Raw genomic sequence first — 284,477 nt, 5'->3', positions numbered from 1 at the left:
TTCTGTTTTAAAACGCCTTAAATAAAGGATAGTTTACAACAGCAAAATGCAGATCTTTCTGCATGCCCTTGGCAATAAAACAAGCTTTATAGATTCCCAGGGTTGTTCTAATTTGTGTTCAGTTGAAGTGCTGCTGAACAGCCTCATCAGGCTGGGATTAACCCTGTTTCTGCTGGCTGCTTTTTTACTAGAACCAGTCAAATGGCTTTTGTCTCGGATCTGTCAATTTTATTTTGCCTGATGTTCATTTTACCCCCTGTCTGCCTTCAGTGTTTTTTCAAGTTACGCCGGCCATTCAAACCTGCAGCTCAGCTGAACAATAATTAAGAGATTTATTTTCAAATCACAACGAAGCATGTTTTATATGCTTATAAAGCAGCAATTACTGATAGGCAAGGTATTTTTAAAAGCCCCTGGATAGTCTAAAGAGAAATATTAGATTAAGAGAGATCTGGGAGCTGAGAAGGGTCATTTGCTGAACCGACAGTATAAATCTCGGTTTTCCTACCTTGAAGGTGATCCCATTTGCCTGTTCGTATTTAAATTTTCAGGTACACATCTTTGTCGCTTCTTAGGATTGTTCAGTTCCAAGTCACATGGATAAAAGAAGCTTATTTTGCAGAGAATGTGGAGCCTCAGTCTTGCATAAAACCACCAGTGTTGCAGGTGGAGTTGTGTATTTCATCTGTAGGGGAAAAGAAGTGCTTGACATTTCCCGAAACACCACCTACTGGTGGCTAGAGTTCTTAAAATGGAAAGCAAATTCATTTCTCTCACGAAAGAGCAATATTTTGTATGCCTGAATTTATTTTTTATGATTATATTTATCTGGTAGCTTAATGTTAAGTGCCATTAATGCTGTGCTTCAGTGCAGTATTCTGCTACTGGAAAAAGATGAATGGGATCTCAGCAATTCAGATTTCAGGAAACCGATGTTACAGTTTCGGCAGTGTGGAGTAAACAATTAGTGTGCCCTTATAATGGATGCATTAAATCTGTTACCATGGTCAAACACTTTAGGTTACAAAAGATCTCATCCATAGAAGAGCGAAGAAAAAGTTCTCACCCAAGTGGCTGTGGGAAAAGAGGGTACTTTGCCTCCTGGTGCCATTGAGCCATGCTTTATTTGCTGGTTTTCTTGCAATGTGTTGTCCACAGGAGTTTTGACAGTGTTGCTGAAAGTGCTTCTGAAGGTGTTTGGACACGATGATGCTTCATGAGTAGTTTGGGAGTAAATCTTACTAACTTAAAAGAAAGTTTGTGCAAATCAGTGCTGGTAAAGATTTCCTGCATAGACTTGGAGTGTCAGTGGATGGCTTTCTGGAGTCTTTCTAAACAGGATAACACAGACAGAGGGCCTCAAGTGTTTTGGTTTGAGAAGTGTACAAACATCATTGGGTTATGGGACTGCAATAACTGTAATGTTAGAAAATCTTGTGATACCAGCTTTGATGGTCTATTTTTTTCTGTCTTTTGAATTTGTCTTCTATAAGAAGAGAGATATAAAGAGTCTTTATTGTTGTTTGTTGATCATGTGGTTTTGCTCTACTTAATTCTGCCCTTCAGAGCTTTCACTGATCTTGTAAGGGCCAGAAGGATTTTTATTTTTCTTTATGTGTAATATTGGCTTCTGGGTGTTAGTTGCTTGTAATTACAGGGGGGTGGATTTGGTAATCAGCTGCTCTGTCTGTCCTTGTTTTTCGAGCTGTGAGTAGTGGCTGGTTTGCTATGAAAATGTATAATTCTGTTATGAGTGCTAATTTTCTGGTTTGAATTCATGACAAGAAATGTGTCATTTTGCTGTACTTCAAGAATAGGAAGGGAATTTTCATTTGAAAGAGCCCAAAAGTAGCTGTTTTTCCCGCTAATAGAACTATGAAGCATAATATGAGACCAAATCTACTATTACTATATGGTAATTAGTGAGTTGTGTATTTCACTAAATATTTTATGAGACGATCATGTGAATTCTCTGAATTTTGTTTCCTAAAACAGATGACAACATCTCCAGGTTCTTGTTTATGCAGGCAAGTTATTGTTACTGATTAATCCATCTTAATCTCACTGTTCACCACTTCCATATTGAAAAGGGTCATAAAATGCTGAAAACAAATTTTAGCAGCTGCTGAACATTGTACTCTTTTCTTCCCGTCATTTGCTGATATTCTGTGGGACTTCATAATGAATGCCTTCATGATCCATCTTTAGCTGCAGTTGTGACAGCATTAAATATTACAGTTCCGCCTTGTCGTACCTTATCTTGATTGTTGCTGAGAACATGCAATGAAAGCAACTGGTGTGATAGCCTTCATATCACGTCAGAATGCAATAATCCAGCATTTAATTTATTTTTTTTTCCTAGCAGTTTAATTTTAAATCTGTAGTGGTCAACTTCCCCAACACTATATGCCTCAATAAACACTATAGGGTGTTTAAGGAACAGTAGTGTAATCAGCAGAGATGTACATAGGTGTACCAAAATGCTTAAAATGGGGTATCATGTAAGATACTCTACATAATTTAGCAATCTTCAACATATGGGCTGACTGCTGTGTTGAAAAAAGAGCAGGACAGCTGAGGAAGAAGGAAGGAGGTGAGCATAGGAAGAACAACGTCAGATGTCCAGCACATCATACCTCTTGACCCTGGTTACACGGTAGCCCTCCAGCAGGGTGGTAAGTAAGTAGGATTAGGCCTGTAGGATTTAAGAGGTGTTAAATTCTGCCAGAGGTGTGGAAGAGCACGAATTGGACTGAAACTGTTGATTCCAGGAGAGACTAGATCAGAGCCGGGATGTAGAAAGCTGGAAAAAAAGTAAGGTACTGTATAGCATCAAAGAGGAAAGAGGTATGATTTAAAATTATGTTGGAGAGCTTTACAGTGTAAGGCAACTGTGTGCAGAAGAAATAAGATCGGTATCAGTATTTCTGCTGAAATTATCTCCAGAGGACATATGGATGCAGTTGTAATGTTCTTGAAGTTGTACAAGTGGATTGATCTCCACCTCCAAAAATCTCTCTCATCTTTCTGCTAGCATGGATACCAGCTCTGACCTTTCTCAGCTACTGAATGACGTCTTCTGCCTGGGCCTGTTACCCTCTTCTAGAGCACTCTGGTATTTTATCCCAGCCACTCTCAGTAACTCCCCCTTTCTTACAAATAATCAAGCTTAGCTTGAGTTGGAACAAGTAATTGTGTTCTATGCCTGCAGAAAACCTTGGATAGGGTGTATTTTTTTTTTGTCTTTTCCGTTGCCAGTAATTCTGAGAATGTGTTTTTCTTACTAAAAATAATTTTTAAAAGTTCAGCCTTTTCTTTGCAGGGACACCACCTGTACCCATTCAAACTATTCTGGTAAAACCTTCTTATTTCTCTTAAAGTGTATATTGCAAAATGCTTTGGGGGTGGGAGAGGCACTCAAATTTTATGAAATTGGACCACAAAGCATTGTAAAGTGAAGGACTTTCATCATAGGTCTTCAGTCTCTGTCCAGATGTGATAAATAAAACTGAGAAAGCAGCAATCCTTTCTGACTCCGGTAGTTGAGTCTGGCAGTCCCTTGCTGGACACTTCACCTCTCTAGTTGCCCAGATGAAAGGGTCGCTGCAGTTGCCACTAGCTGCTCCAAGATGAGAGAATAAGAATTACAGTGCCAAGGAAGCAAAACATACTATTTCATAACAGTTATTTAGTGAATCAATTTGTTGTGCAACATATATAGTATAAATATTGTATACTGTATTTGTTTTGGATAATTTTCTTGAGTTTTAACTCTACTCCAAATCTGTAACTACCCCAAAATCAAGCTAAATAATGCTGCAGCCCTTTCCAGGTCTGTAAGTTTGAAATTTGAATGCTTCTGAGGCTAGACTTAATAACACGCATAGGGGTATAGCAGATAAAGTTATGATTCAAGTGCAAATCCAGTCTCTCTTCAGATCAGATGTTGTTTTGCAATGGGATCAGATCAGATTTGAGCCAGCTGGTTCAGCAAAGATGAGTCTTTAGTCTCTACATGTTCCTTTCCAAAACTCATTACCAATTCAGAAATTCAGTGCTTAAATTTCAGCAGTCTGCTCATTTCTCTTATTTTTCTGAACGGAAGGTGTTTTTTTTTCATATGAGTCCATCTTAGATACAAATGTTACTGGTACAGAAATAAAATACTCTTATTTGAATTTTCCGGTATATGGCATTAGTTAATTTTGACAGCATGCCTGTAAAAAACACATGCTCTATTTCTTCCAGAACATACTGGTCAAAGCTAGGTGAAGCCTGGAAGAAATTGGTCAACAAAGTTGTTGCTGGTATAGATAGAAAGAAATTTGAGTGGTCAGATCTTATTTTGTTCTTAGAAAATACATTTCAACTTACTAATAATTTAAAAATAATTACTTTTAATCTTACTCAAAGCTGCTCTTCTACCTCAAATTTGACCATTTTATAAAGCTTTTTTGGGATTCCTTCTGTTCCTTTCCTATTGCATGTAGAGGTGTCTGCCCTCGTATTCTTGCTGAATCAAAGTCAGTCTTCTCTAGGACTACGTGTTCATTGTCCTGAATTTTAATGGGAATTGTGTAAGTTTATCGAGAATTATAGCAATACAGAAATGTTTGTAAAATCAGGTATTCATAACAGTTTGGATTATTGTTACACTTGTCCACCTCTTCTCTCCTGATTACCTTTGTTTTCTCCTATTAAGTTGGTCTTTTCATTGTATGAAGAGATTTTTTTATGACACTATAACCCACCATCCAGAAAGGACTCTGTTTGTCTCCATGACAGGAGCTGTGGATAGGAAAGAGACCAGAGAGCATTGGTTCACATTGTGCAAGAAGCTACACCCAGCATCACTCACAGATTTACAGCATAATTCATTGACAAGACATCATCATTCCCAAGCCTTAGATCTGACAGTAGGTCCCTACAGCTTTCATTTCTCTGAGACCTTTGGTATGGTTCTGGTTCAGCTCTATACCGTACTGGAGTTTCATCATGTGTGCTGCCCGTGCTGAACCTTCAGGCTCCTACAGGTGCATTGTTGGGATTTGCTTACTGTTAGACCAGTTTCCAGGTCCCAGCCAATGTTATCTAACAAGGTCATACTTATTTTCAAACTTCACTTTCAGGCACCTTTAACAGTAACTCAGGACTCGGATACAATACGATATTTATTCTTTCATCCTCAAATATAAAATATATGGAAGCATTGAATAAAGTAGAATCCTTTGTGCATAATTCACATGCTAGAAAATAGCCTACTTAGCCATGAACTGATATTTTCCATCAGCTTACATCTTTTGACATGCTCTGTCACTCAGTCTGTGGGCTTTCTTTGCTGACGTGCTGCTCTAACAACTCCTCTCTTCAAACTTCTTTTGGCAGGGCTGGTGTTTGGTCCATGTTGTTTCATCTCCCTCTTCTCAGGTGCAAAATGAAACCTCTGATGTCAGCTGAGAAGTCCTTGCACATCTATGAAGTTGACTCTTGAAGAGATGGTTCTGATCTACGCATTTCCTTTTCAACCAGGTTCTAATAATGGTCTAATACGGAGTGTTCCTTAGTTATCCATCTGTTTGTGCTGGCAGCAGAACAAAATTGAACAGGAAAACAGACTGACAATGCAGTGCAGACATTTCACCAGTTGATACGTACATCTTGCAGAAACACTGGTCCTTATGGTCATAGTGAGACTATTGCCCTCTGTTTTCCTGTGATAGTCACCATCTATAAATTTCTGGACTTGAATATCTAAAACTAATTCCATATATATACCTTATCATTATGGGGTAAAATGTCCTTTAGTCTTCCATTTACCCACCTGGCTGTTTTACAGGTGTTCCTCTTTGTAGACCATGGCCCACTGGTCTCTTATCTCAGACAACCCATGCCAATTTGCACCAACTGCACACAAATCTGGACCCCATCAAGAAGGCTTTCCAAAGCACACAATTGCTATAAAATCTCTCATTTCCTTTAGCATCCACATGACGTGCTTAATCAAGTATATTCTTGTCCTCTTGAATGCTATACAAAGGTATGCATTTTAAGCACCAGTGTTTTTTTTCTTTAGAAAAAAAAATCACCAAAAAAACACCTTCAGGTCCCTTGAGCCTTGTTCAATACATCACTGTGCTTTTTTTTTTTTAAGACTTGCAATCCAAGTCTACATCTGTATCCAAGATCTAGCACAATTTTGTGCCTTCCCTGTCATTTCTGTTCTCTCCTCCATGAAAGGAAAAGCTGAAACTGAAGCCAAATATCTAAGGTGGCTCCTGGCCAATTTGTCACAAACAACATGCTCAAAGCCACCATTTAAAACTTTGCACCTAAGTCTCAGCCTGCACTGGCGACTACTTATGGAGGGCTACATCTGAATTCCAAAACTGCAGCAGCTGTTTCATTCTCTGATTTGGATTTTTTTTCACCACTTTGCACCATTGACCTGTAAATTCTCATGTAGATGTATAATGTTCCTATCCTGTCTCCATCAGAGCCTTGATTTGTGTCTAGATCTGGGGTTCTGGTTTTGTTTGCCTTTTTAAAAGCAGTTCTGCTGTTCTGGGCCTGGCTTTTCTCATTTTTTAGTTAGGATATTATTGAATGTGACTCTTCAAGGCATGGGACCTTACACTTCTGAATGAACTCATCAAGAGTGGCTTAAATCAATAATTGCTTAAAGTCTTTATGCAAAGTTGAAGCTGAGCATACTTCAACAAAAAGCTTTCATTCTTGCACAAAGTTTTAATTAGCCATCCTGTCGATCTTTCCAGTTCAGTGCCTCAGAAAAGACCCGAAGCTTTTCTTTATGGACTAGCGTTTCCATTAATTTGAGCGTGGGGTTTTTTGGCACAATAATTCAGATAAAAACCTTCAGGGTTTCAACAAACATAGAAGAGGAAAATGGAAAAAATGAAGGAATGCTCGATCTTGTGTATGGATGTGTATATATCCCAAGCAAGCAGTGATATTTACAGTATCGCAAACTATTTCAGGATTATAATGGGCTCAAACCATACTTCCCTGGTGTTGCTACTGGAACTAACCGGCGTTAAAAAATATGATTAGTTTGTAGGGCAAGAAATCCCAGTCCAAGGAGGAAGCACACCTGAGAAAATGTTTTGGCTGCAGATTTTTACCTTTGTTCAAAGTTGCCTTTGGTTATGTTTTTGTTTGCATCTTTATCAAGGCATCAGTGCTATTACAAAAGCAGACTTGTATGGCAACAGTACTTTTCCTTCTGTTCACCTTTGAAGTAACACTTGCAGAATATAGGAGATTAAAAAACATTTATGGACAAAAAACCCCACAACTATCCCTACATGCCTTCTCAGAGATAACTGCAAATACTAGGCTGAAGATATTTTTCCTGTGATGCTGCTAGCTATAAGATAGTTCAAGTTCAGGGTCTAAAGAAGGACACAGTTTTCCTTCATGAAGAAGAAGGAAAAAAGTAGATTGACAGTTCTTAGAACAGCAACTATTACTGAGATGTTCTTTCAGGGGTTGTAGGCTACTGGTATTTCAAGGTGATTGTGGGTGGTATTTCTCCTTCGGCAGTTGTGTATGACTTGAAGTATTCTCTCCTTACATGGTTTGTGAAAACAAAGTATAAATACCAAAGTAGCACAGCTCTCGGAGAACAATACTATTTCTGCAATATTCATCATGAGCTCATTCGTTGGAGTTCCAATGCTCTTCTGTAATTTTAATGTTGTCCTGAAGAGAATCATAACGTTATAAAATAGATGGCATATAAATATTGTTATGCTTATAATGAACACAGCGGTGTATGTACGAATGTGCTGCCATAAGTCTTCAGCTTCAGCAGGTGCTTTTTTAGCAAAAAGGACGATAAAGGAGAGTATCTGAAGAAATGCTGGGATTCCAAATCCAAAGGTGAATTTAATGATCTCATACTCAGGCCGTGCAAATAATGGATCAGACTGGCACTCTGTTTCCACGTGGTAGTTATCTGTGCCAACCAGTACTGCTTCGGTCAGTGACAAACAGAAGGCGTATATAAGTACGAATGCTACACACGATACGGGATTTTGGGTTGCTTTGCAGAGAGCAGTCATTGGCAGAAATCTCTTGAGTAATAGTATGAGAAGTATGAAAAGCAGAACATACTGAGAATTGAAATAACTGAAGTTGAAAAAAAAGGACAGGACGCTACATGCAAGGCGGGTTGCTTTTAAGTAGTCAGGTCTAGGAATGACTGTAAGTGATAAAAAAATCATTATGATATTGCTGATGGTGAAGTGCAGAAGCAGTAAGTCTAATTGTTCCATGCTTTTGTGTTGTAAATAATTCTTTATGAAAACAATCAAAATGCATATGCCAGCTGTTAATCCCGTGGGCACAAAAAAGGCGATGTAGCAGTGCATGAGTCTGGAAATGATGTTCTGAGATGCTATGAACGCTTCGATTTCTTCTGGGGAGGTGGAAGCAAAGTTCTTGCTTGGGTAGCTGAGCCACGTCATGTTGTGAGAAGCCATCCCTCCTGCTGTCCCCTGCTTGCCTCCGTGTAACCGAGTTTGGAACTGAAATGGAAAGGAAGGAGAAACAGGTTTTAAAGTACAGCTTGTGTTGTCTCTGATTTGTTGCGTCAAATACCTTGTGTGGTCAGGAGGGTTTATTCAGAATAAATGCAGTGCTTTTTTTGAGGGGGGTGAAACCAGATCCTTAGGTTCATCTCAACATGCATGGCATTTCTAGCCAGAGAAATCTGGCAGTTAGTTTTCCATCTGGCTCCTGCCCTCAGCACCACCCTCTCCATCATCTCCATTCGGCGCAGACAGGACTTGGGTTAGCTCCGTGCAAATGGGGCCAGCCCTACAGCCTTACTCAGTTTTACTTTTGTTTCCTTTCTGTTACAGGAAAAAAAAAAAAGCCTTTCACAACTGCAGTCTGTTGTACTGAGCAGCCCATGTAAAATTAATGTGGATGTTTAAGGACTGTGATGAAGTAACAGTGCTTTCATACAGAAATGTCTCTATGCATTAATAATGCTATCATTTTAGATGGAGCTGTTGCATAAAACTGCAGAAAAATATTTTCTGCACACTCCGATTTGAGAAAATGATTGCTGGTGCATTATAAGCCTCTTGATAAAGTTTTGGCAAGGCACATTTTTTAGAACTGAGTTATAAATGCCTGAAAATAGGGAATTTTAAGAGTAACAGGGGTACACTCCTAGCTGTAATGACTCAAAGATACATTGATATAATAATTCTGCTACCACATAAATGTTTGGAGGATCCCTTTTTAAGACAAAAAGCCTTGCAGGAAAACATTATGTATACTCAACAAAAACTAAGTGTAATAAATACGTGTATATAAATTTCCTATACCACCTACATGCACAATTGACACGCTTTCTATAAGAAATTTCCATGCAGCTTGTACTGGTGGATTCAGAAAATAATGTTTTTTTCTTCTTATTATTTTTTTCAGTTATAAAGGAGAAATATTTTTAAACATGACGTAGTGAACTGACTATTCCTAAGGAGTTTTGAGTATCTGATTAAGCACGTTTCTTAGTACTGAAAAAAATCACACATGCACACTTTTACAGTGTAGAATATTGTTTTCTGGGAGAAAAGAAACAAGTGCTTTATTTGGAAGGATTTGAATTTTGTGTTAAAGTTGAGTGCCTTTACTTTGTTCTGTTGCATGCAAAGCTGGTCTGTACAAGCACTGTGTGTAGAAAGTGAATCTGGCAGAGAGGACTGGAGTTCTCCTTATAGGAGTTTCTATTGTGTCACGTTAATAACAAGAATTATATACTTGGTTGTACATAATGCACTTTTCCATAAAGGGATTCCAGTGATGTTAACTCTTAATGTGGAAGTAACTTTAAATTGGTAAAAGTTCATAGAGATACACGAATGTTTTTAAGCAGTGTTCATTATAGATAAGTCGGGGTCTTAATACTGCTTGACAGTTCATTTATGGCTGTTACCTCTGACACTACTTCATATTTCTAATCTCTCCTCAAAATTGGAATTCTAATACTGGTTTTAATTAGAAAAGCTGACTTATCAAAGTGACTTTGATTAAGTGTATATATATAGTCTCATATAATTATTTCATTCACATAAAACCACGGGGTTGTTTTGATTTAGCAGCATTCTTTTTCCCTTTTTAAGGACAGAGTTTTTCCTTTCCAGAGGAGGCTATTTCTGGGGAGGTTCCACTGTAGGAAGAAGCACTGATGATCACAGAGAAGTTTTGTTACAGGTCTGCTCACAGCAAGGGAAAAGTTGGCTGGGCAGAGCCTGGCTGCGGTCTGAACTCTCTGCTTGGGTGCACCAAGTAGGAAAGCATCGGTAGGCCAAACTAGTACAAGTCTCTGAAGCAAACACTAATAATTAGAGTCAGTATAGGTTTGAACTTTAAAAATAGATTGTTAAATACAAATAGTCTTGAGAAAAATGGGGTGAAAATCTTCTCAAAGATGCTAGGTTTGGGGAGGACGTATGGCTTGTTAGTTGAGGAAATGTATCGTAAATACTTGCGTTAGAGCTTTTGTTCCTGTTGAGGTTATTTTCACTATGGGCCACTAAGAAAGCATCGTGTTTGTATTAACATGCTCAAACTGAAGAGAGAGGACGACTTAAAAAAAAAAAAACACAACAAACCACAAAACCTCACAAATCTAGTCAGTTGATTGGCTCCTCGGTGTTCCCTTGTGCTGGTGATTTTCCCTTTCGAAATTTTAATTCCAGAGTATCTCTTTTTGAAATAAAACTGACTAGTCTGAATTACACTTAATTTTAGGTGGTAGTTTAAGAAGTTCAGAAAGATTTGGATTGTGTCTGTGTAGAGTTAGATGCAAAGATTTTGTTTGGTGAACCATGAAATACTGAAGTGCTGGGGAAAACATTCAGAAAATGTCTTGTTAATCAAGTAGCTGCAATGCTGTCTTACTCCCCTTTGGCTCGTGGCTGTGCTTTTTATGCCGATATGCATAAAAGTGGTCGACTGTGCTACTCGGTCAGCTGCAGCTAGGCCTGCTTCTCCTGGCCTCCACTGCTGCTCTGATTTCTCTTTAATTCCTGGAAATCTAAAGACTGTGACCTTCCAGCTTCTACAATTCATCTCTTAAATGCTGAACAGAAATCTCGTGAGTGAAGCAAACAGTGTAAGTTGAAGTTTAACCTTCTGTTGGAAGAGATCTGAGGCCTAGTGCACTTCTCAGCTTTGCAGAGGATGTGGCACCTCCTGAGCACCTGCAGCAAGCTTCTCACTGCTAGCAGAGGTCAGCAGCCCACGCAGTGGTTTCAGGAGGTTAAAGCATATTTACATTTTGAGAAGCTCTTCTCAAAGATTGGCTCCAGGGTTACTTTCTAGGCCCGTTAACCCTTTTGCAGAACTGAACGTTTCCGTTTGTTTAGTCCTGGCTCTGTGGAGGTTTCCATTATCTTCTCAACAGCTCTCACCCCATGGGCCAACTCAGTACACTCAGCACAGGATCTCAGACTGTGCTCAGTCAGTATCATTCAACTTTTAGAGTGGCATAATTGCAAAGGAGACAAAGGAAGCGGTTTTAGGTTTCACAGGAAATCATGGGGCCTTGCATCAAATTACAAGAAAAACAAGATGCCAACTTTTGTTTCAATTTGTTCAGGATCTGGCCTTGGTACTGATACTGGCTTCATTTTTGATGGAAGCAAGGTATTTTTTATTTTATTTAGCTACTTTTTGGGTGTTTAAGACAAAGTAAGGACAAATAAACTTCAGACAGCATGTTTCTGTAGTTGCAGCTCACTGGGGGGCAGGTTAAACTAAACCAAAGTAATCCATTCAATTTAGAAGTAAACATTCACCTGGGGGAGAATAACACTGCAATGATGTGTGTATATTTATAAACAATGTAAGTATTAAAATTTTGATAGAAAAAAAAATAATAGGTGCAGTGTTTTAAAGGGAACTTCCAGAATATCACTTCAGGTTTATCTACATTAACAAAGTCATACCAAAGCACGACAAAGCACAACTGGCATCTTTGCGGTGTTGGGTCAGTATGTCCATAATGCTTGCTTGCAGTGAAAAAAAGTGTTTATCATGGTGTTTATTCACTCATCAGTCACTGAGACCAACATCAAACCAGCATGTCAAAGCTCTCATGTACGGAAACTGTGGCAGAACTTGTTTTTTTTTCCTGGTTCTCCTCAGGTTAATTAGTGGGGGAAATCCGCACTACGCTGTTTGCATCATCTTTTCCTGTATTATCTTACTCCAGAAGCCCGTTATCCCTTCTTCACTTCTGCTCCCCCACATTTTAAATTTAATTGTTTTAATGGATAGTAATTTACATGTTGTTAATCCTTCCCTAACTCCACGTGGCCTCACCAGTTACTCTTTGGGTTTTCCCTCTCCCTGGCACAGTTTCCCCACTAATGACTGATCTGCCTTTGTGTCAGCTGTTGTTGACGTGGATGCATTTGATTTTCACTTTCTGAACCACAGCTCGTACATTCTCCTTCACTTCCAACAGATGGAGCTGAGCAAATGAGCACAGCCTTCAGAAGGCAGCTCAAAAATAGCAAGTTGTAAAAAGTCAACTTCTCAGCATTGCGAGGATCTAGTCTGAGGTTTCATTGTTTTGTTGCACACACCCATCCACACCACCCCATCTATTTGATGGTTAATTCTTGCAAATGGAGGGCTTGGTTTCAAGGAAACTCAATGATTTAAAGTCTAGAAATAAGTGTTTCTAAAACAGGAAGTTTCTGCCTGGCAACCCAAACTCTTCCTCTATAAAAAGCTTGGCAGGGCAGCCTCTCTGTGTTCTACCACCAGCCTTTAGAAGGAAAAAATTCTTTCATACACCAATAAAGCAACATATGTAATACTTGTGAAACTTGGCTCTTGGTGGGCATGGGCTGCATCACCCCGTGAAAACAATGCAGCAATTTGGTAGGTGGAGGACTAATACACACACGGATTTGTCCTTCCTAGGTCTGACAAGTTGGGGGGGGGGAGTTGCACTATATGAAAGATTGAAGTCTAAAATATTATATTTATTTTTCTTGTGATGTCACCATGACAAAATTCCTACACTTTGGAAAGTATTTGAGGTTCAGGACTCAAGAAATCCTAATCTCAGCTTCTGAAAACGATCAGTTTCTGAGAAAATGAAAGCTGCTATTTTTACTTTCCCAGAATATAAGTGAGTCAGCAATAACCGAATGTAATCTTCAAAGTAGCATTGCTGACGTGTTTCCTGTCCTATGGAATTCTCGCAGTCTGGCCGGGATTATCCAAAAATGTCCGTCCTTTAAGCGACTACTCTTAGGCAATTGGAGTCTCTGGTCCAGACCACTGAATAGCATTTTATCATCTAGCTGCTGTCAGTTCAGTGGAAGTTCTGTATTTACCCAATAGCAGTCATTAAATTTACTCTATTTAATGCTCAGCTTTATGAGGCTGTTTCCCAGAGACAGCATTTTATATTGTGTGGTTCCAATCTCGCTAAAGAAGCAAATACTAACAACTTTAAATGACAGCCGTAGCATCATAATTTGGTCCTCTCGTGATGAATAAAGCATTGCATATTCAAAGTAAAATAAAGCACTTACCTTTTTAAAAACGTGTTCCCCAGATACAGTTGACTGAGACTCTATGTAAAGACAGACGAAATACAATTACTGTTCGGAGGATACAGCCCTTTTTATTTATGCAGAAAGCAGCATGTATGTATTACAATCACTCCTTCAGCTGCTGTAAATAACGGTGAAAAGTCCAGGCGCTGGCTGACTACAAAAACACACAGTTCTGCAAAGGAAACAGGAACTGGGCTTAAGTCATTCAAACCATACACGTTGCATGCTTAGCAAACCTATGGCTTCATCATGTGACTCTAAAGTTCAAGTTATCCTCTGCAGTGAGAAGTTTTAGAACAGAAAAGTAGTGTTTGTCCCAGCCATTTCTAAGTATGTGAGGCCATCCAGTGGTTTTTTGCCTCTTCACGAGGGAATCCTATGCATGCTGCCCAGCCTTTGCAATTACGTGGTGTTTTTTTAACTGTGCTGTTGTAAGTACGAGACGTCTAGAAAGGAAAAGCTAGTTGAATAAACACCGAGCAAATCCCTTACTAAATGAGACAAAGACTTAACACAGAAGTACTCCATGTCAGAATTAAGATTCCTTATTAAAATTAAGGTGACTTCTATTTTTCCATGGGTTCTGGCTCTTGGAACACTCCCAGTATTGTACACATGCAACAGATTAATTTTCCAGATGCTCTGCAATGACCATGAGGTGTTAAAAGCCAGTATTTTGCATCTGTAGTATGTTTTGGGTCTGGCACAGCATCAATCTTATTAGTGACTTTTCAAAAGTGTTCTTAAAACCTCAGATACAAGTGCATGCAGCCTTGACACCTCAGATACAAGTGCATTTGGAAAGCAGCAGCTGCATCGTTCTTTCTCGTACAAGCACAACCATGGGAAAGCACTTTCTTCTTGTCATCTTTTAATAGTGATCAGTGCTTTCTGTCTTCAAGGTGTTTTACCTGTTGCATTTTAATAAGCTTTATCGATAAACGTGAAAAGAGACCAAATGCTTCAATGAAATAAAATTAAACAAATGTACTTGAGTCTAGATTTCAGATACCAGCATTGCACGTTGCCTGGAGAAAATATGTCAGCACTAGGTCTACATTTCTGCCCAAAGGCTGGCATTACTGCTCAATACACTTCTTGGGAACTAGAGAAACAAGTGCGTGGCAGGTCCCGGGTTGCAGCAGTGGCCCAGAGATGTTTTAGCTTTCAGCTAAAAAGTTCAAGTTTCCAAAACAGCTCTTCAGTGGGGCTCTGTGAAACGTGGTTTCCAAAGAGGTTACAAGTGTTACTCAGAAAACCCCGACTCCCATGTTGGTTTTCGTTTTGATCATTTTAGCATAGTTGTTTGTTAGACTGAGGGGGTTGTTAAATAAAACAAATAAAAAGTAGTTCTTCCAAATTGCTACTGAAAAGCCTGAAGCTGGCTGTGTGGTGTACCTGTTGGGTATATGGCATTTGGGTTTAAGGCGTACCCAAATCCTGGTTCCTTTTGTTGCTATCAGCTTTATACAGTTAACAAGGACAAAGAAAAAATGCATTAAGCATGCAAGTCAGGCAAATATTTTTTTACTGTTGATTTTTCATGAAAGATGCAAATATGAAATGTCACCTTATTCTTTCTAGGACTTGGCTGTGTGGAGAACACACTGAACTATGTAAACAACCAACTTATTGTTCTGGAAATTGCAAGAAAATTTCAGAAAGTATTTGGTCCTCGTCTGGAGGGTACTAAACTGACTTTTTAGGCTCTAGAATGAATCGTGTGCTTATGCTGAGCAGCTTTGGCATCACTTTGTTGCTGCTTTCCACTGAAGTGCTCTGGATGGGCACTTGATCTCCTTTCCAATCTCCTCCTGGATTGATCTCCTCTGCTTGGCTCAATTTTTGGCTGAGGACCTCCAGCGATCAGCTGGGGTTTGTACTTTTGCGGGTTGCACTGGGTGGGTGTACATAAGGATATTTTACTGCACATTTTGGGGTTATTAGTAAAATACAGGAGAACCAACATCTGCACCAAAATTTTCAGGATTATTCAAACTACCCTTCATAAAGGTTTAAATTATTCAGAGTTAATTAGCAGTCAGTGAACAAGAAATAACTCAAGTGAAGATAAGCCTTAGCACATCAGTGTTAAGACTGCATTTCCTGTTTTTCAGTAACTGCTTTTCTGACGAGGCTCACTGTAGTAAAAGAGAAGCTCAGAGTGAGGTTGTCCTCTAGCAAGAAAGAAAAGAAAATAGAATCAGAAAAACAAAAACAGGAAAGTTATTTCTTACACCTCCCATCTTAAAAAAAAATAATGAAGAGAGAGCTTCTATCTTGAAAATTATGTTCACATTTACAAACATTATACTGTAGTAAGTGTTATTACTCAGGTTTATTTAGAGGGAAGAATGCTTATTGTATTTTGAATTGGGAGCAAGTAGCACATTACAATTTCAGGATGTGTGCATAGATTCAGAAAAAACCCGCATTTTACTGGTGAAGGACTGCTGAGAAATACATTCTTCCAAGCTGATGAGATAAAAGGAAAGCTGTAACAGAAACAGAGTTTAGAAAATCAAGGTTTGCCAGGTCCATATTCTTTATTCCTTTTAGACTACACTGATAGGCATCTTAACAACAGAGTGTTTTAGCCGCAGCTCACTGTGCAGTTGTTTTCACAGTTGATGCATTACTAAAGAAAAGCAAGATACTGCTGTTGTAAAATCAGCTGTGTCCTTTCTTAAACAATAGAACAGTTCAGTTTGCTTAAACGATCACAGGGCACGAGTCATGAGAGCAGTGGCAAAACAAAGTAGTGTTTAGCTGTAAAAACTGCAAAACAAACTGGCTATGACAGTATTAAGGGTTGGCCAATAACATTCACAATTCCAAGAGCTACCTGTAGTGTGCTGCTGTTGGCAAAAGTCTTGCTTGGTTTTTGACCCAACTTATTGGTCCTATGGCAAAACGAATGTGTCTGGTACCGGGTGGGCAGTGATCTCATAAAGAAAGCAGATGTGAGCTGCTTTGCTTTTGACCAAAAATTTAGCATTTCTCTTAATTGTCCTGTGTTACTGATGTCTTCCGCAGGATACAGATCCTTGATGGTAGGTTTAATTTGAAGTGGAATCCCTTTCTCTTACGTATGTGTGCCAGATGAGAAACTTACCTGTGTTCTGTAACAGGCACAGTCCAACACTAATGACTTGTGAGACACTGAAACACGGAGGTTTCAGTCTGAGCAACCTCTGGAGTAATGCACATCCCTCCAGCTCAGTGCTATGGAGATGCCAATGTAAGGTACTTTTTGATGTAGGGTTATCAAGGCAAGTTTTCCCCTGTGTAGAGGAGTGTTTTGGAGTACTCAGTGGCTGTCGCTGCCCACTCCCAGTGCTCTCTAATGAAAAGCAACAGGCGTGTTACTGGAATTTCGAATTGAGAAATAGTCAATGTTTATTGCCAGAGATATTTTTCACAAACCACTGTGTATTTCCATCTGATTTTTTCCTCTAGTGTAATTATCTAACAAAAAAATAACTGGTGTGGGATATTAGCCGCAGAGCTTGGGTGGTTAGAGGTGCCTTGCTGTATTCAAAGGCTGAGCTTGCAGGCTGGAAGCTTCTGTGGTGGCATTTTAGCACCTTAGGGTGTCTTGTATCAATGCAGTGACTCAAGATTCCCAGAGAGGGAAAGAAAACAACAAATCACCTATTTTTTCTTTTTTTTTAGAGCATCTATTATACGCCTTTTGTTATATTGATGCCCAGTTGACAGTCACTCTGTATAACTGTACTTGTGAAATGCTTTGCTTTTCATTTGAATGGAAGTTTTGTCTTTTGCTACTTGACAGCAAGCAAATTTGTGTCCTTGATTAAAGGAGTATGGAATTTTGGGCCTTTCAGAAAAAACATCAAAACAAAACACCAAGGGAGCTTGTACGCAAAAGCAGGAATTGATGGTTTGAAAAGTTAATGTAGTTTTGCTTATAGATGAATTTTAGAATCAGTTGGTCTATGTGAATTTGTAAAATTTGATCATTTTGTGGGCTCTGCTTGAACTGTCTGCTTGGATGGGGTTAAAAAAGCACAGGCTGGAGATGTGGATACATAAGCAGTGGTATTAATAATTAGCTATGCCTCAGAGGCTGGTCAATCAACATTTCTTCCTCTTATTCTTGAAAAGCCATGCTCTGTGCTGCATGATTGCTGCCTCAGGATTGCTCACCCATGATTTGCCATTAGTGATTTTATATTGGCTTATCTGGGCATTGTTTGTAATGTAAGCTGTTTTATAAATAGTATTTTATTATTATTACTACACAGTAATGATTCCATTATTCCTTGTTATGGGTAGATCACCTAGGTACCTCACCCGTGAGAGCTCAAAAATTGCTTTATTTCCAAATAATACTCTAAAAAAGGATGGAAAAAACCTTTTTCCTAATGGCAACTTTCATAAAAGAGCTGGGTTCTGTGTAACGCTGCAGGTGCTAGAATGATTATTTAATTGTACATAGGCTGACCTGAAAAAAATCAGAAACTTCTGTATTAATTATGTATGAAATCTATTTCATTGCAAACTAGTGAAACCATAACTTAATTAGAAAGAATTACAATGCTCTGGAGCTGAATGGGAATGGCACTTCCTTTGATCTCCGAGCATCTTGTCAACCACAGTGACTAGTACCAGATGTTTCACAAAAAGTACAAGAAACATATGCTTTTTTTTATAAATATTTCTTTTTTTTGTGAATAATCAGACTTAATAGTCTGGTTAAAAGCCTTCTGTTAGCTTCAAAAGTAAAGTTAACCATTGTTGAAGTTTCTTGCAACAGAATTTTCTCTCATGTACCTCATCCTCACAGCAGCGTTTGTTGTAGAAGCTGTGCTTAATTTTGCCATGACATGTGCTTGCGGACAAAACCAGCTAGTACATATTTGTGTTTAACCAGAAATTGGAACGGATTTTTTTTTTCCAATGATTAACTTAAATCCTTTTAATGGTTTTACAGATCTTACTGCAGTTGTGAGCTGCGAGAGTGTTCTGCTAGTGACCACCAGATGGAGTTTCTAAAACAGTTTTGAGAACCAGATGCCAGGATTAACATCAAAAGTCTTTTAAAGGTTTTTTGGAGATGAGTTAAACAGTTTTGGAAAGTTTACCAATTTAAAGATGAATTTTAGCTTAAATATACAAATGTAGATGCAAAAATTATACCTTTATTTTTTTATAATTAGTAACATACAAGTGATAAGTAGAAAACCTCCTACTGGTATCAGTGGGATTTGTGGTAAAAACACTAAGATAGGGAATTAATTACATGTTTTTGAAGGTTTAGTTCAGACGGAGATGAGAATCTGTCTGTATTTTGATAGCAGAATTACTCCTCCTGTTGGCTCTGGGTATCCTTACAGGTACATTTCCTGCAGCACGGCTCTAATTCTAAACCTGTTCCTCTTCCTGTTGGTCCTCTCTCCAGGCCTCTGAGTTGGGAGTATTTATGCTCTTGCTTATTTATGTCTTCATATAATGCATCATCAACTACTTAATAACTGGAAAGAGGAAAGAGAATGCTTTTTTGTTTTACAAAACTTCTGGTAAAATGCTCTGAGAAGAGTCTGGTATTTAAAAAATCTTTTCCTGTCATGGTTTGTAACAATATAAGAACTGTCCGCTATAGATTATAAGTAGCTTTGCCTATTTTTGTAAATGTACTTAAAAGTGCCAGTTCTTTAGAAGGGAGGAATAAAAGAAAATCACACAGACTTCCCAGGTAAGGAAAAGACTTGGTGGGAAGAAGGTAGAATGACAACACAGATAATAAATCCGCTGCGCTCCTGATGGGAAGAGAATGTATTCAGAATATGTCCAAGTGTTTTGATGTATGATGGAAAGTTAAAGGAAATACAACAGAGGAAACATTTCACACTTCAAATTTGTTGCCATGGCAGTCTGCACAGCTGTTTTTGTACATTTAGGTTGCTTTCGTTTGGAAAAACTCTTGCATGATATAGTTAAGAAATACACAAGGTTTCGCTCACCAAAAGCTGTAAAAATTAATCTTAGAGCATATGTTTCAGATTCATCAGTGTGTTGAGCACCTTACAGCTGCAGAAACTTAGGCAAAAGTCAGTCCTTCTTGAAGTCCTGACTTAGCAGAAGAGCTGAGAGTGGCACTTAGCCAGGCTCTGCCTTTGTTTTCTGTTTCCCAAACTGTGCCACTGCAGTATACAGCTCATGAGAAGGTCTCCAGCCTGGCCACTCTCCTGCTTTTGTTTCTAATGAGCATTGGTAAGTAAGTTTTCAGCTAAGTAGATATCCACAGCACACACACACGCACACAAAAACATCAAACCTTTTTTTTATGTGTTCTTTCCCCTTTTTTGGTACAGGTGTCATATTTTTGTGGTATCCTTGGAGCTTCTCTTCCTATTTGATAGTTCCTGTGACTGTTCCAAACCGTAGTTGTCTTCACCAAAATCTCTCTGCATTGACAGAAAAGGGCTGATTCTGATGCTGTGTTGGTCTGGCAGGCCCTAGTGTAACCCCGTTGACTTGCTTGCTTGTACCCGATCAGCTGAGGTTACTTGCATTTACGTAGTTCATTCACCCTTCTCGAAACTGTAGGCTTGTGAACTTCTCATGGAGCTGCACTCTCATTCAAAACCCTCCCCCTCTGTGTTGTATAAAGGGAGTTCAACTGACCAAGATGTTAAATACAGCCTGTCTCGTTAAGTGTAATGGTTATATCAGAAAGGTCTGAGGAATGAAGCATCAGAAGGTCACTACTCTGCTTAGAGATGTTCTCCAATAAGTGTAATAGAAAATTCTCTTTAAGCCTTTGTGTGGAAGTAAAGACATCTTATCTGATACTAGTCTCTGACTAAGCAATAAAATGTCACACTCCCATTTTGCACGGTTAGCATTTTGATTTATTTTTCACTGAGACAGCACCCAGAAGTAGTGCCTTGGCCTGTTTTTTTCTACAAGGAATGTACCAATAACCATTTAAAGTAGTTTACTTTTACATGTCATCATCTTATGCTTTACAGAAAATTCAAAGGGAACTAATTAATAACTTTGAAAGTACACCCATGAAAATATTTTCATATGTTGTGTTAACTAACTGATCCTTGGTGGCTGGTCTCTGGTTATGTGCAGTAATAAATGTATGACGGAGCATATTACCCTCCTAGAGCTAAGTTTTCTTTGGGGTGTCAGACGTATTGGTGGTTATATTAAGTTCTTCAGGGAACCAATTTCTGCAGGGAGCTGATTTCCAGCATCTCAGTTGTGACAGCAGAGAGAGGAGGAAGCGACAAGGACATGGCCAACGTACGCGTTAGTCACCAGCCCTGTATTTCTGGCACAAATTACTGGCCCATGAGTTGCAGGATTCTTTATGCTGAAAAAAGCTGGGGCGTGTGTGCCATTTTACCTTCATTCACAGCTAACTTCATGCCGATGCATAATTAGATATTAATGATGTAAAAATTATGACCTAGAAAATCTGATAATTTAACATGCCTGGTTTGACATCCAAGTCATGCAGCTTATGATGCTGTGATTCAGTGAAGCAGCACAGGTTTAACCTTGTCTACAACAGGCTTTCTATCAAGAAGGACCCCCAAAAATCACACCTCTTACTGACCACATAGGCTTTAATATTTTTTATTCTTATGAGCCAGTAGTTTCTTTGTGAAGCTTTGCCTGAAGTCCATTCCTGTAGTTTTTTGATATAACATGGAAGACCACAGCTCTTTGTTTTAAGTAGAACCAGAAATTTTCTAGTGGTTGGTCACGTTCTTTCCTTAACCGAACATTGTGCCTTCAGAGACCACCTCAGCTTGATTCTCAGATGGAAACTTTGGAAGCCAGGGCCCCTGCTAGGTGAAGCAACATGAAACTGTTTTAAACTAGCTACGTTAGTACCTTCAGCAGAAGCAGAGACAAACATCTTTGTTAGTTCACTGATTTGACTTAATTGGATAGTCAGGAAGAGGGCTGTAAGCCATAGATCATCTCAAATATTAAGTTTAATTTTGTGAGAAAATAACACTGTTAATAATGGCACTTAAGTAGTGCTTTCTTTCTAATGTACAGTATATACACACAGAAACATACAGTACACCTTACTGTTCAGAGGTTTACATTTAAACGATACACTTTGAGAAATAATTTAATAAATTCTTTGCAAATTCTTTTTACATCAGTAGGCTGATTTTTATCTTGCATATATACAGTATTTTATTCATATTTAATTAAAAGCAAAATAGACAAGCCCCTATTTACAAAGTTACCAGAAACCTTCGGGTATTGAAATGGAAAAGGACCCGTTCTTGAGAACTTGGTATGTTAAAGATTTGCTCATAAAAGTTCCTCTATAGTTATGTTACTGTGCATTTCCTTGAGTATTTTAATGTACTTGCTCGTGTACTGTTTTTATATAAATATTGCAAAGTTTTTGCTTTGTGGGATATTGCTTTTGAAGAGATACCATGTGAGGGCACTGAAATTAAGTTCTGAATTTCCTTACAGTAGCAGTCAGTTGCATGGCACAGTTTCTTTGAGGCAACTAATATACCAAATTAACTCTTAAAAATCTGAGTTTGTATCAGTTTTGTTCATTGAAATATAAAACCTGCTTGCCTACACGATTGCCATCACATTTAATGTATTATCAAGGACACACAAACATACTCAGCTCTGCTGCTCAACTCTGGTCTTTCTAAAGAAGGATCTTTAGGAAAAAAATCACAATTGAGGTTTCAGGGGTAAATTATATAAAACTTGCTCTTTCTCCATCTCTAGTAGCAGCTTCCATTTTTCTGAGCAGTTGCATTTGTAATGTCAAATCACTGGGTGGAATTTGTGTGGGTGTGACAGAGTCAGTCTAGCAGCTAAATGTGAGTGGTGCACAGTCTCAAGTGTACAGGACCAAGCATGAAAGGCATCAGAGGAGCAAAATAAAAATTAAATAAAATAGCACATTTAGATAGAGAACTGAAAAAGATGAGGAATAAAAATGAAGAAAGATGATGAGAGACATGATCTGAAACCAGGAATTTAGTGCAGGAAGAAAGGAACAGAAATAAATGCAACGGTCCGTGAGGCACAGAAAGTAAGGTGTCGTAGGAGAAGGGGGAAATGGAAGCAAGAAAGCAGCGTATGAGTTAAACTTGCCCCTAGTGCTGCCTGCTCAGCCCCTCAGTCCTGGCAGGGTCCCAGTTCTGGGATCCTCCACTCGCACCAGATAAGCCAGTTCCTCCCGGCTGGAATTCGTCTTCCTGCGTAATGGGTCAGAATTTCTTTAACAGCTTTTACGTGAGAGATCTAACGTGGTGCTTGAGGGAGCCTGGGGTCCCTTGGGTGGGATGAAGAGCCGATTTGTTCAGTGGTTCCAAGGAAAGGTTTCTGGGGAACTTGGGTGGAAGTGAGTGCTTGAATGCTTACAGTGAGTGTAGCTCGCAATACTTAGAACCTCTCAAGAGAAGAAACAAAACAAAAACCCAATGGTTTCCAAAAAAAAAAAGCCAGTATTGTGTTGGCATAGAGGCATAAATCAGTGTGTGAATTGGACACAGCGATAAGGAAAGGCTTCCTTCCTTGACGTGGTTTTAATCAGCAGGCTAAAGCTATGAAGTAAAGTGGTGTAATTGTGCTGGCTAGCTTTCACAGGGAGAAACCACCACTGAAATAAATGACTTACTGTATAGGGTTCTAAGGGTTAACCAGATTCACTAAGATATGAAATGCTCTTGAAAACTAAAGAGTCTTCCACTGGGATGCTGGTAACTTAAGGGATGATTGTATATGAATCAGATAAGCAAAAATGGCTGTGGGAAGAAATGGCTTGGGTAACACTGAAAAGAAGGAAGATCTGAAAAGACTGTTCCTCATCCCCTTCCCACGTAAAACTGAAGCATGTCTCCATGCTGATAAATTAGGGTCAATTATGAGATAAGATTGTGCAATGGAAAAGGTTTAATTCTGTTTCTACTCCATGGTTTTTCCATACCAGAGGCTCAACATGCCACAGTTGTTGATTGAAGTCATGTGGAGTAAGCTGTGTTGTGATGGATGAAGTAATGAAATGATTTATTGCAGGGCCAGTGACAAAGATGCCTCGCTGTCCCCAGGCTGGTGGGAGAATATCAGATTAACTTCTACCCCGTCCATTATTAACAACGCAGCAACAGCTACAGGGGCAGCAATTCAGTTTGCTATTGTGAGTAACTTTAGTTTTTTTTTCCTGCAGCAACGTTTGTATTTCTCATGTATTTCATACACTCTGAACTGTAGAATTTGGCAATCTGGATTGGATTTCTTCATCCCCATTGTGAAATACAGAAACTATACTTTTACTGTGTATTCAAGAATCACATTGGGAGGCAGTCCATTTTTCACAGGTCAGCAAAAAGCTGATCTTGACTGGAATTTATACCTATCATTCCCATTTTAAAATCTTGTAAGTATTGAAGGATTTTGTATGGTTTCCAAACTTCCAGTGATGCCCTAGATTAAAGAGATTTCAATTGATTTGTTGCAAACATATCCCTTGAAAATACAAAATGTTAATCATAAACATATTTATTTTTAAGACAATTACTCTTGTTACATGAACATATGTGGACCATAACACTTAGCCAGACGTTCTTTACTACTTGAATTTTGATTTAACTTTGTAAACCACTGTGTCCTTCATTTTAATATGTGGGATAAACATCTTTCAGTTCCCCTAGAATTAGTTAATAAATATTTCTGAATTCTTGAAATGTCTTAGGATGCCAACAAAGCACTGGAAGAATAAACAAGTTTTTGTTAATTGTTATATCTAAAAAAAAAAAAGATTTACCGCACATGTTAAAAACTTAGGTTAGTTTGTGTGAGAATATAATTTCTGAAAATAGTAAATTAGAGATCTTTTAGAGGGAATTCAGTGACGGAGAAAGAAATTAAATAATTTAATTTATAATTAACCTTTACTATTTGGACATGTATAATTGGATAAAATGATCTTTAGTAAAGATCATTATATCATCTTCATTGAAAAATACTATTTACTTCATCAAGAATAGCACTGTTAATTCTTTGTACAGAAAATAAGGTAATACCTTTTCCTCTACAAGATACAAGGTGCTGTGTATTCGGTCAGTACTTCAATAAACTGCTTAGCGATTTCTTCAGACAAGAATATTAGAATGATGAAGACAGAGCTTACGCTTTGTAACCAGTTCAGTGCACTGAAAATATTAGGTGTCACAGGAATTACAGCACATAGGCCAGAGTCTTACAAGATCTCAGCAAATAATTAACTATTTGAAAATTAAGACTGTTTCATTAATTGAAGGCTCCTCCAAGGCTCCTCCAAGTCTCCTGGTTGGGACTGTCACATCAGTGACTTCGGGTGCCCACACAGCAGTAGCAGTCTGAGTGCTGGTATGCTGGTATACTATGTCCTGCAGTAACAGCACCAGTGTTTTTTTATACCTATGTCATAACTTGCTGTACCACTGCGCGTTCGTGTGAACACCCTTGACTTCCACAGTGTATCTTTTTAAGCAAACGTCGTAGTTTGTTAGGAAAGTTTTTGTTAATGTATCTGTAGAGCAGAGGCATTACAAAGCTGCTTGAGAAAGCCAAGAATTTGGATAAAATCTTGGTAAAATGTAATATTCGACTGTAATTTTCATCTGCAAATCTTCCTTGTGCATAAGTAAATGTGCTTACCAAAAGGGTAACATAATAGGGTGTCCATAAGGTGAACTGTGTACAGACTGTGGCAATCAAAAGCCTGTGCACTGATGGATCTAATCGTCCAGTGTCTTGATCCAGTGGTGTAGCCTCTTTGCGTATTCGCAAGATCAATATAAGTGCATAGAGTACCGCGACAGCTGGTACAACATACCCGATAAAGACCATGATGGCATCTGCTGCCTCTTTGTTCTGCATCTTGGAACATTCAATTATTTTAGTGGATACGTGATTGCAGACGTAGAACAGAAGAGATGAGAAACTTGTCAGCATGGCTCCACCCCATATGAATCCACAGACATGCTTGGTGTTGTACACACTTGACATATAAGTTCTAGGTAGAGCGCGTTCAATGTAGTAGTCCAGACTGAGTAACGTCGTAGAGTACATGGTAACTAAAGATGAGACGTTGAATAAAATAAGCAAGGTGATATAAACTTCATTGTTAGAATTCCAGATGGCCCATTTTGTATTGGCAAGACCTAGAAGGTACATTGGTGCCAGGGTGTTGATGATGAGACCGGCAATGGCTATGTTGACAAAGTAAACATCTGGCATCGTCATAGTTGCTTTGTTATACAGATTAACCAGGACCAGCAAGCCATTGTAGCAAAGGCTAATTGGGAAACATATAATGAGGTAGAGTAGGGACAAGATGGAAAGCACAAAGTGGAAGTCATGGCAGAGATGCTGGTCCTCACTGTTCTCGGTACTATTTAAGGTTTCACAGCTCCACATAGTGATTTTAGCTCTTGTATCTTCTCTGCTGGTTACCAGCTTTCCTGTGGAGAGAGAAATAGTAAAAGTAGTATTGAAATAGTACATTGTAAGTGAAATGGAATGTCGTACGAAGAAAACATTTTAAAGATGAAGATCACACAGTTCATGTAACTGATGTATTTCAGGTCAGTGACTGAAATGCCTTTCCATCTTGTTAGTCTGTAAGAAAGTAATATATGACTCAAAGTGTCAGGTGACTAATAAGTAAATGTACCAAAGTTTTAATTTTTTAAAATGAAATTAGTGGTGGATGAGTCGATACAAGATATTCAACAAAAGTAAACCATAAGCTGTACATCTTTAAAAGAAATACTGGTGTAATATATGAACATAAGTACTTTTAAAAAAATTATGAAACAGTGCCTTTAATGTATCTGATACTATGTTAAAGTATTTGCTGAAGAATACAAGAGGAACTACAAATCTCAGCAGTAAGATGGGGAATGGAGTTCTCTATGGTGTTATGTGGTAAATACAAATAACCTCTCTTAGAGAGCTTCCTAAGAGGCACATCCAAGGCAGTATGATGAATATATTTTGTGTCACTGATAAAGCTAACAAAGACTAGAGGAAACTTGGAATTGAGGTGGAGACTTTTTTTTTAGTAAGTCTGTTTGTATTCAGACTTCTGTAACCATTTAGTTCTGAAAAAACAATGGACCTCTGTAGTTTAGGGAACCTAATATCGGGGCAGCCTGGCTTTCCAAAAAGGCAAGAATTAGTTATCATTTCCTCTCAAAATAGCTTGAATTCTTTAAAAAGTATGCTAATGTCAGTAGTCATTGTCCAGCTATCTTTGCTTTATTATCAGAAAAGAGATAACATTTTAACTGAAATCAGTGGACTTCTCAAAGCAATCATGAAAAGTCTCTTTCCAAAGCACAAAAATAAGTAATCTCTAAAACACAACTGAAAACATGCAAAGCCTTAAAATCATGGGTATTATTCCTGCCAGGACATTTCTGGGACAATGTGGAATTTATGTGGCAGGTGATTTCCCATGTCAAGCGTAGCCTCAGATCATCAGATATGCAGCATTGTTAGCTCTTTCCTTTCAGCACGTATAGAAAAGCATAAGTACACATAAACGCATTCTTTCCAGAGAGAGAACAAGATTTAATCAAATCCACAATAAACGTTGTGCAATTACAATGAATGTTACTAGACAGCATGCTACACTCAGTGAACCATATGCCTAAATGATACAGTATGGGTTTTGTAAGCATAAGATCTTCCACGGTTCCATCTCTCTAGCGCTAATCCTTTGACACTTAGCTGAAGTACAGGATTTGTTCCAGAATCATGTCAGGTTCCATTTTTATTTCCTGCTGCAATTACTTGGTGTGTATTTTTTTTTTCTAAATACCACAGTCCATGCCAGATACCAGGCTAAAATGCAGTAATTTTAGCTGGCCAAACACACTTTTATTCCACTGTCATATATTGAATTTTCTCAGGTAAGGGATTTCTGTGGCAGTAGTGCAAGATGTAGTTCTGATGTATTCAAAGCTTTCCTTCACCTCTGTGGAAAAACTTACTTTTGTTTGTTTTCTCAAATCAGTTCTCTAGCTGTAGTATTGCATAGGTGTACAAACTGTAATATCATCATGGTGCCCTTCAATCCTCATACTCTTTTTTTTATCACTGAAAGCAACCCAGTTCGTTTTCAGGAAGAATCTGTTGTTTTTAAATCTTTTAAAAAAGGAAGAGACAAGCTGCCTTGCCCAGTTGAAGGTGACCAAAATTACGTCTCACTGAACTGCTAAGGCTCAATTCAGCCAAAGCAGCAGACTGGAACGAGGTATTGCAAATATATGCATTACAGTGAGCGCAAGGTGACTAAGCACCGGCACGGATACAATCACGTAATTCCATTATGCAGGTTTATCCTTAAGCACGTAACTTCGATTACTCCAGACTGAATTACATCAGCCACAGACTACCTGCCTGTGTATTGTCTCAGAAGGAGATCAGCACTCTTTGCTGCTAAGATTTATATTTTACATAGCGGTGGGATGTCTCGTGTCCCAGTTTGTTGTAATTACCCCTTTTTACCCAACTCCTCTAACTGCAGGTAAATAAGTTCAATTTTAATGACAGCAGCGGTAGGAGACTTGTCCGACAGTAATGTTACGAAATCTTACAGATCTTACCTCAGAAACAAGCAAAAATGAAATCCCTGTTAAAAGTACTTTCTGAAGAGACCTTGTTAGCAACTTCTGGACGATGCCAGGCAAAGTTCCTACTGCTGATGTCCCTCTAACACAGCGTTCATCTGTGCGGGCACTCAGCCCACGGCTTGCCAGCTCCTGCCACAGAGGCAGCCCCAGCCTCCAGCTGCAGCCTGACCAGGGCCTCGCCATGCTTCAGAAACCCCAACCGAGCGCTTCTCCAGCGCCAGGCACCTTCTCAGCCCCGGCGTGGCTGTGTCGTGGAAGCCGATGCTGCGGTGCTGGTGTTTGTGCAGCCTTCTGACTCAGCCAGCCCCAAACGCTTCCCCCTCTCGTTTCAGCCGGGTTTACGCTTTTATCACACTGCGAATCAAGGTCAGGACTTGAAAGGTGGAACCGAGAGGAAGGCGAGTCCTCCTGCCCGCTGCTCGCGGCCCTCTTACCTCCCGCTCCATCTCACGTTCCTCCGTGCCGCGGGACCCGCGGGCGCCCCGTCTGTGATGAGGGGAGCCTGACGAGACGCCTTGGCCTTCTTCTCCGGGGGCACATCGCCTGCCGCCCCACGGCGCGCCACACGCTGCACTTGTTTTTCCCCCGGTGACTTACTCACAAGTTTGTGCACCGCCAGGCCCCTCCCTTTCGCTGTTTACAGCCCTTTTTTTCCAGAAGTGAGAGGCCGGGCTGGCAGCCGAGCGAGCTGCTGGGGTGCGCTCAGCCGCAGGGCTTCTCATTCACGGCAGGCGATGCTGGGGCTGCAGCAGTGAGCAAAGCTGGCAGGGGACTATCAGATGGAGACGTTTGAGAGCCCCTTCCCTGCCACCGACAGCTCTTGGGCAAGAGCATGTGCTTTATTTTTAACCTGTGGTAAGAATATACAGCATTGATGTTTCAGTTTTCTAGGCGATACATCCTGGACAGGCAGAATATTGTGTTAAGAATCACCCAAGTGCTTGTCCTGCTTTACAAAGGTGACTTGTAGCAGGTAGGAAGACGAGTTTCTGGGTGTTTGAATGTGGAGATGGCTTTGGTGTTGAGAAGAGGGATTAAAATAAGACCGGTCCTCACTTTGTGATGGTGTTAGGGATTCCGCGCTGTCTCCTTTTTTTGGTAAGTTGAACAGAGGGTTGTGCCCAGTATTCACACCACACACAATTAATGATGTATGTACTCTCTATCCTTAAAATGAAGCATGTTCATGCTGTCTTTTGAAAAGTTTTGTGCTGTGGGTTGATAGTTTATTGCATATTGAACTGTGTACTGTGGATGTTCTGTTGATCGTATGGGAACTCCTCAGGCTCACAAACTGAACTCATTTCCTCCATCAAAGTATGGTTTAATGGATAGTGACAACTGAAACTGAGAGCTGCCCCCATTTTCCTAAACTATTTACCTTATATTTAGAGATTCTGAGTTCTCATTCTGCAGCAAATAAACAGCAAAGAAAAATCCACTAATTAAAAATTAAATTAAGCAGGTGTTTATGGGGTAAATACCAGAGAAACGCTAAAAATGGTTAGTCTGTGTTGAGTTGCCCTTTTCAGTGCAGTTTGTTTTTATAGACAAGGTCAGTGCTTCTTGTTCCATACCTAACAATTCACTATGAATGTTGTAAAGCCACTGTAGCTCCTAAATAGCAGAGGATTCATATATTTCTTTTTGATATGTAGTCCACAGACAAAATTAAACATGCCATGAATAACTGTGTTACAGACTGTGCTATCCAGTCTTGGCTGCCTCAAAACTTCAGAAGGACTTTAATCATCTGAAGTTCGCTGGGGAAACAGCAAAGTAGGCAAGGTATTAGCATAGAAGTACTTCTAAAGCTTGGATAGCTGGATGGAAGCCAGTTTTTTTACATGTCATAAAAATTAATGGGGATTTTATTTAGATAAAAATCTACACATAGACTTGAGGAAAATTTCTTACAACATGCAAAAAGTTAAGAGCACTTGGTGGCAAAAATTATTGTAGAAAAAATGCATAAAGTAAACTTCAGTTAATGAGTAAGAAAAAATCAAGTGCTGCTTTGTTCTACTATAGAGTCCATAGCTGTAATCAGTCGTTTTCTTCAGAAATACATAGGGCAGCACCAAGTTGCAGAGCAGGTTGGTTAACAGTTTCAAGCATGACCATTCTGCACTGATTATTTTATTTGATGTAAAAAGAAACAAAACACACACACACACCTTTATCCTACTGTAGCACTGTCTCATACTGTGCAGTTTAGAAAAATAAATGCTTTAGTCTACTGGCCCTGTTGAGTTATCATCTATACATGAAATAGCTCTTACCTAGGTAATCTGACCTCTGAATATGCATTTTGACAAGCTGTAGTATCATTACAAGCCATATGTAGCTAATAAAGCTGTTGCCAACAAATGAAATCTCTAAAGAGGCCTAAGATTCATACTTTCTCTTCTAGAGTTCCCAAAGGATCTCTTAATTTGTACAGAGACCGAAAACGAGGAGTATTGCACAGGAAAGGCTGAACAGAGCTTTGCTCCACCGCACAGGCTTGTTCGGGTGGAAGATGAGAGAACTAAAGGGCTTTGCCAGACCTGTGCATATATGCATGAGCCATGACTTAGTAGATTGTCAGCTACTCATCAGGGTTTGTAAGGTGCTTTTAGAAAGTGACGCGCTAAATATTATTTATGGATTAATCCCTAACAATTTAAATAATGGATGATTGGTATTTCTGAAAAGTAGCATACCTGCAATTAGTTGGGCCTCAAGAGGAGCACCCTCTGAAATCTCAAGCGCAAGAGAAAGCCGTGTCATGCTGCTGTTACCTCAAAGTCTGAATAACATGACATTTTTTTTGGCTAACTAGTTTACATACATGCCATAGGGATTAACAGAAGAGTTGTTGGCTGGATATACAGAAAAGTAAAACTAGATTGCCCAGGTTAGACGAGAGGAGAAAAAATGCAGCAGTGCAGGCAAGTAAGGTCCAAATCCACCTTCCTTGTGCAGTCGCTGAGTTGCTATTGTTTATAATATAATGATACAGCTCAGATAAAATGCTTTTAACCTTAGTGTAGAAGAAAATCCTGCTTGATGCTGGGCTGAAAAACAGGCCTCTTCCAACCCTATCATTTATGCCTTCGTGGTGCAATCATTGACCAGTTTGACAGGTGGTATACTTATAATTGATACCGGTTTCATTTTATAATGTAGTTAATTCCCTGCAGTATAACGTGAAAGAAGCCATGACTAAATTGCAAGAATAAATGATGTATAAAGCAGCATTAAATCTATCATTCTGTCTTGGTTGTTCAAAAAGTACTAATAAAAAAGCAAGAGGAGGTCAGTGGGAACAGGGGTGGTTTTCTTCCTTCAGTCTGAGCACTTTCTAACACGGTCCTGCCAGAGGGAGCACAGGGTTGCCAGCCCTGGCAAGTGAATTCAGGGGCACAGCAGGCCTTGTGGCCACCCCCTCCCACTGACTGCACCTTTATCTTTGGCTCCTTTTTTTAGCACAGTAATTTGAACAAACAAACAAAACCTAACCTTTGACTCAGCCCATCCAACTGCTGCCTACCCCCACTTCGCTATGCGCAATTGGAGTGCTGTGAGCCTGTTTCCAGCCTTGCAGCTTACTGCCTCCCTTCAGTCCCGTCTTAGTCCTTCAGAGTTCCTTCCGCCCAGATGTAAATGCTTACATACGTTGTCCTCTGTTTTTTCAAAAATCTTGTGTTTCACATCTGTCTGGCCCTTGTTTTCCCCTCTCTCTCTCTCCCTGATGGCTCCATTCCAGTAAGCACTGCACCCCCAATCACCGTTTGCTCATATAACACACGTATAGTGTTATACCCCTCACAGGGGTTCTCAGTATTACATTCTTCACTTCTTTTCTTCTCTATCACTTTCTTAAGAGACATCCCAAGCTGCCTCGGATACATTCTTAGGCATGTCAAGCCAGCAACAAGACCTGCATGTCAGCAGTCACGGTGTATTTCTGTCACACGTGGAGTGAGGACACAGTTGCTCATGCTTCTGAAGTCATTCTTAGACATCCTTCATTCATCTTGCTGCTTTTCCAGAAACTCTGAATACACGGCTACTTGAGAACACTTCAAAATTCAGCTCCTTCCCATGGGCCCCTCTCACTTGCTTTGTGACCCTTTTTATTGTTCGGCAGATGTTCGCAGCCACCATCAGTTGTTTATTCTCTCATTCTATAAGCACCAGCGTTGTGGTAAATCACCCTGCCTTATAGCTGCGGTGTCATTCAGCTCCCACTTTTGTGATAAACTGCTTACTGCTGCTGGCCTGGTAGCAGCCCACAAAATAAATGCAATTTTTTTGCTTCTGTTTCAACGGTTTGTTTATATTATTTTATTATTGCTATATAAATATATATCATTCCCTCTAATATAAAATATTAACAATTTTTCAGCTGCACATTTTGTTTAGATTGTTCATTTCTTTGGGAAACCGAGTGCATTTAAGGCCATGCCAGAACTAAGTTCTCTGCAAATTGCTGTCAACAAATCAGTAAGCATCAAGCGAGTTCGGGTGCTCGTTTGGAAGAAAGAGGAAAACTTATTTTTAGGTAATGGCAACTGTCTTTTCAACACTGTGTCTTCAGGTTCAGAACTGTGTCTTCTGTCAGACTGGAACTGAAGGAATTTCTTCTGTCCCACATTCAGAGATGGATGCTGTCTGCCAGGCACATCTGCCATCCCAGCTAAATCCATCCCTTTCCTGCTGTTCATGCCCCCATAGGGCAGCCTCAGCAGGAGCTGGGTTGCAGCGGCTGCCCAGGGCTCTGCAGGGGTTAACTCTGTACGCTTGGTTGTGTTGTTCCCTTATCGCAGTGCCCAAGTATCAGATGAGTGAGTATGACTGGTCTCCTGCTCCACCTCTTCCCGACTTTCGCTGTATCACTGAATTCCCAAAGAGTCTCTGCATGGAAAACATGACAGACCTTTTCTTCAGCGGGTATTACAGTGAGAAGGGATTTGCCAGAGAGTGGACAGTGGACTTGTATCATGGAATTGTTGTGGCTCAAGGTTTCATTACTGCAAGAAGTGGGATCTCTTACTTTTGTGCGCTTGTAAAGGAAGGTGTGTCCACTAGGCAAAATAATTTCATGTTCAAGTGAATCAGTGCATGTGCAGTCATTACCTGTGTTTGTCTACAAGCCTTAGCTGCCTGGGTTTCTGAAATAAGTCACAATTTTTAGATACCTACATATCTACTTGGTAATATTTTTCTTTAAAAATTGAGTTATTTACAAAATTAAAAGGAGCTACTTTACTAGTACTCATACTCCCAGTAACTTACAGTGTATTAAATAACAATAATAATTAGAATGACCGTAGTATTAGAAAATAAGCTTCATAAGGGGTTCTGAATTCTGGATTTTATAAAGCTAGTTGGACTATGAGAAATGACAGCTTCTAAATGTCAGCGGAGCAGACGGCTCCGTTCCATGTTCAGTGTGATCAGCCAGTTAGTGCTGCCCCTCCAGCTCCTTGCTCACGCTGTGGGGGCACATGGAAGCTGATTTTGATACAGCTTTCCTGCTTTAAAACTAAGTAGCAACAAATCTAAAGTAAAAGAAGTTCAGCATCAATTCAGATGAATGAAAATTGTTCTGCGCGTTGTTTGGTTTTGTAATTGGTTCAGTGAAAGCCTTTAAGAAAAAAAAGCTGTAACCTGTGGCACAATTTCCACTATGCTTACAACTGGTGAGCCACAGAAACCAGAAGACTTAATTGAAATGTACAAGTTCAGTTTCTTGGAGAGCGCACAAGACCTTTAGCTGTAGCAAATATTTACATTCAATTTAAAACTGAATGTAAGTTGCAGTTTCTTTTAATGTGAAATACTTAAGTCAGTGGGTCAGACAAGGATTACATACACCTTCAGAAAGCACTCTCAATAGCTTGAAGTTAATGTTCAGAATGTAGCAGGGACTCGATAGATTTACACAGAAGCTGCAATTTGTCCCACTGTCTTTCGTGAAACTATTATTTTTTTTTCTGACTTAATGAACAGATGATGGGTGCATGATTCACTAAAGGACCTTTATTATAGGATAAAATTTAACTTTTACCCCCCCAGTATCTACAGACGCCTTAAACTGTAGAATAACATGTCAGTTTGGGGCAAAAGACTGGTTATGGGGGAAAAATGCATTTATGAAACATCTTTTGTGTGTGTGTAAAGATCAGATCTTGGATACAAATTTAAAATTTTCTGTTGAGACCTTTTTAGTATTTTAGAAAAGAGGAAGTCACAAGACAGCTTTATGCTAAATTTCTTTGTATAGATCATTTGCAACTCTTCAAGATGGCAAGTGGCCAGATCTCTGAATTTCCAGTGTTTTGGGAGTTGCTCAGGATTCCAGGAGGAAGGATTGTTCATGAACTGAACGTTATTTAAATCAACATCACTCCATTAAAGACCAATTCTCAGCTTTCAAAATCAGTGCAAATTATCCCTATTCTAGATATCGGGGACTGAGCTCATCCCAGTGACGGAGCGTCAGAGGCACCAGCCCTGCTGGGACTGCCCTGTCGGTGAGCCAGCATGGTGAGCTGGCAGGGTGGAACCAGCAGCTCTTATCTTATCTCAGCCCTCTCCTTGCTGGCTTCACCCGTGCTTGGGGTTTGTGACGGAGCACTGCTCGGAGCTGGCAGCGTGGAAACATTCCTCACAGATATTTTACTGCCAGTTGCAGACTGACAGGAGGCACAGATGGTAGTTTTCCTGGAAACCATAATATAATGTCATTTCCTATTAGAAGCATAAGTGAAAGCTGACTCGGTGACTTATCAACAAGAGATCACGTTGGCTGTGTAGGACACTTGTGAAACACTCAGATTGCAAGGACCAGGTTTCCAGTAAATCCAAAAATATTGACATAGTTCTTTCCCATATAACGCTTACAAGAGTCACTATGAAACTGGATTGAGTTTAGAGTTTGAAGGGAATAATCTGCCCCAGCAGCTGTAATGTGGCTGAAATGACTCCAAAATCTGTCACATCCATTGAAGATAGCAGATACCTTCCTGATCATTGTCAGCAAAAGTCTGAGACATCTTGTTCTGGATGCTCCTACGACTTTTCACTTCTCTTGCTTGCTGAAGGAAATACCAGTTCCTAGCTGCCTCTGTGACTGAGATGAACTTGCCTATTTGCTGATTTCATCTTATTCCATTTATAGTGTCTGGAGACAGTATTTTCACCGAACATTTTAGGAGGGTTAGTGTAATATTAATACTGATGTAAGGATGGCTATTATTAGACTGTAAGATCTGGAGTAGGAGCTTTCATTTACGAGGGGCTTGAAATTAACTGAGGCATCTCACTGCCACAAACAGGTGGTGATTTGTCCTGCTTGTCTTGTGCAGCTTCCCATTCCGCTTCATCAGTGACAGGGATTTTTACCTGTTGTTCATCAAAATTCTCTGTTGATAGTCTTGATGTCTTGTAGGGCTCCCTGTAGCACCTACATGTACGGGTTGATCCATCAAACTCCAAAAAGCCCATAATGAACTTTACCACCTTCTGTTCTAGGATGCTTGCCAAGCCTTGGACAAGCGTAAGTATTTGATGTTCTGTCACTTGACTCCTTGGCTGTGCTTTCACAGGTGTGTGGGTGGGAATGCTTCCTTGGTTATTTTTAACGGAGCTCAGTTCTTCTGTGCGTGTCAGTATGAGGCCACACAAGCATTTCCAATGGCAGAAACCACACGTACTTTGTGAGGACGAGCAACGCGTGAAGGGAGTCTTGGACCTGTGTAAACCTTGGCTCTCTGAATCAAGTCTGCCAGTACAAAGATATCTGTGGAGTTTTATCTCAAGTATACTACCTGTAACTGCCTATTACCCTGCATTCTGTCCAACCCATGGTATTTTGGGAAGCATTGCTTAGGATTTTTACACATTCCTGGGAGTACAGCCCAATAAATGACACTGAAATAAATTCTACAGCTTACTAATTGAACTTTATCAATTCACATGTCATTAAGCAATTATTGTTGGTTTTTTTTTTTTTTTTTTTTTTTTCTTTGAACGGGTTTATTATTATTATTTTCTTCCAGTTCCCAATAGGTATACACCTTATTAAAAATCTTTCACACCACAGTAAGCCAGCACAACTCCTGTAGCAGATTTTGTTACTGCGGAAGCTGCATAGAGCCTCAATTATGAATTTACTTTGTATATCTGCTTCCTTCTGTGCTAATGGTTGGAAGCATGAGGAGTAATTAGTTTGTCACAGAGCCAGTTTCTTAGTAATGATTGATAAACGATTGTTTTTACATAGCCCACAGATACAGGGTGCATACGAACATTAAACCACAGTTTGTGAGGAGGTCGCTGGAGCCAGCTAGCCTATCTTCACTTAAATGAACATTGCATGTTTTAGCTGTTATGGAAAATTTACAGTATACTCTGATAAAGCCTTATCTGCTGTTCAGATCCTGAACACAGCAGTTAAAGTGAGTCATTCAGACATGCAGATCATGATCATAGATGTTCACATGAATCACTTTGTCCAGACGTTCAATCAACTTCTTTTTTCATCTTTTCAGAATCAGTTCAAATTCTATTAAAATCCCTGCAAATCCAAAGCAAATCCTGTTTTGACTTAAGTGATGGGGCCAATCAAATACGTGAAGAATATGATGCTGGCGTAAGAAGTAGTATGCTGCCTTTTTATGCTGCTTTAACATTTTTATAGAAAGGACATAAAGTTCATTTGACAGAGCCCTAAAGCGAAGTAGGTCTTGTGCTAAGTACAGTAGAAAATAGATTTGCAAATATCATGGTGATTAGCATAGTTAAAAATGCTTGTGGAAGCTAAAAAAGACAGCAGTCATTCTGCTTATTTAAAGCTTCTGCTGAAAGGAGGAAATTTTTAGTGCTTTGAAGTTTGCCTTTGGCTTACCTTCTTTTGTAATATAAATGAAAATGCAGCTTAATTGTAATTAATTAGTTAATTGGCTATTTCAGTGTCTTCTAGCTGCTTTGCAGTAATATTTCACAGTATGGCTTGCTGTGTGTTTTATTATTGTGCTATGAATAGAAGATTCGTAAGTATCTCACTTTCACTGATAACTGTTCTGCTTTATTAAAGGCTAATTAGATTAATTTTTGATCAGTTCCTCTGCTTCATGTCTGTCATACTGTTCAGGATTTAATGTAAACTAAAATTGAAGATCTCCTATATTCAGAGCATTTAATAATAAAACCTTACAAGCACATACTCAGTACATGCAAGAAACAGTAAGTGAGAAGTGCAACCTGATGTACAAGAGAATGAAAATTGATATGCATAAGAAAGCCTACTGTAACTTTCTTTTAGACAAGTAGATAAAAATAGGAAACAGTATCATGAAAAGTTTAAACAATTATGTTTTTCCTAAAGAACTGACATCTAAAAACTGAACACTGATTTGTAAAGATGGAGCTACTCATTTTCATTCAAGGTACATTATTACCGGTTGTTTCCAGACTCAAAAAAAACAACAACAAACAACAAACAAACAAAACCCCACAGAAGTAATCTAAAAGGTCAACTTCTTAAAAAATCTCACCTGGTAGGCACCCCCTTGCAGCTTCTGGATGGCTGGCAGAAGCATTTTGCCCATCGAACCAGAACCTTTAGAAAGTAAGCTCAGCAGAAACACCAATCTCTCATTTCTCTAGCAAGAGTAAACAATAGGGGAGGCTTAGAAAACGCCCGCTGACGGCTGCACCAGCCCTGTTCGTGGCACCGAATCTGTATTTACATGTGACTTCCCCTGCACATACATACACATAATCTTTTAAGCTTCAGCTGCACGCTGCTATTGGCGGAGAGGGCAGTTGCAAAAACAAGGCATCCACAGTGATATCTCAAAGTGATTAAGTCCGAAGGGTGAAGGGGGTGTTAATCATAGGGCCTGATCCTGCCATAAGGCCTATTTTGTTTACTGTATTCACAACTGTCATAGGATTTTGTTTTGTTTTGTTTTTTAGCTGAAAAGACATTACTGTGGTTTGAGAACAGTCCAACCCTTGGTATAGCTGCATAGCAGGGGACTGATAGTGCTGGGGGGAGCTGCTTTGGTACCAGAAAAAGAATTTTTACCAGAGAAGTAGCTGTTCAGCAAAGCTGTGCATGCTAACAGTACAACAAACCCTGAACAAAGTGAGCCAAACTGGCAAAAATACTGTGTTTGTAAAATTTGGTTTTCCTTAGAGCTTCTCCTCATGGCTCCATTTGTCAGGAGCCAAACCCTTCCCACCTTCAGACACCAATGCTACATAGCAAAAGCCTGTAGCATCCACCTGGCCTCTGTAGAGTTTAGACAGAAACCAGCATTAGAACTGAAAAAGAGCCAATGTATACTTTAAAAATACTTTAATGTAAACCTCGGAATTATTTTAAGCATGCAGAAAGAACATTTTAATTAAAACAAAACAAAAAAAAAAAGGAAAATGCCACTGCTATATCATTCTTACTTTAATGAGATGATAAGTAAATGTAAATTCCTTCCATTTGAATGAAAAATGTATAATATCAGGATTCTGTGTACTTAGCTTGAATACAAATAGTCCTTAAATAATTTGCCTTTTAAAACTGTAGCGAAGAATTAATTTATGTGTTTTCCTCCCTGCCCAAAGCAGGAAGTGTAATGGATGCTTTTACTTATTAACCAAAAAGGAGTTGACCCCTAAAATGTATGAAGAATGTATGTAACATGCTCTTTGGTGTACGTAAAATGTACGTGTTTTGTTATTTTATGCCACTAGTTGTTTATTTTTGCTCTTAAAGCACCTTGTAACCTTAAACTTCACAACAGGACAAATATTTCTGTGGACTTAAAGGTAGCACTTGCGAACTTTTTTGACTGCTAGTGTTTATGATCGATGTAATTGCCTAGTTCAATTACATTTTCAGTTTGGATAAGCTTTTTTGTTCATATTAAAGTAAAACTCGGTTTTCCATTTTTTGTCTTTATAAAGGTAGTAGCACTGTCTGTAGATTCAACTATTAATTTTGCTGTACGTATAATTTTCCGTGACATGCTCTATTTTGGGTATTTTGGGGGATTTGTCAAACTGATAGATAACAAAGCACTTTTGTAAACTCGTATTTTTATGGGGAGGCAGTGTGGGGCGGTCCAGAATTACGCTTTTTTTCCCTTTTATTTAATGGTTTGTAATATTTTATATTTATCTCTCTTTTGGTTAAGCCATGATGCGTGGTTTGTTTTGAAACTGAGCAAATACCCCCAAACTGTGCTGATTTACGTTTGATGAAATATCAGTGACGCTTGCCTGCAGAGTTTAAGGCGAAGTGGGCTTTCACTTTGAATTCAGACCTCATAAACTTGAGCGTACGGGCTTTGTGCAGGAGCAACATGCAGCGATTGGGAGGTGGAATTAATACTTCTTCGGTCCCTGGGGAGACCAGCGGGTAATAATGTGGCTCCTGTGCGTCTGCTGCTCCCCTGGCGCTGACAGGCCGCACCATGCGTCCCTTCCCGACACTTTGTGCCTTATCCTGATCGGGTCTGTCTCGCGCTCTTTCCCTGAGGCTTGTTGGAAGGTAAAGGTGTGTGATCTCTACGTGCTGATGCCATGCAGTTAGTGGTGGCTCTGAGCATGGTGGTGGAGGCTGTGGTGCTTAGATGGCGCGGGTCCATCCCTTTGCCAATGCCCTTGGTGTTGCGCTCGCCCTGGTGTTGATTGGGGCCTACCTGTGGGGCTTTGTGCTCAGGCTCGCTTCTGGCCAACAGGCGAACAGGGACGCCTGACGTTTTCCTTTAGTGACTTATTTTTTAATCTGTCTCATCACAAAGTAAGCAAGTGCCTGCCTAGGTGAAGGTGTAGCCCTTTCTGTGGCCTGCCCTGTCAAGAAATTTAGCCCATACTTCCAACACCTTTAAACACAAGGCAGATATTTTTTCTGTGCACGTGGTAGAGATTCAACTGGGCAGGAGCACAATGTAAGCGTGAGGCATCAACAAAACCACACACACTTCTGCTCTGCCTCCCTGTGAAGGAGAAGATCCTGACCACAGAAGCCCTGGGGGTCTCCTCCCAGGCTTAGTTTTCAGCTGCCTCATGTTGCTGATAGTGGCTTGATGATTGCTGACTTAAATACGGCCCCGAATACAGTTACCATTGCTGGTAGTTCCCTGAAGTTAGCGTGCAGTCATAAAGCTCCTGGTAAGCAGTAGCTGTGTGAGTGTGAAAGGCCTGCTGGAGCAGAGCAGGTTTCTGTGTATGCATACATTGTGGTGGTTCAAGGGATGAAGTCACCACGTGTTTGAGATGCTGATGTTTCTGACACGCTGCTGCAGCTGATACAAACTGATAGACAATTCTGGTAATATTTTGTACTTACGGAAGCTAAATAAGACAAAGATTAGTAAGTTCTGTTCAGTTTTGTTCAGCAACATCATGACTTTCCAAGGTTAATCTTTTAGGAATGCTTAATGCAGTAACTTAGACTTAGGTAGAGTTATTCCAGACGGATTAAACAAATCGTAAGGCTAAAGTAAAAGTAGTTATTTAGGACTGTGGTTGCTTGAATATTATTTTTATGAGCTGAAGTGGTTTTGTCGAAGCATCGTTATGACATTAGTGAATTAGTGGCTGTGCATCTGGGCCCTTGTTACCCATGCATAAGTTGTCAGTAAGGAATAGTTACTTAAATAAAAGGGTTATCAGAACTACTCCTCGAGATGCTTTTACTCCTAGCTGAAACGATGGTACCTTCAGAGGAGCTCAAACAGCAGATCAGTTAGTGCACGATGGAGAGATTGCGTTGTGGGCAAAGATCTCCTCATTCCATTGCGCAGATGTTTCCAGTCCCTGACTGACACTTTTTCCTGTTTTTCAGTGCTGTTGTTTTAAGTATAGAACTAAAAAGTAATATTAAGGGGAATTAATTTAGGGCTGTTTATTTGAGTTTTATCTTAGCATGAGAATTCAGCAAGTTTATAGTTGGTCATAACATGCCTGAAAATGCTTTGGTAATCACTTTAAAAAAGAAATAAGAAATTGAATTTGCAAATCAGCTGAAGTAAGGAGGACTTACAAATTTAAGATAAGTTGCTTTAGAGCTGTCTTTTGCATGAGGACAACTTTTAGTGCCTCTTGTTTTCTAATCTGCTATGACATTTCAGGTTGCATGAACTCTGATGGAAAACTTTAAAGACGAGCCTGCAGTTGTGCCCACGCTGTAACCCAGATACTTACTCCCAGTTCTTTCTTCAGAACCGGCATCCCTATTTTGAGAAACATGCGAGCAGCTTCCCCCTGCCTGGCGGTGCAGCCTTCCTGTTGGCAGGGGCTGCCAGCCCTGCAGCAGTGTCAGCGGAGGGAAGCATGTCTGCGCTCCTGCAGCTCGATTTCAAAACAGGACCACAAAAGTGCACTCTGGTATGGTGCCTTACAGTGAGCTCAACCTGCCAAGACAGGTGCCTGAGTTTTATTTCCCTTGCCCCAGATGCACTGGTACAGGAGGGTCAACCTGCAGTGGGTCAGTGACAAACAGGCTGGGAGAGGAGCGATAGCATCTGCACCCATCACGGCGCCTTCCCCTGCTGACGTGACTCAGGGTGCTGATGTGGTTTTAGCAAAAATCCCTCAGACCTGCTAACCCAGCTAATTCTGAGCGGCTTTCCAGAAGTATTCAGAGCTTGTGATTCCTTTCAGAAAATGCTTTTTATTTAATTATTTTCAAAAGACCACATTTCAGTTTCCAAATTCATGGTTCTCTGCCAAAAATAGGACAGAAACCAATAGTTGCGTACAAGTGGGAATGATAATAATGGGCAAGGCAGGAGTATTTCTGTCTTTTCTATTTAGCAGATCATTTCACTTGGGTTCATTTATATTTGACCTCTAATCTGAATGTCCAAAGCACTGAAATTCACTGTTATGTGGATGTGTTAGAGACCATAATGGCATTTTCATGCATCTTTTGTTTCTGTGTACTTTGGGTAATTTTATTAGCTATTGTTTGAAAATGTCATTAGACATTAAGTCAGTTTATTTAGCTATCATAGGCTAATCCAAACGTACAGAAGGTAATACCCTGCTCCTGACCTCTCCCTGCCTGCAGGCTTTCAGATGTTCTTTCTTCTGCAGACCTCAGGTGGTTGGGAAGGGGAAAGGGCTTTCACCCTTTGGGTATTTTGTGAAGACCACAGGACGGGCTGCAGGTACCCCAGCTCGGTTCCCAGCACAGGAGAAAAGGGAGAGGAGATGATTAAGCAAAGAAGTCAAGGGCTTTGCTGTCTTCCTTGATAAATGGTAGGGTGAAGTCTCCCCACCCTTTAACCCTTTTAAAGGTCTTAGATTTAACACAGCAAGTTTGCATGCTTGAGACTGTGGTCAGCTAGCAGGATTTCATAGCCAGTTGACCATGAAGTACTCCCTCCTCACTTCTAAAATCTACTTGGTTGAGCATTACCTCTTGAAGCTTTGCAGATTTGGGGGAAAATTCTTGCACAGAAATCTTTCAAGGTGAGGCTACAGGGGTCAAGGAACTCTTTCTTTTAAAGGATATTAAGAAAGAAAAAAAAAAGTAATATGCCTCAAACATAAGAAATTGAGTTGAAAATCATTTCCTCTAGTTATTCATTTTAATATTGCCACTTTGATCTGTGTGGATTTGCAAATACGATTTATTAATAAATCTCTCCCCCAACAGGTATTTTGATAGTATAAATCTATTGTATTTGCTGCTAATAGCAAACTTTAAAGGGAAGAAAAAAAAACAGAGGAAGAATGCAACAAAAATGTTGACCTCAATGAATAAAAATTGGACTGTTTGTACCATGAGAAAATGAGATAATTATGGCTATAAATTCCTTTGCTCAAAGAATGAAAATAAACAACATACACGCTATGTGGAAACAGGAGAAAGCCATTGCATTAGGACAGATTCCCTGTAATCTTTTCTCCATGGTAATTCTTAATAATGTGGGGATGTTTTTTTAGTTAAGGACTAAAACTGTTGAGAATGTTCCTGGAGTTTGGCAGCTTTGCAAGATGAAAAGGCCTGGTTTACAAACATTCCCGCCCAGGAACATATTTGGGAGCCAGTAATGTGGTGTTTGGACACTACTACTACGAGGAGCATTAGATGCATTTCTTACTGCTGCATTACAGCCATCTGGCAGGTAAGGGCTCTGTTTGTCTCCTGTGAAGGCTTTTTAGAAAGTCTAACTTGGAGCCATTCCACATAAAATTTACTTGAAGGCTTATTCTTCTTTTGGAAAAAAAAAAAAAAAGAAAAAAAAGAAAAAAAAAAAAGAAAAAAACAGGTGACAAAAAAAATACATGTTAAAGGGTTAAACCATCAGTTACATACAGCACTACAGCACCACCAGCTATTTAGGGCCTTTGTGGAGTTTGACTCTTTATTTCTAGATTGAAAATGAATTTTTGTTTTAAGTGATAGTTAAATGGTTTTCTCTGACACAGATTATTTGTGTTTCACAAACCGTATCAGTTCTGTCTATAATGCTCAGCATTTTCTCTAGAGTGTCTAAATCCTACTACAAAGAGTACTTGCTCCTTAGTCTGACACCCAGTAGGGATAAAAGGCTGACATAACATACTACTAACTTGTTATAATTAATTGCATGTTTCTGTACTTAAGTGTGAAGGGTGGAAAGTATTGCTTTAAAGACTACCTACAAAACTGGTGAATGAGCAGCCACTTCAAAGAGAAACATCCAAAAGAGCAACAGAAAGGAAGCTGCTTTTGAATTCCCTCAGTTCCTCCTGGCAGCCCCGAGCTCACAAAAGAAGCAAGAAATGGTGCTTTTCTGTTTTGTTAGTTACACAGCCAGCTGCCAGCAGATAAACCTGGAGGTGGAGCCACCATATGAGGTTCCTTTCAATAACCTCTGCCTGACATAGATGCCGAAAGAGTCTTACTTAACTTTCATGGTTTTCTCTTTCTGGCTAAGGGAGGTTCCTCACGCCAACTCTAGACAAGAAACAGACACAATTCTGGAGCCAGTTGTAGCTCTCAGTTGCACTGGCACATACTTGAGATTGAAGCTTTTGCAGTTAATCCAGATCTGTGCTTTACAGCTGAAGCAGCAGGATGGATCTTGGCTTCTAACTCCTTTTTATTTTTCTGATTTCTCTATATACAGCATTGCTGTAATTAAAGAAGTAGAGCAAAGCACATGAAAATGGAAATCTGATTTTTACAAGAGTGCTCAGTTATTTCTTTAGGATAAGTTGAAGCTCCCAGAATTGTGCTTTCACACTAATTGTCCTACGCTTTTTGAGCCTTGCCTGTGCAGCCATGCCCTAGGTTCCTTTAACCAGCACTCCAGCTGCATGCAGCATGTACTTTGTTGCTGCAGATGACAGCTCCAGACGGTTGCCTTCATTCATTCTGGTAATTGTGCTCTGCCCCTGTCCTTCTTAGCCACCCTGCTGTGCTGTACACCCTGCACTGACCCAGTCAGCTGCCCGATTGCTGTCTGTCTCCATCACTCTTTACTTCCCACAGCTCTACCAATGGCTTTGTCTTGGCTTTGGGAATTCAGTTTATGATTTACTAGTTCCTTGTGTCTCAAATTCTGGAAGTGTATGTGCACTTCCATTGTCTTCAGGTGTCAACAGTGAATGATCAGGGTGATCATTTAAAGCAGGGTTAGGAGGCAATTGTGAGGGTAGCTATTCCTGATGATACAGTAAGTAAAAAGGATCAAGTGAGTGAATTTGTCATTTCTAACCCTTTCTTACACTTAACATTACATGAAATTAGACCTGGAAAGGAGGGACTTGCAGTAGGTGTGAAATGCTAAAATGTCATCTGTGTCCAGCTTCTACAAAACCTTATCATCACTGATTGCCACTGTAAGAATTAAAAGTCAGCTCATGTAGTCAACAGCAGCAAATATTGTCAGACAACGTATAATGGAAATTTGTAAGAGCTAATATTTAATGTCTTAAAATGAGAAGTATCTAGGATAACTCTTGAAATCACTTCACTTGAGTTCAGTATATATTAACAAAAAAATATTAAGGTTAATACTAAAGTACTTTCACCAGATGACTTTAAATTAATCTTTGGATTACCTTAAAAAAAAAAAAGGAGAGAAAAGAAAAGAACCTTCGAGTACTGGGGACACAGGGCATTCTTCACATTGCTATCTATCACTCTCAAGCATGGCATTGAGAGAAAAATTAGTCAGAAATAATGCCATTTCCATCCCTAAAGCTGTGATTATTTGAATACTGAATGCTTTTAAATGATTTGTTTCAGGCCTTTATAGTACAAATTCACTTTTGATAGTTAGATATTTACAAAGAGGCAGAACAAAACCCCACTGAAGTTAGTAGGTCCCATGGGGCCTGGGGTTCTCTCTCACAGAGCTGGTCACAGTGCTTTTCTTTATCGTTGAAGTGTTTTAGAATGTCGTTTCCAACTAAATATATGTTCTGTATCTGACAGGTGAGGAGTACCAAACTTCAAACCGTCAGACAAAGTGGTTTTCCTTTGTTTTGTTTAGGGAGATCTCTTTGATTATGCTTGTATTTAAAGTGCACTGCTAGGTAATGATAGAACATACATCTGCTTAAACCAAATTCAAAGAGTATCATGAAGTGACACCTGCTTAAGTTTTTAATTAAAGTGACTTAATCTCTAGCGATCTCTACATACATAGGCAGAAAGTAGCTGTGTTTAATGTGTACTTTGAACTGCCATTCATTTAGAAATCAAAGATTTGTAAATGAAACACGGTATGCTAGACATGATGATATTGGACTGGAATCCCTTCTTGTTGGCATAGCCTATTTTTTCTGATGCTGCCAGCCCCTGGGAATACATTCTCATTAAAATTATGTATAGAAGCAAACATAAAAAGAAAGTTATCTTAAAAAATAAATAAGTGCATATATAGAACATTTTTAAATATGCAAATATATAGAGTTGTTCATGTAATGGGGAATTGCTCCTGCCTTTTGTGAGCAGTGTTCTGCCATTAAACAATTGCACTGTCTGATGAGTTACTGTTTTGAAAAATGACTGTAAAACCATCATGTATTTCTTCTCATCAGTTTTCTAAATTTCAAGTCTCTGGTGGAGTAGGTCAGGTAACTGAATGCTGTTTAATGGTAATCCTTGTTCTTCAGTGGGTAGGGTCCTTAACAGGCTCTGCTTAACTCAGTCATCTCTCCCTGTTGGCAGTGGCAGTGCTTGGCCTTCACTTTCCCTGCTAAAAAGGCAGGGGAAAGCTCCAGCTCCTTTTTGTGGAAGTCGTGGGAGGTGCCATTTCCTCTAACAGGACTCTGATCTTTTCCTTGCTGCTGACTGTGTTGGAAGGCTCTGCAGAGGAATACTGTTTGTGTGCCCTACAGAAAGGGATCTGTTTTCCGTATTTTTCTGTGTTTTTCCTAACAGGGTGAATTTTGCTGAGGTAATATGTCTTAAAGACTGATCTTAGTTTAGTTGATATTCTTTAATGTTCATATTGTCTTTCTCTCAGCTTTCCACCTACAAAAGTCCCTTGATATTCTTGAAATAGAATACAGGACTGTACAGACAGTCCTGTATTTTCCCTCTTTTGTCAGCTGGTGATAGTAAATGTCAGTAAGTGATAGTGAATGCTGATTTGGAATGGGACAAGGAAAAAGCAGAGGCAGTTTGGTTTTTGGAGATCCATAGTTTGTTATCCCTACCTACTGGTGACACCCATGGTGATTTCCAGCATAATCCTATGTCTGACCACACTGCTGCAGTCCTCAGGATGGAATTTAACGTTTGGGACGCGTAACCTCGCTGCCTGGCATGAGTCTCCTATTCATGATTTTTCTTTACAAAATGAACACCGACTCCTACGTCAGGAAGGGAGACAGAAACTTCATAAGGGAAAGATGAACAAAGCCCTTAATTTGTGAGAGGAAGGAAACTGGTAGGGAGAGAGCACGAGCGCTGTAACAATGCCAAAATGGGGGGGGGCAGATCTTGGCCGGCAGCAGGGAGGGGTTGGGGGCAAGCTGGAGGTGTAAAGCACTGTGCTGATAAATGCAGAGCGATAAATTGCGAAGAAGATGCAGGTGCTGGAAAGGGCCCTGGGGTGGCTGGGGAGTGGGGGCGTGCGGAGGAAGCCCAGCTTGCACGGCTTCTCATGTAACCCTGCTGGCACGCTCGCCTTGTCCGTGTTACGGATGTGCGGAGGTAAATTACTAACGAAGATGTGTGCGGATCCACCCAGAAGGGAGGTGAACGTTTCTTGATAACATTGTGTTCTCAAACATCAGCTCTGAAATGCTCAAGACATTTGCTTTTGATTTTCCTTTGACCACCTGCAGAGCTCACCAAACTAGTTTGGGGTGAGAGGAACAAGACTGCGCAAGGAGCTTTGGCTTCATTTAAATGTGGGTAGTCGTGCTGTTAGGATGGGGGGTTAAATACTGAAATGCTAGCTGTTTGGCTTTTTTTTTTTTTTTTTTTTTTTCTTTCTTTTAGAATTTCTCTCTTTCCCTCATACTATGGTTTATTTATATTGCTACCTTGGCAATATTGACTAGCATCTATAGGAACTGCACTCAGGGAAAGGTGCTGAGATTTATAAAAAAAAAAGGGTTAAAACTGACACACAGGTATTTCACTATGAAGTTTACTGATGGCTGTTGCCATTGCACGTCCAAAACTCATAAAGTACAACTTTATTTGCCCTCTTTTTTGTTGTCTCAGCTTTGCTTCTAAAAGCTGCAGTCATCACTGGATGATTTCAATCAAAAAATAGTCAGAGGTTAAATGCTATCCACAGCATTTATCTATCTTTGTTTAAATTTGTTGCACCACAGTACTGTCAAAGTAGTATGTCTATCAGTATAATAAGTAGCAGGAAAAAAAAAAGGTGGTCTGAATAAATCCAGGATGCATTCTGTTTCTGGTATTTAAAATATTAACTAGTTTTTGACTGGACTGAATTGCTCATAGATTAATTCAAGTTGGAAGGGACCTCAGAAAGTCATCTATCCAAAATCCTGCATAATGCAGGATAGATAGGAGATCAAACTAGATCCTCAGAACCTCTGAGGACAAAGGCTATGCTATGTCTGGGCAGTCTCTTCCGACGCTTGATTGTCATAATGGTTAAAATGTACAATAAATTCCCTCGTATATTGGAATCTCTTTTTTTTCAACTTAATGCCCATTGTCTTTTTTCATCCCACCATTCATCACAGTAAAGACCCCAAATCTGTCTGCACAGTAAGCCTCCTGCAGGTGCGCAGTGGTTGTGGTTTAGGTCCACCCAAAACTTTCCCTTCTGCAGGTGGAGCGAGCCCAGTTCCCTCAGCCTCTGACCACAGGGCTGCAAGTGTTCTGCCCACAGCTGTCCTCGTGGCCCTCTGTTCAACTGCTCTCAGTTTATCAAAAGCTTTTGGGAGGAGGGATGCACAAATCTATACAAAGAAATATCATTTTGGTCTTCATGCAAAAAGATCTTTGTGTAAATCTGTTACGCGCAGACTTTGGGAGGTTTTCATGTGTTTCTATGATTATTTAAAAAACTGTTGCACCACAGTCTTGTCATAGCAGTATGTCTGTGATTATAGTAGGTAGCAGAAAAACAAATCAGGCCAATAAGCTCAAAGTTTTTTAGCTGTGTCTTGTGGGTATATAACTGAGAGGAGCATTTTCTGGGTCAACTCAGACATTATAATAACAGCAACAATAATGGCCCCTAAAAAGATGGGATGCATACATTCAGTGATTGTTCTTCAGTGAAGAATTCAGACTAGACGCTTGTCTTGCTGTGGCTGATACCTTAGTACATCCTTTCTGTCCTTACACATGAAGTAGACTCTAAGATTAGTGTGGTTGAGTATATTGGAAGTAATAGAAAACAGACACAGAAAAATTGTTGCATGTTTAAAAAAAATCATAAAATGAAAGAGGAAGTGCATCATTTATTATAACACCATGTAGACTAATGAAAAACATACTGCAGCCTGGAAATTTGTTAAGAGCTGAACTCCAAAAGTTTCCATTCCCAAAAATGCCTTGGGGCCTCCGGCTGTAAGCTTGTGGCTAAAGAGGCCCTATGGTAAACTGACATAAAAAATAACTACTCCATAAACATTCAGCTCCTGTTTCACAATAGTTGGAAATAAGTTTTAAAGAAGTGTTCCCAACTGATACTGACTATACTTTATCAAAGTAAAAGGAAGGCAGGCAGTGCGTTTATGACTAGAATGTCAAACTGGGAATGAAACACTGGGGAGATGGGTATTAGGCACAAAAATGTTATGCTCATTGTACAGAGGAGAAAATGAAAAAGATTAAGCGATTTGCCAAGAGCAAGAGCAGCAGTCAGCACTGGCAGAGCTGGTGTTAGCATTAAATAATTCCTGGCTCTTGTCCTTTGCTCGTTAACTAGAGCAGGGCGGACAGCACACCTAGGACACGCTGCTGCGAGCAGGTCGCCAGCCTGTGCTCGAGCACGTTCTTCAGGCTGTGTGCGAGCACACCCCTGTGCCCTCAGAGGAATGGTGTTGGTCCCTTAGAGAAGGCTGAATTTGGTGTCTCTTTTCTTTTAATCTTTTTGCCTTTCCTAAAGGTATGTTTCTCCTGCAGAGTAAGCCCAAGCTGATTGACTAGGTGTTAGCTTTGCCTTTCTCCCCACTGACCTGCCTTTGTCAGTGCATGAAAATCTCCAGCACTGCCTGTGGGGTTTCAGGCAGTTCTAGCTGACATGATGGCCTGCTGGTAGAGGTGGTGAGGAGAGCATTACAGCCCTGATTCCTTCCTCGCAGGGGTCGGCAAGCAGTTTGCAGAGATGATGTCAATTAAATCCTCCAAGTGGTTATGTTCCTCCAGTCTGTTTCTGCAGTTCCTGTGGCTCACAGAGGTTCTCCTGCCTGGCAAGGAGTCCTCAAGTGCCTTAGGATCACGGCATACATCCATGAAGTCCAAATTTCGCAAGGCTATAAAGATGTTGTAAGCTGGAGGCGCCTTCATCTGAGCCTCTGTAAATTGCCAGTTTGTGAGCTTTGGGGAGGAGGTTGATCTGGGAGTCAATACAGACTGCCTTCGCTAACTCTTCCATGAGCACTTAGTAAGTTTTCTAGTACATTTTCACAGAAATAAATACCAGGTCTAGAAATCCCAATGTTGGTATTTTCACTGTTGTACAGTAATAAAGTAAACATATGGCAATAACAGCCACACTGTATTGCTATACCTGTACTTACGTGATGTGCAGCACAGAAGAATGTCAGTCGAAGATTGAACCACTGGAAGAAAAAAAGAAGAAAGAAAAGGTAAACCAATTGCTCATAGATGTTTGAAAGAAATGAAAAGCAAATTTCATAAATTCTGTTAAATACATTTCATGTGTTATATTTCACTGCACCATGCTTTTTATAGCATTTACAACATGCGATATTTTCATGCAGTGATTAGAAAATCCAGAATGGAATTGTTTACAATGTTTGGTATTGAATTGCTTCATGATTGATTACTGACTCAATGACTGTAGCTGAAAGGTTGATAGAGTTACTGTATCATAGTGGTGTCGGTGTTGATGGCTTTATTTACATTTTGAGGTGAATTGAGGTTCTTGAATAAAAGCTGTGGATTGATCTAAAAATAGAAACTCACAGCTTTCTTCTCCTCATTGAAAATGTCATGTGTACTGGGTTAAAACTGAAATGGAACAATCCCAATATGAAATATTTGGCATGTAGTGAGATACTATGACAAATGTCAGTTTGATTTGTTATTGTAAAACACAGTGGTTTTGGCATCCTGTGTTATGCTAATTCACTTTGGTTACTGAGGATATATCTGCTCCTTTGCACACTGTGGGAGAAAATATGGAAAAGATGAATATTTTAGTAAATTATAACAACAAAGGTGTAGTATGTGTGACCACTAAGAATTTGTAACCGGTATTTCAGATCTAAGTTATCTAAAGGAGAGGAATGATGTAAAGCACTAATTTCCATATTTCTTGCAGTTTAAATTAAAGTTTTAAGTCTTTTTGCTTGGATAAGTGATTGAACAATAATACTTGGAGAGCAAGATAACTTTAAGAACAGATTGTCGCTATAGTAAAAAAGGTGTGTTTTCCCCTAAAAAGAAAGATTAACTTTGAGGTTACTCAATTATGACTGAGTTTTGAGGGAAACGGAGTACTTCACTTGTGAAAAAATGGTTTAAGATAGCAGCCTCTGCCAGTTTATTCTTTTTATATTGAAGTTTTACCGAAAGGTCAGTAAACGTCTGTGAAAGATCTCATCTCCCACTGGCCTGCATTTCCCACTAGTGCCACTGGTCTCTGTGATGGGAGCTGCCAGAGGCCTGGCCCAGCCCGGCCTCTGTCCTGTTCCTCACGTCTCGTGGCAAGCATTGGAGGGACCAAGAAAAGTACGTGGTGCAATCAATATTTGGTTGCAATTTTAATTTCACAATCTGGTGAAGAATAGTAAATAGAAGCGCTAATTGCTATTATTACACGGCCTTGAACTTGAGAGAGCGATTTCCGTGTGTGTGCCGTGGCCTGTGTGTGTGCCGTGTCACGCAGCTGGAGATCACCTCCCTGGCTCCAGCAGCCCTAAGACCTGCTGGCGTGCCTGGCTGCTTGGTCTGCAGCTCCGGCTGGCCTCCCATCCCACCACAGAAACAAATGTCCGCTAATTCATGTGAAGAAACAACAGATTTGCTGTTTATAAATTCATACAGATTGAAGCTGTGTTGCAGGTGCTGTTAAGACAGCTGCCCCGAGCTTTACAGCACAAAACACGTGTGGGAAGCTCTTTTTCCCTGTTCGTGAGCAAGTTCGTTAGGAGGATGTGAGCAGTCCCGGCCGATAGGCCTCACTGCTGGAGCGTGGCACAGCTGCCGCACGCTCTGGAGCTCCTCAGTGTCCCTCAGCGACCTCCAGCCTGCCTCCTGACTAACACAGCCCCTCAGTGCCTTCGCTGCGGCCTCATGTCCAGGTATTTATGGACGTGATGGAATTAGACACGTGAATTGTCACTGAATTCAGCCGGCTAAGCTGCACAAACAAACTTATTTATATCCATGGCGTGCTGCAGTGCTGAGATCGGCATTCAGAGGACCACTGTCCTGTGCTCACACGGGTTCGTAGGGTGGATTGGAGAAAGGTTTGTCCATACCAGTCACCAAGAAGCTTTGCTTCTGCTGACCTCATTGGATTCACGAGGATAACGTGGGTTTCGTTGCCTCGCTCCATGGTGACTCAGTAGCTTTTCCTAGATTGATCTGTTTTTCTTGCGTTCTGAGCCCTGTTGCTGAAGTACATTTTCTTTTAAGTAGTAAACTAAGTTTTAGGAATGATTAAATCACAACGTGAATCATAACTGAAATGCTGAGCTCTGCATACTGCTCTTCACATCTATAAGCCAGCAGGGATGAATAACAAGTTTTGTAGCGACAGACTTAGAGCGGGTCTGCAGTTCTGCTGAGAGGTGAACCCACTGCTTTATGTGTCTTTTGATGTAAGCAGCTCCAAGGGAATGAACAGCTGGCTAGTCAGTTTGCAGAGAGCTTGCAGCGTGTCTGAATGCACAGAAGCATTTCTAGATAGCTTAAATATTGTAATGCCTTTTCAAGTGTCATATGTCATGCAGCGTATAATTTTATTCATGAGGCCCGAGTTGTGTATTCCAAGAAAAATCGTAGATCGTATTAATCCTATTTAATTCTGAGTCACAACATAAAATTTTGCAGTGCTGTAATTAACAGTAATGAAAGATAAGGAGCAGCAGCTGTATAGCTAATGAAGGAGTTAATTTCAACGTGTATTTTAGCCCATTAAGTACTATAACGCAAAAAGCCTTGTGTTGCCAGCACGAAGCGAAGGAAGGCAGTTAACCACTGCTCCCCTCGCCAGACCAGCAGAGCTGGGGATGCCGTACGGTTTAGGCTTCACTAAAATTGATTCATTAGCTAAGGCAGTAGCATGCACTACAAATGTGGAAGAATATATAAATCATTGTTATGGTTTGTCTTATCCCAAGGAAAAAAATCTTTCTTATTCTACCTATGTGAATATCATTTTTTTCTATGAAAATGTTTCCCTCCTTTCAGGTTGGAGTATATTTTATAAACTGATTTAACAGTTTAGTTCAGGTCTTTGCTCTGTCTGTCAAGACTCTCCAGAGGCTGAAATCTGCAGGCCATCCAATACATCATTGTTCACATTGTACTTCTTTTTAACAAGTCTGAAACGTTTTCCTTGTGTGGTTTCGCAACCCCTTTTTTTTTTTCTGAACAGCATGAGTCCTATCACTAGATCAAATTTAGAATTCACTGCTTCCAACAATTGTCTAATGGATCCACATGTTTACACAGCATGACATTGGCATCCAGATAGTGCTGTCAAAGTCTCCAGGCTGTACTACTGTCTCATACTTCCTCCCTTCTCTTAAAAAAAATAATAAAATAGCTAAAGTTACAGTTAATCTGGTATTCTGGGAAGCAGGGAACGGTGCTTTTACTTCAGCCACTAGTATTGCTCCCAAAATTTAGAAAACAACCCTTTTTTTGATCTGCTATATATGAAAATGTCAACTCCCAGGTATTTTATCAGCACTTATTGTATCAATCTCAAAATGCTATTGAATGGGAGACCGGAAAATAACTTTTCCAGACTTGTTCTTTTTTTTTCTGTCCTGAGGTTCCCAGGCTGAATGACAGCTTTTATCTGTGTATGCCACTGCTACCAGCACAGGCGCTTGTGGCTTTCCGAAGCTCCCAGCTACTTCTCCCTGCCACTGTGCCGTTGTGTCGATACGCGTTTCTCTAGCCTGATGGTGAACAAATTACCGAACTGATGTGTCTGCAAATTAACCCACCAGCCGGCAGCCTCAGTCACTGGGCGTTTGTGTGGCATGAGAGGACCTTTTGTAATTAACTCGCCTGTGTGTTTTGCACAGTGCTTAATTCCTGTTCTGTGTGATCGGATGTAAATAAATCAGTAGCAATTACTTGGCAGCAACTTTCTGTAATCAGTTGCTCTGAAGAAACTTAGCCCATGGTAGCATTAAGCAAAGGAAGGGGGGTTTGGCTAGGACACCAGAACCTTTCTTTTTTTAATGCTCTCATGGGATCTTTCACTTCCACACAAGCAACTGCTTGAACTGGCCGAGTGGTCTTGATTTAACACTGCTGTACGAATACTGCTTGTCCCAGCTGCAGGGTATCATAACCTCTATTTCCTTAGCTTAGATTTGAAATCTGGAGCCATATGATTCAGATGAACCATGACTGCCCTCTCTTTAACTTGATGTATTTGTTTTGAAAATACCATTGTTCAGTCCAGGTTTTAGCTCCTAAGCAAATTAAGCTGATTTACACTGGTAAATGGGGAATACTTAGCAGCTTGATTAAAAAAAAAAAAAAAAGCAAGAAAAGCTGAAGCAATTTTTAACTCATCAGTGCCAAAGAAAATACATCATTAGCATAAACTTTTTAAAAAAAGTTTTTAAGATTAAAAACGATAGGTTGTCCCAAAGGTAGCTATAGCTCTGATGCAAAAAGTACTTCTTCCAAGAGCAATTATATCCTATGCAGCGAGCTCACAAAAATGTTGCTGCAGACAGGCTTCAGAATGAAGGCTGATGAGCAGAACTGGGTTAGCTTTGCATTCAAAATTTGATTTTATGTGGGCTCCTGTTCTTGTGAAGCTTAGATACAAGCTCTTGGATTTGAAGTAAAGCCAACTGGATTTGTAAAGATGCTTATCGTATTCCCTGGCCCTGTTCAAATCACCAGAAAATATTAGGGCTGACAAGCCTAACTTGATCTGCGTCTCAATATTTTTATGCTAGATTACAGTATACATAGAAAAAAGAAAAGTCTCTACCACAGCTGCAGCCTGCTTAAAAAGAAAAATGAAAACAAAACAAAACAAAACAAAACAGGCCTTTTATTAAAAATAAACATATAGCAGAGAAAATGGAAAATCACCTAATTGCCCATGAGGGTTTACATATGGACCACATGACCAAAGGTCAAGCTAAACTGCCATGATTTTCTACTAGGATTTTGTAATCACTTGTTATATAAATGAAGATTTCTTCACAGGCTTTAATTGGTAGGAGTATTTTATAATTAAGCTTATAAACTTAATAATCTAATTAGATTCTTTAACTTTTTATCACTGCTGGTTTGTAGTGGCGTTTTGTGAATTTCCTTATTTATTTATTCATAAATGCTCAGAGAGACTAAACAGCAAGTTGAGGGCTGGGATGCTTTCCCAAATATAGTTCAGAGCTGTCAGTCAATCACTGAGCTGCTCCTGCTGTCCGAAATAGAAGTGGCCCCAGCAGCACCTGCCAGGACAGCATGTACAGGGGGCTAAGTTTGGCAGGTCGGGATTTCTGTTCGATAGCGTGCAGGCAGGTTGCTCGTAGGGTGTCTGCAGAGTTGCTTCTAACTGTTACGTGTATTTTACAGGATGGAAGAGTATTGAGGGAATTGCATTCAGATACCGAAGACGACCTTATAATTAAGATGCAATTCTACTTGCTTGATTTAGACAATTCTGCTTGCTGCCCACCTGCTTGGACTGAGTGAGGTTCTTCCTTTCTTTTTCCCCTCCCTCCTGGGGTAATGCACTGTACAGGTTCTGAGTTTGGTGGAAGACAGTGGAACTATTCCAGATTTTAAAGCTGTTTGTGGTGTCTGATGGTAGTGCTACGGAGCAGGGACATTTGACGTTTGCAGAGTGCATAGCAGCAGTAACATGGCCAGCTGGAGCGGCTTCTTGCACTTTACTGTCAATTCCCTTCTGACTGAGGTTATTCCAAATTACTTATACACCAGAAGACATAGCCCATCCCATTTTATATTTCATGTAATGTCCCAACCTCGTAGGCTGCTCTGATTTCATTTATATTCACAGACGCACCCACAAAGCTTCCACTTAGCACGTCCCTGTAAGTCAGACCTGCACGGGCAGCCAGGAGCGTGCTTGCTCCAGCCCCTAGCGCTTCGGCAGCCTGTGCTGGTGGGCGGAATGGCACAGCATCCTTGCTGGCCGAGCAGCTCCCCAAAAAGGAGCACATGTGCCTCCTGGCTTGCTCTCTTGACATGAACGCCTGCATTTTCTTGCCAAGCAGCTGGCCCATGGGAACGCGACCACCTCCTGACAAGCTGCAGCTGGGATGTCCACGCTGCCTCCCCTCCCCGTGCATGCCAGGTGGCGAAGTTAGTGCTCAGCTAACCTGGTGTTGGGTCACACAGCAACAGGAGAGAGCTGTCTTTGTGCCTTTTACTGGTAGTTAGCATTGCTAGAGGTAAGGACAGCAGGAGGGAGGCAGAAGAAAGGGTGGTGAGCACAGTAATGCTCCTGAATGGGGAAGCTGGAGGTGGGCTGAATGTTGTTGTTACAATAGAAGAGAAGAATGGGATTTCGCAATGAGAAGGAAGTGGAGTGCCATGGCATTGCTACATCAGTTTCCAGTGGCCCACCCATTTGTTTTGACATAAATACCTATGCTAAAGCTATGTAGGCTAGACACATACCTTCAGACGTGTGGTATTTAGGTTTCATTATTACTCTTTGAAGGTTGAGCTTGATGTTTTAGTATTTTGTTTGGAGACTTAAGCATCTAGGTTTTTTAATTCTGCCCTTCTAGCCATTTCCCTGATTTACCTTGCAGAGTAAATATGCTTTCATTCAGTTTTCCAGACTTCTTTCCTTTCTTTGCTTTTGGCTTAATTTTGAGATATGACATTCAAACCACAGTTAGAGGTGAGTGCCTCTTTGAGAGAGAAATAGAAAAACAGCTAGGGAGTTCAGAGGCAGCAGCTTATTTTTCAGTACGCTGCAAGTCCGCTGACACAGGTCCTGCCAAAGGCACCAACTTTAACAGCAGCAGCACTTAGGAGAGTGTGCTCAGGGTTTCTGGCAATGCTCACAAGCCACTTAGAAAAAACACTCGTATCACTTGTGGCAAGAGCTCCATGGCTTGGAAAGCACTGCTGCAGACCAGTTTATAAGGATTTTTTGGTCTTTGTACCTCTCAGAGTTATCCATTTTCATTCCATCTACCGTGAGCCCAGTTTCCTCAGTGCTGATATCTAGGATCTTAACATCAAATCTGTGATTAATACAGCTACATTTAGAAACTACGACATTTGCAGCGTTTAAAGCAGCAGCTCATTGTGTTACACAGTGCGGCATTTAGCACGTTTTAAATATTCTCCACTTGTGCATGCACAGATTTTTATAGTTGAATTAAGAATTTATAATATGCTGGGTCTCATATTCCAGGTCTGTTTGTTTCTAAAGCTGTGCACAGAACTCAGCCTAGGCCATAAACTTCTGTAGATGAAATGAAGGCTGATTAGAATTTTAATACTAAGGAAGGAAATGGTCTTGGGTAGTGCATTACAGAGCAGAAGAGGCCTTCTGTTAATACACAAGAGTATTACTGTTTTCTTGAACTTTGCCTTCCTATCCAATTACTGCTTGTGCCTAGAAATCATAACTCTGGTGCCTCCCATTTGATAATGTTGAATGCAATCCTCATGCTAGTTTACCTCATTTCCAGTAGTAAATATCATCTTGATTATACAACTGTTAGATAATACACTCCTAAAATTGAATAATAAGCAGTACTACATGGTTTTGTTGATAAACAAAGCAAAGTCATGCTGGTATATCTAGCTGATGGTATATCTAGCTGATGGTATATCTAGCTGATGGTATATCTAGCTGGCCCAGTTTTGTCTTTTTAAATTAAATGAAATCAAGAGGCTTTTCTTGTAAAATGCTTTTCTTGTGACTAACTTATTGCATATTCCACTCTTCGTGACACAAACAAAGCTTTCAGTGTTGCAAATGATTTTTCAGAGTCAAACAAAGTACCAGGAATCCGTGTCGTGGGGTTTCGTTGCACGCACCGCAGCGACAGCGCCGTGCTGGCAGCATCTAACGAGCTCACCCAAGGAGCAGGTGCAGGCAGCACCGTGAGCAGCGTGAGCCAGCAGAGCAGGGACGAACCAGCATCTGTGCCCTGCTCCCTGGACTGGGCTGGATGCTTTGTGCTTCTCTGAATCTGTGGTACTCAGCCCTTGCTGCACATGCTTGTTGCACATTTATGGCAGGATGCTCTTACCAGAGTGCAGAATCCCATTCTGGTATTATCACATGAAAATCGATTCTGATCCCTCAGCGTTTGGAGTGTATTATTAGCGTGGTACAACTAATCATTTTCATACAAGGGGAATGAAAATCATGCCCTTGTTTAGATGCTGCATGTGTATTTATAGGACCATAATGCCCAAATACGGTGGTGAAACTTGGCTGCTTCTCCTGCTGGTTTCTGTGGTTTTGTTTCATTGTCCAGAAAAAGTGACAACATTCTCAGCTCTGTGGCATCCGTCAACATGATTCATGTCATGTCCACTTTTGGCAGAAAAAGAGAGATGTATATTGTTTGCTTATTCCTTTAAATTTTATAGTTTTTTTTATCTTTCTTTAAGGATTTTTGTTTGCAGTTCTCACACCATTAAAACATCACAGTAGGGACAGTCTGAAACATATTTATCCCACTCAAAAGACTCAGCGGTTTATGTATAGTCTGTTATGCAAGTAGCTTTACTTTAGATTTTTTCCCTTTTTTCTTTGATCACTTGTGTAAGGTTTTTTGAAATGCGTGTCTGATGTTGATTCCTTTTTGTGTTCTATTAGATGCATTTGATTTTGCATCTGAAAGGATTGAATATTAAATGTTCTTTCCATATGTGTGTATTAACAGCATTTTAGTTTTCTTCTGTCAGACAGAGCAGGGAAATTCCTAGGATTTAGGTTCCTAGATTCCTAGGATCTTTTTGAGGAAGTCTTGAAAAGCTATGTTAGCAAAGCCAAAAAAGACCCCCCAGATGTATTTTTATATTTTTATGTGATTTTTATAGTGTAAATTAGAGCAGAAGGAACAAGCTATATCAGAGGTAATTTTGGAAATGAAAAAATAAAATTATTGCACTATTTCATCCACTGTAAGAATGGTACAGATAAACTCTTAACTCTCTTAGCACTTTTCTTTCCCTGTATTAACCTACCAGTGTTTCAGTAACCAGGAATATATGAGTTTATGGAGACTTGGTATAATTAATCTCTTTCTAAGAAGGAGAATTGTAGTCAAAGATTTTTTTTCCCTCTCTTACAGTAGACAAATGCTAATGTTTCCTTTCCTTTCTGAACTTCCAGACTGGAACAGTGTTGGATAAGCTGACTCCCAGTGTGAAAGTCCCCTTCAGAGATGCTCGCTGTACAGCATACCTGCTCTTTGGTTTTGTTTGCTGCAGTTTATAGGCACAGCACAGTAAGGTTAGTTTTGGTACCTGCATTAAGCATACCATTTCAGTAACGTTCCTGTTAAACAGAGGGCTAGGTAGTGATTCAGCGCTGAGCATGCAGATGATTCTACAGCTCTAGAAAGGCTCATTTCTTTCTAGTCCCATATGTTATCTTTAATCAGGAAGTAAGGAGGAAAGCATTTGAACTGAGAAGCGTTTGGAAATAGCATGAGCAAATATAGAGAAGCTCAGACCTTAGTAGACAGTTTTACAGACTGCAAGGGAGGATCTGATTGTGGTTTTGCCTGCAAATGTTTTTAATCTGTTGACTTTGTTTTTAATTACTCAAGACTGTGAGTGATTTTATGTCAGTCATGTGAGTTGTATAAGCATTTGAAACTGAGCTATCATGACAGGCTTTCCCTACATGTATTTTTATTTCTTCTTCTCTTCTCAATTCACTCCTCTCAAAAGCTGAGAAGAAAGGAGCCCTGCTCTTGAGTTCCTGCTGAGATATTTCTTCCTTCAGTAGACAAAACCAGAAGGCCTATCCCAGTGATTCTACTGGCATCTCTTATCAAAAGCTTCTCAAATGATCCAGGCATCATATAAAATGCTAGCGTGAATCCAGCTTATAAGATACTCAGCAGTACTGCTGTTAGCAAAAGACACTAAGAAGCCCTATGTCACATCACATACCAGTGTTCCCAGTGCTGACCATGGAGGATTTCCTTCCCTCAGTGGTACCTGCCCTGATGGGCATGGAGCAACCACCTGCAGAACCGACCCGGTGCCTGTGGGTAGACCCGAGAGCCCCCATAAGCACTGAACGAATATTTGTAGCTTTGTAAAAGCTGTCTCCATCTAGGAGTTTGCAGAACAACTCATTGGAGTTCAGCTTACACCTTCGCCCATGATTTCTTCCTGAAGGATGATGCCGTGTCCAACACTTGTTCTGGCAAAGCCGCCCGAGCTTTACTGTAATAGTTCTAATTAGATGTTTCTACAAGATCACTGCTTGAGAGTCACCACAAGACAAACATTCTGTGAACAATTATCCCAAGAAGTTGTTAATTAATGTGGAACAACTACAGCTTTTGAAAATGTATTGTCTGTACAGATACCATAAATCCCCTTTCCTCCCCACTTGCTTGTGGAGCTCTTTGTATTCTGGGTTCTGTTAACAAAGGTGTTGATGTGCTGCTGCGGTCTGTTCTTGTGCTGCTGGCTGTTGTGGACAGGCAAGCATGGATGATGGAGACACAACTCCAAAGACCCTGCTAACCAAGCCAGTGAGGTATTTCAGAGTCTTTATTTATTTATTTATTTATTAAATTCTGATTATCAGTCTGGACACGGAGCTACAGAAATGCTACAAAACTTATCATCTTTGTAGTGGATTTTGAGGCTTCCTATGTGCAACACTTGTTGCACATAGATTTTTGCACTTTGGCCAAAATAAGAGTGTTTTTGTGTCTTTACTTCCAAATGTGTTGAAAGCATGTGTTGCTATAATACTATTTATTGTACAGCACTTAAATAACTTTATGTAGTGAACATATGCTAAGGCAGAATTCATAAATGGCATCTCCCTCAATTTAACTTCTAAAGTATTTCTTAAATCTGAGAACCTACATCTTGGGTCCTGTTATATGTAACCACGCAGCTTCGTAAGGAAGACAGACTGGAAAAGTTTTTGGACAGGATTATGAAAATGATTAATATTTGACCCTGTTGTGCTACAAGAAACATTACGCCAAATTCAAATGTCATCCAAATACAAACCTTAGTCTGAAAAGCTAAAAAGGAAACTGTGAAAATATTGAGGCTTTCATTATGCGTGAAGGATTTCAGAAGCCTTCAGAGGTCTGTGTGCACTTCAAAATGGGTTATGTTTCTGACACCTCTCCTTGCGGGATTTAAAGCAGTTCTTCTATTTACAAGATAAACAAGTGTGATTAAGCACTTTGTTGGCAGTAGATCTATTCTTCTTTGAATACATAAAAATGCTGTAAAAAAGCTTGACAATTGCTTTTAAGAGGAATCGGTGAACTGTATTAGCTATTTTTCTGCTTTCATTTCTAAATTTATAAGCTAAGTAGTTAAGGAGGTGTTGTAGGTTAATGATTTATTTGCAATTAACAACTCTTCTTCAGTCTTGTAAGCATACTTCCAATGTTGCAGTGGAGATCAGTCTGGAGATTACGTTTTCTGCCTTTACTTAATTTTTCAGCCTGTTATGAATTTTGCATAGATTTTAATGAGTATTGCTACTGCCAAATGTTTATTCCTTTCACCTAAATGGTACAGTGCCGTATTGCTGTACGGATAGATGTTCTCTGCTTCAGCATTTAGCTTGCAGGGACCTGAGAGGTCACCAAGAAGCTCCAAGCAGCAGGAGAATGTGAGGAATGGTCATCAGGTGAAACGGGCATTCCAACTCAATTCCAGGAAAGCTCTTTTCACTGTAATTAAGGTCTGGGACGCACTGCCCGGGGCAGTTGAGGACTCCCTGTCCCTGGGGGCATCCAGCACCCAGCCAGGCAAAGCCCCACATCACATCACATCACCCAGCGCCAGGGATGTGATTCCTCCAAATGTTGTGACAATTACAGTAGAAATCCTCCTGAAATACCAGCTCATTTCTAATAATGCCCAGTTCAAGGGAAGAGCAGTATCTAAAGCTGGCTCTGGTTATTTAAGCAGTAGTCCTGGCAGGTGAGGGGTGTTTTGTTCTTCTAGTGGATCTGTTCTTTTCTATTAAAGCAGTTCTGTTCCTAAAACCTTTCCTTTCCAGCATCCTGTCAGGCATCCTTACAGCAGTAATGTGCTGAGAAGGGTCTAACCCTAGGCCTGGTACAAATCTTTAAGATCTGGTGAGCTCAACCTGTATTTTGTTCTGTGCTGCCTGAGGGGGGAAAAGTCCTTTTGAATGAATTTGTTCTCTTTCTAAATAGGTAACTAGCCAAATGCATCTCAAATATTTGTTCTACCATTCAAATATTGGTTTAGGTTTAGAAAACAAATTAACCTAATGTTCGAAGAATTAGACATTTTGTACCTGGACGCTTTTCTGTGTCATTGGTTCTATAGCGATGACCCTAAATACTTAGGTCAAAATAAAAGAGCCCTCTGATGAAAATCAGAAAAATATTTTTGCAACTTGGATGATTCTCTTTGCTGGGTGCATGCATGTTAAAATAGCGCAGATGTAGGTTTAAATTTTAGTAGTTTCACTGGAGGAAGCTATTCAAATTACAGTGCTCTTTAATGCTGCTAATGTGGATGTTTTTGTGAAGGAACTGAAAAATATAAAGAACAGTTTGAGTGTTTTGTTAGTCTGTCAGTACTAGGTGAAATCAGTTTTATTTGTCTGTATGTATTATTTCAGTGAGAAAGGAAAGTTGTAAAATGGAGCAATTTTAGAGCAAAGGTAAATGAAATTTCTTACAAGCTAGCTTCTTTACTGATTTTTTTTAAGGTTCTGCGTAAAATAAGAGAACTATGTAAGTTCTTACTCATTTTCTTTTACCCTTTTGCTTATGAGTAAGGCACATCAGTGTGCAAAATTTATTACTTCTACTGTAGATATACCAGTTCCTGGCTTACTTTTATATTAGCTATATATTTTTGACAAAAAAATAACTTGGTAACTGAACATTCATTTCATTTTGTGATTAAGTGGGTTGGTTCACAAACTAGAGCAGTCTGCTATTGTGGCTGCAGCTAAAAAACAGCCCTGGGTGGAAATTCTCCCCTTGTTCAGAGGGGCGCTCAGTCTGGATTGTCTGTGGTCTCAGTGGCTGTGCCTCGAGAGCCTGGTGGTGTCTCAACTGGGTCAGTGACCATCCTGCTGCCTAATCCTCAAGTAGAAGAAGGAAACTCCTTTTCCTTAGTATCTGATAACAGATTTTTGCACACTTCCTATCACGAAGAGTTGTGAGTAGATGTTTTTGCAGTAACATTGCAAATTCTCTGTTGATTCTTGTGATTCCCCTGCTGCACGCTGCTGGTCGCACAGTGTAGCCCAAGTGTGTCTGTTGTGAGGTTCCAGAGTTCAGTGAGTATTGTTCTGTTTTGTTTGCCTAAATATGAGCCTTTTTGAAAGGTGGCTGGAGTTTAACCTTGAACAGGGTACTGCCACTTGCTTTGAGTAATTGCTGACCTCAGCCATGATGCAGACAGGAGAGGAAATGCAAAGGGAGGGACAGAGGATGGCAACATCTATTGTTCTCCATCTTTGACTTCCCTACCCCATCTTGTACATTTGCATTTCTATAGCATGTGAAGTAACTAATCTTTATTCGATTAGATACCTTAATAAAGGGCATAGGTTGTTACTAGATGGTGGCATTCTTTTATTTTATTAGTGTAATAATAAAACCAAAATTTTACTTTGGAAGTTTTTAGACTACTGGAGCGGTTTAACAATTGACTGGTGGTATTACCCATCCCTGAATGAGCAAGTAGAAAATTAATTTTTGAAACTAAACCAAAAAATTGCTTCTGATGTGTCTGTTGACTGCAGATTGGTAGGCAGAAATTGAAGGGGATTTTCTCACGCATCCTAAAATGCAGGAAGCTAAACCATGTCCGCTCACTGCAGCTGTAAATCCAAGTGGCTAGAAGACCTGACAACTCCACTCGGAGCCTATGTGCTTCCCGAGCTGTTTGTTTCCTGGATTTGCTTTGGAGTTTTCGATGGGCAGGAAGTCAGTGTGTATGCTGAACACTTAAACACTGCAACTCAAGGAGTAATGGCTATAGCAGCCAGAGCACACCATCTAAAGGGAGGAAATAAGGGAACAAAAACCTCACCTAGGAGGACTGAGAACAGAGAGGAACTCATCTTTCATGCTGATACTTTCAAAATTGTGAAAAGGGGAGTTCTATGCACCATGAAAATCTATAGCTTGCTATATTGCTATAGATCGCTGTGTTGGTTATCTGTTGATGTTTTTTGAATGAACTTGCTTGCGTCTGCCAGAAAAATAGCTTTTTCAAAATGGTGTTATAGTGATCCTTGTTGTTACAGTCCTGTTACAAGTGGTCGCCAATTACTAATGCAATACCAAATGTAAAAAGAAGAGTTTAGCAGGATTTATGATAGACTGATTCTAGCCTGACACATTTTGAATAATAAAAATGTGAAGCATACAATATTGCCAGTCTTGGGTCAAATAAAAAGTCGTGTTCCAAATCATATGTTTAAAAATACCATGACATTTTCATCTGCTTTCTGGTTTGCTTAACTTTAAGTAGTAGTAACTGCCTTCCAGGCAGCTGCTCGTGTAGCTTAGGTTCTCTACTCAATCTACAGCATTGGTGTCTGAGCAGTGAAGGTGCAGAGCTGCAAGTGCTCCATGCAGAGGTGTTGTTGGTTACCCACTTCTACTCTTGTTCATCTGTCTAGGTATGGAAAAGAGCAAGTATTCCAGTCATTATGCATGTGCTCAAGGGTTTTTTCTCCTCCACTTTTCTCATGTGTTAACTTTTGCTTAAATATTTTACACTTATTTTTCTTCTAAGGAATGGTGTCTTAAGCCAGAGGGTGCAAAAAATGTCATCTCATTGAGCTGTACAGCCACTTGTCTCCGCCTTTGCATCACCTCCTCGTTTTGCTGGCACAAACATTCACAGTGAATGGAATCGGGGAACAGATTTGGTTTTGAAGTAACCTCTGCGGGGGGGATAGAGAGGTAATTTTAACCCAGATGAGTTTACAGGACGGTACAAACACTTGTGCCAACCACAGGAAGAGGCGGGAGAATACAGAGTGTGTGTCTTTTGGCAGCAGTCCTAACTTATAGTGGTTTAAGTTGTTCCTGAATCTGCCACCTGAAATTCTTTTATTCACAAATAAAGCTTTGTTTAGAGCCTGAACAGAAGCGTTCCGTTGTGTAATCTTTCACTGTAAGCAAAATATATTACATCTAATTTATAAGCATATTGTTTGTACTGCTGCAGTCACTGTGTGACTATGTTTCCTGCAGTAAGTTAATCATTTCTATCATAACATAATGTGGATATTTTAGTGTAAGGCGGGAAAGGAAGAAATCAGAGCTCTGTGTAATGACATTAAGCTTTTAGGCACATAGACAGCTTAAACGGACTCACAGCTGCTTAACATATGCCCTCTGCCTGAACTCGTTTTATCACTTGGTATCTGACTTCTCTCAACATATAAAAAGTTGATGTGATTGATTGTTGGTTATACAATATTTGTCAGGGTGAACTGAATCATTATGTATATAGATTCAAGAATATAGAAAAATAAAGCTAGGAAAAAATTTCTTGACATTTTTTTCCATTCAATAAGCTTACTTCAAGTACTTCTTGTTTGCAGGAGTTGGTGGCTGCTGGTTTTGCTAAGCAGCAATTGCTGAGTGATTTAGAGAACATCTCTGCTTCTTTGTTTGGATTTCATTTGCACAACCATTTAGAGTTATAAAACTGTCAGCTTAGGAACAGTCTATATGTTTTGCCAGGACCTCATGTAAGCAGAGTTTATATTTTCCTCTCCATTTTGTGTGCCATTTGAATTCTCCAGTATGGATTGCCATTCATCTTTGCACTGGTCATTAGAATATAACCATCCTGCAAGTCCCATGGCCTTCTTTAGAGAGGAGGAAACTTCAAAGTAATTATGAAATCGCACCTCAGATTAGTCATAAAATAAAAGAATGTAGAAGATCTGTTAACCACAGTATCTCACCCATGGCCAAGCCTAGCAGTGATGGAAGGCTCTGCTGTTGCTTAAAAACACATGGAATTTAGGACTGGCTGTGACTAGAATTGAATCACCATCTAAACGCTAGACAGCATAGACCAGAACTGTTAATTATATTAATTACAGAACTCTCAGATTCCCTAAAATAACAACAGGGAGTTGAAATATTGCCTACTGCTTGGAGTTCTGCGTGCTATGTTCCTCTCCGGCAGAATTTTGCAGGTGACCAGGCTTGGTTTGGGGTTGCATGAAGGTTGCAGTGCCTGGATGATGTCATTCGGCACGAGGTGTAGATAACTTTAATATATGTCAGGCTTTGTGTACTTATCTTAGGTTTTCTCTTCCTATTGTTCATAATGCACCATGGATGTTAGCTATTAAGTACTTGATGAAATTATAGAAATGCTGATGTCACCGAACTGGAAGCAGAGCGGTATCGCATGTGGAGACCAAACAGCATCCTGGCTAGCACTGTGAGGTCCTCCAGTTATTTTGTTGTTGCCGGTTTCTCTCAGCAGCATTTCCACCTTGCTGAGGACCCGACCTGTATGTTTTGCTAAGCACAGCTGGTCTTTGGTTGTTGTTGCAGTGTTTGCTGAGCTGTGGGCGCCCTGTCAGGGAGGCGGGTGCAGGAAGCGTTGGGCCGTGCTGATTGCATCTAAGTGGGGCAGGCACATAAACACACAAAAGAGCTGACTTGCAAAAATAATAAATAGTTTGGGAACGTTTGATTTTTAAATGTAAAATGAATATGTACTGTATGAAGGGAGAAAATGTAATTCTGTAATATGTTTTTTTGGGCTGAAGATATGCCTGAAAATTAAGAAATTTTTAAGCTGAGAAGTTCCGCTGTTGGTGTAAATTTGTTACTTTGGGCAGGTTGCAGTGTTTGGCTTAAAACTGCCAACATGAACCAGGCTTCCTGTCATGAAAGTTGTCAAGAGCATTTGATGAATTAAGTTTTTATCTTTTATTTCCAGTTGTATCCCAAGACTAATCATAGTAAGATCTGGGTGAATAGGTACAAAAAAAACACCACCTTGTAAACATTTTCAAAGCCAGGAAAAGTATGAATCATGCTGCTGTTTATAACTTGAAAGATGGAAATTATCATGAATTTGCACCTCTTGCTGTTGCTAGGTGCCTGGTTGCTCACGTACAGTGGAAGGGAGGTCATTCATTGATTCCAAGCTGATACGGAGTTGTGTGAGTCAATTAACAGCAACTCTTAACAGTCAATGACATTTTATGGAAGCCTTAAATAAAAGCAGAGTTCATTCAGGGAATCTGGAAGAATGATGTGTAGGAAGTAAAATGTTTTTGTCTTTGTATCTTGAGAAAAAACCCAGTGTTGACTTCCCTGGCTTCTCTAGCTCCCCGCTGCTCCCTCTCCTTGACTTGAGATTTTAGTAGCCGTGCTCGCTGTCAGGGCTTCATCTCCCCAGTTCCACCTTATGACTTCCCAGGATTTGCTATTAAACTCTATCTTCCTTTGCTCTCTTTTTCTTCTGGCAAGCATAAACCACTTCGTTTTCAAAGCTTTGCAATCTATTCCCACTGTAGCCATTATCCCACACATGCTATGGAGATGTTGACTTTCCTCTTTTGCTGACAATTCAAACATTTGCCTTTGACAGCCTGCATTTTCTAATGACCATCCTCAATGCTTTCTACTGCACTGCCCTGTGTGCACTGAAGAAGACGCTTGTAGCTCAGCACAGAGGCGCCTTACTGTCTTTTTTCAAAGCCTTCCTTAAACCTTCCTTCTGATCCCTGCAGAACTGTGTGATACCAAAACAGGTATGTGATAAGCTTAGTTCTCCTCCTATTCCACGTGTTACTCTGTCTGTAATTATCTACTCTATTTTATACTCAATTTTTAAATTATTTGCATGACAGCTGTTCTCTGTCGTATTTATGCTTGATTTTATCAGATATGTAAAATATAACTAATAAAATATAACCATCACCAACACCTTGGTTTGTGTTGCATTTACAATGACACTCTTCAGTGAGGTCATTGGAAATGCAAACAGGTTTTATGGAGGGATTTTTTTCCTAACCAGTCGACAGGTTTTAATTTGGGATCTTAAATCATAATTGTTTTTCAATTTTCTGCTCTGCCTCACAAAAGCATAATGAGGGCACACCTGATGCTATAAAAAACAGATGTCATTTCAGTGCTCTAAGACTGCGTGATAAATTTGGAGGGGTTATGAATTGCAATCATAGACATGCACTTATCAGGGAGCTCACAAGAACAGAGAAGTAAAGCGTTGCTAAACAAGGTTTGGGAACAGATTGCACTTTAATTTCAGAGACTGAGAATGCAGAAGCTGGGGGTGGAATTTTCTTAAGGAACTTTCAGGAGACCATTTCAAACTGGCAAGTAATATATTCAAGTTCTTTCTTCCTACCAGTCACATTTAATCAGAAAGTACTTGGGCTTGCCCATTTTAAGTGGAAGAGCAGCAAGCAGACTGGGAAGAAAGCTAGGTCATGCAGTTTGTGCTTACTTGGAGAAACATCCTTCCTTTCCTGTTCTCCTTGAGACAAAACTTCTTCAAACAGGATGTTCAGTGGGAACTGGACTGTACATGAGATACAAGTGGAGCTTTCTAGCACTTGTTTCTTTAAGCAGATTCACACAGGTGTTCAAAGGTGTATTCATGGAAATTAAATGTATTTTACATGAACCACCATTTCATGGGAAGTCATTGGCACAATCTAAGTCACCCATATCTAGTTATTACTGAACATAGTCAACTGGAAAAACCTGTAATTTCCATCACATTTATTCCTTATTGTGTGGCAAGATGTCTTTTATTCATAACCAAACTGAAAGCCCAATTCTCTATCCCCCCAAGCTCTCTATTTTATTGTAAAGCAAATCAAGCGGCAAGATGCAAGTTGAGGTGGCTGTTACCCTGATGCTCCATGGTCACCCTATGATGTACAGGACAGTTGAGGAGCAGCGTGTGTTCTAGGTGTTGCTGTGGGTGTCTGCTGTGGGGTTGCTGAATCATGAAATGAACACATTCTGCTAAAGAAAAAATCCTGCCCACTCTGTTTTCTTGAGTGTCTTATTTTGGGTCTTGTTCATCATGGTTTAAAATTGCATGTTCTGCATTTGTGTGCCCGTGTAGTTGAGTGTATGTGTGAAATACCTTCTGGAATACTTGCTTAAAAGATCTTAGTGTATCAAACTACAGTTGTTAGTTTTGTTAGATATGAAATTCATGAATAGAAATGTGTTCATTTTTTTCTTTGGTTATCTGGGAGAACCCAGAGTTTGAAAACAGAGGATATATACCAGGGCATGAATTTGATGTAGCTATACAGCCTCTTGAACTCTGGAGCTAAAACTAAGGGGGAAGTTGATTGCTTTATTGTTTTTAACAAAAAATGTCTTCCTTAGTCAAGCATAAGGAGTCCTGTTTGAATTGTAAGGCAAAATGCCTTCCTAGGGATCAATAACCCTTTATTTTTCATTTAGTAATGAATCTCCTGTTTCACTAGTCTTTCCCATAGATGGGGACGAATGCACCTCTAACTCTATGTTCCTTTTTTTTGATCAGAATGGGTACATTTCAGGTGCATTACAGGGAGGCTGTCAGTTTGTAACTGAGCAAACTAAATATGCTCAGCTGAATGAAAGCAATGCTGTCAACATGAACAAGTGGTGTAATTGAGAAAAGAGGTATCTTGAAGCTTCACAGCATTCAAGAAGTGTCAGATCATGTTTGTTTGAAATGCATGGAAATGTTCTTTTTCCCGGTGTAGACACGAGTATTATGTGTCGTCCAGGACTGGCCACCCCGGTGCTTAGCAGACCCTGAGATTTGCACTCTGTTGTTGCCATCGTTGTTGAATTTCACCCTATTTGAAAGAGTCACTCAAATTGGTTTTGTAGAATTCCAGACCTTTACCTTCATCAGGATGTAGATCAGTGAGATTAAACCAAGTGCTTGTCCTTCCACCTTTAGAAGCGTTTCACCTACTTTTGGTTGTTACAAAACCCTATATACTGCTTTCAAAAAGCTTTTTTACTGGTATGTATTGCTGTAAGGACAACTGGCATGCATTATTAGGAACTCTTGACTATGAAGAAGATAGTTGAGGATGAAGTACTTCTGGTTATGAGACCATCAAGACCAGCAGAATTGTGAGAAAGATTCCGTCATATTTTACTGTTTCCAGCTCAACAAAGCAAGATGTGTTTCTTCCAGATCTCCGTACCCTAAAGGAAGGGTTTGAAGGACTGGGTCTCACTGCTCAGTGAGTCTGCTTTAATACCATTGGCATGACTGGAAAACTTTGACAGATCTTGCCCTGTGGTATGATTGCTAGCATATCTGTATCTGTATTTGGTCAAAACTTCTGACTAAGAAAATGCATGATACTTTTTTTTTCCCTCTGCTTGAAAATAACACATTCTGTTAACAGTAAATGTTATGGAAACTCATAGCACTTAGCTTCTGAAAAACACCGCTATGAACAAAAATATCCTGCACTCTGCTTTAAAGATAATATTTATATTTTCTGCTGAGAGAGTAATGGGAAGGAATATCATTAGAGCTTGAGAATGTCACTACAAGTGGTGTGCATTGTCTGTCCCACCTAAGCTTTTTTTTTTTTTTTTTTAAAATGAAGTACAACCTTCAGTGAGTTCCTCTGTGTAAGGATAAATATAGCTCCAAGAGCGGTGGAAACCAGACTTGTAGGTTGGAGTGGAAGTGACTGCTGTGATGCCCTCACTAGGTGCTGTAATTTCTGCAAAAGATCTGTGCAGGGGAAGGCAAAACGTGGAACAGATTCTGCAAATGGGAAATTGTGGTGAATCGTGGGTCTATGGATATGCCGCAAAAGTCAGGCGGGGCTGTTTTCTGAATTACCAATTTGCTTTTCTAAATGTTAATTATTTTTCTTACATCTTAAGCTATATAATCTTACGACTGTTTTGTAGCAAGAGTTCAAAACTGGACTGATAAAATCAGTGTAAAAACTTCTTAGTGTTTAAACCTTGCCTCAGCTATTCCCGTAGTCTGATCAGAACTTTTCAGGCTTTGAAAATGATTAAGCAAACTTCTGTGCAAAAACAGCTCTAGAGATGGAGGTGCTCTCTATGTCACTCTTTGGATCATTTACATTTCAGTGTGAGGAGAAAATAATGCAACCACCCTTAAAAGGCCGTGTTTCCTAAGAGCAAGCTGCATCTGCACCTGCACAAATACACACGCACTTCCTGAACTCCGGGTCCTACCTCCTGCCTGGTGGTACTGAGATGGAGGAGGCACTGGGGAGGCTCTTTTCTTGGCTGTCTGTCTGTCAGACGGTGTGCGTGCCCTCAGGCTTGGGGCAGGGAGGTGAGAGGCTGCAGGAGCACTGCTTTGGTGTCCTGCATGGGTCTGGGGGCATCCAGCCCTCCCCAGCTCTGGGCAGCTGCTGTCACCATCTCATGATGACCAGCATGGAGGAGGCAAGTCTGCTTGGTCCCCAGGTACCTATTCGTGTCTGTCCCATTAAATTCCTGCCATTGCTGGGAAAGAGGTGTAGCCGTCATCATTTTCGCTTACCCTGCCAAGGACAGGCTTCGATTTCACCCTCAGTGTCTCACTGATGTCTAGCTAAACCATGTCATTTTAAGCTGGTCCAAACCTTGTGAAGGATTTGGGGATCTCCAGCCGCGATCTGTGTCTTCTCATTTTTACAGGGCTGTCTGTATAAAAACTGCCTGCTGGTAAAACAAGTGCTGGGTAAGCCTGTGTTTGTCATTCCTGACCTGTGTGTCAGAAATCCCCCCTGGCTGCATGAAGAAATGATTGCTGAGCCCTTTCCGATAGAATAATCCGCGTAGCCCGCGTGCATGCAAGCACCACAGTTCATGCTTCAGACCCGCACATGGAGCTCAGCGCGAGTAGTGTGTGTGGCTGCTATGGTGATTAAAATACATAAATAAGATAGATGAGCACGGACCGTGTTAGCAGTGCCTTGCTGGCAGCCGTTCAGATGGCAGCCAGCTCCAGCCCGCGGTGCCGGGCGCGTTTCATCGCCCCAAACAGCCAAAGCAGCGGGAGCGCCGGCGGCTCCTGTGAGGGGAGGAGTTACGCCATGGCCCTTCTACCTTGTCAGCGAGCAAATTCAGCCCCAAAGTGGCAAACAAAGGGCTTTTGTGCACTTTTACAGCTCGGCGAGGGTTAGCGGCCTGCCACAGTTTTGAGCCGGGACGAGCTCGGCGCTGACCTGCCTGAGAGGGGACCGGGGGGACGCGGGGCAGCCGGGGGAGGCTCGGTGGGGAGGTCTCGCTCCCATTTCAGGCACGACACAGGGAATGGTTAAAAGCGGCTCCCACTTACCTGGGTCTGCTCTTTGCTCACGTGTAGGCGAGCGTTTTGGCTGCCTTAGGACGCGGCTGTCAGCGATCGGGGCCGTTTGCTCGCGGTCAGTCCCGCAGATCCAGAGGTCCCCTCCGCCGCGGTTGACATCCTCGCCTGGCTGTGGGCTCTCGCTGCCTTGGATTCCTCCTCCTTCCCCTCTCACCTTCTAACATCCTCCAACTGCAGAACTCATCCCTCTCCTGAGATGCCGAGCGGTGCACTTGCCCCAGGAACTTTCTCCAGGCAGGACCCGAATTCAAAGCCAGCCTTTCATTTTCGCGGCGGAGTGGTGAGGGCGAAGGCAGTGAGGGGAACTGGAGCGCTCGCTTCCTTTAAATCCCCACCAGAGTCTGCCGAGCGCTGAAAGCGAAGCCGCTTGTCATGGTGAGCTTCAGAGTTTAACTTCAGGGGGGAGGGAGAAAGTGGAAAGCAAACTGAATGCTGTAGTGGAGATTTCTCTCTTCCCCCACTGGGCCCCTTGCCGACTGTTTTTATTGATTTCAATCACTGGAGGCTAGCGAGCTCGCAGAAGAAACACTGTGTAATGTGTTCTTTCCTGGCTTTCATTAAAGAAACTCAATGCAGTGCGGTCACGCTGCCGAGCTCGCCTGGCAACCTGCCTACACCCTGTGGTACCTCTTTCATTGGAGGAGATGGAGCTCGTGGTTTGTTTTTTTTTTTTTTTTTTTTTTTTTTCCTCCCCTCCAGCACTGATTTCAAAACAGCTTATCCTCCGCTTCTACCTTCCGTGAGCCCAAAGCCGTTTAAAGTTGGGAAGCGACTGTCAGCACCCCGACGGGGAAGGTCGTGCTGGTGGCAGTTCAAGAGCCGAGGGCTGGGACAGCCCCGCACTCCTTTTATTAAAATTCTTCTCGGGGAGGGCTGAAGAGGGGCTGAATGTGAGCCACGGCGATGTGGATACAAATAATTCCCGAGGGTTCTTTTTTCTCCTTCTCCTTCTCGTTTCTCCCTTCCCCTGATTGGAGAACGTGGTTTAATTAAGGCTAAGAGAGTAAGCGGAGTCCTTCTGCAAATCTGTGAAAATTCCTGGCACTGTCGTCGTGCAAATGAAGCAAAACGACATTCCCCAAGCCTGCAGTAGTGCAGTTGTCTTAAATACTTCTGTTGCATTCAGGACTCTGATACTGGTGGAGAAAAATGAGAAATAAAATATGGTACTAATTTATGCTTTAGAACTTAATCTGTTACAGTATGTACTTTATAGCAGCAAACAATCTATAAAGTGGAATTCAACAAGCTAGTTTCTGTAAGTCGTATTGTTCTGTGTGCCTATAAATCCTTTCATTTAATTTAGTAATTTGCTTAATTTCTTCTTATTATGCAGATTCTAACGTTAATACATTATGTGCTCTTCAGAACTGGATGTAAATCTATGAAACATGCAAATATCACCCAGTTGTAAATAAAGCCTGATTTCGAGCCACAAGGGCTGTACCCATTCAAAATTACAGCTGCAGATTTAGGGTACCACCTGGTAGCTTGTGCTTATGAGATACCGTATCTGGGTACGTAAGGACATACTCTTTTAACGTTTGCACCACTACTAAAAGAATCCGTTCCTGGATCAGAAAGATAAAAAGCTTGTTCTTATTTAAATCTGGCTTCCTGCAGAACTTGTTTGAGGCTTTTCTGCCTGGATTGCATCTACAGAAACCTTTCCAAATCAACGTAATTTATTCCCAGTGTTTCTGTTGCCAAGAGTTGAGATTTTTAAAGCAACTAGCTTTTATGAAAAATTTTAATTATTTCTTTATAACATATATAATTTTTTTAAATCTTTCTCTGGAAGTTCTACAGACATGATATAAGGAAGTCTTATTTCTACAAATGTTACTTTTAAATCAAAGCTTGCTTTCTGCGTGGGAATTATGTTTCATGTGCTCTCTCTGGTCATACTTCTTATTCTCATAAGGTGCTAAATGACAGAAAATGGTTATTTAAATTCAATATGGCTGCAAACTATTTTGTGTAAATTCTATAGCTGTAGTTGTAGCATAGTCCTTTGGCAAGCCTCAAATAGTAAATCATTTGTCAGTCTTTCTTTTATGAACCTTGCATCTAAAGATTTGCCAGCCTTTCTTCTTTGTAGTTTTTGAACTGTATTTATAGATTCTGCTTTTTTGTTTTTAAGCTGGCAGATGGCCAGTTATTTATCTGGCTTCATATGTATTGTGTACGAGGGAAACAGAACATTTTGTATGCTAATATCGTGCATGGTGCATACTTGGGGCAAAAGGCTGCTTGTAAGCAGGATCCATTATGTGGCGAGTCGGTAGCTCCTAGTCCATTCTCGGTCAGCGAACAAAGCCCCTTTGACATGGCTCTATATTAAAAGTTATGAAATAACATGAGCTTAATGAACAAACAAGGCACAATGCTGCTACTATGAAGCGAGCTGTATCGTCCATTTCCCCTTCTTTCTCTTCAGAGTTCAAAAATTTGAAGCCCTCTTTATACTTGTCTCTGTTAGTCATGTTAAAATTTATTCCTCTGAATTTCTGATGCCACTTGCTTTGCTGTTCTTTTGCTGGGCTGGTACAAAAAGGTGAAAGCACATTGACTTTTGGGGCAGTTGAACTCACTGGTGGTAACAGAAACTTGGTTTCCTTCCTTTTTCCGGCTCCCTTCCTGTCGCCTTTGTCAGGTTTCCTTTTCCATCACCTCTCTGCCCCAGCCAGTTCCTTACATTTAGTTTCCTTTGCCAGGGCACACGGCTGTCAGGTCGCACCCAGGGTGTTGCAGTGCTGCCAGAGCTCTGAGGATGTCTGCTGGAGGAGGATGAGCAGCACTCCTGGCCCCAGCAAAGGCAGCAGCTGTGCTGTGCCGTGCACCCTTTGCACCTTGTGCCACACACGGGTTGGGCAGAGCCCCTCACCAGGCAGCAACTTCTGACCTACACATACAAATCCCAAAGGCACATTTGCAATATATGAAAATCAGGTTCATTGGGGCACTTCTTCAGAGTTTCTGACTCTTGTCAACTTTATTCTGTGCTGGCAGGAGACAGCTGGGCATGCAAATGTAGGAGTCTTTAACAGCGGGAGAAGGAGGAGCAGAAGCCTTTAGAAGACATCTTCAGTCATACTGAAGTATGAGACAGCAAAGGCCCTTTGGTTAACTATAAAGCTGGACACAAATTTAAAAATGTGCTTGTTGCTCTGTTGAAACACAACAAAATTAATGTGCCGTTAATACCATCTTGGTACTGGCTGTCCAGCTGTCACGGTTCATAATACCCTGGCAGTTGATGCTTTTATACAAATTCAGGCTCTGAAAAACTGCACCTGTTTGTTTTTGCCACTCTTACTGCAAAAAAAAAAGGGCCTGATGTCTTCAGCAGGTTCTCTCTTGGGTAAATCTTTCTGCCTTTTCCAGTTCCTCTTGCAGCCAGGGTTGTTTTTCTCTGTTCTGAATTGCTTAGCAGGACTGCTGGATATTTAAATCCTGCACTCACTTCTGTTTGAGATGGCTTCCCCGTTATGATAGGTAAACTCATTTCTAAAGACAGCCTGTAAAATGTTTTACATTTGTGCAGTATTTCAAGATTACAGATAATAATTAAAAACTTTATTTTTTTAACTGATTTATAAAACTGCCACAGCTGAAGCCTCTAGATGTTTTTAGTCAGATGTCTTAGCCTATTTATTTCCACAATATTACTAAGCTTACCTAGAAATCAGAAATTTCAAGGCTGGCATTGATGAAAGGCTCTATTGGCAGTCTCTGTCCTTTGCATGCAAATTGACATAGTATAGTACAAACTTCGGGAATTTGCTTGAAAACATATGAGCTTTGCATCTCTTTTCCCTTGTGAAGATGACATTGATTTTTATGAGCGTAAATGTTAAAGATCTGGGGGTCCACCTCCTTGCCAAAATACGGCAACCAGTGGCAGTACCCCTTCCAGCACCTTTTCAGGCCTTCTGGAAAGTTTCCAAGTGGAAGACTCCCACCTCCTTAATCATGAAAAAAGCCTGCCTCTCCTCTGAATGTCATTCATTCAAGTGTACTGACCTGCCCTGACCTTGTTTAGATTGAGATCTAATGAGCCCACGGTCCAAGGTGGTGTGGGAGCTCACAGCAGGCTTTGCAAATAAGCAAGTGTTGTGTTTTTCTACATGCATGTGTTTTAAATTTATCACGTCAATAAACAAGTGTATCACACGCTCAAGTACGGACTTTACAGTGTTGTAGTTAAGAATAAATTGTGCCACTACAAATTGTGATGTCACATTATAAATATAAAAGGGGACAATGTGGAATATTTATGACCTAAAAACAATGAAGTCTCCTGTTGATTTGTGCTTTTTAAAAAAATTATTTAAATAATGAGGTAATGCTAAAACTCTGAATCTGAATGGCTCTCAAACTTCGGACACATCTCTCAGAAAAATAGTCACGCTAATGGTAAAGGGAGAAAAAAGATTAAAAGATAATGCTGTTGATTCCAAGGAGAAATGCATCACTAAAATATCATAATGGGTCATTCGAGTTAAAATAAATATAGCTAGGCTTTAAATTTCATTAAAAGGTTTGGCTTTATTTTGAGTCCCAGAATCTGGGGAAGGTTGGTTGGTTTCTGTTGTGTTTTCTGATTTATTTTTTTAAATTATGATAAAGTGAGCCTCAGCTTCAGTGGAGAATCTGCCCCAAATGCACACATTTTATGAAACAGATAAAACTTGAGGCTTTCAAATTAAAAGAACCAGTCGAGGACTGATTGTAGTACCTACTGCTGGCCTAAATCGTGTTGACACAAATGGATAAAAGCGTAGCTGGAATGAGAGAGGTCGTCTGCAAGCGTTCACAGGACGTGTGGTGGGAGTCCCAAACAGAAGCCTACTGAACCATATTTTTGTTGGGCCGAATTACGGTCTGTGCTATCAGAAGGGTACCTTAAGCTATAAATCCCGACTCTTTCAACCCTGGAAAAGCTCCAGCCCCGAAGGGAGAACAATGCTGGTGTTTCAGATGGCCTACAGTGCAGAAATTGTTCTGCTGGAAACAAACGTTGTTAGGGCTTGGTATTTATGTTGGGACCCACTTATAGGGAGGGAGCGACTTGTTTTGTTTTTAATGGAGCGGTCGGGAGAGGGATAAAAAGCTTTTTGATAATGTGAGGAATGCGTGGGGGAAGGGAAGGTACAGAGATACGCATTTACTGTAAGTATGAAGGAGCAGAGGCCTCTTTATCAGAACTGCTCTAATGATGTGCCACAGTCACTTTATTTGAAAGCTTCATGGCTCACAGAAAAGTAAACAAATTCATTACATTATTTTTAAAAGAAGATTAAGTGTAGTGTGTCGTCTGTTGGACAGCTGCTCTAGTAATCTTTTACAAACACTTTATAAATGACCACCCTCGGTGTTTTTCTGGGCTTTGTGTGGCTGGATTGTTATTTTAGTAAGTACCAGGACAGTTTTTCCAATGAAAACGGTGTTTCCTGTAAAACAATGACATACCTACCTTCTCCCTAAATATTATTTCTTCTTAGCATGAGGTATAAATGTCTGCTATACAAATGCAACGTCTGTTGAGGTTTTTTGGGTGGATGCTGGCTTTCTGTAATAATAAATAAAAAGCATTTTAAACAACAACAACAACAAAAGCAAATCCTCTTTTCTGCCTCACTCGCATTTGTTCTGATGTCTGCTTTGTCCTTTTTTGGTCTGTGAAAACAGAGCTGAAAAAATGAGTCAAAGTCAACTTAGATAATGCGGGAAGTGACACCGAACAAATGTTTAGTCCTCAGCAGGTGTCTTTGGCAAATCAGCTAGCATTCAGGTATTGCTGTGTTTACCTATCCTTTGCTTTGAAGGTCTTCAACAATAATGTTATTTAGCACTATGTTTGGATTTTTGTTTTAAGGCGCTTGACAAACACTAGCTGATACAATCCCAGGGATCCATCACTTCATAAAGAGGTTTTAACCCATCTGCCTAAAGCGATCGATGTTCTCGTACACCCAGGTGCCTCTACCAGGGGAGGAGGGAGCAAAAGGGACATTTGTGCCTGGGTCTGAGCACCAGCTCAGAGACCTTTGTCTCAAGGCAGAAGAGACTTGACAGGCATGTTAAGCATCTTGTGGGGTCCCCTTCCCCCTGCACTGCGGTCAGGTGCTCTAACCTAGTCATCAAATGACCCCTTCCTTCAAAGCCCAGTCCATGAATGCAGGTCTTGTTCCGGGAATGCCAGTGGTGGTCAGGCTCCTTTATTGTCCCAGCCCCGGGACGAGATGCTAACACAGCTGCCAGAGGCACTGGTGACTCCTCCAATTTTCCTTGCACTCTTCTCCAAGGGCTGCCTCACATTAATGCCATTTTTACTGCTGTTGGGGCTGGTTTTTCCTACACATCTTATAAATAAGAGCCTGGCCTCGTAGGAAATTGTTCCTTGCTCAGGTTGTCTTAACAAACCCAGCACAGCTGTTGCTGAGGAAGTGGATTAATGGAGTCATTGGCAAATCAGCACTGTTTGGGCAGCATCTCTGTCATGTTCCATCTTCCTGCAATCCATTTTGTTTCCAAAGCATCGCCTGTGGCCCCAACACCTCTTGTTAAATATCATGAGCAGGATGCTTGAACTGTCTCAACATAAGGTGCTAAATATGGTTCAAATTTTTTAAAAATTTTTTTAAAAAAAAGGGAGCCTGACAACCTATTCCAGTCGGAGCTATAATTTAGAAATGTGTCCATGTCTGCAATTTTAAGTTGGCTACAAATGATACAAGGGAATAGTACAGCACAGCAGCTGAAAACCCTGAGCTTATCACAGAAGCTAATACTTCCAGTGTTTTTGTTCTTAGCCTGGAAGAGATGGCAATATTTAAATGGTGCACAGTGTGCATGCCTTACCCTGCACTGATTCACAGTGCCCATGGAGGTGGCTGAGAAGCAGCAGGTCCTCAAACCACAGTGAAGGTGTCACGGTTTTATTTGGGACAGCGTGAGGTGTGTAACTAGCATGCTAAGAATTAATACCATCCCTTCTCTCTTGGATTTGGAAATATCCATGAGGAAGTGTGTGAGTCCTGTTTGCAAACCTCTGTGTATTTTTCATTGCTCAGTCATTACTGGGAGGTTGCACAGAAGAGGTGGTTTCATTGAGTCCCAATCCCTACCCTTTCCTGAGGTCCTTAGGAATTGGGATATCCAGAAGCTATGTTCTCTACGATTTTGTGAAGGTCTGTCCAAGGTGATCATCGGAATAGGGCTCTATAAAGGATCTTAAGATCCGTCAGATCTGACGTCAGTCCTTCTACAGTGTGAATGGGAAGAGGAGGGAAAGCACAATCATTGCTAGTTTTGGACTGCGGTGCTCACACAGGAAAACAAAATGTACTAGAATGTGGAAATCGTGGGGGGATGTTGAGTAACAGCCTCTTAGTATTACACCAGCTGGATTTTTTTATGCTTCCAGTTGATACTTAACAACTCAGAGGACTACTGCCTGGAAAGATATGAATGAACCAGTGCTCAGAGTCACTGGAATAAGTCTTGTCTTGTTATGGAACAGCTTTTTGTTTTTAGCTTGCGTGATTTCCCACTGGGTTTCCCCTGATAAACTCATCGTATCTTTGTAATGCTCTTCTTCTGTATGTGAAATAAATATTTTCATTTGGGGTATGATTATGCATATATTTATAGTAATTAGGTTTTCATTATGAACTGTTCTGTCTTAAAACCTAGTGAAACTTTAACCTTTGGGGATATATGTGTATATGTTTATGTAAGATTGTGCATATGTTTACCCAAGATAGCTGAAAGATCTCCAAGAAGGCTGGGATGAAAATGGTGGTTGTGACATCTTCCCTTCTGGCACGGTGGATATCAAGTGTGTAAGACAGAGATTTTCTCAGTGCACATCAGGATGAGATTACAGCCCCAGAAACTCAGGATCTTAAGGAAACTCTACTCCCTTACATATCTATATAAGCTAAAAAAAAGTCCATAGTAAAATATAGTGTACAGTAAAATTACGAAGATTGAAGCGTCTGGTTTTAAATATTACCTGTTCCCTTCAAATAAATTATGCATATGTTCTTTACCTTTATTTACCCTTTATTTAAATGTTTGTTATTTCAGGAAACAGATGAAGAAGATCTTACCCCAGAAGAAAGAAGGAAACTGGAAAGAAAATTGAAAAAGGAACGCAAGAAGGAGGAAAAGAAGCTGATGAGAGAAGCTGGAATCCCTACTAAAAAAGAAGAGCCCAAAAAGCTGTCAGGATCAGAGCTGGCTCTGGCCTATTTAACCAGGTAAGACTACTAAAACCCCACTGCAGATGCTCCCTGCAGAAGCAATCTGTAAACCATGCCAGAAATCCAGAACAAGCTGAACCAAGTAATAAGACATTAAAGGAAATTGCTGCAGTTAAGTAATAAGTTAATGTTTCATCTCATTTGACACCCTGTCACCATGTTTTATTTATATCACAGTAACTACTAAAGGATTTTGAGTATGCTACAAACATTTTAAAGAAAGCTCCTGTCCTGAAGATCTTATAGTTGATATATAAATATCACTGGGTTAGCTGCACTTAAAAAGATGAAAGGCACATTACAGACGAGATTGCATTGGGGAAATGAGTTTTGATTAAGTGCACCGTTTTAAGCAATGGAGTTTCACTTGTTCTCTTTTTGTGAGCAAATTGCCTGAAGTGGTTAAGCATTATGGAGTCCTAATTTAACTTAATGCATGATATTTGGATATTTGTAAATTAAGAAGGGATTATGCCACCGTTACAAAGTTCATAGTGTGCAATGCCTTATTTCTGCATACCAAAGCATATAACTAGTATAGCGGCCGATTTCGGATCGGAAGCAATTACTTTAGTTAGCATACTTATTTAGAATACTTTACATTCCAACATAAAGCAATGTCTATGGTTAAAATAGAGAACTACAGCAACGCATTCACAGTACACTACAGACAGAGGTCTTGTATAAGCAGGAAGATAGTGTTTATTTTTTCCCCAAACTACAAAATATGCCCTGTCTCTAAGACCTGCAGAAGGCTGGCGTGTTACCAATAGTGGGTTACCACGAGGAACAAAACCAGTGTTGCATCTCTAGCCGTGCTTAAAACTGAAGCATGCAGACTGTCTGAATTGTTACTTACCACTCTCAGTGGGGAGGGAGGAAATTAATTGCATTCCAGGCAGAGGGACATGTGCATTTTTGTTACATAACCCTCAGCATGCAGTGATAGCAAAATGACAATAATATTTTTGATCTGGAAAACAGCTGGAATAGTTCACCGCTGTTTTGAACTGCAGACGGATTGACAGTTAGCTTTGAACCATCTGCTCAAGCTATACTGTGGTATGTGTGCTAGTAAGTGATGGATCTAGAGATAATGGTTTTCAGGTTTGGAAAGCAAAGGAACAAGCTGTGGGTTTTTGTTGATACTCTGCTGTTATCTATATGGATCTGTGCCTTGTTAGATGAGAGAATATGAAACTATATTTGAACTAATTTGACTCCAGAGTTTCACTTAACCCATACCCAATTACTTTGAAAAAGTGTTCCTGCTACATAGTTCAGTAATAGCAGAGTTCAGCTGCTACAGGTATGGCAGTAGGTTGTCTGGGATTGGTTCAGCAACTGATAGGAATTCCGTAGACTTATCAGGGATGGTCATGAGATGCTGAACTACCAAGCAGATACAACCATAGACAGCATTCTGGCCCCAAATGTCCTGTGACTATCTTGGATCATCTTGGCTCAGTCCTTTTTTACACCTCTGAAGTATTTACTACCCAGCAAGACTGGAAAAAGAAACAACTAGATTAGAGTCATCAGAGAAGGAAATCATTATCTGGGGAAAGGAAACTAAAATCCTAGCTCTGGAAGTCCACTGTAAAAACCCCAGAAACTTGAGTGGGTCAAGGATTTCAGTCTGTGTGTTTTTGCAGAGCTACAGGCATGAATAATACGTGGGAGGATAAGGTAATCTTACAGATGCAAGAGCTTAATATAATTGGAAGTAAACAAAAGGGTGCTGTGGATTTACGTTTTGCCCCACCTATGGTAAAAAACCTTCCATTAAATGAGGGTTACTAAGTAAGGTGGCATCTTAATTCCCTGATGACATGTGAATCTCTTGTAGGACAGGTGGAACTCGAAGTACCATACAGCAATTAAAACTGTCATTTTTATTTCTTAAGAGACTATTCACATCATGAGAACACAACTATATGGGGCTTCAGCTTTGACAGGAAAATATTTATTTTAATTTTGTTTGTTAACTTGCAAAGAAAAATGCTGGAAAGTGTTCGGTGAAAGAGTTGCGTTACACGTAGTCTTCTGACATGCAAGGGTAAATTCAACTTATTTTGTAGGTCATACATATTTGAAGAGGTAGCACTTCCCTTGGAGGACAGAATCATCTTTTCTGGTATGTGGGATGAAATAAAGAGAAATTCTTCAGCAGAGGAATAAATTTCCGTTTCAAGCGGTAACATTAGGGAGAAAGAGCATGACTTTACATGGAGGAAATAAAAGGCATTTAATAGGATCTATTGTTTCCTGGGGGATATTCTTAGAAATTCCTGCTTCTGCAGCAGCTTTGTGTGTTCTGTTTGAAAAATAACATGGAGTTAGCAGGCAGCCCGAAGCAGCAATGCTCTGGCTGCTGAGACACTAAGACACCTTTCTAAAGCCATTCCTCATCCTTTTAGCTGAGAGGAGTAAATGAAGAAAGTGTCAGTGAGGGGGTGTTGGGGACAGACAGGACCGTTCCTGGCACTGCTCTGCCTGGTGCCCAGGAGCACAGCACGCCGACAGTCGCAGTGGTGCCCGCAGTGATGCTTAGCACAAAGAGTAATGCTAGACCAAGCCATGTGCCTGTCCCTGACTGGGGTACATCCCTGTCCACCCCCAGGTGCTGGTGGCATCACCAGCCCAGCCTTTTTGTCTGCTTTCTCATTCGAGTGAGAAAAAGGTTTTCTCTCATGACTGCTCCAGGGGAGGAGGAGGCCACATGGCTCACGGTTCTTTCTCTTTGCGTTGGCCTGAAGGAAAAGGGGAGAAAAAAAAATTGTCTCTGCTCACCAATTTTTGTTTCACCATTTCCCTCCATGAGAGAATCTCAGGTGGATTCCCAGCGCAGTTCTGTCCAACGTGGCACTCACGGTGTGCCTGCAGAAATAGAAAGAAGAAAGTCTCCCTGCGTCAGATTCTCCAGCTTGCTGGGGACAGCAGGCAGCAAGATCTGAAGACAGAATTAAAAATAGGGTGCTGAAGCAAAAAGGGAGGCAGAAGGGTTATGAAACTGTGAGAAGGAGAAAAGAAAATGTAGAATAATGCTAAAAAAAACACCTGAGTGGTACTGAACAGAGGAGAAGAAATCATTAAAATTACTGCAGAGGAATAGGAGAAAGCAGGAGCGAAGCAGTGAGTATTAGTGGTTGCATAAACTACATAAATTTCTTTCTTTTCCTTTTAATGATGATGTGCCTTTTCTCTTTTATGATGGTAAGTGGTGATTCATGTTTAAAGCCAAGGTTAGAATGTCTCATTACTTTGATTCTTGGAATATATGAAATAAAAATCTCTCCTTTTTTAAGCATTACGTGCCTTCAAGTGAAAAGATGTTGCAATTCATGAGAATGCTAATTAGACTTAATTATAACCCAACTGACCTTCTGTGGTGCTAAAATGTTGGCAGAACTTGTTTGTCTTGGCAAGGCATTCTCTCCTAGAAATGTTTCTATTCTTAAGTTTGGCTCAGGAAGTTCATTGCTATATGTATCTGCACGTATGGTTTTCTCCATCACCCATTAAAGTAACAGAAATATGAGTAGATGTTACCAGAAGTATGTGGAATTACAGGACTGGTATCTGAAATAGCAGAGATGGAAAGTATCGTTATCTGGATATTGCTGTGAATTACCTAAGCCTTGGACTATGATGTGTTTACATTTCAAAAATCCACTGCTGGAGTACATTTCTTTTCTCTTTGTAATAATTTGTATTCTTCTAGTAATGTGTGTCACCAGAATGTTTCCCAAACAATGCCAAAAGGCGCTGTCTTTTCAGTTCCCTATGCAGAGCTTGCTTTGTTCATCCCTGACTTAAATGCAGGTGTGATTCAGAATGGCAGGCGCTTCTTAGAAAACAAGAAAATAAAAAACAAGAAATAAAAAGAATAATGCAAAGCAAGGGCAAATTACAGAAACACAAAAGTAAAACAGAAAAGTAAAACAGAATTTCCCACTGAGTGGGGAAATAGTCTGACTCTGCAGAACACAATTTTTTTCCCAGTTTTGCTGAGCACAGTGGCTGACTGGTAATGCTGCTGAGAGCGGCGTGCGACCCAAGGCAGCTCTTTATCTGCTGGGGTTGCAGAATGGAGGCAGATCCCAGTCCTTGGCCAAACTTTATTAAAAACACTGTCAAGCATGGGAAGTTTTTTTGCAGAAAACTTGCCCTTCCTTTAAAGAACACAAATCTCAGGGGCATCGCTGCAAGCATTTATATATAACATGTATGAATTACATAAAGTTGGTGTTTACTCCCAGGTTCCTGCTGGAGGGGAAGGACATGGGCTGTCTGGGGAAGGACATGAACAGGCAGCTTAGCATTAACTCAGCGCTAGAATCTGGGAGATTTCTGGTTTTTGGAGGACCAACAGAGGCCTGTGCTTTACAAAGAGGGCAGCAGCACCTGAGAGTTGCGAGCACCCAGCTGGGATGAAGGTGGCCCTTAAGGAAATCGCAGAGGCATTCATCCAACCGTGCAGGTGACTTGAGACAGCTCCCGGGCACATACAGCCACACTCCTGAGTGCTGAAAAACAGCTTCTAAATTTAACATAAATTGAGTGGGCTTGTGTCAGATTCAGTTTGCTTCGTTGACCCATAACATGTTTTAAGCTGTTTTTTCTCTCACAGTCTAAGCATTTTTTTTAGCCACGGTCAGTGATGATTTTTGACATGTGGTTCTGAACTTGTTTAAGTCATTCTCCTTGGTGCCAGCCTTAATCTTTATTAATTCCAAACTTGGCCCTGGTGCTGGTGTTTCACCATCAATGGCTTAAGCTTTTACATATTAAGAGTAACCAATGCACTGGAAATCTAAACATCCAGAGATTGTTTTTTCTCCCTCCAGAAACTGGCTGCTTGGGTTTGACAGCAACTAACACTAACATCGAGTGTCATTTCTCCTTCCTCCACCCTCCTGGGAAGGCAACTGTGCTGTGTCGGGAAGACATCAGTGGGTGTCTTCTGTACAATGCCAGATGAAGGCAGAAAGGCACAAATGATGTGTGCTTGAGGCCCTCCCGCTGGGGATGCGTAAGACCACTGTTTGTAAGTGAGATCACTTCTTGTTTGGAAGCAGATCTGAAGAAAAATATTTTGCCCTGATTTTTTTCTTTCTCTTCTTTTTTTTTTTTTAATGCTATGTTGAGATTGTATCACATTTAAGTAGATTTAAATTTTGCTTCTTAATTTTTGGTATAATTCATAGGAGGTTTTGGTCAGTTAGAATGCTGTTACTATTGAAAGAATGACAGTATTTCTACCCTGCATTAAAAGTCTGTGTACACTAAAATTTTACATTAATATACAGTCCATTTCAAAGCCAATTTCTCTCCAACAATTTGCTACTGTAGTAGCTCTGCTAGAAGCTATGGACTTGCAATGGGAAATGGTAGGTTTTGTATGATCTGTATTGTGTAGGAGGTTGGATTTCCGTAATAGTCTCTTTTGATATTAAAACCAATATGGTGGGTAGCATGAAAATGAAATGCAAAATCAAATTGCCTTTAAGTCTAATGCATATTAGATTTATAATGAATATAATGAATATTTTGGGCAGATTTTCTGGTTTTAATCTTGGGAAGAAAACTATTTGAAACATTTTGAAATTCCAGTATCTGGAATATCAGAATAAATAGAAAGACTGAAACACTCACATGATTAGGAGAGTTTAAACTACCAATGGTTTAGGGAAGCTTCAGTGTCAGTGTATCAGCCTACAGATTCCCTAAATGTTGGGCTGCCCTAGGTACTGCAAGGCTTCACCTGACGTTCCACAAGGCATCAGCAAATTGCTAAAGTATCTCTCTGGGCAGATTTTCTTTCTCATTGAGTGGTGACTGCCACTGTTCCCAGGATGATGTTACTGGCTTATGTAATGTTGTGGGATGGAATTTGGTGAGCCCTTCTGACACGTGTAGCACAGAGGGCAGGAATGTCTCACTGCAAATGCTGTGCCTTAACAGCCAGGCCAGAGGATGAGTTTCTTTCATGGCAGGGAGATGCAGCATGCATAAAGCTCATCAGTTATCTTCATGTTCACAAACTATTGGAGCAGTGATCAAATTGTGAACCTCAGTTATCCAGGAGCAAAAGTAGGAGGTGAATTTGAGAGAAGCTACTGTAATTAGGAACAGCAACATTGGCAAATTCCCTTCAAGAACTGCATTTTTAAGGAGTCTTGAACGAGCAGTTTTCACCCAAAGATTAGGGACATTGTGGTGGAGGCTAGTTTTGCTTTAATAACTGAAGGGTTATTTTTTAAAGGTTCTGGGGCAAGCATTAAGTATGGATGTAATGAATGAATTCCTATATGCTTTTAGTCACTTTGTCACATTCATTAGTTATGTAAGAGACTGCGTGAATCCAGGGAGTCAGCTAGAGGGTAAATTTGCATTTGGCGGTGTTCTGCGGCTGTTTTTTTGTGAACTTGGGCAGGCACTTGCTACTATCTGATTTCAAAGGCTTGCACTTCTCTTGATACTATAGAGAATAATGTTTTTGTCCTTGCACTGCTCCAGCTTTCTGTATTGCTTGATTTTTAATTTCTACCTACCTCTATGCAGTATTCCTCTCTTCGACCCAAATAAGCATACCCATAAAACTGAGCGTTGGCCAGTTGATATCAATTGATGTTGATAGTTGGACAAATTTTAAAAGGGGGTCTCTGTTCATGGCAGAGAAAAGCAGGTTTGTCTTAGTAAGAGAGTAGAGTTACCTTATCGTATTCCTACAGTCCTTTGTGTACCTTCAGTAGCCCCTGGTGGAGCCATGTCAGTTCGTCTGCCGTTCCCTAGCAGCCCCAGTATTACTCAGAAACCCTGCAAAGCTGTCTGCCGCAGTGCCCACAGCTTTGCTGTTTTTTAGGATGCCAGTATGCCCACATTATTGCTGGGAGGCAGGTGGAAAAGGCACGTTCACTCTCCAGCTGTGGTGCTGCTTAGGGTTATTCTGCAAATGTACTCGGGCACACTGCCTTCTGTGGAGGGCAAAGCTTGCTGGTAGGGTACATGAAGCAGAAAAAATACTCTGCTATGTTGGTTATGTTGGACCTGTTACTAAGCACAGTTTCCTGAATCATTGCATTTCCCACATTTCCCACATGCCTCTTAAGAGAAGCATCTGTAATGCTCCAGCTTTCTCTGGTCCTTCCAGACACCAGCACCTTCTCTTTGTCTTTGAACTTTGGTGTCTGTGACCTCTCTGAAAATATGGGACCTGAACACTAACACAGCCACTGCTGCCTCGTGACAGCCTCACGCAGAGGGAACCAAGAGTGTGTGTGTGCTCCCTTCTGCTGTGTGTCACTCTGGCTTTGGGTTATGGGCAACGGTATTGGATTCATCCTTGAGCCGTGTCACCTTGTGATTTCACATTTAATTTGCTGCACTTCTCTCCCCACTTTATTACTCAGTTTGTGCTAATGACAACAGTGGCACAAACACTCCGACCATCACCATAATAAATGTCCACTGACTGTCAGAGGAACAGTGCTTCTCATCCTACTGCAGCCTGGCTGCAGCAAAGTCAGATACACTACTGTTTCAGAGTTGGATTTATGATACACACTTCCAAATATTAGTGTTCTCATCATCTGATTATTCAAACTATGCATTCAGGGCTCTGTGAATGTCACGTTACACTCTCGGTAACAGCAGCACGCAGCTTTTGCCCATTTAATCAAGATGTCTGACGGCAGCCGGACTTGGTGATTTTCAGTCCCTCTGATACACTTACTGACTTCTGAACTCACTTTTCTGTGTCTTGGTGGCAAGTGATATGCAGAACTGTGCTGGAGTCCTGCCAGTGTTTTTCTAACCCCCACATGACATCCACAGGATGTCATACTGTACAGGAATTGCTTTTAAAGCATTATTCACTTCTCAGTGGTTTAGCTGTTTTTTATGATCCCAGTACAACAATTTTGCAGCTTTGGAAGAAGCATGTTAACATCTACCTTTTAATTCAGTGAGTTCATGCAGATTTCTCTTCTTATATATGTCTTTTGTCTTTTTCCACCTCTAAATATTGCAACTCTCCAGGCTGAATGATCCAGGCTTTGCCTGAAGAAGGGCACACCAAAGCAGGAGGGCAATACTTTTGGTCTGCAGCTCGGCCATGCCAGCCCAACTTTGCAGTGCAGGTTGGTAAACAGATGCCTGTACCCGCTCTGAGCAGAGGAAGGTGCCTGCATGACTCTGTGCTGTGCAGAAATGCTGACTTTGGTCTGGAAGCTGAATAACCTGGTTAACACTCAGATAAACCTGAATTAGGAAACTCTGCCTCTCAAGAAATGAGCCCAGTCACTGCACAGAGTTGCTGGTTAAGCCATTTCCAAAGCCAGAGCAGGCACCAAGGCTTCTGTAGTTACTGAAGATAAACTTGTCAGTTAAAGCTAATTCTGACAAATAATGTTGTTTACTACTTAATTCTAGAAACAGTCACCAAATGTAAGAACAAAAGGCATCTTTAAATAGCGTAGAGCCAATCTTAGCTATTTTTACCATGAGCTTCTGGAGATTAAAAAAAAAAGGAAACATGGGAATACATTCCGCGTGTCAGTAATACTATCCTGGAAATGTTCCAGGTGGGCCGAACTACATTTTTTATAATTTCAGTTGTTTCTGATAAGTCCCCTCCATATTGATGTATCAACTTCTGAAGAACCTAGTTACCTACCAATATTTTTGGCTGTATTTTGCTGTTTCTAGCTTGCTGAGTTAGCAACTCCACTTTCTAGAGAGAAAACAGGTGATTTAAGATTCTGAAATGTCAGGTTTTAAGGCTTCTAAGCTATAAGTAGAAGTTCTTAGATATTGAAGATGTTTATGCAGTATTTCCAACTCATTCAAAAGGAGGAAATCCAAGAAACATCAACCACTCTGTGGTTCTCCAGGAAATTAGTAGATGCTCGTGATGACACTCAACTGAGCTTTGGAAAAGCTGCCAGACTCACAGGACTTACCCTGCACAAAACCTCTTATGTGTTAGCCATTAGTATTGTTCCAAATAAACTTCCCTACATCTGAAATAGGGACTAGATTTGGAGTAGCTTTCTGACTGATTTGCTTTGCACTTACGTATGGCTTAAGAGGAGAAAGCAAGAGAGAAAGTTCATGTCCTTGCTAAAATTCTGACCATCAGTGGCTCTTATATCTTGCTAAATCTGCTCATCGTTCTATTTAGTTTATGGCAGAGGAAAGAGATTTCTTTTTGTAAATTTCATACCCATAAATGGTCACTAAATTTTACAAAAAGGGAAAAATACATTAAGAAACTCTAATCCTGCTTTATGGCTCCAAATAAAATCACTCATCTTTCCAAATCTTTAATTTTATTGAAGGTCACAAGTGCATATCTCAAAGCATATTTCAGTAAAAGCTGTGGAGTGATTTACTTTGAAACCTTCTGTCTCTTTGTGTTTCTGCCATTTTTTTCAGTGTGAAAGAAAGCTGTCAAAATATTTAGTTGGGCATTTGGTTCATACATTCTCATGGGGAAAATATATATTTCATAGCATTATTAGCATGAATTTGCAAATCCTTTCATTTGAATTTTAGCGTCTACAGGATCAGCTGAAAACAATGTTATTAACTAATGGTACCCATCTTTGTTGAGATTTCTATTTTTGTTTTTAAAAAGTTTTCTCTGTCTTTTATGGGTTATGGTAATGGTAATTTGCTTTTCTACAGTACCTTTACTGACAGTGTATCATTACTATAATTTGACAAAAGTAATGAGAAATACTTTGATTTATTTATTCTCTCCTGTTTTGACAGCTTTTGAGAAATTGTTACATTATCCCATTTTTCAGATGGCTTGATTAAACTGTGATTAAGTTTGTGACTTACTAAAGTCCTTGTACTATTCAAAGGTTTTCTTTCAAGCAAGTGACAAAAAAGAAATGAGGCATAATTTTCTTCTCAACTGAAGAGTGTTTTTCTTTTGGCCCTGTACCAATGCCTTATCTCCACAAACCTGTAGGATTTTTCTCAGTTCCATATTTTGAAAGAAGAGCTTGCATAGATTTTTTTTCCTGTGGTGTCCTCTTGAGATATTTCTAACAGCCACTAGCGTCTGTACTGATTTCTGGGTGGGCATGCAATGTATGGATTAATAATCCAAATCCTTCTAGCCACTCTGAGAGAGCTTTCTGTATTCTGTGTTGGGATCTACTTAAAACTGCAAGAGAATTAGGACAAGAATGCTTTTTGTTTTGATGCATGCTTGACAGCAGTACCTGCATCCACTCAGTACCTTTCATAGGATGCTAATTCTAACATTAACCTGACCTTAACGATGTACTGCTGTCAACACAGTCCCTTCTTGTACTGCTGCAAGTGACCAGAGCAGCTTTGTTTCTCTTTATTGCTTTTGATAAAATGAGGAATAAAAATCTCAGAGTTAGCCAGCTGGAGGTTACAGACAGCACTTTTGTTCTCAGTCACATATATAAGATTTTTCCTGAGATCTTGTATCTAACGAGATGATGGCTTTAAAGATAACCTGTGCTCACCTGCCCAAGGAGGCTTGCTGTTCATACTGGATGAATTGATTTTTTCCAAAGTTAAGTTTACTTTTATTTACATTTTTTTCAGTAGGATTTTTAAGACTCCTGATAAATTTTCTCAAATATGTTGTGACAGTTATAAATTGTATTAGCAGTAATTAGCTATCGTTCTGTGAAGTGCTTCCTCAGATGGGGAAAACTAAATTACACGTGTTAAGCCCATAAATATTGGGGTAAAATACTTCAAATTTTTTTGCCTGATTCTCTTTCCTGTAAGATAACTTCCTTTTTTTTTCTCCAAACCTAATTAAGAAAATGTAATGCATCCTTTCTTAATGACTCTCATTTCCAGCAAAATAAAATTTAGTATAAATGAATTTTCTTAACAGTTTATTAAATGTAGTCATTAGATATTTTTCGTTGAGATCCAGCTTTCTTCTGTGCATAGTATTATACAAAAGAGGATGCATCTAATTAAATAATTACACAGCTTTAATATGTTATTTCATCTGAAATGACTGCTCGTAACCTTGTGAGATACATTAGGGAGATTCAGAAGCAGAAGTCTGTAATAACAAGCTAGGCTACTTCAGGACCTAACCCCGAAAGTATCTAGATCCCTGCATTTCTCACTGGAGTTGAGAGCTCAGCACTTCACACAAGCACTTTGACCTCCTTCATTCATCTTGAGGAAGGCTTGTGTGCTTTTCAGGTCAAATATAACCAGAATAATTAAAACGACCCATTTCATGTGTAAGTGTTACAATAAGCTATCCGTTGATATTTTTAAACCAAAAGCAGATTGCAGAGCTTATTTACTTTATGCAGAAGAAATGCTTTTGCAGAGTGTGTTCGTTCAAGGAGCTCTTCCCTCCCAGCCTCTGCTGTCGGCTCTCCTCTGGCCTCCAGCCCCTTGCCTCATGCCTTGCTCCGAGCCCATCCATCCTTAGCCCATCTTCTGGATTCAGGAAAGGGTCTTCTCTGTTCACCCACCTTCTTTCATTCAGACGGCGCTCTTGACGTGGCAGAAAGGCAAAGGGAAGGTTGTATGTTTTCTCTGCCTCATAAAATTTAAATCTAGGAGAATTAACACTGCTGCTCACTTCCTCCAACACATTTAAACTATTCATCCAATGCCCAGCTACTCAAAATAGTGGAGAGTAGTTTTGTAGCTCTAGGGAATCAATTTGGCTAGTCAGCCAAAGCCAAAATTAAAATTTAAAATGCAGTTGGCAATGATTATTAATCAATTAGCTCCAGGGAGCCATCAGAGCTATCCAACCAGAGTTAGAATAACAAGCAATATTTTTAAAATAATAAAACTGGATCCTTAATAAAACTTGTCTCCTCCTTCACACATTTATTAATATGGTGGTGCCCAAAAAGGTATCAGTAATTACTTTTATACAAATAAAATTGAATTGGAATGAGAGCCATCTGCAGGAAGCAGTAATTGGCAGATCAGTTTCTCTGAGCATAGATTACTTAAAATCTTAGTAACTCAAAGCACATCACGGGATATTGGAAGAGGAGAATCTCATGGTGTCCAGAATACCATAGTGCACTGACAGATTTTGCTCTGCAGTGAGAGGTAGCTGAGCATTTCAGCAAAGTCAAGGAAATCTGAGTGGACTGTCAGCTACTGTACACTTCTAGGATTTTAATATTTTTATTGACTTGGTATTTTTTAGAACTCCTCTGCAAAAACAAAAGTAAATCACTCCGTAAGGTGCTGGTTACATCTTGGGTAGTTCACACAGCCAGGGGTCTGCAGCACGCTCTCCTTCTGCCTCTGCCATATTTCATAGTGAAGGCAGCTGTGGGATGTCTGATCTGGATGCAAAAATGACAAAGAGGGTTGGCAGGTTGTTTTTTTTTTTTTTATTTTATATATTTATTTTGCGTTCTTCTCTATATTTGCTCTTGCTGTTGGTCCAGAGTAACCCCACCTCTGGTAGCCTCTCAGGGGCACTGTAAAAGCCATCTGTGTGGTAGGTTATTTGAAGAGGGCTTGATGAGAATCCAACAATCCAAGATTTCTTCAGTATGCTTACAGAATATTGTCACCAGCAAGGGGCAGCGCCATAGAAAAGGTGAGGGGCCAATGCTATGACAGAGGCTGGAGGTTTGGTTTCTCCTTCAGGAGACTTTCCTCCTTTCCTGGAGGCTTCAGCTGGATCCTCTGGGCAGCACAACATCTGGGACTGATTTGAGGCCAGCTCTTTGTTGACATGAGTGGGGATGAGGGAAAGCCCTGTCAGGAAGTCAGCAGAGGCAGGATTTGGATCTTGTGGAGGCCAGCCATGGCCCTGCGGCTGGGCTGGCCTAGGTGCTGAGAGTCAGGAAGCATTTGCATGGTGCTGAGACGTAGCACAGGTAGGCCTTTGGCTCTCAGGCACCACGATAGCAGTGAGAGGACGTTACTTTTTCCTGTTAGAGTCAGGTGTTGCTCTGGAGCTTGGAACTCCATGCAGAAGAGCACTTCTGATCATGTTGGCTATGGAAATCCATTACATGCTGAGGTACAAACAGCACAGAAACACCCAAGGTAAGGACATCGGGTTAAAAAAAACAACATATTTCCAGAAGCGCTTTTCTGCTGTAAAGACACTTTCAGCTCAATGTATTGAACAATAAATTGGCACCTTAGTATCCTGGATACTTCAAAGTAAAATCCATCAGCCAACACCTTCAGTATTGAAATCCTTCTCCAAGCGGCCATTTTCTCATCCCTCCTCAAAAACTTCCACTGATAAATTTTCACACAAAGGTGGTTTTTCTTCCAATATTTTCTTCTATAATCACTGTATGGAAAACTATGATTCTTTATAATTCTGGTGTTTTCTTCTTAAAAGCAGAAAGTAAATTTTTTTTAGTCATGGATTGCTTTTCTGTTGAGATAGGCCCTAAAAATTATGCAGACTTTTATTATCATATTGTTAAATATTTGACTTTGCATAGCAGCTTTTTATAGCTTTTCTAGGTCTTTCATTAATACTGTGATATTGTAAGTATAACTATAATAGCAATGACCCAGCACTGCTGAAACTACAGGGTTTTTTTGCATAGACAGAGCAAGATTGTATATTAATGCTCTGCTAGCTGTATACACGACTACGTGTTACTGTTGCAGACTGTGGCACTGAACAATAAAATCAAATCTTCTACATCTAGCTTGAAAGGACTTGCATTGCTCATTCCTGTGAGCAGTAAAATCCTGTGATTATTCACTCTCACTGAGAACCACCACAGAACTTAGTCTTCTCCCAGGAACACGGAATTACAGTGATCTCGACCTGGTTTCAAGCTATGTGCTTGTGAAATCCCTCCTTTGATCACATTCATAGATACTTGGATTTCTCCCTCAAAAAAATGCTATGTGATACTCTTACCCAGCATAGCACTTAAAAGCATAAAGATATGTAGATTTAAATTCTTGAAATGGACAAATCCAGGAAGACAGAAATGATGGTCTTGGATATTTGAGTGCCTGAAATCAGTTGAAATGTTTAAATTTAATTTTTTTTTTTTTCATTTGTTATGAATTGTTTAATCACTGATATTATTGTTTTCTTCTCTAAGATGCTAGGATGGAGTTTTAAAAGCTGTCATAAGATTTAAAAAGAAAAAAAAAACAAAAAAAAACCAATGTAGTTAAGCTTGAATCCATGCCCTGGCAGGAGTATTCTGTACCACAGCTGGACATTGTGTGGTACAGTGGTAAGACAGAAGAGAACTGACCTTACTCATTTTTTCCTGGGTCTGCTAGCGTATTCCTCATCAGAAGGCATTTATATAAATGGATTGTTGCCAACCTTTGAAAATGATTTTACTTGCAGCTGGCTTCTTATATGGTTTTTATACAGACTTTGAGGCCCTCTATCTCCTCGTACCCCCCAGGATGTTCATCATGGGAGGGAGGCAAAACAGTTGTTTTCATTCATCCTGTCCCTTGATTCTGATCTGGACATCAGTGAGACCAGAATTAAGTGCAAGAAAAGATGGACATCTGGAGAGGAGATGGGGCTTGGGCACAGTATTAGGATAGCATTTAGTAGTATATTGTATTCCTTGCAGGAGCTGAACAGATTGGCTGTGAAGAGATTTTCAATTCTTTTTTCTTCTTCTGTGATAATTCAACTCCTACTTTGTCATCTTTTTAGAAAAGTATGTATAATAAAAAGTATATTTGGCGTAATAATATACTAGTACTACCTTTGGTCTTTCAAGCCTGCTGCTTTCAAGCCTCTCTGCTACTACTAGAAACAACAGAAAGTTGTCAACATGTCATTATTACTATATTTATTTTTGACTCAAAATGCAATTTTGCTCCAGACAGGTGAATACAGATATCTGCAACTAAATAATATGCTAGAAAAGGAATTTTTAAAAAAATTGATTTTTTTTCCCAGTGGCATGTTGGTGGCAGTTGCAGGTAGGTTGGTGTCTATGAAAAGCTGACAAGTTGAATCACAGTTAAGATGTGCTGCGTGTATTGTAATATATATATGCGAGGTATGAGCTCTACTGATGACCTGCCTTAGTATTTTGAGGCATTGATACAACTTTCTGGGTCAACTTTCCTTTCCATGTATCATCTGTCTCATCTGTTTATGCTCTGAGCTCTTCAAGGCAATGTCTCATATTGTGTTTGAACAGTGCCTATAGTGGGGGAGGAAGGGGATTTCTATCTTGGATGAAGCTTCAGGATGCAAACATAATATAAAATGTTACAAATAATGGCAAGTGATAAAAGTGCATATAATAAAAGATATGCTGTGATAAACATTTTATGTAGATTTAATCAAAGTTTTGCTCTAAGGCACAAAGGCTCTTCCCTTTTGCTTTATAAATACTTTTTAAGGAAGTTCCGTGACCTGTGTCATTTGCTGTACAGATACAATCTGTCCTTATATTGGACATCAGGACCAAAATGAGATACTAAAAAGAAAGTTTCTTTCTTTCTTCCTGTATGTGTGATTCCTAAACTAAAAATAAAAATAAAAAAAGCTTCTCCTCTCCCCCCCCCGCCTTTTCACAAGTCTTTAGTCATTATGCTACGTATAAACCAGATGGACGAATATATTAAAAATTGTTTTTAAACCACAGATTGAGAATGGGTGCCAGGATTTTCTACCAAAAATGTGGCACTGATTCTAAAATCTGTTGACAATTTTGGAAAGTTTCTTCTGGCGAAAGAACTCTATTAGTGTCTCCTCTCTTCCAGAAAAATAAGAAAAACCTTTATCTAAGTCATAAGTTAATTAGCTTCTAAGCTATAATCGAGAGTCTCAGTATAAATATATTAATTTTCCTAAGAATGGGAGTTGGGACCTAACAGAATCATCCATAATGTGAGAAAAACACAGTTTAAAATAAAGGCTATGACTCTTTCTTGCGTCTGTGCTTGAGTCCTGCCAAAGATTAGTGTGTCAAAGATTTTAATTACAGCCATCCCAGTCAAGTCTTTGAAAATCTATTTAGAATTTAAATTTCGGTTATTTTTCCCAAATGAGGAAAATGAGCACCACATGCACTTGAAATGAGGTTTCCCCTTATCTTGCATAAAATGTTGGCGCATACAGCGAGCCAGCTTTCTCGGCATGCAGAGCATAGGGTTTCCAGAGCATCGCAAGTCCTTGCGATCACTTTCTGACAATGCTGCTTTTGGTAATTGCAGATATACGGGTTTGATGTTGACAATGAAAGAAACTCAAAACCTACTTTTTTAAAAGTAAATTTGTTTCAAATGCCCCGAGAGAATTAGAAGAAATTCTGAATACCTGTGATAAAAATAAACGCCTTAACGTTTCCCTTCAAATAACTGCATGTGTTATGACTGGATAAAAAATTATTATTTCTACTTTGCTATAGGCACTATAGGGCATATATAAAACTTGCACCCACATCCATATATATTTTATATATCCATATAAAACCTCCATCCATAAAATAGCTCTTCTCCCATGAGAATGACACTTTGCCAAATTTCAGTGCCCTCCATGGTGCTTCCAGCAACTCCAGGGAACCTCTTTGGGGAGCCAGGTTCCTTTGCTCGCCTGTTGGCCACACGAAGCATTACAGTCACCCCGAAATGACCTGATAACACTATTCGGTTTCCACATTCTGCTGTATAAAGGCATTTTTCTTGCCTGAAATGTAAGTGCATGGCACGTTAAAGTCCCTGTTATTGTATCTATTGCATTGTGAAATACTAGAGCAAATCATTTGAGTGCCAAGTGCTGCAGTAAGGCTTTAAATATCGTTAAGGGAGTTTTTTAGAGTGTGGTTGCTCTTTATTGAGGAAGCACCTGTTCCACACATTTACGGACAGGGCACTGAGGGCAGCAATTAGGCCTCTTGCACCCTTTGCAGAGTGCTTTCCCTTGGGGGGGTGTCCTGGCCAGAAGGCATGCTGTACACGCAGTGGCATGAGTTGGAGCAGGAGATGTATGTAGAAGAGTGTAGGTGTCCTTGCATTTAGCATGCACCAGTATTCTCCTGCCTTCTGGCGGGTTATTGGCAGCCATGTTTTAGGTTTTGTTTTTCGAGACTTGTCTCCAACCCAGTGATCTTTCCACTTCAATGAGTAAAACTCTCAGTTCTCAGCACAGTGCTTTTCTGCACATAGGAGATTATTTAACAATCGCGACAGCTTCATAGTATTTTGTCCTGGCAAGTAGTCTAAGCAGATGCATTGTTGTCTTCCTGAATCCAATTTGTAACAATAATGTTTTTTCTTACTGTGTTTCTGGAACCAATTTTACTACTTTCCCTTCCCTTTCTCTGCTAGGACATCCCAGAGAGTGCTGTGCCCTGCCTGTGACTGGTTGTCTTCTCTTTGCCTCCTTATGCTGCCAGTACTCAGAAAATGTCCTTTTTTGTCACGGTGCTGAGAAGGGATGTGGTTAAGAGTTTGAAGGCAGACAACATCTGCAGTGAGCAGCTGGGAAGGTACAGCTCAGCCATGTTTTGGGAACAGATCTGTATAAGATTAATGTGTAGACTAAAGCTCATTTATGTGATAGACCAGTGAGAATCTTGGGCAGCTTTTCTACATAAGACTCTCATGCTAAAAAAAATGAAAACAAAAACAAAAAATTCTTTGGGCCACTTGATTCATTTGATTCATGTCCTCTGTATCTTCAATTTCAAAGCCATTTAGGATGAGCATTTGCACAAACATAAAAGTTCTCTTTAACTAAAGTCAACCAATGTGTTTTTTCAATGAGCTAGAGCTCATAAGAAAGATTCAAACATTAACTGTGTAAAGAAGGCAATTAGTGTTTGTACAATATATTGAAAATTACCCCTAGGCATACTGGAAAAATACATGTTTTAAACATGTATATTCTTCATCCAGTTCCATAGTTTATATTAGATTTGGACATAGATGCTTCTAAAAGCTGCCATATTAATTCAGACTGTGAAAGACATCATAATGGTCTATAAAAAGTTGGGATTTTTACTGTAATATAGTTGGTCTTACTCTGTATATTTAATCACTCAAGGGAAAATCCTATTCTGCTGCTGCAGTATGTCAGGGAAGCTTATCTCCATATAAACAGCAAAAAGAGATCTCTCTTGAGTTACAAAGCTTTAACGTTTGTAGTTTAAAAGTTGAGCATTTCTAAAAATGCACTATTTATGTCATTCTGATAAAAAGAGATACCCCATTCTCTTCGGCACCAAGTGATACTTTCAATAGGCTTTAAAGCTGTCATAGGAATAGGAAAAAAGCTGTCATAGTCACAGGAATCGGTGGAAAACTTTTGTTTTTATAACTGTGGAGGGTCCAATTGCAGGGAGCAACTACCACATTATTTGTCTTGAAGATTGTGCATCCATTATCATGAGTGTTTTGGCTACAGTTTGATAGGAAATCAGGTCAGGAGAAGGACCATTTTCCTGAGGGGGGAGAAACAGGGATCGAGGCAGCCAAAGAAAGAGTTCCAGTTAGAAACTTGAGGACATTTTCAGAAAACATGAATACATCCACGGTCTACTAGGGGAAGTACAGCTTTTATTTCCACACTCGTGTAGCCTTTGTTTCTCACAGGACAAGGTGCAGGTCAAAAGAAATGGTTTGGGATACTCTGGTGCTGTGATGGGCACAGATGTAGGTTCTGTGGTTGATTATTTTAAAGCGTTTGTTGTTCTTATTATGGTGTATGTAGAGAGAAACCTTTCTAGAAGACTAGCTGAAGCTTTGGTTTGTTCCCACAAGAGAACCCACTAGAGTGGAAGTGGGATCTTACATGCAAGAGTGCAATGGTTTGCCTTAACATGTAGGAAAGAGCATATGGTTTTGGTAATAGGCTCATAAGAGCAATTAACCTCATAGTGCACTCAGTTGTTAGTTTCAGTTGTTTATAAACTAGGTAATAAAGATATTTTAACGTGGGATAGCTTTATAGGAGGTTAGTGGAATCAGGCTACATTTTTCAAGTTAGTACCTGTTAGTACTCAGGTGAAGGTACAAGTGATAGAAACATAAAATCAGCAGAGGATAAAATATTCACTGTTATGTAGTATATCTAACCAACAAATTTGAGTCACAAATGTATAATACTTTGTATAAAGACAGAAAAATATGTTAAAGGTTTTCATTAGAAGAGGGACTGTTTTCACAGGATGCAGTCACAGATCTGTCATTCAGCTTGTTCTTGTCACCTTGGAAGGATTATAATGTAAGCAGTTTCCATGCTCATTTCATGTTAAAAAGAGTTTTAAACTTGCCTTCTTCATGTTGTACAAATACACAGTGTTTCCCTATAATAGCTTCCATGCTATTGCTCAGGAGGATGAACCTTATAAACAAATGTGTTTCTTTCAACATCAAGTACCATCATTGTCTTCTTTTCTTTTGGTTTAAGGACTGGTCGAAATTAACTCCCTTCCTGCACAAGTTCCAATTTCTCTGTTAGGAGCTACTGATTTGGGAGACGGAGCTTGGGCACAAATAAGCCAGTGACCTGTCCCACCATGTACCCACAGAAAGGCCCCTTTGCCTTCCTTCTGTCTGCTCCTTGCACTGCAAGTTGTGTATTCTGACAGCCGTTACTTTGCACTGGGGTCAAGGGGTGCCAAAGGTCTTTGCTTGCAGGTATTTTGGTTTTCAGGTTGGGGGGTATGAGGATGGTATTTTTTTATTTGATTCTGCAGCTTCTGACAACCTGCTTTTGGGCTGTCTTCTGTCTGTTTATTGACAGTGTCCCAAAAGAGACCTCTAAATCAGTTCAATATTGGATTTAATTTTAGTTGTGTAGAATATCATATGTTGTGGTTATTAATGTTGTGTCTGTCATTTTTCATTTACTGTTATTTGTCTCATTTTTACTTTGTACTTTGGCTACAGAGATTTTTATTGAATTTAGCTAGTGATAAGCCTAATGAGTTGTTGCCAGTTTTTCTTTATCGTGAATTTTTAAGTCAATAAAACATTTGTGGGGCTGGAAGGACAGAGGCTTCCAGACTTGCAGTCTTGTTTTTTTCTGTTTCATTGGATTGACTGAGCAACGTATTTACTGGTGCATCATTCCTCGAATATGAGGACTCTTCTGCATTATTAGACTTGACAGTGTTTAAACAATGCTAATTCTCATATCCAGCTGGCTTTTCAATTGATTTCTGTGCTCTCTGTTGCTGTGTAAAACAAGCTGGAACATTAAAGACATCTTACATGCTACCCTCTGGAGACTTGTCTTCCTTTTAGAGAAAAATCAAATAAGTATAAAATTTGCTGGGTTTTCTCCTCTTGTTTTCCACTGGATCTTTAAATGATGTATCAGTGTATTGACAAATTTTGTACATGTTAAGATGCTAATTTAAAAATTATACATTTAAAAAGCAGTATTCATTTTAGAGTGAGATTTGCTAGATTGCTCATTTGTTTACAGAACTAAGCATGTGCCTCTTTTTCATCGAAAACAAAATATTACTACCTTTAAAATTATGTTTAAGATGTACATAAAATTGCCATTTTAACACAGCTAAAATCTTGCATATTTAAAATTTGATTGCTAAACAGCCAAAAGAACATTGACAGATGTTAGTCATTTGTTTTGCAAGTTCACTTTTCACAGTATTGAAGCAGCCTGCTGTTTTGAGCTAAATATTGAAATCAGAATTCCCAGGGAGAGCGAGGGGTAAAGCATTTTCTGTCCCATAAATGTCAATGTTGAAGTCATACCTTTCATCAAATCAAAGCCTTAAAACACATGCTTCTGAAAAACGAATTTGCTCTGCTCTGTAGCAGTCCGTAGCTCATGGGGGACGAGGGAAGCTGTGCTGAGCTCTCCTGCTATTTCCTGTGTCCCAAAACGTGCTTCAACCACTGCAACCAGGGGACATGGTGACTTCTGACATGACTCTGCTTCCAGTTCTTTAGGGGCCGCTAAATTTCACATGAATGTAAGCTAATTGGGAAAGGCTAAATATTTAAGCCCAAACTTGGGTGCTTGTCCACAGGTCCTCCCCAGACGCTCAGGTAGGCCAGCAGCTGGCGAGGACAGCAGGGTACTGGTTTGGGGCTGCCAGTTCTCCTGGGTCAGATGAGGGCAACAGCCTCTCGTAACTGCCTGCTCACAGGGGAGGAGTGGGGCCCGGTTCGTAATGTCAAGGAATCAGTGCTTGCTGATGAAAATACTTAACATTCTTGGCTAGGATCTCTTCTATGATCTTCTCGCTTTTTGCACAAAAGCCATGTAGCCTTCCCTCGTACTCTTTTTCGCCTCTTGAGTAAAACATTTGCTGATATCTGTTTAACCCAGTGTTGTGAAACTCCATGCGGTGCATGCAGAGTTACTTGGGGTCATTATAAGAAATGCTTTATGAATAATAAATATTTTGATCACACAGTAGTTCATTCACTTTTTTTGTTTTGTTTTGTTTTGTTTTGTTTTTAATTTTCTACAGCTGGTCTAAAAATCCAGAAGAATGGAAGTTTCAAAAAACAAGACAAACCTGGCTTCTCTTGCACATGTATGATAAAGAGAAGGTTTGTATTAACAGTATTTTTTTCAGAATTAAAATGTTACACGGTTTAATAAGCTAGTTGTAGTTATTGTTTGTTAATAAAAAGTTACTAGCATTAACAATGCTCTTTTCTAATAATTTTAAATAATAAATCAATTAACTATGTTTTTAAGTAAAATGCTTAGCCATTTTAATTGCTTGTAATTTAATGTTTCTATTTTGGGGGGTGATCATTCTTCTTTGTATCCTAGACTTTTACACTTGATGCATGTGAAACATAGAAAGGATTGACATTATATAAACCTGAAGCTATTCCCTGAAGTGAGAATATATTTGCACTGTGTCCTGCAGTTGAATTTCTGAACGTGGAACCCAGTGCTGTAAGCTACGGTTCTTGTATTGCTTCAGATATCTCGGGCTCCATGGAAGATGTACAGACATATTGCCAAAATGTTAAAATAGCTTTCTCATTAAAATATGAGTGAAACCTTATGTTGATTGTAAAAACCATAAAATATAACCAGAAGCTAGGCTTGCATCATCACTGAAATCCATTCATTTCATAACTTAAAAAACAACCTAAATTTAATTTCCAACAAGCATCTGACCATTGTAGTACAGAACAGAGGATTTCAGATCATTAATTTTGTTGTGCAATAGAACAAACATCTAGTCGTTTGCACAGTGGCTTACTTATTGATTCATTTAGTTGACATTCACTCAGATTTTGCTGACTTTGTGTGTGCACTTGGACATTTAAGCATAACAATCTTCCTGACCCAGATTACTCTGCGGCTCTTAAGCCAACCACCTGACATAGGGTGTTACCTTTACGATTAAAAGTACATTTAGAGAACCGTGTAATTAAAACCAGAATTTCATGAAAGCAAAAATGTTCACACTGTGGAATACTTTAAAAAGATTAGTTGCAGAATACGAATTTGTTAGTAGGTATTTTTTATTCTTAAGTGTCTCCTTTAAAAGTCTTTATCAACCTTTTGAAATCGATGTGTGTTCTTTAAAGCTACCTAGAAATTGTTTTATAGGCAGAGTGACGTTTTTGCTTTTTTACCTGTTTACTTTGGGATTTGTTTTGAAATATAGTGGGAAATAATTAACTATGAGTAGATTTTTTTTCGTATATCAAAATACAGTTTTACTCCACATTTCTCAACATTGAAATTAAAGCTTCCTTTCTAGTATTTTTTTTAATCTGATGAAAGCATAATGATTTATTTATATTCACATATTTTGTACTGTTTAGTAATAGGAGATGCATTGAATATGAGCTTTAGATAATGATTAACATCTGCATTCAGATTCAGTAAAGTTAGCAGAACGGCTCGAGTGCTTATAATCAAACATGTGACGAAGCCTTTTTCTTCATCAAGACTGGGGAGGGCAGACCGGCTTCTTTTGAATATGTTTTTATACCCAAATCCAGCTTCCTGTCCATTACAGAATAAAATCTGTTGGATATCCAAGCATGACTAAAATACAAAAGGAGACATGAGTTTCCTTCCTTCCTAAGCCACATCTTTGATCTCTTGGTGTCACTCGTATGCCTACTGAAAAGCCATGCCAAGAGGTAAATTAAGTTTCCTGTACTGATGCTCTTCTTTCTGTAGGAAGTAAGTTGAGGTTTTGTAGTCATTTACAATGTGAATTTATTTTTAAGTCCCTTTAACATCCATCTGCGGGTTGGCTGACAGCTTCAAAGCCCAGCCTGTATACCTACGGTGTGTATACTTCTTCAGGATCCTGTACAAAGTAAACACTGCTTCCTCTGTTATCTTTGCCATTTGGCACAGCACTTTTAGAAAGTCACTACACAGATTGTCTTCAGCTTCTGGACTGCAAATCCCTGGGGGGGTTCTGAAGGTTCCTCAGAAGGTAACAGAAAAGCCAGCTTGGTGTCAGCAAGCTGACGCTCACTGCGCAGATATCTCTATTTGCCTTGCAGAATAGGTGGGCATCTGCAAGTCTAAAAAGTCTGAAAACTTCTTGAATTACAAAGGGTAATTTAAAAGCAATACCTGTTCTTTTCCTGCTGTTATTTAGTAGTGTTTCCCCCCTTTTCATGATGTCTTACAGTTCCTGAGCATTCAGGAGCTGACAGTAATTATTTCACTTGGAGATGTTTCCATGTTAGCCAGTTCCAATGCATATTAAGTAGAGCAGAGGCAGGGTTGGTTGAGAAAAAGAAAAAGAAGCAAGAAAAAGTGCAAAACAGTGTAAAACAACCATAGTAATAATAAAAAATCCCACTTGCCATCACTTCCACTGGCCAGAGACATAGTGAGAGATGTTAGTATCCAACTTCAAGACTCCCCAAAAGCTGATCTTAGAGACGGACTGTGTTTCTTTTTGTAAAACCTCAACAAGCGTCCCTGAAATTACGTATTTTTTTTTACTGTATTTTAAGAATTAAGATGTTGATTCAACCAGCTTTTTGCTGTCTTTTTTTTTGTTGTTGTTCTGGTTGTCCAGTCCTTGCTATGACCCAAGTGTATAAGGTAGGAGGAAAAGATATTATTTTGTCTACATGTTCCTGTATTGAAATCTCTTGCTGAAAAAATAAAACAACAAATAATTGTGTTACAGAAAAAAACAAAACAAAACAAAAACAAAAACAAACAACAAACAAAAAAACAGACTTTGAGCACTTGTGTGCTTATGCCTACGGCCAAATGCTTTATAGACCTCAGGCAGGCACACGTCTGTCTGCACACTTAGTGTTTCGAAGTTCAGAGTAGGCTTTTAATTCCCCCTTTAAGCACTTTGCTTAAATGATATAGTAATAACTGTAATTCTACGCAGTGAACTATGAGTGTACCACAAGACCTGAGAACAAGAGGCATAAATTATGTAGATAATTTGGCTAAGGTTTGAAATCTAGAAATGTTGCTGAGCTTTAAAAAACCGACGCTGAGTATCTGCATTAAAGGAGCACAGTTGTGCTGAAATCGTTTGCATCTGAACATTTTTGTCTGTTAGCAGCACATGTTTACTGTGTGTAAAAATGCTTTCAAAAAAGTAGGCATTTTTTACTATTCTTCAATGTGTTGGATAAGTATATTGCAGCAACACTTCGTATATCATCAATTTCAGCGTTAGTCACTCAAAAATTAATATTTTTTGTATCTGAATTGTTTCTTTAACATAGGAGTGTTTGTGTGAAGAATTTAAAGGTTTTCCATAGTGTATAAGTTATGAGGCTGGATGTAGACTTCAGTTTTGATTTACTGCTCTGTAGTATCTCTGATTGATTAAGGCAGCCCTGGAATATTTTCTTCCTCTTCGTTGAGAGTGATAGAAGTTTTAGCGATCAAAGTTATACTGCCAAATGGTGATGGAGAAATAAGTTGTAAATTAAGTATCTGTTGAAGCTCTGTCTTCTCTGAAATGTTGATACTTTGCAGAATTGAAACAGCCCTCGCACAATTAGTCTCCAATCCTTTAAATACTTACGTATGTTTAACTTTACTCATGTTGAGTGTGCCTTTTAAAGTTATATGTGTAAAGTTAAACATAAAGAAAAATATTTGTGGGATTAGGTCATTTTAACATCTGATTCGCAGCTAAAATATTCTCTTATTGGCTGCGACTTGTTCCACAGATACGCAACATAAAGTTAAGATATGCTTCAGTGTAGGTCTGTTCACCTAATACTTTTAAAAATGCATCGTTTTGAAATACTGAATAAATCATTGAAAAGTCTTTGCTAGGCTATTGCCAAGATTATTTAATGTAGTTGTATGTTGTACCAGATAAGCTAAAATTTAATCTATTGCTAGTTAATTAGAAAGGAAGTAAAATGGGGGTAATGGAACTGTAGATGACTAAACTGCTTTTGATGTTAGACATATTAAAAGAGCCTATCAGTTTTAGTCAGCGTGATTTAAAAATTATTTCCATATGTCTGAATTCAATTTGTTTTTCAAATTAAATTCTATTCCTTTGTATAAGCATTCTGTCAAAGTCACAATCTGCTGTTTGCTGGTGGGTGGTATCTCATCTTAGCAAACAAATAATTTTGGCTGGGGGTGAGGATACTTCTAGCAAAATTCTTTCCTCAGACATGTGCATGCAGTTCTCCCTGGGTTTGGTAAGGTTTGCATGCACGTTTCCAAAGCCAGGATTTGGCTAGTGCATGTTTTTCCTTCCAACAGCCCTCACAGGCTGGAGCTCTCTCTCAGGCAGTGTTTGCATTTGCTGATCAGCATTTCCACATCTGCTTAGCATTTCCCCTCAGATGCTTTGCCCATCTGAGCACATGACAGCGCTCTCACCATGGTCCATCCCTCCCGGCAATCCCAACACTGGCAAGAAGTGCTTCCATTAGCAGTGGGCATTGCCAAATGCAATAGCCCGTGAAATTCTCCTAATTATCTTTCAGGTGATGGTCTGACGTGATTATGAATGAACATTGAGAGAGAAGAAAATAAATCAAAAATTTTTAATTCCTTCTTTGTTTGTTTTCTTTTCTTTAAAGGTTCCAGATGAGTATTTCACCATTTTACTGGATTATCTGCAGGGACTTCAAGGCAAAGCACGAGACACAACTGTGCAGAAAGCTGAAGCTCTTATGAAGGAGTTGGACGGGTCAGATGCAGAAGACCCGAGCATGGTGGAGAAGAGCGAGCGAATACGACAAGTTCTGCAACTGCTGTCCTGAGTGTTTTTGTGTCTTGATGGTTGTCTGGTGGGAGAAGGATAGAACGTAATGCACAGATACTACAAATCAGTTGTAAAGACATATTTTGATAATGAATCTTTATGCTAAATTTTCATATTTTGCACTTGTGTTTTCCAACCACAATTATTTATAATGTTTTTAGGTGATGAAATCAAAACAGAACACCGTATTTGATCCACAGACATGCTGTTTTGATTAAAAGTAATCTTACTGCGTATCTTTAGAAAAATAAACCTCTCTTTCTTGTTAGTTTTTCTCCACTTCCCCATGTAATTAATGTTAAATAAGAGGAGCTTTGCAGTTCTTAATAAGAAGAGCAAAGCAACCAACAAAAAGCCTGGAGGTTCTTTTACAATGGCAGCTTTTAAAATTAACATACAGTACAGTGCCTGCTCAGCCAGCTGTAATCTATCACTTTCAGCTTTAGAAGTATGTCATTTGGATTTGGGAAAGATCATTTTCAGTCTGTTGAACACGGGTTGTATAACACAGTTGCTTATTAGTACTTCACGCAGCGATCTGAAGATACCATCAGCTTTGTTAGTTTTCCTTGTATATTTTAAAGGTTTCAAATGCTTTATGGCAATTGTTTAGATATTCAGATAATGTACAGATGGGGACAGATCAAACCCTTTGACCACATGTAGTGAAATCATCTGATTGTACATAAACTTACGCTAAGATGAGAAGTGCCATGCTGCAACTTTTTGTGGATAGCCCGCCAATGTTACATTTTTTATCTTTCTCTTGTAATTGGCATCCAAAAGAGTTAATTTGTGTTCATTTGCTTCGACATGGGATATTTGTCTCCTATGAATATGCTGAAAATGGGGCTTTCAAGTAAAAAACAAGGACATTAATTACTCAAAAGTTGGATGATTGGCGTATTTAATAACACTTGTGTTCAGACAGTGTTCTTGACCTGATTCTTTAATCTTTCTGCAAACGTTGTTCTTACTTTATTAATAACAACAGTATGAAATGTGTGGTATTTTGGAAGAGTAGCTGTCTTTGGGAATTACTGCTTTAATTTGGGTGGGTGAAGGAGAGGAGAATCTATGGATATGCTGGCCTAATTTTTCAATAGGCATTTGAGTGGATTTGACAGCCCTCACAGTCATGGATTACTACAAATCTTTAAAAGTATGAAATTTATTACTAGTAACAAATAACTTATGCTTTCTGACTTATTAAATATGATGTTTTCAGACGAAAAAGACTAGAGAGCAGCGTGCCCTGCTTTAACACAATAATTGTGATGGAGTTAACACAACGGGGAGCAGACTGCAGCAGAAGTGACCAGCCTCTGTTGAGCTGCTGATGGCTCAAAAACATTTCAGGATGACCATTGGATGTGGGCTGTGGAGCTAGCTCTCTCGGAGGATGCATGCAGTGTCAAAGCAGGGATTTCCAAAGGGCTGGAAGAAAGGATGGCACAGGTACAATGCAGGAGGAAGGAAGACATGCAGACAGGTATGAGGGAAGATCACAGATCTCAGTGAAGAGTAAGCTTGGGCAAATGAGGGGAGAAATGGCAGAAGTATAAGACAGAAATGCAGGTTTTCACAAAGTTGAGTGAGCTCACATGCAGGACCACCCTAATATTGTAGCTGTCAATTTAAATGATCTTGTTTCTTCCCCCGTCCCCTTTGCTTTCTCTTTTTCTACCACTGATAAGGTCACGAGCTGGAAAGATCTTTCTGAGTCCCAAGGCTATATAAAATTGAGTTTCCAGTGCAAAAGTCAGTGAAAAGGATCTGTAATAAAGGGAAGTGATACTGACATTAAGTGAACTGGTACAAGATCTTTGGATCTTCTGTTTTATGCCTGAGAATGTGCAGCTGAGAAAACCTGATGTTAGTAGAAGCAGAGGCTGATGCTTTTTTCTCTCCATGAGAAGGAAGGATGAATTTCTAATGGATGAAGTTTTCAAAGCATCTTCTTGTGATTTTATGATTGCATTTTAGGTGTCAGAGAAGACTGTGTGTTCTGTCTTAGATATTTGAGAATCACCACTTTCGATTTTTCTATTACACAAGAACGTGCGTCCTCATTGTGCACTTCTTACACCTTGTAGCTTAAAAGCACAGCACGCTGCAAGCATATTCTGGAAGAGACTTGTAGAAAGGATTGCAAAGATAAGGCCCAGGTGAAAAGATGTGAACCTTTTATCAGCATGATAGATTTAGTAAGATTTGCCTTCCTTGAACCTTTGTTCTGGCTATATGCAAATGCCATCAAGATTAAGAATGTCATATTTCTTTTTACATCAATTAATATTAAAAATATGTAGGGCCTGCCAGTCTGCAGTCTGTGTGAACAATAACATGGGGAATAAAGCAGCTAGAGCCTCTCGGCAGTGCGGTCTTTGCTCTCTTCTCCAGCTCAGTTCCAACTTTCACTTCAGTGCTACCAGTTACTGGATGAAGGGTATGGTCTTTGGCTTTCACTTCTTGCAGTTACGGGAAATTCAGAAACTAACAAATAAGGTGTCTGTTGTTCTGCTGGTGTTTGGTTGAGAAAGCAATGTATCTGCCACATGACTCTTCGTGTGTGGTACTGCTCAAAGGCCATCAATGTCTGGAAACAGGTTAAAAGGCTTGTGGAACTTCTGCTTTGTGCTGTTACTCTACATGACATGGGCTTTAAAGCTCAGCTGGAAATATTGTAAATATGTTTTTATACTTGGTGTTGTAGTATAAATAGGAAGGGACACTTAAATGGCATTTCACTTTTTTCCTTTCTCCTTCTCTTGAATCTTCAACTAGTAGGCAAAAAATTAATCTTCCAAACACCCATGAAATACAAAAGTAATCACTTTTCTGGGAGGTGTGTGTTGTTAGGCCCATTTAAAAGATGAGATTGTGAGGACCTTACCCAACACAGTGTGCAAATTCAATAGCATCTGTGGCAATCAAATTCTGTCTCTTCAATATGTGAGCCACCAGGCCAGCTTCTGCTTCCTGCTCAGCTTGGGATTTGAATCTAGAAATTTGGATTGTATAATGAATAAATTTAGTCGGATTTCCTTCATGATGTAGTTTAAATTATATATTTTAAATTATTAAATGTATAATACCACTATTGAATTCCTGAACCTGGTCAAAGCTGTGAAGGAAGTGACAATCTGTCACTTCATTCATTTTATTCTGTCATTTAATCACCTAGAATTTTCCAATTTTAACATTAGTTGTAGCTTAGCCAATCATATAGATACAGATAGGACAAAATGGTGTCTGGGTTTCCGTTTAAATGTCTGCTGTGTTCATAAAACTTGAATCCAAGGCTAGAAGTAACAGTGTGTACAGTCTGACAAATGACATCTTCATCTGCCTACTCTAATTGTCTTCTAGTTGGGCTAATCTGCATTGTGTAGCTCCAACTAGAAGAATTCCTATCTTAAGAGAATGCTGAAGTCAGGGCTTCTAGGCAAAATAACGGAACATTAATTACTCAAAATTGCTTAAAGCTGGAACTGTGCCTCTAATGACAGTACTAATTACTCAAAATCTGACAATGTAAAAAGTTCCCTTTAATTTGGCTGATCCTTCCCATGGATTTTATATCTTCTTGGCTCTCCAGTGTCTGCCCACAATTTTAATTTGTTATCACCATTGTAAAATTACTGAGTAAATGAATTGTCTCTTCTTATTTGGAAAGGATAGATCATAGCTGTTGAATGTGTAGTTTATTTCAATATTTTGTCCCTCTGGATAATAGCTCTGCTGTGTTTTTGTTAATTTAAGCAACGTTAAATTTGTTAACTTTTGTTAAGTTAAGCAATGTGACTCTTGTCTTGTCTCCTACCATTGCAGGTAGCTTAGAAATACATTTCTTTGGTTCAGACTTGATAGCTCTTTTTTTTGTTTGTTTGTTTGGTTGGTTGGTTTGTTTTGTCATTTTCTTTAATTTTGCCACTAAGTCAGAGTCAGAAAAAGCAATAATAAGAGATTTAAGTTGCAAAGTCAGCACACAGAAAATTAGAAAACATAAGAATGGAAATTGTCTATGTAATTTTAATTTTACTCCTTCATGCATATATAATATGGTGCATCAGTACTGTATTTTCCATTACATATAACTAATAAGTCATTCATTCAGTGTTTTCCTAGCAATTCTGCTACTATTCTTATTTTCAGAATTTAGTTCTACAAAGTAGTATTAAAACCAGAGAAGTCACTTTGCTGTGTGGATTTGATCCTGCAGAGAAGGAATTAGTAGAAAGTTTCCTATTCATTTCAGTAGGTGTAGCAGCTAGCCACAGAATTTTCATCACAAGCATTCCCTTTAAAACACGTTTTAATATTTTAATTCATTTACAGTCAAAATACTGAATTGATGTTACTTAATTTAAACCCAGTTTTGTTGACATAAAACTTTCCAGTGGCTTATTCTCATTTAGTCTTTGGTTTCCTTTCAAGTCTTCCTTTCTGTATGGCTGAATGAGCTAGTTATTTCTGCCTCTGCAAATAGGAATATTAGTTGTTTACAGTGATTCCAGTCATACAAGGACACAATTAAATGTCCTTGCCTTTGCAGCACAAGCTGCTTTTAGCCGTGATTTATAATTACATTCTATTTTAATTTCTTCATAAGAACTTACATAGTCAACAACTTAATATGGTCAAAAATAATTGTTTTTTAAATTATGTTTTTTTCCTGCAGCGAGCGGGCACTACCGAACTAAATAAAACTAATGAATAAGTGAAGGGGGAAGGGCAAGGCAAAACAGTGGTTTATCTTTCTTTGTCAACACAAAGCTGAATAAGAAGCTTGTGTTACTAGGAAGGTTTGGCTGATGTTACAGACACGGAGGGAGGGACCTTAGGATAAAAACAGAAGAGCAGTCATACAGTTGCTCTTACTGATTTTTCTTTTTTCCTGCATACAGAAAATTTTTGGCATTCCCCAACAAAACCCACAAACACACCTACGTCAAAAATTTAAATAGGTTTTGAAATCAAATACTTGAAGCTCAAGAAATGCCACATGTATATAAATGGCCAGAAGAATTCTAATTCTACCTCTCCAGGCCTCCAACCTGGACACTGAATGAAAAGGGATTGTGTTAGAAAGAAACAAGCAAAAAAACCCAAAGTATGTGAGCACATAGTTGAAGCTTGTTACCAATCATGCTTGCATGCACAGTGAGGAGGACTTACATTTCCTATTCGTTTTAGTTATTTGGATTTTTTAAGAAGGTTTGCTGATAATTGAAGTATCACATAGCCTTTTGCTGTTACAACTGACATCTGTTTTCTTCATGGTCCCATTGTATTTATAAAACCATAAGCCTTGGGACACAGGGTCTGTCACTCTCATTTGCTTATAAATAGTTAGGGCTAGCTGTGGCCCTGTGAAAATAATCATGTGTTGTTGAGCTCCTTTGGACCCAAAGAAGGATGTTGAAAGTGCGTGTTTCCCTGTACTCTTCTAGAGATGTAACAGACTTTGGCAGCATCCTTTGTATCAGCCAGGCCTTCTTAAGCTCCATGAAATTGCCCAAACGTGGTACAGCGTTGCTGTGTAGAAATTTGCCAGGCAACCCACAGCTCTTATCTGTGGGGCACTTTGAGACACGAGGCTGCAGGGTCTCAGCACCCAGCACAACACCTTCCTTGGCCTCACCGCCCATTTTCAGTCCTGGGCTGTTGAGACTTGCAACCATTTTATTTGTCTACTCCTTTGTGGGCTTAATTTGACTAAACAAACTGGTTTACAAGTTCTTTTGGCATACTGAGAGCTTGAGCTGCAGCCATGGTTTCTCTCTGGTAGCATAGATACGTGTAAATAGACTTTATGGATTTTACAGCTCGTGCTTTTTATTAGAAGCAGAAGCTCTTGCAGGATCCTGGAAATGACTGACCAGCGCCCTGATTTACCTTGTTAAACAAGATGGGTATTTCCATGAGCTGTCACAAATGCATGCCAGCAGATAGACAGGACTGCAGCGAGCCAAGAAACCAAGTATGGGCATCGAGCATACCAGAGGGCAAGAGTGACACTCAGGAATGTAACCTCCTGAAGTTCCCTGGTTAAGGCAAGATGCCACCTGGCACGACTCCTGGCTGCTGTAAGTTTAAAAATAACAAATAGCATCCCTATTACATAGGAAATCTTTTGTCCATGTTTAATGGGGCAATTTGATAGGAGAGAAAGAATAAACATGTAGCTTCTCTGAACTCTTACTTGTGGTTACTGCTCAGGGCCAAAACAACTGAAAATACCACGGCTGATTGTAAGCAGGCACCCGCACACAAACCGCTGGCACTGAGCAGATGAAACCGGTGAGAAATTCCAGTGTCTGAGCCTGCTCATCAGTGACATCCCCCCCAGTTCACAGCCCTGGTGCCAGCTCAGCCCCAGGAAGGACTTCAGTGCCTTTAGTGCTGATGGAGTTACCAGAGCATAAATACCTCCGAAGTGTGTGCATAGCCAAAGCAGCCTGTAAGCCTCTGGAAGGCCACAGTGTCTCGGTCACATTCTGCTCCTTATCACCATCAAATAGATAATGAAGAAGTGGCTGAAGGTATTGTGGATGAAACTGAAACTTCTCCCAGTGGTGTAAGCTGTTTTCACCACAGGCCAGGTCAGTACGGCTGTTACGTGATAACCTTTACCAACATTGCTGGGAAGCTTCCCAGGCCTGTTGTTAGCAGATGGTCCTCACACGTCTCTTCTAGGTCCTCAGGTCTACTCACACCCTCTGTCCTCCCAGAACGGGCTGCTTCTACCACCCATCTTTTTGTGACAAAGTGCTTTCTGGTGTTCCTCACTTAAGTTAGGAGGGCAGAAAGCATTTGAGATTTAAAGGCATCAAGATATCCTATTCTGTAAGAACTGAATTATCCTTGTTTGGAAGAGGTGATGCTGTCTGATCCTCATCCCGGGCTGTGCTGACTGTTAGAGGTCCTGGAGGATGTCAGAGGTTGTTCAAGCACTTTTAAAACTGTGCTGGATGCCTAAAAAGCCTGACCCTGCATGGAGCCTCCTCCCTGTCCCATGGTGTGGTGGGCTCCTTGTACAGCTCGTGCAGAGCACACACCTCCATCACAACAACCTCAGCATGTTGTTGGGTATTTTTGTTGTTACAAAGAAGAAAAAGTTTTAAGTAATTCTGATTTCCAGTGGTTTCAATACGCTGTTCGATCTCAAAGATGGAAAACCTGCCGTGGGCAGATGGGTGCATTATGGATATGGCACAAGTTACCCTCCTTTTCTTCCTGTACAAGCTCCTAAGCAGGTTACAGCTTACTTTAACTGGTGGGTGGAAATGTTCAGCTGACTGAATTAGCAAAGAAGATGAGGAGGAAAATGGTTTGTCAAAGTTAGAAAATGCAGAAGTTAGGTTTTATTTCCAAACAGGATGGCTATTTTCCAAACAGGCCAGATTTCCTCTTGTCCTCTTCAGGGCAAGATGAAATGGCCTCAGGCTGTGCCAGGGGAGTTTTAGGGTGGATACTAGGAAAAATTTCTTCACAGAACGGGTTGCGAGGCATTGGATCAGGCTGCCCAGGGACATGGTTGAGTCACTGTCCCTGCAGGTATTCAAAAGACGTGTCCCTAGCACCACGCCTAGGGACATGTCGTAGTGCTAGGTTAGCGGTTGGACTTGATGATCTTAGAGGTCTTTTCCAACCTAAAGGATTCTGCGGTTCTATGATACAGCTATTTGGGGTCTGAGTCTGTGATATTCAAATAAAACTCCTTCAGAAATGATCACCTGTGCAGCAATTTGGCATGAAGTAGCTCTTGGTGCTTTATTATGTCATATTTTCTTCTGCACAGCCAAGGCTGCAGACTGCAGAGCACAGTCTGCGTGAGGAAAACCACAGCAAACTTGCCAATTGTTTCCAGAGATTGGTTCAAACTTAGAAAATATTCATTGGTGCTCTCAAATAAAATCAGGGGTTCCCCTTTTGTTTTCTGAATCCCTTTTTATATTATTTCAGCTGTCTTTGGACAAAGAAAGGATAAAAAAATAACCACAGAGAGATCAGGAGTACATCTTTGACATTGTTTAATAAGAAAACAGTGACTTTTGTTGATTTATTCAGTTAATGCAGAGCAGGCAGTCTCAGTCTTTGTTAGTTTTTTGTGTGTGTGTGTCCCAGTGGAAGATGAACACATGGCAGGTGAGTGTGGGTTTGTGTTGTTCCCAACACAAGTGGTATAGATGGTTGCTTCTCCAAGGGAAGAATGAAGGGAATGTGACCAATGCAGTCCTTCTGCAAACAGCACAGCTTATGTGTGTGCTTTTCTGCTCCGCCTGTGCTGATGCTCCCCTTCCTGTTAACAGAACGGTGTTTCACTCAGCAGAGTGGATCAGTCAACCTTGATTTGCATCACTGCTCTGGCAGTGGGGCTCGTGTACCTTGTAAAACTGCTTTAATAGTCAAATTAAACTTTTGACCTGCTGTACAGCTACAAGCCACTGGTGTTGGGAGCCCTGTGCAGGAGTGCTTCAGAGGATGCTCTGCGGACCCCGGCAGCAGTCCTGGTGTGGGCAGCTGAGCTCAGGTAATGGAGAACACGACCTTGTGCTTCACATACATTAAACGGGAAGCAAATTTCACTGTAAGGTTACACTTTGTGAATAATGATTGAAAATGGCAACTGCAGCATGCATGCCTTGATGCCATAGAAATTGCTGATGCCTGGTTTGTTGTTTTTTTAGAGAGCTGAAAGATATTTGCAGTTCAGCCAGTGTCAGGGAGATTATCATCAGTCCTGTGGAACATTTTGCTGCAGAGATTTGAAAATGACAAGGTACCATATTGTGCTGCTGCAGCCGTACAGATTAAAATGCGCTGTAACTTTTCAGTTTGTTTGTTTTTTTTATATTTGAAAATGATAAAATAATTGTCTCAGAGGAAGGAAAACAGATGTCTCAGCTGGCTTATCTAGAAAACACTGCCATATCTCTTAGGCACGACCTTCACCCAGGTCATCTTATCTTTCTTGCAACTCAACTAGATCATTATAATGGGCACCAACTTGACATTCTCTTGAAATGGATTGAAATGCCCAAGCCGTTTTGTGGATAGAAGAAAGTAAAATGCCTGTAGTCCTGTTCTGATTGTCAGGTTGCTCAGGCTATAATTCAAGTCATTAGGCTTAGTATATAAAGCCCCTCATAATCCAAGTCTTAAGAATCTGAAAGGTCACTTGTGGTCCAGTAATCCTGAATAGTAAATGTGAAGAGTGAGTGGTGACTGTTTTGATCCTAAACCACCTCTTAAAATAAATGCTGGTCTCTGCCCCCAAAGCATATGCATGTTATTTCAGAATGGTCCAAGAGGCCTTGTAAAGAATAAGCAGCTTGACTGTCAAGCAGTGTCTTTGCAGAGCAGCCCAGAAATGGTGTTTGGTAACTGGCAGTGCAGGATGATGGCATGGAAGGGGCCCTGGGGTAGTTCTGGGGGACAAAAGGACAAGTGGCAAGCAGGCAGAGCTCTGGGACATGGGCATGGGCTGATATGTAATTTACGGGTTGATTCCATGTGGTATTGCAATTTGAGAGCCCAGTCCTTCACCTAGCTCCTTGGCTGGGAATGCTGGGCCATTTATGGGACCACTTGTCATGCTCCCCAACCCCATACCCAACACTCCTTTTCAGCCACATTTTTGTGCTGAGGGTGGTTTGAAGCCTGCTGGGAGGAGGGCTGGGTGACTTGGTTTTCCCTATTTAATAAAGCCTTGCCATTCAATTTATTCAGTATTTGGAGTGAGTTCATGTTGTATTTATTCAGTGATACTCTGGATGTGGTTATTTTTGTGCCCTAAAGGGCCTACTTTTCTATTACATATTAATATGTAACTTCTATTAGCATTAAGGCATGGTGTATGCATAAAGGGGCACTGAATAGCTAGACTGTACTGAAATACCTGTGACCCCTTGGCCTTTCCATATAAAATGATTTTTAGTACTTTGTCCTTGCCGTGTTTCATCAGAGGATCCTGCCACACAACGCATAGCTGGGGAGGTCTGATCATCCCTTTATTACAGAAGGGAACAGTGGAGGGAAAGAGATTAAAAGATTTGCCAGCAACACAGAGCAATCAGTGGCTGTGCTGAAAATAGAAACCACGCTCCTGGTTTCCATTCCCCAAACCTGGCCTCTAGACAACACCGCTATATTAAAAATGTAAATGCAGATATAGAAAAATATTTCCTTTTTCAAACCTTCCCTGCTAACGTTTTGTCCTTTTGACTCCGTGCTTCTCAGGATAAGCTGGTACCTGGCACCCGGATCAAAGGGTCAGCAACCAGATGGGCTGCGCATACTGAATATAGCCTAGGAAACTGGACAGAACCACCAAAACCTCAGTGACCAAGCAGCTCATGGCCAAAGGTGGGAGGAGGCTTATGTCTATTTTGAGACAGAAAAGTATTCAGTAGCTGCAGGCTACTATTCAAAATACTCTGATTACTGTGTTTAAGGAAGACAAAAGTGATGCTGTTGTGATACCCAGTCAATCGGCCTTTGTATTTTAGAAAATATTCTCTCTTACAGTGTACCGCAGATATGAAGCTAGCATTTTAAGAACATGCTGGCATTTTAACTGTTAGGTATTAAATTTGCAGTTGATGAGTAAATCAAACACAACTGAGGTTGGAAATACGTAACTAGAATGGAGCAGTGAACTGAGTCGCACTGAGGAGCTGCACAGCTGTGGGACCTCTTGCTCTTCAACCCAGAGATGCTGGCAATACCATTAATGGTCTCATTCCTTTGGGTTTGTCCCAGCCTTATTTCTGTTCCCATATTGTTCCTCTATGCTGTAAACAGGCGTGATGATCAAAAAATAAAAATAGCATGTGGATGCAACCCAACAAACAGCCAGAGTAAACTTCATGGGAGAAACTGAATTTAGAAATGCAGCACTGAGTCATGCCAAATAGAGCCCATGTTAAATGCTTTTTTAAGAAGCAATTAGAACACAGTCTCCTTTTAAAGACAGGACAGCTAATCATCTTCTCTGTGTTCTTTACGGGGCCACAGTGCTGCAAAGCAGGGCTAAATATTCTGCCAGTGTCACTCTTGCACGTCTTTGTATGAGCAGGGTGTGGGATGGAGCTGCACTTGCTGAGAAACTCCCCGCAGAGCTGGTGACAGCAGCGCATAATCCACCATTGTGTCCAGCAAAATGGCAAGCACAGCACAGAGGGGTCATCAACGTGTCGTCATCTGGGCATCTGCTGAAGCCAGGGTAGGGCATTGAGCCCCCTGCAGTGTGTCCCTAATTCCTACCGAGGTTAATGACAAGCTCTTTTATAATCCAAGGGTGAAACTCGGGGATGATGCCAGGGGAGAAGAGCTGGCCTCAGTAAAGTTGCATCTTCCTTAAGTTGTCCCATCCCAGAGCTCAGCTCCTTCTGAATCTCTTCCCCTCTCTGCTCAGCAGAAGCCCAAGTAAAGGAGATGAGATGAACTTCTATAGCCTGATGGCAAGCTGATCCTGTCCCTGTTCTCTGGAGTTTGGAAGCTCCTTGATATAATGAGTTTGGGAGCAAGTGCTGCTTCCTGCAGGTCACTCACCTGCTCGAATGGTGGCACGATGGTGATGGGAGTGACACCTGCTGGTCCGCAGGTCTGGGTAAAACAGCCTGACTTATCCACATATATTTGTTCAACTTTGATTGTGAAATCAGTCAAGAGCTGAGGTAAACACACAGGAATTTCTTCTGGGAATATGTGTGGGATTATGATAGGTTCTTCTTTATAAAAAGCAGAATGCTTATGAATACTTCAGTGATTTAGAAGATTGTATTCCACCAGCTAGATTTATGTTTGCATAATTATAAAATTGGAATGCATAATGCACACTGTCTATTTCTGGCTTTGCTTCCCATCATCTCCTCTTGGAGCTCTAAGACTATTTTAGTGATTGGGAAAAATCACTGTTCAGAAAAATCTTTCATGTCATCTCCATGTTCATAGGTGTTAGGAAGGCAAGAAAAAAGCAGTTCCCATTAGCAAAACTGTTGCCTTCTGCCTTTTTTTGCTATCTCAGGAGAGCAAACATATCACTGATGAAGACTCAACCTGATGAAATTTTCAGTGTTGAGTCAGCAGCTTCGGAAACGTGTCCACACCATGTGAGGTTAACAACACTGTGGCCACTGACATTGAATTTTTAGTGGTTCAAGGCCATATGCCTGCAACCTAGTAAGACTTTTACTAATGGTTGATGGAGCAAAATTTAAAGGATTTATTGCCTGCTTCCTAAAGAACACACGAGGGAAACAAGGTTGGCCAGCACTGTAACCCACCTTTAAAAGGGACAAGCTCCCTTGCTGCATATTGATAACTGTCTATGCTGCTAACCTGGTCAGATAATACTGCTACCTTTTAACTTAAAATTACTGATTGGACTAAATATTAATCTGTAACCTATAGAAGAACATGGTGTCCTTTGGGCAAGTTTAGCACAGTCTCTGGCATGCATCTTGGGCATTCAAGACAGTGACACAGCAAAGCGATATGGTGGCAAACATTCCCAAACTCCAGTTTGCCAGTCCCTAGCTTGCTTCCAGCAAGGGGCGGGTTTGTTTAAAGCAGCTCCAAGCCATATTGAGGTGGGCTTGTTTTGTAGCATGGCCACTGCTGAGGATATGGGTTGAAAACCACAGGCTGAATTTTAAAACTGCAGATTTCAGGTGTTCTGCGGGAGATAAAATAACCTTGTGTTAGATTGAGTTGCATCGTTATCTGCTGGTGGCAAGTGGCCTGTCACCCTCTTTGGTCTGCCTGCTAGCAATGGCTGTAATTCCAATCTTGCTCCTGTCACTGTCTCATGAGGCCTTTGAACTTTCACAGCTGGATTTTTCCCCCGTAAAGCAGGCATAAAAGCAGTGCTTTTGCTGGAGCTCACTCCATGCTGCACTGATGGGTATTGTGCCACTGCTGGGGAGCAGTGAGCAACGCCAGAGCGATAGAGTAGCTGAGAATGCAGCAGAGAAGAGATGTGTTGGGGCTTTTAGAAAGACAATCTGCACAGCACTGCGGAAGCTTGTATTTGATTTAAGCACTTCAACCTCCTTGTGACAAGTGCCTGGCTGCTGTTCTGCGTACAAGACCTCTCCAAACCCAGGCAGAGCTTGTGCTGCCAAGCCCTGTTATGGGAGACAGCTTTTTACAGGCAGCTCTGACCTCGTGGACAAAGCTTTCGTAGGGATCAATGACTTAAAGGCACTCGTTGTGCTGTCAACAACATCCTGGCTGTGCAAGGTGTTTCACCACAGCCAATGTGCTCAGCCAGCCTCTTCAATCCCACTCGAACGCTGATTTCAAGGTTGCAGCTTGAATAACACAACCTGGAGAGGGCTGACCTTATCGCAGAGTGGTCGGCCGTGTGTAGCAACAGGGAGCTGTGTAGGTAGACGACTTTGCCCGTGATTTCATGTTTGCTTTGGAACCACCATCAGGGTCCCGCTTTCGGGGTCCCATGGGGTGAGACTGGGTGATTTGGGTGCAGGGGTGGCTGTTCCCATGGCTCTGGGGTTGGCAGCATGCATTTCCACCGAGTCACAGGCTCAGCTTTGTGGAGCTTTCTGTGCAGGTGAAGGTGGAGAAGCCAAGGCAGGACAGTCCATGGATGCCCTCAGGAGTAGATCAAGATGGGAAGTTTAGGTCTTTTTTTACAGAGAGAAAAAGGAAAGGGTGAAGCTGAAATCTTGGCAGAAAGAGCAAAAAAGTATTTATCTTAAATTTGTGCTTGTGAATAATTAAGCGCCTGCTAAAACCCATGATTGAAGCTTCAAGGATTAGTGGGCAGGCAAATGGGATGAGAATGCTAGGGAAGGAGAATGTTAAAAGCACAGCAAATCCTACTTCAAAATGTGCTACAGTTGGGTCTTCCATCGCGGGGAAGGAGATCCCAGTGTTATGGTTAAGAGCAGATCCTGAGGCCTCAGAAAGGAGCGAAAGGTCTGTGGGCAGAGCTTGTGCCAGGCTGGTCCCTGGAGCCTGAGCATCTCAGAGCAGTAACACAGCATCAGCCGGAGCTGCTGGGTGTGCTGGGGAGGGAATGGAGCATTCACCTCTGCTGCCTGCTTACTTCATTGTATTTCTTTGAAAAAGATTACAGAGTCAAGGAAAGGGCAGTCTGGTTTGGGACCAAGGCCTTTTCTCTTAAACAGAAGTTGAATGCTTTATTGCCTGTTGCACAAAGCCACCAAATGCTCAGAAGGGACGTTAACTGGTGTGTGCTGCACACCCATGGGGTGTGGAAGCGGTAGCATGGGGCAGGGACTTGGCCGCAGGGTGAGAGCACATGTCAGTGTGCTCTGTGTGTGACTGCCGTACGTGCTGGTGAATAGTGTGATGCTACCTGAAATTACCAGATGTTGCTTTGGGGGACAGATTCAAACACCTGTTAAACATAGTCCTGATACCACTGGAAGATTTTGAAGGCCCTGTCTTCTGATTCCTCCAGGTGCAGGGCTTGAGTGGCGTGCTGTTCCCAAGGCTCCTTGCAGTGCAAAATTAAAATTACAGTACGGTACACCCAGAAATAGTGATTTTCACACCCCACCTGCCCATGGCTGGACCCATGGGCTGAGGCAGGCAGGAGAGCTTGGTTTCTGCACTCCAGTTCTCTCTGTACAACTTCTGATTTGGAAGGCCTTGATCTCCAAATGCATAGGCCAAGGAATGACTTTCTTTTCCAACAACAAATCCGTGGGTGGTTCATACCTGGAACACTTTGTGTAAGGGCCTCTCTTTCTGTAACTTCTCCTCTGACTTGTTGCGTGACCCTGCCAGAGCTGGGGAGGTTTGGTGTTTCAAAAGGTTCATTTACTCCTAGATAAAGATTAATTTTCATTTTAATTTTTAACCTATATCTCCTATGGGAAAGTGTTTTTGCATGCCATCTAAGATGCTGTTATCTTTGCCCAGCTTTACCTTTTCTGTGGGTTGCTTCACCCAGCAGGTAATGAATAACCTTCTCCCTTCCCTCGCTGCACAGGCTGCAGGCAGGGAGCTGACTTTTCCCTGCTGAGTTCTGCATGGAGATGCAGTCTCATTGCTTCCTCGCTCCCTCTCCAGGAATCACAAAGACATTTTCAGCACCCAGCTGCCACCTCTTCTTCTTGCTTTTGGTAAGCGTTACGCTGTGAGAACGTGCAGTGCCTACACCACTTGCTGCTTACCTCCTGTTGTACGGAGCCCAAAAGACCTTCCAGCGATGATGGTAGCAAAATTGAGTCAGCCCCACGGGAGCTGCAGCCACAAGGGCTGCATTCACAGCAAAACCCCGCTGCTCTCCAGGCCAGCCCGGAGCAGGGCAGCGCGCTGCAGTCCTCGGGTGGTTTGCTCAGAGCCACACAGATAAGTCATTGTCCCAGCAAGGACATGAAGGCACATATCCAGACTCCCAGTCTCCTGGTCTCACCACAGGAAAATGCTGTTTATAACACGAGTGGGTTTGGGGTGAAGTGGTCCAGGGTGTGCGAACCTGCTGGGTCTTAGAGCAACCACAAAGCACACTGAGGGCTGACGCCACCTCGTATCGCAGTAGGGAGTAGTGTGAAATCCTTGTGATCTAAAAGGGTTCCAAAAAGAGACGTCAAATGTGCTTTTCCTACCTGTGGGACTATTGCATCAGGTGTGAGACGAGGGTAGTTTTACAAAAGCAATGTGTGTTTCCTCTAATGAGGAAACCTCTGGCAGGTCTCACTCTGTTAGATGACAGAAACCAGTGGGAAAAGCAGATCTGGCACAAAGCCTTCCACATCTATATTGGTTCAATAACCCAGCTCTCCAAGACATGTTTTTTGTATTCATTTTGTCCTGTAAAGAAGGTAACACTTATGGGAAGCAGGAAGAAAGTCACCTCACTGAAAGACCTGCTCATAAAAGTTTGAGGCACAAAACTGAATTATAACTTTGGGATTTCTAGCAAGGAATTAGTTTTTCACCAGCCTCTGATGGGAGAAAAACAAGAGGAGCTCAGTAAGTGCATTTTATTGAGCTTTCTATAATGCAGCCAGCAGTAGGGAAGAGTAAGAGCTGTAGAAGTGCCTTGTTAGGTGTTGTACACAGCACTGGGCAATCCTTCAAGCCTGGTAGCTCAAGTTTCTTTCTTTGAAATCACTTGTAGCTGTGGCAACCTGGTGTGCTGGTCAGTACTGGAAGCCACTAGCAGACGGATCGATCAGAGAGGTGCTTGGGCAAACCCCAGCCCAGCAGCACCAGCCCAGCGTCCTCCAAAGGAGACTGGAAAAATGACTGCAAGCCAGTAGCAGAGAAAATGAGCTGAACGCTGTGTGCTCACAGCCGATCGATCTGGTGTAATGGTGGCACATAAGCAGGCTGTAGGGCTACCCCGATGGAGAGGCGTAGCTTTCTGTCTGCAGTCTATAGGTAGATCTTTAGGACAGCCCAGATCAAAGTGTTAGTAAATAGGAGCTGGTAGTAGAGATTAGCAACAGAGCTCCAAATCTGCAGAGGCAACAAGTGTGTCCTGGATTTTTTGCAGGTTTTTGCATTGTCCCGTTTTGTTTCCCTTCACTGGGAGAAAATGCTTCACTGCAAGTACACAAGAAGGTGGAAGGAGCTGGAGAAGTCTTACAGCCAGCTTCATGCATTGCCTGGAGCAAGTCTCTGCCTGTAGAATCTGCTGCTGCTTTGCTGTACCATGGGATGGGCAATGTTTGCGAAGGATTATTTTGGGATCAGCATTTGTAAAGTAAAGAGCTAGAAGATAAAAGGTGAAGATCTGCCTGTGTTCAGGGAAGAGGTTGAATGAGGAGAATGGAAGAGTTTAGATGAAGGATGGAAGAGAGGGATGAAGAGGGAATGTAAAGAGGGGTTTCACGATTGATGCCTAATAATGAAGCAGATGTGGGACTCCCAGGTGCTGGGCAAATTATTGCAGGCAGAAGAATTTAAGCTAAACTTTGGCAATGAAGCAAACTGGCCATGCCCCATGATGTGGGAAGCCTGTGAGCCTGCACCTCCCCAAATTGTGTTTGGACTTTGCCTTGTGCAGACATAAATTCCAAGTATTGTGGAGATATGGGCGTGGAAGGGAAGATTGAGCAAAGCTCAGAAAAGCCCCTGGTATCAGATCCTCTGAATAAATATCATGTGAACATTCCAATAAACACATCTCTCAGTAGCTTTTCGGAAAGGCAGGCTCCACCAAACTATGGCTGCCTTCATGCCCATCTTCATCTGTGGGCTGTGCTTCTTGATTTTATTAACTGCACTCTATGTTTTACAAGGTTTCAAGCAATCAGCTTTAAAATTGCCACCCGGTCCATTTCCTCTTCCAGTCATTGGCAACCTGCATTTGCTGGACATCAAAAGGCAAGACAAGTCCCTAATGAAGGTAAGAACAAGCATCCTCTGGTTTTGGGGTATTCAGGGTGTTGGATGTCAGCAGGTACCTGGTTAAAATTCTCCCTCAGATGACAGTTCTGAGATAATTGTTCAGTGCCAAGTGCAGTTAAAAAAAAAAAAGTTTAATAAATTCAATGTAAAGGTTTTAAAATGGCCAAGGAAACTTTTGAATCGCAGCTCTGCAGAAACTGATGTTAAATATGAGCAGTACTTACATGAGGACTACTCACACACTGAAAACTACGAGTGTCCAGTTTGGACTGATGAACCTCAACTTTGGCATCTTCCTTTTGTTGTGAAATACTTTAAAATACTTGAGTGTCTGCGTGGCCAAGTTGAAAGATGGATGCTTAAGTGTAGTTGCCAAAATAGCTTGTATTTCTTGTTCATGATGGCAGTTCTTTGAATGGGAGTTAGGATAGCACAGCCCAAAGAAGAGAAGTAGGAGAAAATTAGTATCATTTGAAATAGTGAATGACTTGGACTTGTGCAAGACAAATTTCTCTGTAGGAATCACGGTTGTCTTGCATCTGTCTTCCAGAAGCAAAAAAAAAAAAAAAAAGAAAAAAAAACATAGAAAATTTCAATGTGTTTCTTCTCTTAGAGCCAAAATATGGCTCAGTGGGCATTCCACGTGTTGGGACCCAGGGTGTGAGTATCCTGCTCCTTACACCAAGCCTGTTAGCATCAGTTTGTCAGCAGCCCTCCAGAGCGCTTAGCACTGTGTAGGTAAGAGGGATTGGCTTTCTCTGTCTCTCTTCCGTCTCCGTCACATGTGAGGGGCCTCCAAAATGCCTTTGGAAATGCATCTTCATCCCTGTTCCCATCCCACCAGCCAGCCCTCAGTGCACTCAGCATCCAGGGCTTGGGAGCGGGAAGCGCATTTGTCACACCGATGCCTTTTTTCCCCCATTAGATTATGGCATCAAAAAAACAACTGAGAAAGATGCCTGCTGCCGAGCAGACCCAGTTATGCCTGCTCTGCCCTGACTTGCATTCGGGCTGGAAACTGTGAAGGGGAGAGCACAGTGAGAGGGCTCCCGGGGCTGCAGCAGTGGGCAGGTGTTAGGGATGATATTTGCCTAGTAGATTATGCAGCAACCAAAGTATTATTTTGGGTGGATGGCTGAAGTCAGAGTCCTCTGAATACACACACACACACACATATATAAATTATTATTATTATTATTTTTCATAAAGAAAATGAGTCTGGCTATACTGCTGAAGTGCAGATTAAACTCTGCCTGGGCTACCTGTTGGTTTGGTACAGCTGCAGGGGTTGCTAAGTTTTCTCCTCTGGTTTACGTTTCCTGAACTGTCCCTTTTGTGGGACACCAGGCTCTATCTCATAACAGCTTTGTGCAGTTTCAATGGCATTGTGCTCAGTCAAGTCTTAAATCCCCGTATGGCCTGGCAGGACCATGTCTGTGAGCCTTTCAGCGAGCTGCTGCTGCCTGGCTCTCAGATCTTACTGTAAAGCATCGCTGGTGGGTACAGACCTGTCCTGCTGTGCAGTGGCTTGAACACTGTGGTGTGGCAGAAATAGAAAGAAGTGTGTGGGACAGTGGTCATTTCGTAAGATGGATTGAAAGAACAATGGTTTCTTGTATGTCCATCCCCGGTGAACCATATTACAAACCTCTTTGCATTAATTGTGGCATTTTTTTAATTTAAATTTAATCTTAAATTAGGTCACCTTTGTTCTTCCATCCTCTTGTGGTGGGCTGTGGCTTTGCAGCCCACCAGCTTAGACGTTGCCCGGTAGCTGCTTGCAAGATGTCCCTGATGCCTTTGTGCTGGTGTTAGTGTCTGAAGGGTCTTGTTACTGTCTGCCTCTTTAACCCCCTGGGCCAAAGCTCAGAAAATGAGTGGGGTTTGTGGGTTGAACAGCCCAGTGTGTATTTGCTTTGATTCCTGTTTAATTGAAGTGTCTCAGGGTTCAATCTCTGGCATCTCTCCAGCCCCTCTGACCACAGGAGGAGGAGTGAAGGCAATTCCTTAACCACCGCAGCAAAACACACTGCTACCACTGACGGCTTCTATTTCCTCTCCTTGTAGATTTCAGAGAAATACGGGCCAGTGTTCACTGTTCACTTGGGGTTTCAGAAGGTGGTGGTGCTGACTGGCTACGAGGCAGTGAAAGACGCCCTGCTGAACACGACGAATGTGTTTACAGACAGACCCATGATACCAATCTTCCATCACATCCAACATGGAAATGGTACTGGAGGTTTAAAAAGATAAGGACGTGTTCACTGCTGGTTCTTAAATGTGTGTTGGTTTTGTTTTGTTTTGTTTTGTTTTGTTTTTCAATTGCAGCAGTATTTAAGTCTGGAGCTGCATGTGTACCTTCAAGGGCTATTTTTGATGAGTTTGGGGGCTGTTGTTTGTTTCCTTCAGAAGAATAGTTGTAGGCATCTTTTTGTGTGCCTTATCATTTTTATTTATTTTTTTTCTTTTAGCATCACTTGGGTTCACATTTCAAGGGATTTTTTACAGTGCAGAGGGAAAGAAATTTTTCACATGAAGGCCGAGGTCCTTATGCAATCTCTTCTCTGCTGTTACTGGGAGTTCAGACAAAGCCTGGATCAGGCATGACTCATGATAAAGACTGCAAGAACTGGCAAGAGTGCAATAGCACGGGCTGTTTGTACCTCAAACAATTACTTCTGTAAACAGATTTTTGGCATGTTTCTGAATTGCATGCTAAAAAGTAATACATTGCCCAAGACTAGACATTGAAAAACAATGAAGGGAATAATCCAGGGCTGAAAGGAAAAGATCTGATGACCTAATATGTATATAATGCATACAGCGTGTGGTTTTTTTTTTTATCTTGTTTTTAAGAGTGAGGCCCAGGGTGAGGAAGGGTATGCTATGCTGCTTTCGCAGCCTGTGCATGATGATACAGACTATGTTCAGCCTCTGAAGCCCACCTGGGAAGGGAGGATTTCTGAATTGTACCCAAATTGTCTCTGCTATAAAGGTTGTCTCTGTCAAATACGAGATTTTTTGGCTGATTACCTAACGCCAGCTGAAGGATATTTCCTGGCTGTAAGCAGTGGTGCCTCCCTGACACCTCTCCTTGTCCCCCTGCGCAGAAGAAAGTTCATCCCCTAAATGCAAGCACTTCAGGGAAATAGTTTGTCCTGTTCATGACATGGTCAGAGCACTGTCATCTGCTCCCAGCCTTGCTCTGTGAAACAGCTGCATTGTTTTTCTGAGAAAAAACAAGTCAGCCTGAGATAAATACCATGCATAGAACATTTTGCCATGTATGGCTGCAAAGAGACGAAGCCACAAAAAAGCCAAACCCGGAGATTTGGTGTGAACAGCACCTGGCTGCTTAAATGGTTGCCTCCTGCCCTACAGAACCTACCTGGGGCTGGCCTTCCCCAAGCACCCCAGTCCTCCCAGGCAGGCTCCTCCAGGCTGCAAAATAGTTGTGCTTGTGGTGGTTCTGAGAAATTCCCATACCACCTCGGCAAATGAGCCATGCGATCCCTCCATAGGTGTGTTCTTCTCATCTCAAGAGCTCTGGAAGAAAACGCGGCGGTTCACCTTGACAGCCCTGCGGGACCTTGGCATGGGGAAGCGGCTGGGAGAAGAAAGGATCCTTGAGGAGCTTCAGTTTCTCGTCGGACTGATTAAATCCTTCAAAGGTGATCTGGGGATATGTTGGTTGGTTTATATTGGCAAAGCCATAGCGAAGACCTCTGGGTTGCTCTGGAAATTCCAAACACAGTTATGATTTTGGTTGTTCCCAGGTGGACCTTTCCAACTTCGGTGTTTGAATACAGCCCCCTCCAACGTCACCTTTGCTATACTCTTTGGGAGAAGGTTTGATTATGAAGACCCAACGTTTGTCACTCTGCTAAGACTCGTAGATGAAGTTATGCTCCTTCTTGGCTCTCCGTTCTTGCATGTAAGTCACCCTCTGTGTTGAGAAGCTCCAGTATCTCATTAGAGTTGGTAGCTCAAGGCGATATACTAACGCTGGATTGTTTTGAAGAAGCTTTAAGGTACTGAAACATAGCATTCTTTGTTCAGGGGTTTTCCGCCTTTGTGAAATCCCACAGCGTATGTCCTGCAGAGGAGGTCCAGCATCACATGGTAACACTGGGCTGAAACACTGAAGTGACCTTGTCAGAAGAAAGGATGTGCTCACTTCTGAGCTTGAAAGTGCAATAACTGAGGTTTTCAGCCATACTCCTACTATTTTTGGTCTAAACAAGGCTCAGGTGGAAGAGACTGGAGGGAATCAGGTACCTCTTGGAGGGCATGGCCAGAATTTCTTTCTTTAAAAACACGGCAGTGATAGAAATATCAAAATACTGGCTTTGTGCATGTACCATCATAAATAGCCATGCTGTGTGAACATCCCAGAAGTAACCAGTTGCCTTAGGGATGATTCCACGTGTATTTGGGAGTTACTAGGATTTGGTGTTTTGGCTTCTTGCTACATAAACTAGTCACAGAGTACAGGATTGCAGACTCAATATACAGACCTTTCACACCTGCTATTGTAGCACTAAATCAGTTGGAAAGTGAGGGCATGCCTGCTAAACAGGGCTGCACAAGAAGTATATTCCAACTAAGAGGCTCTCATCTGCTCCAAGACCTCCTGTTAATCTTAGTCCATGACAAGGAATAGAATATTGGTTACTCAAGGTAATGTTGAAACAGTCATCCAGAAAGCTGTCTGAAAAATGAAAAAAAGGATGCTGATGATTTTTTACCTGAATAAGAACAATGTACAATGAAGACATGAGCAACATCCCTTTTCTTTTAATCTCTACAGCAGGTTTAGTTTTTGCAGAAAACGGCAAAATTATAACTGGTTAGCACAGGGTAGAACAAGAGGTTTGTGAATTTTATTCTGCAGCCAGTTTATTTCTAACATTAAGAAATGGCGTAAGTAACCCCCCGCACATAAAATGCAACTATTTATTGTGCTGTGAAATTTAATGATGCTGAGAAGTGAGTGTAATTGATTTATAATCCATGTGAAAGTTAAAAATGATGATCTAACAACTTTAAAACACGAGGATTTGGGCTTGCTAAACACCCGAAGTTTTCTTTGCTAAAGTGTAATGCTTTATCTTTTTACTTTATTACCTCCTTAAAAATGTAATTTCATTGTTTCATGAGTTCACTATCACTTTCCCTTAATTGTATTTTTTTAATTCATGTTTATAGGCTATGTCTAGACAAGTCTGATTAGCTCCATTCATTTCTGTAAAGAATTTTTAGTAAGAGGAGTCATTTTAATACACTAAATTTTTTTAAGTTACCAACAAAGAGAAACTCCAATACTATATCATTTGGTTCCTCACTTAAATGATTTCTCCATTATGATGCTTAAGTTTTACAGTGTAATTGGGAAATTTATATTTTTCTATACCTTTTTCTTTTTTTTAGCTATTTAATTTCTACCCATTCCTTGGATTTCTCTTCAAACCTCACAAGATTATACTGAAAAAAATAAAAGAGATGTGTGTAATCTTAAAGAAACACATCAAGGAGAGCAAAGAAAACATTAATGGAAGCAACCTGACAAGCTACATTGATGCACTGGTATTCAAACAAGAGGTATTTTAACAATATGATGATTTCTGGTATGGTATCTATGCGGAGACACTCCGTGTTGCTTGATTAATGAATGCACTCTGCTAAGGTCTACATGAAAATATTTAAATTTGGGATAAACATCCTCCTATTGTAACAGATTTTTTTAGACCTCGTCAATACTGCATGCAGTGGGAAAAGCAAGAAATAATCGATTAGACTGTGCTATTAACTCGACCAATGTGTAAGACTTGTTCTTGGGTGCCAACTACAGTTCCTTCCCTGCTGGAGGTAACATGATTTTTCCGATGTACTCCAGACAGATATGTCCCTCTCTGCGGGCATGGGAAGACAAAGAATTCCCAGTTGCAGAGATGTACAAGTTCCTTCTGTGCTTGTGCAAACTCATCAGTAGCTCCCACTTCGTGGGTTTACAGGTAGGGGTGATAGTGCAGGGCTACGGCAAGGACAGTTTGGTCTGTCTTTTCCCTTCCTCTCCAAGCATTTGTACTTGAGGCAGGAGGGGGCAGGATGGCCGTTTGAGCTTGACCCCTTGAGCACATGCCTCAGCTGTTGCATTCAGAAATGGGCAAATTGTTTCCCGGTGGAAGCATGAAACAGGAGAGCAGAACTGAAGTGCCAGTGATATCCTGGTGCATCTTGGCACTTGTGATTCACATGCATCACACTGTAAGGTCTCTGAAGACTACATTACCCTTTTGGGTGGTATCTCCTTTAACGTCTTCCAGGGACAGTCCCTTCTAGATAATGAGATGTTGTATCATGGTGCTCATGATTACAATAAGAAGTCCAAAAAAAAAGCAATGAATAGATGTATCCTAGACTGTTAGCAGAAGTATTTGTGTATATAAACGTGGGTTGGCAGTGTTTTTTCCAGATAGGGATGTGTTCTTTGGGTTTTCACTACAGACTTTAAAGCTAGCGGAGGACATTAAGCAGGAAATCTCTGGTGCATAGAGGTGGTGTGTTTGGAAAGAGATGTGAATCCTGACTAGTTCTAGTGACGGGACTGGGAATCAGCAAATGGAACTGGAACATGAGTTTGCCTGGAGGTGGTTCCCAGCCATGCGGGTTCCCAGCTCTCTTCCACATCCTGTGATCATATGACTCTGGGTTTGAGAGCACCATCCTAGTTCTGTTTTCCATGCTAACAGCAGTGACTTTTTCTTTATTTTTGCTACAGGAGAAAAATAAAGATAATCCTTTCTTTGATGAAAATGTATTGGCCTCTGCACTTGACCTGCTCCTGGCTGGCACTGAGACAACGTCCACAACATTGAAATGGGCTGTTCTGCTGATGATGAAGTACCCTGAGATTCAAAGTAAGACACCTTTATGGTTTTGCTTTTCTTACATAGGGTATTAAAGTATTCTGCAGTGACTTCATAAATGCTGCTCACCTGTAAAAGTGTCATAGCTGCCCACGTGTGCTAGAGCATCCCAAATCTGAGTGCCTGATGCCTGTCCACCTCTGTCCAAACTTTGCATGCTGCCATTCAGGACCAAAGGATCTGAGGGTTTGTTCTCATATCTGCTCCCTGGGGCTGGGAAACTCCCTGCCCTGCATCTCTCACCACCCTGGGGTAGTTCAGCCAACAGTCAGTGTGGGCTGGGATTTGGAAGGTGCTTTACCACTGAGGAAAACTCACTTCATGCCTTCCTTTTGCCCTGCAGAAAAGGTGCACGCAGAAATTGAGCGAGTTCTTGGCCCTGACCGCTTGCCTACCTTTGAGGACCGGAAAAAAATGCCCTTCACCACTGCAGTTATTCACGAAGTGCAAAGATTTGTCACCCTCCTGCCACACGTTCCCCGGTGCACCTCCACTGACACAAATTTTAAAGGCTACTTCATACCCAAGGTACTTGCTGCTCTCCGGACAAAGAGCAGGGTGGTTCACATGCACCACACCAGTGACCCACAGGGCAAAATGTCACAGGAAGGAGGGAAGCTTGTGGCACAGGGAATTCAATGCGGGAGAGCCAGTTTCCTAATCCTCCATCTCCTCAGCATCCAAACTGATGGAAGTGTGACTTCAGGGTTATGCACACAACTCCTCATTTTCCATTACTCTGTTTGTTTTCTCATTCGGTCGTGATAATCTGGAGTCCATTCCCTATTCTCTTAACTCTCTCCATTGTCATTAATGCCCTATAAAGCAATGCTGCCTTTGGAGCACGGTGGCGTTGTCGTATTGCCTAATTGAGGCAAGCAGAAATCATCTGGCCAGGAAGGAAGCCTGGCTAATGTCGTTCAGTAACAGCACACAACCACTGTTACTTAATCATATACTAGTCAGTGATGCCAGTGAACAGGATTTCTCCACTAACTAGCATCATCTGGTCATGCACAAATCTAGAAACTAGTTCTTTGGAACTTTGCTTGCAGAGGCAGCCCAAATGGGGAGGTGTGGTTATGTGGCTGCATGGGCAAAGCCCTTAAGCAGAATGTGGTTGTGCTGCAGGGAACTACAGTGATTCCTCTGCTCACCTCTGTGCTGCTGGATAAAACACAGTGGGAGACGCCAGATGAATTCAACCCAAACCATTTCCTTGATTCAGAAGGGAACTTCGTAAAGCAGAAAGCATTCCTGCCCTTCTCCACAGGTAACAAAAGTGTGGCCTTGCACAGGGCTCTGAGCGCCCAGAGCTCCACAGAACACATCAGTCAAGAGTCAGGATTGCCTCTGACTGAGTGCCTCTGTTAGGAACAGCACTGACATCACTGGTGGGAATGGTGCAGAAATATCTGCTCTGGGTCTCGATGAGTTGCAAACAGCCCCTCACACTGTGCCCTATGGTTCAAAGACACCACTGGGAACTACAGAAGCCTCAACACCCTCACGCAAGAGTTCTACCTTCCCTCTCCCTTGAGATTGGATGGTTTCTAGGTTATCCCAAATCAATTCCTTGCAGGCTCAGAGGGAAACAGCCGTGTCCAAATAGGTGTAGGAGACCAGTGGTGGTGGCTGCTGAGTATCTCCCCATGCTGTTTTGCATTCCTACAGCCTGCTCTGTCCCTCACACTGTTGCTACCAACCAGGAGGGAAGAGTTGTCTGGGGAGCCACTACTCTACAGACAACGATGCTTTTGGCATTGCAGGGCGGAGAAACTGCATTGGAGAAGGCCTTGCCACAGTGGTGCTCTTCATCTTCTTCACTGGCTTGATCCAGAAATTTACTTTTAAGCCTCCGTCTGGGGTCAAAGAATCAGAGCTGGACACAACGGCTGAAGTTGGATTCACCATGAGACCCCAACCACAGTGTGCCTGTGCTGTGCTACGCTCATAAGCCCAAGGCTCGGAGCTGAGGAAAATCCCTGTAATTGTTTTGTGCAGAGCCCTACAGATGCACAAAGGAGAAATCAGTATGCAGTAAATACAAGTAGTGTCTTCTTACTCAGAGCCTTCCAAGTACTGGCTCTATGCTTAAAATGTTTATTGAACAAATATTTTTCTAAGCAGAGGAGAGCGGGTGGGTAAGGTTACCTGGAAAATACCAGCCAGATAGATGGCTGTAAATGACAGAGCCATCACTTTACACATTAAATACACAATGTAAGAAAGTATCCTCGTTCTGAGCTTCTGAGAGAGAATGTTTCTCAGCTGGGGGTTATTTCTTCATTTGGAGTGCAATATTAGATACCAGTGTTGTCTCATCCTTGAATCCCTGCTCTTTTTCCATTTCTTGCTGTACATGTGATAAATTACTCCTCGATACTTGCACTTTTTATGTCTGAGGCATGTTCTTCCTACACTTTCCATTCTTCTGGGTTTGAATACCAGATGCAAACCCTGCACTGTTCAGGTTCCCTGTGCTCTGAGGGACCTCATCCCATCCCTTCATCACCGAAGACAATCGGACTCTCATTTACAGCAGCTCACTTCTTCCTTGGTCTGAAATGCTGAGTGGAGGCCAGAAAGATTTGATAGTACTGTAGGGAGGTTGGTTGAGTCATTGTCCCACAAAGTGTTTGAGCAGGTTAACCCCTGGGAGGGATCCTTGTCTGCTGTTGGATGAGAAGAAGAAGACTCCTATTCCCTGTGAACCATCTGATTCTCCCAGGATAACGGTAAATAAATAGTGCATATGTCTTTGCTCCCAGCCTTGCTCACAGGTGACCACAGTTGGACTGGGGATGCATAAAGCCTCACGGCTTAGCTCTGCCCCCTTTCGAGAGCGCTGGTTTGTAGCTGGCAGGGCATTTTAGCCCATTAAGGAGTGCAGGGCTGGGCTGTCTGGGACTTGGAGGGATCATGGTGCCATCTCGTGGCAGAAGGAAAACAGAAATGAGATTCTGCACAGCGGTTATTGCTCTGGCCAGTGCGCAAAGGGGCTGCGAATAGAAGGTGGTCCTCATTTTACAAATCTGTAAAGTTGCTGCAATCCTGACAGCTGATCATTGCCCCTTCGAGAGCAGGGACCCCTGGCCCCAGCATCAAGCAGCACCGGGGATTGCAGGCAGGGATGTGGAGCACGCTGCCCAGCCCGCTGCACGTGCCGTGAGCCACAGACACGGGGTGAGGTGGAGTTGTTCATACCTAATTTTCAATACCCAGCAACCTGTCCTGCCCCAAGATGTTTGCCTTCAATTCAGGATGGTGTGTTGCAAGGCACAAACATGTTTTGCAGCCAGCAGGAAGACCCTCAGGGCCACTGAGGAATGTGGAAATGGTATTTCCACCCACTTATGAGCCCAGGGAGCCAATGTTTTCTGCTAGATAAATCAGTAGCTGAGTCATAATCAATGTTCTGCCATCATTTGGCTGAAGGAATAAATGGGAGACAGCATTTTCTTCTGTGGAGATACATTCAGCTATCCAGTTTAGTGTGCTGGAGAGCAAGCGATCACTTCCATCTGTCTGCTAATACGGGTACAAGTAAGATACATTGGTAAAGGAGTCAAGGGAACCTGTTTCCCTTGGATGTTTGCACCTTGTGGCTCTCTTTGAGGCATGAATATTGCAAATTCTGCTGCTCTGCCTGACAGAGAAAGCCAGCAGGGAAGGTGATGTCTGAGAAGAGCAGGCTCTGGAGGCTGCTGTGCTTTTGGGGAAGGATCCACCTCTCTCCTCCCAAGCCAGGACACCCAAAGCCAGTGACAAGGGGTCAGGTCTGAGGTTCCACCAGTGAGTTAATGCAGATTTAAACCCAGCCTAGTTTTCTCCCCCAAGCACTAAGTGGTTGCCACATGTGTCTTCTGAGTTCATATTAGTTTTGAAGGGGGGTAGGGCAGGAACAGGCCTGGCCTCTCAGAAGCCAAAGGCAAAAGTCTTTTTCACTTGCCTACCTTCATTGAGTTGACGTGTAGCTTGTTGCTCAGTTGCTTGACCTGTCTGCCCCCTGAAGAAGACCCCATCCTGCTGCCACCACTCCCCAAGAGAAACAGAGTCAGCAAGTGATGGTTTGGGAGGGCCAGAGCTGAGGTGAGAGATTCAAGGTCCAAGGCACTATGCAGAGGGACAGCACTAGCATCAGTGAAGGTGTGGTGGGAACCTTTCATTCTGCCCCTGCAAGTGGGATGTGAAGGTTAGGCAAGGAAAAAAAAAGTGAAAAACAAAGGCTATCCTCAGGACTGACCAGTAGCCATAGCTGAGCTCAAAGGGAAAGCTCTTTGCCTTGGAGAAACCACTCTGCAGATATGGAGGGTGTCCTGCTGAGCAGTTTGTTAGTGGGACTAGGGCATGCAGAACCTCTCATCCACCAGATACGAGTTGAACTGACAATATTCATTGTCACTCTTGGGCTCAGGATCAACTTTCATGTTCTGTGCAGCACAAAGTTGGGTGGCAGGCACATCAGATATAATGAAGACATGGGTAAATTAAAACTTTATTGGGTTCCCATGAAGGGGGAGACAAACAGTGTGATAAAGTACATGATAAGATAATGCATATGGAAAAGGCAATTCACAGGTGGTTATGCGGATGGAAAATTGCCTGAGCTATACATCAACTGGAATAGGATTGCAGAGTGTGATGGAAGATAAGAGTGCTACAGGTAGGGACAGCAGCCAGATAAAGCCACAGAGCAAAGGAAAATAACCAAAACCAGGTCACTTCTAATCCCTGATCCCAAGTCTCCTTGAGTGCGTGTATGCAATGTAGGCACCGTGAAATTAGACTCTATTTGCACGGTCGGTTCCAGTGGCCAAAGTGTCCCAAATACCATATTGATTCCCCAGGAGATGTGAGAGAGGGAAAACATTTGCTCCTATTCAACATGGTCAGGAAAAACAGAGAGTCGTAAAATGAGAAATTGCTCTTGTTTATTTTCCTGTATCATTAGCCTTTTATGATCAGTTGCTGGTACAAATATTAACTGGTGTCAGAAATGTGGCTCTTCTTTCTTTCAGGCTGTGAAGCAGCAGTGAACTTGGTGGTAGCAGCACTCAGCTATCTAAACAGCTTCGCAGACTTTGAGGTGTCTTTCAGGACTCTGTTCCAAGGCATAAAGAACTTCATCCCCAAATCACATGAACTGGTCTGTTATTTTTCACTCTTGTGTTTGACCTGGCTGCCTAGCCCGACAGAATTTGCCTAGAAGCTATGGAGAGCTTGGTTCAGGAGGTACCTGCAGATGGTTCAACTGTGTGACCCATGGCATATTTCTGTGACTCCCCGTGAGTGTCAGTGTGTCTGCCCCAGGAATTTGGGGCAGATTTGTGCAATGTTATCAACCTCACTGCTTTGCCGTGGGAGCCCGGATGTCACACCTACATCTCATGGACTGTGTGCATGTCACCAGACATCCTCCGTGGTCCTTCCAGCTGCTCCAGGCACAGCCTCCCTCTCTGGAGAATGTGTTGGTGAGCCAGGATCACAGTTTGACATCGATCGTCTGCACCCCCTCGCAGCTCGGGACCAACGAGCGGGTCAGTGACCTGCGGGGCAGATGGAGAGGTGGAGGGCAGTGGAGTGGGAGTGGATGGAGACAGCGAGAAGGAAATACGAGCGTGATGTGTCAGGATGGGGGTGGTGAGTCCTAGCCAAGCTAAGTTGGGCCTTAGCAGCTTCCCCGCTTGCCTGGGGGGCTCTTCAGCGAAGCTGTGGTTATTCACGTAGGATAGCACAGGTTGCCTGCGGCCGAGGCCTTAACGTGAAGGTTGTTTGGGGGACAGTGAGGTCCAAGTCGGACTCTGAAACTCCTGGCTGAGGTTGGAAAGTAAATGTCTGCAGCAATCCTACAAAGAAGACAAACAGCTCCATCTTGGCCAGGCTTTCTCCGATACAGTTCCTTCTCCCTGCAGAGGAAAGCAGTGGGTTTACTTGATGGAAGTATCAAGTTAAAAACAGAAACATAATGGAAACAGGGGTGAAACCTCTGAAGTGGCTTCAGGGCATTTTGGAGCAGAGCAGCCCAAGTTGCTAAAGGTAGCTGACCCTTCACACTGGCATCAAGTGGCAGCCATGTGGCAAGCTGCAGGGTTATTTTGTATTTATGATGTACCCTCTCCTCTCCTTTCTTCGGAGGTTATCTTGTCTAATGAATGGGGGATCTCTCGCCTCATTAGGAAATGAGTTGTTGTCCTGCCTGTCACTTGCGTGCAAAGAGACCAAGCAAATCCCTTCCTCTTCTTTGTTCTGTTCCCCTCCCCACAAGACTGCCTGTTTAGATCACCAGCTCTCTGGAGCAGACAGGCTCCTGTTCTGTGTATAAGGGTGTTCAGCACAGCAGGGCTGTGGATTAGGGTTGCAATTTTTGTATTCAGTAAGGAAGAGATCCTTTCCTTCACCAAATTGCATACATGGACTTAAGAACCTTCTGAGCCCCTCAGCATCTTTGTCTGGTCCCTTTCTCTTGAAAAGCAGCCTGATAGAAACATGCCACCTCTTCCCGAAGTGGAATGGTCCAAAACTCACTTCTCACTGTAATAAAAGACTGTTTCTCCTTTCCTACTCCCCCTTTGTGCCAGATTCCCAGCCCTCACATGACAGTCCCTGTAGGGGTGAAGCACTTGGTGGACAGCGAGAACTGGCTTCCTAATGTCAGAAGGGTCTGAGGCTGTAACATGTTCTGGAACACCTTCAAGCCATCATTGCAGAGCAACAGCTGGGAAGTGTAAGGTTACACAGGAGGATTTGTAGGATTTTACAGGAAGTTTCCCTTTGTAGTACTTATGGGCTCCTGCAGCGTTGAGATTTGTTAAAATCCCAGCAAGACTGCTCCATCCAGCTGTGCCCTCTTGTAATGCACGCGGCTGTAGTCATGGAGAGCACAGGCTGGGAGGCAGGCATTTCTGGAAATTAGCAGCCTTTGGAAGCATTTATGGCTGTCAGGAAGGCACTAAGTGATATTTCGTCTTTTAGGAAGGCTCAGGGGAGAGTTTCTGATACCTAACAACTGTTCCAGCCATTAGCTCAGTTTGAGTCCGAAGGGGGCTGGGATTATGAGCCTCCAGGGAGAGAATGTTCATTGTATATTACAGGTGAAACTTAAAAAAAAAAAAAAAAAAAGTTTGAGATGACCAAAATTGCAGACAAAGGTAGTGTCAGGAACAGAATCCAGGATGCCAAGTGCCCAATAACCCCCCTAACCACAGGGTGGCTTCTTCCTCTAAAAGAAATGGTCTTGATGGAATCCTTGGCGGCCCCAAAAAGGCACCACTTAGTTGAGAAGACCCCATTAGTGCGCATTGTAATGAAATGATCCCGCTGTAGCCTCAGCTCTGCAGGTCAGGGCTTTAGTCACCTGTGGAGAAGGGCAGGAAAGCCTCCCTCTTCACAAAATTCCCTTCAGCATCAAGGAAGTGGTTGGGGTTGAACTGGTGTGGTGTCTCCCACTGTGTCTTGTCCAGCAGCACAGAAGTGAGTGATGGGATTACGATTATACCCTGGAAGAAAATACATGAAAGTAGCTTTGTAAGTAAAATTCTTGGGCAGGAGCGACGGATCTGTTCCTCTGTTTTGCTTTATTTTGTGACACAGACGTTGTTGTCCCAGGAGACTTGACCCTGAAAGTTTTATCCCATCAGTCAACAGAGAGAGATGTCAGTGAGATTTTCCCAGCAGTGCCAAGGATCGAAGCCAAATGCCACGTGGCGCAGTGAAAACCTCAGGCAGATCCTGTAAATTCCCTGGCAGATGCTTTGCTGTGCAGATAGCATCAAAGAGGTAAACCAAGGTCACTCCTGGAGTGAGGAAGTGCTGAGCATGAGAGGGCCTGAATCGAGTCCTGTAACACTGTTCTCCACGGACTCAGCATAGTCACTGGAGAGGAAGAAACCCTTCTGTGGTTAATTTTGGACACTTTGGGCTCCTGTCCTGTAGCTCCCTCTAAAGAAAGTGGTCTCTAGTCCTACCAGCAGAAATCAGGAGGAGCAACCCAAAAATGGGCTGGAGCAGTTACCTACCTTGGGGAGGAAGTAGCCCCTGAAGTGGGTGTCAACAGCAGTGCAGCGGGGAACGTGGGGCAGGAGGGTGATAAACCTCTGCACCTCGTGTAACACCGCATTGGTAAAGGGCATGTTCTTCCGGTCCTCGTACGTGGCCCACGTTCCAACTTTGATGGTTCTTCCAATCTCCTCTTGCACCTTTTCTGGAAGGAGCAAAGAAAGTTCAAAAAAAAGTTCAGAACAAAAAAATATGTGTTCCAGCAAGGCAGCCAACACTTTCGGATTCAGTTTTGGTAAAAATATACTTTTCCAGGTCTGGAGGGAGAGGATTCTTAAAACACCATCCCAGCTTTCCCCAGCTCTGTCTCTAGTTCAGGCACGTGCATGGGCTGTTCTCCCAGCATCATGCTCTGGTCTCCACTCTTTCTCCCAGCAAGGCACAGGGAGTCCTTTGTTGTAAGTTCATTCAGCATCTAATTACAGTGGGAATTCATAAATTAAAGAGGTGGGCGGCCTTTCCCTCCCGCAGGAGGAGAGTAGGTGAAAGGAGCTCACTCTGAATCTCCGGGTACTTCATCATCAGCAGGATGGCCCACTGGAGCGTCGTGGCTGTGGTCTCTGTTCCTGCCATGACCAGGTCCAGTATGGATGCTATTAGGTTTTCATCATGGAAGATGCTGTCTTTCTTGTTTTTCTCCTTGAGAGACACAAGCATAGTGACCGGTAAGAAAGCTCTTAAAATAGGAAGTGTCAGCACTCAGCGGGTTTGGGCAACACCACATAACCCACACAACTGTTGGGCATGATCCTGTGTTTGTGAGCTGGGTGATGGATGGCTTGATCTTGCACACACAGCAAATAGCACCAAAGACAGGAGATTTGGAGTGGAGTGGTGGTTTGGCATTCGCTCCCACCCAGAAGCAGCCTGGGGCTCAGGGCCAGATGCTGTTGATAGTCTCAGCCTCACAGGTTTGGAAAGAGCCCGGTCACTCCCCTGTACGGAGGGAGATTCAGCTAATCCCAGACCCTTCCTACCCAGGAAGAGAGCAGCAAAACTGCATCCCCACCAGTGTTCAAAATGACATTTCAGAGTGCTTCTCCTGGGCTTTAGGACTGCAGTGAACCTTCCTCCATATAGGTGTGTAGAAGAGCTAATGCCTCACGTTGGCCCAGCTCCAGTGGGAAAGAAGAAAAAACTCAGAGCCCAAATATTTTGTGTGGAATGAAATCAACTGATGTGTGAAATTGCAGAGTCTCTGCTAAAGTGAGGTGCAGGGCAGGGCTAGCAAACGTGCTGACAATTTATCACTCAAGTGCTTTAAGTGTATCATTCATCTTGGAGCAACTGTATCAATGATTAATTGATCTGTTGTCATAAAAAGAAAGGCAGAGTCAGCTTTCATGTGAATTCATGCATTTTCTACTATGAACAAAGAGTTCATCTCACATTAGTGCTGCTATTTCAGGACTGGACTGAGAGAGTGACTTTCACTTCTTCACTTTGGTAGAAAAATCCCTGCAGTAAATTAAACCAACTGTACGAGACAGGAATCTGATTTCAGTGCCACAAGAATAACAGAGTTACCTTCCACACATTTACATGAGATGACTGAAATCAAGACTCAGCAACTGTTTGACCTAGAAAATCCAAACAAGACGCTGCAAACAGCCAACAGAGCTAAGCAGTGACATACCTCGTGTTGCTTGAATATCAGTGCATCAGTGTAGCTCCTCACGCTGTTCTCATTGATATCTTCCCTGCTTGCCTTCATGTATTGCCTTATAATGGCACGCACATCTTCTATTTTCTCAAGCAAAATCTTGTGGGTTTTGAAGAGAAATCCAAGGAATGGGTAGAAATTGAAATACTAATGAGGAATTTAAAAAGAGAAGCAATAGGTCAGTAGAAGTATCAACATGCTGAAATACCTTATTCCTAGGACATGATAGATCAGGTGAGTTCTGTCTTTTAGCAGTGCATTTTTAGCATCCCAGGGACCGAGAGGGCTCACTGGCACATTTTCGTGAGGGTGGGCTTTGAAACCTATGAGCTTTTATTCAGTACTACCTAATTATAAATATTTGCACTGTTGTGTGGGAGCAGCTCCTCTACCAGTAGGAGGCTGGTCAGCCTCTCAGCAGAGCTGGGGCTCCGGCACGCCAGGCAGGCAGGCAGTTTATGTGACTGCTTGTTTTTTTCCAGCATCCGTTATGAATGATTGAGTATGATGGTTTGAAGATATGCAGAGTTTTCCTGGTACTCTCTAAGAAAGCATTTTTAATGCAGTCTGTGAAGTCTCCCTCACCTGGACGTCAACACTGAATGTGTCTTTTTAGAAAACACCGCAAAGGCAGAGAAAGCCTAGATGGTGTGATTGTGTTGAAGGAGCCATCAAATACCTGTGGAGCTAAAATGACCATAGTTCAGTTCTCATTTTAGCTCCACGCAGATATGCAGGATGGTGCAAAAGCAGGATATCAGAGGGAAATCTGGCTGCACACCTGTGGTGACCAAGGTGGTACATGAAGAACATTAGAGGTGTAACGACAGGTTCCAGACATTTGGAAACTCCTGAACTGTGCCCTGTGATTTGTGTGGTTCATTGCAATGTGCCAGTGGAAAAAGACATTACCCTGTGGGACAGGTTACTTACATTCAAATAGGGAGATCCCAGAAGAATCATAACTTCATCTATGAGTCTTAAGAGAGTGAGAAATGTTGGGTCCTTGTAGTCAAACCTGTCCCCAAAGAGCATGAGGAAGGTGATGTTGATGGGAGCAATGTTGAAGGACCTCAGGCTGAAAGGTTCCCCTGCAATGGGAGGAGGATGGACGTGTTGGTGTGATGTTGTAGCAGCAGCAGTGACACATGTGGTGCTGTGGAGCACCGTGATGGTCCCCAGCTCACCTTTGAAGGATTTGATCATCTCGATAAGGAAGTGAAGCTCCTCAAAGACTTTCCCTTCCATCATTTGTTTGCCCATGCCGAGGTTGCGCATGCTGGACACGGTGAATCTCCGCGTTGTTCTCCACAGCTCCCCGATGGAGAAGAAGACACCTGGGGGGGGCATGAGACATCACTGCTGGCACCATGCACAGAAGTTCCCCACCACACAAAACAAGATATGGAACTGGACGAAGCAGGATCTCCACAAGTGTTTGTGCTGCCCAGTTTCTAATGGATTTGGAAAATAAGGATCTCCCATTTTTCTGTGCCCCATCCCTGTATCCTCTCAGCTCAGTCTTCCCAGTCTCACCGAGCCTGTAGCTCATGAAAAACCAGCTCCCACCCAGCCCAGCCTGCCCCAGCTGCAAGATAAGCAGGTAGGGCTTTCAGACCACCACTGCTTGGCTGTAGGGCTGGGGAGAGAGGTTGGACTTAGTCAATCATGCAACCATTCTGACCCTGTTTGGTTGCAAGTCTAGGGCCTCAAGCAACAGCGTTGTATCTTTGAAGCTTCTCCCTTTGTTCTATTCCAATCATAAAGATCTTTTATCTTTGTGGGATGGGATAATTCAGTCTTGTAAACCCTAGACAGTGCTGAACTGTTTTTTTGAGATTCCCAGTAACAGTGAAAATACATTCCCAATGTATTTTCAGCAGTGGTAAAAACACTATCATTTTGTGGCTGTCACTGAGCTCATGCCTTGATGATCACAGCCGCCATGAGCAGGGATGGGTATTTCATCCCATCAGAGGGTTGGAGATAGTGAAAGAAAAAAATTGTGTTAGTAATCTGAAGACGGTCTCAGACAGTGTCAATTAAAAAAGCTGGATTATAGTATTTCACATCTTGGCTGCAAGGTTTTTACATCTATTTGCCTTTTTTAGAACAAACACAGTTTTACAGCAGGGTAGTTTTAATTTGGAAAGCAAAACTCCTCAATTTAAAAATGTCAAAGCAAATTTCTAAATTTGATTTTTCTTTAATTCAGGCAATTTCATCTGGACCACTCATTTTCTGCAAACAGCTTCAGAGTCAACAAATTGACATTTGCTGGAGAGAAAAAATGTTTCATTGGAGAATTTGTGACCCTTGCTACTTAACAGCCCCTGTGAATTTACAGCTTCAGGTCACCTCTGAGCAGCTCCAACTTGGGTTAGGAAGGTAAGTGTGAAAGGACTTACAGTGCAATACCAACAGTTTCCCAAAGGGATATTTTATATGTAAATCAGCTCTGAACGATGCTTTTCTCCCCATCGATTCCTTTTCCTTATGTAGCGATAAATTCATCTCTTGATATTATGGCTGGGTAATTTAATTTCTAATTGTAATCCCAGCTCCAGCCTGTGACCAGCATATAAAGCTGCCTTTTGGCTGCTCACCGCTAAAGCCCCAGCTGAAGCAGAGGGCGGAAGAACAGGGCAAGATGTCCTCTGAACTAGTCAGAGATGGAGAGCCACCTTGGAAAAACTATGGGATGTTTGTGGCAAGAATTTCCAGACTCAGCCCACTGCTGAATACATTTCACATCCCAGCCTTGGTGGAGACAAGATGCTGGGGAATAATGACATCCAAAACTGAGGTACCTAGCACCGGGTGAACAGGACAAACCCTTCAGATCCATACAGCCCAGTCAGCCAGTCCAAAGTCCCATGACCCCACAGGGGAGGTTTGGAAATGTGGTGGTAGCAGTGAGTTGCTCTCAAGGGCATTTATGGAAATCACCCCAGAATTACCACTGCACCTTTAAAAATCCCACACCTTGCCCTCCAATGCTTAGGATAGGGATCAGTCTGCAGGAGCACTGCCAAAAACAGTGGCAGTGTAAAGGAGACGTGCATGAAAGTGAGAAAAAACAAACATTTTCCATCGGCTTGGCTTCAGGAGGGTCCAAGGGGGATTTTTAAAAGCCTGGCTCTAGGGAAGCACTGAGTGACGGTACCATCCCTCCCACCCGCCCCCCCTCATTTCTCTAGTACCGTTTCCGTTCTGAATTTGGTCAAATATTGGGATGGATGGTCTGTCTACAAACTCCTCTGTGTAGTTCACAAGCGCCTCCCGCACAACTTCATACCCAGTCAGGACCACAACTTTCTGGAAGCCAAAATGGAGCGTGAAGACCGGGCCATATTCTTCCGCAAGCTGAAAAAGAGGCAAGCTGTGACAGTCAGCAAAGAAGGAAAGTGCCCGTTCCTTTCAGAAAGGACTTGCTATGTCTGATGCAGAGCCACCCCCTGCAGAGTGGCATCCATCAGTCGAAGTTCATCATGATCAAGCACCAGGTGTTTGCATGGATGCCAGGCTGGGTGTTGGGGTTTATTGCCCCATGGCAGCCCCCACCCCCAGTCGGGGCCTTGCTAATCTCATTTCTGTGTTAAGGGGAAAGTCAAAAAGTGAAAAACAAAAACCAAGCACCTAGAGTTAAAGACCAGACCTCAAATGGCAGCCCAAGTTAACAAACCAGAGACAGACAAAAACGGAGCAGGCATTTCAGTGCACATAATGATGCTGTCACTTGGGAAAGCTCCTGCTCATGACACCCATCTCGTACCAAAGCACTCCAGCATCCCTGCTGCTAGATCAGGAGCCAAGTTCACCCACGCTGGGTGTACAGTTTGCCCTGCACGACCACAAATTGCAATCCCATGCCCCTGTGCTCGGACCTGGCTTTGGTACCTTTAGCTTAGCTGGGCACAGCAGGGAAACCTGTGGCAGGAGCAGGAGGCTGCCTGAACTGCTGGCTGACCCCGTGCTCGTATACAGAGTGATGTTCGTTTTGCACCAAAAAGGGCACATCTTTGCCACGACATAGCCAGGCTCTTTGCAGAGTGTAGCAGCAGACAGATGAGGAAATGCGTGCTCGGTGAGGACCATCGCACGTGTGCCTGCTGCTACGTGCCTGCTGTGTCCTCAGTGCCTGCTTTTTCCCTGGGTATCTCCACGTCACTGCACCAGCAGCCTGCCCATGAGGCTGAACACCGCTGCTGCGGCTGCACCATGCTCCCTGGCAGTCTCTGGGGACAGCAGAGAAGGGCAGCACCAGCCCTGCTCTGCCTCCCAGGCAGGCACACGCTGTGTGTGTGCAGCCTCAGCCTGCTGCTGCTGCAGCAGCAGCTTTTGTGGAGGAGAAGGGTGCATCCTGCCTGCCTGCATCTCTCCTGTCAGGGTGCCCAGCCAGCAACCACTGCTGCATGTTGCTCAATGCAGTCACCATTTTTTTTATTATCTGTGGGGTGAGAAGCAGGGATAACCCCTCTGGATTCATCCCAAATTAAAGGCAAACGTAGGCAATATCAAATACAGCCTTGCGGGTGATGAAAGCATGCAGAGGTAATTCAAAAACACAGTTCAGAGGCAAACATCTGCCCAGCCCCGCTGCGTAAACTGCCCCCAACCCTGCTGTTGCCCACAGACAAGCCCAGGGGCTGCAGCCTCACCCCCCAGCACCACAAATCCTCCCCGAGAGCTGCCGGCATTTGTGTGGCAGGGGTGTTAGGGAGCCTGGGCACCGCCGCTGCTGTCTGTTTGCTCACTCTCTCCATGTCCCCAGCAGGTCGATCCCTTGGTGCCGTCTGCCAGGGTGAGGAGGGAGCGCTCAGCAACCCCCCGGGCTGTGCCAGCCTCACCTGATGCCAACGAGTGGTTTACCCGCATGAGCAAAGTAAGTCGTTTTAATTGCAAGCTAATGGAAGAGCTTCCAGGCTGCTCAAACTTTCCATCCCACTCTCGTACTGCTATCTAGATTTTAATGCAAATCCAACTCAGCCAGAGGGAAGTCGATTTTGCAACAGGGTGTCTGGATTTGGCACCTTCTGAAGCAGTGCTGGGGTCACCACATCGTGAAATTTCCCCACCGCTTCTCTAGGGCGCGGGATAAGGAAGCAGTTTCATTTCATGCTAGTTCTTTCCTAATGCTATACAAGTTTTCTGGGCATCAGAGCTGTCAAATTAATATTTAAAATCCCACAAGCATTATACACTTCATGTACATCATCACAATTACATGAAGAAATCACATATTACCCAGAGGTCTTTTTTTTAATGGTTGATCGCTCACAAATGACATTGCATCAACACAGACATTGGCTTGAAGAAGATCAGAGAAAATATTATAAAGCAATTTTCACACTTTTACAATTTAGTTCAAATTAAAAAAGACAAAAAAAACCGCATGGATATAGCCCAGGCAGGTTTAAAATGTACAAGGGTCTGGGTTTGGGGTTTTTTTGTCCTACCTTCATTAGAGATTTATCTTGCCTTCTAATATCCACCAAATGCAGGTTACCAATGATCGGAAGAGGAGTTGGACCAGGAGGCAATTTAAAAGATGAATTTTTAGAGCCAGTTGAAAAATAGATTACAGCTAATAATACTGCTGCACAGAGCAGACAAATTAATACAGGATCAGAGATAAAAGAAATTAAAAAAGACATTTTTTGTAATAATATATTTTTTTTGTGTTAGAAGCAATAAAAATGCAGTGGCACTGTTCAGTTTCTGCCAGCTGGCTTTCTGTTTGTTCTCTGCGATTGCTACAAGCACTCGATTCTTATTAAGGTTTGTAGAGTACCTAAATAAATACTGCTTACTCCACCCTCTTTAAACACCTCAGAGAATGTGGTCTAAGCAGTTTGCAAAGCCTGTCCAGAAGTAAAGAGAGTTTCAAATTACAAACCTATGCATGTGTGTGCAAGAACATATACATGGGAAAAGGTGCTTGGCATTCCTCTATAGCCTCCTCCTCCCCGAGACCTCAAAGTCCTTTACTAGCAGTACTATGACCCTCCGAGCACTCTGCTGACACAGGGAAATAAAAAGATTCTTTGAGTACTATTAGAAACCTCCAGATTCAGGTTTGGATAGGGTTTGAGATCTCCGGGCTGCTAGAGAAAGAAATAGTGTTGTTAAGGGAGACTTTAACTTTGTTGATGTCAAGTAGAGATCAAAGGTTGTTGATGATGGTAAAGCCCTTGTATCCCTCAGTGTCGTAGCCTGTAAACTTTGTCATAAAGTAAGCTCTGAGGTGCCCAGAAGGGATGTGATTGTAGACTCCATGTCTGAAGTGAAGGACATGTAATAGCTAGCCATGGAAAATGAGCTTGGATCAAATGATCATGAGTGGATTCAGCATACGTGAAATGGAAAGGCAAAATTAGATCTGAAACTTTCTGGGGGGATTCCTCATTTTGAAAGAGCAGCTTCTAAGAGAGAGAGGGAAGGAGATGAAGTTAATGAAGGTGGCTACCCTGGCAGCTCCAGACTGTGAGCAAGATGGAGAATGGAATTACTTTAAGTCAAAGGTACAAAATACCTGGAGCTTGCATTCCTCCTAAAGGTTAACATCTCCTCCAGAGGACATTGAGATCTGGTAATAAATAGTCAGTGGAATAAGTTTGTTTGGGGAAGAAAGATCTCTTACATTGTAAGGAAGCACAGGGCTAAAGGTACATTTATCCAAAGGTTAGATCATATAAAGAATGTTATTCAGCAAGCATGTCCTCAAACTTGTGAATGCACAGAGGTAGGGAAGGAAGTGGCCTGACGTGAGGAGGGCATAGCTGTGTTAGCATGGTCCCGAGGCAAACGGCCACTTCGGTGCATGCCGGAGCTGCCGCACAGTGCGGAGAAGTCACAGCACGGTGGTGCCCAGAAGCAGAAGCTGTAAGTGTGTCGCAACATTTCTGGGATTTTTTTTTTTTTATTAGTTTCCAAGAAATGGGCTGGAGGCAACGGTTTTCCGAAGAGCATGCCTGGGATGACTCAACCCTGCCTGCTCAAGTGAGCAGAGAGGCAGGGGGGGCGTAAAGGCAGGCAAGCAGGATCAGGGCTGGCAGGGGGCACAGGACATGGGCACCGCGATGACAGCTGGCAGGGGCACAAGCTCCGTGCCCTGGGCAAGGTGTCTGCTCCTGCAGGGCTTTGCTGGAGCGGAGCACCCCACGGTGCAAGAGCTATGTGTCACTGCCACTCGTGGTATTTCATCCTTGCCCTGGGAGCCACCGAAATCATAAAAAGGCCTTTCAGAGAAAGAGCCTTAAATTATCTCTGAAAAGCCGGGGAGGGGGGAAAGAGAGTGTGTTGTGTTTTTTTTCAAACCAACCTCTGAGTGCAATGCATTAAAATGACAAAGGTAAGTCAAGCTCTTGCGATGACAAGAAATTCCTGTCTCAATAATGCGTCTGGGCTACGTGCTGCCCTGCCTGAGCACACAGAGCCCAGCACAAAGCACCTGCCAGGCGCTGACAGCGCTCCGGGTGCATTCCTGGGGCAGCCAGGCCCCTCGGGGTGCTCGCAGCCAGGTTGTCCCCAGTCCCTGCGGCCCCCTGACACCGCATGTGAGCCAAGCACACCGGGCAGGACACAAGCACAGGCACTGGTCAGCATTGCCCATCACCCCAAGCACAGCCACCACGTTTTGGCAGCCCATGGTGTGTAAAGCCAAGGAAAGCACCAGCCCTGCGTCCCTTAATTTAACTTAAATCCCCAAAGATCTCTGTGCCCTCCCCGCCAGCCACACTCTTGACTTTTCCCTTTCCTAGCAGTGCATCCAGGACTGCAGGCTCAGACAATCCTTGCAGGCTATTACCACAATGAGTTCCTTTTAAGCAAGTGCAGGAGCTTCAGGACTCACCATGAGAGGCCACATCAGAGCCATCTAGAGCAGCATCCTGCCTCAGACAGCAGCCAGGCACTGGGGGAGCTCCAAGTGAGCACCGTACGATAGCGTATTCCCCAGCCAAAAAAAGTTTTTTTTTTATTTCTGATGTGGCTTTTAACTTGAAGAATGTGGAGTTGCATCCCTCCTCCGGTGTTAAAGTTTGTAAAAGGCAGAAAAACCTATTTCCTTCTATTAGCTTAAATTTATTGCCATTCACTTTAATTTTTCGCTTTGCATCTGCGGATGAGAAAAGGCTAATGGAAGCAGATGACTCGTCCTCTCTGGGACATTGTGTGGCCCTGCTCTTCCTGCCTCTCTTCTACATGTCCTCGTTAAGGCAAACAAGCACATCTTCCAAGGCAGTGTGTTTGTGAAGGGTTTTCCTTCTCCATCATTGTTTTCTCTTCACACAATACCATCTCAGCTGCTTCTCTGTCTCCCTGGGACCAATGCAAGAAAAAGCCTTGCATGGCATCTTAAGCATTTTGGAAATCTGAGAGGACTCACTCTCTAATTCACCTGACAATGAGCTCTGAAAATTGCTCCCTTCTTACGTAGTTACCCTGCATCGACATGTGGACTGTGCATTTGTTTTTGACAGGGGATACTTTTGAAGGGGATGACTACTAAAGTATTGAAAAGAGCTGTTCTGTTGTGACCTTACGGTGTTAGAAATTCCCTGATTTTCTGTGAGCTGCCTGTGGCTCGGAGTATTGCTCACCCTTTGCATTGTTAAACATGTTCTGGCCGCGTGTTGCCCAGGGATCCCTGCACTCACCTCCCAAGCGTGGGCGTATTAAAGGTGCTGCAGCCCAGCTTTATCAGTTTGACCCTAAATCTACTTCATCCTGCAACGCCAGATAAATCAACAGCAACAGAACAAAATATTTATTTGTTAAGTAGGAGCTAAGGTCAAGCTTGCAGTAGTTCGACTGCAAATAAAGCAAGAGCAAAATGAATGTAAGCAAGCAGAGCAGCAAAGGCTTTCGTGTTACAGAGCTTGTTAAGCAGACTCCTCGAGATGTATCTGCAAGCTGGAGCTGGCTCCAAGGTACAATGCGAGTGCAACAGCCGTGCAATACAGTGCAGGTACCAGTGCAGTACTGGTACAAGGCACAAGGCACAGTATAACTATCAGAGTGCTGTCTTTAGCTGTGAACTAAAGCTACTGGGAAGAATCAGTGTCTTGGCTGAACAAAGAGCACCTGCTTTGTCATCCCTTCATAGTCCGTTCCTCCTTTCTTCCCTTCCATTTGCAGCACGGGTCAGGTTTAGATGACAGTGCCATTCTGTTACAGACTTGCCACAACCACCCCCTTGGTCTGTGTAACTGTCAGGTTCTCCCTTTTCTCTTTTCATCCTAATTTGCCTTTCCTGCTTCCAGAGCAACACAAAAGCATGGCCAGTGACTCACCGCTCCCTAGCCCACATCTGGTTTCCTGCCTCTGTTCTACAAATGAAGCTCCTCTCTGACCAGCACCATCACTCAGATTTCACACCTTCCCTCCCTGCAGGTACAGCTTGTTGTTCCTACACATAATGGCTGCTGCATGAGATAAATCATTAACTGTGCTCATCAAGCAGCTGCTCTGGGAAGGCTGCAGCCCCTGGGATGTCACCAGCTTTCTGGAGACCCCATGCAACAAGTTCATGGAACAGATGAGAGAATGGGTAATGAGGTCTAACCTGCTTCTTCTTCCAGTTTTACAATATTACCAGTTTTTCAACATAATTTTTCAGTGACTACATACAAAATGCTATTACCTTTGTCAGTGGTGCAGGATCTCTGCTGGCAGAGCATGAGCCTTACCAGCTCTTTGTGACATTGGTTCCTACCTAGCACTTTCTGCAAGCACTAAAGTTTTGCTTGCAGTTCATGTTGTGATGGCCCTGATCTTGCTGAGTATTGAGCACGGATAACTTCCATGGCAGCCCATGGCAGTGGTTTTTTGTGCCTATCCCTGGCACAAGGAATGTCTGGAGAGAAAGACAACTTGAAATGCCAGGGGGTGTGTGTTTTGTCAAGAGCTGAAGACAGAGGGTAACTTTTTCAATAGATTTTAAGCCCCATTTTCAGTCAGGTGGAAAACAGTCTTGCCCCTATCCATCCCACCACACCCAATGCATCAGACTGCAAGGTTTGAATCAGGAGCCAGGGCATGATGCTTCACCTTGCAGTCAGAGGAGAGGAGAGGGAGTGATTCAGACCTCATGGCAGCTGAACCACCCACTGAAGGAGCCTCTCTCTCTCTGTGGAGCTCCTCAGAGAGGAGCTACAGCTCCTGAGGTGCAGGTGAGGAGTGCTGAGGCTCTCTGACAGCCCTCCGATGGGAGCATGGCTGTCCTGCTCCCTGTCTGCCCCTGCACAGCCCTCGCCCTGCCTCAGGCTTGTGTCTGGCTTCAGGTGTGCTGGTTGAGAAACGATTCACTTTCCGTGGCTGCTTGTTTTCTGCCAATTTAGGTGTCTGAGCTGGCCCAGCAAGGGGTCAGGCATGTGTCAGAGCCAGCACGAGGCAAGGGAGTGGTAGAAATGCCATTCTTAGCAGAAACAGAAAGCTGATAGATCGGCCCCGTCATAAACAGGCTCTCCAGTATAAAGCACCTAGTGTGATGTGGAACGAGCCCACTTCCCAAACCACTTAGGTGTTTCCTGATAACCGTCCCATGCCTGGCCCTTGGCATCAGCCCATGTTACACCCAAGTGTCTGGGACGCTGTGATAAAGATAAGGCAGGCTGCGTTGCACAATGGAAGCTCAGTCTGAGTCCAATCTCAATAACCATCCCGGGGAGATTTCCAGATCCATTAAGTGTCTGTTGTCTCCAGCTGGGCCATTGATAATCAGCTCTGCTGTATAGCATGGACTTCGGGCTGAGAAATTCCCCGCGGAGGCTCTCAGCCAAGAGCCTCTGATGGGTTACATCTACAGAGGATGCTCAAAACCATTTCATTCTTCCAAACAGCCCTGAAAACTGCATGTCTGATGTGCTGTTCCAGGAACGGATCATGCTGTTTCTGAGAGCAGTTCTCAGGGGTGTCTGAAGGGTTTGCATTATGCAGACACCACAAAAGCTTTTGTAAGGAATCATATGAAGGAGAGACAATAGCAGTGCCCAGTGCCCTTTCCCTAAAACTCACGTACAGACAGCTTTTTTCCCCTGTAACTAGACTTGCTTTCAAGCTTGAAGTGTTCACTACACTAACTCCCTGTCGTTTGATCATTCACAGGGCACAGCACAAACCAGGTGAGGCATGGGATTCAGGGTGAAGCCGACATCAGCAGTGAGATCTAGATCTGACTTGTCCACTCCTGGAGGGGCTTGGAAGACAAATTTGCGGAGTAAGCCTGCGAAGAAGAGGAACAGCTCCATTTTGGCCAGTCCTTCTCCAACACAAGCCCTTCGTCCTGAAAAAAAACAGGAGAGAAGTAAATGATAAGCACCGTAACTGTTGGTGTTGACATCTGAGACCTTCTAAACTGGGTGCACAGTCTGTAAGAGCAGGCTGCTGAGGTAGGGGGTTTCTCCTTCCTTCTTTCTGTATATTTGAGGTGCTACTGACCTGGTCTCAAACCACACAGAAGCCTGTAGGTACATGAGGTCTCTCAGTGACTGGGGGTAAATTGATGTCTCCCAGATCTTTCAAGGAAGAAGTGGTTACTTAACAGAACTGGTGGACAGAACAAAATTACCAGAAATCCCTTTTCCTGTGTTCTGTGTCCCTGACTATCATACTTTCCCGGGGTCAGCGGGAACTGTGCCTAGCCCCAGGTGAGGTACAAATTACCCCTCTCACCTATGGAGAATGGAATAAATGCCTCTCTCCTAATGAAGTTCCCATCAGCATCCAGGAAGTGGGAAGGGTTGAACTGATCCGGGGTTTTCCAGTGCAGCTCATCGTTCAGAGCGGAGGTCAGCAGCGGAATAACCTCTGTACCCTGAAAAGGATCAAAGAGATTCTTGGTAGCTGTTTGAAGCAGAAGTAAGCTGTCTTTTTTCTTTCTCATGGGAAGAATAAGCCTGAGCCATGGCAAATAGAACTAGAGGATGCTTCCTGGCCCCACTGTGGTTTTGCCTACTATCAGCAGTTGCTGCTCTCTTTTTGGACCACAAAAGATTTCTATCTTACAGATTCAGAGAGATCTTTCAAGACAAATACTGAAGTACAGAGAGGTTCCACATTTAGCATAAGATATTCCAACCAGTGTGACTTAATTACAGTCTCTCATTATTCTGGATTCAAACAGCTATCACAGACCACAGTCCAGTGCATGTTTATAACAGCTGCCCTGGATCCAAGACAAAGGATTACTTCATAGTTAAACCAAGCATCAGGGCGTCTTTAGATTTTTCTTCTTGTCTGCTTTTAACAAAACTGTGAGGAATCTGTGTAGCATAAGCTGCTGGCCCCAAAACTCACCTTAGGAATCACATAACCTCGGAAATTCACATCGGTTGGTGTTGCTCGTGATACACCCATTGGGACAATATTGGCAAATCTTTGTATTTCATGTATCACTGCATCCGTGTAAGGCATTTTTTTCCTGTCCTCCAACTTAGGCATCTCTCCAGGTTCAATGACGTGGTTCATTTCTTCTTGAATCTTTCCTTGGAGGAAGAAAAGGAGTAAGAAGATGATATTTCTCCTATCTTGCAACTAGAATAGCCTTCAGTTTGGCCAAGATGAAGAAAAGGGAAAACTGTGAGGGGGCATTTAGGAAGAGCAGAAAGTGGGACGGGTAAGTCAGGGCATGTTGTGGTTCTTTTATCTTTGCTGTTGAACCAAGGGAACTTGAATGGAGCCACTACAGGACATTACATGCCCGATTCTGATTGCACACCTTTGTTACCCCATAGCCTTCAAAAGAAGCCAGATCAGGATCAGATCCGGAGGAGGCAGGAGACCTTTAGTGACGTAAGCCAATAGCCTGCAGGACAGTAATGCCGGGGGAGCTTTCCTGTGACTGTAGGCTGGCCCTTAGCCTCTCCCACTTGTCTGGGCTGTTTTATTGCAATCCATCTGAGTAAAATCCCTTTGTAAAGTCAGAGGTTGTTATCTCTCTTGGAGCACTCATAAATAATTACTCTAAACAATACTGAATGAGTTCCACTCCCTTCTATAACCAAAGCCTTAAGCATGCAACAGAATATTGTACAAGAGTACTTCTCAGCCTTACTCTGAATTTCTGGGTATTTCATCATCAGAAGAAGACCCCAGCGCACAGTTGTAGAAGTGGTCTCAGTCCCAGCAGCAAACAGGTCCAGGGTTGAAAACAACAAGCTTTCATTGTGGAACATAGTGTGGGGTTTCTTTGACTCCTTCAAAACAATCAGGTAATAGCCATAAGTTCTACAGCAGGACGTACCAGTACATGACTGTGTTGCCACCATTTGTATCTGCATTTTAGCTTTCTGTGATTTCATATGCTCTGGGAAAATAGATGTTTAGTGTTTTAGCATTAGGATGTACACTGTATAGAATTTGTCCTGTTCTGGGTGTATATCCAGTTCTCAAGTCCAGATACTGGGTCTGTAAGAGCTCAGTTATTGTGATGAAGTTTATCACCATACTGTTCTTGCAGGAAGGTTTGGGATGATCTCCTTGCATGTGCTATGTGGCAACTTACTTCACCACGTGAAAGTGATAATCCTGACAATCAGATCCCCTTAACCAGCAGTTTCAGCAGAGCGATGGAGCGAGTACAGCACTGCTCACTGTGAGTAAGAGCTTTGATGTGTTCTGCCCACTGCAGTTGTTTTTACTCACCCCCAGGCCCTGACAAATGATCAGTCTAATAATGAGTCTAATGAGTCAGAACTGAGAACACACAAAAAAACAAGACTTAGCTTTAAAGTACCTGTTGTTGCTTCATCAGAAAGGCATCGACAAAACCTGTTAAGTTATTCTCATTAAACTCTTCTTTGTGCTCTTGGAAGAGCTTCTGGAGGAAAGCGTTCAGCTCATTGATATTTTGTAGCACAGTCTTGGAAGCTCCAAAAAGAAATCCAAGGGATGGGTAGAAATTATATAACTGTGGAGCAACAGAAGTCTGTTAATTGGCATTTTGAACATATACAGGCATCTCAAATCATAGTGATGATTCCTTGTCCCATGTCCTGACATTTCATGCCATAATTCCTCTACTTTAACTTGTACCGTCCAAGCAGCTACGAATTGCTGCAGAAATAGTGTGCTCTTTTTGTTCTATGTCTTTATGAGTCCTTGCCATGACTTCTGAGAGACCTGGCTTAGCCACAGCACCATGCTAACACAGCTACACCATTCCTAAGAGCAGCACTGAGCACAGCCCTGTGGTATGCCATGTGGACATACTTGCTGTCTGGAAGGGGGGGGTCTCACCTCCATCCTCCCATGAGAGGTATGCACTTCTTCAAGGAGTCCACTAGTAGACCTAGCAAGCAATTCAACAAATGTCCTCTTCTTGCAGCTTATATTAGCTGTTAGCTTGCTAAGATTGAGTTTCAGTGGCCAAAACAAAAGAGAAAGAAGTTTGTCCAAATTGTTTCAGTTTCAGAGGCAGAGTTGAGAAGGCATTTCAGGGCCGATCTCTGATATGGGAGACATATTGTGCTTCTGCTCTTCAAAGAGGGTAAAATAGTTCCTTTAATAAAGACTATGTTTATTTCTCTTACTAAATAAGCTGCAAAGACAAAGCCCAGGTGCATGGGAACCTGTGTATTTTAGGTACAGGACCACAGATGTGTTCAGTACAGGCTGGCTGGCTGGTAATGTTCTTGTTCTCGCCTCGAGAAGCCATGAGTACAAACACAGTGGAAGGGAGGCCATGAGTACAAACACAGTGGAATATCCCCTCAAAAGCTAAAACTTAAAATCAAGCCCTTACCAGCACCATCGGGGAGCCCAACAGCTTGGTATTCTCATTTAACAGCTTCAGCAAAGTTAGAAATGCAGGATCATCGTACTCAAACCTCTCTCCAAACAATATAGAGCAGATGACATTGGATACAGCGTTGTTGAGTATCATCTTCGTGTCAAATGGTTTCCCTGTATTTCAAGTAGTGCAAACAAATGGCAATGTGATTATGCCCATTGCAATGCAGAAGTATCCTGCTGGGGTAGGGGTGGGCAGGCTCTGTTTGCCCTGGGGTAGCTGACCATCCATGGACATGGTCAGACAGTGCAATGTAAAATGCCACATTCAATGAATAGGAAGAGAAGCAGAGGCTCAGTTGGGTTTCTGTGGAAATGTAGTCCCAAGCTCCACAAAAACACTAATTCACCACCCAGAATGCATGGCAGGGAACTCAGTTTCAATGTTTTAAGGCCTCAGTTTAATAACCTACTTAAGCATATGCTGAACTTTAACCATGAGATACCATTTGCTCAAAGTTTAACTTTCATTAATCTTTATTGTTCTGCTAGACATGTGTTCTGTTTCTGGATGAAATTCTTGATACTCACCTTGATATGATTCAAAATATTTAACAAGAGAATTTAGTTCCTCAAGGATTCGGACCTCGATTGTTCTCCTTCCCATCCCAAAATCTCTCAGTGTGGACAAGGTGAATCTTCTCATAACTTTCCACAGCTCCCCATGGCTGAATGCTATGCCTAAAATAAAGGTGCAAAATCCTTAGGCTATCTGTGGTTAGTAAGTGTTTGTAAGGCCTTATTACATGCTGGTACCAAAGCTGCTCAATACATGGCTGCGTAGACAAAAGGCAATCATCAGAAGATAACGTTCTATGCTGTGAGAATATAATGAACATAGTCAAGCTACAAAACTAACCATCCGAAAGGTCGCTTACCATTTCCTTGTGTCATTTTCCTAAATATGGGTATTTCAGCTCTCTCTCCAAATTCGTCAGCATGAGTTAAAAGGGCATCCTTGATGGTTTCATATCCAGCCAGTACCACAGCTTTCCTGGGTCCAAAATGCACCGTGAAGACATTGCCATATGTCTTGGAAAGCTGACGAGGTGAATAAATATGTTCATTCAGAACCAAACCTGGACCCAAACGCTAGCAGCAGCCGCCCTAGGTAGCTTCCAGCCCGCAAAGACCCTCCCAGCCCTGCCTCGAGTCTCCAGGTGCTGCCGTAGTGCAGCTAATGAGCAACAACTATCACTTGTCAGCATCTCTGCTTGCACTCTGTTTGCACAACAAGGTGTTTGCTATCACTGCTCCTATCAGTTGAGCAGTCAATAAAATGCCATTGCATTCCTGTGGTGTTCTGCAGGAACAAGCCAGCATGGTGATACCACCGTTCAGGGGCTGGTTAGCAAATGCTGCGGCAGGCAGGCCTGTTTATTTTAATATCACTGATCTGAGGCAAGAGGGTATGCACACAGCTTTGGGGCAGTAGCCAGAAACACTAGAAAAACAAAGCTAGACAATAAGTCTTTCTTTCAGGACAGCACTTGTTCCTAATTATTGCAAGGTGGGTAGTGTTGGAGTCATAGCAAAATTATTTGCTGGCCACCAGAAACTTGAATACAACCAGGAAGCATACCCTTGGAGATAATGTCACAGGAGCACTAGCCTTTTATAGGAAATTAAATATGAGTCATCTGTCACACAGAAGGGTGGCTTTGACAATCTAATAATTCACTCGGTATTTTAGACTTGGTTTGAACACACTGAGAGCCATCCGCTCCAAATGTCTTCATGTTTCCGACGTGCCTGAGTTACCATTTGCTATGCATTAGATACCTACTGAAAATTGAATTTCAGATTAGAAGCAGCTCCTGTTATTACACCAGACAAATTGAATTTGTTTTCATCAAGCGGTTGTTTGACGGCTTGGGAGATAACATTAGCACTGGTTCTTGCCTCCCTGGCAGCGAACAGAGCGTGCGGCAGGTCTGGGGGTAGGGCATCACAGCCGCTTCCCGGCCTGCCTTTGGTCATTTCTTTACATTAGTACTTCCTGGCATCAGCCCTGGTTCTTCTCAGCAGCACAAGGATTGGATATGGCACGCCTGGAAGCCTAAAGGAAGCTGTCCGGCAGCTTAGGGGGAGTGAGCCTGGTGCCTTCAAGAGACATCTGTATCATAAATTCCCCAGTGCCACCAAAAATAGCTGCCTTTCCTTAGGGGCCCCCACAAGCACATCTATGGTTTTTGAATTGCCCCAGAATTGCCCCTGCCTCCCTGTGGGGACACAGCAGATGCTTTCTGAAACAAGCACTGCAGCTGGCCTTAAAATTTGTAGGTATTTTTTTCATGTTTAGAAATAAAATTATCCATGGAGCTGCATAAGAAGAAGCAATCTGTTTACCTAGACATACAAAAACATCAACTCTTAAATAACCCTGGCCAGTGTGCGTGCAGGGGAGGGGTTGGAAGGCAGAGCTGAGCTTTGCATTGCATGTATCTGGCTTGGGAAATACAAGTGCACATGACCCTGCTTCCTTTGCTGCAGGGATGACATCCTTCCTTCCTTCCTTCCTGAAGAGAGGAGGGAGAGGTCAGTCTGCAGGGAGCTGTGTTGGTATTAAGTGGCCCTGATCTGTCAGCGGGCTGGCCCAGCTCGTGCCTTCTGCCTGCAGCCTTCCAAGGGCTGGAGACACCAACGAGACGGAGCTGATGGCAAGGGGTGAGGCCCACGCTTGTGTGTGCGTATAGGAAGAAGCATGGCTAAGATGTACATATAAAAATGCCTGCGTGTGTGTATACTTCTGTAGGTAACGTTTCATGCCACCAGCCTGCCTAATACACCAAATACCTCATTTCTGCCCACCATACAACACAAACTCATCTCGATTTCCCCAGCTGCGTTTCTAACTTTGGGAATTGCTCCTTTCCCTGCTGCCTGCTTGCTCACACCCTACCTCTGTCAGCGACTGGAACGGCTTTTTCAGGTCCACCACGTTCAAGTTTCCAATCAGAGGAAGAGGTCGTGGCCCAGGAGGCAAGTTGCAAACCGTCTTCTTCAAGCTGGTCAGAAAGTAAAGGAGAGTGACCAGCCCTGCTGCCAAATAGAGCAGCGAGCTAGCACCCATGCATTGCAGCAGACTCATTATGGCCATGTCTAGGTCAAAATGTAGGTAGGAGCATCTTGGGGCTTCCTTTATAGCCCTTCTGTCATCGCCTGAACACACCTTGTGGGGAAGTGGCTTTACATGGAGAAAAGGGCTCTCGTGTCTTGTTTACGTCCATTCAGACCACATGTACTCTTTTCTTGCCAAAAAAGCGCCCTATTTTATTGAGAAGCATGGATTATCTTAATCTGGAGCTCCTATTTCATCCACAACACCAGGGCAAGGTGTTTGTTTTCCAGTGTTACGGGCATGTTGTAGTCAATGTGACTGCTGGGGCAGAATGAAGGGACAGGACCTGTGCTGGATTCCCCCACGGCTGCCATGGTGCCATGTCACAGGACCCAGCTGGGGCACTGGTGAAGCACTGGAAGAAGCAGGACGCAGGAGGAAAAGCCCTTGGTATTGCCTGGAGTGGTGCTGGAAAGGCATTCCCTGGAGAAGACAAGACTGACCAAGGAGGAGATGGAATGAAGCTGACATGAAGATGGGCTGATTCCAGGCCTGGTCAGCTTACAGGTGACAGCTCTGCTGCTCTCTGCTTTTCTGCCATTCCAGTAAAATCACCTGCTTGAGCAACCCGATGTCTTCATTGCAGACATTATTATTGTCCTGCAAGTCCTCTGCTGACAATTCCAAAATGCCCCTGAAACTACTCCAGTCCCTGTTTTGAGTTCATGTGCTTGGATGTCCATCTTCATCTAGTTTGGTGACGACTCCTTTCCAGCCGTCCTGCCTTTTTATGAGCAGATACGTGCAATGCTTTAGGAGAGACCATCCCCTTCAGACAATGCTAGGTTGGGAAAGAGACCCTGAACCTTCAAAAGCTGAGGGGAGCCAGGATGAGGCTCCGCAGCAGGCTGGGCAGAAGGAGGCTGCCTGGGCAGCTGTTGCAGAGTGGGTGCCAGCCAGGAGGAGCACGAAGCAGCAGCTTTGGCACTCCAGGGGCACTGAGTCATTCAGACTCCATGCCAGGGCAGGGTCTGCAAGAGCAAGCGTGCCTGGCTTGCCAAGACAGCTCGCCGAGAGCCACCCGCACCCTTTGCATCCTTGGGGGATGTCAGCAAAGCAGAGGTGGTGCTGAACAGTTTTAAATGGTAGCTCAGGGGGAAGGAGCCAATTTGATGCTCCATCACAGATTCTCTGGTGGGGATATTCTGCTCCCCAGTTGTGTATTCTGTCAGATTACCGGACTGTGCTGCTGCTCAGCCCTTTAGAAACCTTCAGTTTTAATAATGCTTTTGCTAGAATCCTCCAAGGCTCCTGGGTGCAGGCTCCACTGATGGAAAAATGATAATTATTTATTATTAATAATAAAAGTACATTAGCTGAAGGCAAGAAGAATCAGTAAACTCTAACTAGATTTACATGAAAAAGGTGCCTGCATGTCTGCTTGTTCTCCACAGCTAGTTATCAGGGGTGGAGGAGAGCTTTCTCACAGGGGGACCTACCCTGGGCAGAAGAGATCTAGGCCAAGTGGGCAAAGGAGGAGAGATGATCGGGTCCTTCTCAAATCTGCTGCACAAATACAAAGGTCTTGGTCTATGCCCTCTTATCCCAGACGTTTCCAAGAACACCCAGTTCTGCCAGACTCCTCTCAGCAAATGGTGTGACCACTGGGGGCCTCTTCACACTTTGTAAGATACAGCAAGAGTGAGGAAAAAACCCTACATAGATACCAATGGGTATCTATGGGTACCAATTAAGGGTACCAATTAAGGGAGTTTACCATTTACTGTTTACATACAGCTACCATTGCTCTTCTGGAGTAGAAGTGGCTACTGGCATCGAATGGAGAACCTTCCCAAGGGCTTTCAAACCACTTAAAGCTCAGGTTGTACCTGGTGATAAGAGATGGTGACATCCTTTCTCAAGAAATGTGGCCATGAATTTGCAGCAGGCTGAACTGATACATGCACTATGGGAAATAATGGATGAGTTCTCTGTGGAGGGGAATCATGACAGTTTTAAAATACCACTAATGTGATTTCCTCACCTCCATCTCTCTTCCTCACAGACCTCGGCTTCCAGTATGCAATCCTGAGCACAGCCAACTGCATTGTTGGCTTGTGGGTGAGGCACCCCATGCAGTATTGGGGACTAAACTCCACTCCCTGCCCACCCACGTCTTTGTCTTTCCACCAGCACAATCTTCAGGTAAGCAGACTTTATGGGCATAGCTCAGGGAAATAATCGGTTCTTCCTGAAAAAGGAGCCTGTACATTAAACAGCCACACTCATCTGTGTGTTCATCTGGAATCAATCTGGATACAATCTTCTAATGGGACACAGGTTAACAATGCTACAGTAACAGTTGGATAAAAAGCAGAGAAAGAGCTATTATAAAGCCATAATTCAGTCAATGAGTTCTGATAACATAATAAACCATGAGAGTGAACACCAAGGGCTTGTATGCCTTGCAAGTCCCTGCAGCAGATTTATAACCACGAGAGATGCCTATCAGCCCATGCATTGTTATCAGGGATATATAAAGCATGAGCACACCCTATTAAACATTAACATTTTTAAAGACTCAGATGTGTTAAAACTCAGGCTGCTCCTTGCCAAGGGACTTCACTCACCTTGACAATGATAGTGCAAAAAAAAAATCAAAAGCCATAGACTTTGACCCGCTTCATTTTTTTTCATAATTATTGCAGTATTTTATTGGATTCCACCTGCTTCTTCCCATCCTGCAAATCAGTACTTCTGTAGGATCACAACAGGATAGTGATACATGTTTGCTATGGCCATTTTGATACAAATCACTTGTACTGGATTTCTTTTAATTTCTTCTAGAGCCAGTGCCTCAGCATTTACTTTTGGGGCCCCTGTCCTGAAGCAGATAGAGATGTGGATTTAGATATACCAGAATTGCAGCTAGCAACATAAGAAGAAGTTTGCTTTGGCTTTCAGCACCGTGTTTCTGTTTCTGCCACGTTCCCCTCTATGTTTTGGCTCAATCATTACAGAAAACGATCTATCATTCTGTACATCTTTGCAGAGCACATAGCATATTAAGGCCCTGACCTTACTGGCATGAAACCGATTTCCCTCTAAGTGCAAAACAATAATGTTTCATTAGTCATCCATAACAGAAATCCCCATTCCCCAGACTACTCTGGCAATATTCTGCATTTTTGCTTGTCTAGGAACCTGAATTAAAAGGGAGAAAAATGGTTTACAACAGCCTGTGGCAGTGATGTAGCAAGAGATTTTATGTAAGAGCTGGCGGCGAGCTCACGGCGCGAGGGTGAGGCGCAGCAGCGAGTGCTCCTGGAAGGATGTTTCTCTGAGGTGTGTTCTGTGCCGGGGCTGGGAACAGCCGTCTCAAGGGCACAAATTCCAGCGCCTGAATGTGCTTGGTCTTGTTCAACTGATTCATTTCTTACAGCTATCCCAAGTCGAGCAACAAAATTGCCTACTGCTTTACTCAGAGGCTTTTACAGCTTGTGGATAAATTATTTTCCAATTAACTATGTGTTAATTTGGCTCTGTAGGCTCTTAAAAGATGTAGCAAGGTGAGGAGGAGAAAACAAATGAAGACCCAGACTTAGTACTGCTCACTACAAGGAAAAGGGATTCTGGTTTCTGCTCTGGCGTAGTACTTCTAGGTGGTACTTTCAAAAGTAATGTGAAGTGGGTAGAAAACCCATCTGTAGGTGTATTCGTAGAGCTGACAGATAAGCACCAATAGTGCTAAAAGTTTTCAGTATGTTCTGACAACATTGTAAAAGAGCAATTTTTTTAAATGTTACTTTAATGCGTAATTAATGACTAACAGCTCTGATTCAAGCAAAGGATTTTTTTTTAAATCAAACTTTTAAACCAATGTGTTTTGTATCTATCAAGCTGTGCAACTGGGAAGTCCAAGATTTCTCCTAGTTCAGGGAGTCACAAATTCTGAACCTTCTAATTTTATTTTTGGAAAAGGCTCAGGACTAGAGATACTGTAAAATACTCAAGGCTTTACAAATTGTCTGATCTCTCCTGTAGAGTGGACAACTTTTTACTGGACCAGCTATTTCAGATTTCCCCAGTACCGTGAAAGTCTCTCGCTTCTTTGAAAGACAATGTGTGAAAAGCATTTAATTCCTGTTAGTGACACTGCTCTTCTTGGCACCAAATTCTTTTGGAACTGGTTGGCTTAATCTGCAAATGAGATTTTTTTTTCTTAACAAGGATTATCTAATGGAGGTTTTATTTGATCTCCTTGGGAAAAAAATACACACTAAACTTCTGAAGCACTTGTATTAGATTCTAAGACACACTGGGCCTTTAAAGGAAATTCTAGAAGATACAACTGACATTTGCAGTAAAAATGTTAAGTAATCATAACCAAATACCTGCTTCTATACCTGACCTGAATTTAGGTAACTACAAAACTTAACACTCCAAAGAATGACACTGTGTTAATGAATAGGTGATCAAAACATTTGGATGTAATATAATACAGCACACTGATACAGCTTCTGCATAGATTCGTCTCTGTTAGGGAATAAGTCCATTGTGGGATCCCAGCATATCTTCTGCTTTGATTTCTTCCTCCCTCACACAGGCAATCAAGCAGTAAAACATTGTGCCAGATACTAAGGAACATAATTGGGGCAATTTGATAAAATCGAATGCCTTGGCACTTCCATTAAAGTTGTTAAGATAAACCAAAGTTGCTTCTCTACTGCTCAGCCCTCTGAGATCTGAGAGTTTGTTGCATGTCTTTATGAAAGAGGAGTATCTCCTTTTTACTGTTAACTGTTATAATGAAGTCAAGTGGAAAAGTGCTATTTACCATATAATAAAAAACATCTATTGTTCATAGGCTTGAAAACCCAATAATAAATAAAACCTCATATTTCAGGCTGTGTAAACCAGTTGCTTATGTAATAGAACAAGGTGTAATTTTCCATTTACAATTTCAAATACTGTAATAAGAAAGCAATCAAAGCATAAACAAACAGCACTTTAAATGGTGCTGCAGGTAACATTTTCATAGTGGTTGTCCCTTACATTTGCAGCTGTTTCTTTTTTTCTCCCCTAGCTTCACATTATTTCTACTTATCTCAGTCATTTAATTAAAAGAAAATCAACTTTAAAATGATGAAAGACCATCTTAAACCAATTGCAGCTATGGGCAAAGAAGAAAAAGACTGCAACAGCATAATCCACAGTTAATACTCAGGTGGGTTAAATTAATACCATTTCTCATTCTCCTTTCAGGATGAGATCTGAGGAGTTTCAGAGAGCATGCTGGAGACCTATGGGCAAAACAGCGTTTTCCTTGGTTATCTTGTGAACACCTGTAAGTTTGCATCTGCAGATGACCACCTGGTTTTACTGGCCTCGTCATGGTAAGCTGCCTGCCTGCCCCTTGCCAGTAGGAGGCGTAAAATAACGTGGTGCTGCCCATGAGGTTTTTGCTGGGCTACCCTTACTCGGGTCATTAACTGTGAGGATTAATGAGGGATCAGAAGGCCCATTGCTGCTGGGGGGCTGATGTTGAAGCTTGCATCACTGCAGCGGGACTGGGATGGCTCTTTTGAAATTCTGCTGAATTGAAGAAAAGCTTACACGGCCTTAGCCCAATGCGTGGATCCTGAGGCTCTGGGCTCACCCCACCAGCGATGAGGGGTCCTGAAAAGGGAATTTTACATGGCTGTGGTGTGTGAGGCACATCCCACCTGGGGTCCTGTCTCAGCCAGACCTAGCTGAGGCGGCTCATAGGTGAGAGCAGGGGTACTGGTTCCCCCATATACACATGTGCTGATGCTGGTCTCAGCGTTTTGCTCTTTTCCCATTTGTTTACAAATACACAAACGCATTTTAAGAGAAACCATCCCCACACTCCACCCTCTGTAGGCAGCTTCCCCATGACCAGAACTCCCACCCTCCCCATCTGTGGGCAAATTATGACACCAACAACGCCTTTAGGAGAACAAAACGCTTTATTCCACTGAGCTGCCTCAGGCCGCGGCAGCAGGGAGCACCTCCGGCCTTCCCTCCCTTCCCTATGGGGGGGGGGCAGCCAACATGGCGGCGGCGGCACGCTCTCCATGACGACCGCGCGGTTGCCATGGTGATGCCGTTTCCATAGCAACGGGGGGCCCGCCCTCGGCGGTCACGTGGTGCGCTCGATGCGCTCGGCGATCCCCGGTGGCGCAGGCCGGGCCAGCTCCTGGTCCCGCTCCCGGTCCCGGTTCTTGTCCCCGTCCCCGTCCCGTTCGCACCATGTCCACCGCCATGAACTTCGGGGCCAAGAACTTCAAGCCTCGCCCCCCGGACAAAGGCGCTTTCCCCCTGGACCATTTCGGTGCGGTAGGGCGGGCCCGCCCTCCCCGCGCGGCCTAGCCACGGGCCTCAGGCCTTCCCCCCCCCCCCCCCCACCGCGGCCTAGCGCCGGGCCTCGGGCCTGGCCCCGCCGCCCTGGGCCCGCAGTGAGCGCGGCCGCGGCTGTGTTACAGGGGAGTGCAGCGCCTCCAAGGAGCGCTTCATGGAGTGCCTCCGCCGCAACGACTTCCAGAGCGGCGCCTGCCGAGAGCTCTCCATGGCCTACCTGCAGTGCCGCATGGAGAGGCAAGTACCGGGGGGCTCCCCCTTCCCCCCGGCCCCTCCGCGGCGCCCTTTGGTTTCTGTAGGGGTGTCGCCGTTCTGGCATTGATGTGCAGTGGGTTCTGCCCTGTGGTGAGGTTGGGCACACCCTGCGGGAAACGGATGGGGTGGTGTTAAGGGTGCTGAGATATCTGGGCGCTGCCAAGTGTTACATGGTCAGTGGTGAGGCTGCGTATCCAAACAGTGGGAAAAGCACAGCAGCAAAGTGTAACGGCACCACCGATGTTGTAAACCATGTTCACTTAAAAATGCAGTAAATGACACAGGTAGAATATTAGTAAGCTCTTATGCAGTCTGTTAATTAAGTTAATCAAAAGTCAGGTCAGCCTCTGAGAAAACTTTCATTATCTAATAACAGAAGACAATACACACATTTTAACAGCAGTTTTCCAGTTGTATGTGTGTGAGAGTATATTTTTTTATATATGTGTTGCTTTCCCCAAAGTGAAGTTCCCGAGGCTTTGCCAAGTGACAGTCACTCTACAGATGTCTTGGGTTTCTTTACAGGAAATAACATTAAGTAAAATAGAAAATGCTGTTATTTTCCTTGTTTTAGACCATGTTCTGCGAAACGTTTTTGTTTTGTTATTTTTAACTTAGGCAACTTATGGCTAATGAACCACTGGAAAAATTGGGATTTAAAGATCTGATAGATGAGAAACCAGAAGCAAAACCTCAGAAGTCGTAATGAAGGAAGACGACTTTGCTCTTCGTGTATGGAAAACACAACTCTTATGTAGTACATATTGTACTTCTGTGCATATTGCGATTGGAAGTGTTTCGTGACGGAACCTTTCTTCCAAAATATTATTTCCTAAAATAACACTTCGCTTGCTTCAGAAAGGACTGCCTGAAGTATTTCTAAGCCTTTTTCTTTTAAATTCTCTAGCTTACTCTTGAAGATCCATGAGAACTTTACCTGGGAGAAAACAACTGTTGCCTGAAGTGTTCTCCATGCTTTTGCAAAACGAGTAAACTCTTGCTTTTAAAAAACAAAAACAAACAAACAACCCCCCCACACTTTTATTGTGTAGATCTTGAACTGTATTCTTACGTGTGGTATTACTTATATGCTCACAGCAATTACTTGTCAGGTGGAAATAAAGCTGTTGTGTTACTTGCAAATTGCTTTTTATTAAATACTGGAATGGATTCCTACCTTTAGGGTGATCTTCTCACACAGCTATAGAAAATACTTGTATTTGTTTTTTGTGGGTCTTTTTTTTCAATCTTCTTACCTTTGTTGTTGTTGGGAGATTATTTGTAATTCCAGACACTGGTCTGTAGTTGCCAATAGTGATTCTGCTTTTATTTGCAGTGCCAACAATGTTCACTTAACTTTACTTCATCACTTAACCAGCAGGCTTCCATTATGTGAATCTTCATTTCTTCATTTAGAGCTGCCATATGTTCTTTCACATCCTTATGGTGATCAGCGTGGTGATGGCAATGGCACTTACTAGTCTTCAATGTAAACATGAGTTGCACTTCTAAGTGTGGCTGGACCTTTTCTTTTAAAAATGTGTTATGTCAAAAACGAACAAAAACCCTTCAATAGATTGAAGCTATTTATCTAGGAAATACAGTATCTTGTTCCATAACACATAGGTGCAGCCCTTACTTTGAGAATGTGATGCACCAGCCTATACGGTAGACTTCAAACCATGTCTGAATATGGCTTTGAGATCCCTCGCAGGTGTTTGTACAACTTACCATCAATTATCAGAGCTAATGCGATTTGTAATGCAAGTGAGTCTTTCTTAATTGGTACTGAATTCAGGCCAAAATAACTCGGCCAGTTAGCCCCCCTAGAAATGTGTTCTAAGCAGTCAGTAGCTTCACAAATCTTTAAGATGTATTTTCATTGTCTTTCCAGACCACACCCTTTTTGTTTGTTTTAAATCCATCGAATCATTTCTTTCTGTACCTTGCTCTCCAACAGCAAGGTTTAGGGGCAGATAGGGACACACACAGTTTGCCAAGGCAGTTCTACGCTCTCCTTTATTTGGTGCCCTCTGTTTGATACATCCTGCCATTCCTGTGCTCTGTTACTACTCTTTTTGGTTCTGCTCCTCTCTCTCCATCTCTGTTCCCAGTCATCCAGGAAAGGGTGAATGAATATTTTCTGCTCTTCATATTGAGGGGTGGAGATGAGATTTAAATTGTTGCTTGGGTCTAATCTGATTGAACAGACTACAGAGTTCAGAGCAGGTCCCTGTTTGAAAAGGATGTTTGGTCCCTGCTGCATGTTTTTATTCTGCTTCATTCCACTGTTTAATTTGTATCTTCTGGTGAGATTAGTACATTTATAGTAAAGAAAGCAGAGATTTTATTGCTGAAGCAGATATTAAAAGGCTTTATATTAAACCACTGAACAAGAGCTTTCTATTGGTGATACTGCGTAAGAATTATTAAAATAATCTCCTGCATCTTCAGAAGAAAGAAACCAAATTTCATGCTTCCATGCTCCTTAATTATTATGAAGTTATGTTTATGCCTACAAGGGATTCAAAACCCACCAGTGGTGGTGGAATAATTCGGGGTGTTCTCAGTGGTCGTTACATCTGTCTGTGTCACTGCACGCTGATGTGACCAAACAGTAACTTCACGATTTCAGCCCAGGTTTTTCCTGGGAAAGTTGGAACTGTCATCCAGGTTACTGCGGAGTAAGAGGGGAAATGTTTCTCAAGTCTTGTGTGACTGAATTTCAGCTGCTGAGCTGGAGTGATAGCTGCTGTTTGAATGAACTGAGATTGCATGCTGAGAAAGCAGCCGGAGAAGACTTTTTTTTTCTTTTTTTTTTTTTTTTTTTAATAGTGTCCAAGGCCTCAGTTTTGGACCAGTTGCAGGAGGCATAGTGGGAACAAAAGCAGTTCCTGAAAACTGTGTGCCATACCAAACCAAACAGTGCTCAGTGCTGCTTGTAGGCCTGGAGTCTTCCCGTAGCATCCTGGTGATGTAGCCAGCAGGACCCTGCATAGCATGGGCTGACTGCTGCTGAGCTGCCAAAACGGGCAGAGCATGCTCCATCCTTCACTAAACTTACTGCAGGAGTAGTAATTGCCATCCTGACGGGGATCACCAGGGTGGGAATTTTGCACCTTTCACCACTCTGAAGAAAACATTGTCCTGTGTAGATCCATGAGTTCATTTCATCCCACCTCCCAGCACAGTGAATCACCTTCATGGCGCCGTCCGTTTTGCACCAGGATGAGACCAAGGGCGGCTGTGAGTGTATAGCTGAAAACTCAGGGAGCTGACAGAGACACATTTTCTAGCTGTAGGGCATGGGCTGGAGAAGATAATGTGTTCAGTGGAATTGTGAGGTGAGTTCAAAGCAGGAGGGGGCTATCAGTTGGTCTTGATTGAGATCTAATGCTACTAAGAAGCAGTGGAAAAACAGGTCATTAATCAATGCACAGCCTGGGGTCAGACAGTTCCGACTTGCTCTGGGGACATGTGCCTGCAACACCGGAGTCATCTGGAAGAAGTTCCCGGAATGCTCTTCAATTTATTCCTGCCAACACGCAGGTCGTTAATTAAAACCTTTCTCTAAAACCTGTTTATTTTAGCTTTGCTTGTGGGATCCAAGTTTGTTCTTTCAAATGACAGCAGTGTTTTAAGCCAAAGGAAAGTCGTAAGTTTGTAGGTAAGCTTTCCTGTTCCTGTACCAAGGAGGAAGCTCTCCAGAAGCTGACACCGGGCTGGGTAAGTTTATTCTGGAAACGGTGAGCTGAGGCTCAGGCATGTGTGGTACAGGGTAGGCAGCATTGTCGGGGGGATGATTTCTTTATGTAGCTGTTTGGAGTTAATGAGCTGCTGTGCTATGTGTGGCGCCAGGAGCAAGGTAAGTCCCACACAAGTGCGTTAATCTTCCCGAGAAGTGGGTGAATGTCCCTGCCTGCACCAGTGCTGCCTGCCAAAGGCTGCCGTGAAGCACCCCCTGCTGACAGACCCTGGGACTTAGAGGAATGCAAACGGCTGCAAAACGAGATTATTCTCAGCTTAATGTACAGACTGCCGGGCTGGCTGTAGTTGTACAGGTGTGGAAGGGAGAGCCCAGAGCAGGAGGAGGCGTTGACTATCTTGTGATGAAGATCTTTGTAAGCTGCTAACACAACAATAGAAATCAATAAGTGAGGGGCTGTAATAGTCTTTCATGTAGCTCTTTTTCAGCCAAACCACCTCACACAATAAGTAGGTGCTCTGCTGCTTGGGATCATGTCCCAGGGAATCCCCAGAGGGCTCCAGGTCAGCAGAGCTTTTCGTGTTGGCACTTAGAGCACATACTCCCTTTCTTAGTTCAGATTAGAATCAATTCAACCACAGAGAGTTTAACCTTGATTGCTGCAGTTATTTACAGAAAGAGAACATTGCTGCAGGCCAGCCCTCCTTACGTCTTCCTGGGAGACCTTGAGCTTTAGGTATATCTCCAAACAATGGCAATGAATTGCAGAACAAGGAAGAAAGGGTTTAATAAACACTTCCAAGTCTCTGTGAGTTCGTTTTTTTTAAAAAAAAAAAAAAGCCTACACAAAGAGAGCCTCCTGTGGTTGTGCTGGAAATGAGCCATGGTCCAAAGTCCTGCATATAAGCACAACGAGGCGGTGCTGCTGTGGTAGGGCAGGGTTGTTACCGTGCTGTTACTGCACCTGCCCCCTGGCAGCGGGATGCCAGGCATAGCGGGAGGGCTGCACCTGTCAGCACGGAGCTGTGGGCAGGCAGTGGGTGCAGCCCGCTGACCTTCACCCTCAGTCCTCCCCAGTCCCCTTCCAAAGCGTTCTCCCCAGGTTGTGCTGCCTGCTCCAAACCACAAATTCCTTGCAGCTGGGCATTATGCTTGCAGTGAATGATTGCCTGCTTGGTTTCCTTTGCTGACCACAGATTTGCTGACCTTTGCTGGTGACTAATCGCCCTTTGTGGCAGCAATCAAAATAGCCTTTCACTTACTGCCGCTTTTGGAGGCTCCACATAGCCAGTGCTAACTGCGGGAGGGAAGGAGGTAGGTTGGAGCACCTACATTTGCACCCCGTTATGTCATTCTGCTCCAAGCAGGCCCAGAGAGCTCTGGAAGGCAGCATTAAGCTGCTGGGGCATTGCACGGAGGCAGTTAAGGATGAGGAAATTCTGTAGGCAGACCATTAAAGAAGGATTCTTTTTCCTGTATGAAAAGTGTGGCATTGCTTCATGCTGTGTGCTCTGAAAAGTGCCTCGGGTGTTCCAGTTCCACTGGAGAGCAGTGTGTTTCTAGACTTCTCAGTGATTACTGGGCATGGAATGATGCTTCTGCCAGCGTGCAGGAATACAGTAATTTCTAGCACAACCAGTGACCCCAAAGGGCATTGGTTGCTGTTCTGCCTGCAGGAGATCCCCTCTGCAGTAGATTCTCCTGCTAAATTTGGGAATGTGGCTGTGTTGTATCAGGTTTCCCACAGAAATGAAAGTTCATCGATTAACAAAAACAGTTTGGGGAAGGTACATGCAAGGGTCATTTTCCCCTTCCTGGGAGTTTCAGTGAAAATTGGATGTCTGATCAATTTTAACCCAGTTCTTCATTTCTTTTAATGACTTTTCTTTTTTTCCCCTGTGAATAGCTGGCAGTGCTGCACTTCTGTCAGGATGCAGCAGATTTTCTAGCTAGCAGATTTCAAGACAAAATGCTCTCCTTCTGGAATGATGGTGCCATATGGCTTGAAACGCAAAAGTGATCACCGCTAGAAATAGGAGCTTCATAGAAAGGCACCCAGAAGTTCAGTGTGTGTGTGCGTGCGTGTGTGTGTGTGTGCGCGTGCAGAGGACTTGATAGACCTTGATGCCGTTTTTATTTCCTGGTCCCAATGATAATACAGGTTTTTTATGGCTCTTCCTAGAGACTCATGTTTGTGTTCACTCTCCAGGACTGTGCAGGCTGTTTCACCAATATATTATTCCCCTTATTCCAGGAGATTTTGGGACTTAGATTAGCAGGTGTATCGGTCTGTCACGTCTGCTGATTCCTGTTGGGCTTGGCTGGATGGAAGACCCCCCAGACAAGCCCAGTATTCACCATACAGCCCAGGCAAGCTCCCAGGTACCTCTGTGAGCGTGAAACAGCTCAGGTGCCTAAAATCTGGTGGGCTGAATCCAGCCTGTGCCGTTCCACACTTCCCCGGCTCTGGTGGGATGTGTAGCTATCTGCACAAGCAGCCTTTCCCAGCTTCCACGCAGAGTAAGGCAGGTTCCCACTGGATAAACGTGGGAGGGATGTGGTGGTCTGTCTGGCCGCGTGTCCTGCTGGCTGGTAGTGAGCGGTGCCTTGAACCAGTGCTGTAGATGCTCTTCTGCTCAGGCTTCTGCTTGCAAAAAGAGAGCAGGGTGGTGAAGAAAAGGAGAATGCCCAGAACGACTCAAACTTTTAACTATATCTTGATGATTTTAAAAAGCAGGCAGTGGGGACTGCTTCTGCAGTCCCTTTGGATGAGTGAGCTCTTTGTCTATTTTAGTAACTTTCTAGGAGTTGACAGCTCTAATTTCTGGAGGATTTCTGGTGTCCTCAGTGCTAGCAAGCCCTGCCCAGCAAGAACCTGTTAATGTACCTGGTTCATGCTTGGGGCATGTGAGGAGCAAGTCACATGGAGAGGTGCTCTAAAGGCAGTCAGGCCTGGTTTTGGTTGCTCAATTTGCATTTCTCTGTTTCCAAACTGTGTTCTGGGTTTCAGCAAGCTTAGGAGGCACTGAATCTCTCCTCAGGACAAGCAGCAGATTGGTAGCCCCGCAGAATCTGGGACACGAGCACTGTGCTGAGGATTTGTTGTGATGCTGTGGGCTGCAGCCTGCTTCAGATCTTGTGAGTGCTCAGCAGAATCTAATGCCAAATCCTGACTTTCTTTAGGAGAGAGGCAAGTTTTGTGGACACCACACAAAAATTAAGCCTCCTGCATGGATTATCTCCTCTAGCCCAGTCTGTACTCTCAAATTCTTTCATTTCTTCTCTGAGAGAGGAGGTGGTAGTGGAGCTGCTGGTTTGTGGGTTGAGATCCTGCTCCCACAAACCTGCTGGTGAAGAGCCAGGGTTTCATTCCCAGGAAACAGCAAATCTCCCATGAGCTTAGAGGAGCAAGGAGCAATTTGCTGGCAATCTACAGGGGGCTTTTCCCTCTGGGTTGCTCTGACAACAAGCCCGTGGTAACATGGCTTGCTAGATGGTCAATAGCATTTCACTACGTGGAGGAAAGCAGACAGTTTTCAAGTGGGCAGACCTAAATGGAGAAAAAGTCCTGCTACTGCTACTCAGGAATTGCACAGAAGCTGCAGATCTGATCAGTGCCAAGGAACTGGCTGGTAACAGGATGCTGAACCAAGCAGGAGAAAAATAAATCAAAACATTGGTAACTGAGCTTTCACATTCCTGTGACCAGGTACCAAATTGGGAATCTCAGGGTGGGGATAAGGTTGGCTGCTGGCATTGCTGCAGTTACCTCCCCAGGTTTTTGCTCCTTACTCTGGATGGGGAAGGGAGGGGGTACACTGTGCTGACTTTGACCTGAGTATTTAGCAGGCTGTCCTTTACCCCTCGAGCTCACCACCCATGCATACCAGAGCACATGTTGTCAGGCGGGCAGGGCTCTGCCTGCTCTTTGGTGTGTCCTCAGCTTGTGTGTGTGTACTCAGAATGTTTGCTAAGGCAGCATCCATGTGTGCCCATAGCCTGGCAACACAAGCCTGCCCCTTCTCTCTGTGCAGTCACATTTGTGCCTAGTTTAGAGGTAGCAGTGTGCCAGACCAGGATCTGTACAGGAAAGCACAAACAGTGGCATAGATCAGATGTTAATACTCTGCATGCGCAGGTAATGGTGTGAACGCACAGGTGAGACTGGGGGTCCCATTCAGTTCCTACTTCTCCAAACTGTGTTGCAGGATCCTGTGGAAAAGCGACTGTCCGCTGCCAGCTGCTTGGAGGTGATTGCCTGGGAGGAGATGCAGCCCGGCCTCCTCAAGTGGGAGATGGTCAGCAGGGCCGTCTGCGTGCAGGACAAAGATGTAACGAGCAGCAGATCACTGCACAGCTTTGGTGATACAGGATGCCCGAGTTCTGTCAGAGGGTCAAATGCTGAGCTTGCTGGTTGCTGAAAAAGAACCAGGTGGGTGAAAAATGAGAGCGAGTCTGGAACATCTCCCGCCTTTTCCTTTCAGCATTCACTCCAGGAGACTTGCAGGTGTGGTGGTGCCAGGTAGAAGGGCTCATTGGAACAGAGAGATGTCTATTGATGGCTTTATTTTGGCTTACTTTAGCAAATAATAGGCGGGGGGCGATGTTTATCACTGAAACTGGAGCTGGCTAGTGCTTGAGATCACAGCTCTAATGGGTTGGACTGGCTTAGACTGTAAATCACGTTAGCAGCGCTAATAGCACAAAGTGACTGGTGTAGCAAACCCTCTGCTGCAGCAATAACCCGGCCCTGCTGGTTCTTTGAATCAGGCTGGTGCTGCTGCTCAGGGCTGGCTTGGTTATTAAAGCTCTTTCGCAGAAGTCACCTGGGCAGCTGCTTTGACTCAGCCACCGAAATGGCTGTTCTGTCACTCTCTCCCCTGCCATTCCCCAACCTGGCTTGGGCTCTTTTTATAGCCTGCTATAAAATTGTTTATTTTTGCACCTGTTTATAAAGGCTTTTCAGCCACAGGGGTCTCATGATGATGTTTTCATGGCTTCTGGAGCAGGGCTGCTCTGTTGTTGCTAGAAATAATTGCTGTTAATTAATTCTTTGCTGATTTTTCCTTGGCAAAGCATACTGAAATAAACAAATAAGTGAACAGCATGCTCTGTATCCTGATGTTGTGGGAGCTGTTACGAGGCATGCAGTGACATCCAAACGATCCCATCAGCAGCCAGAGGAAGGTTAGGACATGGTCTTCAACTTTCTATGGACAAAGTTAATTGGGGGGAGGCTCAATTACCATCTCCAGCTGTTCGGCAACTTCCTCCAGGCAATCATTTCTAATCTCTTTCTAGAGAAAAACCACAGCTTTGTTTCCATCTAATGCTTTATTCAAATCACAGCTGAACAATATTACAGAAAGTGATGTGGTCTCAGCTGTCTGAGCTGAAGGGGTAGCTGAAGGCAGCAGCCCGTGATACGAGACGGGCTCTTGGGGGCTGTAACTGTGCCCAGTTTCCTCTTTTCCTCTGTGCCCTTCTAAGATGGCTTGGCTTCTTTCTGATGACTCTGGCTCTGCTGCAGGGACTTCCAGGCCAGAAGCAATGTGCTGGGCTTCATCTCCTTTCTCTCTGCCCCACAGTCCTGCCGATAGCTTCTCCATCATCCTCTTTGCACTGGATGGGAGCACCTCCTAGTCCCCCAGAGGACACAGCAGCAGCCTTGGCCACTTCAGTCTCCACCCTGCGATGGGACATGGTGCAGTGCAGTCTCCTGACTGAACATCTCCGAGCTGTTCCTGGAAGGATGAGCCATTCAGGCCAGGGAGAGATTAAGTTATTGGAATTGAGCAAAAGCAATTTCCATGATGAGTGTTTGCCCTGTGGTTTGCACGTCGGAACTGTCCCTGATTCAGGTTGAATTGATGATGGCCAGCTCTGACTGATCACGCTGCCTTTTCGTGGAGGAGCTGGTGCCCTGATGTGTGACTCTGTTCACGTGTGTGATGGCTTTCTCCATCTGGTTTCCCAGACTGAAGCCTTCTAATTCCTATAAATCAGGAATCATGCTAAAAGCAGTGGTGTAACAGGGGTGTAGGTGAATTATTGACTTCATTGATCTAATTTCATCTTCTCCGAGAGTGTCATTAGGCAGCACAGCTCCCGTCAGGTGCATGGTAGCTGCTGTGGAGCCTGTTCCCCCAGCTGCCCCTTGGTGTCCTATTTTATGTTGTATGAAACAGCAAAGGGATTTTTGTAGTGCGTTTTTTCTTGTGTTCAGATTTCCCTCTGTGCAGCAGACAGATGCAAATACCTGACATCCTGAAGCTTAGCAAGTACCTAGCTGCTCTCCAGGATGTCTCCTGGCTCCCAGCCACCTGTCAGTGGGACAGAGAATCCTGTGTGACCCTGGTGAGGAACTTGCCTTTCTGTATATCGATTCCCAAACCAGCCTATTTCTGCAGCAAGCCCAGGCGGAGGGAAGAGTGCTGTCACACTGGAGGAAGAAACAGAAAGGGCCCGAGCACGTGATGGACAGGCTGAGAAAAGTGGTTGGGGTAACTTTCCTTTCTGTGGTGGCAGGGTTGCGAGAGCAGGTCGCAGCTCTGGGGCGTAGTCACGGATGCAGGGCAGGAAGAAACTGGCTGGTTTGTGATCAGTGGCTCTCACAGAAGCCTGAAAAATGGCGTCTAAGTAAATCAACAGACAAATGTTGCTCTGCAACTCCTTCCTGTCCTCTTTCCCTGTTTTTTCTCCCTTGACGAGGAGCTCAGTGGTCTGGCGTGCACAGCCAGTAAATGATGGGAGTAGCAGGCTTCTTTTCATGTCAGTACTGCAGGGCTTTGCAACAGAGTTGGCCACTATGCAAATGTGGTGAAACCCTGATCTGCAAATCACTCCACAGCGAGGCACATTTAGAGCTGCAGGACGCCTTTTCCTCTTTGGGGCTGGTGCAGGTGCAGAGCAGCTCTGCAGATGTAGGGCTTAGGTCTTGTATTTGGGCAGCCTCACATAATTTTCCTTTACATTCTCCTCTTCTGTGGAATTAACACATCTGTGTGATCAACACATCTCAAAGAGGGAGCATGCTTTTCCCTGTCCTACACAAGGAGAAAAGACCACAGGAACCATAAAGCAATTTGGTCAAAATCAGAGCAAGTTGGTGTTGCTATCAGATTTTCAGTTCAAGGATTTTTAATTGCCCTAGTCTAAGCTCAGCACTGCGTGGCATTCCTCCCTTCCAGGTGTAGCCACTCTCAATTTAACTCAATTAATATTATTTAAAAAAATAAATCTAGAATTTCTTTTTTTTTTCTCCTTTTTTCTTTTGAACAGAAAACCATAGCACAACTGAAACTAGTTGCTTTACTGTGGGAGTGGTCAGTGCTATGGCTTGTTCACGCAACCCCCAGCTGCAAGAGCAGATAGTGCTACAACCTCTGCTGTAGTGTCAAGGAAGCGTGAGGGACCCGGGCTGGTGTTTCTGCTGCTCCAGAGTTTTGCTTGAATGCGGTTGCAGTGGCATGAATTATTGATATTTCTGTTAGGGTTTGCTGTTCGCACAAGAATTTTTAATGTTTCCCCATGTTGCGCTGTGAATGCACTCCCAGGTCGTGTAAGGGACTGAGTTTAATATCCTTGTGTTCAAGTGATTGTGGCATTGATTTCACAGTTTCAGGGCTGGGGCTGCAAAATTAACCGGATGCCAGTGTAAACAGCCCTCTGGTAACAACGCAGGGCAATCCAGGGGTGAAAGGAGTTGATACAGAGGGGCAAAGAGAAGGTAATTTGGGGATTGTTAGTGAATTTTCAGGGTGTCACCACAAAGATGATGAAAAGGTTTCCAGGAATTCTTGAGCATCTCTTCCCCTGCCCTCACAGTTCAGCATTTGTAGAGGCTGCCCTGGCTGCCACCGTGCTCAGCACCTGGGGAGATGCCGTTAATAACATCTGTTTCTAAGACAACAACCTTGCAACTTAGAAAAGCCCAGCTAAAAGTGTGGGTGTTTATAAACAGACATTTTACACACAAATGTGCATGTATTTATGTGTAAATATACATATATGTGTGTATAGCTATAAAAATGATGTCAGACTTAAGAAGTCACTCAGCGGTGGAGAGTCAGAAACCATCTGAACGAGGACGATACGCTGGCAGTGACAATTGGTCTCTGGAGGGTATGGCCAGGGGCTGTGTAAGAACTGGGAGAAAATTCATTAAGCACTCCCTGACAAGCCGTACCCACAGGGAAAGCATGGGGAAAAGCTCGGATGAGGTGTTGGATCCTACAGGGAGCAGTCTGACGTGGACCTGCCTGAGCTGAGGTGCCACCAGCCTCCCAGGAGCCTGCCAGCACCGCCACAGAGCTCTGGAAATGCACTGGTATGTGAGATTGAATCGAGCCCTTGATTTCCAACTAAACAGAAGATTCTCCTCCATCCTGGCTGGTTTGGTCCTGTTCCAGCTTTTCTCCCTCTCCGTGCCCCCTCTACCCACCTGTGCTGTTTGGTTCCCAGCTGCAAGTCTGGAGTAGGATTCTCACTGTTGTGTTTGTGCCGAGGGAATTGGGAATTGTTTGGGGCCTTGGAGCTGTGGATGACCATGGCTTGATCAGTGCTGGCCCCACTCTGCACCTCCACTGCTCATCCTGTCCTTTATGAACCGCTCCCGTCTCATCGCTGACAACAGGCTCTGTTATGTTTGATTTTATTACAAGATATAAATTTCTGTCTGCAGCCCTGGTTTCCAGCACGCAGAGAGGGATTGCCTAGCAACCAGGAGAACAAAAAATTAAGAGAATCAATAAGACTTAATGGAAAGCTAAACAGAGACTTTAAAACCAATCTCCCTTCCAGCCCCTGCCCCTGGTAAGTTCATAATGACTTGCAGCATCCCGGCTGCTGCACGAGGGATTCAGCAAGTGCCTGAGCTGGAAATGCCAGAGGAATGGGGCTGAAGTGCAAATGAAAACCTCACCTCCTGGCTTGGATTTAGGTAGAGCTCTGCTCCTGTAAGCATTTACACCAGGCAGTAGTTCCACAAATTTGAATATAATGGGGTTTTGGAGGATTAGGGCTGTGATTCTGTGCTGGAGCCAGTTGGACTGGTGTAAGTCCCCGGCAGGTGTTAGCGGCAGTGCTGCTCCAGGTATTATGGGCAAGGGAGGGTGAAGGCAAGGTCGCCTCTGGGCACACCAGCTGGTTGCTGCGGCTGAAAACCTCAACAAAAGGACTCTGAGTGGGATTACGCCTTTGGTTAGCATGGGAACGAGTTTCCAGATGTCATCAGCCTACACGTGTACAGGCAGCAAGCGGCAGCGCAGCGCGGAGCAGAGCGCCGCACAGCCGGCGAGGAGCAGCCTGACGTCAGCGCGGAACAATCAGAAATTAACTCGGTTACGGCCGCTCGCCTGATGGCACAAATGCAAAGGTCAGTTAGGAAAACGTATTCCAGACAACGGAGGCATTGTAAACGTACCAGGCCGTGGTTTTGCCCGTGTGTAAGGGTGTATGCTGGTTTCTTTGCACAAAGTGTTCTTGGGAACCTGCGGCCCTGCTCACATCCACGTATGTTGGCAGCATTGGTGGTGGTTCAGGGGTGGAAGGGTTCCAGGAGCTGCAGGGAGCCGCCTCCTACTGGCCCTTGTGCCTTTGGCCCTGTAGGCAGCAAGATTGGTGCTGTGCAAGAGGTGCCCTGCTCTTCTTGAGGCAGCAGAGGTGGACGGTTTGAATGGGGGGCTCGCTCCACAAGACCCAAACCCTTTCTATAACCAGAGCTGCATTTACCACAAATAAGTTGAAGCAGCCTAACAGATACCTGAAGCCTGTGTTTGAGAGGACGGATTCTGCAGGGGTCTTTCTCCAGACATAGCCCTGACCCCCTCCTCTTGGCAGATTTCCCACATCACCACCTTGAGTTACCCTTAGTGGCAAAATGGGGGCCAGGAGCATTTGCCCGTAGGCCAGGTGAGGAGCAGCAGAGGTGGCAGTCCTTGATCTCAGCACAGCCGTGGTGCCCTCACCCCAGAACTCCCAAGGATTGGGGTGCAAGGTGTTGGGGGACTTTCGGAGCACGGTCCTGAGATACACTGAGAGGAAAAAGGCGGTGGTGTCCTTTTGGACAGCAGCACAGCCAGGGAAACCCCAGCTGCGCTCAAGCAGCGAAGGGCAGGACTCCGGGAACCCCCAGGCGGTGAGGTGGGAGGGGGACACCCCAAAATTCCTCCGGAGCCGGAGGGCGGCCGAGATAGGGACCCAAGGGGGAAGTCGGAGGGGTTCGGGCGGGGTTGGGGCGCGGAGCCCCGACGGCGAGCGACCGCTGGAGGTCGCGGGCGAGCGGCTCGGCGAAGGGGGGAGAGGCGAGAGGCGGATCCGGCTACCGAGCCGGGCGCGGAGGCTGCGGGGCGGGGAGGCTGCAGCCTCCCGGGGGCTGGGAGCCGCCGGCCTGCCCCTCGCTCGGGGCCGCATGGAGCAGCAGCAGCAGCCCCGGCAGCCCCTCGTCATGAAGCTCGCCTAAAAGAAGCCTCGGCGGAGCCTTCCCCTCCCCTCCACCCTCCGCAGCCCCCCCATGGCGAAGGAGAGGAGCAGGAAGGCGCTGGGCGAGCTGCTCCAGCGACCGGGCAACGCGGCGTGCGCCGACTGCACCGCACCCGGTAAGGGCACCGGGGGGGCGTGGGGGAGTCTGGGGGGCTCCGAGCCCCTGCTCCGGGGGCTTGCAGACCCGCAGCCAGCCCTACACACGCACCCGTAGCGGGGGGAGCAGAGGCATCGCCGCTCCCGCACAGCAGCAGCCTTTGCCCGCAGTGCCCCCCCCCGCCGCTGGGCTCGGTAAAGCGGGGGGCTGCGGGACCTGCCCGGGAGAAGGGGCTTGGAAATCGCAGAGCAGGTGAATTCTCCTTCCCCGGCCTCTTTTTTTTTCTTTTTTTCTTTTTTTCTTTTTTTTTTTTATATATCGTTATGCATTTTAGTCGTCGCATGGTAACAGCTAACCGTGCGTTAGGTTGGGCAGGGTGGCTCTGAAAGGTGTAGGGATGGGATGTCCTTTTCAACCTCCATCGCTCCATGGGCAAAAAAATACAATAATAAATCCTGCTTCAGCTAAATTATTGATGCTGATTTCTATGGGTTTCCAAGCTCAGTTGGACCCCACCATCCAGCTCCCACCGTCACCAGCGGTTTCAGGTCCCCAGCCTGCATCTCAGGAAGCTGCAGCACACTTTGAGATGCGTTGTGGCTGGAGAGGACAAAGAACTTTCTGCATGGTGTGAACTGCTTTGCAGTGCTGCGCCGCCTGCTCTGCTCCCACCCATCGGCTGTAGCAGCCCCCCTCTTGGGTGTCGTGCTGAGCACAGCTTGGGCTCGCCACATAAGTGGCTTCCTAAATTGTCCCTTTCTGGAGGACGCTTGGGCTCGATGGGATAATTCTTCCCTGCCCTGTGTGATATGAAGCCTCTCCGCAAAATGGGAAGTTCCTCAGCATCAGCAGAATAGGGATGAAGCTGTAGGTCAGTGAGATAGCTCATGCTGGGGAAGTGTGGTTGTTAAAAGACTAAATGGGCTGTTAAAACAACAAAGCTGTGTTTCACTTTTGGGGACACTTGCGTGCAGAGATACCTTGGTGAAACTTGGAGAGGAGAATGTGGGCCAGAGTCTTTTGTAACACGAGGTGTGCTACATTAATATCATTCAGCCTCTTTGAACTGTGGCAGCATTACTCCCCTGGGACTGGACCTCTGCTCTGAAACCCAATTTCTTTAATTATCACTGTGCTTCGGTACCTTTGGCAAATAAGAGTTAGTAGTGGTGCTGTAACGTGCTCGTCTGCCCAGGAGGGACAATAAATAGGAGAAGCCCTGGGTTATTTAATGTAAGATGCATAACTTGTGTCTGTAGGTAATACATAAAATATTCAGGCTGGGTCCAGTTGCTCGTCCTGGGCAGGTGAGGCAGGCCAGGACTTTCTGAGTCTGGGTAGGAGGTGATGTGGGACAGGTGTCTGGAGAGCCTCCAGAATGGGGTGTAAGCATGGCCTTCACTGAGAGGTGGGACACAAAGAGAGAAAAAGGTGAGAGCTGGTACTGGGTGGACAGCTGGAGAGAGAAAAGTACCAAAGCAGAGGAAATAAAGTGAGAATGAAAGAAGAGGAGGGTGGAGAATGAACAGGAGATGCAGAAACATGTAGTACTCCTGTGCTCCTACATGTCGTCATACTGCTGATGTGGTGCACCTGCGGGGAAGCGAAAGGTCAGGATCCCTGGTTAATCATGATTGCTTCCAGGTGGGTGTGTGCCTTCCCTGAAATCCTGAGGTGCTTCAGGAGCCATGATGAGAGGTAGCCATTTAGCTCAGGGATACAGATAACAAAGGATAGGATGGGTTAGAAATAAACCAGGTGAAAATTCTTTGTTAGTTTAATTCATGTATTTGGAAACTAGCTGGGTTTTCTTTTGCTCTTGGAAATGTTTGTTTCAGAAATCTGCCAGTCAGTGGAAGTTCTTCCCTCCCTGCTGTTAAAAAAAGGTTTGTCTTTTGTTCCTGAGCCTCACCCAGGTGCCAAAACAGTAGCCACAGCCCTGGAGTGAGGGCTTGTCCCAGGCACTGTAGGCTCACATAACAAAACCGCGAGTTCCTGATGCAGAAGAGATTGCAGCTGGGCACCGTTGTGACTAAGCTGTGACCATGCAAAAAATCAACCCCCAGGACGTACAGGGAATGTCAGGGAGGCAGCACCTTTTCTCCTAGGCTGTGGAAGGAGCTTTGTCCTCTGCAGGTCGTCACCTAGCTGGATCATTGGTGAGCTCCAGGCAAAGCCTCACAATTGCCTGGCTCTGGGCCAGCATTTGCCACTTAGGTTATCCCAGCTGAGGACGATTTAAGTGGCCAAGTCCTAGAACCAAGGCTACTTGTGTGGCAAGTCTGGAGTGGCATTGAGTCTGATGCTCGGGAAGGTCGGATCCATGCTCTCTGTCTTCCCCCGGACCAGCATGTGGGCTGGCAGGAAAATCTCTTGTGCAAAAGCAGAGCTTCCGAGGCGTTCTCCCAGATGAGATTTTGAGGGCATGTCTCAGGTAGGGGGAACAGGCTTACAGTGCTCTGGCCGTGACAGCTGGGAATGCAGGGAGGATGCTGAAGCAGAGACTGATAATGAGCATGGCAAAAAAAAAAATTAATCACCGTGGCTACATTTCACACTCGCAGTTCTTGTTTTATTTGAAGGGTTCTTAGTTTTCTATTAATTGCTGCTGTGCAGAACCTTAATTTTCAGTGAAAGGTGTTTCTGAATAAAAAAAATCAGTTGCAGAAATGTCATCCGTCCGTAAGGAGTAATGAGATTGCATTAGCTACATCTTTGAAACTGAACTGTAGGGCAGGAGCCACAGCAGCAGGGTTATGGGGTGTGGGGTGCCCTGCCCTTACACTCCCCTGAAGTCAGGGTCCAAGATGTCTTTTTGTGCCGTTTGTTTTGGTGGGTTTAAAGACATGCTTCCACCGTGCAGACAGCATGGGAAATGCAGCCTTAAGTGCAAACTGAGTGATCGCCCTGAATTGCTGGTGTGTAATGGCTCTCGATGTATTAGAATAATCTTTTTTTCTTCAAGACTAATGTGGCAGTTCAGTGCTTTTTTCCCCCCTAAATGATTCTTTGTCTCAGGCAATCTTTCCACACGTCACAAGAGCGATGGTTATCTCAGGGCATAACAAGACCTTGAGTATTTCTCCCTTCATTTTTCTCTAACTTACAGTTGTGTTTCCACTAAGCGAGAATCATTTTACGTTGTGAGGGACAGTGAGGCTCTGATGACAGAAGTGGAAATCCCATCAAACTAATCCTGCAGTTTAAACCCCTCCAGCAGTTTACGTGGCTTTTTTTTTTTCTTTTTTTTAATTATTATTTTCATCTTTTTTATTTGGGATGAATTACTGGGGACATGGACCCTGGAAGGAGTAAGGGAAACATCGGCTTTTCTGTGCATGGGGCTCAGGTGGGGTGAAACAGAGAAGGAACAGAGGGTGAGTGATAGAAGCGAGCCTTATATCAGAGGGCTTTTGTGCTGCAAAACACAGTGGATTTGGTATTTTGGTGTAGTGGTGTATATAAAAGCCTGAGGGTGGGTGGCGTGCAGCTGAGGGTTTATAAACACCTTCCTGCAGCCCCAGCATCATCTTGTTTCTAAAGCAGGTGAAGCTTTTCCAATCCCTTGCTTTCATGAAACAAGGGCGGTGATTCGAGGAAAAGCCACGAGTGCCAGGCATGGTGTGATGCGTCCTGGGTTAAGGAGGGTGCTGAGAAGATTTGATCTCGAGCCTCTCTATCCTGTATCAGCTCCCCAGTCCTAAGAACACAGATCTGGAAGGCAGGTGACTGAGTCATTGGGTCCTGTCTCGTACTGTCATCCTCAGTGACATCTCATCCCTCCGTGGAGCGATGGGGCTCTGCCGTGGAGCTCGTTCTCTCTTTTTGCCCCCACCACCTCCCACTGGAAAGCTGTTCCAGAGCTTTGCTGCTCTAATGGCGTGAAACGGTCTTTTCATTTTCAAGCTAAAAGTGGAAACTTGTTCCCTCACCTCCATTGTCCTCCAACTTAAAGAGTTCTTTCTCTTCCCAGGAATTTACCAGCTCTTCTCCCTTGGCATAAACAGAGTGGAGGGAAAGAAAGGGGAAAAAAAAAATCCTGTGGTCATTGCATTTAGCCACGTTCTGCAGGGAAAGGGAACGTTTTCAGACAAAGGATGTGTAACCTGATGGTGCTGTCTGTCCTTTCCCGATGCCCAGACTTGCAGCAGTGCTGTGGGTTGCAGGCAGCAAGCAGAGGGGGCTGCTGAGACCTGACAGCTGAATCGAAAGACCTTGGCAACTTTAGTGCCTTCACTGAAAAATGTTCCTACTTAACGGGGAGTGTTAGTGGGAGACTGTTTGGCTTCAGTTTTAATGTCTTTTATTGTTATTTTTAAACATGCATGACCAGGGCCTGTTTATTAACCTCCTAATCCTTTCCCAAAGTAAATAGCAACAGAACTTCAGTGCTGAACGTGGGCTTCTCCTGACTGTGGTGTTTAGCAAATCAGCAGCAGCCGAGTGGCAAGCAGAAAGGGCTTCGCTTGCATTGACTGCACTAAAACCCCAGTGATTACATCTTCCCTTACAGGACACGAGTTACCTTTCTTGTGCAGGGTGAAACAAGGTTTTGCCTACCTGCATGGGTTCTCTTTTCCCTTTGATGAGTCTTTATCACCTCGAACAGGGGAAGGAGGTCAGGAATACGTATGGAAGCTCCATCCCGGTAACAGACTGGCTCCATCTCAGCTGGTGTAGCTGGGATGCAGCCCCACAGCTTATGGCCCAAGGCATCATTCGCGTGCTGGAGCCAGTGGCGTGAGCTGGAGGATGCGTTTCTGGGGCGCTGCAATGCGTTGGCCACGTTCTTGCAGATGTTTGTCTTGGTCAGTGCTGGTGCAATAACTGGCTTCAGGCAAAAAGTGGAGAGGGGACATGTGGGTGAATTTTGTGAGTCAGTTCTTGTTCTTGCCTCGTGGTTATTTTGGGCCTATTACTTCTCTACTTCATGTGGCTTTTACTCAGGTTTATGGCATTTAGGGCTTTTCAAACTGGAACCTTGTTTTTATAGCCAGGGTACTGGAAAGTTTGATTGAAAAAAATATATGCCACTGCCATCCCACCTCCTATCTTCTCTACTCTCCTTTTGGTTTGTATAAATTGTCTTATCTTGGTTCTCGTTTATTATTTTGGGGGTTCAGCCCTATTTTTTTCCTCTGTGGGTCATCCTTACACTTAGTAATGTTGAGTTGAAGCTGCAGAGTTCATTTGCTGTATGCTGGTTTTTCCTGGGGCTTGTGGTGGCCCCAGGAGGCTGGCTGGGGAAGTTAATTTCTGAATTTAGCTGCATTGCCCAAGTGTTTCAGTTTTGCTTTGGATGCTTCTCTAATCTCTGCCTGTGCCTTCCCTTTCAGATGAACAAGATATGAAAATGTCACCCCAAAGTCTTTATTGTGACTTTAGTTTAGCTTTATCTATTTATTGTTTTTAAATGAAGTTGTATCACGTTTTTATTTTTAAAGTCATTATAATCGATTTACAAGTGACCAAAAATCTCTACCGCTTTGTGCAGCGAAAGCTTTCTAGAGTAAGCATTGGTCACTCTGGAGCAATGATGCTGAGGGATAAGAGACTTTCTGCACTTAAAAGACTTCATTTGGTTTAATGTTCCCTTTGCTCCTTGTTAGTCTTTATTCCTTTTGGCTTGGCATAATGGAATAAAGTCATTTGTGTGGAACTTAGGAATGCCAGAGAGTTTTCATTAGGCTTTGCTGCTGTTTGCTTGACACTCTGGAGGCTTAGAAAAAATCATCTTTTTTGGGTAGGGCCCAAGTGGTGACTAGTGCACCAAAATGGTAATATATCATAATCTGGAAGAGTGAGGAGTGCGTGGCAGTGACTGCATTTTCTGGATCAAAACAAATAAAGTGGCTTAAAGTTACTGAAATCTCCAGGTGTCCAGGGTGCTCCAGCCGTCGAGGTGTCTAGCAGCAAGGTGATCTTCAGGTGGCTGCAAAGATTCCAGCTGGCTGCTGCTCATGCTACGTCTGCTGATGGTCACTGCTCTGCAGAAACATCTCTCCACTGGCTGTGCAGCAGGGAAAGTCAGTTCCCTTAACCTAAAAGGTGCCAACAGTTTTTCCCCCAAACTTCCTTTCCCAGTTGTATAAAGACATGTGGATTTAGTCAGATGCTTGATAAAATGTTGTCTTGTCTCAGAGTCTACATTAGTGCAGTCATTTTTAAGGGTTGAAGTCTGCAAGTATTCAAAAGTTGGAGATCTCTGTCATTATCTGCCATAAGCTGAGGGTTTTTTTCATGTCTTTTGTGCTGGAGAGCATAAGTAAAGACAGATGGGCAGTGATGCGCTTTGGGGAAGGCTGTAGCTGCTGCGTGCTTTACAAAGGACTTTAAAGAAGCATCCCTGCAGAACTGGGCGCACACCCTGGCCAGCTGCCTGGGGCTCTGCCACCAGCTTCTGCAGATCTGTGGGTGCAGTGGCTTTGTAGCTGTATTTCTCTGAAAACTGTGTCACAAGCACGCGGGACAGGCTGTGGGGCATGAGTGTGAGGGGGAAGTGGCCTTGGCAGAGACCTCCGGAAGATGGAGAAAAGGGAATCCTCCAGCCTCCTTCCTGCCTTGGGGGCAGCACAGTGATGCAGAGTCACAGGGATGCACCAGCCTGGGGGCTTGTGTGAGCCATAATCCCCTGGCTTGTTCAGACAACTAGAAATTTGCTAAGAAATTATTTTACCAGTGACACTTTGGAGAGATTTCCCTTGGTAGATCAGTTGATTTGGGGACTTCACTACTTAGTGATTTTTTTCAAGGGGTCTAACTTGATACCGGAGGCTTTTCAAAGCAGGCTGCAAACAGCCAAGCATGTATAACTCTTACATCTCCCCCACCACACATCCCCTTGCTGCGTGATTTTTGGATTGAAGAGTTATATTTGAAGAGTTATATATTGTTACAGCACATAGAACAACAAACAGGAAGTTGCTATTAATGTACAGCAGCAGCACAAACTGCCCGGTGTCAGGTTCGGTAAGTGCAGTTAAATGTGCAGCTCTTCTGGGGTGCTCCCCTATGTGCACTGTGTGTGATGCTGCTGTTTGGTGGAAACAGAGCTCAGTAAGAGAAGAAATGCTGTAAGAAAGGTGACCAGGAGGAAGGTGTGGTTTTATCGAATGAGCTGAGATTATCCCTTCCAAGAGTTGGGTCTTGACACCGCTGGTCCTGTGGTCTCCGTCTGTTTTCTGAACACGCATATGTGCTCCTGTGTATAGCCCAGCTCTTGCTTTCTTAATTAAACACAGCTTGATATTGCATGGATGTAAGTTCAAGATTCTGGCCTAAAGAAAATACTGTTGGTATTAGGAAAATGCTGCACAGCCCCATTTGTGGATGAAACTCACTGCTTAAGGTGCTGTTTGGCCATGTTGAGAAGACGTGGCTTGGGTACAAGTTGGTTCAGCGTCCTTCAGACCTGACATCACCTCTGTCTGAGCCCAGGGATATTTTTACAGGGTGTTCCTTCACACAAACAGATCCTCACCCCTGTCTTGAGGAATATGTGATGTCTCCTAGTCCCATAGCACACATCAGTGCAGGTGGTGGAGGGCTTAGAAACATGAAGCTGCAGACAGTATAAAGAAATCTACCTACGTGCCGAAGATAAAACTGTTAACGTAAAACAAGTATTGAAGCTCCTGATTAAATCCCACAGAAGCCAACGCGTGCTTTGATACACGTTTCCCTCAGACAGGTGCTGCTGCAATCAGATATCAGTGCTCTGGGAAGGCTTGAAGTGTGATTATTGTGTAGCAGCGTGGCTGAGCACATGGTGCTGCTGACGGTGTTAGCTCCTGACTCACAGACTTGGCTACTGCCACCTCCTCTTCCTCACTGCTGCTGTCATTTGCTGCTCCGTGGTCACCCCATCCCACAGACCCTCTTGCCATCCCTCATGCCTGATCCCTCTCTGCTGCTATCAGACCTTTCCCATGGCCATTTTGACCCTCTCTACTTGCTGCAGCATGACTTCAGCAGGCTTTGGGTTGGACTATGTTTGACGATAGACCTATAACTCATGGCTAGAGATGGGGACATTATGATGAGCTCCATGTGCTCCTTTTTTGTCTATTTCTTTGTTTCTTCTTACAACTGAACCAGCTTTTGGGTTTGTAAAGCAGCTCCTGGAATGCCATGGGACAGTGGTGCTGCAGTATATGATTCTTGTTGCAAGCCTGTAATTCCGTAACTGGCAGCAACCTTTGTAATTGGGGTGGATGTCTGCTGAGTGCTTCTTTTGTGATGTGAAGGAGAGTCAGCCCCAGGTGAGCACCCAGGGATCTGGGCTGATGGCACACAGCACCCTCTGCCCTCGCTGCTATTGCTGGATGCTGCTGGCACTTGCTTCCTGCTGCTGTATACTGAGGTTGACTTGCATGGTTTTTTCTTTGCCACACTTCAGCTGTAGTGTTTGGAGTCTTGCACGAGGATGGGAGGCCACATGAAATACTAAAAAGCACCTTTATATCTGGCCACTAGTCCCCTGTGATGTGGCTGCTGGCTCTGTGGGACTTGCAGCAACTTGGGAATTCGGTCTCCTCTCCAGGGTGGACACCCAGCTGTGTCCCATGGGGCTGCTCACTTAGCTCATGATTTTATAGCTAAACATGACCAGGGAACTGGATTTGTCCCCTCCGTGGTGTGATGGGGTCTGGTGGCTGTCCCCACGGGCAGGGGCTGCCCACCCAGAAGAGCTGTGGTGCCCCGCGCCACCCCGCTCCCTGTCCCTGCTGCACTGACACATACCCGTGTGTGAGGAGAACATGCATCCCCCTGCTGTTATACATAACTGCTGCTCCATGAGGAGCAAATGTTCAGCAAATTACTGTGGGGAAATAAACAACTGCTGGTGGTTTGTGAGGCAGCAAGGCCTGCCCTCGTTGCTCGGGGGCAGCCTAGGCCTGGGCGGCCCCCAGGCCCCTGCTGCTGTGGGGAGGCTGAGGCGAGCGGCCGTGCTGGGAGCCGATCTCCACAGGGAGGAGGCGGAGGAGCCAGCAGTGGTTGTGTGATGGGTTTGTGGCTCGCCTGGCGACTTGTCAGGGAGCTTTTTCTTCTGGGGTGCAGCTGGAGTGGCAGGCGCTGACATTTGCCGGTCGGGGTTCAGACGAAGAGGCCTGTATCGGCCTTACTGGTGCTGAGGGACGCCGCTGAATGCGTCCTGCCCTCCGCCGCTTCGTGTCTACGTTTTGGGCACTGCCTCGAGGCTGGCAGCAGCTCTCCTGAGGAGGAATTTGGAGACGAGGGACGTGTGTTTCAAGTGCTTTGTGTGAGACGTCAGCTCAGGGCTGTAAACAGCTCAGAGAAAGCACAGAGCCGCCACCAGCAGCCTTTTTCCATTAAGGCGAGGTCTGGAAACCCTCCTGGCTCAGAGGCCTTTTCTGCTGTGCAGCCACGACTGTGGGAGGAAAGTCTGTATGCTGCATTTCCACTGTAAAAACAAACAAAAAAAAACAAACAAAAAATAAAAAACAAAAAACAATAAATAAAGTAAGAACTGTCAAAGCAGAGAAGCAGTATAAGGGTTTCCCCGAGCTGCTTGTTTTGTAGGGCAGTTTTGGTCCACACAGGCCTAGTTGGGTGGGATTTTCTGGTGAAGGGAGACATTTTGTTCTTCATGTGAGTGTGGATTGACTTTTGGGGTTCTTGGGCACATGCAGTTGTGTGTGTATTGGGTTTGTGTGAATAACTGCTGCTCCTGAGGTTGCAGTTCTGTTAATTATTAGTGTAACTGGTATAACTGTTAGTTTAAATTAACATAGACCTTCTCCTTGTATGTTTATTTGATACCTTTACAATCGGAACTCAACCCTGGTGACTCCTGACCTCCCCTGCCATCCCCTGTCCTGACCACCTCTCCTGCCTCCTGTGCTGAATTTAATAGACCAGCCAAGTGCAATTTTCTTTCTGTTTTCCTTTCAGATCCAGACTGGGCGTCCCATAGCCTAGGGATCTTCATTTGTTTGAATTGTTCAGGAATCCATCGCAACATTCCACAAGTCAGCAAAGTGAAGTCTGTCCGTCTGGATGACTGGGATGATGCTCAAGTGGAGGTATGTGCGTCTCAGGCTTGAAATGCCAGTGAGCTTGGGTCGTTGTTTTACATCACTGATCTAAATGCCACCTACCCTCTGGCTTCCTCGCCAGCAAAACAGTAAAACCAAGTCCTCTCTAAAGATACTACAGCAAATGTGATCCCAGGAAACTAAATTCCAAAATGCGGGAATGAAATCTGTGGTGCTATACTTATGAGATCTGGTTGAAAACTTGAATAACCATTTCATGAAGAAATTGGGAGGATTTCCCCTACCCCTATAAAATATCATTAAAATAGTGTGTGTAGAAATTATTAATTCTAAATGGATCCTCTTCATTTTCTCATGTTACCTCCAGCTGTAGTCTACCATTCCTGCCCAGCTCAGCTGTTTCTGACTCTCTTCCACTTAGCACTGAAAGCTATTAAACACAGTGTCCTGAAGAATTGAACCCCTGCAACATAAATTCTCTGTATTTATACAACACACCTGAATAGATTTGGATGATGCTGCTAAAACCAACCAGGAAACCTATATGCTTTGACTGTCGTTATCTTTAAAGGCATAGAGAATGCTAACAGTCATTGATTTTTATCTTATTTTGTAGATTTGAGGTTTTTCTGAAAGCCACAGCTCTCAGTCATGTGTTTTGTGAGGAAAATAGGCTTTTGTTTTGCATGGGCTTTCCCTTCCCTGATTTTTTTTTTTTTTGAGTAGACTGCATATGTAAACTCAAGGTCCTCCAAAACATGGAAGTAATAAAAAAAAAAAAAAAAAGCTTAGAAATAAATAATAAAATAAAAGCTTAGCTGCTTGTTCTGCTTGTGTGCTTGGCATTTGATACAAGGCAAAACATATTTAGCATGGGCTGCATGGGAGGGGACGTTTTTCTTTGGCTTGTAAAGTGACTTTCATTAAATAAAATCTATGAATAGGAAAAGATGTGGTTTTGTTTGCAGTGTGTTCAGCTAGCCATTTTTATTAAAAAAAAAAAGGAGGAAATGAGGGCTGTCAGGGCAGATAATTTTGTTTATTTTTTTTAATATACTTCAGGCTCCTTTTTGAGGTTGTTGGCATGGCTTTGCAAAAATAAAATTATCCTTTTTCCAAGTGATGTGTTCCTCACCAAAGCAAACAGCATAGGTCATGTTGTCAGGTTATTGCCTTGCTGCAGCCATCTCTGGGAGCCATCACATTCCTGTGCCTGCAGGTGGAACATGCCACCGTGTGCTGCCTTCTGCTGTCATGGGGATCAGTGGGAATTGTGCACATGTGCTCGGGATGCTCACCCATCCCCAGCACTGCATTAAGCAGATGCCCTCAGGGAGTGGGGTGTGATAATTTTCAGGGCAGTCTCTGCCCAGTAGGGTGGCCTGGCTCCTAGGAGGGACAGCAGCCCAAATGATTGAAATGATCTGATGGGATTTCCTATCCTACAGCATGTCCATAGCAAAAAAACCCACCCTGATAGTATTAAGTAGACTGCTGTGGGATATTGAGCACCGACAGTTTTAGCTCCTTTTTCACCTCTGTGCCCTGTCTCTGAAATGCCAGGCTGGATCAGAGATGTAATATCTGTATAGCCAGAGTGTCGACGGGTCTCCAGGGCTAATTTCTGAGGCTTGGTTTGCATGCACAGCCTTTACAGCATCCCTTCTGCACACAGAGAAGCCTTTTAATAAATGAACACAGGCCCCATCCCACTTAGTTTATTACTCTGTAGAAACAAAGGAGGACAAGAGGAAATAGCATTAAAAATTTCTTAATTTTTTTCTTTTTTTTTCTCTTCTCTTTTACAGTTTATGGCCGCAAATGGAAACAATGTAGCAAAAGCAAAATATGAATCAAAAATGCCACCATTTTATTACAAGCCAACATTTCTTGACTGTCAGTAAGTAAATACCTTTGCTGGTAAACAACATTTATTTGTTTGTGCAGCTGCAGCCTCCGTAATGTTTTAGTTTTAGCATGATACATTTTTTTCCGCTGCAGAGGGGAGTTTCATTTATAGAAGGCCCTGAAAATCTTTGTTCTTCTGAGCACATATGGTAGAGTTTATACCACGCGTGGGATCTTATTTAATAAGTCCGGTTGAGACAATGCAGAGAAGTCAATAGTTTGTCTGTTCCCCAGACTCTCCCAGGTTCCTAAGGCTACAAAAATGCCAATTTCTACCCATTGATTTCTGCCTTTTCAAATAGCCCTCCTGCATCAAAACATAGCTCGCTTATCTGATATATGAGAGGCTAGGTTACTTGTAATACAAAAATGCTGGGTTTTAGTGCCAAAATGGTGGATTTGCTTTTTTTCTCCTTCTTTTTTTTCCTCTTGACATGAGAAATAATCTCTTCCACGAGGACAAGCAAAAAGATATTGTATCCCTTACCGTGTAGTGTAAACCTCCCTCATAAGCTGGGGCAGGCTTTACAGACCATGGCAGCCGAGCAGACAGAACGTGCTGTACTGGCCAGAGAGCAAGGAGAGGTGGTGTTTGTTCCGTGGGATTGTTTTCTAGGGCCTGATCCTGCCGTGTACCAAGGGAGTTTTAAATGTTTGTGAAAACGGTCTTCACAGAACCTTCTCTGGGGGGCATAATTTCCAGAGCCAGTATTTTAGTATGAGCAAGCTGGTGAGTAGTAGCCCTGAGATTGCTGCTTGAACTGCTGTCAGCAGTGGACAGGAGGTTTTGTTCAGCACCATGTTATGGAAATGCCTGGTCTGTATGTGAGGCTCTGAAATGCATTCAGACATGAAGAGGTGCCTAAAATTGAAATATTGGAATCATTTGTTAAGACTCTCCCTGTGAGATGCGAGCCTGTGAGTAGGAAGGCTCTGCTGTGTTCCCCAAGTCTGAGATCACACCAAAGGGTTCACAAGCATCTTCATTCATTTTCAGGGTGACTTTATGTTCTCAATCCTATATTTGTCTTCCTACATCATGCAAAAAGCCTTTGTGGAAAAGAAAGAAGAGGGCTCCCGTTGTCCCTATGAAGTATATTGGTGGTGCATCCATTACCCACAATTCAACAATGCCTAAATGCAAAATCTGGGAAGGCCCAGGTGTGAACAGCACTACCTGGCCTTACAATAAAAGAAATCATTCATTTGTGCACAGTTGGCAGATCTCAATTTTGATCTTAAAATGTCTTCTGGCAACAAATTCCACGGTGCCTGCAACTGCAGGACTGATTTGAGGGTTGGCCAAGCCACTGTGTGTTGTGGAGAAGCGTGCTCTGAGTGTGGTGTGGTTCTCTTGCCAGGATTATTTTTCTTAAGAAAAACGTCTCAAAACGTCTCAAAACCTCTCCTCTTGCTCCAACACCTGTGCTTTGTGGGAGAGAGCCCCAGGAGAAGCTGCCAGGAAGGAGCTCCCAGCCAGAGTGGTCCCGCAGTCTCTGTGGTGTGTAGTGTTCATCCTGGGGAGCAGACAATGCAAATTTAGCTCAATGTGGCAGCACCATTGTTTATTTTTTTCTCTATTTTGGAAGAAAAAATAGCTTCAGCAAAAGTGACTTCTCTTTCTTTTTTTAACTCTGCCTCTCCCAAGAAGGAGAGAGGAAAGGGCCCACGTTTGTTTGACCATGTGGGGAGATTGGGACCTTTCTGTTCTTACCTTGAATGGATGCTCCTGGGTCCTGACTTGAGGAAGGTGGGAGAAGATGGTTCACCACTAGAATAAGTGGGGTTTCTTGGGGGTTCGGAAGTGCTTGTGTGGGTGAGGATCTGAAAGGTCAGGGCTGTGACTTTGTAAGGACTCATGATGGAAAAAAGATGCCTCAAACTGGGTAGCTGGAGGAGATGGAGTGGACTTGCCTTGTGACAGTCAAGGACAAGACCTGCCTTCTGCCTGTCTGTGCTCAGGTGACAGGATTGCTGCTCTTCTGCCTAGCACTGGGGAGTCCAGTGCTAGGCAGAAGATGAGAAGGGGGGATGAGAAGACCTGTCCTGACCAGGCTGCCTGCTTTCCTACAGGCTCTGGCATGCCATTGACCCACCCAGCTCTGTGCACAAAAGCCTGCCTCTGGCTCCCCAGGGCAGATGTATCCCATTGCTGCAGGGCCTGGTGGCCACAAGTTTCTTAAAATGCCTGTATCAACGTCCTCATGGGGGCTGTGGTGACCCTTTCAGATGCTTCTAGCATCCTTGCCAGCCCTGTGCATCCACTGTTTCATGATCTTGCTGTGTAAATAGATTGCACTTCCTAAGATGGTGCATCTACAAAAGGAAAATTGCTGCTTGTTTCTCTCGTTTGCTTCTCCTTGGAGTTGGGTTTAAACCAAAAATCTACAGTATCTTGGCAGAGCATTATTCATGCTTGTTTCCCTTGTCTTCTTAGTGTCTCCTTGATGTAAAGAAGAAAAAGTGTGCTACAAGCTCGGTGTGTTACCCGAATGGCAGGAGGAGTTGCTAGCTATGCCAGCAGCAGCTGTGACCTGGATGCTGTCCTTGATAACCAGACAGCTCATGAGGTGCTGCAGTCCTGAGAGGATCCAGTACCACATTTGTGTCGCTGAGATCCAAAATCCCAGCAGTTGGTTGTGCTGTTTTGAAACTTGCTTGTACGTGGGTTATTAAGGATGGTCTTCATGTAGTTGTTGTGCTTCTCCTAGCAGTGACAGCACTGGGGGAGTTTGTCTCCATGCGTCTCAAAGCAATCAGCAAGCTGTAGATTTAGAGGGAGATGCTCCCCACTGCCTTTACTGGATGCTGTGGGCATTGGGCAGTGCTGGAGGTCAGCACGTCTTGGAGGCAGCTGTGCCCTCCTGCACTGGAGGGCAGCTACTGAACAGTAAAGAGCCAGAAATGGCAGAGGCTCCTGCCCAACTGCTCCTAGCTGATTGCAGCTCCTGATGCTAAACTCAGGGGTACGACCAGATTTTAACCTCCTTCAACTGACAAGCTGCAAAATAACTGCACTGAGCATAATGGGAGTGAAATAAGCATGCAACCCATACCGAAGGGTTTTTGTTCCATCTCACGTCTCGGTTAAATTCAATTAGGTGATGCGTGCCAACCCCAGCTGCTGTCGTGTCCTTTTGGGGCCATCCGACCTGTGCTGCGTGTTGTGAGGTGGCTGTGAACTGCGCCCAGCTCCCCTTGCAGCGGTCAGGCTGCAAGCACGCGGAAGCTGGCCCTGCTGCTCAGCCAGCTTTCAGACCACAAGCGTTTTCATCCTTTCTGCTGCTGGGCTGGCAGAAATGTCTGTGGCTCGTTCTGAGCTCACTTAGTTTGGCTTCCTTTGATAATGCAGCATGGGCTTTGCTTCTGCTTTATTTTTCTTTCATCCTGTGGTGCTGTTGCGCTCTGGGGAGCTTTGCCAAGCGGTGGCTGAGCTCCAACCACAGCCCCGTAAAAGCAGTCTCCGAGATCACGTTGACCCTGCTGGGGCGGCTGCTCAATCTGCAGCCCTTCCCGGATGCCCAGTAGAGATGTATGTGGCCAGGCTTATAACCTGTGAGTTATAAGGGGGTTAAGTTTTTTTGTTGTTTCTTTATTTAAAGCTTTTCATTTTGTTCTTAGTTAGGAGGATGAGGCAAGGCTAGTCCTCCTGTAAGTTGCTGCTTCTGGGACAGTTTGTCTGCTCTGTGCTTGTAACTTGCAGATATTTTGCATAGGGACAATTTTCAGCCTGCGTGCCCGAGTTTCAGAGCTGAGCCTGAAGCTCTGCTCGTGTGGGTGCTCTCTGCAACATGGATGTGATCCCTCGCAGCAGCAGGTCCTGTTCACACACTGTGCTGCTATGCAAGCAGCTGTGGGTACATCATGTGTTGGGGATGTTTTGAGGGCAATGTGCAAGGTTGTATTTTTCTTTCTCTGGTCAGAGGCTCCCTCTGCCTTTCAGTAGATAAATACTAGCAAAGATCAGGGGAGCTCTGCTTCGTAAAGGAGTGTATAGTTAGCTATCTCCCTGCCTTGCTGCATCCCCGTCACTGCGGCAGCATGAGCTGTTTCCAGCTCGCAGCACTGGGTGGCATGGCCATGGCTAACACCTCCAGCCACCACTAGCAGCACGCTGTTGTGTGCCGACCTGTGTTCTGCAGCATCTGGAGGTTTTGATGCTTCTAATTACAACACCCCATGTTGGATGGCTGCGGTGGCTGGGCATGCTTTGTGGAAGCTGCTCTCAAACCCAGCACATCAGGATGCTGACATCTGAGCCATAATAAGGACGGGCTGTTCACTCCTTTTAGTCTTTTATTTGGGAATCCCTCTGCCTTGGTTGCTTGAAGAACTGCAAAGTTCAAAATGAGGGAAGAAGTGCTCTGGAGCCAGCTTGTCCTTTTTTCTTCTTGCCTGTGATGTTGCTTCGTTCCTTGGAAAATACGTGGTGTTTGCCTGCTGCATCTGGCTTCTGCATCCTCCAGAAATCCCATTGTGGCTTTCTGGCTCTGTCAGAAACTTGGCAGTGGTTACAGAAGTGGAGGGATGCTCTGGAATTGCCCAGGGAAATTTTACCAGCTGTGCACAGGAAGAAAAAAAAAACAACACAGACCAAACAACAAAAAATCCTTTCTGCCCTCTCCTTTCATCTTCCATCTGCCAACAGCTTGGCCCATGCAGTGGGAGCAGTGAGCAGAGCAGCCGAGTTTTGTACATCTGGGGAGTCCCTGAGGCTGAAAAGAATACCAGACCCTGCTCCTGCACCAGCACAGCACTGACCCCCAGAGTGTTGGGTGAGGAACTTAAACCACAAAATCTCTCCTTGGATGGTCATGAGTGATCTTGTTCCAGCTCTGTGTGCTGGCAGCAGATTGAGAGCTGTACCAGTAGCAATTCCTGGGGTGGATACAGTGCAAGCACAGGGTAAAAGTGAAGGAAAAAGGCCTTCTTCAGCCATATGCTTGACAGAAAACTCTTAGAAGATGGAGAGAGAAGCTCCTACTGGGCTTTTGCGATGCTGGAAGTACGTCCATGTCCCTGCCCAATACTTAACAGTGGTTCATGTCGCTTCGTTGCTTGACTCAGTAACACAGAGCATCATACGTTTGGTCCTTATACAAAACACTTAAATGTACTGACTGTACAGTGCGCTTAAGTGCCTTGGTAGGAAAAATGGGGCAGTATGGGTTGTGCTGGGTAGTTGCCTCATCTGGAATGAGGTGGGGCATCAGTCAGAGAGAGGATGTGTATCTCAGTAAGGGTTGAGCATTTTGCTTCAGCTCCTACTTACTAGTCAGATTCTTCAGATCTTATATCCATGGCTTTCAACAGTGCCTTGATGTCTTGGGTATAAAGCTCTTGTGGTATCGCAACACAGCCTATCAACGACAGGCTGCTCATCAGTTCCCGAGTGCTGGAGCCTCCTGTGATGGCTTGAATCACGCTCAACTCCCCTTGCGCTGGTAAGGCTCAGTAGTAGTGAAAACTCTCTTCTTGCTGCATAGGAGAAGGTGTTGGAGCAGGATGTGAAGCTGGAAGGGCTTTTATTCTACACTGCAGTGGCTGCCCTTGCACTGTATGAGCAAAAATTTGGACTCAGAGTTAAAATTTCATTAAAACAGAGTTTTGACAGAAACTTGGCATAGCTGTGCCCACAGAATTGCCTCTGAAAAAGCATTTTTATTTTTTTCCTGGACAAACTTCTGACAAGCTCCAGATGCTGCACATTTGGTTTTCGAAAAAGATGGTCCTGAATGACGTTCCTTAGTCTTTGTCTGGTTTGGTGGCTCACAAGGACGTCACCAGGAGACTGATGCTTGCTCTTCAATGGGTTTTGGGCCACTTACTGCTCTGGCTGGGGCTTCTTGACTGGCCTGCATGTCCAAAAAGCTCAGCAGCCCCTGTGGTGGGTGCACCATAGAACATCCTAGGAAAGCCAGCCCTGCTGAAGGTCTTGTTTAACGATAAATTGGAGACTGTAAACTTGGCTGACCAGCACTCCTGTGCGGAGCACAGTGAGGCCATGCAGCCACAGTTTCATATCAATCATTGGAACACAAGCACAGCTTTTCCTGTGCTGTTTTGTCCCCCGCAACAAAGGCTTTGAGTATGTGGGACCAAGATAAAGCTGCTCCACTGACTTCTTTTAAATCGTTTCTTGCTGATCCTTTGGCAGGGGCCACGTGCTTTCGTGTGGGTGGCCAGGCAAGCCAACAAGTGCCTATGATGAGATTTGGAGGTGTTGGTGTTGGCAGTGCATTGTTGGCCTCTGGATCCATGGCCTCCTTGGTGCCATGCAGTCCTGCTCCATTCAGTGGGCAGCTGCTATTCTGTTGGAAATGTAGTCTTTCCTTATTTTTTTTTCCTTTGCTCCCAGGTTTTTATCCTGATAATTACAAAGAGCTTTGTTTTAATTGCCAAAACCATGACACATTCCCTGTAAGCAGCAGCCTGCCAGACTTTAGGTGGGCTGTTAAAGCTTTTGGACTTGATCCTGAAAGCTGTGCGTCTCCGCAGTTCAGGAATGATGGTTATATTTTTCTAACAAACACAAACTGCCTATTTGCTGCACATCCCATCACCAGAAATACAATAAAATACCATAAGGCTACTGCTGCAATCATTTCTGGTCACAGGGTGTTGAGATCAAAGGGGGCTTTGGATATAGTGTCCTGTATTAGGCATGTGATATCTGCCCTGGGTTATTTACATACAAATTAACCTCAAGAAAAATACACTTCAACTAAAACAGAGACTTCTGTCAGCAGCAAATGTCTAAAAGCCCCCCAAAGGCATACTTAAAATAAAATAGAGATCAGTTCTGAAGTCTAATGGAAACAGTAGAGGGACTATATGGCTTAGGGACCTTTGGCTTGGCCCTGAACTCTGATTGCTTTCAGATCCTGTAGATACTGAGACAAATTCCTGTTTAGATTCACACAAGGACTGCCAGTGACACTAGGGTTTAACTCCAGACTCAAAAGCTTTTTTATTTTTTATTTTTTGTGGCAGCATTGCCTCCAGTCAATGTTACTGAGTATGGTCAAGTCCCTGCTCAGCCTCTCAGTCCATAGGGAGATGCTGGACTCCTCGCCATCCTCCTTGGGTCTTTGTTTCAGTTTCTTTTGCTAGAGCTGTTCTGCTTTCTATAAATAACATCTGGAGCAGAAGCTGCAGCTGCTGGCCTTGCATCTGGTTGTCCTAACTGGGGGCTGCTCTTGGCACATCTTGGTTTTCGGGAAATCATTGCTGAAAGAACCCGGGTTTGTGATTATGAGGAAGGAAGAAAGAATGTGTGAAGTGGTGGGAATTTGTGTGAGCTGGGAACGCAGCATGACTGGAGTCTTATCTGCCATCGGACTTGCCACTGGAGCCACTTGTGGTCTGGCCCAAATTCTGGGAGAGGTTACCGAGAGTTTTTTGCAGCTTCTCAGGACATACATTTGGGCTAGGTGCCTCACGGCTGATAAATCTGTGCTCTCTTGCACAACAGCTGTGGAGATACTGAACCACTGTCACTGACAGCATCACGGGAAATAAGTCATTGCAGAGCACTGTTCCCTAAGGCGTAAGGACCAGCAGAGTGTATCTGTTGTAGTATTTGCATTATAGAGCAAGAGTGTTTTCCCATTGCTGTGCATGAACCTTATTTAAACATTTGCATTGGAAGGCTGACTTTCAGAGGCTCTGAACAGCTGCAGCTCCTGCTGAACCCACAGAAGTCAGCTGGAGCTGAGGGTGGTGTGAATTCTCTTCCTTATCATAAAATTCCTAATTGTCTTGTTGAAAAGGTCCGAGTTTGGCTACGGTGACAGCAAGCTGTCTGCAGCAGCCAGGCTGGAAAATTGCACGAACAGAAACAAATTTAAGTACTAATGTTGATTTTTATTTTTTTTTGACTAAGTTTCTGTAGCTTTCTTGATGAGCAGCAGTAGTATAGAAACAGGCAGTTAAATTCTTCCTTCTGGGTCAACAACATTCTGCATTTGCAGGCTACTGTGTTGTAGGTATTGGATCGAGAAAGAGCATCCTGCTCAGCCCACAAGAGCAACTTGCACACTCCTATGAACCCCATCTGAAACCCACTGTGAAGATCTGGGGATGGGTTATCCTCAGACTAGAGCGTGGCACAGGGTGACAGCAGAAGGGAGATGGGTGTTTGCCTTCCAAGTTAACAGTCAAACTTGCAGATGCGTGTAACAACTAAATATTGGTCCTGAAAACAGGAACAGAAGGGGGAAAGGCAGATTCTCTGTGCATTATTTCTGCTACAGCAGAGGCTCACAGTTGAGTTTTGGATGCAGCGAAGCTGTGGTGCTCCCTGAGGCTTGTGGGAGAAGGGCAGGGAGATGAAACAATGGGTGGGATAAAATAGGTGTGATTATTTCCTCCTTTACTTCCAGGAAACCTATTACAGCCATGGTTCTGTTTGAATAATATCTTGCAAATGTGATCTATTTGTTTGCTGTAGCCCCTAGATGAATTTTCACAAGCACTAGTAGTATGCTTATCTGCTTTGAACATTTCTGGAATGTGTCTTGCTGGGAAGCTAGTGTTAAATTTGTGCGGTCAGCAAAAAAAAAAAAAAAGATGGTTAAAGCATATCAACAGTTTTCGTTAGCGGGGTGTTGATGTGTTGAAGTGTGATGGGTTTTACAGAACACGCCTGATGCCGGGGGATCTTTCACTGTCATCAGTGTAGGCCACTTCTAAATGTCTGCTGTGAAGCTGGGATGACACATGCCATTATTTCCATGTGTTTCTGCCTGCTTGGGCTATTTAAGGTTCCCTTGCAATTAACAAAGCACAGTTAGAGCTGTTTGAAGCAATTGCTATCTTATTCTAGATTTAAACTACTTACGTCCTTCATTAATTCCAGTACTCACCCTAAAATAAAATAACAAAATGTATTTATAATGTCTGGGTTGTTTATTCCTTTCTGGAAGTCTTGGTATCATTTTCAGCATGAAGAACAGAAGACTTCATAATAGACATGTTTTCCACCATGTGTCATAGATTTCTTTCTTAGGGTAAGCAGTCCAGGCTCTAAGGTTGAATGTACCAAGTTTGGGTTTTCGTATCAACAGTTTTAGGGCAAAGATTGATTTCTCTTTTATGTTTATTGCTTTTTTGTTGTTTTGCTTTGTGGTTCTTTTTTTTTTTTCATTCAACGGTCCCATTTACTAAAGAATCCAGTCTGAGGAGCTTATGTTTAAAATTGTTCATATACTGTTGGAATTATGTGCAGAGGCTGATTGGGAGGGTGGAAATGGGCTATTTCACTACATCTGTAGATCTTAGTAAATTTCCAATAAAATAAAACAACTGATTTGCTCTCTTAACACAATGGAAGAAGCCCTTAGGTGTGTTAATTTAATTTTTGGAAGACTTTTAAATCACAGTAATATTTTGATTGCAGAGTTAATGATTATGGATTTTTCTTTAGTTTATCTTGGACCATGTCTACCCTGTCTACTTCTTTCTTTTTTCTTTTTTCCAGACTGCTGCGGGAACAGTGGATCAGAGCCAAATATGAAAGGAAAGAATTCATTCACAGTGAGAAGCAGGAGCCTTACTCTGCAGGTAGTGAAAGAAACTTTTGGCAGATAAGTTTTTTGATGTTTGGCACCTTCCATTTTTCTTGTCTCTGTTTATATTTTTTTTATATTGATTATTGCTTGTATGTCACTAAAGAGGAAGAGAAAGCATGATCATTTGGACAAGATTTGTCCTGGTGTTCCATGTATCTGAGTGGGAATATTGGGAATGTCAGTGCCTGATGGAAAGTAATGAGTTATCAGGAGTCTTTCTGTTGACTCACGATCAGTAAAGTACCAGCAAATTTGTTTCTGATAGCTGGAGACATAAATGCACATTAAAGTGGAGGTAAGGGTGTTTGTCTTATGGAGGTGACTTTTGCTGTGAAAAGATGAAATCAGATTAACGACAGTCTGGTTAATGGTCAGTAAGGGCCAGGTTCAGAGAATAAGTCAGTTTTCTTAAAGAAGGGCAGAGTTTAAGGAGGAGGTGCAGGGCTTGGCCAGGTTTGTTGTGCAGCTGCACCAGCATAAGGACTGGCATGAAAGCGCATGAAATTAACTGGATACTTTTTTGCTACATGTAAGTGGCCTTTAATTTATTGTGCATATTAAGGAGCTGACACCGGCTATGTGCATGTGTGACTCTGGGATAATTTTATTACTGAGAACCATGTTGCAGATGAAAGGTTAAAATTCTATTTTCATTCTGCTTTTCGAGACTAATAACAAGCAGGTAGCTCCAGCAGTTTGCTGCTATTAAAACTTCAATTAAAATCTGATCTCATATAGTCTCAATTTATGTTTAGAGTCTTTCTGCTGTGCTTTTTGCTATATATGAAACCTGCACATAATGTGCGTGCATGTGTGTGTGTAATCCATATTCATGTATAGTACACTGCACATTTTATTTTAGGTTTTCCAAACAGTCTGTTGGAGTTGGACATGTTGTATTAATGATAAATAGTTGATTTCCTAGACAGATTTGGAATTTATCTGCCAATATGTGTATATGTGTATAATGTTCACCCAGGAATAATGTTGCAATTTCATACCGTGCAACTTTTAAATGTAAAAGCCCAGATTCAATGGGGTACTTCAGGCAACCTCATCGTTTTAAGCACAATTACTCCTTTTGACTCCAAGAAGAGGGTGTACCTGGTTAGAGAGAAGTATTTGTTCCAGTGTTGTTCGGGCAGAAGGGCAGTGTGTTCTGACCTTTCTGAAAAATACTGTAGGAAGAGCTCAAACAGAAGTTTATTTTAGCAACATATTTTGTAGCTGCTTTTCAGTAATGCTGTTGCATAATATTTAACTGCATGGTGAAGGGGTAGGGTTTTCTCTCCTCTTTGAAGTTCAAACACCGTTAACTGCAGAACATAAAAGAGAACATGGCAAGCCATTTTAAATGAACAACACTTGTGGGAGAAGGAGAGGAAAGGAAGGCAGGCTGATGGGTACCTTGTAGGTTGTGTACCATTTTTTTTTTTTTTTAGTTTTGTGTATTTTCTCTGAGAATTGTATCACCATCAAATCTAGCACGGGAGCTGTATAAATTACCTGGGCGATGCTAACCAGGATGTCATCTGTTCATTCTTACGAACAAAGCAGGGAGGTGGGGACCAAACTTCCAGCACTGACTTATCCTTTCTGTTTCACCATAACAGCTCCCGAGGTCTGTTTGCAAACCTGTGCTTCAGCCTATGCCAAACCATGCTGCTTCTGCTGGACAGTGTGATGTAGCTCTGTTGGGGACATTGTTTTCAGTTCTCTGGCAGTTACACTGGGATCAGTTGTTTCCCAGGGCTGTGGCTTGTGTTGTGTATTGGTGCAGGATCACCAGTTTGCCAAGCTGGTGTGAATCAGTGCCATCAAGGAGCTGATCTGAGCTATGCCATCCAAGGCAGGCTGGAGTTCGGCACTTGCAGAAGCTCAGCCACATCGCTTGTCCCTGCTCTGCCCTTATCACTCCTTGCAGGGGTCGGTCCAGCTTAGCAGCTTGGAGGATTTACCCTGTGTGGGGTGATGCTCATGGCCTGCTTGTGCTGGGTTCAGCGCTGCTGGGGTCTGCAGAGCATCTGGTCAATTGCTTTCCAGTCATGACCTTCTGAATGGGGATGCACTGGGGTGGGACTGATGCAAGGAGGCCCTCTTGCCTACCCCTCACCCAGTTTGTGTCCCATTTAAATTTATGTATATCTCTCTTTCTCTCCAGTGTTGCCTTAGACCGTTTTTTCTCACCATTCTGAATTCCCCAGAGGGGTGTTAGATTACCAGTTTCTAAGCATGAAACATTTTGTTGCTAATAGAGATGTCGGTATCCATTTTCTGTTGTTTCTTGGAAGATTTAATTCCATTTTACAATCCCAAGGGCAGTTTTGCATTCTGATATTTGCTCAACAATTGCATAAAAATAAGAAAATGCTATCTTTGAGCAGTTTTGAGTAGCATCCTTTTCCAGGCAGCCTGGCGAAACCCTAGTCAGAAATTCAGAGTTCTCGCTTTCAGAAAATCCTTTGGGGAGAGACTGCCTGGAGCCTGCAGATGCCAAGCAGAAGCTATCGCAGCTGAACTGGCAGCCCTTGGAGAAATGAGTCTCAGGACAGGAGTGTCAGATGTGCAGGTCAGCGCTGAGATAGTCACGTAGGGCAGCCTGGCAGGGGGATGCGGCAGACTTGGCTGCTGGTGAGAAGTATAAACAAGAGACACGAGTGTGGGATGCAGAGGCAATGGCCGGCTCTTACCCAGCTGCTCCAAAAGGCTTTGCATAGCCCCCTGACCGATGGGAAACTGCTCTCTGTGATGGGAAGCAATGTAAGGTAGCAGAAATGGAGTTGGGAAACAAACATACCTTGTGTGAACAGAAATCCCTGGTGTGGGCAACGCTGAGTGTTCAAGCAGGACCTCAAACCTCACCCCAGGGAGGAGCCCTGGCTGCAGATCCATGGCCCCTGCTTCAGATGTCCCCTCTGTGGGGCACGCTGTTACACCTGCAGTCGTGGCCATTTTCTCTCGGTACAAGATTCCTTATAGGAACTTCCACGGAAATTTTAGGGAGTTTCTTGCTCCCACAGGAAGCCTTTGGATGTTAGCCCATGCGCCACTGACAGCTGCAGCTTCCAGCTCCTGTGCCGTGGGATAGTTTTTCAAACTCTGATGGTTTCATTCCTCTGAATGAGACATCATTAATGAATATGTTAGCACCATTGATTTTAGTGCAAGGAGTCAGTTTGAGTTCGGGTAGTGCAGGAAGATTAGTAAAACAGTGATTAAATGCTTCGGTGATCCACTATCGATTCTTAGATACACCCTTTTATACGTTTGAGCTCTTAATTCGACTGCAGTATTAAAGCTAAATAATCTGATCATCCTAGACAGACTTCATGAGGCAAAACATTATTTACACCCCGGTAATCCTGATTAATGCCATGGTTGTGTTCCTCGTGCTACTGATACTTTTGTTGCACAGTGGCATAGAATAATACTGATTTTAAGACCCCCACATTAATGGGTTTGAGGGTCGTTTTATCCCTTCTGATAAATGAACTGACTCAATTACTGTCAGTCTCCAGCTAATTGTCCCCTCTCGGGGAGTTTAATGGGGCGCAAGCACTGACTTCTGGAAGTGAAGGGTGGTATTAATTGCCGTCAAGTTCCAATCTGGAACTCGAGGCAGTTGAAAGGTTTGTGTGATTGTCCTTTAAAAGCTTGGATGTCTTCCCCTGCTGTTGACTGGCAGCAGTTACGGCAATGCCTTCCAAATGTTGTGCTGAAAATTAGTTCATTTGGGTGTTTTTGATTACTCGTTATCAAATGGATTTATTCTAGCCAAGGAAGGTGTGGAGGGAGCAGAACAGTGTTTTCAGAGCTGGAGCATTATAATAATATAAATTGGTAAAGGTGCAGCTGCTCTAATGTATCTCAGGCCACAGACAAGAGAAGGGGATGTGCATGTGGCCAAGAGAAAGCAAAAGGGAGGCGTCTGCCTTTGGCTTCTGATGGACCTTTCCCATTACCACCAAGGTGCAGGGAGATCTTTGGATCTTCTCTTTAACATTAGCATATGAAACTGCTTTACCTGGTGCTAAATCTCTTAATGCTTGTCAGGAAAAAATGGCATAACTTTACGGTTCAGATCATGACAGCGCTTACCCGTGGGCTGAGCACGGGAAGTGCAGTCAGAGCTAATGGGCAACGAACAGAGATGTCTGTGTAAGAGGAGGTGGCACCTTTTTCCTGGGAACACTGACTGTGTCTGCCTGTTATCTGGTGCTTGTCATGGGTGAGCCCTGGGTGCTCATGCAGTCCATGCAGACAAAGCTCACCACAACAGAGGGCCCACCTTTTTTGACTAATATCTGCACAATTGATGGATAGGCAGATAGGATGCATCTGAAATGTATTCTACAAATAAACCAGTGTGAAACTGACTGAGTTCCCTTCTGCCATTGCCTTGTTGTTCCTTGTCATTGGGAAGAATGTTTTTCCCCTCTCTCTTTGCCTCCTACACCATCTTTCCAACTGTAGTTTCCATGCAGGACCCAGCACAGAGATGTTCTGCTGGAGGGGATGTGAGAACTGGCAGTCGGTAGCTGTTGGAAGATGTAAAGGTTTGAAATGACCCTCGCCTGGATGGTGAGGCGAATCCTGTCTTCTGATGCAATGAGCTGGTCCGGTGCCAAAGCTTTTCTTTGAGCTCCAGCTGGTTGCTGCTTGGTGGGTGCATTTTGTCTCACCATTGCTGGGAGGGGGAGATGCTGCAGATTCCCCAGGGTGCTGCTGTGTGGAAGACACTGAGCTGCAGAGAGCAAGCAGCTCGTCTCAAGTGTCTCTCAGGCAGGGTACGTTACAGCAAACTGGAAGGCGGTAGGAATTCTGCTGCCTAAAACCAAATTGATTGTACAGAGTTCAAACAAGGCAATCCTGAACCTACGCGTGGTGTTCCCCTGGCCTTGCTAAAGCCACACACATCCGAGCAGACTGTTCTCTGCTGGTCTGCTCCCTGAGCTGATCCCCTTGTTTCCAGCAGGGATGCTGTTAGCACTTCCCTCCTTCCAAAGCCAGTTGTGAAACTCGCTGGTCTGCGGAGATTGGGGTGCTCTCAGAGAGCCAGAGGAGCACCATGGATACAAGGAACAACAAGGGATTGGGTTTTGGCTTAAATACTACCAACTATAGTAGTGGCCAAGGTCATATGAATAATCTTTTGACCAAATACTTGATGTTATTTACACTGAAGCAAAGGCAGGGGCATCTCTATGGGGGGAGAGAGAGATCCTGACTCACTGCTCTTCTTAAAGAGTCCAAGCCCAGGAGAGCAAAGGCTCACCAGTGAGCTGCAGACATACAAGACGTACGTACAGCTAAGAGATTATTTATGCCATGTATTGTTATTTAATAGGGTCACTGAGATGGTTCAGCAGTGATTTACAGGCACTCAGACCAGGGTGGAGGTGCTTTCCAGCACAGTGTGAACAGATGGCAAGCACGGGGTGAACTTCGTGCAAGCAACAGCTTCACCAGACACAGCTTGCTGCAACTTTGCTGCAAATGCTGCTTTCTTATATTTTCTATAAATAGGCTGGCACATCCTAGTGCTGTTAATTTATCAGGTCATGGAAGAGCAGTCAATAACAGGAGAAGATTCACAGATCAAACATGCTGCTACCAAATCTGCATGCCAAAACCATTCCGTTTTAGTGGGACAGGGGATCTGCAGTCCTCCCTTCCTCACAACACATACTGCTGGGGATCTTTCACATTGAAACATTTCCCAAAGGCATTCGGGATGGGAACGTATCCTTTGCAAGGAGGGAGGATGTAAATGCCAGCAAGCATCATTGCTTTCATTCTTCAGTCATGGGAGGCTGCAGCTCCTCAGCTGATGCAAATTGTCCTAGGTCCCATAAAAATGGTGAAGGAATTGAGATTTACACAGGCTGAAGATTTAAACCCTGCCCTTTGGGATGGAAGTCGGAAAAGGCCTTGATTGTTTGATTGGTGGTTGTATGTCCGAGAGTGGTGGCCTCTTGCTCCGCAGCGTGAGATAATACAGTGGCACTGCAGCCTTAGATGGCTTTAGCCTCTGTTGGTTTCTGTTCCTTGCATTTGTGGTGTGGACTAGATCTCGTTGTTGTTACTGAGGGCTGAGAAGGGCGAGCTCTGTACAGGTAGCTCCGAAGGGGGGCATTTTGCTGAAGGTGTCCGTTCGCTTGCCCTGTGTTCTCTCAACACCCTGGAGATGACTTTGCTTATGTGTTAGTTTGTATTTGTCTGCAAATAGGGTAGCGAAGTAAATTATGAGACGTGAAATAACACCCTAAAATAGTAAAATCTGTGCACTTTCTATTCCATGTGGCTCTTGCATAACACGGGAAACAATCTGAATTAATTTTTTCCTGTGCTTGCACAGTTGGAAGGCTGCAAAGGATGAGAGCAAACACACGGGATGTGAATATGTTCCTTCTCACTGCGAGGAAGATACCCGTATTAGTTCAGCCTGACCTGCAGTGATGTAATGCGGTTTATTTTGGGTGTGATCAGACAAAGCAGTGAGCATTGTTGCAGTTTAAACCCAATTATTTTAAGTGACAGACCTCATCCTCTGCTGTCACTTTCCTGTTTCGGCGAGCGAGCCTGCAGTGACACAGCGATGCCGTGCTTCAGCCCGGTGTTTTTCTCAGCCTCAGAAGCAAGCAGAGCACAGAAATAAAGCACCAGCTAGAGGGCTGCTGATGCCGTTTGTTAAGATGTTAATGCACACAGTCCTTAAGGAAATGCTTGTGCAGGAGGGAGCTGGATGTGCTGCGTGAACCAGCACCATCCTCTTGGCTTGGCCAGCACACCCAGTAGGACCCGATGGTGGAGGTGATAGGAGTGAGGTGGAGGTGACGCAGCTTTTCACAGCTGCAGCAAAGGAAAGGTGGTTGGACTTTCCCTGTGAAACGTTTTTTGCCTTTCGTTGTCAGATGCTAGCAGGAAGTGGGCAGCTTTGGTGAATTCACAGCTTCAAAATGCAGTTAGAGAATTATCAAACGTCTCATTTGCCCACCTTTCCTTTTTGGGTGGGGGAGAAAAAGTGTCACAGGCAATTTCAGAAGGTCAAATTGCTGCTGCCAGAAGTGTCCAGTCTGATAGGATGAGTTCTGAATCATGGTAAGCCGAGAGCTTCTGGGAAGCTGATGTATTTCTTCCTCCTCCTGGTTAATTGGCAGAGCACAGCCTGAGGGTCTTGGGGTGCCACAGAGAGGAGAGAGAGGGCTTTTGTGGGGGGAGGTTTGTGTCCTGAGGAGCCAGGGAGGACAGGGACGGTGTGTCCGTGCTGCAGCCTGCTCTGGTGCTGCTCAAAGAAGAGGCATTTTTGCCAGCATCCTTCTCTATGTACACGCATGTGGCTGTGCCAGGAATGCACGCTCTGGTTTCTGTACCGTCCTGCCGCATTGTCTGAACAACGTGCATTCTTGACTTCTGCAAAGATGGCTTTTCTGATGCAAATGCTTTCAGTGAGGGAACGAAGCGTAATGCTGGGTGCTGTTTGCCTTCAAGCCCTATTTCACAGGTGGGTGCATGGAGGGCCCTGGGGGTCTGCGTGCTGCTGGGTGGCAGGGTCTGGACCCCAGCTTTTGGTACCTTGAGGGGTCAGTGCCGGTGGGAAGGGGAGCTCATAGCCTCAGGGTGAAGCTCCCTGGGTTGCAGCCAAGGTTTTAGGCTGGTGGCCGCTTGTGTTTGTCATCAGGGCTAGTGAGCGTGGCCACTTGGCCCTGTCCTACCTCTCTGAGGGCTATCTGCTCCCTGGTGAGGGCTGTGTCCTTAGCTGGTGTGCATGCGTGTTGCTCTGTTGAAGCTTGCGTTGGGTTCTGCTCTCTGAATGCCTTGACATCAGACCTGGTCTGTGCTCAGAGCATCAGGATGCCGTGGGTAATGAGATCCCCTCCCGACACCTGATGAAATGGTACCGTGGGAACAACCTGATACAGATGGAAATCTGTTGTGTGAAACCATCTCCTCCTAGGCAGGCAGCACTGTCACAGGTGATTCCTGTAGCATCCTGTACGTGCTGGTGAGCACATTCATTAAGCAAAAAGGTCTAATCGAAACTCTATTCTTGCGAAGGTGTTACCAGCTGAATGAGGAGCTGCTTTTAGTGCTAGGAAGGCTTGAGCCAGCTGATGTGCTCGGAACAGTAGCCAGATGCCATCTCAGCTTCTCTCATGCAGCCTGACAAGAAGATTATTTCATTGCCGTATTTTTGCAACCACACGCAACCCGATGTGGACAAATCCTTGGCTGATGTTCCTGTTCACGTTTCCACCAAGTCCAGTGAAGCTCTTCTCACTTTCCCCAGGTGACGATGGCGCTGTGGTGACAAGCTCTGCATGACCACAGAGCGGGACTGCAGCGCAGTTGGGTGTAAGGTGAGAGCAGGCAGGCGGCATTCCCTCAGAAAAAAAAAAAAGAGGCATTGCCCCACTGCAAGAGTGGCTCTAAAAAAGTCAGCTTGGTTGTTTCTTTTGCAAGCATGCGAATTATCCTGTTGTTTTATAAGCAAGGAGAAGTGGAGCATTTAGCAATCACAGATAGCTGCATCTGGCTGGGATTGTCCTAGGCACTGAAAAGCCAGAGGGGAAGATGAGCAGGCAATGCTTGCATAAGCTTTGGTTCCTTAGGAGACACCAAGCTTACGAGAACGATAAGAGAAGCCACGTGATAAGTCTTTTATTTTATATAACAATAATTATATAATTATATAAATATATTATAATTATATATGATGAAGATAAGCTAGGAAATGCTTATCATTTTTATCAGTAGCTCATCCAGTCGGATGAACAGGCCACCAGTGCCTGCTGTAGGAGAGTGCTGTGGTGCAAATCCTTTCGGGGCAGGATTTGGTTTTGCTCTGTCTGCAGCGAGCTGCCTGATCAACAGCGTGGCTGTGGTGTGAGGCAGGTGTACCTGGCCATGCTGCAGCCGTATGCGGGCTGCCCCTCTCTTGTGTGACCTGGCTAGGGATATAAATACTTCAGCACTTTTTTCCCAGTGCTCCTTCTCTCCCTCCCCCCCCAGTTTACAACATCTCCTTGTGACAAAGCAGCCCTCGGTGCCAGCAGGCAGCTGTGCCAGGCTGAGCGGGGCCGCGGCGGCTCTGCCTGCTTCTTGCAGGGCTGCAGCGTGAGCACAGGGAGCTCATGAATGCGAAGTCCTGCAGCTGATCTGGTGATCGATGGGACTGGCTTTGCAACTCAGAGCCGTTCTTAATCAGGCTGTAAGCACCAGTAAAAATGAGTTTATAAGCACTGCTACCTGTTTGGTCTTCCGAGCAGCAGAGAAATAGCTGCGAAGCAGTTGCAGTGGTTTGTGTTCATGAAGCCCCAGGTCCTCCCAAATCCTAGAGATATTTCTGTTGACAGCAGCGAGATGTGAAGTGTCACTTTATAAACACTGAGTTACATTAGACTCTGAATACCACAAAGGTCTTAAGATCCACATGGCTGATGCAAAGCTATAAGTAGTCTTTAAAGCGCAGCCTGCGTCGTGTGTCTGTAAAGTGAATAGAACCACGCAAATAGAGAGTTTATTTTCCTCCCCTTCTGTTTTTATGCTGGCAAGTTTCCCATAATGCCAGTGACGTGACTCTTGATTTACACCATATACGGAAATTTAGGAAAAGGCTGCTTATAAAGGGCTCTTCTACCATTTTGTGAGTTGAGCTTCTGAAGATACTGGTTTCATCTGTAATCTCCACCCAAAGATCTGATTTTTTTCAGCAGTTTCCGTGAATGTAAATCTTTACTTAACCTCAGTGCACCCGTGACTGATTGGCCAACAGAGCTGTCAAAAGCTTTAGCAAGCCTTGACCTTAGCCCACAGAGAGGAATTTTCAATACAAAGAAATCAGTTAATTTATTTCTCCCGCCTAGCCTCAAAGAGGAGTGCCGCTTTGCTCTGGATGATTTCTAATGCCACTGTTATCTGATGATAGCTGCAAAATGGATGAAAGTCTCTTCTTATGCTTGAAAGGCTTGAGAATTAGAGCTGGGCTTTGAGCGCAGCTCCGGCGCTTTCTGCTGGTGCCTCTCTTTGATGGGCAGTGCTTGTTTGCGTCGTGCAGACTGAGGGAGGGCTGCAGCATGCATCGGGAAGGTGAGGCGTGCTCAGTGACCTGCAGAGCATCCAGCACAGTCTGGTGCTTTCGGTACAGCCCTTCTCCCCCCATCCCTGAAAGCAGAGCCTTCATGGACCTGGAGATTGAAATAAAAGAGGAGAGCTGCTAAAAAGCAGGGGAGCTAAGGGCAGCCTGCTATTTTGCTGAAGCTTCATGCAGAGTCCTGCATGGCTGAGATTTAGACATCAGAGAAGATGCTTTGTGGGAGGAAGTCATGACAGTGCGATGCCTGCTGGTGCTCGGTGTGCGTACTGTGATTGCATCACTGGTGCCTTCTGTTAAGTCATGGTTTCCAGTAAATTCCCAGCAGCTGCTTCCGGTGTCTGGCTGAACTGAAGTGCCGGGTTTGGCTCTTACTGAGTTCTGCAAAATGTTGTTACGAAGCCGTGCTCAGCCTTGCTCTTATCTGTGAGATCTCAGCTAGTCCGTCCCGAGCTCTGGCTCCATTTCTACCATCCCCAGCTGAATCCAGGAGCGATTCCCCTTTGACATTGCTATACCCTTGCAAGCTGGTTTTGTGCCCTGAGGGAGGTGAGGGCTGCCCTCTGAAGACAGGCAGCAGGGATGCTGCACCTCCCTGGCAGAACTGAGCACATGAGCTGCGGTTGGTGCCTGGTAGGAAAAGAGTAGCAAGTGTGCCTGGTGCAGCGGGGATGGTGGCTTGCACAAACTTGGGGGGGTAAGCAAAGGGACAAAGCCCTCCCCAAAATGACGCAGACGATGTCACTCCTTGCGTTTCAAGGGCACATGAGAGCATTACGAGCGGGTTGAGTCTGTGCTCCAGAAGCTGTATGGACGTACCCTGGTGTGCAGATGCAAAAAGCAGCCCTGGTCCAGCGAGATTATAATCAAAGAGCATTTAGCAGGGGTGGGCGTGTGGGTGTCTGCACTGACACTAAAACCTGAATGCCCGCCAACACTCCAGATATGTAATTAGTTTCTAAAGCTGCACATTGAGGTTACTGCAGTCTGGTGGCCAGGAGGGGGTTAAAGCACAGGCATCCCTCCAGCGAGGAGCCTGCAGTGAAACCTCCTTCTCGTGCAGGCACAGACAGGGCTTCTGTTCTCTGGCACTGACATCACCCGCGGGTGGCCGGGAGGTGACGCACGCCAGGAGCCAGGCTCCGCGGGCACTGCAGCACCCAGGGGAGAGATGCTGGATGTGGCACAGTACCCGCTCAAAGCCCTTGTGCTCCTCTGTGGCTGGCTGGACCATGCCCAGGCTGTCAGGCAGGCACAAAAAGTAGGTGGAAGGAGCGTTGGTGAGCTGCTTTGGTCAGCATCCTTCCCCCTGGGCTCCTCCTGCTGGCCTGGCAGCCTTCAGAGCTGGTGGCTGGCAAGCTGAGATTTCCACAGGTTTGGTTTTCTTGCAGCCCAGACACGGTGTTTGGTGGTTTGGGAGAAAAGCACCTGCATCACCACTTGCCCATGCTCAGTCACCTTTTTATGTCTTCCTGGTTTAACCCTGTATTTAACGTTACACAACTCCCCATCAGGATTTGGTTCAGGAAACCTTTCCCCACCATCTCCTTTGCGGTTTGAGGGAAATGCAGCCACCACTTTCAAACAAAGGGCTGCTGCTTCCTCGGCAGGCGTGGGGCATGCTGCAGGACAGCTCACCTCGCCTGGCTCTGCAGCCTCATCCCGAGCCAAGAGCAAAAACCCCACAGCAGCACTCACAGGGGGAGGGAAGGAAAGGTGTCCATCAGGAAAAAAAAAAAAAACACTAAATAAAATAACCTCCCATGTACTTCCCTGCCAGATCAACGACACCCACTGCAGGCATCATCAGTGGCAAACCCAGTGCTTTTGGAGAGCGTTGCGCAGCCCTGGCTCTGAGAGCAGCCTGCTTTGCAGTGCAGGCGGTGTAAGCATCAAGCACAGACCGTGCTGCTGCACAGACAAGGCACATCAAAGAGCTGTTTAGCTAACAAAACCAGGAGGAAAGATGTGAGGGGAGATCACAGCATGGTTGTCTTGTGCTTTTTTTTTTTTCCCAGGTGACAGGGACGTGCCCACGCTGCATGTCCCTGTGACAGGTGGGATGTGATGGGTCTCGACAGGGTGGCGGCGTGCACCCAGGGACTGAAGCAGCCTTTCAGTGCTTTCCAGCAACATTTTAAAGTGCTGATTCTCACACAGGGCAGCCCCTCTGAGACAGGGATGCCACCTAATGAGGCTCCATTACAACCCAAGGAAGGTGCTGTGCCGCTTCCCCACGTCGCTAAAAGGAGAGCATGCACTACCAGCACCAGGAAACAATGGAAAAGGCAGCAAATGCAAAAGCTTTTCCTTTAGAAATAACTTTGGTGCATTTTTACTTTTTCTGCCTTTTGTACAGGCACGCAGCCCCCTCTGGGTCATGGTTAGAGGCCAAGGACTGCTGCTGCGCTCTCCAGGAAATCCGCGAGCGCTGCAGTGACCCAGTGCTGGTGTGTGGGGATGGAGGAAAATCGATATTCCTCTTACAGATAGGTGGTGTGCAAGGAAAATCGAGGAGCAATGATCAACGTGCTGGTGGCTTCAGCTCCCCTGAAGCACGTAGGCAGCCAGAATCACAGGCGAGGACGCATGGGCCCGCGTGGGAGGGATGGAGTCGGCCAAGCGACATGTTGGCACCGCTGGCTGTGGGGGGGCTGCGGCACCACCACCAGCTGAAGCTGGATGTTCACAGTGAGGTTAGGATCCAGCTGTAATTTTAACAGCTGGTTCTGTCAAGCTGCCTTCAACACAGTTCTGATCCCAAGTTCTATAATTAGCCCGGCAGCAGCAGCAGCTTTCTCACAAAAATTAAAGCAGCAGCATTGCTTGTGGCAGGGGAAGCAGAACAGCGAGGGAGCAAGCCTTACTGCAAGTGGAAAGGGCTGGCTGATAAAATTTTAAATAGTTGTGGTTTGGTCTTTTTTTCCTCTCCATCTAAGTGCTTTGTGCAAAATGTTTGGTCAGTTTTTTGTTTTTTCCCCTCAAAAAAGAACGAGTAAGAAGCGCTGTTTCATTTTGCATCATGTGTAACAGAAACATTTGCGTTTGTAAACTCAAGTCAAAAAAAAAGTTTCATTTGTGGTCAACTCAGCATCAGGTACGTGAGCTGAGCTGGTTGGGGTTCTCATGGGAGAGACGCTCAGCACCTTCCTGCCCTTACACTCAGCGGCTGAAGGCATCCCCTGTCTTTTGGGGTGAGCTCTGGGTGGTTCCTGGTAGCACTCCGAGCTGCTGTGCCCCTGGGACACATGGTAAGTGTAAGCTGTAAGATCAATAAGGTGTTTGAAACACCCCAATTATCATTGACAGGAGTCGGTCCTCAATAGCTTTCTCTGTCTAGGGTCAATCAGCTCGAAATACTGCACTTGGCATCTCTTGGGCTGTTTGTTCCTGTAACCTTGGGTTTCTGCAGTCAATAAACGAATCCATTCGAACGGAAAGGAGCTAAAGAAAGAAATCAGGCTGGTTCTCCATGGTTTTTGATAACTTTTAGAGCAAGAATAAAGGAACTAGCCCTTTCTATTTCTGATGGTTTGTGAAGGGAGTTCTTGGTGTCCTGATCTCTACAGTGTTTTCACAGTGTAGTGACACGGGACCAAAAGGCTGGTGCAGCATCTTCTGGTGATGGGGAGGGAGTGACTGGGAAGTAACGCTGTAACCAACTACATGGGAAAGGCTGATTTCATGGCAACTTGTCCTAGCTTAATTAAATTGCTATTAAAGAACGATCCATTTTATGTTGGAGACCTGTGCGGGGCCAGGCAGTTTCTGTCTCACCAGATGAAGGACGTGTTTCCGGAGTGAGGTCATGTCTTTTGTTCTGGAGTTTGCTGAAGACATTGCTGAGCCTTAGATGAAACTTGACCAAGGAGTGTGAGCATTTGTTGATGCCTCTTTCTGCTCGGCACCAGCCCATCTCCATCGCTGATTTCATAATTCTGTGCTCCAAAAATAAAATGCTGCAAATCTGTAAAGCTGTGGAGGGATGGGGAAGATTTGGCATCTGATGCAGGGAAGCTCTGCACGAGTGCCCTTGCTGCAGACGCAAGTGATCCAGCAGCGAGCGCTATCTGGATGTGTCCACTGAGCTCTCAGGTGAGGTAAGGGCAGAATATGGGACCATATTCTGTAGTGAGCTTGCTTGAGATTTTACCCTGATGCCTTGGATGCAGCAGATAAGCCTGCAGCAGAGGAGTTGCCCACACCCCTCCCCTTACCTCTTGAATGCTTGCAGAGAAATTGGACTGAAGATGCCTCCCCAGCTGTCTCAGTATGCCTGTTTAAAAAAAAAAATGCTGCAGTTGAGGTGCACACACAGCAGCTACGGAGATGAGCCAGGTTCATTTTCATAACCAGCTCTGTGAGAACAGCCCTTGAGGGACGTGATTATGTGGCACATGGCTAACAACCAGCACATCCCCAAAATATCTGAAAGGCAAGAAAGCTGCTCAGCAGGGAGTGAATTTCAAACTTGCACGCATTGCAGAGGCTGGAAGAAGAAATTTTAGCATAGTAAAGTTAGTGGAGTTTTGGCCAGTGATTTATTTAGGCCAGGATTTAGCCCTGGTTTATATAATTACAGGAGTTCACAAAGTGGGATCGCCCTGCTCCAGGGACAGGGGGTGATAGGTTTAGAAAAGCAAACATCCAAACGTGTGCAAATATCCTCGTGCAACTGGGAGGCTGTGGCTGCACCGCTGAGTGCACCTCCCTCGATCCCACAGCCCCTGGAGCATCCAAAGGAGCCAATTGCTGGGACAGCTGTAAAACTGGCAGCTGGGAGAGGAATGGGTCCTAAATGAAAAAATTCTCCATTCCCCACATAAAGCAATAGCTTCGCCTGTAAATGTGTCGAACCCTCAATAATAGATGATCAGGAGCCGTTAGCACCGCAGCAGATGTGCTCAGAGCCATTTGGATTTCTCTTCAAAGCAAACAAAGAGGAATGTGGTGTGCATGCGGGGATGGATTTCCCTGATTTACGATCGTGCAGCAGCGCTGCCTACGTGGGGGGAATACTTTATTCCGGGACGCCCTGGAGAGAGGGTCCTAAACCCGTTTGAAGTCAGTGGTGAACTTCTCTGCTGACTTCACTCAGGCTCTGGTCGATGGTTAAGTTCATTTAATCCTCGCTTGGATTGATCTATGGGAGCAGCTGCCCAGGCTGAGATTGTATTTACTGTTAGGGGTGTTAGACAGTCCAGCTAAAACTGTTCAGGGCTGGGAGGATATTTTGGCCCACTCCCATAGCTGTGGTTTGAGGCTCTGCACAATGCCTGTGTGAAATGCAGCCCTTCAGGTGTTTCCCAGAGCCCTGCAGTCACTTTGAGCCAAACCCTCAGTAGCACGTGGCTTGGCATAGCCCATCTGGGGTGCATGTTGAGGGTGGAAAGGCTCCTCATCTTCAAGCCTTTTTTTTTAGGGTCTCACCCCTTCTCAGGGAGAGAGCCTGCTGCATATAACTCACTATTTTGGCCACGCGCCTTCATCACGAAGCCTCTGCTGATGGCCGCGCTGGGTGAGAGTGGCGAGGGGGAGCATGTGGGAGACTTGCACAGAGCTCTGCCAAGCACAAACCTTGAGCACGGGGTTTATCCTTTTAAGAGCAGGGTGAGGATCCATCTGTGCTGCCGGCTCCTTGGGGTTTCAAGCATTTAAAATTTCACACAAAGCCTTCTGCAGGGTGGTGGTGGGCAATCCCTGTGCCCGTTTCCTTCTCACCAGTGCAGCTTCCTGGGCAGCTTTTGTGCACATAGCTGCACAATGGCTTCTGAGAGGACTTTTGGGGTGTCTGTGTCTCACCCTAGTCTCTGTTTTGGGAGTGGTTTCAGCAGGGTAATGCTGCTGCTGTAGAGACACTGCTGTGACTCAGTGCTGCGTGCCTGTCCTTAGATGTCTTCTCTCCCAGCTTCCCAGCTAGGTCAGACCCCAGATGCATTCGGTGCTGGTAAGGGGGATGAACATCGCATTGCGAACCTCTCAGCTTTCATCTGCCTTTTTATAATGAAAGACTGGATTCACAAGATCAAAACCTGAAGGTTATTTACCTGTAACTGGAATTTTTCTCCGAGCAGCCAGCAGCTCCCAGGTGGCCGTGCAGGGATGCCACTCAAGGAGGAAGCATTTGATTTCCAAGTAAAATTAGATTCCACATTCAATTCTCAGTAACACAAGCACAAGACTTCCAGTAAAGATGTTTTCTGTAGAAGAGGGTTTTAACCTCTCCCAGCAGATACAATCTAATTGCGCTGCAGCAGCTAACTATTGCCTTATCTTCAATATGTAAACACTTGCTCAGTAATTAAGTTACCATGGAAGTTGTACTGTATCGATGGCCAATTATAAGATAAACTGATAAAAAGGGGGCTGCGGCTGTGTTTTCTACAGAGCACACCAAACCTGATATGCCTATAATGGTCAGGTAAAGACTTGGGAATGTTGTGTTTCAATATATTCTCCCGATATTCATGCTTGCATAGCTTTTTCAGGGGAGGTGAGTGCTCTCTGGGAGATCAGCTTTTCCAGGAATGAATCTGTTAAAAATTGAAGTTTTTCTCTGGTGAATGTCCTTTGCACCACCTTACCTTGTACTCACCCAGAGATTGCCACATCCTGATGCCTTGTATCCCCACCTTTCATCCCATGGATGGCTCCGTGGAGGCACCTCCCATGTCTTGGTTCTGCTGCGTTCAGCCAGCACAAGGGGCAATAAGATCCCAACCGAGATACCTTCTGGGAGTATCAATGACTGTATTAATGTCTTTGTCACCTGAGAGCTACTCCGTGGGGCATGATAATATGTGATTAAAGAAGCCAGTTAGAAACAGTTTAGGAAGCTGGATTACAGAATTTTCACAGAATTTCACAGAATTTTCTAGGTTGGAAGAGACCTCCAAGATCATCGAGTCCAAAATTAGGTATTGGGTAAAAATTAGGGATTAGGTACCTGATCTCTTACTACGGTTCCTTTTATCTGACAGCCCAGTGAAAGAAAGGTGTCTGGATTACACTGGGAGACATTGGAATCAACAAGAGCGTCCTCTGAGTGCTGGGCTTAGTGGTGTCATGAACAATTTTAATCGTTTCTAAATGGTGGCAAACATCACAAGCTTAATGGATTTCAGCTTTATTACTGGGGCTTTGCTTAGAAGCAATTTGGATTTTCAGCTGTGAGCCAGCAGTGTAAGTGTACTCAGGATGACATTAAAAGGGACTGGAAACCCAGGGACTGACTTGGCTTTTAAATACCATGTGCCCATGCATGGGGACAGACCTCATCTTCTTTCCATCATGGTCAAGACCTCGATGCTCTGTTAAGCTCAGCCCCATGTTGTTTCCATAGGGGCAATGTGTTTGGCTCTATTTCACATGCTGATCTCCAGCAGATGGGTAGCTGAACAAGCAACTTTTTCCATTTCAAAGGCTTTGTTGCTCACGATGAAGCAAGATGACGATTTCTTTGTGCAGTGATCTCTAGAGTTTGTTTTCCATCCTTGGCTTCAACCTCAAACTTCTTGTAGGCATGATCTAAAATGGTCTCTGTCCTTTGTTTTGGGGGGAGTGGGTTAGCTGTGCTGGTTTTGGGTGACTTGGCTGGAGGGAAAGCAGTCACTGCCTCCAAATCCAGTTTCTCTGGGTGGCTTTTTTATATCGTGGGAGAAGAAGCCCTGCAAGATCTCAACGTTGAAGAGGGTTTTGTAAAACGCTTTTGACTTTGCTGGAAGAAATGGTAACGGGAGGCAACCTTGTATGTCAGGCACTTGTGGATCAAATCTGTGTAAAGCTGTCAGGGACAGAAGTCCCCAGTTCAAGACTGGTGGTCACTGAGGTCTCTTCAGCTGGTTGGTGCTCTTAGTCTGGCGTGAACAAGAAGAGGGGGAAAAGGGGAACATAGACATTTGTCAAGTTCTCCTCAGGAGTAGCATGTGGCATTGTTTCCCTTATCAGTAAGGGGAAATACACGTGTTCCTGCTCCCTGTGGGTTTTTGTGCCACCTAGAACCACCAACCTAAGGTTTCGGGTGCTTCCAGCGTAGAGTTGAACATTAATAATGATGTTTTCCCCTAGAAGGCCAAGGAGATGTCTGTAGCACTTTCTCAATCATCTACTGAATCCTAGCTTTGTGTGTGATGCAGCCATTCAAGTACTAATTGCCTTTGATTAAGTCAATCATTTGCAGAGTGAGTGGGTTAATTGGGTATTGTGGAAGCAATCGATCTAATCAGCTGCTTGCATCCATAGCTGAGGCGCTACAATGCAGCAGGACAATAATTGTTTTATGAGCTCCTGGAAGGCAGCAGAGGCAGACTGGATGGCAACAGGAAACCTTTCTCTGCAAAATGGCCTTTAGGAAAGGTAATTTGCATGCTAAGTGTTCATTAGGAGAGGCCTGATTGATTAAGAGCTGGGAAATTCTCCCCTCTATAATGCGTGTGCATGAGAATATGGCTGGTGTCGTGGATGGTAGATCCTGGGCTCATTTGCTTGTCTGAGCGTGGCGTGGTAAAGGTGTGTTGTCCTGGGGCTGGGTTGAGGAGATGTTGTCTTGATGGTGGGATGAAGGAGATCACGGCCAGCACCACGAAATCCCACTCAGATGGGTGTCTGGCACATCTGGCACAAGATGCGCCAGACACCCATCCCCACACGAGGTGCCTCCCAGGTGTCCTTCCAGGGGCAAAGAAACTATGTGGTCTGCAGGACCACTCAACACATATTCACTCCTTGCTGAGGCTCTCATTTCCAAAGCACTGAACTGTGCCTGAACGGGAGCAGCTCCTGGTGGCTCCTCATGTGGCCCATGCCAGCAGAGCCTAGGGGAAAGGAGAGGATCCCACCGCATCCCCCAGCCTCCGGGGTCCCGTCTGCCTCCTGCACGTGTGGATGCTGACAGCTCCAGTACACCTCTATTTGCACTGCTGAACATGTAACCAGCAGGAAGTGTATTTATCTGGAGATGACTGCAGAATTATTTTCAGGGAAGTTATAAGCTGCTCAGCACAGCTGCAGACAGGGAAAAAAAGCTGCTGGTGCCGTGTGGTGGACCAGAGGAGCAGTTGAAGCCTTGGCTGCAAGCTCTCAGTTGGCTGACTGCCCTTGACAACACTTACAGGGGACTGCTTTCTGTGTGGGGAGGACAAATTTGTCTCCAAACAAAGAGCAGTGTTTTCACTCCACAAGAAAATTTGGCTTTTTTAAAAATATTTTTATTGGAATGCTTAAAAATTTCACATTGAAGTCAATGAACCACAGCAAAGAAATATTACAACTTACAGCAATCGAATCAGACGATTTACAATGATGCAGCCAAACAGGAGGTGTGCGGTTCTTTTTGCAACACTATTTGAAGTCCAGTCCCTTGGGAAACCTTAGGATACGCCACCTTCTAAATCCAGCTCCCTGATTATGGTTTATTTTTGAGGAAATATCCTTCAGACTCTTCGTGCTAAAAGGAGGTTGTGACATCAGTGTCAGTGGTGGTGAAGGATGGTAGGGATTCTCCACTCAGCTGCTCCAAGTAATTATGCAATTCCTTAACCTCGCAGAAAAAGCAGGCACATCAACTCCATTGAGTACCCACCCACCGTTCTGGTTTAATTAACATCTTACAGCAGGAGCGTAGCAGGCTACTCGGCTTCTGACATACAGAAGCGGTGATATGTACCTGGTAATTTTAGCAGCAAAGTGATGTAGTTGTGTTTATATCTTCCTCTTCATCTGCAAAGCTCTGAATTGGGGTCAGAGCACCTTGTCTGACTGTCTAGAGAAAAGAAAACTGACTTCAGTAGGTGGAGGGGCCCTGCCCAATCTCTAGGAAAATGCAATTGTTCTTGGATTGCACACACGAGTAAATTTTTTCCTCTTTTTCAGCCTTCCATGCTTTGTCTTGCAGTGAGACCAAGAAAAAAACCAACACAGTAATGCACTTGTTCTTGGGCACAGTATTGGCTTTATCACTGTGCTTGGTTTGGATATAGAAGCATGTTTCTGGTTTTACCACTGACCTAGAAATGTCCTGGAAACAAAAAGTTCCGTTCCCAACTGAAATTGCAAAGTAGAGCACCAAAGAAACTGAAGAGCAGATGTGGTTCAAGTACAAGTTTATCGTGTTTTACATAGAATGAGGGAAAGCAAAATCCATGCGTGATTTTTTTTTTTTTTTCCAAGGCAGTGCATGTGATTGTCCTTCTCTTGGGATGAGTTTCTTTGTTTTCTGAGAACAAAGGCTGAAACTGAAAGAGTCATTTTGGGTACTTCCTATAATCCGCATGCTCAGACATGCCAAAAGCCCCATCAATAAGCACACACCATAACGGCGCTCAGAGCTGGGGAAGTAGCAATATCCCTCTTCTTAAAAATAGGGAACTTGGACAAATTGCTGGAGGAAGTCAGATGGAAAGATGGTATCTGTGTTAGACTGTCTTGAGAGCAAATCCTCTCCCGTGCTTCCTCTGTAGCCCCTTGGATGGTGAGAAACTGGGTTGGGCTGGAGCACCCTAAGGGCTGTGCCATTTCAGGTAACGTGCGTGCTGTTTGTTGGCCAACTTTGTCACAACCGTTTGGCGGCTTTTTTACAAGTGTCCCCATTTTGTGGCAGAGCTGACAGTTTGGTTTTTCGTTTTGGCAGGTGGTTGAAGTGAGAGAGTGTTATTTCTAAAGGGTGCTGGCCAGCAGGTCTCCGTCAGGTAGTTCTTTCTGCAGCCACGGCTGGGTGCTGGTGATCAAGCGCGGCGTCGACAGGCGGCCACCTCCTTTGGGAGAGGATACAAACGTGCCCTAGTGCTACGAATTGGCAAGTGTGGCAGGGCTGGGGGTTGTTTTGCTTCAGCACGAGCAGAACAACCTTCATGAAGGTCTAAATGTGACCAGGTACCTTTACTCTGGAAGCTGTTGGTAAGGTAGTGCAGAGGCGAGGAGGGACTCTGGTACCTCAGCTCTGAGATCTGCTCCCCTTTCCAGCCTCCTGCAGTTCTTTCTCCAGCTGTTTTTGCAATCTTTTAGATCGGGCTGCTGAGGACACGTCTTGCTGACATACTGTTTGCCTGGGGAAGCTGGATGAGTTCATGTTCAGTTCACGTCCAGTTTGTTGTGTTTTGCATTTAATCAGCGCTGACAGGGGTGCAGGCAGCACGTTTGGACAGAGCAGAGGAACAGCTCCCGAGGACACAGCCCTGGAGGAAGAAAGAAAGAAAAGAAGCAAGCAAAGGATTTAAGAAAATCTGTGCCAAAGTACAGCAAAATTAGCAGCTGGCTTTGTCAGAGCAGCCAGGAGCTCTTTTGCAGAGGCAATGGTTCTGGAAAGAGCTGGCATATGAACTATGGAAAGGGATTGCATTTGCTATTATGTTGGGGTTTTTTGTTTGATTATTGTTATTTTTTTTAATTAATTTATTTTTTTCTCCCTTGGAGTGGAATTCAGATAACTGTGTTTTGCCACGAAGGGCTGGAAAAAGGGAAATCAAAATGATGCAAATGTCCATACACATGAGGGCATGAAAACCTAGGCTTCCAGCCTGGCCTTGGCACTGGCTCACAGTATTGTCCTCGGCAGCTCACCAAACCTCTGTGTGCTTCCACCTCTTTGTATAAAACCATTAGGATGCCTGTGTGCTGGGGCAAGTGTTGTGTGGGCTTTACAAATTTCCAGTTATTTGAATTTGAGATCCTCTTTGGGGAAATGCGGAGAGTTTTTTATTCCCTGCTCCTGAAGTGTTAAGAGAAATTACACACAAAAAAAAAAAATAATTGTGGAGGAGAGCAAGTTTAACAGGGAATGCCTGCAGCACCCTTCCACCCTGTGCCATTCAGATGTTTGTAACAAAACCCTCCAGAGGAGTGAGGGAATGCAACCTGCAGCCAAAACGTGAGGAGTTGCTCCGAGGTTGTGCTGCTGAGGGCTGAGCTCTGTGCCCAGCACGCTCTGCTGAGCTGGGCAGACCCAGGCGGGTGTTTCTGAACTACAAGACTGTGTTTCCTCCTGCATCACCTTGTATTTTGCATTTGTCACCATCTTCCACGTGCTGTCTTCCCTCTCTCTTCTTTGGCACCAGGGTCCTTTCCCCCAGACCCAGCTCTCCAGCCCCTGACGAGCTGGCAGTGTTTCCCCCGTGTCAGCCGCAGCAAGGCTGAAACCATCCCCGCTGCTTAGCCACTTGCCATTCCGGAGGGCAGCCACCAGCCATCAGAGCCCTAGCAGCATCTCTGCCTCGTGTGAAGCAAATCTCACGTTTTTACGACTTATCAGCTGGGCAGAACCTGCAGCCTGTCTGTCTCCTGTCAGCCCCGCGTTGTGAGGGCTGGGATCCCTGTCCAGCTCTGTCTCGTTCAGGCGCTATCGGGCACGTAGCGGTTTTGCTGATACAACCCTGGCAGGTAGTGGCCTTCCCTGCAAAGCTGGGAATTAATTTGTGCTGCAGCGGTGATGAGAGCAGCTCAGGCTGTGCCTCGTGTGGATGCTGCTGCCCTGGGCTCTTCTGGTGGCTTTCTTGGCCGGCTTCCCCTTGCTTAGGTGTTAGGTCTTAGCTGTCAGTGGGCGCTTCTTTCTAACACTGCGAGTGCCCTCCGAGGGATTGGGCATGGCTTTTTGGTAGAAAAGTCCCAGCTGGAGTTGGGACAGGATCGAATTGTTAGACTGAATCCGCCAGCCTTTGGGGAGGATACACCCCAAGCCCGAAGGACAGACGGCTGGAGCACAGTAAGAGCTTTGCCCCTGTAATTCTCCTGATATCTCTGGTGTCGGTGCTTTGGTTCCTGGGCTGGTGTACGTGTGCTGCTGTGAGTGGGTCTCGGTGCTGTGCCCATGTGGAGCATTTGTCCTGTGCTGGAGGGACGGGAGGGCAGCAGTGTGATACCACGTTTTAAAAGAAAGCCCTGTTGCAACACATGACCCAAATAAAATACAGAAACAAAGGAGAGGCCGCAGACAGCTGTAAGTATTTCCACCCCTTACATCTGCAGCACGTTATCAGCCCACTGGCAGTCCTGCATGCCAGCAGCTGATGTGAGCTCGGATTTATGACGCTGTAGTTAGCATTCAGCATTACTGATGGCACGGGCTTTGCCATTGCACTTATTTATACCAGATGTTGACAGCTTTGCCTCACAGTCAGCAAAGGTCTCTCTGAGGAGCTGGAAAAGGTATTTGGCTTGGGATTTCATCAGTCCAGACAGAATAAACTGGTATCTTGACTTAGCAGCAAAGGCACGTTTAGCTAGATGGGCAATTTCTCTTCAGTTAGCATCTTTAGCCCTTGTCTGTGTTACTCTTTTCTTTCTGTCATTTCTGATTGTTAAATGTACTTGTGTGTGTGTGGACTTTTTTTTTCTCTAGGTTTCTTATGGCATGGAACCATTTTATATCATTTGTACCTGTAGAGTGAGTGTTGAGGAGTTGGCTGAGTGGTTTTTGTGCATCTCTTCATCTGTGTGTTAAATAAATCCTACATGACACTGGGTGACGTGAACAACTGTCTGAAAAGCAGGTTGAATAAGGATTTTCTCTACACCACCATTCATAGCACTCAGATGAAGGACAGGCTGCTTAATGATTCCATAGCCACTTCCACTTACTAAAACAAAGAATAGTTGCAAGTTGTTATAAAATGTGCAGTTTTTAACTTTAAAATCCTAACTTCTGAGAGCCAAAACTGGAAACCTGAAAGGATTGAAATTAAGAGAAAGGGGAACACTTTTTTCAGTGGGACTTTTAAATAATTATATCTTAAATTTATATCATAAAGCTTTTATTGGACAGTTCTTGGGGGTTCCTGTTTTTTATCAGTGCAGGAGGCCCCGTCTTGCCTGCCTTCCTCTTGCTCCAGAAGTGCTATTTCTGTAAGCTGGGAGAGGAGGTACCAGGAGCTGTGGCGGGGTTGTCCGTTGGGAACAAGGGCTCAAGTCTTTGCCCATACCACAGCGTGTGAAGCATGGTGCAAATCCCCCTTTACCTGGCACGTCGCTGTATCAGAGCGTGGGGATCTCTGACGTACAGGAGGTTGGGAAAGAGCATCAGAGTGAGAAAGGCAAATCCGAAGGAAAAACCTGTTTCTTCTGTCTTGTGCTATCCAGCCACACATTTGATCTACTTGATTTTGATGTCAAAGTTCTTCTCCTATTCTTTATCCTATCTCTTTTTTCAGCAATATGTTTTATTCCTGGTTCTCAGCAATTGCTTTCTGCTGCAGGGTACCGAGAAGGATTTCTGTGGAAGAGAGGACGTGACAACGGGCAATTCCTAAGCCGAAAATTTGTGTTATCGGAGAGGGAAGGTGCACTGAAGTACTTCAACAAAAATGACGTGAGTTTCAGGGGCTGCTCTTTGTTGATGGGGGAGCACAACAGTAAGAGCATCTGTGAACAAATAATTTCCAGGCCACTGTTTAATTTATAGGGTTACAGAGTTTTCATAGCATTGTTGGTCACTGATCAGCACAGGACAAGGGCACCAGCTTGCCAGCCTCATTGTAGGGTATGCTCTTGGTCCACCACCACAGTCACGGTGGGACACCCTAACTGACCATTTTACATCCTCCTGCTGTGTTTTAAAGTCTGTAAGATTTTCCTTAAACCACTAATGAAGGAGTTTTTCTCAGCTCTGGCTGTGTATGATCCAGCTGAGATGGATTTCCTGTCTGTGGCTAGCTAGTGGCAAAGGTAACGCCACCTCACAGGGGTCACTGGGGGCTGAAACCTCCTTTAAGTAACATGGCAAGCAATCCTGAGGGAAAGTCCTCGGGTTTTTCTCTTGCAGTGTCAAGTGGTAGAACCATTTGTCTTTTCCCCCAGGGCAGATTTCATTTATTGTAAGTGAGATACAGAGCTATTACCATGAAAATTGGATGGGTGATGAATGGACAGACACTCTACTACTCTGTACCACATAATGGAGGGAGCTGAGGTGTTTTCCTCTGATCTCTTAGTCTCCCCTGAAACCTTCAATGTGTCTTGATCACCTTCAGAGAGGGTAATGCTTCCATCACAGCTGTGCATCAAGCTCCAGTAAAACACCGACAGCCATCCAGAGCCATCAGCAAGCCTCTAAAAATATCTGGTGCAAGTGCTGCGTTGTGATGGGGACACTGTTGGCCATTCATGCAGAGGGGGGGACCATCCAGCCATGCTTCTCCATGCCCAGTGGCTAGCTTAGATAGCACTGTCTTTTTTTTCAGCTTTGCTTGGGGTGGTGCAGTTATGCATCCTGACAGGAGATGGCCAGTCATAAGTGAGGGAGAAGTGAAAGTCCCAAATCCGGCCCCGATTCAGTTGCTATTAACTGCTATGGTGGCTTAAGGCTTTTTTTTTTCAATTCACTGGTGACCATATAGCCATGGTGGGAACTGGGCACTGCCATGGCGCATCCTCTCTGCTGGGATTTCCCCCCTGTGGTCACCCACAGCAGGCTGGCTTCCACGGCAAGTCCCCAAGTTCCTGAAGCAGTGCTGGCAACTCCTCCCATGCAGGGACTTCCCTGTGGCACTGGGAGGGGGACCATGGCTCCACTGCGTGGCCTTCTGTCCCCTGGCTGTGTCTCAGGCTGTGTCAGCCACGTCTCTCTGTCCCCATCCTTGTCCTGGGGTGCAGAAATGAGCAGCAAAATGCCACCAAGGAGTTTTCTTCAGCTTCTTGAGGTTTCAAGTCCTGTCACACCGTGATGGTTCAGGCAGTGGGAGCATTGGGTTGAAATTAGTCACCACCCACAAAGCTGTTCATCTCCTTCTGAAAAATCCTTCTGGTTTTGTCCCCATTGCAGCAGAATAAAGCAATACCAGCTTGGCCAACTGCCAGCTAGCTTCCAGGGAGATGGAGCCTCTCTCATCCGTGTGTCCCAGTGCTGCTGTCTGGAGACACTCACGTCTTCATACATGGGTTGCGTCACATCCCATGGAGTGGGAGTTGGCTCTGGGGGGTTTCTCCTTTAGCTAATTGCAGCTGTAACTCAAGAGACTTAGCTCGGCCTAAAGCTGGTGTTACAAAGAGCATAATCTTAATTTCTCAGAATGTTTCATTTCTTTATTGTATTCATTTAGTTCTAAAAGGGTGGTACACTTCTAGCGCTGGTTTGTAAGAAGACACTGCTACAGAATACAGGTGACCTGCCACAGGGGGTGAGGATGGGGTTGGTGCTTGGGACTGGCCTGATCTAGAGTCATTGCTGGGCTAATCCATCCCAGAGGTGGTTGTGAAATACATATTTGATCCTCTGGAAAGAAAATACCCAGTTTAGAGGTCAAATGGAGGTGCAGAGTCAGAAGCCAGTGTGGCTCATGTGTAAGGATGGGACCAGTGGGGATGTGAGCATGGTGACCCTGGCAGTCAGGTCTGATGTTTGCAAGGGGGACAATCCTCCATCCCTCTTGGGCAAGGATGAACTGGCTGGGGGTGCTTGAGATGCAGAAAGCATTCTGGCCTGTTATTTAGCAGTCTGTGCTTTTTTTTTTTTGTCTGGCTGAGTGGTTTTCTTTCTTCTTTAATAGTACTCATCCAGGTGTAAATGCTGGTCATTTATCATCATGTAACGAGGCTGGAGGAAATCTATGAGTCAGGAGACAATGGAATTAGAAGTAGGGAGAAGAGGCATGAAGTTGCTTGTCTTTCATAGCACAACATCCTATCTTGAGACCTGACCTCTGTATTTTGCTTCTGGGCTGAAATCTTTCTCCCCTTGAACTTTAAGGAATTTCACAGAACAGCAGAGCATTTTCCCATGCTGGCAGAAAGCACTCGTCGCTGCCTGAGCAAAGCCTCAGATGTATTATCGCCAGGCAGTTTTGTGTGCTGGGCGTCGTGTTGTAGCTAATGGCCTCAATCAGGAGTTTGTTTCTGACACAGTGAACTGCTTTCTGGTTTAAAAGCCAATTTTCAGGTGTTTGCTCACTCAGCTGTGTTTTTCAGGCAAAAGAACCCAAAGCAATTATGAAGATTGAACATTTAAATGCAACTTTCCAGCCTGCAAAAATCGGGAACCCACACGGACTGCAGATCACTTACTTGAAGGACAATAGCACAAGGAACATCTTTGTTTATCACGAAGATGGCAAGGTGAGAGCATGGAGGAATGGGGGCTTGTTCGAGGTCCTGAGGGATTGGTGCTGTGCAGAGCCAGCCTGGGTCACACCCGCCTCTAACCCAGCTGGGAGTTGCTGGGGGATGTGGGAAGGATTTGGGGCTTTCTAAAATGGAAATCTGTGGAGAAGAGGGCTCAGGGGCCTGGGGCATTTCTTTGCACAAGGAGGACAGTGGGACACAGAGGTCAGGGCAGTGAGAGGAGGGTCACAGTCCTCCTGGAGGGTGTTGGAGGGGACTTGTCCATGGGGCCACCAAGAAGAACCTGAGAGTCACCACACTGCCCCATTGGACTCAGCAGTGCAGGCTGGGGTTTTGTCTCCACGCACCGGTGTGCATTCAGAGAGCAGAACCAGGTGAGTTTGCCGTGATGCCATCTCGCAGGCATATCTTCATCTCTTTCCTCCACCAAATATTTGGGGTTCCCCAAAAAATAGCAGCCCTGGGGTGGCCAATAAACCCAAACCTAGAGCTGTCATGTTCATGCGGTGTTTACAACCCTGTTCTGGTGGCAATCCCATGTGGACCAGCACAGCAGGTCCCCCAGGATTCGTGGAATTGTGTGGATGCACAGCCCGTTCTCCGTTCACCCAGGTGGGGGGAGCCAGCCGGCCTTGCTAGCAATAAGCAGTCCGTGCTCACAGCAGAGCCACTTGTCTCCAGACCACAGTCCAGCTGTGCCACCAAAATACAAGGTGCTCCTGATTTGAGGACAAGCACAAGAAATAAAAGGAAGGAGCTCCTTCCTGTGAAAGCTGAATCCCACCATTGTGCCCCTGTCTGTGCTGCTGGCAGTCTGCTCAGTAGAGCTGGGATTTTGCTGTTAATTATCTTGGATTGAAAAAGACGATTTTTCAGCCGAGGCCCCTCTTTGAAGGAGCGTTTTGTGACGTTGAGGCCACTGCTGGAGCCAGGACTGCCTGGTCTGAATTTCTGCTCCCACGGGTTGAACGCGGTTGCTCCTGCCTCCGTTGGGGTGTGTGGGCAGGAAGCTCACTGGTGCCATCTGATAACGCCTAAGCTGAATTTCTCTCGACTTCCTTGAAATTTTGTTGCCCTTTTGGCTGGTTGAGGAGTGCAAGAAGGTCAAACACCCTGTGGTAATAACCTCAAAAACTCACTGGAGTGAGGCACCCAAGAGGATCGAGGCCGGAGGGCCAGCCTGTGTCACCCTGCTGCTGCCCCAAAGCTCCGGGGGCTGGGGCAGCTCCATGCAGCTGGGGGCTTCCTTAGCACCTACCCACCACCACATGGACCAAGCCAGCTGAGGTGAGCCTGAGGCACCTGCTAGAGATGGACAGCGGCTGTGCTGGAAATTAAATGAAGAGCAGCACACCCTGCATGTGAGCGGGAGGAGCAGAGGAGCTCGCTTTTTCACTTTAGGCCACAACAACAGCTGAAGCTTTAGGCCAGAGCAGCACAGCTGAAGGCTGTGTGCATCACACCCCATGTCTGTTAAACTAAAAATGGTCCAGGGGTTCTACTTGGCACCATTTTCCAGTGCAAACAAGGCCTTAGCAGAGCTCTGCCTGTTTTGCCAGGAGAAGGGTTAGTTTGTTAAAGGCCACGAGACCTTTTGATGGCCTGAGCTGGAGCCAGGGAGGTGCAGGAGAGGAGAGCAGCAGGGTTTGAATTATAGGTCTCACACGCTGTACCATCAGGACCTGCTCTGATGGTTGAAGGCTGGCAGGGCTCCAGGCACGCCGTGGCTCGTAGAAAAGCTGCAGAAGCTGATTTCCCACCGCACTGAGCTCCTGGCTGGGGCTGAAGCTCCCTCTGCAGGACTTTTGGAAGCCAACACAGGAGCAGCTCAAAGCTGCTGTGTGCTGCTGCCATCCCTGACGTTATCGTCATCCTTAGCATCCTTAGAGGTGGACTGGATCTCCAGGAAATGCCACCCTTCGGAGTAAAAACCATTATCTTTGAATCTTTTCTGGACAAATTAGCTGAGTGCTCTTCCTCAATGCCAAAGAGCTGCACCAGGAGCCTTCAGGACAGGCAGAGGTGGCATGGGGAATCACTCAGCAACAGCAGGAGTTTGTTGCTTGAGCTCCAGGGATTGATGAGCAGGAGGAATGATGAGAAGAATTTGTATTTTTATCCAGTCTGAGATTGCATTGGCAGTGCAGGTAGCTCAGGTTTGGGACAGAGGCTGGAGGCACCATCAGGCATGTGAAGTTGGGTCTGTGGTGGCACTGCCAGCAAATCAGGAAGAAGCTGAGAGCCTGCAAGAGCCATCTGCAAAGGTACTGCCAGGAGTTCATTTTCTCTGCTTGCTCGGAGACATAAATCAGTTAAAGGAATCTCTACTAACGAGCTCATGAGACAACATTTTCCTGTCCAAAACCACCAAGCAGTTTAAAGTTGTTCTTGCAGATCAGATATATCCTCACCAAATCTGTGGTGGTGTTCATGATTATAAATGCATAAAACCTTTAGCAAGGGAGCCTCCTGGCTTTGCAGACAGGTACAGTTTTGTGTAAAGAAAGGTGCTGAGGCAATGGGTGATTCATTCTCTAAGAAATGATCGATTGTCTGCAGTCCGTGAGAGTTTCGTCCTCTGCTTTTCTGCAGGGAGAAACCCTGCCTCACATCCCAGTCAAGGAGGTGACCCTCAGGCAGGACATCCAGTAGCCTTCCAGCTGGTGATTGTACAAAATATCACCACGTTAACATTACAGCTTATTTTTCATTACCTCTAGCCTGTTATGGTCATCGTTAACTTGAGGAGCCAGTTCCTCCTGCTGATCCTCTTTGTGCTGCTATCTGGGGTCTGCTTAGCTGCTTAAGGTAGAAAAGCAAGTGATAAGTAAGTAGAACCTCAGACAAGCAGGTCAAAGTTTTCCAAAACGTTGTTTGCATATGTCCTGTTATGTTTTTTCCCCTTTCAACTTGAAATAGATAACAAGCCAAAGCAGAACATCAGAACTTTTAGAGGATGTCTATTTACTACATTAGGTCATTTTTAAGATACCTCAAGTTCCCTAAAACCGAGAAATTGCAAATAAGGGCCTTTTTTTTGCCCTCAGTCATTTTTAAGTATGTAAAAATTAAATCTTACTGAAGGCAGACTTCTTGGTTACGGTATTTCCTACACTACAGCAACCTCACCTGGAAGGTCGGTTATCTTAGGATCACGTCTGGCTCACAGAACACTTCATGCATGTTAATAACAACCCGTGCATCCGTCTCCTGCGTAACCACAGCTATTTTGGAGGGGAAATGAATGGAAGGAGGTTTTTTCCCTGGAAAAGAAGAAGTGCCACAGCATCTGAGAATTGGACTGAAACTTCAGTATCATTGTGCTTTTTCACAGAGGACTCAAGGATATGGCTGGTGGTCTGCAGTACAAGGATAGAGATATTTGGTCACTCTTTTAGCAAAATACAGAACTATATTGCTATGGCCTCTGAGTCTGGGGAGGATTCAGGCATTAAAAGTTTCCTCACACGCTCTTCATGCAGAAGGATGGGACTGGTGATGGGGAACAGGCTGCCATGGTGTCAGGCTGGCTTTGGACCTGCAAGCAAAAGGGGTTGAACAGGGGTAAAAAAAAAAAAACAAAAAAAAAAAAAACCAAAAAAATAAAAAATAAAAAAATAAAAAAACAAAAACCAAAACATGTTCCCAGGATCAGGCTTGCTGTTGGGCTCAACATATCCATGGTGGGCTTCACCGGCTCTTTGTACGCCAGGAGGAGGGGTTGGGGCCAGCAAGCACCCCCTGCATGTCCTGCTGCTCCTCATCCTGGAGCTCCCCGCTGCTTTGGGCTCCACTAATGCTAAGCGATGGCTCCTAAGTCACCTGAAATCTCATTTCAAGCCGCCAGCTGGGTTTTCCTCTGCTGACCTTCCCCCTCCCACAGGCGCTACTTAAGCAGACGGGGAGCTGGGATGAGAAGTGCTACCGGTTTTCTGAGCCCTGCAAGCATCGTTTACAGAAAAATGATGCTTGGGTAGTGGCTATGGCATGTGAAGGGTCATACCCATTGTTGGAGGTTGTTTGTTCAGAGGTGATGGCTCGTAATCCTCATCCTGTGTACAACCTGGGCACCTCACCGTGCTCTCCATGGGGCAGAGGGTTTTTGTTTTTTTTTTTTGAGGGCTGCCACTAAACTGCACTCTTGTCACTTGGGACAAAGTGCTGGGAGAGCTGAAATGCAGCAGGATCACATCATTTCATTATGTGCACACTGCATGACTCGCTGTTCTTTTTCTTTCTTGTTATTAGGAAATCGTGGATTGGTTCAATGCCATCCGGGCAGCACGTTTTCATTACTTACAAGTGGCGTTCCCTGGAGCCAGCGACGCTGATGTGAGTTTTCCTGCATGTTTTTTTTTTCTTACTCATTTTTATCATCTTGTTAAAAAAGACGAAAGCTTGGGAGTGCTCCGTCCTTCAATGTGTGCTGTGCAATTACCATTATTTTGGTGTAAGGGGCTTCAGACCATTTTCAGACAAAAAGTTCTACAGGGAAAATCATAAAAAACAAAAGGAGAGAGCCTTACTGGTCTGCCATGGTACAGGTGGCTGGCACATCTGCATAGAATCGCCAACAAAACCCAACAAATAAACCCATCTCCTTCTCCAGGAGCTTTAATAGAGTTACTGCTTTGTCCAGTGGTCAGTGAGAAGGTTTGGGTGCCCATGAGATCTGCTGACAGAGGGCTTGGCTGGGCTCAGCTGGGGCTTTCCCTTGTCCAGGGACCCCCATAGCTGCCCAGTTCCCCCCCACCCCCATAGCTGATGCCACGCTCTTTTTTTCTCTCCTGTTTGGGTTGTTCCAGCTGGTGCCAAAGCTTTCTAGAAACTACCTGAAAGAAGGATACATGGAGAAAACGGGGCCAAAGGTAGGGTATAAATGTTTCTGCAATACCCCCAACACCAAGGCTTTCTCTGTACTGGGTGGAGAAAGGTCTGCTGGTGGGACAGTCACCCTCACTGGAGAGGTGAAGCTGAAACACTGTAATCACGTTAATTAGCATTTCACCCCTGCACTTTGGGTTTGGAAGCAAAGGTTAAAAAATCTGAAAGTATCACAGACCAGCCCACCCCATTTCCCTAATTGCTGGCCATTTCTACAAGCCCACCGGGTGCAGACGGTCCCAGAAACTGCCTTTCCCAAATTGCCCTGGCCTGCCTGGGTCCTTCAAGCTACCCAAAGCAACCCCAAAGCCCTGGGTGGTGCCCAGTGAGAAAGGTGCTGCTTATTTTGGTGTGTAATCCGGCACTTCTTGACTCTCCAGCAAACAGAAGGATTCAAGAAGCGGTGGTTCACCATGGATGACCGAAGGCTGATGTATTTCAAAGATCCCCTGGTAAGACAAAGGAGCCTGGGCTGTCTGCAGGGCATCATCTGCAGTAAAGCCCAGGCTGACCCTCACCAGAATGCTTGAGCAACCCTCACCAAGTGCAGATTTTTCTACATCTGGCTTATGCATTCCTTGGGGGGGGGGCTGAGGGGGACAGGTCCTGAGTCCTGGGTGCTCCATGGGATCACCGGTGTTTTTGGTGCTTGGCTGCTGCACTTTGCACTTCTGGCCATGTGCACAGCAAGCCCATGAGATGGCTCTTCTGTATCCTGCCTCACTGCTCCACTGTCCTCTAGGATGCCTTTGCAAGAGGGGAGGTGTTCATTGGGAGCAAGGAAAACAGCTACAAAGTCCTGGAAGGGCTCCCGCCATCCACGCAGGGAAATCACTGGCAGCACGGCATCACCATCGTCACCCCGGACAGGAAATTCCTCTTTGCCTGTGAGACAGAGGACGACCAGCTGGAGTGGATCACCACCTTCCAGAAGGTTATAAGCAGGCCGATGCTGCCTCAGGAATACGCAGGTGTGTGCTCACGAGGTCTGCAGAACAGCCTCCTCCCATTTATTTCCCATTTGTTAGAGGAAGGGATGGATGGAGAAGGGTCAGGGATGTGATGCCTGTGGCTGCTCCCTTGCATGCGGTGTGAGCAGCCTCTGTGAGGCTCACCTCTGGAGGAGGAGGGTGGTGTCCTCCTGCTTCCCTCCTCTTCACCCTGTGATGGTGTCCGCAGTACTGTATGCGCAATCGGTTGCCCAGTTATGAGGATAATCAGACCCAAAGAGCATCAGCAGCACGAGGTCTGCTCGCAGAGCTGGGCTTATCGTGCTCCTGATGCTCCTGGCTTTAACTTCGTTTTCTGTGTTGTTTTTTTGTTTGTTTCAGTGGAAGCCCATTTCAAGCATAAACCTTAGATGGGACTGGCTGGTCAGACCTGAGGAATGAGCTTCTGTTTACAACACAACATGGTTTTATTTGAAATGTTAAAAATAATTATTAATAATAATAACAGTAATAATAATAATAATAATACTTCCCTTTCCCTTCATCATTCACTTGATCATGTTGGAAGCCAAGAAGGGCAGCAGCGAAATGCGACAGATGCTGATCCAACCTGAAATTTGTTTCCATGGCTCCCCCTTGCACCTCGTGTCCACGTGCAGCTGATTTGGGTGCCTCCTGCAGTAGGTACCTGCCTCGAGGACCGTGCTGGCTGGAAGGGGTGCCCCACCATGGGGTGACAAGGAGTTTTGGTGGCACATCTCATGGGTACGGGGCTTTTTCTGGACAATTTGGTTCGTGGCCAGTGCAAAAACCCAAAATGGTTCCCTGTGGCGAGTGGTGACTGTTTTGGGGGACAAGAGGATGTGCTCCATCCCTCCTGCCCACTCAAACGCCCTCTCTGAGGTGCTGCTGGGTGGTGGGGTTGGTGGTAAGCTGCTTTTCTTCCCCTGTGGCTCAGTGCCGCTTCAGTTCTGCAGGAGATGCAGCCCCAGGGCCAAGCCACCTGCTCTGGTGGCAGAGCTCAGTCAAGGCCCAGGCTCACCAGAGGGCTTCGGCTGGGTCAGCCTTGGCCCCGCTGCTGCTGGGGGCGTCCACCTGCTCCTCCTGCTGCCCCGGCTCCCTGCCAGCCATTTCCTAGAGGAGACCGTGAGTCCCTGAGATGCTGACATCCTAACGGGATGTGAAGCATGACCCTAATGAAGGAGAGAAAACATTGTCTTTAAATGTAGGAAGCTGCAGCCGTTGCCTGGCAGGGGAGTTTGGAGGTGACCAAACCGTGTGAGAAGGCAACGGCGTGTGTCCTGCTCGCCCACATCCTCCGGATCCTTAAAACACGAAGAAGTGCCAGAGCTCAGAGCAGCTTAAATCAACTCCTGGTAGTAAGTTTGTCCCCGCGTTCCTCCCCACGGACAGTACTTCCCATGCAGTGCCCCAGCCGCTTCCACCCTGCCATCCCAGTTTGTGCCAAGGTGAAACTCCTCCTGCTTCCCCGGAAGGGACAGGGGAGCGCCGCCCTTCCCAGCTGAGCCCACCCGTCCTCTGGAAGCCACCACCGCTGTCACCGTGGCCGCTTCCTCGGTGCCCGTGCGGGCGGAGGCCCCGGCAGGGAGGCAGCGGGGGCTGTGCCTGGACATGGTCTGGGCTGGAGGCACCGCGGGGACCTTGGGCATTCGCCTCCTGGGCAGCTTGGGTGGAAATGGAGCCCAAGTTTGGCTTGCGTGGTCTCATGGCGTGTAAATGTTGCTAGATGACTGATCCTCCCGCTGCCGTAGAGGTAAACTATAAATAAATCAGGTGTGGGTGGGCGGTCACGCCTTCTAAGTGGTGGCGATGCTGTCTCTGGGCTAGTTTCCAACAGAGGCTTCTCACCCCCTGGCTGGGCTGTCGCTGTCTTTTTGGGGGCCGGGTTGGTTGGGGTTGAGCTTCAGGCTGGGTTGTGCCCAGCCCGGGTGCAGGCGCCTCCCTTCAGCCCTGCTGGCTGCTGACACGGTGCTTCTGCAAACTGGTTGTTGCACTTTTTTCCCCCAATTCATCCCTTAATTATTATTTTTTTGGTTAATTTTTTTCTGAAGATAAAAAAGCTGCTTGAAGTGACATTTCAGCAATGTTTTGAGCACTGTAACTGCTGCGGGTGGGGGGTGACGCGTTCGTGGCGATTGGGCTGGGACCTGCACACAACGTGCTGAATTTTTATCTGAAAAAAATGTTTTTCTGCATCCATTGAGTAACAGACCGAGACACTGATCTGTCCGACGCGTTCCTTACGTTGGTGTTTGTAACCGAACCCATCTCATGGGCTGTGTACGTTTGTTATGTCACTGGTAAGACAACTGTGGTACTAAATGTCATTCGCACCAATAAATTATGATGTCAGATGGGTGGCAGTGTCGTGCTGGCTCTGCGGGAGAGGTAAGACGGGGGCTTCAAACCAAACCCTGAGCCTCCAACCACAACGAGGCGAGGTGTGAAAAGTGCTGGTAGAGCGCTGGGCACCCACAGCACCACACAGCCCACTGGGGCTGCCCGAGGGGGTGGGCTGGGGTGGGCGGGTTTGTGAAATAACTGTGTTATATAACACACATATAACACAGCGTCCGTGTGCGTACCGAGCTGTACTGTATAGTGAGCCATGATACATTTTTATTTGATGTATGCATACACACAGAAAATGTATTTTACTGAGCCTACCCAGGCACACAGATATAAACCCCATTTCATGTTATAGGATGCTGTGTGCAAAACAGATTTTTTGTGTGTATGTATATTATTATAGTTTGTAAGAACATATGCATGTATGGCTTTATGCGTCTATTAAAATATACGTTTATAGAAATCTAATTTAATTTACAAATAGATATATATCTATCTCACACGTGTACATACATACATTGCCTGTTCATCTATAGCTGGTGCTATAGCCTTTTTATAACTAAATTTATTAATTTTTAATGAAAAGCATGCACCTGGGTGTTTGTTTTATAGTTATATATAAAACGTATACACATGCATTGTTCTATGTAATTGAAACTAAGTATAGTGCATAGAAACGTATGTACACACACATACATAGCACTCTGTGTGTGTATATGTATATATAGTTTACAAAAAAGTATGGTATTTATATTTTTTTTTTCTCGTAAAAAGTAAGGCACGTTAATAATAGGGAAAAGCTAGGCCAGGCTGTTTGTGGTTTTAGGGAGCTAGAAAGATCATGTGTGCGTGACAAATAAGGGTGTGTGTGTGTAAAATTGACTCATATACTGGGTGTTATAATTCCTATGACAATTATTTAATGATAAATTACATATGCAGAAGGCTGTCTAAATTGTGTATTACGTACATGTATATATATATATATATATAAAATATATATAAAAGTCACTTAGAGCCACATATGTGGCCACTGCTGCTGGACACCCATGGACACCTTGAGCCGCACCCAGACACTGGCAATGAAATAACCTGGCTTTGCTGGGCTCTTGCCTGCTCTGTCTGAGAGCATTTATTACATTCCCATAGCAGCAGCCCTAGCGTGGGGCAAGTACTCCCCAGTCAGCGCAGGGGCATCACCACGCTTGGTCCAGGCTTAGGGCAAAAGAGTGACTGTGTGCAGACACTGCTGAGCAGGAGCAAAGGTTGCAAACCAAAGCAATCTGTGCCTGTCACAGACAGTTCCTGCCAAAATTATGCCTTTACAGGACCCACAGTCAAATGCAGGGCGGGGGAGGAAACAGCAAGAAAAGTAACATCTCTGCTTGTAAAACCCTCAGAAAGCAGCACTACCGCAGATCCTGGTATAAAGTGTTTATTTGAGACTTCACAATTAACACAAAGTCTGCCTTTCAATGCCTTTTTTTTTCCTTACAGTCAATAAATTTGTATTAATCCCTCCCTCCCCCATGCATGATTGCTGTTTATTAATCTAAGCCTTCTTATTTTCATCATGAAAAAATAAAGCGTTTCCCCATTTCATCCATTTGCTGTACCACTGACATCCGCTGTGCTGCATCAAAGAGGAGGAGATGTAGAATTGCTATGCCTACCATTGGGGTTGAAGTTACTCCATTATTTATTGATTTATTCTTTTTACATGAAGTGTTAAATGAATCAATCACCCAAGAAAAATAAATATATCATAAAGAACCAAAAGTTCTGCAGTATCCCTTTTCTTTACATGTAGCTGCAGGTTAAATGCATACGCTGTTTGTGGCAATTCTCTTTTACGTTTGGTGGTGAACTTACACTGAAAAAGAATCTGTTCCAAAGGAGTAGAGCCAGGAGTCAGAGGAGGTATTTTGGATGCCAAATTTTAATACCTAGGCAAGAGATCCATGTGGAAGCCAACTACCTGGTTTCCACTGATCAGCTTTTACTCAAGAGCAATTCAATCTTGTGCTTTTCAGAAAGTATCAGCTAAACCCAGGCGTAGGCTCAGCCAGTGCCAGCTCCTAGGCAGCCTGGAAGGCAGCACGACTGGCGTGTCTGCTACTCGCTGCAGTGGAAGCGAGTTCCTGGGATCAGTGTCTCTTGGATGTGCAGCTCGTATCATACTGCTTGGCTCATCGCGCAGTACTTTTGGCACCAGCCTCGCAAGTAAATTATTCAGTAACTCACCCTGCCTCTTGAGATGGTCCTCAGAGGTGGCAGAGGTCGAGGAGGCTTTCCTGTAACAGAGATGGTATTGGGCAGGCCGTGAAGTAGAAGACCCATAGTTATGCTTTATTGAGTTATTGTGCAAAAGGGAATACTGCATTAGAAACCGTAGAAGACTAGAGTTTAATCAAAGTCACCAGCCGCTGTATCGGAAACCTGCTAACAATTGCTCCGATTGGTTCTCTTGGCTACTTTTTGTTGGTTTCTTTCTTTTTTTTTTTTTACATAAATAATATAGACCGAACATTATAAACATTTCAGCAACCATTTCTAAAAGACCGGAGGAGCCCTTTTAGGCACCAAGAAACAACTGCAGGATTCAATTCCAAAACTGTCTTTGGAGTCATCGAATCATCAGATTTACACGGCACCCAATGACAAAAATATTCAGTCGAGTTCGATAGGACTGCTATCTTCCTGACCATCTTCCGTGTCATCATCTTCTCCAGTTCCCATCAGACTGTTTAAAAGATTTCCTAGAATAAAATACAGGACATTCAACCTTGCCAGTTTTATATTCTCATCTCAAAAGCTTCAATTGTAACCCAGTTTCCATTAGTAATTTAGTTGATTTGGGAAGCTGTATTTTGATAGTATTCCTTCTTGGAGAGTACACTGGTAAAAAAAATACCCAAGGTCGTATGCTTTCTCTGTTCCTTATAATTCCTTGTAGAAAGCCAGTACTAGTGTCAGCATTTCATAAACGAATGCTCTGGGAGCATCTGTTTTACATCAGCACTGATTAGAGCTCTACCAAAACCACAGACAGTACTTTAGGAAAATCAGCTACTGAAGTCTGAGGAAATAAAGCTTGAACACAAATAAGATGTTCCTTTACATTCGGAAGTTATACCAGAGCATCAGACACTAACTGTAAGATCATTTGCATGTTTCTCCCTGTCTCAGAGGAAAAGTCTACCAGCATCACCAAATTAATTTCACATGCAACAATTAATCATGTATTCCATAGTAGTGATTGCTTCTACAGGCTCTGAAAAAAACAATTTATCAGAATAGATGATCTGCTTCCAGCACACCTGTTTTATGTAAGGCGCAGCTCTGAAAAGCCGGGCTGTCTGTATAAACAGCTGCTGACGTACACCTTACCTAGTAATCCTCCGTAGGACGATGTCTGCTTGGGCGGCACACCGAAGAAAAGCTGTCCTATTCTATCTAGGTACTGAAACGACACAAGGTGGAGAACAAAGTCAGCTACCTCATTTACAGGTGGAAACGCTACAGGCAGCACACATACCGCATGAGCTAGCTCACTGACTTCTATCTACAAGCTGTATTCAAAACCCCTACTTCTGAAATAAGGCATCAAGGAAAATTAAAACGCCCTGCATTACACATTCATGGCTTTCCATTTGCACTCCTAAAACACACTTGTCAAATATGAAACAAGCACTGTATGAATTTCTACCAGCATCTCACTGCTTAGAGGAAATGCTTAAAGCCAGTGCCCTTTGGTGGCTGTCTCAGATTACGCAAGCTGTGACCTGCGTGGTTTGCAAAGTCACGGAGCAGGCGACAGTCAGCTGCTCCTTAATGCTGTAGGTTAAATCCTGCTTGTAGTCACTGGTAACTCACCTCATTATACATGGGATCTCTTTTCAGTGACGGTTGATACTGTTCACACAATACTGTAAATACTGTTAGTTTTCCCCTAGAAAGGAAACAACCAAAAATGTGATCTTCATAACCACTGAAAAGGAAACTAAGAAGAAAGTCAGAAAAATCAGACTGTACCCATCGACGGCCAGTAACAGGAACCAGATGAAATTTAGCAGTGGTTGAACAAAGGGAGGACCCTTTTCTATTGAAGGGTGTTTCTGTGTGTATGTTGTAAAAACAACTGATGCGCTGGTCTTATTTTTTAAGCAGAGAAATCTGCAAAAGGAAAACAGAACAGGGAAAGTTAAAAATAAAACGCAAAGAAATTTCACCTGCAGAAAGAAAAGGAAAGCCAAGCATTCAACAACTTCTACTTTAATTGTGCATTGAAGCCCTCTCAGGCTCACACTGATGGCAACTACTGCAGCTGGTACAAATGCACAACTTTGGCAACTATTTGGAAATCAACCGAGGAAGGGGAAAATTTCTACTAAATTACACTATGGAGTAAGTGGGTTACAAGGGGAACTGACATTAAATATTAATAGAATGAGTTTAACCAAGATCTAAGCAGATTTTATACAGCACAGGTGTCTCAAAGACAGCATCAATTAAATCAAAACATAGAAAGACTGGCTAATGCATGATTCTAATGAAACATGACATCACATTTATTGTTCCAGAGTTTATGATACTGAGGTAAAAACCTAGTTAAAGACCTCCCTCTGGCCCCATCCCCTCCCAAACACATCTCCTTTCATTACCTATCTGTCAGTGTCCGATAACTCAGTCATTCCCTTAGTGCCAACTCGAACTAACATGGCATCAGGAACGCTGATGGGTTTAATACGCATCTCTAAGTCTCATACTAAAGCTGCACTTTGGCTCCCTCAGCCATTTGTCACGAGTTAGATTGATTTCCCAGACTGATCAGATCTTTCCTCAGGTCCGTTAATTTAACTGGCAATCTCTGCAAGTCCCAGAGGCCTTAGAGACTTTATCTGGGACAAACGTTGTCAGCAAGAACTTGGAAGGCTGCCACGAGCAGTCTCAGTCTTGGTCACAGGCTCCACATCTGTACCCTCGGATGCGCAGGGCATAGGGCTCTTGTGCCTTAGTGCTGAGCAAGGAACTGCAATTATTTTTATTAGACTACAAACTGCTATGTAAGAGGATTTAGTATGGTATTTGAGATATAGACCAGTAAAGGATGTAGCACTGCTTCAAACACTGGAAAAATAATCCCTTACCCATAACCTCTCTCCAGAATTTCTTCCCCCCCAAACAAAGACCAATGTAACTGTTTGAGCTCTGCATACGGTGGACCTATATAAAGGATTTTCTGCCACTCAACATCACTGCAATCTATAGCAACCAGCTATGGAAAGCAGGACAGATCTGCATGACAGCTGAAGGCTGCCAAATGAGACAGACTTGCTCTCACCTCCTCCCTCTCCCCCGACACCTACTCTCTCCTGACTCCCTGCTGCACAGTCCTGTCCCCACCTCCTCCTCAGACTCCTCCGTGAGCTGCTTTCCCTGACTGAAGAAAGCCATCAACTGATTAAACTCGGTAAAATTGGCTTTGTCAGCCTTCATTGTGCATGAGCTCTGCGAAGGCATGTAATAGCTTGCATTCCCACCTCCTACAAAATAAATGCTTAAAGTAAATGAAAGCCACCAGCAACTCTGTTAAACTATCCGTTTATGCTGCTCATAAACCAGGGTTAACCAATGTTAATTATCTCAGGACAACGAGGCAGAGAGCAAGTACTGTGCCAAATGTAAATACAGAGCCCGCTTAGTGCCAGCCTTGGTAAGACCATCTAGGATAAGTCCTAACTCGGCATAAAGCAGTGTAAACAAGAAGAAAGACTTGTGCTTCCAGGGTCAAACAGATTACACTGAAAGTTTGGACCTTCGTACATTTTACCCCACTCTCACCCCTTCAACACGCCAGTGTTAAAATGCTTTTCTATTGTTACCACACAAAGCGAGTTTTGGAACCTCTGGCCAGTTTCACAGCTGCTTTGGAAAAGATGCCCGATTATCCTACAGTTCTTGTGATTAATCAGATTGGCCTCAAACACAGCGTCATCTCAGCAAAACAGTTAAAAAATTGTAACACCTACTGTAGGACTGCCTGTGCTACAAACATGTCCACCTCACTGCGATAGCCTCTGGACGAGGAGTATTCTACTAGCATATTTGCACAGCCTTCGCCATCTGTGGAGTGCAAGAAGTGATACCGAGATTCACTATAGTTTTGCTCTACAAAAGGAAAAAGAAAATGGCTTTTAAGAAATCAGTTCATCACAGCTGAACACAAAAACACATTTGTTAGGCTTGCACACGACAGCTAGAAAGAGAGCTACACACAAGGTATGTAAACAAGACAACTAGCAAAGAGACAGCAGACTTTTTCCTATGTAAATTACAGACAATTTATAAAGGGGGTAATAAATACGCCATCCTAAATGCATTGGGGTAAGTGCTATTAAAGTATAATTCATGCAATGCCACCACAAAGCATGGCTACCGCTGGGACAAGCAGCTTGAGCTGTGGTCACAGCCTTTTGTCTAACAGCACGCAGACATTTCACGTGCTGTCAACAGCACTTAGGAAAGAAATCCAGCAACTCTGTATCACAGCATGTGCACCACAGAGCCCTGCTGCACCTTCAGCATCTTTCTTTTGAAGTGCACAGAAAGAAGGCATCTCCTATTTTTAGCTTAGCCCACTCTTGCTACCAAAATTAAAACTGCTTCCATGTGCTGAAGAGAACAGCAATTATGCAGAAAAAAAGGTGCAAGAAATGGAAATGGTTTGTTAGAACTTAACTTGAAGCTAAGTATCATGCAAAACCAATGTGATGACAAATCAAAACGGGAAAGCTTTTTGGAATGTAAAGCTTTGCTTGAAAGATCTCAACATTTCTAATGGATCACAAAAACTAGAGTCTAAAAAAATGTGCACTTTGATCTTCAAAAGAATGGCAAGCAGACACCTACGAAATGGGGATTTTTTTACTTTCAGGATGCAACCGTTTCTTATCCTAATCACATCTCAGCTTTTAACTTTTAACACTGAGGAAAATCTTCCCTTTCTGGCTGGCAGCAGCCATCAGAAACCAACATCAGTCCCACTAGAACAGCTACAGGGTTTCATATGGCACACCAAAAGGCAATAAGCTGGAATGGTCACCATTGAATCAGGACTGTCACACAAAGCCATGATCATCAATTACAGCTATGGGAAAATTTAAAGTAAGTGAATTAAGTTCACTTAGTAAGTTCATTAAGTAAGCCTGCACTGGTTTTAGTTCACAGGAAACCAGAGGAGAGCTGGCATTTATACAACTGTTCTCATTCACCTTTGTATGTTTTGAACAAAAGATTTTAAAAACTGACTATCAACTACAATTAAAATAATTATTTAGTGCATGTTAGCTTATTTGACATCCCATTTCACAATCCCAAATAAATGTAATACAACAGCATTCATTCTGAAATGTCTGAAACAAGCCTGCTGTTCAACATCTCCAAAGTACCTAACTGCAGATCCAAGGACTGTGTTGTGTGCTGTACTTTTATCTTTCTCGGGTTTATCCAGGATTTCAAAACAAAACAACACAACAGCCTTGCTCCCCAACAATTTTCCTTCTAATGACTCTTAATCAAACTACCTCAGTGTCCAAAGGATCAACCTTCCTCTGGCAGGGAGCTTTACCAGCAGCTGTTTGGGACTTTGCACTAACATAGAGCCACAGGCCTAATTTTTCTGTTAGTAACATTAAACTGAAGTTATTCAAAAAATCAGGTAAGAGCAGAACATTGTCATCTCAGCTTCTGTAGATTATTTCCAAAGTAGGTCTCCTATAATATTGTATTTTCAACGTTTTCAAAACAAAACACAGAAAAAACAGTTTAATTTTGCTTACCTTTCCAGAGGGTAATTGCTAGTAACTGGTGTAATTTGGGATGGCCGAGTTTTCCTGATCCTCCACTAGACCACTTCAGTGCTCTGGATACAAAAGCCACTCTTTCAGGAGAGTTTGGATCCATTAAACTAAACAATTTAGCCAAGTTTTCTAGAAGCAATAACATTCACAAATATTTAGCATTAATAGAAATAGGATGGATGATCTGCTGCTTCTAGAGCATCCCTAATGTACAACACTTAAGATACGGTGCTGTTGTGTCTGTAAGCTCCCTTCTCAGTCTCTATGAAACATCTTAAACCTAAAACCATGACACTGAACTTGAGCAAATACATTGCATACGTCACGTCAATCCCACGTCTACTAGCCAGCAATGATCCCTCCACTGCCAAAAGCTGGGCCTTGCAGAGAGCTGGTGACAGCTCCCCTCCCTCACGGTTTGGTGCAGGGATCCCAGAGTGTTGCGCAGTCCCAAAGGGGACGACGGATTTCAGGTTACAGGAGCACTTGCCATTGATGGGACAGCTGCAAGGGACAGTCTGTAGTTTAGAAAAGGACCACCAGAAGTCCGAGGTGGGATACAAAAATGTTAGAGTTCATCTAAGGGAGCAAAGAGCAGCCTCTGTCCCTTCTGTCTCCAGCCACAGCTGTTAAGAGGAACAGTTTGCCCATGCAGCAGCAATTGTCTGGCCACACAGCTTTTAAAGTCTCCCTGAGCTCTCTGCTTACCAAATCTCAGAGTCAGAGCAGAAAAATTTCTTTGTGAAGGGCTGATTCACTGCGCATACCACCACACTGCCAGGGTGGGCAAGTGCCATCCACCAAAGCCCTGGAGACATGAGTGACTGGGCAGACAAAACATTACCCTTGCATTGCAAAATGGAGGATGCCGTAAGACAGTGATGTTTATTCTAAGCATGTCCCCTTGCTCATGGCACTGTCAGTTACCAGGAACCCATTATCCTCTAAAAAAAATTTCCCTCGGTTTATCTCCATGCCCTAGCCATGTGGGACGACAAACAGAAAGGATTGCAGGTTTCACGACTTAACAGCTCCTGTGAGGTGAAAACATACCTAAACACCACCAAAGCAAGAGCAAAGGTCACCTTACCTAAAAGGTCGTCTGTTACTTTTGCATCCGATTTCTCCAAAGACTCCAAAACCAGCATGGACAGATCAGCAGCACTGTTTTGCTACAAAATAGATGCATACCAGTAGTAATGAACATAACAGTAAAGAAAACATCAAGAAAAGTTTTGTTCCTCCAACAGAATTTTGTCAGAGACATATTAATGTTGTTATCAGCAGCTACAGCTAAGGCAGATATCAAATTTCAGTCCTCCCTTACAAAAGTCTACAGTAACTCAATGGCATCTGAGAGAAGCCTTCAGGAAAGCAAAACAAACACTTGGTTAAGATCATGTTTGGATGCTCACAAACACTTCTACTTTGTGTCCCAGCTTGGAATAATCCTTCTTTGTGGAGAACAGCTCAACAAAGAGACAAAGCAAAAGATCACCAAGTAATTAGCCCAAACATTTGCCACTGAGGATTCAGTGCTCACCCTATAAAATCTTTGAATAAACCCTCCCGACCCCCATGCAAGAGCACTGACATACCTGGTTGTGGCTGAAGAACAGCAGAGCCCCTGAATACATTAACTCTCTCGCTTCTGGATGTTTTCCTTGTGACATATACCTGAAAACAACACCAAAGTGGCGTATGCTTAAATGAACCGCATTTGAAGGATTAAAGAGCAGTGACATTTAAAACAAAGGCAGCAAGACATTCATTTTTAAATCTGATTAGTTTCAATAATGACGTTCCTTTAATTGCTGCTGCGATTTGGTTTCTGCCTGTGACTGGATGGAATACGAGCAAATAGCGTAAGGATGAAAACCGAGCTCCCAAACTAGTCTGGGCTGAAGCAAAGAACAAATGATCCCAGAAGTTCACCTAAGCAAAAGATGTCAAGGCATTAAACCCAGCTGTTAAGTGCAGCTCAGACTGTTGCACAGCTTTTACTACATGGAAAGCAGGCACAGTGACAGCGTAAGGAATACAAAGTGACTCCAGCCTCCTCCCCGAGCCCTGCTTCCTGCCCTTCTACGCCTCTGACCGCCACTTCTGCTGCCGGCAAGGGGACAGCAGCCACATGCTGGCCCTCTGCTGAACCAAGGAAGCTGGTCCCTCTGGTGGTCTCTAGAAAGAGACGAGTGGCCAGCAAGATTTACCATGCAACATGTGACAGTGTTCTCTTAAATGCAATGCTTTGGGATGCACCTGCTGCAGCTTCTGCCTTCCTCAGCCGGGAGTTAACCAAGAAATGAAGCAGGACAGAATTTGGTCCCAATAGTCACATCAAGAACAGGAACCTGTTAAAACGGCACGGTGATTACAGCCTGCTGCACGTCTCCACTACGGGCAACTGAAGGTCTTGGACAGTCACATCTCTAGATCAGAAATTTGGCATTTCCTATAAAAGCGGTTGAGGAGTGGCAGCAGATGTAGCTCCCAATTCCCATTTCTCTCAGCTGCCTCTCAAAATGCACATTTCCTGACTAGCCAGTAACAGCGGGCAGTGTGCTCAGGTCAAAGATAAGGCACTGATTCTACCGCACTGCTTCAGCACCTGCGGCTCTTGCTCTGTGCCAACAGCTGGTTGTGCTGGGCCCCTGCTTCCACCCTCGGCTCCTGAGGGCCAGGGCAGCACCAGGCAAGGGGGGCACTGCCTGCAGGGAAACGGAGCGCTCGGTAGCTCCCCAGTGTCCTGGTGCTGCACGTGAGGTTCCTGTCACAGGGTGACATTCCTGGGAACAAGTCCTTCTGGTAAAATCGGATCTGACAGTGAGCGAGGGAGGAGGCAGAGTCCTCCCGCCCCGCTCACCACCTCGCACACCACCCAGGTCTGTCCAAACGGGTGAGCAACACGGTCAGCACGGATGGCATGGAAGTGGGGCTGTCAGAGCGAGCACCCTCAGCAGTTCAGATTTGTGATCACCACAGCGAGTGCTTCCCACATCAGGCAAGCAGCTTGGCGGCTCCAGCACCTTTACAGCTGGCCTCACATCCACGTTTGCTTCTATGTTTTGACTCCAATTCTCACTCTGGATCCCACTTCCACAAATTCATTTTCAGTAGATTCCCAGAGTAATTTAGGAGCTCCTAATCTGGGACTTATTACAGCCAATACTAAAAGAAACCGTCAATAGTTTTACTATATAAAATACATTAACTTTTTAAGTATTATTAAAAGTGCTGGGATTTTTGGAAAGAAGTTTTACTACAAAGAGTTTTTAATAAATATTCATTATGTCGACCTAAATGGCATTTAGAACCAAGCAGTAACACCCTGCCAGCCTCAAACACATCTTGGCTTATGACGTTTGGAACCAAGTCAGGATTTCAAGTTTAACTTGCACTTCATGACAGAGCAGACTGGTATTTTACCGGCTGGTTTTGTTTACGGTGAACAAGCACAGGATATCCCCAGTCCAATTCCGCAACTGCAGTCGCCTCACTCTGTGCTAATCTCTCGAGGAAACTTTACATGTAACACGTTTTACAGAGGCCAGACAAGGCTATCTGGACTCTTTCCTGGCCTCAGTGACTTTCCCAACAAGTTCCACAGTCCCATTACATCTTTTTGCCTGGAAGGAAATGCCTTCCTAGCTACGCAAATACCACCTTTCCATTTAACTGGGCACCTTCTTTCTCCTGCATTTAAAATGGAAAAGGCTGGAACTTTGATTCTAAATTAATTCAGTGAGGCTTAAGCAAAGCATGTGAGCTAATACACTGAGAACACTGGATGAGAAGTGACCTGCTGAGCCAAGCCATCTCCCCCACTGCAGCCACCGCATCGCATAATCCCTCCTATGAAACAGGCCACGCTTTGTCTCAGATTTATTCTCCAACGCAATTTAAGTCTTAAGACTGTGACGGTGCCCTCGCTGACCCCACCAGAAGGGTGCCGCAGCACACGACTGCCTTCATTGAACGGTGCTGAGTGCGGGCAGCAGGGCAGCCCCCCCATGCTGGCTGCGTAAGCGGCCAACGCAGCAAGGACAGGGCGCCAGGACTCTGGCCCTGCTGATGACACACCGAGGACTCTGTCCCCACGGGCCCGTCCCCGTCCCGCTGCGAGGGGCCGTGACACCGGGGGGCTGCGGGACGAGCGCCCGGGCCTGCTCCCCTCCTCACGGTGAGCACGGGCACCGCGCTGACGGGGAGAGCTGTAACCGGGCTCTGTCGGAGGTGACCGGCGGAGCCCCGCGGCTGTTTTAGGGCACCCCCGGGGGCCGTGGCGGTGCCCGCGGGGCCGTGCCCGGGCCCTCAGCGCCCCCTCAGCGCCCCCCGGCCCAGCCGCGCCGCTGCCCCTCAGCGCGGGCCGGGCCCCCTCAGGCCTCTCAGCCTAACCTGCCACACGGCTGCCCGCCCCGCCCCGCCCCTCCCGCGGACCAATGAGAGGGCGGGAAGCGGAGACAGGCAGCGGCTCCGACCAATGCGGAGGCGGCGTGGGCGCGGCGGGCGGCAGCAGGGTAGGGTGCGTGGGAAGGCTCTGGAAGGCCGGGCGGGGGAGGGGCAGGGCGGGCCGGGCCGTACCTGAAGAAGAGCGTGCGGTACATCTGGTGCGCCTCGTAGTAGTCGCCCTTCTCGACGCTGGCGCGCAGCTTGCCCTCCACGCGCTGCACGCCGCCGCGGTTCCTGCCGCCGCCTTTCGCGGCTTCCTGCTCCGCCGCCATAATCGCCGCCGCCATCGACGCGGAGGAGGCGGGGGGGGGTGAAGGGAAGGGAGGGCGCATGCGCACGCACGCCCGGAGCAGCGTCGCGACTCCGCTGCCCGGCTTCCGCCCACTGCGACGGCGGCCGGCGAGGGACAAAAGGTGCGGCTGCGCGGAGCGGCGCCAGAGGGCGGGGCGGGGCTGCCTCTGGGCAGGGGCTGGGGGGGGGGGGGGCTGGCGGAGGAGGGGCAGGGGGCATAGGGAAGGTGATTTACTGCGGGACAGGCTGCCCTCAAACGCCTGCTTTTCGGGCATTTTTAGTCTTTTTTTTCAGCTGCCAGAACCTCCCCGCTCCAGTCTTGCCCACCAGGAACGCTGCAGTGATAGCTACACCTTCAGCCTAAGGTGCCCGTGCTGACATCACACAGCCCTCCTACATTAATTGTAATTATAAACTAAAGCCAGCCGGGTATCCCACTGCCCTGCACAGCGAAGGGCAAAAGGTCTCTCAGCCTCCTGGCAAGGCTCAGTCTTATCTGTCCTCCTTAGCTACTTAAACGGGTCACGGAAAATACAGAAAAAGAATCTTTATTTCTTATTTCAAATATTACATGCACTTTCAAAAATTAAAACTCTTTATTTAAACATTTCAATAGCATCTTGTCAGTTTTGGAGGCAGCAAAGTAACAGACGATTTGAAAAGCATTTACAAAAATACATTGCACAAAGTCCTATCTTGCTTTTTTAAAAATAAGTTAGTGTTATCCAAAATATTCCCACCCTAGCTACCTAATTTCAATTTATACAGGATAATTCTAATTTTAAATATGTAACATAGAATATGAAAACACCTGTACATGTGTAATCTATCTCCTCTGCATAGGCCATAGGTTCTGTCTCTAGCTCAAGTGAAAAAAAAGTTCTTCACGCAGAGACTTTAAACATTCGAGGACTGTTGTGCAACATACATATAGCTCTATTCAGAAAACCAGTCAGCAGTTCAGTGTGTTAACAGTTCACAGGTAACTATAAAATGTGTTGTAAGAGCAAGATAAAAATTCTGCACACAAGTGCATTTTAGGAGTCTTTTCTGAAAAGGATCTTCCAAAGTAGCAATCCTAAAGGAGGCCGGCCCTAAAACAGTCTCAGCATATTCTACATGGAAATGGCACGAGACTGAGACACCACTCTCATCTTCAAGTTTCGGGGGAGGATTTCAAGAATACCCATATATCCCAATACAGCAGCACTGAGCATAACTCTGTCTTGTGCATGTTAAATAACGAGCTCTACTTCAGTTGTATTTCCTACATCCTGCATTATCACATCACAACATTTACTGACTATAAAATAAACCAGATTAAGGAATTGTTATAAAGATATTTTTTGACAAATTAAGATTTTCCTTCTCTAGGCTTAGTTCCAAATCAGCCTTGATGGATGTACTGCTCGTACAAGAGCTGATAAGCCTCCTAAATTGCTTAGTAAACAGTATACAGCAGTTAAACTAATAAAGTTGCCATGGTAAAAACCCTTAAAGTAATTTTAAGTTATCCCTGACTTTTAGAACAATTCATGGCCACAAGTTGCAGTAAAGCAGTCTCAGTCGCTGGTGTTTAAACTAGTTTTGGTTGTGTTAACTTTCCCTGATAGTAATATTTATTATGTAGTCAACATTTATTGAATAAGCCCTTTTGGATCCTGCAGAAGGACAAAAAAGGTCAACTGAAGGACACCTTTAGCCGCAGGCGATGTTCAAAGTGTACTACATTTTTTGTCTTATGGTGCCAAGCTAATAAAGATGCAATTGAGTCCTGAATTTAAAAAAAAAAAAGATCCTAGTTGCAGAAAAGTGTGGTTTTTATTCTTTTTAAAAACCCTATACATTCATTTGTAATAAAATAGGTATATCACCTGTTTGCTAACTGCGCTTTAAGAACCAGAGTAGTTTGCATGCATTATTTCTCTCAGCATGGACACAAAAATATGAAGCTAACTGGCTATTACAAGCTGAGCATGAGCAAATAAAATTTATTTTATACATTTCTGCTGACAGTCTTCTGCCTTTATCAGAGGATTGGTAATTCCGTAGTATATATCTTGCATCCTTGTCCTTTAAAGATTCCAGTGTTCTAGGCTTTCCGGTATATACAAATTGAGAACAAAATGTACAACAAAGCAGCCCAAGCTGTAGTGTAGATTATTCGGCAGGTTTCCCATGCACTCTGAACCGATAAAGACACGTATATTCAGCATGTCCCCAATTAGAGAGAATTCTCAGTTCCACTATTTGGAATACATTGTTACTGTTCTCCTAGAGAAGGAAAAAGCAAACACACAAAACAGAGTTAGGTTTCTAGGATGAACACGTACAACTGAAGCTGCTTCCTGCAACTACAAACTTCTATTAATAGTTAAGTTATGCCTTGGAAAATTTATACCGCTTTAAAAAAACAACTTCCTTTGCCTTGCAACCGCTTGTTTATTAATCGAGTCAGAAGTGTGAAGTATGTTTATCTTTTTTTTCCCCTCTTTGTAAGTTTATCATCTTCATACCATTTGTGTCCAGATGGCACAAACTTTTCCTCCCTTTTCATTTACTCAGATCACAGATTGATGTAGACAGGCAGATACTTTCTACCTCTGTTTTTACAATGCACAACAGAGAACAAGGCCCTTTTCTTCACTGGCATTACCTTACCTCACAATTAAAATCCCATCACCCAGACTCACCATCACTGGAAACATCTGCAGTGGCTCTCCTTCTTGATCGTAGATGTACTGTCCTAGGAGTACACCTTCTTCTTGATATTCATCATCTAAACCCTGTAACAATAAGATGAAGATTTTGTTTTAATTTTGATTTTAAAGGAAACAAAAGCTAAAAAAGTGTATCTACATTACTGAGTATCAACAGGCTGCACACAGAAGTCTATCAAACCAGGATCAGAGTGTTTCCTGCACAACTTAATGCTAGTTCAGGCATGGCTGCACATCGGAGTTTCCTACACTGCAAATACCTGTGCTATGTTTTCAAGTTTTTACAGTCACCCCCCCTTAATTTCTATAGCAGAACCACTATTGTACTGTAAAATATAAAGTGTTCAAGACAAACAAGGATAAGAGAACATCATGGTTATAAACAAGACAGAAACCAAGAATCAGATGTTTGCAAATGACTCTTACTACTGCAGTTGTATAGCCTAAGAAAGATCTATTAAAAAAAAAAAAAAGAGATGCATTATAAATAAAGTGAAGAGCTAAAATTGGAGAGGGGAGGACAGATGAAGGTGTATGAAACAACTAAATACATCATTTAAATCATCATCTCCCTCCAAAGGAACTTATTACGCAAGCAAGACAAAACAAATACAACTCTCCCCAAATTAGTTTTAGTGCTTACTTCTAGGCCTCAAAGCTCATCAAGAACATAAGCAATTCTAAGAGCAATGACAAACATCAGTTTCTCTTCTTAGCTGTTCTCTCTCAAGCTGTTTTTCAAGACATGCATCACAAATATTCTTTAAGTTTACAAACATCACTTAAGTTTAGGAAGACTTACATATACTGAGAATTTCCTAGGAGCACTGGTGATATTTCCTGATGGTGAAAGTGTTTTTGGTATGTGTTCCATCGTAAAGGCAGTTGGAGAGATCTTCATGGAAAGTCTAATGACAAGATACCCCTCTGATCCCTTGAAAGCCCAGCAGTTTCCTGGATACATGTCCGGCTAGACAAGAGATTTCAAGGCAAGGAGGCAGGAGGGTGGGGACAGAACATGACAAGACAAGAACAAATACAAGAATTTTGTTGTTATTTTTTGTAATGAATTCTGAATCATGAGTAGTCTTAAAAGGATAGATTATGTCCTGCCACTTGCTATTTGGTAGAAAATAAAGTCAAATGCACAACTTTGATTTTAATTACAAAATCCACTCCTGCCTCTGAAGGACAAACAAAATCAGATGACACTTCATTGTGTTAGCAGGACTGTGTAATTTCATGCTACAGAAAATGGAAGATATAGACTGCACAATTTTAGTTGCACTCTTTAAGAAGACAGCATACCTGCCTGAACCACCGCCAACATCCCAAAGAGCCAGCTTATTATTTTATTATTTATTTATTTGTTTATTTTACAGGAATCTTCCCAGTGCTTACACTTCACAGAAGTCCGATACACCACTCAAGCCTGCTATGAGAACCTTAGTTTTTCTAAAGCAGAACGTGGGCAATGCCATTGAACTTCAAAAAGAATCCCACTCCCAGAAATAAGTTGAAAATATCCCTGTCTCCCACTGCCCACACTGTATTACAGACAAAGATCCAGCATCCAAAAACAACTCAGACCACTCAATGCAAGATAATGTTACTGAATTTGTTTACTTTGCCTTTAATTACCTGAATCACCACCCTGGGAGATTGAGAGAAGTACCATAAAGGAATTCCAAAGAGGCTAATTAACGCTGTTTTGGTCTCATAGGTTTCAGAGCAGCGAGTACTCAGAATGCTGCCACCTCAAAAAAGAAAATCAAGTTATCAGAAATAAGTCTTTAGGAAGGAGTAAAGAATTATTTTGTAAAGGCAGAGATTTGTGTGTAGCTTAATGAATATACCATTCCCCCCCCCCCCCCAAAAAAAAAAAAATATCTAAACTAGTAAAGGTATTGTTGGTCTAATAATTTCCCAATTTTCTCATTTTCCAATGCAGTGCTTCTATCAAATAGAATGTTAGTCAAAGAAAATGTGAAAGGTTTTTTAGTTTTATAGGGCTGAAAGAGCATGTATTTTCTATAGTGAATTCAGTGTTGTGTACATCCCACACACACAGATCCATGGTTTTCAATTACCCAGTTACACACGTTTAGAAGTTATTCTATCCCAGTCCATGCATACACTGGGAGTCACCTGCTTTCAGCTGTGGTAAAATAGATGGCTGGTATACGACCCTGTAAACAATATGCACAGACTGCAGTACTCTGACCATTTGGTGATACGCAAGGATGCTCTTTACCCTTTAGCCCTCATTTTAAGATTTTTAGCAATCACTATTTTTACTACTCATGTTATTTATATTATTTCCTCTACTATTTACCTCCAGATTCTAAGGCAAAATCCACCATACCGGTCTTGTCTTGGGAGTAGAGTTTCAGTGCATTGTTTACAATAATCTGTGCTTGCTACATATGGACACATAGAATAGAATGGAAAGAAATGTTTTAATATCAAATGATAAAAATTGATATATATACACATCTGTGAAGTTGCAAACCTAAGTTTGAGATGTTATACTTCATCACAAGTCTTTGAAAGCCTCTGTCAACATAGAAGCTATTTTTAAATGCTTTGTTATTGGCTTAAAACAAATTGATACTGCATCTTGACTGATGTTTTCTTCAGAATTTGCATTCATCCCCCACCTTCTGAAATCATTGAGTTTGTTTTTTTTTTTTGGTACTTTGGGAATTTTTCAGTTTGGAGATAACATACTTTTGCGGGGAAAAAAGCACATTCACAATGGTTACAAGAAGTGCTGTAAGAATTCGCTCAAACCATTTTCTGTAGCTCTCCCCATTTCAGTTTCTTTCTTGAATCTCTTAAAAATCACTACCATTTATACTGGTAGTCATGCTCCACAAAATGCCTATAAAGGACAATTTGTCTGAACTTATCACTTAATTTCACTCACCGCTTCCGTGATTCCACAGATCCCTGCATTGTTCACAACATTTGTTACTACTTCAGATGTTACTCTTTGGTTTGTAATAGCCATATGTTGGGTAATATTCTTCAGGATCTGCAGCTCCAGATCCTGCAGCAAAGTCTGCAGGTCACTTTTGGTCACAAAATTGGATGTAAGCCATTGGAGAAGTGATTCAGAAAAGTCCTTGTGTTGATCACCAAAAAACATCATCCTGACAGATTCTTTAACCTGGGCATCTACCTAGTAGAAGCCATTAACAAGAGAACTGATTAGTCTTTATAAACCAATAAGTAATACCATCTGTATATAATAGGCACATGTGAAAAATCAATATATATATTTCCAGTAGTACCGCTAGGTCTAGATTTCACATGTCTTTTAACTTAACTGACTTACAGTGGAACAACAGATAAGGGAGGTATGCAGAAGACACGGACAAAATGGATGTTTACCTGGTTTGGTGAACAGCGCACAACTAACAAAGCCCTACAATCTAGCAGTTCACATTAGGGGGTCTGTTTCAGAATAAAAATAAGTTGATTGCAACATTCAAAGAAAGGACGGTGGCAACTCTTAAGGGGAGCAGTGTACCTGTTAGGCCTAGTTAAGCACATCACTAAGTCACTTGCTTATGGCATACTTTGATTTATAGACATACATGTAGCTAGACTATCTTGTGATGACACTCAGATATGGTATTTTAGTCAAAGTGGATAATCCTGAATCTAGACCTATATTTTATTGTCTATATTCAAACTGAACCTTACAGAAGGCATCAAAAAAATAGAGAATGATTTTTTTATTTTTTAAATAAGTCTCAGATCAAAAACCTAACTAGCTTTTACATGACCTCCTTTCCATATTTGCATGATACACCAGCTGTAGCGGCAATATACAATACACACAACTGCTGTTGCATCATCTCAAATGCAAATAAAACTGCCATTGTGGAAAACAAACCACAAACTCATCTGATAAGATGCCACATAGTAATGGAAAAAAATGTCACAGTACCACTACCAAAAACACTACTGTTCTTTAAAATGAATACTATCACCATGTTACTTTTGCAGTGCCTTTCAAATAAGTTTGTGAATGAAATCTAGTATTACTAAGTTTTACAACAATGGTGACAGAACTTACTTTTTCATGAATGACATCTATTTTCTCACAACTCGTCTTTGCACTTTCCCCAGTTAGCAGCTCCGATTTCACCTGAGACAACTCTAGTTCTAGCTTTTTAACTCTGGATAAAAGTTGATTGTGTTCATCCTCTCTGATAAAAACAAGGAGTCAATAATTAGGAAAGAGCAGTTTCAATCATTCCATCAAATTCCAAAGGCATGAGAATATATTTGTCTACCACAAAGTGCTTTCCTAGTACAGTTATTCAGAAATGGACATTGGGAGCTTACAGCTCCTTGAAGGTGCTAAGGCATACTTTGAATGAATTTATTCAAAGCAAAACATTTCAAACTTGTGAACAAATCCAGAAGTGATGACTTTCAGAACATCATCACATTGACAAGTTAGTAACTCAGACATAGATTTCTGGTAGCTTAAGGCTGGACAGACCAGTTGAGCTTTATTTGCCTGAGTTTGCCACTGATTAGAGTGAATTTCAGGTTACCTTAGTTAACGCTTGCCTGCCTACAAAGTTATTCTGGTTTTGGTTGCGTCTATAGGTACCAGGTTACATGACCACTACAGATCAGTGTTCGGTATGCAGCAGTGAAAAAACAGTATTAGTCAGCATTTAGAAGCTATTTACATCTAATTAAAATTCACTAAGTGTTTTTCTTCTCCCAAAGGGGAAACTACTTAACGAAGTTCTGCAGTTTGTTTTTTTTTTAGTATTACACACAGTACATTAGTAGTGAGCATAGATGACAAACCAAAAACACAAGTTTATAAATTGTAAAATTAAAAAAAAAAATAAACGTAAAGTGTATCAAAGTCATCTACTGTATTCTTCACTAAGCAATTTGAGGAAAAACTCTCAAGCTTCCATAAATATGTAAGTCATTCTACTCTGCTACATGAGCAGATTTCTCTAGTAAAACATGTAGCTGCAGATCACTCACATCAGAAGTGGGCCTTGTGCTGGTGTTCAGCATTAGAAACTCAAGTTTGTGCTTGCTGACATACACTCTTAAGGTCAGTCAACTGACACAAGGGAAATTATAATTGTATTTCAAAGAATGTCTATCGCCATCAGTTAGCTCTAGGACTGGAAAAAATATTTAAGAATTGCTCATACCTTACTGTTTTTGCTTTGGCTATGTCAAACTCCTTCTGAATATCCTAAAATAAATACAAAAAGCGTTAAGTTTAACATACAGAAAGAATAAACACAAATGAAAAAGTGACACTTTCTATCCCCACCTATACAGGAGTATGTTCCTACATTATTTATATTTATGCCTCTGTATCATAAGATTTTATTCCAAATAGCATCTACCTCCCTGGCAGAGTAATTTTTAACCTTTAAACTGAAAATACCTTCAAGAATGGAGAAGGAAGAGAAAGAGCACAAGTTTTGAGACTTAAACAAGCATAAAAGCTAAAATGAAGCAAACTGGATTTTGGGATAGCTAACACACAACTTAAAGCTTTTATCCTATTTTATTAGTTACCACTATAGCTACTTATCAAAGCTGACTTTCAATACCTTAGATTCAGCAGAGAGCTTTTTAAGAAGATCTTCCAGCATCACAATGCGCAGCTCATGTTCTCGATGTAAAGCCAGGAAGTCAGTCTTAAAAACAGGGAAGGAAAAGGCGTGTACTTTGAGTACAAATAGCATAACTGACACTTTATAAAAAGTACAATGTTTCTTTCATTCTGTGATCAAAGTTTATCAAGAGTGCTTAAGTGATTTATCCTGCAGGTAGCATAATAAATTGAAGTCTGTAATAGAAAATAAAAAGATTTGATTCCACGGTAGGAGGAGTTATACGCAGGTAAGTTTACCATAAAATCCCTTCATCACTAGTCTTTCCTAGTGTTTTCTTTCTGTATGAAAACAGGTAAATCCAGCTGCTTCTCAGCAACGTAAGATTCTACTTTAGACCATCTATCCGGAATTATTTTATTGTCAGCAATAACAGAATACTACTGAGCACTTCCTCATATTTACTGCCTAAGAGTTAATTCATACCAAGAAGAGAATAGTAAAGACAGATCACTAATAAACCACATTTATAAAATAATACTTTTATCAGTCTCAGAAAGTGTCAGTAACTGACTTATCTTTACCTTTTCCTCCAGTTTCATCTCTTTAAGATGTTGACCCATTACATTTTCTATTAGCTTCAATATTTCACTTCTGTCACCCATCTGGGCAACCTGATCTTGAAGATTATGGAGTAGAAGCATCACTTTACTGTACTCTTCATCGTGGTGATGGCATCTATCAGACACGAAGGCCATTTGCTTTTCCAGCTCACTTATACGACCGGAATCAAAGATATTTATGGTATCCTAAGGTGTAAAGATTTTTTTTAATATATAAAAGTTATTTTCATTACTCTTGGGTGTCAAACAGTTATTGCAAAATACTGAGGACAGGGGAGTTAAGAGGTCTTAAGAGACTAAAATACTCGGCTAGTCTGTTTTGCCTTACCTTTGTAGGCTGTACAGTATGAGAAGAACCAGGCTGGGGCTCAGGAACATAAATAGAGTCATCTATCCTCTGTACTTTATCAATTCTTGTCCAGTTCAACAAAGGCAATAATGAAACGAAGCCATCAAACCCCCAGAACCATATACCTTTAGTGAGCAGAAGCAAAAGCAAAAAGGGTGTTCAATCTACAGATTGTCTTATTATTTAAGGACACAAACTACCTTTCATTTTAACACACAGTAGACACTACTCCAGTCTGAATAGGAGTTAGCTACATGAGCCAACTTAATGTTTTTTAAAGTCAACCACTCAAGAGCATTAGGGAACATCCATCAGTACCACTTACACAACTATGAGGCAGGTGACTTCTGCTTATATATCCTGATATATCCTTACTTTTGTGTTACTGCTTCCCTGGAACATAGATCCTATTTATTGAGTAGGACAGGCCATACTCACTGAAGGCAAGTATAAATATTGCTTTTTATCTTATGACAAAATATTTTCCTTTACACCCTATTAACTTAAGGGAAAATATCTTGCCTTACACCCTATTTACTTCATACTGCATTGCATAATATTTAACAGAAGTTGGAAGAAACTTATGCTTCCATGGAAACAGCAATTGACAAAGACTACATTTATTTCTGCAATATCTTAGTGAGAAGAAATAGCGTTTCCTACACAGGGTATCTTCTTCCTTTCTTATTCTCCCTAAAGCTCCCCACTGTAAGTCTCTTAGAAGTTATCTTCTCCCTAAAGTGGATATAAGCTTTTTAGGGCATGCAAAGACATGAAGTTGCTTTTCAAAAATATCTCAACACCTTCTATTTCAAAAGAGACAACCAGCTTGGAACATTGCCAGCTAACCTGTCTAAAGTAGCAGTATTGCAAGCAGTTAAGGTATGGTCTAAAGAAAAAGAATGATTTAACGTGCACCGCTAAGAGAATTTAAACACAGTTGTATGGAGATTGACAGCAATCAAAAGCAATCAGTACATAGCCTACTCTTTATGATCTCAATGCTGTTCCTATAAAGGGAAGTAAGGAAAAGAGTCTTCAGCGCATTTATACTTACTCTGTCTGAAGAGCTCTATGAAATTAAACCAAAGTTATTCCTTTCATAGGAAAAGAGCCCACGGTACTTTGAAAGCATTCACAAACACTTCACAAACTGAAACTTGGTCTTTTTGCTTCTGAATTATCTCCTTAAGCCTAACGTTCAACTAAAAGTACTATTTTGGTACAGCAGTAGGAAGCAATAGGTATGATAACTAAACAAGTCACGTACCTAATAGAAACAGCAGTGGGATGACAAACAGTAATAGCTTGAAAATCTTTGGAAGGCATCTAGAGAAGGACAGGAAAGAAACAATGTATTTATTATGTAATATCTGGGTAAAGAATTTGCTCACAAGAAGTTATTTGGAAAGAATACATACCTTCTAAGAAGAAACACCTTGAGCAAAGACAGCAAAGTAACAAGTTGATACCAGCCAGTTCTAAGCAACCTAAACACGCCAGAAGCTGCCCTCCCTAGAAGACAAAAGCAGTGACATGAAATACAGTTATTGCAGCACATGTTCACGGAAACCAAGGAGAGGGACGTGCAACTGCGGCCAAGAGTACTTTGCAGAGCAGAGAAAGGCACGAGCACAGGCAACACACGCAGATTAACATCTAGGTTTGTATCACAAGTATGACAGCATTATAACAACAGGTACTCAACAAAAGCAATAGCCATGCAAAAAGAAGAAGTGGCAAAAAGAAGAAATGATCTCTTGTAACAATGCTATCTTGCCAGAAATTCAACAGCGAAGTTTGAGTCCAAGTTATTACACACCAAGGACCTCAGTATGTTTCAAGAAATGCACAGATTAGCAGAACGAGTTTTTGCTAACAAGAATACCATGACAGGAAGTGACTAGCAAACCAAAACACACCCCATTTTTCTTGACACCCCTTATCTGGGTTATTCACACACATAGTCCCTCATCAAACAGTCTGGTTAGTCTCCCATTATGCCTGCGAACAGAAGCATGTTCTCATTAACCATATTTTGGTCAATAAAGCACAGTAGCATGTGCATTTCAAGATATCAAAGTTACAGCATAAGCACAGCAGAATTAGTGTAAGCCAACTATTGCAGGTTCCTACTTTGCCAAGAAGAAACAGGCAACATACAGACATACACACACAAATTAGGATAGTAACCTGGAGAAAGAATGGCCAGCCAAAGTAGAGACAACACCTTCTGAGACACAAGCCATCCAGTTGCTCCCACTGTTCGCAACACGTGAAGCATAAAGTAACCTAGGTTATAACAAATTAACTATATGGTAATAAGCTTAAGTCTTGCAGTACATGCACTAGAACAAACTCAATTACCCCGATCACTACTTGTTCTGCATAATTTTAAACCATACCTTCCAGTAACCTACAGACTTGTCTTGTCAGTATTTAAAAGCAAAGTGAATCACTCATAAATATGAATCCAAGCAAAATCAAGACAATTTAGAAGCAGAATTCTCAGGTATAGCAATAGACAACAATCAACAACCTCTATGTAGTTAGAATACCACTTCACAATAGACAAAGTTTATATTTATATTACGGCATTATCAGAACAACATGCCAAATATAATGGATAATATCAAAAAAGTAATACTGTAAAATGTTTTAAGCACATCATTTTAGAAGTGTTGTATTTTTCTGAATTACACATTGAGTTTGTTATCTAGGTTCATATGTAAAAAAAGGAAACAAAATTTAAAAACCCAGTGAAAGAGTTAATGATGTCATCTCAAATATACTGATAAACAGAAAAAAAAACACTAATGAAAGTTACAAGCAATTAATTTTCATTTAATTGAATGCTCCCAGGGATCTTCAGAATGTCAATTTCAAGTCTCTTAAAACAAAAGCCAAAAGCAGCAGGCTACAACAAAATGCTGTAACTTCAATCCTACTGAAGCCAACAGCTACTGTATCTAGGACTAAGACTGTTCATTCTACACAACAAACTACGTAAGAGACATTTAGAAAGTAATCCTACATTTTTAGATTAGCAGATATGTCCAGGTTAATCTGAGGGATTATAGATATACCAACCCAATATTTTGCAAAGCATTTAAGTGAATGAAGGGTCTCAAACCATTTTCCTTTGCTGAATAAAGAACACTCAACCGATTCTTGATGCCTGTGCCATTCAAACTAGGGAACGCTCATCTCACAGGGAAGAGTCTATCACTACATAGGATTCCTGTAAAAACTGACTATCACTAGAACAAAAATAAAATATTAAAAACCCTTTATTTAAATTATTGCATACCCATACCTCATATTGCTTTAATGGCAGCTTTCTACCCTATCAAGAGTACAGGCTTCCCCAAAGCGCAATAAATTAACAATCCGACTTTTCTGTCTAACACACAAGATGTATGCTGTCACCACACCTTGTTTTTAATACGTAAGCCAGCTACCAAGCTTGTACAAAAGCCATTATCAGCACAAGAAATCAGAAAAGAAAGACGCTGAAAGATGTTAAGCAATTTGATTTCCTAGACACTTTACATTTTAGTCTACATTGATAGATGAAGATTTAAAAAAAAAAAAAACACAGAATAGTACAAATGATTAACATTGAGACATTGTGATGCAAAATAAAAGCAAAATAAAAAAAATGTTCAAGTCAACCTGCATAAGAAAAGGTGTGCGAAATGGTCCTTGCTACCCTTTTAGCCCTTGAAGATTGCATGTGCTCTGTGGTGTATGTTTCAAGAAGTTTCTTCCCCTTACAGTCACCACCTGTTGGTTGTGGTAACAGGCGATTAATGGGACAAAATCAGGATCAAATCAAGATTGTTACAAGATAATTTGAACAAGTCTACTTCATGACATCAGTTAGCAAGCCAAGAACTATTAAGCAAACTCCAACATACTAAAACTTGTCTGGGGTACAGTATACTAGGTAATCACTGTTCTCCCTTCTACACCTAAATTAGAAAGCAAGCATTTACTGTGTAGCTTCCATAGCATCATTACAGCAACACCCTAGCATACAGCCCAAGGCTAATCGTAATAAATTCTTATACTTACATATTGATTCCTCATTCACATCATGATGGCTATCCTCTCTGTAAAACTCCTTTACATTCATGCTTCCACAGTAATCTCTGTGAGCTGCAATATATCCAGAAAGGATAAATGGAATGCAATTCTCAAGCTCAAAGCCTTTCATATATCGTGATTTTAACTAAGTTTGCTTGGTTCAGTATTAAAAGCCACGTTATCCATAGGAAACCTGAAAAATGATCATGGAAGAAGTATGCCCTTTGCAATCCTATTTTGTCTTCCTTAAATAAGAAGGGGTTTCTGGGTTGAAAAAAAATAAATATCTTCCTGCTTCTTTTCAGATAGCAAAGTTAATTTAAAAAACAAATCCTGAGTTACAACTCATCAAATCCTGAGTAACTATTCCCATCTGTCAAGTGAGCCACATCTTTATATTGGTTTTATCAGAAATCTTAAGCAACTAAGAAGAGAGCACTAAGACAGGCTATACAGCACTGAGGCAGAGAAGACAAGAAAATACACAAGAAATTTTTATACGTATAAAAATCAGTTACCTTCTATATAGAGTAATTTAACTTCACTCATAGAGCATATGTTACAGACGAAAAAGGCGAAGAAGAATTGAACTTATTCAAGGAAAACAAGATGTGTATTATCGTAATACATAGCAACAACTGGAGTTTTAGATTTACAAGACAAATCTAATTAAGCTTTAAGTGCAAAATGGCCTGAAAGATTCAAAAAAGTAGTCCAAACCTTAGCAGTCACTGAGAAGTTAAGATTCCACACTATCACACAGAACAGTTTTGAAAAACAACTTAAGCTTCTATCTTCTACAGTCTTCTAGTAGAAAATCAACATGGGAATCTTAACTATAACACAGATATCTCTCACATACCTGGATCCTGATACTTCCAGAACAGAGGCAAAATATGAAAAGGGCAGCACAAGTGAGAGAATTAAAAAATAAGATAGAAAGACAAGAGCCATCCAAGACTATAAAAGAACACCATAGTGCCATACATGAAGTCTGTAAGAAAAAAAACACAAAGACACACTGGTTTTCTGTGGAGACCAAGGAAGACAACTGAAAAGGTACCTTTAAATTCATAACTCAGCTTCAGCAAAACCATTTGAAATAGTTGCACTAACAGGGATGCAAAAGAAGTTGCAGTATGTTTGACCAATCGCAGAATCTTACTCATGAAGAAATACATGCCCCCTATTAAAAAAAAAAAAAAGAAGTGTGAATCTAAGTTATTCACTCACATAAAGATGTACCTCTATTCTCTGATGACCATTAACTTGCAGAAAAGTGAGGATGAAGCATCAAAAGCCTTTGTTTAGCCAGGAACACGACACTCAAGAAAGCATGGTTTGAGAAGTCTAGAAGCATTTGGTATTACAGGTGAATGTTTTTGCAAGAACTATGACTTCAAGACGATGGCTTCAGCACAAGTACTTTTCCTTAGTGAGGAATTAAGAACTCCAGTGAATAGTGATGAATTCCTTGCTTACAGAACTAACGATTTCTCAGTGATTTGAGCTGTCGATCACGATTTTGTGAGCTACAACTCCAAACAATTTGGATTTACAAGGGAAAGGATTTTTTACCTTCTTCTTGCATTTACACTAAGGGAAGAGAGTTACTGTAGAGGTCTGCCTCAAGTGCTGAAGAGAGTTCTCCTTCGAGCAGCAGGAACAAAATCAGTCCTCCATAGTGCTGCTTTCCTAGTATCAGCCACATTCCAAAAAATCTGCCATGATTCTGTGCTGTCCCACCCCCGACACAACTTCAATTGCTGGATTAGAATTCAAAAGAGTATATAAAGATGGATTCATTTCTAAGATTATCCTCTGTGAATACGAACTCTGGAACACAACAACTTTCATACAGTGTCAAAAACTAGCTCATTTTGCCAAGATAATAGAATTCCTACCTGTGCTATACAATTTCAGAAAAGAAATACTTGTCTCAAAGTGTTTGAAGTCATACCTTGCACTCCAAAACAGGTTTATCGCTACTGAAAATGTGCATCATTCAAGAATAATATTTACAGAATCACAAAAGAGGTTCTTTTCTAATTCAAGGCCATTGAAGAAACATCACATTAGCGATCACTGAGGACTTCAAACAATCAAGAAGCTCAGGATGCTATGCAACAGATGCATAGATAAAGCCAAGACACTGATGCCAACTATCCACTATCCAGAGAATGGAGATTGCCTTCGAAAGGCAGAAGTCTTCCTTTCTTCCCCCCTCCCCCAGCAGATTCAAGTGTTTTCAAGTTTCAAGAATATAGTCGTTATACAGTCTATTTAGAAATAGTTTTTTCTCCTTTGGAGTTCAATCTTTCGAGTGGTTGAGGTTCACCTCTTAAAAAAGAACTCTAATAGCCTAAAAGGTTAAATAAAAAAACCTACAAAGAAGTAGACATGTATCTCCAGGTTTTCTGGGGTAACAGGAACACTGCTAAGTAACAATTCTGCTCAGTCTTAAAAGTTCAAATCACTTAAGAAAAAAAATAATTGGACCATATTAGAAAAGTTCCAATTTGAAAATCCATTGACAGACATGTGATAACAAATCAAGAGACACTTAAATATCAATGCTGGTTGCAGCAGCACATTGTGTTTCATATCATTTTGGACATAACTTAAGATACCATGAGTTTCAGCTGATACAGAAACAAATATTTCATACAATCCAATCTCTAGAATTATATTAACCAATAATTAAAACAGGGGAGGAAGAGTACTTAAATAGCACTACATGGAAAATGCATCAATTAAACCACATAACATTCTGCTATGTAAACAAAGCACAGTAGAAAGTTACTTACTAGATGGATGTTTCTGGCTCCTGTCCCTAGAGTAAATTCTGGAAGATGGCACATAAGAAGCTGATTTTGCTGTAAGAGCCTCCTTCCGTTCAGAAAGCATGCTGCAATCACTGCAGATGTAGCCATTTTTCATTGTGGTCTGTGTTTCTGCTGTTGCCATATCTCCATTTTCCTGTGTTAGCATAGTACCACTACCTAGCAAACCTAGAGTAGAAAATTCAGTGCAAAAATTACTGACTTCACTAATTACCATTAAATAGAATGCATGGAAAAGCAGAAGGAAAGCTTAGTTACCCTTAGGTTCGCCATCATCATCGAGACCTTCAAAGAAGAAAGAAAAAAAAAACAAGTTCATTCCCAAAAATCAGGAAGCCCAACGAACAACTATTATATCTGACATGAATGAAAGTGACTTTTCTTTGCAGTCTTAAATGATTGGTATTTAACTTTTTTTTTAGTCCCTCAGATTAGCAAAGTCTTTTATTCAGGTGTTAATGTAGTATGGCAACAGTTAATAAAACCACCTATAATGTTGTGTCACATAATCGTACACTTTTGGTTTATATATCAGCTACACTGTGCAGTATGTCCTGATGTTGACTATGTCAGCACAACCAGCTGTACTAGAGTGCAAATTTCCAGCAGACATCTTAGCAATGAGACACCTACAGCACAAGTAGAAGTATGTGCAGGTGTTCAGGGGCAGTGTGGAAAAACAAGTGGGGAAGACATGGTTTGGTGTGTATAAACATATGTCTATAAGTGTTTTTCACAGTTTGATTACCAATAGCAATCATTACCTACCCCAGAAATGATCAACTTCTGTTTGCTCTCGAATCGAAGATTCATCCAATACTGTGGACACCATGGATGCATCAGTGGTATGGCTATTGAAACTGCTTTGGCTATAAATGGGAGAGCTGAATAGGGTTTTCCTTGGTGTCTCTCTCACACTGCCAGATCGCTTATTTGTACTTTTGCGCTGCCTTACCACCCTAGAGAACAAAGCAAAGATAAGAGACATAGCACTAAAGTGTTGTTTTTTGTTTGTTTTTTTTTTTTAAAAAAGCTTTTTCAATACAGATGTGACTAGACAAATCAGGTTTCAAAGAAAATTATCACTTTAAAGCATCTACAGTTCTGCAAAGACTTCATTATAAACCACATAATGAATATCCTTTTCAAAATTATGATAGTAAACATTGAGAACAAGGAATAAAAATAAAGTATTTTTGTACTATCACGTTCAAACAGCAAGTCTCAAGACTCCAATAAATTGTGATTATAAAAATGCTTACTTAGACTGTTCTCTGAAAGTCACGTTTCCAGAGTAAGAGCTGTCATGAAGGGTATCACTTCGGGCATCATCTGTTTTATTATGTCCTGCAGCAGCTAACCGTAAACCACGCCGTGACATTCTTGGTGAATCAAATACTGGATCTATTTTGTGTTTAGTTTCGAAATCCCGAGCATCTGAAGAATAACTTGAACTAAAGCAAAATAAGAACCGCAAAGTTACCAGAGTTGAGGAGAAAATTCCCCTAGAAACAAACATGCCATTCAAGTTAGACTGTTTCCATTAAAAGTAGTTTATCCAGGGCTGTGGAGCAAACCCCACACGATACACTGTATTACTCAAACAGTTTAGGAGTATGTAGGTATTCAAGGTTCTCCCAAGCAATTCCCATTACAAGTTTAACAATGGAAAGCAAATCACAGTTAAAAAGAAACAACTGCCATGGAAAACACGTTTGCAGTTGACCCAGAGTAAACATTCATAGCGCAGCCCCCCCCACACAGAACTTTTGAGATCAATTGAAGAGACGAAGCCATTTCTGACAAAGTTTATCGTGCCTAGCAACAAATTAAAACTCACAGTACACTAAGTCACAAGGTAGTTTCATTTTCATTTTTGTTTCACGTTTCATCACACAAAGGGCAAATTTACACACAGACAAGCTTCACACCAATATCCCAGGAACACTATACACACCTTTACACTTAAGTCTCTCAGAATCCTCCTGAAAACTCACAATGAAAGCAAAGCAGCAACACAAGGCAAATACAAATAGATTAAGCAGAAGGATCAGTAAGACAAACGTTTCCTAAAACAGAAGCTTCGCCTTGAGCTAAACTTGCGCTCACAATGAACAGAAACATTCAGTTATGTAACTGAGCAGAGCTTGTCATCGCAGGGCATCCTGCAGCAGGCCAGCTCCTAGAACCACTCAGCACTGTGAACCAAAGGGTCTAAACTCAAAACGCTCTAGGTCAGCACACCAATGGAGTCCGTCCCCTGCTGGGCCGCAGAAATATGCAAAGCTGTAACAGAAGGTGCTTTAATACTCCTGGGGTTGGGTTTTCTTTTTTGATGGGAAAAAAACACAACTGAGAAATATATGAAGTATTGAAGCAGCTTCCTCACCAAAATCCCTAGAACGAACAAACAAGTTAGAGCTGAGCGAATATTCTCCTGTGCAATAAGAATTTAAAATGGATTCTTTCCTGTTAAGAAGGCATCCAAACAGCTGCTGTAAAATGTAATTTTGCAAAAGCAACCTTTCTGATGCAAACAATAGAAATCACAGAACATTACAAAGTAATCGTATGGAAGTGGTGCGTTACTCTGGCATACAAATAAATTAACATCACGAGTCCTCCTAGCTACACTTACAGCAGTGACTTAATTCTGATGAGGGGGTGCTTCTGAAGCAAGTTTCTTGATTGCTGCACAATGTGAAATAAAGCACATAAGGTGCAACTGAGTTAGAGCACGTCAACTGAATTTCTTTTGCCTAAAAAAAATAGTTTCTTTCCTGCAATGCGCTGAGTTTGGTGCTCCAGCAGCAGACAGGCAGTCAGCTCACAGAACCAGACCAGAGTTTGTCTGGAATGGCTTCTTCTATTGCCCAGAGGTAGGCAGATCTGACAGCAGGTGTTTGGCACCACCTGCCTGATTGTACTGATCTGCCTGCTAATGCTGCCATGCACAGTGCAACCTTGGGCAAGGCAGGAGTCTTAAGCACGGCTTAAGATCAATCTGGCATACTTTATACATTATGCTGATTAATCCTTCCCGATGTTTGGGGTGAGGGGAAAAGGAAACACAGGAGCAGCCTCATGTGAGAACAGACTTAGTTTTCATCTGGATAGGCACAGAAGGCTGTAACAGAGTTTTTTCAAAAATGGTACATTTAAGCAGTTTGCACTGTGACCGATGTGAATCGAGAATACAGGTTAAATAGGGCTCTTCCTGTTGTTCATCCTGAAATGACCAGCCTCAATAGTTAACTGTTGAGTCCCTCCCTAAACAGTTGTTTCAGAACTCAGTTTTGCTATTTACACTTGCCACTATCATTTGCTTTGCCTCATCTTTGCCCAACGTTTCTTACAGACACTCAATTCACAAGAACACAAAGTACACAGGACAAGCCGACAGCTGTAAGCAGCCTCAATTTGTTTCTGTTTGCAAACACTTGCTGTTATTAGGGATGTCAATGAGCATTTGTATCAATTTGGGTTCAATACACAGCCTGGAGGTGGGCTCTACTACCTAAAAAAAAAAGTCACTGTACCTTTTATTCTAAACAAAAAAGAGCTTATCTTGCTTACACAGGAAAATAATTCTTTTCATACTGAAATAAAGTCTCCAAAGGCAGGACAGCGTCTACAGATCTAACTTGCCATTTCACTCCCCACATTTTGAGAAACAGATCTTTTCCTTCCACAAAAGAGGCATTACAGCAAACAAAAACCAGTCCTTCCTTTCAGGAGACAGAAGTGAACCTGTACATGGATGGTATTTCTACCTAGTATGCACAGCTAGCCAAAAAACACTAAAGGCAGGATGCAGTTAGCCTACACTGCTAGGTTACCTAGGAGACAGTGCAGATGGGTTCCTTCCCCTGACAAGCAGCTCCCCCGGCTGCGGGCAGACCTGCTGACTTATCCAATCTTACATCTATTTCCAGCTTCTTAGCTATTACCTTGATACCTCCTTCACATGAGATCTGCAGAGTAAGAATGCCCTAGAATTCAGAGGGATTATTCTCAAGTTGTACCTTTACAAGCGGAATGAGAATGACATCTGCCAATTTTAGCACACATGTACCTTTGTCTAGAGGACAGCATCATGTATTTTGTGAGCATTCCTCAGCACAAAGCGGGCATTAATGCTCTTGATTAGTTAAGAGCACAATAGAAAAGTGCTATAGCTACATTTCTCTTAGGTGTAAAGAGACATCATAAAACATGGACACAGGCATACAAACAGCATACAACCATTTACATGCCTTCTGACCAGGGCATCACACATCCACAGAATGGCCTGGGTTTGAAGCAGCTTTAAAGACCACCCAGCTCCACCCCGTGCCATGGCAGGGATGCCACCTGCTAGGTCAGGGTGCTGTCCAACCTGGCCCTGAACACCTCCAAGGCATCACTTACAGCAACTGACCAAGGGCGCTACCCTTTGATTAGTCCCAGAACACATACAGTCATTTACCTAATTATTTCACTGAAAGATGAATCCTGATTTAATGCTTTGGGACAAAAATTAAACTGAAATTTTATCATTTTAATTCAGGCTTGGAAAAAAAAAGTGTTAGAGGTACCTGAATTGACAAAAACATCTCAAAAGATGTTGTTTCAAAAGATCTCAAGAGGAGAGATCAGCGTGAAGAGGGGGCGTAAATTACATGTTGACAAGTGAGTGCGATTCACAAGTTTGACTCGCATTTTGAGGAGGATAAAAGGTTATTTAGCTGTATCAGTTTAATATTTTTCTGATCTGGGCTGAAAGAGTACAAGCACAAAGTACAAGCACTACAAACAGCTATGAATACACAGTAATCCCTGTAAGTATTAATAGAAATTCTATTAATAGTTTATAACCAACTCTACATGTATTAATAGCTTTATGGCATCTGGATTCATTAAACTTTTTTCCAATGCTATACACACAAGCAAATTTCTTTAAAGAAGCCCACAGACAGATTTTGTAAAGATGGAATTGTCAAAGGCAGAACAAGACTTAGCAAGATGTAAGCAAAGCAAACGCAGGCAGAGATGGAGGGAATGAATTTCAGCATGAAAACACTTCCAATGAGCAACTCCCCTAACTCACCCTTTCTTCAGGTTATTCCAATATTAATTGGCACAACGCTGAAAAAGTTATACGAGTAATACATGGCTTTCTGCAGATTTAGCATGCAGACTGCAGTTTACTCTTAACACCCTGAAAGCAGGCACTGCACCAAGCAGTTTTCCCCCATTATTTTAGGATTTTGGGCTTCATATAATTTTTTCAAGAGGAAATTTTAGAGTGCTGTCTAATCCTTTCTTCCTACCCAAGGAAAAGTTACAATGAGAAAATGTTGACCTAGTTTAACTATACCTGCCTTCATTAAGGCCATTTTAAAATTTCAGTTTATCAAGCTCTGTTTTAACACAGAAAAACAGGATGCCAAAAAGCTTTGAGAAGTGTAACCCTCCCTTTCTATGAGGAATTCTTTACAATTTATCAGCTTTGCAATGTAACAGTCTTTGTTTACATAGGAAGTCAAACACTTTCTACATACTTTCCACACAAAAGCTACTAAAGTTAAGATGAACTATACTCCAAATTCACTATAGGACTTATCATTCTGCATCCTCCCTTCCTGGCAGGCTAATCTTGCTTGTATGGTATTTTTGTCTGCTTCAGTGGAAACCAACTCATAGATGACAAAATAGTAAGCAAGGAGACAAACCTAGCTCAGACTGAAATTAACATGGGGTTAGAACAAGCATGCCATTGAAGTTTATGTTTCTAGTACTTTTCAAAAGAGTATTACAATGTAAATAAACAAATCTTGATAACTGTAGTTAGTACTAAGATCTTCTTATTCTCTCCTCTGCAAGAAAGACTAGTTGCTGTGGAGAAGATCGTAGTGTTGAACATAGTAGTATTGTTTCAGGCAAATGTAACAACACAGGAAAAGAAATCCAATTAGATGACAATTGCACAGCTCAGTTTAAGAAAGATATGCTCACACAGACATCAAATCATCATCTAAACAACCTAAGGAATCAAAGTCAGCTTCTATTGTCCAGCACGCCCACTTGTATTTAATCAACATTTAACCAATCGTTTTCTAGAGCTACAGGAAGAGCTGCAATTTGTTTTAATTGGTACAACATAAACACATTCCATTTTGCAAGAGCTTCTGACAGTCTATAGTTAAGAAAACGACACTCCCCCAGATGAAAAAGCTACATGGTTTTAGAGTATACAAAAACAATTAAATTCTATAAGTATTACATTCTACAATTTTGTCAATTCCTGGTTTAATGGCAAGAAGCCAAGTATCCTGAAAGCTAAATACTAGATTAACACGTTAAATACATAATAGTGATTTACAAGCACAGAATAGAAAAAGGATCTTAATGATTTTTTTTTTAATCCTAAAATAGCCAAACCAGTAACTCAGACCCATTCATGCATACTTGCTTCAAAATGCCTTTATTAATTCAACAGGAAAAACTAGACGGATTTAATCAGCAGACTATCTCCTCTATTAACATTCAAAAAACTCAAATGGGTATTGCATCTATTTTGAGTAGTGTAACACTGAAAATAGTAGACACACTACAGAGTTGTTTTCTGAAAACCGAAGTGTCTAATGGTCAGATTAATAAAAATATAGGGAAAAAACAAGTTCATTAGAATACAGCTTTTTGTATTTGCACAACAAGCAATTTTGGTTATAAAGAGTGACCAATGCGCAACTTCCAGACAAATTCCACACTAGCAGCAATCAGGACATACTAATCAGTATTTTATAGTGGAAAATAATGCTAAGTCACAAAAGCAAACACACAGAACTTGCAATAGAAACATCTAAGAATTTGGTGACTTTTAGAGAGAGAACAGAAATCGTAACTAGGTGGAGACTAGTTTATTCACAGTAACTAATAAACACTGAGTCATATCACAGCCACTGTCCCATCAGTTCAGCATGTATCCTTTCCTCCACTTAGGACACCAGTTATTTTCAAAACAGACGAGTTAAAGCACACTTCTTTAGAGAGGCTGTCTACTTACCGTGAAAGCTATACTCTCCAGAATTAACAACAATCAGAGCACAGACAGTTCCGCTACAAGAAGAAAAGAGTTCTCACCTGAGTGCATATGTATAGCCAGTGTTCTCTGGCACACATTGGGGAGGAGTATACATGTGAAGTCGTGAAAAATCCATGTTGACTGTTTCAAATCATACTGTAAAAGGTGAAAATAAAGCAATGCAATGACTTAAAACTATGTATAGTCAATGTAAGAGCCCTTGCATTGTTCAGCCTGTGTTACGAAGTATTGAAATAATAAAAGCTGTTACCAAAAATATGGAGCTCTCAGTATTTCAGCAGTATTGCTGCTAGTGCTAGATAGCCCTTATCATTACTGCATGAAGCTCAGTGTACTTCTTCTGACTGCAGTTGGGCGTTTTTTTTTTTATGATACTCTATTTTCGGCAATTTCCGAGTTCTCTGGCACGTTACTGTAGCGTGAGCCAAGCCTTTATCAGCACTGAACTACACCACTTCCATATGAACTGAGTGATGCTGCCAGCCCCAAAAGCTAAACAATACAGATTTTAACATGTTGCCTTGCTTTCAGAGGTCTCTTCATAATGAGTTTTGCTCCAAAAGCCCATTGAGCAAAGCACGGGCTGTTTCGTGCACTAACAAAGTGTAGTACATGAAACGTGAGAAAGTTTTTACATATATTCAAATCATTTTATTCTGTAACCTTTGAACATGATCCAGTAAGCAGCAAGGTTCCCTGTGTTTCACATTAAATTGTATTTATTATTGTATTTATTTTCAGTTAACTTGTGTACTTGTGTCATAGAAATACTAACACGCCCTAACTGAAGAGCCAAGTGCAGAATGACTCACGTGGCTAGAATTTTCCAGAGTGCCAGCCACTTAAAGAAAATACACACACTGAACAAAAACAAACCCAAAAACTTGCAAAAACTTTTCACAGGGTCTTCAAAAAGATATTACAGTTTTAGGAAGGAAAAAAAAAAAAAAGATGTATCAAGAAACTTGTGTGACTATTTGTAGTGCTATGTAAACTTGAACTTTTAAAATATCTGCAAAAAAACTTAATCCTGTCTCTACTCAATTAGTTACAAGAAAGCTGTTTTGCTTTTCTAGAAAATAGTCTTCAATAGTAGGTTACTGATAGTTAACAAGTAGGGACCAGGCTATTCTGGAATCACATGGTTAGTAATGTGGAATCCTGGCTATTTTCAGATTATCTATGGCTCCTGTTTCAGCAGCAGTAAGAGATATTCCACACAACTGTATTGACATGCCTAAACTAAAATGAAAATATCCTTAGCTACACTGTAATCAAAACATCAACAAATATCTCATTTTGGGGTTGTTTACTATGCCGAACTGAGTTTTCAGTTGTAGAGTGGCCTACACATAAGAAATAAGGACAAAAAACAGAGTTGCAGGTACAACTAAAGCCAGTTCAAAAGGAAATCTCTGCACGTAACACTAAACGCTGCTCTTTGCCACTCCACCTGCAGCCCCCAAATCCTGGTATCAGGTTGGATAGGGCTTTGAGCAGCCTGGTCCGGTGGGAGGTGTCCCTGCCCATGGCAGGGCGTTGGAAGTAGGTGATCTTTAAGGTCCCTTCCAACCCAACCCATCCTACAATTCTATGTCAATAGGCTAGGAGGGTACTTCCACTGCTACTGGCAAGTGTTTCTCTCTTGTTTTTAAATTGAAAGTTACAGGCCTAAACACTGTAGCTTTCTGAATGCTAGCACCTCCCATGAATTTGTAGTGTTAATGAGAAATAATATCTCTGGCTTCTGCTCTTTACACACTAGCTCCTGAAGATTAGGAAAAAAAAAAAAAAGGCATTTCCATTAAGTCATCTTTCTCTAAATTTGCTTCACTTGTCCCAGAGCCATAATGCTTTCACTGGCTTGTGCATCACGTTTGTTCTTGCTTAGAGGAAGTTTGGCTCAGTAGTGCAGAAGCATTAGCAAAGCAGTCTAATTCTTTGCTAGAATAAGCAGCACATACTGCTGGAATGAACAGCAACCACTGCCATACTTCAACAAACAGAGCTCAGGAAACTGAGACCAGACAGCAACGAGCCCCCCAATAATGAAAGTGGAAACACAGTGAATTTTGAGTTGAGGGATGTTGACATTGAAGACTGGACTTAGGATGAAACACTGGCAATTCAACAACTGATGTCATGCTCCTGACATCCAGCAATATTTTCCCACATAGGGAACTTGCTCGCATAGCCTAGCTTTCCATAGCTACCAGCCCTCCCCTGTCTGCTACTCACGTAGGCAAGACAAAGGCAGACCAAAAAATAACATGCTGGCTTGGCTCAGCTTTTTTCCCCCCTGTTCTTTTCTTCTTTCCCACCAGTTCTCTTTAGTTGATTTCTGAAGAAATCGAATGCTAGAATTGCCATCATTTTATCTGATAAAGTTTGAAACATACCATTTAGCTACATAAAATGAGTACTTGACAATGGCATTGCTAACTAAAAGCCTTGCATGCATTAATGCCTAGGTCTATTAATAGTTGGCTTTCATAGCACCAAGATCTCCAGTAGGGACAAGGAGTTCAGCATCTAAACATCCCACAGCTAGAAATTGCACTTAGAAAATTTAGGGACTTTGTTTGACTCACTGTTGGTCTGATACTCTAAAATTAATTCAGAATCAAAGGGAAAACCATTTACTCAATTTTTTGAAGTAACAAAACTGCCTTAACTGACTTAAACAGAACTTAAATTTTAATAGGTATAACCAAAACTTTCAAAAATAGGCACCTAAAATCTATTACGAAGCTGGATTTATTTTTTTTAAACCTTGCTACTAGTTCAATAGTCGAATTTTACGTAACCACTTCTTTAAGACAACCCCCCACAGCCCCTCCTCAGAACAAATAATCAGCCCATTTTATTCTGAAATATTCTACATACTTACTACAGCAGAACTTTAAACTACAGAGCAGACCAGGTGTGGTGGGTGGAAGACAATAACTCCCTCTAATTTGTTCACTCTTGTTTGACAGCACTCCAGCATTCACCCATCCCAGTAATTCCTCCTGTTTATGAAACTTCCATATACAACTGAATCAGAAAAAAGGCACGCTAACAGAATAGTTTGGAATTTCAAAACTACAAAACCTGGCAGGGAACCTGAGAGGTAGTCTCAGTACTTATTTCCAGTTTCATCATTTTCAGGGGCTCACCAGCCTTCTGACTTGGCTACCATAGACCTGTCTGGACCAAGATTAATGCAGGCTTTGAGTACCAGTTTGCTGCAAGCATTAGTAGGCCTAGATTTTAACCACACCTTTTTTTTTTTCTTTAGAAAGACCATAAAACATTTTTATTACTATTTTTTAAAGCAGTTAGATATGTTAAGACAACTTAAAGGCAACTGAAGAGAAGCACATGTTTAATCTGAAACGGAAGCAGCGCCTAGATAGCCCTGTCATACCACTACTTCGACTTACAAACCAGCTTCTCTCCTACAGAGACAGCTGGATTATCTGCTTTTAGGGGAAGCAGACAAAAAGTCATCTCAAGCATCATCTCTCTCTTGCTATCCAACTGAATCAGTGTTTGAGTAAATCAGCAGAGTAGAAGTGCAGGAGAAAACAAGTTCTGAGCTGGGCAGAACAGAAGGAAGCCCTGGGATTCTTCTGATCAGCACAGAACTGAGCTTTGAACAAAGCTCCCTGGCTGTCTCCAGAGGACGCTGACTATGAAGTGTCCGAGTGACACCAGCTTGTAAGTCTGTTTACCTAACAGAACTATACGCTTGATCATCACTTTCAGAATCAAACTGCCTCAATAAAACCCTAACAGCACTGCTGGAAGCTTCCTTGGTTTTATTGTTGTTTTTATTGTTGTTGATAGGATGCTTTGACAGGGGCCTTGGAGCACAGAAGTGTCACAAGAGGGAAGGCAGCACCAAATATATGTTGTATTATGCACTACAAATATGTACCAGGGAAAGGATAGCCTCCACTTACTCTTTTTTTTGGGCTACAGAGACAAAAATACTTTCTAGGCACTTTCTAACGAACACCCCTTGCAACAAAGGAAGCAGCAGATGGGCATTTCACAAGTGGGACCCTGGCAGAGCAGAAACACCCACCAGGAAGTCTGCTAAATAGAAGAAAACCGAAACCTAAATTTCCCAAGGCCCAGAAAACTTTTGTAATTGCTGGACCACCCTGTGACAGAGGACACAAAGGAAGCAAGCCAGGACTTGTGCAATACTTTAGCTTTTTTGGGGGGATCACAAGTACTTATCAGTAAAATAAATCAGCTGTCTACAGCAAACTGACAGTTATGTCACAAATCAGGAATGAGAAAGTTTGCAACAAAGTATAGCTTATATTATAGATTACAAGGTTAGTAATAAATGATGTATTTAAAGCCTTAGAAAGATGTCAGCAGTACTACAAGTAGAACCTATTCTACCCCTATCTTTTAAAGCAAATGAACTCATTTAAGCGACTACGACCTCAAAAACTACTCTGACTTTTGGGCAAAATTGTTAACAGCAATGGAAATCTAGCATGTAACCTTAGCAGTTCCTGAGAGCAACCTATTTTTACTTGTAATTTCAAATTTTATAGTAGTATTCAGAATAACCAAAGAAATTTCTTCTTTGTATAAAAGGCAAAATAATTATACCCCTGAAGTACATTTCCATATATCCAAATAACTACAAGTTTAAACAGGCTGAAGAGCAAAGAGCTCCATGCTAAATCAACATTTTATTAAAAATACACATTGTTAAAAGATCAGCACTCTTAAAACAGAAGCAAACGAACAAGACAGTAATCAAATTCACGTTTTAAACTACACGTTACCGTTGAGTGTTATAAGAGAGATCCCCAAACACAGCTGTCAAGCTGAAACGCTAGTAACGAAGAAGAGGTTTTCCACAAAGAGGTAAAAGCGAATATTCACAGTAAGCGCCTTTTAAATGGCTTTTGAAGGGAAGGCTGACAGAAGCCAGCCACACATGCAGCTACAGCGAGGCAATAAACACGGCTGCTCATTGTTTACACACACGCAGCACCCGGAGCGCTGCATGGCAAGGCACTGAGTCACTTTACAAAGGAGGGAGCCTCCGCGCTGTCTCACGGACAGGCACCGGGTGATTTTATAAAGCAGGGACCTCCACGTTATCCCCCAGCCGGTTACAAAGAGCCGAAAGGCGAGGCCGGACGCCGCTAGCGAAGCGGCTCGGCTCCCCGCCGCGGACCTGCCTCCTTCGGGTTCCAAGAGCCGCTCCAAAAGCCCGAGCTCGCTCGCTCGCTCACGCAGCTCTCCCGGCCGCTGCCCCCAGCAAATGGAGGCGGTGCAGAGACCCGAGAAGGGCCCGGTACCGGCCCGGAGGGGAACCGGGCTCTGGCGCCCGGGTGCCGGTGCCCCGCCGAGCGCTGAGGGCAGCGAGCGCCGTCACAAAATGGCCGCCTGGGCCCACAAAGCCCGGAGGCCGCGGCGGTCGGGGGCGGCCGCTCCGAGCCTCCCGTGCCACTCAGAGCCGCGCTTGGAAGCCACTGGACGAGGCCGCTGGGGCCAGCCCTCGCCGCTCTTAACCCCTGAGCTGCTGCGAGCAGCAGGGCAGGAGGGATGCGCTCTTTGGAAGCGCGGAGTTGCGCGGTGTGCTCGTGCGCTGAGGGGAAGTGCGCTGACAGAGAGCGAAAAGCGCGGCGTGCTCAGCATCTCGCACTCCCTGCTTACCTAATAAAATAGCTTCAATATTAACTGTCTAATAGCAAAAATACAACCCAGCATCCCACTCGGTATCCGGCTCCCAACTCTTTACCTGCATACCCCAAAAAATCTTCAACTTGCACTCACCAAACCGCAAGTCAGTGGAACAGCGCAGCCACAGTAGGTGACGTATCACAAGAAGAAGCCTTGATGACAAAACTCAACAATAAAGTGATCACTTACAACGTACAAGCCCCACAGCTCACTTTCCTGTTATTAAAATCAATATGAATAAAGCCCTTCAGGTGAACAATGAAATTAGTCGTTGGCTTGTAAATTCAACAGAAGCACAAACCCCCTAACAGCCAACTCCAAAGCACTAAGATTTGTTTATTTTTTTAAATTTGCCAAAGTGAGATTTTCAGTTCAGTTTTGTGAAATGATAATCAGAAAAACAGAGAGGGTGAGATACAGGGATTGCAAGCATTGCAGAAACACTGATCCTGGAGTTTGCAATCTAAGATTTTCCTTTTCTGTAACAGATGATAGACTTGTAGACTTGTTTTTAATAAATGGAGACAAAGCAGGGCAAATCAAACACTTTTTCTTTTCAGCCAACATAAAACTTTGTGAGACCACCACAAAACAGGCGCTGCATCTAAACAGTTCCACGTTCCACCAGCCCCCCATCATTACGGGGGAGAAACCAAACCTGGCTATCACGTGCCAAACACACCTCTACAATCTCGAAATGAACCCAATACTGACCTATGTGATGTTATTCTGTAATAAAGCCACAGACAGGGCTGATACCTTTTAACAATGCGCTCCCTACAGGAGCAGCACACAGACAGGAGCCAGCCTGAGGTACCAGCCCGAGGGGGCACAGCCTGGGCAGGACCAAAGCTTTGGTTACAGCCTGTCAGATCCGCACTAAAGCCAAGTGACTGTATAACACCAAACGCTACAGCACACATAGCGACTCTCCCAAAATCAGTGTGTGAAGGTCTTGGTTATAGTTACCTCTAAAAAAAAAAGCAACACACCAAGAGCCAGGCCAAGAGGGACCCAAGCAGCAGCTAGCTACGGCAGATTTCCTGCTCCCGCTCCAGCAGCGCCGATTCAAACAGCTTTAGGCGCCAAGACGAGGCCAACACCCGACCCAGTGAGTGCAGCCTCCCTTCCTGGCGCCTTCCTGCGCCTTATCGCCTACCCCCGAGGGACCACAGCGGCTGGGCCAGGGCAGGCACCCTCAGAGCCCAGGGAGAAACCGATGGGAAGGGAGCGTGCGGCGACAGGGAGAGCCGAGGGCTCCCCAGAGGGCGGCTGCCCAGGGCGGGCCGAGGCGGTTGCTGCCACCGCCTGTCAGCGGGCGAGGGGAAGGAAAGCGCGGCTGCCGGCGGGGCGAGCTGCTCGCCAGCCCGCCTGCTCCCAGGAAAGGCGGCCAGAGCCGTGAGGGGAAGGGGAGACACCCGCCCGCTCAAGGCCCCTTCCCTTCCCGCGGGGAGGCTCCGCCTGCCGGACGAAAGGCCCAGGGAGGCGGCTGAGGAGCGGCCGAAGGGGCGCAGGCAGGGGCCGGTCGTTACCTGGTGCCGGTGGAGCGAAGGAAAGGCAGAGCCCGCGGCAGCGGCGGCAGAGATTGGCCTCGCCCCGCCCGTTTTACCGAGGCCGCCGGGAGCCCCCGCCCGCCCCGCCCGCGCTGTGCCGCCGGCAGTGGCCCGCCCTTGGACCGGGACAACGGCTCCGGCCCTGCCACCTCACGGATTCCCCGTCCCTCACCCGCTGCGGCTCCTGAGGTGGCTCTGCCGCTGCTCCTGCCCCGGGCTCTGCCCGCCGGGCGGCCCCAGGCCTCGGCGTCCCCCTCAGCAACGTGAGGCCTTGGGCAGCTGTGAGTGCAGAATGCCCGCTAACCGGGCAGCCGAGCAGCTCGGGGTTGGTTTTCCTTTCGCCTGCCGCTTTCCGATGGGATTTCCCAAAGCTCTGGCAGGCTGAAGTGCTTTTGAGCCCGTGCTCCGCACAAAAGAGCATCAGCCCCCAGTAACCACTGGACTACTGCGCTAAAACAAAATGTCACGGACCTGTTTTCAGCAAAGGAGTTGAGGCTTGAAACAAGCCCTTCTGCTCAAATATTTAGGGAGTGTATGCAAATACAGTCAATGTGAAATCTGTGGCTCAGTTACTTTTTCTAAATCTTCGGTCCCCCCAGCCCTACAATGGGCTTGGTGCTGTGATATACTGCAGTCAGCAACTGCTCAAATGGAAGAACAGGGTATGGGTAACTTAGTATGTAACCAGCCCAAAAACATTTATTTACTGGTGTTCAAGAGAAATGACTCAGCCTGCTAGGAAACACTGGGTCATAAATATGTTACTATTAAATAAAGAGGCTCTTTGTACTAGTTTGGATGCAAAATTGGTGAGAAGTTAGAAGAATGAAAAGTAACATCGGGACATTCAAATAAGTCACCAGCTAACATCAATGTAGCACCGACTTTAGGCAATGATTGTTTATTTTAAAAGATCTATGTTCTAGTTATGTGAAAATTTTAACATGCTGTAACCAAAGTTGAGCTGATCCCAACACCTGAAATCTAGCACATAATTTGGTAAGACATTCAGCCAGTCACAACCTCACAGTAGGTGGCTCAATAGTTTGCAGAAAGGTGAGTTACCTCCCTCTGCTGACTACACCTTCTCTTTCTGTACTTTGCAACTGTTTTTGTGTCTTTAGAGCAGAAAATGCACAAGACGGAACAAAAATCACTGAGCTTAAATCTCTCAAAGTCTTTGGCGGTACAAGGCCAGGTCTTCTCAGGATCTTCTCCACCCGTTCCACTGGAGCCCTGCCAGGGCAGGGTGCACTCTGCTCTAGCAGAACAAAGCACGTATCACTCCCTGGGCACTGCTCCAGCTCCCCAGGCGTCTTGTCTTGGGCAGCTGTTTTTTGCGTCAGAGCCAGGCCAAGAGGCTTGAGAAGGATGGCTTAGATTCATCTCTGCCTCTGCTCCCTGGCTATGAGGAGCAATAGAGCCTTTCGCTTCTAGAATTTAAGTGAAACTTGGTCCAATAGTCCAATTTTGTTAAAATAAGCTGGCACACAGTTAATTTTTCCACAGTTCAGGGAAACAAACAAACAAACAAACAAATAAACAAAAAAACTACTCTGTAGCAAATAAAAACTATTTCAAAAATTTTCAGCAACCAACAATGAGCTCTAAAACATAAAGCAGGCTCAATTTTATCAGCTAAACCAAATTCTGTAGAAAAATGGTCAATAGGAATAAAAATTGATTGTATTAGAAGTATTTCAGTTTTGATGCTCTAGAAAGCAGTTATGTATTTAGAAAAAAAAAAAAAAAAAGAAAAAAAAAAACTTTGTTAACTGACACCAGGTATAGGGAAACTACAATGCATGGCCAAACAATCCAAGGGCCACGTCTAGTTCCCCTCTCTTTGCACATGCTTGCTTTCTTCCCTTCCAGTTCGACTGTGATTCCCAGAGCATTCCTGCACTCACACCTAGCAAACCTGTTCTGCTGTATTCTTGCCCTTGCTATCAACCACAAAGTTAGAGGTACTCACAGCAATTAAAAGTGTGAGCTGAACATGACAGTGACCAGTGCAGTAAGGAGTTTCTGACTGGTAAAACTGGGCACTGCACACTGCTGTGCATGTAGGAAAAGCTAAGGGCACAGGGAGCTCAGCAGCAGCATGAGGATGGCCCCTGGCTCCAGGGTCTTGTGGCAATGTGTGGCAGGGATGTACCGGGCAAGGGGGACTCTGTAGAAACACTCCTGTGTGAGGATGTGTGGTGACCTTTATGTCCATGGATGAGGGGATGATCATGTATATGCATTAGTATGAAAATTGCCTAAAGTATCTGAAAGTCTGATTTCTCTCTTGACAATTAAAGAAAAAGTTTCTCACCAGACATTTTGGTTAAACTGATGAGGGCCCCTTCTTCACACCATCACTGGTGTCGGCCGAAGGAAATGGGTGCTCCATGCAGTGTAGTTCAATTACCAGTAAAAAGGGAACTGCAAAGCACTTCAATTTTGCCACTAGATCCTGCCATCGTCCCGACTTACAGGGGATTTCAGACATTAACAAGAAAAGCCGATTATACACAAGGCAGGCTGACAGAGCAGCCGTTCTCCTCTCATCTGCTGCTTCAACTCAGTTACTGCCCTTCTTGAGCTTCCCTGGGGTACTGATCTCAGTAAGTGGACACAAGCCTGTTAGCTGTAATTTTTGTTGATCCTTCAGCTGCCTAATAATGAAGACATTTTGCTTTATATTTTTTCCTCTCTTTTCAAAATGTGGATAGAGCTTTGCTAGAAGGGTGGAGTTGAGGCTCAGTCCACCATGTATCTAACTGGACCAGCTCTGATCTTGTCTTCTGTGGGAAAGCCAGCAGTTTCTCACTTTCCCACACAGTGATCCTAACACAGATTCGACAAATAAAACAGACTTTGCTCTTCTCAAGCCAGCAGTTGATTTCCACAGACCAAGAGGTTACTTGGTGTCTGCAGCACTGCTGTAATGTGTGTATTCTGCTTGCACAAGTGACTTCTCATAAGCAAGGTAAAACCTACGCAATAACCAATCAGAACTCTAATCTGTATGCTCTGGTGTCTGAAAGCTTTTCAGTTAAAAGACATAGTTCACTCTAATAGTTCTATAGCTATTACAGATGATAAGACCCACAGTTAAGAGTAGGGGACTTCACAATCTATTCAGAGCAGTCATCACACACACAATATTCTGCATCAAGTTTGTCTGCTCTGTTCAAGTTATAGGTACACTTCAACAGTTTTTTCATGATTACCTCGGAGCTTCCCTCCTAACTACATTTGTCTGCCTCTTCAAACAGCAAATGTAGAAGCAAGATCCAGTTATAGCCAGAGGTTATAGCCAGAGGTTGGTATTCTGGGGAGCACACCACATGTGCAAGCAGACAAGGTGCATTAGTGCATCTTTACCATGTGATGAGATGACACAGTGCACTGCTGGACACCTGCAGACAGGCTGCCTACAATTTGCCTAAAGCATTTCTGAAGAAATGTGCAGATTGCTTACAAGGACCCACATGGGTGACAGGAGTATGGATGGGGAAACAAACTTAACCTCCAGTCTCTCCTCAAACTGCTCTCTCAAGACGTAGCCTTCTTGTCACAGTCTAGGTGCATTAATTTACAGTGCTCTCTTCACGTCTAATCAATTGATTCTATTTAAGGTGGTCAACAAACATTTAGAAGAGTCTACATTCAGTTAGCCAAATGCATACACTTACCAAAAATTTCGTTTCACTGAGAATCCAAGGATCCTCCGCAATAGGTCTTCTAGCTTGTAAGGACAAAAGTCAGAAGCATGTACGTTCGTCACACGATGGGCAGGGCTAGTAAGTCTGCTTATCTAAAGTCTGAAAGTTTGAGATAACCATTTTGCCCAAGAAAACTTGTCCTTGCTTAAAAGTTATGTAATTAATATGATCGTAATAGCATTATGCAATGAACACAAATAAAATCTAGTACACATAATAGCTGATATAGCAAGATGGAAAAAAAACACCATACACTTCAATCGTGTACCTCCTGACACAGCAAGAGGTTGCTGAAGCAAGACTTCAGGTTGTATTGAAAGAATTGGTTGCTTTGCAGTGCTTTGAAATCCTGTTTTTTTGAGAATAAGGTGTTGAATGAAATCTCAAGAGGGCTCTGCTAAGATGGCTATGTAGTCTATTTCCAGTCTAATTAGATTGGATTTTTAACGATTGATTAGACTAAGAAAACAATTTCACAGAAACACAGAATAATTCAGGCTGGAACGGACCTCTGGAGATCATGTAGTCTAAATCCCTGCTCAAGCTGAGTCAGGTAGAACAGGTTGCCCAGGATGTATTAAGTCAGGTTTTGAATATCCCCAAGGGGTGGAGACTCCATGACTTCTTTATTCAATGTAATGTTTCCTAGTGACTTGTATTTACTGCACATTGTAAGAATTTCTGATGGCCTTCTCGTTATATTGAGCTACACATTATTAAGTTATTAGTCAACTAAAATGCTGCTCAGTAAAGGAAGAGTTATAGCTTTTCTTTTCATGGAAACTTCAATGACACAGTGTAATTGATTTAAAATGAGCATCCAGTTCTAGAGAAACG

The 284,477-nt window shown here is 43.3% G+C and overlaps 10 protein-coding genes across 44 annotated transcripts in view; 4 read left to right on the top strand and 6 right to left on the bottom strand.

Annotated features, from left to right (window-relative positions):
- The window catches only part of GPER1 (G protein-coupled estrogen receptor 1), an 11,965-nt gene extending 3,564 nt beyond the window's left edge, over positions 1-8,401 (bottom strand). The window contains exons 1-2 of the mRNA XM_068699002.1: positions 5,296-8,401; positions 509-4,788 (exon numbers count right to left, since the gene is read on the bottom strand). The gene's annotated coding sequence lies outside the window, so the exon portion shown is untranslated. The remainder of the gene's footprint in view (positions 1-508; positions 4,789-5,295) is intronic.
- Positions 1-110,971, top strand: part of C15H7orf50 (chromosome 15 C7orf50 homolog) — a 128,176-nt gene extending 17,205 nt beyond the window's left edge. For 2 of the 11 annotated variants that reach the window (XM_068699011.1, XM_068699012.1), the window contains exons 3-5: positions 80,763-80,935; positions 102,367-102,448; positions 106,922-110,971. In XM_068699011.1, the coding sequence (XP_068555112.1) occupies positions 80,763-80,935; positions 102,367-102,448; positions 106,922-107,104 (438 nt within the window). In that variant the 3' untranslated portion in view covers positions 107,105-110,971. Of the gene's footprint in view, positions 1-23,666; positions 23,788-43,026; positions 43,411-56,387; positions 56,540-67,916; positions 68,080-71,665; positions 71,780-72,905; positions 73,041-73,235; positions 73,326-77,731; positions 77,742-79,428; positions 79,455-80,762; positions 80,936-84,049; positions 84,074-102,236; positions 102,262-102,366; positions 102,449-106,921 lie in introns of those variants that run through there. The other 9 variants (XM_068699022.1, XM_068699016.1, XM_068699013.1 and 6 more) reach the window with 9 other exon arrangements.
- Positions 21,215-72,769, bottom strand: GPR146 (G protein-coupled receptor 146). Of its 5 annotated transcripts, none has more exons than XM_068699006.1 (3): positions 72,636-72,769; positions 50,465-50,506; positions 21,215-26,095 (listed from the first exon to the last, which is right to left on the bottom strand). In XM_068699006.1, exon 3 carries the CDS (start codon positions 26,049-26,051, stop codon positions 25,050-25,052), a length of 1,002 nt encoding a protein of 333 aa, XP_068555107.1. In that variant the 5' UTR covers positions 26,052-26,095; positions 50,465-50,506; positions 72,636-72,769; the 3' UTR covers positions 21,215-25,049. The 5 variants fall into 5 exon arrangements, with proteins under 5 accessions (XP_068555107.1, XP_068555110.1, XP_068555109.1 ...); XM_068699009.1 differs by lacking the exon at positions 72,636-72,769 and adding an exon at positions 37,822-37,929; XM_068699008.1 differs by lacking the exon at positions 72,636-72,769 and adding an exon at positions 28,708-33,175 and having other exon boundaries at positions 50,465-50,482.
- Positions 110,972-124,194: 13,223 nt separating the features above from the next.
- LOC137864654 (cytochrome P450 2W1-like) lies at positions 124,195-133,790 on the top strand. 2 transcript variants are annotated; one of them, XM_068698999.1, is made up of 9 exons: positions 124,197-124,468; positions 126,538-126,700; positions 127,992-128,141; positions 128,247-128,404; positions 129,901-130,071; positions 131,252-131,390; positions 131,743-131,927; positions 132,531-132,672; positions 133,169-133,790. In XM_068698999.1, the coding sequence occupies exons 1-9, from the start codon at positions 124,286-124,288 to the stop codon at positions 133,354-133,356; spliced, it is 1,479 nt and encodes a 492-aa protein (XP_068555100.1). In that variant the 5' UTR covers positions 124,197-124,285; the 3' UTR covers positions 133,357-133,790. The 2 variants fall into 2 exon arrangements, with proteins under 2 accessions (XP_068555101.1, XP_068555100.1); XM_068699000.1 differs by lacking the exon at positions 132,531-132,672 and having other exon boundaries at positions 124,195-124,468.
- A 2,526-nt stretch (positions 133,791-136,316) lies between these two features.
- On the bottom strand, positions 136,317-147,186 carry LOC137864653 (cytochrome P450 2W1-like). The gene is made up of 9 exons (XM_068698998.1): positions 146,580-147,186; positions 144,324-144,486; positions 142,308-142,457; positions 142,054-142,211; positions 141,094-141,267; positions 139,955-140,096; positions 139,418-139,602; positions 138,757-138,898; positions 136,317-137,308 (listed from the first exon to the last, which is right to left on the bottom strand). The coding sequence occupies exons 1-9, from the start codon at positions 146,775-146,777 to the stop codon at positions 137,118-137,120; spliced, it is 1,503 nt and encodes a 500-aa protein (XP_068555099.1). The 5' UTR covers positions 146,778-147,186; the 3' UTR covers positions 136,317-137,117.
- A 3,641-nt stretch (positions 147,187-150,827) lies between these two features.
- On the bottom strand, positions 150,828-159,276 carry LOC137864665 (cytochrome P450 2K4-like). Its single transcript, XM_068699026.1, has 9 exons — positions 158,816-159,276; positions 156,792-156,954; positions 156,445-156,594; positions 155,867-156,027; positions 154,859-155,032; positions 154,178-154,319; positions 153,421-153,608; positions 152,797-152,938; positions 150,828-152,407 (listed from the first exon to the last, which is right to left on the bottom strand). Exons 1-9 carry the CDS (start codon positions 159,011-159,013, stop codon positions 152,220-152,222), a joined length of 1,506 nt encoding a protein of 501 aa, XP_068555127.1. The 5' UTR covers positions 159,014-159,276; the 3' UTR covers positions 150,828-152,219.
- A 5,920-nt stretch (positions 159,277-165,196) lies between these two features.
- COX19 (cytochrome c oxidase assembly factor COX19) lies at positions 165,197-166,753 on the top strand. Its single transcript, XM_068699025.1, has 3 exons — positions 165,197-165,329; positions 165,481-165,592; positions 166,229-166,753. The coding sequence occupies exons 1-3, from the start codon at positions 165,248-165,250 to the stop codon at positions 166,314-166,316; spliced, it is 282 nt and encodes a 93-aa protein (XP_068555126.1). The 5' UTR covers positions 165,197-165,247; the 3' UTR covers positions 166,317-166,753.
- Positions 166,754-179,612: 12,859 nt separating this feature from the next.
- Positions 179,613-236,739, top strand: ADAP1 (ArfGAP with dual PH domains 1). The gene is made up of 11 exons (XM_068699001.1): positions 179,613-179,914; positions 189,811-189,941; positions 191,723-191,814; positions 201,304-201,386; positions 225,671-225,783; positions 228,378-228,524; positions 232,779-232,862; positions 233,336-233,398; positions 233,795-233,866; positions 234,157-234,385; positions 234,746-236,739. The coding sequence occupies exons 1-11, from the start codon at positions 179,830-179,832 to the stop codon at positions 234,772-234,774; spliced, it is 1,128 nt and encodes a 375-aa protein (XP_068555102.1). The 5' UTR covers positions 179,613-179,829; the 3' UTR covers positions 234,775-236,739.
- A 1,414-nt stretch (positions 236,740-238,153) lies between these two features.
- On the bottom strand, positions 238,154-249,382 carry GET4 (guided entry of tail-anchored proteins factor 4). Of its 2 annotated transcripts, none has more exons than XM_068699005.1 (9): positions 249,181-249,382; positions 246,195-246,273; positions 245,687-245,768; positions 244,576-244,725; positions 242,767-242,860; positions 240,770-240,910; positions 240,611-240,686; positions 240,125-240,197; positions 238,154-239,493 (listed from the first exon to the last, which is right to left on the bottom strand). In XM_068699005.1, exons 1-9 carry the CDS (start codon positions 249,378-249,380, stop codon positions 239,405-239,407), a joined length of 984 nt encoding a protein of 327 aa, XP_068555106.1. In that variant the 5' UTR covers positions 249,381-249,382; the 3' UTR covers positions 238,154-239,404. The 2 variants fall into 2 exon arrangements, with proteins under 2 accessions (XP_068555106.1, XP_068555105.1); XM_068699004.1 differs by having other exon boundaries at positions 242,767-242,905; positions 249,181-249,381.
- A 489-nt stretch (positions 249,383-249,871) lies between these two features.
- Positions 249,872-280,053, bottom strand: SUN1 (Sad1 and UNC84 domain containing 1). Of its 19 annotated transcripts, none has more exons than XM_068699374.1 (23): positions 279,904-280,030; positions 272,707-272,803; positions 266,844-267,035; positions 266,350-266,540; positions 265,840-265,866; positions 265,546-265,749; positions 263,802-263,924; positions 262,727-262,810; positions 262,325-262,435; positions 260,843-260,941; positions 260,071-260,164; positions 259,920-259,978; positions 258,629-258,774; positions 258,262-258,486; positions 257,675-257,761; positions 257,264-257,307; positions 256,147-256,279; positions 254,989-255,243; positions 254,395-254,479; positions 253,701-253,816; positions 252,862-253,029; positions 252,033-252,125; positions 249,872-251,613 (listed from the first exon to the last, which is right to left on the bottom strand). In XM_068699374.1, exons 2-23 carry the CDS (start codon positions 272,781-272,783, stop codon positions 251,500-251,502), a joined length of 2,727 nt encoding a protein of 908 aa, XP_068555475.1. In that variant the 5' UTR covers positions 272,784-272,803; positions 279,904-280,030; the 3' UTR covers positions 249,872-251,499. The 19 variants fall into 19 exon arrangements, with proteins under 19 accessions (XP_068555475.1, XP_068555477.1, XP_068555479.1 ...); XM_068699376.1 differs by lacking the exon at positions 279,904-280,030 and adding an exon at positions 278,465-278,583; XM_068699378.1 differs by lacking the exon at positions 279,904-280,030 and adding an exon at positions 277,867-278,312 and having other exon boundaries at positions 265,546-265,740.
- Between the last annotated feature and the right edge of the window lie 4,424 nt (positions 280,054-284,477).

The sequence above is a fragment of the Anas acuta genome, chromosome 15 (assembly GCF_963932015.1).
Source record: "Anas acuta chromosome 15, bAnaAcu1.1, whole genome shotgun sequence".
Lineage (NCBI taxonomy): Eukaryota > Metazoa > Chordata > Aves > Anseriformes > Anatidae > Anas > Anas acuta.
Note: the sequence above shows the minus strand (reverse complement) of the source record. Positions and strands in the feature narration are given on the sequence as shown.

Excerpts from the sequence above, each read along its gene's own strand:
- GPR146 (XM_068699006.1), bottom strand. The coding sequence starts at position 26,051 with ATGTGGAGCTGTGAAACCTTAAATAGTACCGAGAACAGTGAGGACCAG.
- LOC137864654 (XM_068698999.1), top strand. The coding sequence starts at position 124,286 with ATGGCTGCCTTCATGCCCATCTTCATCTGTGGGCTGTGCTTCTTGATT. Across the intron at positions 130,072-131,251 it reads CACTGGTATTCAAACAAGAG|GAGAAAAATAAAGATAATCC; the intron begins GTATTTTAACAA and ends TTTTTGCTACAG. Across the intron at positions 132,673-133,168 it reads ATTCCTGCCCTTCTCCACAG|GGCGGAGAAACTGCATTGGA; the intron begins GTAACAAAAGTG and ends TTGGCATTGCAG.
- LOC137864653 (XM_068698998.1), bottom strand. The coding sequence starts at position 146,777 with ATGTCTTTTTTAATTTCTTTTATCTCTGATCCTGTATTAATTTGTCTG. Across the intron at positions 139,603-139,954 it reads GAAGTACCCGGAGATTCAGA|AAAAGGTGCAAGAGGAGATT; the intron begins GTGAGCTCCTTT and ends TGCTCCTTCCAG. Across the intron at positions 137,309-138,756 it reads TTTCCTGCCCTTCTCCACAG|GGAGAAGGAACTGTATCGGA; the intron begins GTGACTAAAGCC and ends TTTCCTCTGCAG.
- LOC137864665 (XM_068699026.1), bottom strand. The coding sequence starts at position 159,013 with ATGGCCATAATGAGTCTGCTGCAATGCATGGGTGCTAGCTCGCTGCTC. Across the intron at positions 155,033-155,866 it reads TGGGCTCCCCGATGGTGCTG|TTATATAATTTCTACCCATC; the intron begins GTAAGGGCTTGA and ends GTTGCTCCACAG. Across the intron at positions 153,609-154,177 it reads GAAATACCCAGAAATTCAGA|GAAAGATTCAAGAAGAAATG; the intron begins GTAAGGCTGAGA and ends TCTTCCTCCAAG.
- COX19 (XM_068699025.1), top strand. The coding sequence starts at position 165,248 with ATGTCCACCGCCATGAACTTCGGGGCCAAGAACTTCAAGCCTCGCCCC. Across the intron at positions 165,330-165,480 it reads TTTCCCCCTGGACCATTTCG|GGGAGTGCAGCGCCTCCAAG; the intron begins GTGCGGTAGGGC and ends GCTGTGTTACAG. Across the intron at positions 165,593-166,228 it reads CTGCAGTGCCGCATGGAGAG|GCAACTTATGGCTAATGAAC; the intron begins GCAAGTACCGGG and ends TTTTTAACTTAG.
- ADAP1 (XM_068699001.1), top strand. The coding sequence starts at position 179,830 with ATGGCGAAGGAGAGGAGCAGGAAGGCGCTGGGCGAGCTGCTCCAGCGA. Across the intron at positions 189,942-191,722 it reads GGGATGATGCTCAAGTGGAG|TTTATGGCCGCAAATGGAAA; the intron begins GTATGTGCGTCT and ends TCTCTTTTACAG. Across the intron at positions 225,784-228,377 it reads AGTACTTCAACAAAAATGAC|GCAAAAGAACCCAAAGCAAT; the intron begins GTGAGTTTCAGG and ends TGTGTTTTTCAG.
- GET4 (XM_068699004.1), bottom strand. The coding sequence starts at position 249,380 with ATGCGCCCTCCCTTCCCTTCACCCCCCCCCGCCTCCTCCGCGTCGATG. Across the intron at positions 245,769-246,194 it reads TGTTCTTCAGCCACAACCAG|CAAAACAGTGCTGCTGATCT; the intron begins GTATGTCAGTGC and ends TCTATTTTGTAG. Across the intron at positions 240,687-240,769 it reads CTGTTACTGGCCGTCGATGG|GGGAAAACTAACAGTATTTA; the intron begins GTACAGTCTGAT and ends TTTCCTTTCTAG.
- SUN1 (XM_068699374.1), bottom strand. The coding sequence starts at position 272,783 with ATGGATTTTTCACGACTTCACATGTATACTCCTCCCCAATGTGTGCCA. Across the intron at positions 260,165-260,842 it reads GCTGGCCATTCTTTCTCCAG|GGAGGGCAGCTTCTGGCGTG; the intron begins GTTACTATCCTA and ends TTTGTCTTCTAG. Across the intron at positions 253,817-254,394 it reads TTTTGCCTTAGAATCTGGAG|GTGGCAGCATTCTGAGTACT; the intron begins GTAAATAGTAGA and ends TTCTTTTTTGAG.